Raw genomic sequence first — 288358 nt, 5'->3', positions numbered from 1 at the left:
CATTGTCATTCACAATACTAATAGAGTAAACTCTTGCAAATCCAAGACCTATTGCATTGCAATAAAGGGCCTTCTCAACTGCTTCTTAGGTTGTAAATATCGGAGGAATGGATCGGCCTGAGACGTCTTCAAAGTAATGATAAAGAGAGCAGTGAAGTAGATGTGTAAGTGTTGTAAATTACGCAGACACAAAGTGTGAGTGAGAGTTCCATATGATCCGCGCTATAAACACTAAAAAAGCGCTCCAACACCTTTCGCACTGTCACGGCTCAGGAGGAAGATTTGAGTGTGCAGTGTGGCATTGCGTAATGTCATTGCTATCTTTGGCCTAATCAAAAACACTCCAGCTGTATTAGGGCCATAGCTTCACCTCCTGGTACAGGGCGGGCTGTGCTTTATGGCAGGCATGGAGGGAGGGAGGAAGGGAGGGTCTCAGCTCGTGCTCCGGCCTCGTACAGTGCCCCTGCTATTACTAGTGAGCGAGAGGTGCTGAGGTGGTGGTATTCGTGGTCATGGTATTGGTAATGGTGGTATTGGTGATGGTAGTGGTGGTGGTGGTATTGGTGGTATTGGTGGTGGTGGTATTGCTGGTGGTGGTATTGCTGGTGGTGGTATTGCTGGTGGTGCTATTAGTGTTATTGTTGGTGCTGTTATTGGTGGTATTGGTAATGGTGGTATTGGTGGTGGTGGCATTGGTGATGGTGGCATTAGTGCTATTGGTGCTGGTGGTATTGGTGGTGGAGGTGGTGGCATTGGTGGTGGTATTGGTGGTGGTATTGGAGGTGGTGGTATTGGTATTGGTGGTGGTGGTATTGGTACTGGTGTTGGTGGTATTGGTGGTGGGATTTGTGGTGGTATTGGTGGTGGTGTATTGGTGGTGGTGGTATTGGTGGTGGTTCTGGTATTGGTAGTGGTGGTATTGGTGGTAGTGGTGGTTCTGATATTGGTGGTGATGGTATTGGTGGTGATGGTAGTGTGGTATTGGTGTATTGGTGATGATGGTATTGGTGGTGGTATTGGTGATGGTGGTGGTATTGGTGGTGGTGGTGATATTGGTGCTTGTGGTATTGGTGGTGATGGTATTGGCGGTGGTGGTAGCAGTGGAGGTGGTGGTATTGGTGGTATTGGTGGTGGTGATATTAGTGGTGGTGGTATTGGTGGTGATGGTAGTTGTGGTGGTGGTGATATTGGTTGTGATGGTATTGGTGGTGGTATTGTTGGTGGTGGTAATGGTATTGGTGGTGGTGTTATTGGTGGTGGTGGTGGTATGGGTATTAGTGGTATCGGCGGTGGTATTGGTATTGGTGGGATTGGAATGGTGGTGGTGGTATTGGTGGTGGTGGTATTGGTGATATTGGTGGTGGTATTGGTTGTGGTGGTGGTTTTGGTAGTGGTATTGGTGGTGATAGAGGTGGTGGCATTGGTGGTGGTAGTATGAGTATGTGTGGTATTGGCGGTTGTATGGTATTGGTGGCGGTGGGATTGGAATGGTGGTGGTGGTATTGGTGGTGGTGGTGGTAATATTGGTGATGGTGGTATTGGTGGTGGTGGTATTGGTGGTATTGCTTCTGGTGGTGGTGGTATTGGTGGTATTGCTGCTGATGGTCGTTTTGGTGGTGGTATTGGTGGTGATGGAGGTGGTGTATTGGTGGTGGTATTGGTGGTGTTGGTATTGGTGGTGGTATTGGTGGTGGTGGTATAGATGGTGATATTGGTGGTGGTATTGATGGTGGTGGTGGTATTGGTGGTGGTGGTATTGTTGGTGGTGGTATTGGTGGCGTTGGTGGTATTGATGGTGGTAGTGTTGTTGGTGGTATTTGTAGTACTGTTGGTGGTATTGGTGGTGGTGGTATTGATGGTGGTATTGGTGGTGAGTGTGTTGGTGGTACCGGTGGTGGTGATATTGGTGGTGATATTGGTGGTGGTGTTATTGGTGGTGGTGGTGGTATGGGTATTAGTGGCATCGGCGGTGGTATTGGTATTGGTGGGATTGGAATGGTGGTGGTGGTATTGGTTGTGGTGGTGGTTTTGGTAGTGGTATTGGTGGTGATAGAGGTGGTGGCATTGGTGGTGGTAGTATGAGTATTTGTGGTATTGGCGGTTGTATGGTATTGGTGGTGGTGGGATTGGAATGGTGGTATTGGTGGTGGTGGTGGTAATATTGGTGATGGTGGTATTGGTGGTGGTGGTATTGGTGGTATTGCTTCTGGTGGTGGTGGTATTGGTGGTATTGCTGCTGGTGGTCGTTTTGGTGGTGGTATTGGTGGTGATGGAGGTGGTGTATTGGTGGTGGTATTGGTGGTGTTGGTATTGGTGGTGGTATTGGTGGTGGTGGTATAGATGGTGATATTGGTGGTGGTATTGATGGTGGTGGTGGTATTGGTGGTGGTGGTATTGTTGGTGGTGGTATTGGTGGCGTTGGTGGTATTGATGGTGGTAGTGTTGTTGGTGGTATTTGTAGTACTGTTGGTGGTATTGGTGGTGGTGGTATTGATGGTGGTATTGGTGGTGAGTGTATTGGAGGTACCGGTGGTGGTGATATTGGTGGTGATATTGGTGGTGGTGTTGGTGGTTGTGGTGGTATTCAATCAATTAATCAATCAGAATATTTGTAATGCGCACTACTTACCCGTGAGGGTCTCAAAGCACTGGGGGGGATGCTGCTACTGCTCGAATAGCCAGGTCTTGAGGACTCTTCTGAAGGTCAGCAGGTCCTGGGTCTGCCGTAGGAGGATGGGAGGGTGTTCCAGGTCTTGGTGGCATGGTGGGAGAACGATCTACCACCTGAGGTCGCTCTTCGGATGCGGGGGACTGTGGCGAAGGGTGAGGTCGGCAGAATGGCGCTGGTGGTTGGGGGTGTAGAAGCTGAGTCGTCTGTTGAGGTATGCTGGTCCGGTGTTGTGGAGTGCCTTGTGTGCATGGGTGGAGAGCTTAAAGGTGATCCTCTTGTTGAAGGTGAGCCAGTGCAGGTCTCTTAGGAGGGGTGTGATGTGGCTGCGGCGAGGGATGTTGAGGATCAGGTGTGCAGAGTCATTCTGAATGCATTGAAGTCGTTTTAGGAGTTTGGCCAAGGCTCCTGCGTAGAGGGTGTTTCCATAGTCCACCCTGCTGCTGACGTGGGCCTGGGTGACCGTTCTTGTTTTGGTGGGGATCCACCTGTAGATCTTGCAGAGCATGCGGAGGGTGTTGAAGCAGGAGGATGAGATGGCGTTGACCTGCTTTGTCATGGAGAGGGTAGAGTCGAGGGTGAAACCTAGGTTGCGTGCGTGGTCGGTGGGTGTAGGAGCGGGTCCCAGTGCGGTTGGCCACCAGCAGGAGTCATCCCAGGCCGAGGGGGTGGATCCGAGAATGAAGACTTCCGTCTTGTCCGAGTTTAGCTTCAGTTGGCTGTTCTTCATCCACTAGGTGACGGCTTTCATTCCTTCGTGGAGGTTGGTTTTGGCGATGTGGGGGTCCTTGGTGAGGGAGAGGATCAGCTGGGTGTTGTCAGCATAGGAGATGATGTTGAGGTCATGCAGTCGGGCGACATGGGCGAGTGGTGCCATGTAGATGTTAAACAGTGTTGGGCTGAGGGATGAGCCCTAGGGTACACCGCAGATGATCTCGGTGGCTTGGGAGCGGAAAAGGGGAGGCGGACGCTCTGGGTTCTGCCAGAGAGGAAGGAGGTAGTCCAGTCCAGGCCCTTCTCTTTGATCCCAGCGTTGTGGAGGCGTGTGCGTAGGGTGCGGTGGAAGACCGTGCCGAAGGTGGCTAACAGGTCCAGGAAAGTTGAGGGCTGCGGCTTCTCCGTTGTCTACAGAGCACTGATGTCATCCATGGCGGCGATGAGGGCAGTTTCGGTACTGTGGTTGCTTCGGAACCCGGACTGGGACGGGTCCAGGATGCTGGTCTCCTCGAGGTAGCGGGTCAGTTGTCTAGTAACAGTCTTTTCGATTAACTTCGTTTGCGAACGGGAGCAAGGAGATGGGACGGACGTTCTTGAGGTCCTTGGGGTCAGCCTTGGGCTTCTTGAGTAAAGCGTGGATTTCGGCATGCTACCAGCTCTCAGGGAAGGTTGCTGTCCCAAAGGAGGTGTTGATGGCTTCCCGGAGATGGGTTTCGATGGTGGCACTGGCTTTGTTGAAGATGTGGTGTGGGCATGGGTCTGATGGAGATCCGGACTGGATGGTGTTCATGATTTTGATGGTCTCGTAGTCGTCTATGTCGGTCCAGGAGAGCAGGGTGGTCAGTGCGGATGGTGGCCGTGGGGGCAGGGGTCTCATTGGTTGTGAGGGTGGTTGTGGTATTGAAGCTGTCATGGATGTCTTCAATCTTGCGATGGAAGTAGGTGGCCAGGGCGTCGCACAGGTCTTGCGAAGGTGGGATGTTGTTGGTGTTGGAGCTGGGGTTGGACAGTTCCTTCACGATGTTGAAGGGCTCTTTGCTGTTGTGTGTATTGTTGTCTAGGCGGTCTTTGAAGAAGGCTTTTTTGGCAGATCTGATGAGGGGATGGTTTCTTCTGGTGGCGTTCTTGTGGGCTGCATAGCTGGCCGGTGTCTGTTCATCTCTAGTTCTTGGCAGGTTTGCTTGGAGGCCTGGAGGTCTTCAGTGAACCAGCTGGCTTTCTTGCTGGTGTGACTGTTGGAAGGTTTCTTGATCGGGGAGAGGGTGCTGGCGCAGTCGTTGATCCACTGTCTGAGGTTGCAGGCAGCGGTGTCCGGGTCGGTGGGGTAAGCGGGTGGGCTCCTGGCAAGGGTGATAGTTAGCTGGTCTTCGGTGACTTTGCTCCAGCAGCGACGGGGGATGGTGGGTTTCCGGAAGGTGAAGTGGATGCTGCAATGGTCGGTCCAGTGGAGTTCGGTGGTGTGGTTGAAGGAGACGTGGGACCTTGCGGAGAAGATGTGGTCAAGCGTGTGGCCGGTGGAGTGGGTGGGTGTAGTGACAAGTTGTCTGAGTTCGAGGTTGTTGAGATTGGCGTGGTTGTTGATCAGGGTGGTGGAGTTGATGTCGTTGTTGTTCTCGAGGTGGAAGTTCAGGTCCCTGAGGTAGGTGTAGTCTGTGAAGGCGAGGGCGTGTGTACTGACAAAGTCGGCGATGGAGTCGCTGACTTGTGGTCGGGATCCGGGGGGTCTGTAGATGAGGGTTCCTCTGAGGGTGGTGTTGGGATTGGTGTGGATCTGGAAGTGCAGGTGTTCGGCGGTGCTGAGGGTGTCGTCAGTGTTGGTCGAGACTCTGAGGGTGTTCCTGTGGACGATGGAGATTCCTCCTCCTGTTCCGTTGGTGCAGTCCCTGCGGGTGATCTTGTAGCCGTCAGTGATGGCTATGGCGATGTCAGGTGCCCAGGAGGGGTTCAGCCAGGTTTCTGCCAGGAAGGCGACGTTTGGGGAGGTTGAGTCGAGTAGGTCCCAGAGTTCAACGGAGTGTTTGCGTGCGGAGCGGGTGTTGAGAAGAATGCATCTGAGGTGGTTGGGTTCTTTCCCGGTGGCTAGGTTGGCAGGTCGGATGCTGGTGAAGCTGCAGTTCCGGCAAGAGAAGGGTCCTTGGGTGCGCTTCGGGGCGGCCAGGGAGCAGGTGTGTGATTGTCCGTTGTTGAGTATGTGGAGGGTGCTGGCATCGTAGCGGTGTCGGAATTACCAGAGCAGGGACACAAATGTGTGTTCCTATACCTTCCTACCACTTTCAGAAAGTGCTTTCGACCTACTCGATGACTTGTGAGCACCTGCATGTCTGTGCCACAAGTAGGTTTTGGACCCACTCGCTATAATTATGGGATAAAAGATGATCATTAAATGAATAATTGCATCATAACACATGGCTCAAGATCTTACAACTTCTACCCATTTCTTAATAGCAATATAATTCTCTAAAATGCTGAATAAATACACGTAATGAAAGTATCATTATAACTATTACTGCAGCTTATACATATAATGAAAACCTAACTTGTCTAACAAATGGCTAACAAGTGAGTTCGTCCTTCAATGTATTGGAATGGAAAATTATGCTGTATACTGTATGTTAAATCTAAATCAGAAAAAAGAACTAATCAATCACACTGAGATGTCATCAATCTGTACTCAAGCTAGTGTGACATGCTACTTGAACGTGGGTACAAAACATAAATTATCCAGTACTTGCATTACTTTCAATAACAGTACATAGAGTCCTAGTGGTGCTAAGGGCCAGAAGTACAACCCTTTTTTGTGGCCATTTTGCGACCGTAAAAAGGGTTATGGCATATACAAATGCTATTTTGGGAGTCAGTGACTCGCAAAATAGCATTTGCAACTCCCGCTATTATGAAGGGGCTTCCCTTCCTAATAACGAGTCGCCATGCACAATTGTTTTGCAACCGCATTTGCGGCTGCAAAACTATCGCAGTTTACCCCCTACTTCAAGTAGGGGGTAAACCACTCGCAAACGGGAGGGGTCGCTAGGGGACCACTTCCGCTTTGTGAGTATGTTAGAAAATATTTATAAGAGGGGGCAGTGATCCCAGGGACCAAATTGGTGGGTTGCACATCTGGCCCTTAATCCCTTAGTCCCACTATGCTCAAATAGGAGGAGCCGAAAGTAAACCGTTGTAAATCCCAAAGGTGCGTCTGTTTGGTACAGTCTTCTCACAACACGCAATGCATTTCGGTAGCCATGTATCTGTGCTAGTTTCCACCTAGCGCTGTACAAGATTTGTCACTTCAGGCTTTCATCAGTACAACTGGCTGGTAACAACAATTGAATTACAAAGTTTTTTTTTTTGCAGATGGTAACACATGATTTCTATAAAGAGAAGGTAGTTTTAATAACATCGTAAACTTCTACATGATCCTCACAAGCTGTCAATCATTGTAATTTGCTGAATGTAGCATTTTGGTAAGGAGAAGGTTAGAATTATAATCAGAAACAAGGACAGGAGTTAGAATAGGGCTAGGGGGGTGAGGTAACAGAAAGGAATGAGAAGGCAGGCTCACAATAGTTGTTGTGAACACTCTAGAATTACCCATACTCAAAGTGAAAGCAGCCAAAATAATTGCATATTGTCAAAACCTTGGGGAAATGTAAATGATTTGTCATGCAGTAGAGTGCAGCAAGTAGCGTAGCAAGCGGGAATGGATTTTGGGGGTGGCGATTTCACCCTCCCCTTACCTGCTGCTGTTGGAATCGCCAGCACCCTAACTTCTTAGAACGGCTGCCGCGGGCAGCAAATGCAGGGGCCACCACGAGCAGCATTAGGCCTAACTACACTACTGGCTGCACTGCGTGGAAGGGAAAGGGCATGAATGCGCCATAAGTAAAATAATACTGCACATTCCTGCCTTTTCTCCTGCGCTGTCGTTGTTTTGGTTGTGGTGCAGGGGTGCCTGTGTTGCGTGCAGCATTGTTTTTGTGCAGGAAGGGGCACCTTCCTACACAATAACAATCCTGAGATGCATATTCCTCTGTCTATGTGTGCGGCAGGATGCAGCACACATAGAAAGAGGAAATAAGGTGGAGAAATAAAGCTATTTCTCTTTGTTATACCTCTCCTGGGAAGTCATATCTTTTTGGCGCATTCCGTGGTTCACCAGTATTGGAATGCATTAAAAAATGGAAGTTATGGGGAACACCCATGCAATGCCCATGGAATGCCTCCCTAGTGCATTGCTTTATTTGAGATTTATGAAGCCTATTAGGGCCACACAGGGTGGCCTTGTGTGGCTTCCTAAATCATAAACCATGATGCATGGTGCAAGAGCAACACAAGAACAACACAACACGGCTCATAAATATGACCCTGAATGAAAAGCATGGAATGCAGATGTATAGCTGAATTGTGCACATAGAAAGCCAAAAGCTTTTCAATTCATATAAATGGAGAGGGTGTGTCGGACCTGAGGTACCTTGGTCAGGTAGTGGTACCCAGTACCTTTTTGCTTTTTCCACCTGGGTTTTGCTGATTTTCTTATGTGGCCTCCAGGCTTTGGGTTCTTTCCCACAGCAACTATGGTGCGATAGTGTGCACGCCCTTCCTATTTGTCCTGGGTAATGGCGCTGATCCCATATTCTGAAGCACAGGCCGATCTGTCATTGGAGACCAATGGGTGCACACTGGTATGTATCATGGATAAACTCATGAGCAGCTTGCTAGTGTAGGGCGCTGTGAGTGTGCACCCACACTTATTATGCCTGTGATTGCATGTGCCGCCTGCCAACGCAGATTAGTGCATGTGCACAGACACCCAAATTGGCTAAATCAGTATCCAATCTACAGTGCTGAGTAAGGTGTGGGTGCACTACCACCACTGGTATTGTGAACTATGTGTCCCTCCTGCCATTGCAGGCCAGGGTGAGCAATGGCGCACGTGCACCCAGGTAGTGAGGAATACCTTTATGTGTTTTCACAACCAATGCGGCCTGCTTTGCCCATAAGTTAATATAGGAAAGTTGTTGACAATACTTCGCAGTGCAATGGTGGACTGTAGTGGAATCGCCTCATGATGTTTCATATCTATGGACTCGCAATTTCAAAACCCTTTACGTTGGTAAAGGAGGTTTTGGCATAACTCGCTTAGAAATGCCAAAATTGACATTTTTATGCTCCAAGAGTCTAGGGCCGTAGTGTGTGGCTCCGGTGGACACCAGGGGTCAGGGGGAGCATATCTGTGCATTCCCCAATCAACAGTATATATATCACATGGGCATCTCACGGGAATGGCAAATCTCTGAGGGCCGAATGGGAAAGATTGAAGATAGAGGTTGTGACATTTAGCCTCTAGGGGCTGAATGATTCCCCTACTAAAGATTAAGATCAGCCTTCAAAGGCCCCTTGGCAGACAGGCCTACAATTTAGGGAGACATATGTGGTTAAATGGGGAACCCCCTACACTACCAAAGTGGTGCCATCCTCCGACAGAGGGGGAGATATGCTTGTGGGGACGTGTGACCAGAGAACCCGGACTGCATGGTGCACATTGTCAGAGTACTCTGTTGTGCACATGGAGGATAACTGTCCAAATAGAGACTGGCCTAGGTCCAGGACCTACTGAAGTGTGGCTCTCTGAAGTGCGCTCTCCAAGGGCCCGACGGTGGGCCTCCTGTTCTCCTGGAGATCTCAGGGACGTCAAAGATCTCCCCCGAGGGACCTAAATCATCTATCTGTGACATCTGGAGAGCGATGCCCTCTCAAGTGCCCTCCTCAGCTACTAAATCCAAACTGGTAGTGATGTGTGGGCGTGGACTTAAGACTTTTGTCTGGAGACCAGATTGCCCAGTGCGGAACCCCAGAAACATTGCCCACATCTGAGGCTTGTGGTTCCTGTACTGTGGAGACAGCGCCACTCATAAGTGTCTAATAGCGGTGAGCAGATTCACTGGTCACTGGTTCCCGTATGGTCGGGGGTTGGCGATCATGCCGCATTTCTCTCGTGCGAAACACCGATTGCCTGCTCATTCTGTATGGTGTCCGATTCACTGGGTGTGAGTACCCTGAGTAGTGCCTCATTCCACCTCATGTGATTCTGCTGAACTTGCGCTAGTTTATGTGCAACCGGATTGGTGTGTTGAAACCTGTACCATCATGCACCAGACATTGTGGTTCATTTCCATGGAGGTACAGAATTGCAACTATGCACTGTACGAGTGACTGGAATTGCCTGGTGCAACCCAACTCGACGTGCACCGGTCATTGTGTCTCCTTACCAGGGAGGTGTGGAATTTGCAACTCATTTTGTTTGAAATCTGAAGGGCCTGTTATGAATCATCCCTACGTGCACCAGTCGCTGTGCCTGGATCACATAGGCACGGCCTGGATCATTCTGTACCGATCGGGACGGCTACCCTGTGTTACTCCACAGTCATCAGTTATTCCCTTGTTGACCCCCATCACGGCTTACCAACTGTCCTCTCCACACCTAGCCCCACCCAAAAGATATCTTGGCACCAGGTCGTAGTGAGAGGGATTGACTGCTTTGAAGAAATATTTAGAGCCAGTTTGGAAGTGGGTCAAGAGACTGTGTGACTCCTTTGTGTTTTGAGGCCTGTGGGTAAACTTCCTGACTGACAGCTAACCTCTCCCTTGCTTACGTCTACCTCCTAATTAAAAGTGTTACATATTCCAGCCTGCTTCCTGTGGACCGAGACTAAGTGTGACTACCTCCGTGTGTGGCCCAGTGTACGGAAGACGAGGCTGGGTATCTTCAATCTGGAGGTATAGGACAATAGGGGTGAGCTTGAGGGTGAGGGGAGACTTGTGCCACGTAGTCTGCAGAAAGTGAATCATATACCTGCTGGGTACCAGTGGCACTGCATTAGGGTGCTGAGTGCGTATGTGTATGTAAGACCGGGCCATATGGACTGGCTGATACCTGTCGCACTGTGTAGTGTTAAGGAGTGATTGTGTGGGAGTGGAAGTGATCGTGTGCCTGTGATTTCCGACACTAACTAGTGTTTCCACGTTATACGTTGATTGGTGCCGAAAGCACAATACCTTTTGACATTGGGTTTATCCCACGTGGCTTCGCCACGCGGTGCTGCAAAAACAATTTCAATGTTTTGTGTATGTGCATAATCTTGATATCATGCACCGCATGAGGGTGTTCTCTCTCAGATGGGGAGCAGTTAGATTAGGAATTGACCATAGTGTGCAAACTAGTCAAATCATAACAAACGAGTGGGCCTAGTACTGCTAGTAATATTTCCGATTTTGTTTAATGCCAAAAGTATATGATGGTTATATTATAATGATTGACTATGTGTGTTGAATATAAACCTTTGTTTTGTCAAATTTCTCTTTATTGAATTTTGCATATCACCATCACCAGCAATACATAGAATTGAGCAGACATATTAGGCATTTCAATAGTTATTACTATACAGAGCCTCTGTCAGTAAATAGGGTGCCTCCTGAGGCTGAAGTCCAATTAAAGAATCACCCACATGACGGGACAAACCCTCCCCGAAGTTACCCTCGCAGAATACTACCCTCCTTATCCTGGTCCCTCCCTGTTCCTTGTTAATAAAAATTTAGTATAGGCACACGTAAGAAACAGTAACAAAACAAAAAGAATAGAAACACAAATTAGACACTTTAGGGGTCACTGTACATGTTATAAATAATCTTGCATGCATGTCTTTTCACAGTTCAAAACTGGAAGAGGTGTAGCGCTTACACCTGCGGCCCCCACACATATTAAAAGTTTTTTAAATCATCCCTAAAAATATTACTCACCCTTTCCATTATGAGTTCCTGCCATAGAGATGTGTGCCACTGTGAAAAAAGCTGGTGCCTTCCTTCTCCATGCTGCTGCTATTGCCATTTTTGCCGCTCCAGAACATGGAATTAAATGGACCCACGGGGCTCATGCCACAAACTGAGCAGCAGTTAATTAAGAGCTGCTCAGTGGGTTCTTGATGACAGTGAGAGTCATTGGGAGGATGGCAAATTGACAAGGGGGCAAAGCACCAGGGTGGTGACTTCCTGCTCCCAGTTGCCATACTACCAAATCAGCAATCAAAACAAATAAAACCCGGGTTGCGGCCGAGTCTCATGCACTCTTCACACCTCAGCACCCTCTGTTACTTAATTTTCTTATAATTCCCTAGTAAAATGCACTACCTTAGCCCAGGGCCAGTAAATTACTGTTACTAATGGGCCTGAGAACTGATTGTGCCACCCACTTTAGTAGCCCTGAAAATATGTCTCAGGCCTGCCTTTGCAGAGCCTGTGAGTGCAGTTTTAAACTGCCATTTCGATCTGGCAAGTTCCCCTACTTGCCAGGCCCAAACCTTCTTTTTTGTTAGATGTAACTCTCCCCAAGGTAGACCCGAGACAGCCCTGAGGGCAGGGTGCAGTGTACTTAAAAGTAGGCCATGTACTTTTTAATTTTTACATGTCCTGACAGTGAAATTAATTTCTCACTACTACAGGGCCTATCTCTCCCATAAGTTAACATTGGGACTGCCTTCTAACATTTCAAGTGTAGTTTTCTGCTAGGACAAGATGTGAAAATCAAATTTGGTGTCTCTGGACTCACAGCTTCAAAACAAAACTTATGGAGAAGTTGGTTTTTAAATTGCAGTTCTGCCACTTCTGAATATCACTTTTAGAAAGTTGACATTGCCTTACTTAAACCATTTGGTACCTTCTGCCTATCCATGAACACATGTCTGGGGATCGTGACAGCTGGCTTTCTGAATTCCCTCTGGACAGCCACACACAAAGTCAGAGTAGGGGTGACTGAGCAGTCATCGGCATGTTGATGGGTCATCCTCAGGCAGGATGAGAAGGAGGAGCTGACACTTGCACCTGAATAGGGTTGTGCCTGTCCCCGCACAAAGGGTTGCATACCTCCCCCCGTAGTGAGCCTTGGGCCAGTGCAAGAAAGGCAGGGCCTTGTGCTCTTTACAGCATCTGTTTGATGTTTACCTTCTTCAGAGGCCAATTTGGGTATAAGTACTGGAGCTCTGACACCAAGAATTTAGCACACTTCTGGATCTGAGGACATTCGACCAGGAAGAAGAGCTGCTCTGCTGTAGGAGGGACTGACACATTGCTACCAGCTTTGTTGTGTTGGCTTCTTGCCTGGTAGTGAGAAGGACTGGACCTGCATCTCTACATCCTTCAAGAATGTCAGTGACAAGGGCTTGCTAGCTTGCATCCTGCTTTGAAGTCTCAGGGCCATCAAAGACTACCTTCAACTCTACTTCAGCTGCTAGACTCTGCCAACTATGAGCCCTGCCCGGCCAAGAGGTGCCAACCCAGTCCTGAGTCTTGAAATTGGGTTCTACAACTGCTTTTATATAACAATCGACACAGTGATAACTTTTTGCCAATCAAAACCAATGTAGTGCCCTTCAACGCTGATGTTGTGCCGATTCAAGGACACACCTGCACAACTCCCGACAATGTGGGACCCATCTGCGAGGTTCTATGATGATGCAGTGCTTGCATCATAAGGGGTTCAATGATGAAAAGGGACCAGACTTCAAGGATGGATGACGACACATCCCCCAACTCTGAGGTCGGAACCCATGCATCGAGCCTTCGATGCCAACTCTTGCTCCATCCAAACTACTTTTTCAGTGCTCTCTGTGTGGGTCTTGTAGTTGGCATGCCCTCCATTGTGTTTGGCCTGAAATATGGATTTACTCTGGTTCAGCAGGACCTCAAGTAACCCCTAGGTGCTATTGGCTTTTAAGCACTAAATTGCAGTTTATTCTTTAATCATTGTTTTAGGCCCAGATGCATCAAGGTAAAATCCGCTCGCAAAGGGGCAGATTCTCAGAATCTGCCCCTTTGCGACCGGTATTTTTGCATTTGGGATGCATCATCCCAAATGCAAAAAAGGCAAATTAAGAATTCGCTAAATTGCGATTACTTGCATTTAAGGAATCTCAAATTGAGATTCCTTAAATGCAATGCATCAAAGTAAAAAAAATTGCGATTTTGCTAATAGGAGTAGCAAATTACCATGAAGGTCAACTTCATGGTAATTTGCAAAAACCTTGAAAAATGCACTTTTGTGCATTTTTCAAAGTTTCATGTTGCGCACACAACATATATGCACAGATCAATTTCAGGGATGCAACAGCGTGTCCTTTGGACACCCCTGCACCCTTGAAATTGCATTCTCAATTTGCGATTCGCTAATTGCGATTCGCAAATTGAGAATGTCTTCCCATTCATTCCTATGGGCCTCGACGCCCATAGGAATGAATGGGAAGGTATTCCTTAATTGTGACTCGCAATTTGCGAGTCGCAATTAAGGAATTTTAAGAAATCGATATTTTTTGAGCGAGTTCTTCTTGCATAGCATTTTGCGATTCCTTATTTTTCACTAATAAGGAATCGCAAAATGGATGCTTGATGCATCTGGGGGCAAGTCTTGTTTTACTCATACGCATATTCTTTGTGTGGTGTTTTCACTGTGTTACTGTAAATATAAGTTTGCACAAATGCTTTACACATTGCCTCTTAGGGTAAGCTTGACTGCTCTGGGCCAAGCTACCAGAGGATGAAAACAGGTTAAATTAGCGTGCATATCTGACTTATTCTGACTAGGGTTTTGGTCCCAACTTAGACAGGGTGCAAACCTCTGCTAACTAGAGACCCAATTTCTAACACTGGGATTAAGGAACAATCTTGTGGTGCTCCGAGAAGATCTGCAAGAAGATAGTCCGGAAGTTAAAAAAAAAACTGAACGAGTTAATTGAGTACTGGCAATTAAAGAATGCAGTAACATCAAAGAGGATGAACTGGAATTTTTCTTGTGTGAAGTATCAGACCTTCAGACCTCTAACCTAGGACATAAAAGAACAACATAAGAAAGAGAGGTGTGCCAGTCGAGCAGAATGGAAGCAGTTTGAGAGAGTCTTGTTCAAAGATAATCCAATCTTTTCCAGACTTAAGCAATTCAGAGCCTATACAATGGGATTTCATCCACACAACAGCTTCTCTATGACAGCAAAGCTGCAACATAATAAATAAGAGTGCATCACAGGGGTTTTACTTTTTGTACATCCCAGAATTTTCTTAGGGTGATGAGAACTGTCACTATCTAGTCCCGAGAGGTCCAAGGAAGATGTTATTTCAGTGTCTGGTATCATTTATGTATTCCGATCTAGCTTGTGGGTTAATTGGGAGGGCTGGGGCACCTTTCATTTTGTGCCGAAGTCACTAAGAGCAGCATTCATGAACCTCACTGGTTTTACCAAATCTCAGGGACTTCTCTAATTAGCATTTAAGATTCTCACCAATAAGATCTCTCACATAGGTAAGCACAAAACTATTGAATCATATGACATAAGAGGTGAAAACGCTCCTTCCCAGAGAATTAGGGTATTCAAGGCCTGAAAAGGTTGCAGGTAAAATTAATTTAATTCAGGGACCTCATCTCCTTGCTAAAGACACCTCACAGCTGAAGGCATGATATTTACCACAACAGTATTTTTCCCCCTCAAAAAATAAAACTACGGGTGTGGTCATTGTCATAACCTTTTAATAAGGCTTAAAGGATTGTACAATTATTCTGAGCTTCTCCCTTTACAGGTGGACCTACTTCCTGTAACACACTTGAAAAAGGTAGGGGGTGAGGGAATAGCGAGAGAGCGACACTTTTTTCCAGCAGGATGCTTGTAAAAAAACTGAACTGCAGTGTCTGCAGTGTCTGAAATATAGGATAGCACAGAATTGCAGATGCACAATATGACTCACTGTCAAGAGAAGAAACAGAAGGCTGCCAGCAGTGGCTGCTCCTCGAGGGAGTGCTGCGGGGTGGTGGGGCAGGGGAGGGGCAGGGTGGGGATAGTAAACTCCATACGGCTGAATGGAGTTAAGTAAATAAATAAATAAAGAAAACGAATTACATTGCGCACGCTGCATCGCCCACCCCACTGTCCGCAGCACTCCCTCGAGGCGCCGATACTTGGCTGCCAGTATCTGATAATGGGTTCTATCTGAACCCCTTTTTGTGGGCCACGGGGCAAGCAGGAACTACTTGGCAAAAACCATGGGAGTTGAGGCATTTTACTCTTGATGTCCCGTGGCATGACCTACTATGGGTCCTGAATAACTGGGACATGTACCCCTTCAGCACTTGACTCTCAGTGGTAGTGCACTGCAACCACCGCGCTTGTGCTACTTAACTCCTGGCAAAGGCAGTAGCCTTTCACCGCTATGAGGGTAGCGATTTGGGTGCCCCTTCCGGTTTAAGAAGGCCGCAGTCTATGAGCCACAACTATCTCCTGGCACACACTCATGATATGTGTTTGCCCAGGACAACAAAAATCAGCAGCAGGATCCTGACAACATTGCAGCTGGGGCATTCAGGGCAGGGGTACACGCCTGTCACCATGCAGGGTTATTTTCCATCTCAACAGGTTCTATAATAGGTAATGTGAGAAAGTGGATTATTGGTTGGGATGGATGGGCGTCCATCATAAGTAATAATGTCACTATTCTTGTTAGGTCCAGTAAAGGTTTCAAGAATTTAAACATGAACTCAACCCATGCTAGCTGTGGCGCATAGCACTCAAGCTTAACTTAAGAACATGCCTAAAGCATTTAGAAGTACCAGAACAGTTGAAAAACCAAAAACACAACATAATAAAACTCCTAATCCAATCGATAAAGACAAAGAAGACATTAATGAACAAAATGATACAAAAATCCTATGAGGGGAACCAGAGATATGAGTTTTTAAACATAGCACCAAATAGCATTAAATCAGCTGCTTGCACTTGACCAGGACCTAGGCACTATTTAAGGTCGACCATGATGGATTTAGAGGATTATTTACAAGTCCAGTGTGCCACTGGAACATCACATTTTATGACGTTTGGGTTGCACATCGGACTTACCCAAATCTTCAAGGCCATGTAAAGCCACCCTGCATCACTTTTCATGGTCTCATAGATGTGGCGTGAGGCAACGCAGTGCAAGTCTCTGCATTGCCTCACACAGCGATGCACTTTTCTTTTGATGTAGGGCAGTGCAGCAGGAAGGCTTGTGGTGCTGCCCTATGCCAAAATTTGTAAGTCAGCCCCCTGGTCTCTGAAATGGAAGTCAGAAACCCCCAGCAGGGTAAGGCTGCGGAATATGGCCAAGTAGGGCTCCATGAGGTATCGGATAGCTTTCGGACGAGCTAACGGTGAAGCTGTTGACTTTTGGCAGGAAAGGTCTGAGCAGGAGAAATTCAAAATTCACACCCAAGGATGGTACCTTGTCGGCGAGATACTGTTGCTGCCTTTCCCCGTCAAGATTTCTACATTATGACTTAGACATATTTTTGGAGTTCAGATTCCTACAGTGAGGCAAGACTGCAAGCTGCGGCCGAACAAGGCTTCACTGGTACAGACACTCTCTCCATGACATCCCACTGAAGTTTATTTGTTTCTGAAGGAAAGCTCTGAGTAGGAGAAACCTGAATCCTTACCCAGCTACTACGCACCTTCGTTGGATTGACTTGGCAGGCTTGTCCAGCTCCTCTGGAGGTCTTTGGAGACAAAACGTTTGTAAGTGTCAGCTTTTTTGGGATGATAAGAGGAGTACACTTTGACACAGCCAAGGATTCCAGGACCTCAGGAACACCACTAGGGGTCAAGACTCACTCCTGCAGCGGTCACCAGCAAGATTCAGGACAGATCCAGTTGGAGCTGGACTCTTTAGGAAAAGGGGATTCTTACCGCTTGTTATGTCCCTTTAGCTTAATGGAAGGTCAGCAAACTGACTCTTGGAGTCCACTTCTTTGACATGGGTACACATGGGGCAAGGTAGAGCCTTTCATGTCCTCCTGCTGGTCTCAACAGCAGGAGCAGTCCTTCTTACACTGGTCTAGTTGGGTTGTGAAAGGGGGTGTCGAGCTGTGCTACATTTATGTCTTGCAGTAGCTTATGGGTGGGGTGACTCAATCCTCTCTCTAACCAAGAGGGAAAAAGTTCCCAGCAGTGCCGGTTTCTCTTAAGGAGCGTAAGGGGCGGGGCACCTCACCCACTGTGAGCCGTCACACACTTCTGGTATTATATATGGTCCATGATGAAAAAGGCCAGGCTTAGGGCGTGTCTGCCCGGGCGTCGAGGCTAAGGGTGGAGAGGACAAGGGTAGTTGCCTGTTTGGGCCTGTTATGGGCGGAGAGGACAAGGGTAGTTGCCTGTTTGGGCCTGTTCGAGACTGATCGGGACTAGGGACAGAAATGCTGCTCTTTTTCTCATAAAAAAAAACCCTTCACTCTTTTATCCCTCCACTATCCTTTTTTTCTATAAAAATTAACAGACTAACATGTTCACTTCTCAAATTCCATGTTCCATATTCAACTATTCTAATATACTGCTCAAATAACTGAATAACATATCTACTACTCAAATTACTTCATATTTATACTATACTAATTTTCAACACTAATCCTTTATGGGTACCGGAGTGGCGTGCTACTCGCCAAAAAGCGCTTCAACACCCATCCGGGGTAACAAGTGCTATATGAATGCAAATCTTTCTTCTCCTTTTATCCATCCGCTATCCTTCTCACTCCAAGTAACAGACTAATATACACCACTGAAATTACCTCATATTTCATCTATCCTTCTGCTATAATTCCAAATCCAAATAACTGACTAACCTATCCACCACTTAAAATGTACTTGCATGTTTCACTATACTAATTCAACACTAATCCTCTGTGGGTCCCGGAGAAGCGTGCTACCCGCCGAAAAAGCGCTTCGACGCCTCGTCAGGGGTAGTAAGCGCTATATAAATGCAATTACAATACAATACAATACTAAATAGCCCATTTAGCTGACTGTAGTGAGGAACTGTGTGCGCAATATTGTAGGGCTAGGAGGTGTGGCCCTGTCACAGTGCACCATGTGACATAATTTATCTGGTTGGCTGCCTGGTGCTGTGAAGTGTACATGTCCGATGACCGCTAGCTGACATGTGTACATTTGACCTCTGAGAGAGTGTTGCTTTCAAGCTTTGAGTTGAAATACAGGCAATGAAAGCAGCACTGTGACTGGCTGTGTTTCTAGTAACTTCTCACAGCTCTTTCCCCGCCTCCACACAGGAGACACTAACTGCGCTACCCACATGGGCAGAGTGAGCAGAGAAAAGGGAGATTAACGTTTCGAAACTCCCTCTAGAATTTCAGTTGTCCGGCCAACTGAGGGAAAAGTAGGGTAATTTTGTGAACTTATTATTTAATCAATTTTCAGGCCTCACCACTTTTATATTTCATCAGCCGCTACTGGTTCGTATAGTCATCCTTCCCACTTTCGCAGCAGTTCCCATGTGCCCTCCTGCAAACAATTCCACAGTGCCCCTCTCTGCCCAAATCCAAGATGGTCAAACAATTCTTCCCTTGTGCAGACCCTGTGGGCCCACCCCACAGTCTTGGAGAAGCTTCTCTCCCACTGGGATTGATACCTGCCTGACTGGGGGGAAAAAGAAGGGCCCTGCCCAGGTGTCAGTTGACATTTGTCTGTGAGATAATATCTCTCTTTGAAGGTACTAAGGTTCCTGGTCACAGCCGAGATAGTCATTTTTCCCAAGGAACAGAAAACCTTCCCACACCCAAGACCTTTGCTCAGCTCTGGGAGCAGTTTTCTTGTCTCATCAAATGGGCTCTTGAGCTACCAGGTGACATTTAGAGCTCATGTGTCACTTCTGAAAACATTGGCATCTCACAGGCATGCCAGTCCTGATGCTTGCATCAGTTACTGAGATGCATCAACAGTTGAGTGTACCAGTTTAGCACCATACCATAGTCACTGATGGAAAGGCTAAGAGTGGCAAGGGTATTTTATGCCCTTGCCCACTTCCCTCATGTGGTAGGTGCCATTGACTGCACCAATATTATACTTAAGCCACCTAACCGGGCCGCACACCTTTTCTGCAACAGATACAGCTGGCACTCCATCAATGTACAAGCTGTCTGCAATGCGAGGCTCTGCTTCACAGATGAGTATGCTGCCTTTCCTGTTAGCACACACAACAGCTACACCTTCTGTCAGTCCCTCTTGCACATTGATTTGTTGCTGGGGATTTTGAAGAATGTGACTCATTAGTAACAATGCCTCACACTGGGACTACATGTCCATTTGTTGTAGTGTCTCATTTGTACTCATTAAACCCTACAATTCAAAACACACACATCAGCTTTACACCCACTGTATGTATGTTGGCATAATGTACTACATTGAAAAAAAGAGGCTCCTTTTAAAAATAATTCACACTCTTTGTTGCAGGTGATGCTCTCTCTCTTCCAGGCTCATAGCACCCTACAGATGATAAATCACACTATGTCAACAGTGCAATATTAGGGCAGACATATGTACACAAGCCATTTATGAAAGTACTTTTGGCATCCTTAAGCAATGATTCAGATGTCTTGACTGTACTAAAGGTGCGCAGTCTACTCCCGAGACATTTTGCGCACAATTATTGTGGCCTGTTGTGTGTTACACAACATTGCCTTGCAACAGGGCTTACATCAAATCTTGACCCTGGTCTATGCCCACATCCAGGTACCAATGGTGGGGTACAGAATAGAGGTCAAGCTAATCAGGTTCTGAATCGGCTACTCAGCTCATTAGTTTCTGCTCTTAGTTTGGATTCTTCATTTCTGTGTTTGGACAGTTTTTGATGACAAACAGTGAACTAGTATTACATACTTTGACTAGAGCATATTATATTTGTTGATGACATCATATTGATTATACAAAGTTGTCTCAGGATGGTGTATGGAAAATGTGGTAGTAGTGTAACAGTCATCATTGACAAGCGACTGTCCAAGCACATAAGTGGAGCAACCAAACTAGCATTTCAAGAAAAGAAGTTAACTAAATGATCCCGCACCTGAGCAACAAATTATGTATCCCATCTCGGGACTTCAATCAGGGTCAAAATCTGTATGAAAGCCCCATCGTGTGGTGATATTGTGCAACACACAATAGGTTGTAAAACAATATTGCATATATCACCTGTATGGCCAAGACATTTGAATTTGGGCTTAAGGATCCCAACAGTGAGTTCAATAATGGCTTGTGTGTGTATGTGTGCCCTTTTGTGTTTAGGTACTTTGGTTGGACAGGTGTACGGTCTGAAAATATGGGGAGTGCATAACTGGCATCAACTTCATCAAAATTTTTATTCTTTTTAATGGACCTATTTTCTAAATCCAGCACCTTATGCCTACATACATGCAGTGGAGGTGAGGATAATGTGGGTGTATATTGTGTTACAGGTACTAATGCCTTTGAGATATTGCCCCCAGATGGACATGTGGTCCATCTGGGGGCAAAATGTTGTTGGTCAATATGGTTGTTGGGCAATAGGTTTTGTTACTTACCAATCAGCCGCATGTTATTGCAATCCCTACAACCAAGCAAGTTGTAGGAGGTGACTGACAGAAAATGTAGCTGTTGTGTGTGCATCCAGGAAAGACAACATATAAATCTGGCAAGCAGCCCCTGGCTTCACAGACATATTGTATGTTGATGGAGTGCCCGAAGTATCTAATTAAGAAAAGGTGTGTTGTTTTGTGAGGTGGCAGAATGCATGTGGGTGTAGTCAATGGCACCTACCACGAGGGTAGTTGCCACCCTTTGCCTTTCCACCAGTTAGTGTGGCATGGGGATAAATAGGTGCACTCATCTGCTAATTCACTCAGTACCGGATGAAAGCATTGAGACTGGCTTGCCTGTGAGATGCCAACTTTGTCAGAGGTGACTATCTAGAAAGATCCAGTGTTCATTAAATGCAATGCACCCAGTTTTCTGGCATAGGCAGGGCTAGCCTGCAAACAGGCTGTTGGTGAATCTAATTCATACTCCCAGTCTAAAACCATGTCAAGTGTCATATCAGGTATGAAATGGTATCTGGTAATCACTCTCTCTTGCGCATACCAAAAATGTTGACCGTTAGCCTGTAAACAATCTCCTCCTCAAATAAGTAATGCTTGAAATGAGGGTCAAAACAACAATCATGTTCACCAATATAGTGAAGGCAGAAGAGTTGTTTGGTGTCTGAGTTCATTTTTTATGAGGTCAGCATGGCTGTGAATGGTTGGGGTTGAAATATTTTTCACCTATATTTGTATGGTGAAGCTCTGAACAATTACTCTCTTCATTACGAGACATGTCACTGATGTTGCAAGCCTTGACATAAAATGCCCCAGGATTTACTTTCAATGAAATAAAGTTATATCTTATGAAAAAAATAACCATGGTATGAAATGCGAAAGGTTTTAATTTTAAGACAAATTAGATCTTAACTAACCCCGGGCGTAGCAGGCAGAGTTGCTTTACGCAGCGCTCTACAGAGTTGGCAAATAACTCCGTGGAGCTCCGAGCCTGCCACACCCCGCAAAAAATATTTTTAAAATAAAATTTACAATTAAAGTAAAATAAAAGTGCACTTACCTTGCGCAGTCCTACCATGACGTACGTCTGACGTAGGGGATTATGGCGAGGAGGCGGAGGGCAGTCCGGGATGCCACGATTCATGCAACAACTCTCATCCAGTATCATAAAGTAAAGTGGATTCCCAGAGATTTGATGATCTATGTTTGACTTATGTTGTTTAAATTCAATAAACTATTCAAGACAAGATGGTATGCTATATTTAACAAGTGTTAGCTTGATCTCATATTGTTAATCATCGAGGAATTATCCAACATCCTCTAACAATTGGCCAGGAAATTCAAGATTTGAAAACAGAATTGGAAATAAGGATGAACGCAGACACTTGCGCAAAACCTCTTAATGAGATCAATGAGAAACTAGAATAGCATGCCAAGGAAATTCATGAACGTAAACTAAGAAAATTCAAGAGAGATACAATAGATGAGGTTTATACATGGGCAGATGCCTATGCCCAATGATGCACATTCAAAAAACCAGAGGCATCATCTTCAGAAGAAAGTATTGCAACGGATCAAGACACATTACCATCAGGTCCTCCATTATCAATAGCAAGCACATTGTCTAAGGATTCTTTTTTAGAGTCGGGTCAAACATCCAATCACTCTTTGGAAGAAAAAGGGTCTGGATAAACAAACGAACAAGGAGGGGACAAAAGAAAAAATGCAGAGTGCCCACGGAGGAATTCAAAGAGGACCTAGTCATGAACATTTGAAAAAAACATATTCACGCCATTGGAACTATCAATATTGAAAAAAGGAATGTCATTTGTTCCCACATATTCAACCAATTCCATGGAAACAGAGATATCTTTATTTAAGTTCATGCGTAAACTTCGATTCCGCTGTTTTTTTCACCATTTAATTCAATTTACAGATACAGCAGCGCACACAACAGAGAAAGTGTTGAAACCTAGAAGTACATTTATGCCACCTACATCTCATAAATCTTTAGATTTGTTCGAACTACTGGTGAAGAAGGATTTGGAAAAGCTACAGGTGTCTGCGTACACTCACAGAAACTTGATAAACAATAAATTTCGTACGTTTCGAAAACTAGCGGAAGATGAGAAGCTAACATTCCAGTCGGCGGATAAGGGAGGAGCCATAGTGGTCATGAATTCATCGTACTATGAGAAAAAGGTACAGGACCACATATTCAACTAAGACACTTATATTCACTTGAAATCGGATCCTACGGTTACTTTCCAGAATATTTGAACAACATTCTCGCAAATCAATCAATCAATCAAGAAATTTGTACAGCGTGCTACTCACCCGGAGGGTCTCACGGCGCTTGGGGGAGAGGGGTCCGTTACTGCTCGAACAGCCAGGTCTTGAGTTGCTTCCTGAAGGAGAGGTGGTCTTGGGTAAGACGGAGGTGGATGGGGAGGGAGTTCCAAGTCTTGGCTGCCAGGTAGGAGAAGGATCTTCCTCCCATGGTGGCTCTTCGAATGTGTGGAACGGCAGCGAGGGCGTGGCTGGTCGATCGTAGCTGGCGGGTGGGAGTGTAGAAGGTCAGGCGGTTGTTGAGGTACCTGGGGCCCAGGTCGTGGAGGGCCTTGTGTGCGTGGGTGAGGAGTCGGAACGTGATTCTCTTGCTGACGGGGAGCCAGTGCAGGTCTCTCAGGTGTCCGGAGATGTGGCTGTGTCGAGGGATATCCAGGATGAGTTGTGCGGAGGCGCTCTGGATGCGTTAGAGTCTTTTCTGCTGTTTGGCTGTGGTTCCGGTGTACAGGGTGTTTCAGTAGTCCAGTCAGCTGGTGACAAGTGCCTGGGTGACCATCTTCCTGGTTTCGGTGGGGATCCATCGGAAGATCTTTCAGAGCATGCGTAAGATGTTGAAACACGATGATGAGACGGCGTTGACTTGTCTGGTCATCGAGAGGGAGGAGTCCAGGATGAAGCCCAGGTTGCGCGCGTGGTCCGTTGGTTTGGGTGCGCTGCCCAGGGGGCCACCAGGAGTCGTCCCAGGCAGAGGGTGATGATCCAAGGATGAGGACTTCAGTCTTGTCTGAGTTCAGTTTCAGGCGGCTGTTCATCATCCACTCGGCTACGTCTTTCATCCCTTCGTGTAGGTTGGTTCTGGCGGTGGCTGGGTCGTTGGTGAGGAAGAGTATCAGCTGGGTGTCGTCGTCGTAGGAGATGATGTTGAGGTTGTGTTGGCGTGCGATGGCTGCGAGGGGGCTCATGTAGACGTTGAAGAGGGTGGGGCTGAGTGATGATCTTTGTGGTACGCCGCAGATGACTTTGGTGGCCTCAGATCTGAACGGGGGAGGCGGACTCTCTGGGTTCTTCCGGCGAGGAACGAGATGATCCACTCTAGTGCCTTCTCTTGGATTCCAATGTTGTTGAGGCGTTGTATTAGGGTGCGGTGGCAGACAGTATCGAACGCTGCGGAGAGGTCCAGGAGGATGAGGGCCGCTGTTTCCCCGTTGTCGAGCAGGGCTCGGTAGTCGTCAGTGGCTGCGATGAGGGCGGTCTCGGTGCTATGGTTGGCTCGGAAGCCCGACTACGAGTGGTTGAGGGATCCGTTAGTCTCGAGGAAGGTGGCAAGCTGTCTGTTGACAGTCTTCTCGATGACTTTTGCAGGAAACGGGAGGAGCGAGATGTGGCGGTAGTTCTTGAGGTCAGTGGGGTCTGCTGATGGTTTCTTCAGGAGGGCGCTGAGTTTGGCATGCTTCCAGCTCTCCGGGAAGGTGGCGGTGTTGAAGGAGAAGTTGATGATGTCCCGGAGTTGGGGTGCGATGACGGAGTCTGCCTTGTTGAAGACGTGGTGGGGGCATGGGTCGGTTGGCGATCCGGAGTGGATGGTGTTCATCGTGTGGATGGTGTCTTCGGTGCTGACTGGGGTCCAGGCGTGGAGGGTGGTGGTGGGGGGCGTTGGTTCTGTGGTTGGGTGCGTGGTCTGTGCGCCGAAGCTGTTGTGTATGTCTGCGATCTTGCTGTGGAAGAACGAGGAGAGTGAGTCGCAGAGGTCTTGTGAGGGAGTGATGTCGTTGTTTCCGGCACTGGGGTTGGAGAGCTCTTTGACGATGCTGAAGAGTTCCTTGCTGTTGTGTGCGTTGTTGTCTAGTCGATCCTTGAATGCCGTCTTCTTGGTGGTGTGGATCAGCTGGTGGTGTTTGCGGGTGGCGTGCTTGAGGGCGGTCATGTTGTCTGTAGTTGGGTTTTTTCGCCAGGCTTTCTCGAGGGTACGGCAGTTCTTCTTGGAGTTCTTGAGGTCGTCGTTGAACCAGGAGGTTTTCTTGCTGCCGGGGCTGCTGGGGTGGTTTTTCAGGGGTGCGAGGTCGTCAGCGCAGTTGGTGGTCCACTGTGTGAGGATGTTGACTGCTTAGTTGGGGTCCGTTGATCTGGCGGGAGGGTTCTGGTTCAGTGATGTGGTGAGCTGGTCGGTGGTGATCTTGTTCCAGCTCCTGCGGGGAACCTGTTGCGGGTGGTGGTGAGTTGTGGTCCTTCTGAAGCTGGAGTAGACGCAGCTGTGGTCTGTCCAGTGGAGTCCGGTGGAGTGGCTGAAGGAGATGTACTTGCTGGAGGAGAAGACTGGGTCAAGCTTGTGTCCGGCGTAGTGGGTGGGGGTGTTCACCAGTTGCTTGAGTCCGAGGTTGGCGAGGTTGTCTAGCAGGGTGGTGGTGTTGTTATCGTTGTTGTTCTCAAGATGGAAGTTGAGGTCCCCTAGGAGGATGTAGTCAGCGGAGGGGAGGGCATGTGGGCTGATGAAGTCTGTGATGTCTTCGTTGAATTGTGTGCGGGGTCCTGGGGGTCTGTAGATGAGGGTTCCTCTGAGTGTGGTCTTGGGGTCAGTGTGTATCTGGAAGTGAAGATGTTCGACGGCTGTGAGGGTGTCGTCGGAGTTGGTCGTGATGCGGATGGTGTTCTTGTGGACGATGGCGATGCCTCCTCCTGTCTGGTTGACGCGGTCCCTCCGGGTGATCTTGTATCCGTCCGGGATGGCGATGGCGATGTCGGGCGCTGAGGAGGCGTTCATCCAAGTTTCCGTGAGGAAGGCGACGTCTGGAGATGTGGTGTTGAGTATGTTCCATAGTTCCACAGCATGTCTGTGGACGGAGCGGGCGTTGAGCAGGATGCACTTCAGGTGGTTGCTGCTGGTGCTCGGCTTGGCGGGTGCCGTGCAGGTCCGGATGCAGGAGAACTTGCAGGATTGGCAGGTGAAGGGTCCGTGGGTGCATCCTGGGGTGGCTCGGTGGCAGCCGGGGATCAAGCCAGTGTTGAGTGCCTTGAGGGTGGCGGCGTTGTACGTCCGCAGGTAGGATGGCATCTGCGGGGGCCAGGGGGTCTGGCTCTGGGCGCGGTCCAGGCACGGACGGGTGCAGATGGGCTTGCCTTAGGCGCGCCTTCGGTACACAATCGGCGCACCCGCTGCGCGTACGCGCGGCCTCTGCCATAAATAGAGAGTGGGGGGGCGGAGCGAGGGAGGAGCAGCGGGGTGGCGAGTGGGGAGGGGAGCGGTGCGGTGATGCTGGAGGGAACGGGGGTGGGGCCGTGGGGGAGCAGCGGCAGGGAGCGAGGAGGAGCACCGGGAGAGAAACGGCGGTGGAGGCACACAAAAGCAAACAGGGGCACAACAGAGGACGAGAGAAATACAATTACTGGCACAATACAATTACTGGAAAAGTACAATTACTGGCACAATACATTTACTGGAAAAATACAATTACTGGCACAACGAGATCAGGGGCACAACAGTGAGGCAGATACGAACGGGTAGCGGCGGCAGCAAACGGAGACCGGGCACACTAAGGATGGGCCACGCGGCGGGTGGAGCGACCGGCTCTGACCAGGTCAGGTCAGGCAAAAGCCATGGAATTAGGTTGGACTGATGCAAAACACAAAATAATTCTTGATTTTAGACCATCCCCAACTCCCTCACATATACCTGCTACCAAAGATGCGTAAAAATCGGTACGACCAGCCTTTCAGACCGATTGTAGCAGGATGCAGATCTATATATGAGCCGGTAGCCAGGTATTTAGATCACTTTTTGCAACCATTAGTACATTCATGGGCATCAAACAATCAAAACACAACAGACTGTTTAAACAAATTAACTAACACACAAGAGGCAATAGATGAGAATACCTGGTTGTGCACGATTGATGTATTGGCACTTAATACATCACTTCTCCACCCAGAAGGATTGGAAGCAGTAGAGTGGATGCTACTTAAGAACAACTATGAGGATTCCCAGTACATCTTTATACTTGAGTTATTACATTTCAGTTTCTATCATAGTTATTTCTCGTGGAAAGATCATTTCTTTTTGCAATGCACAGGGACATCAATGGGTTTATCAGGGGCACCCACGTATGCAAATATTTTTATGGCACAAGTATGAAAGACTAATATTCTACAAGAGAAGGAGTGGCAAGGCAATTGATGACATCCTTCTCTTATGGAAAGGCCTGAGACAACAATTGGAAAAATGCATCGAGATCTTGAACAGACCCAACCCTCATATTAAATTCACACACCAGATGAGTCAGGAATTGATTAACTTCTTGGATATTCTAATTGAATTGAAACAAGGCAGTCTAAACACTAAAGTGTATAAAAACAAATGGATAGGAATAATGCTTTGCAGTTCCATTCCAGAGTTTCTATCCACCATCTTTGAAGAATCACCTACCACTAGCACAGTTCATCAGGATCAAGAGAATTACGTCCGATGCAAACATATGTGATCATACTATTGAAAAAGTATCACGATAATATCAACAGCGAGGCTACCCGCTTGAAGTTCTGGGAAGGGCAAAACAGAAGGTTCAACACATGCAGCATGAGGAGTTGTTAAAAAATGATTGAAGCATAATGACAAAATTTTCCACAGCAACTCCAGCAATTAAACAGAGTATATTACGAAGATGGGAGATAATTGAACAGGAATCAGACTTCAAGGAAGCGTTTATTTCAAAACCTATGTTCACACACTAGCGATCAAATAACCTTAAGGGACTTTTGAAAAAAAGACCATTAAGCGCAACTGTAACACAAGCTATGGGCATGTGTAAATGTTTTACCTGCAGTCACTGTGGCAATGTGATTACTGTTTACAGGCAAGAAATTCATACACCCAAATACTGGTAAAAAATCAAACTGAATGATACATCAGATTGTAATTCCGAAATGGTCACTTATGCTATTAAATGTCTGTGTGGATTAGTGAATGTTTGCAGAACATCCAGAAAAGTACAAATACAACTCACTGAACATAAAAGTATGATTAGAACAGTCAACACAAATTCATACATAGCTGCCCATTGGACCGTAAAAAAACATACAATACCCAAATTTATGTTCACCATTTTGGAAAAAATAAATATAGCACCACACAGGAGACAACAACCAACAGCTAGTGCAAAGGGAAACATAATTGATAAGACATTTAAACACTCTGACACTATTTGGTTTAAACATTGAAATGATTTGCTTTTTATAAATCTGAATATTGTATCTGTTATCCATGCTTGATGTGTTTGCACTAATTACTTCAAGATTAGACAAATGCATGTGTATAACTATATCTCATGTATAATATAATTACTGTATTAAGCAGGGAATCTATGACATAATATCGACAGACAGAATATCTACATACAAAAATATCGACACAAAAATATCGAAATCAAAAATATCGGAGTCATATCTTTCTTCATAAAGGTAAGTACAAAAATATCGAAAAATTAATATCGTAGTACAAAAATATCGAAATTAAAAATATATTTTTTTTAAATGTATTAATAATAATGTAAAAATAATTTTAAAATACATAAAATTTTACAAATATTAAATAAAACATTAAAACATAATTAAAAATGTTAAACTAATACATACACATTTAAAATAAATTAAAAACTCTACATATAAATTAACGCAAAAACTATTAAAACGCATGTATTTACAACGCATGTTTTTACAACGCAGGTACCTTTACAACGCATACCATTACAACGTAAGTATTGGAAAGTATATATTACTTTTTTTAATTTAAAAAAATTGAAAATAATATAATTTAATTTAATATAATTTAATGTAATTTAATTTTTTTTAATTTCATTTAATTCATTTAATTTAAATTTAATTTTATTTTATTTGTACCCTGTACCGCTGTACCCCAAAAACCCAAAACTGACCCTGAACCCTAAAAATTCCCCTGTACCCCAAAAACCCAAAACTGACCCTGAACCCTAAAAATACCCCTTTACCCAAAAACCCAAAACTGACCCCGAACCCTAAAAATACCCCTTTTCCCAAAAACTGAAAACTGACCCTGACCCCTAAAAATACCCCTTTACCCAAAAACTGAAAACTGACCCTGAACCCTAAAAATACCCCTTTACCCAAAAACTGAAAACTGACCCTGAACCCTAAAAACACCCCTTTACCCAAAAACTGAAAACTGACCCTGAACCCTAAAAATACCCCTTTACCCAAAAACTGAAAACTGACCCTGAACCCTAAAAATACCCCTTTTCCCAAAAACTGAAAACTGACCCTGAACCCTGAAAATACCAAAAACCCAAAACTGACCCTGAACCCTAAAAATACCCCTTTACCCAAAAACTGAAAACTGACCCTGACCCCTAAAAATACCCCTTTACCCAAAAACTGAAAACTGACCCTGAACCCTAAAAATACCCCTTTACCCAAAAACTGAAAACTGACCCTGAACCCTAAAAACACCCCTTTACCCAAAACCTGAAAACTGACCCTGAACCCTAAAAATACCCCTTTACCCAAAAACTGAAAACTGACCCTGAACCCTAAAAACACCCCTTTACCCAAAAACTGAAAACTGACCCTGAACCCTAAAAATACCCCTTTACCCAAAAACTGAAAACTGACCCTGAACCCTAAAAATACCCCTTTACCCAAAAACTGAAAACTGACCCTGAACCCTAAAAATACCCCTTTACCCAAAAACTGAAAACTGACCCTGAACCCTAAAAATACCCCTTTACCCAAAAACTGAAAACTGACCCTGAACCCTAAAAATACCCCTTTACCCAAAAACTGAAAACTGACCCTGAACCCTAAAAATACCCTTTTACCCAAAAACTGAAAACTGACCCTGAACCCTAAAAATACCCCTTTACCCAAAAACTGAAAACTGACCCTGAACACTAAAAATACCCTTTTACCCAAAAACTGAAAACTGACCCTGAACCCTAAAAATACCCCTTTAAAAAACTAAAACATATAACATTTAAAATATAAGTATATACTTACCTATACTTACGTTATAATGGTATGCGTTGTAAAGGTACCTGCGTTGTAAAAACATGCGTTGTAAACACATGCGTTGTAATGGTTTTTGCGTTGTAAAAATGTCGTTGTAATGGTAGTGCATTGTAAAAGTTGCATTGTAAAGGTTGTTTCCCCGTTGGATAGCGTTGGGGTAAAAATTACTATTCCCACTCCAGAGGGTGCAACAGTAGGGAAAGCGTTGGATAGCATGGGGGTAAAAATTAATTCCCACACTACTCCCCCTTTAACACACAACACACTACACATATAAAAAAGACAATTAATATAAATTTCAATTAATCAATTAATAACAATTAATATTACTAAATTGATGTAATTATAAATGAACTAAATAACACATATTAATTACTAATTAATTAACAATAAATACCAAAAAAATACAATCTCTTTAATTAATTACATTTAATTATATCACACCCTATCCCCCTATAAACACACAACCCACTACACATAAATAAATCATATCATTTAATCACTTAATAATTATTAATTACCAATTAATTATTATTTAACAATAACAAAAAATTAAATATATTAGCACATTAACTCTAAATAATTTAATTACATAATTAATATTATTTAATTACCAATTAATTATTAATTAACAATAACAACACATTAAATATATTAGCACATTAACTCTAAATAATTTAATTACATAATTAATATTATTTAATTGCCAATTAATTATTAATTAAAAATATGTACAAAAGTATATTAATTAATTAACTAATTAATATTAATTAATTACCAATTAATTATTAATTAAAAATATTTACAAACATATATTAATTAATTAATTATTATTAAATTACTTCCCACCCTATTCCCCTATAAACCCACAACCCGCTCTGATACTAAAACGCAAAATGTAAACAAATTTACAAATTTTCAAACATACATTACAAAACATGTTTAACAAACATATAAACAACATAATAAAATACATAACACTAAACAAAATTTCGATATTAGTAACATTCGATATTAGTAACATACATACCTTAAAAAAACGATATTCTGTCTGTCGATATTTTGGACATCGATATTCTATACTATCGAAATTAAAACATCGATATTATTGTATGTCGATATTTTAAGTTCGATATTTTGTCTCACTACCTTAAGCAGGTACCATTAAATGTTCTCACGCTGTTGCACACAAGACAAACTGCTTATTTGATGCTCGGTGCACCTGACATTTATTTATTTTTTGTTTATTTGTTTTTAAATATTTTTTAGAAAAACAAGGGAGGATAGCATCTTTTTGATTTACTATGTCTCGATTTTTGTTGAACAATCTGTGGTATGCGACATTTACATTATGGAGGGGCACGTGCAACTCTTATGCACTTTACACTAATTTTTTTCTGTGTAGAATCGATAGGTTGGAGACTTCATACGTGTAGTACAAGAGTTTAAGAGACAGAAATTGGACTTCCAAAGAATAGAAGGCAAACAGGTCCCAAAACTGTCTTACGCAGACGACACAGTTTTGATGACCTTAACAGCCAATAGCCTCCAAAAATGTCTGAATGCGTTTGCCAAATATATGCTGTCCCTGGACCTAAAGGTAAATTTTAGCAAATCATACATTATGGTATGTGGCTCCAACCAAACAAAAACAAGGACATTTATTGTAAAGGAAAAAGTCATTGTAAAAGTGTCAAATTTTACCTACTTGGGTAACAGTTTTAAAGATAAATTAAAATGGGAAAATCTAATTGTGGCTAGGATTCATCAAACCAGCAGAACAATAGAGGGGCTTTTTCGTTTTGCTTGTGTGCTGGTCATAAACCGGTAACTGAAATTATAACTTTCTACAAACTAAAATGCTTATCTGTAGCTACCTTTGGTGCAGGAGTATGGGGTTACCATAAAAGTTCCTAGATTCAAATTCTAGAAAATACATTTTTAAAGAGATTACTGATGATCCCCTGTAGCTCTCCTACACTTTTTTGTCACTCTGAGGTAGGTTTTAATTTCGTGAAAGATAGAATAAACATTGCCCCACTGATTTTATGGGGCAAAATCTGGACTTCGGAGGACCTATCAATTTCAAGGAGTATCCTTAGAGACTGCATGAGCCTTGATAATGGAATGTCACTCCCCTGGCTCATTTATGTCAAGGACACTTTCTATAAACTAGGCCTGGAAAAATATTATGATAACACCGATGGTATCCATTCAAACATGAAACATGTTATTAGAAACGCATTCCGAACTGAACTAGGTATTTCCAATCAAGACAATGGAATCTCAGCTGATGAGCCTCAGAGCCAACAGCAATTTTACTTGTCTTTTACCATGCATGTTCATTCGCTTTTCCTTATGACTAGATTTCGTCTTTGCACACTGCACTTTCTTGTGGCTTTTCCCAAACAGGCGTGTTGGTGTGAGATATAAGCAACAAATTTAATGGAGGGTCCGAGGATAATTGAGATTACCGACCCTCTAGTATCCTATCCTATGTTGGTGTGAGAGCCTAACCCTCGTCCTTGTAATAATCTAGCCCATCAGAGTACAATGAACTTTATGCTGTTTTGCACACTTTATAAAGACCCATGGGCACGTTTTATCAAACCCATGTCAAAGAAAATTCGTCGCTGCTCTCATCAGGAGGGCTTTAATTATCTGTGGTCGCTTTCTACTGTTGTTATATGTAGTGTTGTACTACACTTCCTTAGAATTGCTTTTTTAATCAGGAAACACTACGAGTCCTAAAATAAACTCAAATTTGTATAGATTTTAGGTTTTTTTTATATTTTGTATTTTGTATAAATGTGTTGCAGAATGGTATAAACCTCTTCCCCTTTGCACAAAATTGTCTCAAGTACTTTTTAACTTATTGTTTAATGAATGTATGTAAACTTTTATGATTCGACTGAATCGAATAAAGTTATTTGAACTGAACTGATACATCATATTGTAATTCCGAAATGTTTACTTACGCTATTAAATGTCCTTGTGGATTAGTGAATGTTGGCAGAACATCCAGAAAAGTACAAATAAGACTCACTGAACATAAAAGTAAGATTAGAACAGCCAACACAAATTCATGCTTAGCTGCACATTGGACAGGAAAAAAAATACCATACCCCAAATTAAGTTCACCATTAATATAGCACCACAAAGAGACACCAACCAACAGCTAGTGCAAAGGGAAACATACTAGATAAGGCATTTAAACACTCTGATACCAGTTGGTTTAAATGATAGCATTGAAATGGTTTGCTTTTTATAAATTTGTATATTGTATCTGTTATCCATGATCATTGTGTTTGCACTAATTACATCAGGATTAGACAAATGCATTTGTACAAATATATCTCATGTATAATATAATTACTGTATGAAGCTGGTACCATTAAATATTCTCACGCTGTTGCAAATAAGACAAACTGCTTGTTTGATCCTCGGTACACCTGACATGTATTTATTTTTTGTTTATTCGTTTTCACATATTTTTTAGAAAAACAATGGAGGATATCATCTTTTTGATCTACTATGTCTCGAATTTTGTTAAACAATTCGTGGTGTGAGGCATTTACATTATGGAGGGGCACGTGCCACTCCTATGTACTTCACAGTAATTTATTTCTGTGTAGAATCGATAGGGTGAGGACTTCTTACGCGTACTACAAGAGTTTATGGTGAGCGCATTCGCATCGTCTCACGGCACATCTCAATTTTTGTTAATGAATGTTTGCATGTTTCTTTTCAACACAATGCAAAGGTCACCATCCACCTCATTCAATGTCTATCATGCCGGGAAGTCTGTTTTCAGTGGTTGTGGCAGGACGTTCTGTGCGTGTAACAAGCATACAATAATTTATAAACTATGACTCGTCAGGTAGCGTGTTGAACGCTGGTGTAAGGGCGAGTCAGGATTCGTCAGCGGATGGAATTTAAAAGTAAGTGTGAGACAGGATACCAGGAAAAGTTTTGGACACATTAGGTTACGGGACCATTGGTGATAGGTTTCCCTTCACAGCTGCATCGTCCACGGCCCCTAGTTTTTCTCACTCAGACAGGGCTCTCATAGACTGAGAGATCACACAGATGTTAGCGAAACAAGACATCATTCCCTCTCTCCTGCACCCCCAGGGCTTTCTGATCAATCTTTTTCTGGAGGAGGTGCGATGGTCATCACCTGATTACTAACCTAAAAGAGTTCAATGGGTGGTTTATCACCATTTGAAAATGGAGGGGATTCACCTCCTGCGAAATCTACTACGCTCGGGAGACTGGATGGTGCGTCTTGATCTCAAAGATGCATACTTCTTCATTCCGATCTTTCCTCCTCATCGCAGATTCCTGCAGTTGCAAAGGAAAAGCCAGGTATTCGAGTTTACCTCTTTCTTATTCGGCTTGTCTTCCGCCCCTTGGTGGTTTACTAAGAACCTCAAACCTGTCATGGAACATCTGCGAGACTGCAAAGTCTGCCTGATTGTTAATTCAGATGCCATTCTGTTGATGGAGCAATGCGCTCAATGTCTTTGGGAGCACTTGCAAATGGCTGTGGATCTGCTCAAATCACTGGGCTTCATCATCAACCCAGAAAAATTCCATCTTCTCCTGACACAGTCTCTTAATTTCCTCTGCTTAATCATAGACTTGGTTGAGACTTCACTCAGCTTACCCTCCAGGAAGTTTATGAAGATCAGACGGGTACTCCACAAAACTCTGATAAAGAACAAAATGACATTGCAACAGGTGGCATGGAGAGTGGGCTTCCTCTCTTCATCAATACAGGCGATCTTCCCAGGGCCCCTGCACTATCTGGCTGTACAACATCTGAAGACCTTCCCTCTTCACAGTGGTTTGTCTTATGAGGAACTGGTACCCTAACTCCAGACATCAAGGAAGAGATGCATTGGTGGCTATCTCACATGGACTCATGGAATGCCAGGGCCATTTTTGGCTCAAGTCCAGACACTATCGTCGAATTGGATGCCAGGATGACAGGTTGGGGCTCCCCCAGTGGAGAATTATCCACAAGTGGAAGTTGGTCTTTTCAAGAAAAGTCCCTACTCATCATTTGACTGGAAGTACTGGCACATTCCTTTGCAGTCAGATTTTGGACCAAGGACACAATCCAATGTTGTTTCATTCTGAAGATGGACAATGTTTCCGCAGTACATTACATCAACCATCTGGGGCAAACAAGGTCCAAAGCCCTGTTAAATCTTGCCAGTGACTTTTGGGAATACTGCCACTCACACAAAGTCTCAGTGACAGCGAAACACCTTGCAGGCTCCTCCAACACAGTTGCGGATTGGAACTCCAAATCATTTCAGGATTCCAGCATGTGGAAACTCGAGCCAAAGATTTTCCTAGCCTTAACCAGCAAGTGGGGTCTGTTTTCGATGGATCAGTTTGCATCCTGTCTGAACTATCAGCTGGACTGATTCTTCAATTGGAGTCCAGAACCAATGGAGATAGCGACAGGCGCATTCCTGCGGTATTGGAGCTTGGAACAGAGGTATGCGTTTCCCCCGTTTTCAATGATTACTCAGCTGATGGCACACATCAGAAGACAGGCAGCGAAGTGTAGTATCCAGGTCTGATAGAATTTTTTGGGGATTTTCCAATCCTTCTAACCCTATAGCTGACCCTCTAGAAAGATTCTTCTGGCAATCTCCACAACATGGTGGTGGACCAATCTCTCTGCCTCATGGCATGGCGGATTACCGGAGATGATGGCAAGTCCCAGGCCTTTCTTAAGAAGGTCAAGACCTCCTTGCACGTGCATGGGCCTCTTTCACAGTACACAGATATAAATCTGTTTGGTACAGGTGGTCACGTTGGTGTGTGGAAGAGGAACTAGATCCTGTGGACACTGGAATTGCCCAGTGGTTTAATTTTTGGTAAAATTAGCAGTCAAAGGAATGGCTTAGAGGTCAGCAAATTATTTCTGCTCGGCAATCTGAGCTGGACATGACCCTATTGAGAGCCTCCCTGAGGGAGAGCATCCACTTGTGCAGAAGCTGTTACGGAACGTCTGACAGTCTGTTCCTCTGGAACCGAGATATTAATCGTTATGGGATGTTAACAGAGTGCTCAATCATTTCTTATCATGGCAGAGTAATAAGTATCTCTCACTAAAGGAACTTTCAGGAAAGTTGGCCATGCTCCTTTGCTTAGAGTCATGTCGTAGAGTTTTTGATGTCAGAGCTCTGGAGATTAGAGGTAGGATTTTTACCCAGAATGGGGTTACTTTTCATATCTCTAAGTGCGCTAAGACATGTATGAGAGTAATTTCTTACCCTGCTATTCCAGATACCCCCACAATTTGTGTGGTGAGATGCATTAAAGCCTATGAGGCAATGGTAGAGGAGATGAAACCTCAGAGTGAGCGTCATCTTCTGATTTCACTCCGTAAACCTTTTAAGGCAGTTTGTTCCCAGACCATAGCCCGTTGGGTCAGGTGAGTGATGCAAGAAGCAGGTATTGATACATGTCTGTTTGGAGCAAATTCGGCGAGAGGCACTATGGCGCCTAACTCATTTGGGTTGGGTGCCAGCTTGGAAGATATTATTTTCGTTTTTATTTTGATGGTGATTTGCAATTAGCAGTCATATACAATATAGCATTGCATTTCTCTGATTGAATATTTCCATATGTATTTTCCTTTATTTTTACTATCTTGAATCTGTTTTATTTATTTTTTGTTCTCTACGTATATAGGTGCCCATCAGGTCTTAGTTGCCCGACCTTTCCTCGTTACTATCCCCCACTTAGGGACAATTTTTTGGGATAAAGCTTTTTATTGAAAATAAAATAAACACAAATCAATATCAAACAAAACAGATGCAGTCACAAATCATGAATCTATCAATGAAAAATAAAAAATTACATTCAAAATAACGCATTACATTGGGTCAAAAACAGGGCAATTGTATCCTCTTCCCATGTGATAGAGAAAGCCCTAGAGTGTCTCGCTCTCCACTGTATCAGAAGGCGCTTCACTAAATGGAATACAAATAAAATCTCTACTCTCATTCCAGGGGCCCCATATTTTAGTCCATTTACCAGGACATCCCCTGCTTTCATACACCGCTCTCTCCGCTTGCATACACAAATCCATATTGGATTCCCAATCAGTGTGTCGCAAATCATGTAAGATATTATTAATGCTGCTGACTGCTTTTGTGATTCCACCTTTAAGACCTTCTATTTTAAGCCAGTAATTGATATGACTTGATTGTCGGTGAGTAAGCTTTAAATTAGCATAATCTTCACCTCTGGTCCTGACACAGAATATAATTTTTCTTAGCTATCTTAAAGGAAAGTTTCCAATTCTATTTAGGACACAGAGGTGAGGAATATTCCCACCCACTCGTCCGAGAGGGGTATTTCCATCACAATGCTTATTGTGTTTCAAATTAGATATTTGTTCAGAGTGAGGACTGATTTCTAACGATGTTGTACAAGTTATGGGATGTTAAAGTTATTGTTTTAGATGTCCTATTACTTATGATTCTATGACGCAGTTACTTGTATGTTTATACGAATCTGTTTATATTGGTGGTACTCCTATTTAAGCACTGTTCTTTTCGCAGATACAGATTCCTCTAGAGACTAGGATGACATTCTTATGGTCACGCAAATAAAGAGGGAGAATGAATAGGGACAGAGGACTTTATTATCGTGGACTGAGATGTTATTGGCTGTTACAACAATGTTTTTCATTTCTACCTTCCCAGGTCGTTTTTATGTTGTTATGTGAAGCTCCTTATGGCTGCTGTTAATAAACAAGCATTTGCTATGTAATCGGTCTCGCCTTTGGGACCTTATATGTAATTCGCTATGCAGCACATTAGCCTGGGTGCTGAAACATCTACTGTTCTTTAACATGGAGGGAAAGTATGCACCAAACTGCGTAACATGCCAGGTATGGGAACACATGGAGAAAAATATTGCCTTTCAGCGGGAACTAGTATAGTCCAAAGCTCTGTTTTTAATATAAAATCCGGGCCTTTGGTGGTCATATCTCTGAAAATACAAGATTTGAAAATATGTTATTGTCTATGGGTGCTCGTGGAAGACAATTTCTATGGACTGGAATCTAGAGAATGCTAAAGTGATTCTGGTATTTTACTGACCACTGCTGGTCGTTTTCTATCAAGAAAGTTAAATAGAGGAAGATGAACAGAAAATAAAGTCTCTAAGTGGAAGCAGCCAATTCCAAGGGCTGATCTCCAGATCCCACAAAGTACATGCAAATTTATGTATATACTAAAGTATATACAAGAGGTCTCGAATGCTGGACCTAAAAAGTGAAGAAGGAACAGCATAATCTTCGAGTCCATGTCCTTAATGGAATTTAAAACTTTCCTTTATGAAGCTAGGAAATGTTATATGGTTTGTCTGGAATTTGTATTTTCTGTTCCTAAAGGGTTAAAGAGAATCTCTGATACTCTTTTGTATCATATTGATATTTATTTGCTTTCTATGTGAAACATCACTGTCACCTAAGCAAGATGGCCCAAGGCAATGTTACCTCTTTCTCGTTGTGGCAGATTTCCCTCAATTATATTTCCCTCATCAAATCAATTGCTCTATTTAGATATGCAGTGAATCCTACAGTAATTGAAAGAGTTATACAAATATATAAATTGCCAGTTCGGCATCAAAAAATGAAACAGTAAGCACAAAGTACAAAATACACCATGGTAGGTATCTTTACAAAGTAAAATGTGTAACAAGAAGCACTGTTTGGAGAACTATCAACCTCAACCATCAATTTGCCTGAGTTTTTGAATGTGTGATGCCAAGGAGTGTACCATTCTCCACATTCTAAGATGTATGATATATAACCAAGTGATGAAGGCACATTGGAACGTCTTTGCCATTCATGAAAATGTCAATCATGAGAGGCTCAAATAAGCCCCTCCTATCCAAAACTGAATTTTTTACACCGACTTGAAGGATGATGAGCGCAGGTGGCCGTAGCTCCCTGCATGCAATCTTCTCTGCCAAATGTCGCTGACTGCTAAGGCAAAATCTGCCAACAATGGCCAAGTGCATATGTAGCCCTGCTTCAGTTGCTGGCCTTTGGTAATCCCCATGTTTATAATCACCTCAGCTCATGTCACAAAAGAATGACCAAGAACCCATATGCTGGCTATGACTATGTGCACCTAACACAAAGAACTGAGAAGGGAAAAGAACACGAGAACAACCTTCCTGTAATGCACTTGGTTAGATTATATTGAGGTGAACATAGCATTTGTAACAATTCAACTTCTACCTCACAATCTTTTTGACTGTGCCTGGGTCAAGGACCAGGCCTCTCGCAAATGATGCAGCTCCAATTTTGAAGGACTGGGAGGTGAAGTTGGAGCTCTCTATTTCTAATATATGCATCACCATGGACAACACGGTACTGAATTGTAACCTGATTAATGGGCCCCTATACTGTACACTAGCAATGCGGTAGCCTGGCAAACAAGCTGAAGGCTTGCTTATCCTTTTAGACCCCAAGACCCCCATACCGCAAGACAACCCTGTCACCCCTATGTTGTTGCCCTGTCTCAGAATAGGGGAGAGTGACCACCAAGTGTCCAACCAAACCAAGAAATGTTTCGGAGGAACATTCTTCCATGGATGTTCGTTTTGATTCTCCAGCCAGTTTAGGATTCTGAAGGCCTCATAGAATGAAGTGAAAAGATTTGCAAAATAACACTGCCTCATAGTGGGTTACGTACCGTGGACAGAGCCCCAATGTCTTTCCCTAACATATCCAGATCAACAGGACTCATTTATCAGATGTTGCCACTTCTAATCTTTTCCAAACTTTAAGGATCTTCTTAATGGTGAAAAACTGAGAATCTAGAGTTGATATGCTCCTCCTTGCCAAAGCTGCAAACCTACATTCCTGATGCAATTACTCAAGAAAACTTACCCAGCTCTTTAGCAAGAAATAGTTACTGTTAGAAATCGGGTCTCTAGTTGGCAGAGGTATTCACCCTGTTCAAGTAGGCACAACAATCCAAGTCAGAGTAAGCTAGATACACACTAAAATATTACCTGTGCTCACCCTCTGGTAGCTTGGCACGGAGAAGTCAGGCTTATCTAAAGAGGCAATGTATAAAGTATTTGTGCAAGGCACACACACACACAGTAAAACAATGAAAACACTACAAAAATACTCTGCACAGGTTTGGACAAATAGGTAATAATTTTATGATTAAATCAAGACCAGAACGACAAAGATCCAATCAGTAGAACTGGCTTTATGAATTTTTAAAGAATAAATCAAAACGTAGTACTTAGAATTCAATTGCTCATAGGGGTTACTTAAGGTCATGCTGACGCTAGGCAAATCCAAAGTTCCAGCCGAACGCGATGGAGGGCAGGCCGGCTACAGAACTCACGCAGTTCCTGCTGAAAAAGTACCTTAGATGGAACAAGACGCGATACGAGGAGTCACCACGTCGGCATCGATATCGAGGTTGGGGGCGAAGCTTCGGAGCTAATCGGTGCAGTCAACAAATGCTTTGTCAGCAAACCTCTTTACAATGCAGGCACTGCATCGTCATTGAGCCATGCTGTCTGTCGTCATCCAACTGCACAGTCTGTCAAGATGATGTTGTCAATTGGCTCCTGCTTCTACGTCGAAGAGCACTATGTCGGTTCTAATCAGTGCAAAGTCATCACTGCTTTGATTTTGATGGTTCTAGACAGCAGAAATCACCTTTCTAGGGCCCACAAATGGATTGGCACCGCTTGGCAGGGCAGGACTCTCAGATGGCAGAATCCAGGTGCTGTTGCAAGTTGTTAAGAAGTCTTTGATCGCCCTGAGACTTCAGAAAAGTGGGAAAGGCAGCAAGCCCTTGGAGTCACTCTGGGTTTAAGTGAGATGGGTCCAGTCCTTATCCTCAGCAGGGCAGGGATCAGCAGGCAGCAGGGCAGCAGGGCAACTCAGCAAGGCAGAAAGCAGTTCCTTCAGAACAGCAGTCAGGCGAAGGGGCATTCCTTGTAGCATAGCAGCCCTTACTCCTGGCAGAGTTCTGTTTTGGTAGGATCAGTTCTAATTCCCAAATGTACCTTTGAAGTGGAGATGACTTCAAAGTAGGCATTTGAAGTGCACAGGTCCCCTTTCATCCCAGCCCTGTCTGCCAACCTATCAGTGGAGAGGTAATCAACCTTCTGTGTGGGAAACAGAACACTGCTTATTCAGGTGTGTCAGCCCCCCTCTCTCTTCCTGCTCAGGAACAACCATCAAAATGCAGATAAATGCAAATTCGTTTTCTGCCAAACCCACTCTTCCTGTGTTTCTGGCTGTCTAGAGGAATGCACAAAGTGTAGCTCTCACCCACCCCATCTGTGTATTGGAGACAGGTTGCAGGCACACAGAGCTAAGTTAAGAACAGAGAAATGTCCACTTTATAAAGTGGCATTTCTAAAATAGTAATGTTAAATCCATCTTTTCCACTAAAGGGGATTTCCCCCTTACAATCCCAAAGATATGATACATGATGCAGCTACTACTTCTAATCAGGAATTACAGGTTAAAAGTGGTTTAAGGTATTCCTGATGAGAGGAGTATGCCTCACAGTAGTGAAAAACAAATGTAGATGTTTGTCACTACAAGGACATGTAAAACTTACTAGTACACGCCTTAAATTTTACTTACACAGCACCCTCCCCTTGGGGCTACCTAGGGCTAACCTTAGGGGTGACGTATGTGTAATAAAAGGGGAGTTTAGGGCTTTGCAAGTGGTTTTAAATGCCAAATTGAAGTGGTAGTAAACTGCACAAACACATGCCTTGCAATGGCAGGCTTGAGACAGGTTTGGAAGGCTACTTGTGTGGGTGGCACAACTAGTGCTGCTGGCCCTCGAGCAGCACTTATATCACAAGGCCTATGTATATGGTATAGAACTTTACAAGGAACTTATAAGTAAGCTAAATATGCCAAACATGTATACACCAATGCCACCATGTTTAGGGGAGAAGTACAGGCACTTTAGCGCTGGTCAGCAGTGATAAAGTTCTCAGAGTCCTAATTCCAACAAAAACATACAGCAAAAAGAGGAGGTAAGCAGGCAAAACGTTTTGGGGGAAGACCACTCTAAAGAAGGCAGGACTAACAGTTACCCTGTGTTCGACTCCCTGCAAATGACAAATAGAGCTGAAAGGCTCTTCCTAGGCCATCTGTGTTTTGAATGGGAGACAAGCTGAAACCAGGACAAGTAGGACTGAATAGCAAGACCCCAAAGTTGGCATGGAAAGGGGGTAAACCCTTCCAGCGAGTCCTTAAAATTTCTCAAAAGCTCACACAATTGTGTTCATGATTAATTACATTTCCAGACTCTACGTTGGCCATAGTCCAATTATGACGGACTGATACATTTGAAAACCCTTAATCCAATTATTAAAAGCCTCATCAACTTTTCACATCTTTTGCTTATAAATGCACTCTTTAGAACACCTGAATTTTCAATGATCTCTTCAAAAATATCCAAATAAATCCCCTTCTTAATTGTATCCCTTACTTCCCCAATCAAATGCAGAATCATGTGGTTTGTTAATTGCCAGCACGTACTCACCTGTACTTCCACTGACCCCTGTGATAGCTGATGGAACTGGGGGCATGATAGGGGCTAAGGTTGCCATACCAGAGGGGCAAATCTGAGATTGTGGGCCCACAGCTTGGGCATGTATTGGTTTTGCACCTGGCCAGTGGATCCTCTCTGGGTCTGCGTGTCGCCCTGACAACCAATAGGAACTGTATTCGTGTTGGAGATGATGGAGTAAATCACTGATTCACTCTGACGGACATCCCGTACCCCAAATATAGAGATGTCTGCCAGCCCCATGGCATCTCTTATCGATGCCAGGAACCTCTGCCCTGGCGATTCCTACTAAAGTTGTAAAAGTTGTAAAAATGGCTCTGTCAAATAGGACAACCCTCTGTCAAAAACAAACTTCCAAAATGGGAGATCATTTTTATAAAAAAGTAAACCAATGACTCATACACCATGGGAGCATTCGCCTACGGTGTGGGGATCATTTTTTAGGTCGAGCATCTGAGACCTCTTGTACATACTATAGTATATACTTTCCTTGGCTTAAAGCCATTCCCCCTGCTTTTCATAGTTTGTTACAGTGTCCTCTAAAAATCTGTACTTGCTAGTGGTCAGTCCTGCCTCTTTGTCCCTCCTTTTGTCGTTTCATTCCTCCCACAGAGCAGGCACTAATTACCAAATGTTTACGCTTTGGTTCTTTTTTAGTTCTTTGAGGGACTATTTTCTTCTTTCTTTCCTGCTTATGTTACACTGTGGGTGCTTATTCGGCTTCAGGCATGTAGCTGAATGAATTTTACTGCAGCATTCGTGCCTCCCACACCCTCCCATATCCCAGACATTCTTCAGCATTCATCTAGGTGTTGTTCTTCTCACATTGTGGCTCTTTGAACATCTGCTCCCCCATTAAACCCCAACAAAAGACAGCTCCCAGCCTCGGCTGGTTTTCTTTTGTTTCAGGCCAGACCAACTTCAGGCTGTTTTTGCAAGCAAGCGCTCTGTGTTTTCACTTTTGTGAAAACAGGGTTGTAGCTCACTGAAACTAGCAGAGGAGCCAGGCTGCCTCCTTCTGTTTCCAGCAAAGCATGCTTCCAAGAGGGCAGGAGAGCACCTTTCCTTGTCTCTTCCTTCCTTCTCTTTTGATGAAACTTGCAGTCACTCTGGTTTTTTTTTTACGAAATGCAAGAGTGCATGTTTTACAATTGTCTCCTTTGTATGCTTGATACTCCTGCTCTGTGTCGCTCTCAAGCACTGTGTGCTTCAGTGCACCCCACGCTCCATATTACTTTTTCTCTTTTGTGATGCTAGTCCCGCCCCAAGCCTGTACTTTGCATCCTGAATAATGTGGCAGACAAGGGAGGCCACCAAGGCACCTACAGCTCTAGGGCTGTCCCCTGACTTTGCCTTCACTTCCAGACACAGGCGGCAGTGTATCTTTACATCGTCTCCCCCCTTCTGTATGTCCTAACAGCACGCCAAGACCACCCCTCTTCCCTCGACTTCCCGCAGCCCCATGCCCAGAACAGGATGACTTTTATGCTGCCAGCATCTGTTTTTCTTAGGTATGTATAAATTATGATACTAGACAGTCATTTAGGACTAACCATTTCCTCTTCTCAAAAAATGCTCCTGTAATTGTGTGTTTGTTTTCATGTATTTGCTATGCAAATACTAAAGACGCGTTGTACTAGAAATGCGCTCAAACTTTGTTTAAGGACATGCAGTGGCTAGAAGGCAGTTTAATTTACAAACATCAGATAACAGTCCCCCAAGTGTCAGGGAAGGAGCAGCACGGTGTGATATTAAAAGAACACATATAATAACTCCTAACTCACGGAGAATACGGACATACAGGGATTAAAATGCTATTTTTCGAATCAGTTGGGTCTGCATTTACATCTTGCTATTGGCCCTCTACTCTACGGCACAAGCAGGCTAATATTTCTTAAAGAGCCTGAAAAGCCAAGAATTTCGAGTTTCTAGGCCCAGGTAGCCTGAGAACCTCGGAAGTGGGGGGGGGGGGGGGCGGGGGGGCAGGTTTCATGGCTAGATCCACATTTAGATGGTACATCCTTTTATTGGTCTCGCGCAGTCAGATCACTGGACTGAGCAGTTCAGGTATGAGAAACAAGGACAGTGCTGGTTTTCTGTGAAGAGTTTCTGCAAGTAAAATATTGCCAGGAAACAATGTTCAGTTTTTATTGATGGCCCATCAGGTTAAAACAGTTTAGCATTTTCTTTAATAGCCCAGCTTTACACAAGTTAATCCGGATCACTCCTCGACCCACTATTAAAAAGTATTGAAACGGGTAAATATTATTATTATTTCCAGCACTCCTCCTGCATACTTCAATATGCTATGATAGTTAGGTCTTAATAAAGGTAAAATAACATTCAACATTACACATCTGGCAGGAATTGGAAGCTGTACTATAAAAATATATTTTTTTTTACATCGCACTGTTTTACTTCACAGCTTTAAATGGGAGTGATTTTAACTATTTTTCGGTTTCGGCCTGCGAAAGACAGCGCACATGCGCAGTCTCGCTGGTGAGACTTAATGGGGTAGAGTGAACATCACTAGCAAGGTTAAGCCCTGCCCCTCTTCTCCATTGGCTGGCCTCCTAAACGGTGGCCAGCCATTGAAGAAGAGGTCCTAGTGATGTTCTTCTTTCAATCTAAGCCCCATCCTTTTCAGATTGGGGGGCGTTTTTTTTAACTTTCTTTCTAGGCTGTAAAAAACACGCCCCCCAGTCTGAAACGGACGGGGCTGAGGCTCTGGGTATAGCTCCTCCCGCACACAGCACACCACTAACTCCTCGTTTGTTCTCCTTCGCCTCCCAGGCCTCGCTTCCTCCTGGATCAGCGCGGAGGGTGAAGCCATGAGTTTTCAAGCCCTCCCCCACCACACGCCCTCCTCCCGCACACAGCACACCACTAACTCCTCGTCCCCCATCTTACCTCAGCCAGCGCCTGTCCAAGGGGTGCCCGCGGGATAGTAGGCTCGGAATTAGAGCCGAGGGGGAGCGGTGCCAGGCCCGAGAGTAGATCCCGGTGCTGCGGAGGGGGAGAAACCCCAGGGCCCGCGCGGAGGAAGGGGACCAAACGAGGCTCCTGGATTCACTCGGAAGCGTTTCAGCCCCTTTCAGCGTCGGACACCGGAGAAGCGAAGGAGAGTCTTTATTTGTGCCATACGGGGGGGAAGGGCGCCCCCCACTGCCTGGAAGCAGCAGGGCCGGCTGATGCACGGCTGAGCAGAGCTGGGGCTGCCTCCTCAGGGGCCACACCAGCGGCCTCCTCACCCTCCTCTGCTACGGGCATCTCTATCGGGCCACGGTCCTCTCTTTACTGGTAGAGTGAGTCAGTCGGGAGGGGCCCCTTCCCACACAGAAGGGACAGGGGCCGCACAGAGGTGCAGGCCCGGGCAGAGCTGGGACTGCCTCCTCAGGGGCCACACCAGCGGCCGCCTCACCCTCCTCTGCTATGGGCATCTCTGGCGGGCCACGGTCCTCCCTTTACTGGTAGAGTGAGTCAGTAGTCTTATGAGGATGTGGAACAGGAACTAAGGAATGCATTATTCGATGCAGCTTCAATCAGAGGTCTCACGTTTTCCAGTACAATGCTAAAATAGCTCAACTAGTCCGGATTTTTTTATTTTAGCATTCTGGGATTTGTAGTCCTGTTTCCCCTACAATTAAAATCAAGACTACTAGTCTCAGAATGCAACGCAAAATCCGGGATTCGCTCATCTAGTCATGCAAGATCTCAAGAGACTTGAGATCTCAATTTGTGTAAATGACCTTCAAAGAAGTTTATATAAGAACCGTTTTGGACAATTTTACTCCCTACGATTATTCTCTTTACAAAAACAGGAAGTCCATAGTTTGTCAGATATGCGAGGGGGGAGGCGGGGTGGGCGAGCAGGGGCTCAGATTCACAAGATGAAATAGAGCGCTGCACTGTACCTTTACTGGCACCTCCGCCGTCCGCGGGCGACCCTTGAATCCATCACGCGGTGCTGTTAAAAGGCGTTGCACACGAGTTTCTGCACGTTTTCTATGGTGCAGGGTCCGAAGAGGTTCCGCATGCAAGCACCAGCCACGTGACATTGGGTGGTATTGCTAGCCCTAGGTGTTGTATTCGAGGATGGTGTGTTGAGCGAGTGAGGTTTGCAGATTTGGTTAACTTAACAGGCTCTTTGCTGGATTGTTTAGTGCCCGATAACGGCATCTAAAATACTTGCGTATAGCATCTTGTGACCCCCCCTTCACCTGCATGTGCGTTGTTACTTCTCCCTACGCCAGTGTTTGTGACTCGACGCCGATTGAGTCAGCCTGAAAGTAGACGTGTGCTGCCCTCACTGTTCCGATCTCACCCATCCTCTGCTTTCCAGGGATTGGAGGGGCGGGTTAGATGCTCAGGCTGCACTTCTTTTCTGACTGCAGACCTCCTAAAGAATCTTGCAAAATACCGACTGCTGACAAAATGCAGTGGCAAGCCTTTTATTCAATGTGTTAAAAAAATGCACCCGCTAGTTATGTTTCAAGGATCACGGCTAGAGTCAGGGCACTTGCAGGTTATGTATTTTTATGCAAGCAAGAGCTCTGATTGTTCAATTTTCCCAATTTGTTTTGAAAAGCTGCTGTTATTTCCTGTTTCGCATAATACCTCTGCTGTCCTTGGGCATTTTGCTTTTCACCTGCATTGCTGTCGCACGCAAGCCACTTCTGGAGAATGGAATATAAACAAACCAACCAAATCATTAGTTTGTAGAAATGGATTTCTTTAAATGCAGTGTGTGTTTGTGTGTGTGTGTGTGTGTGCGCGCGAGCTCGCGTCATGCATGTGATCAGCATTTAACTCATCTTACGTAACGGAAAGGAAAAATGTGACTTTCTTATGCATAACATGCCTTATGAATCAGGAACTGCTTCACAATATTTGATTTATGAGATGCCTACAGTCCTAAGGAAGGCACTAGGCCCCCCTAGAAGAAACACGTGAGTGGCAAAATGTGCTGACAGAATAGAGAAGCAGGGCCGGATGCACACCCCTCCGATTTTTCATCTTGTGGTAAGAAGATAGCGGTCAAAACTGTTTTAGTTCACCCATTCACAAATTTATGGAGGTCTGACGGTTAAACAGAGGTAGAACAAGATCTCTGACCTCCTGGTCTGAGACCTGCTCTCTCCCCAGCAGCTCCTCTGACTTTGCCGCTGCTGCTGAGCCCGCCCACCTCCACCTGGTAGGTGTTCGAGGCCGCGGTTCTCCGTTTTGCATTGTGCCCATTTTTTCTGCTGTCTCGTCAATGCCCAGTATCTGATCAATGTGCCTTGTTCTGTATCTGTTTTCCCGCTCTGCTCTGGTTTTGTTTTAATCAATCAATCAGTCTACTTGTAGAGCGAGCTACTCACCCACGAGGGGGGGGGGAGGGTGCTGCTACTTTTTAAAGAGTCAGGTCTTGAGGAGTCTTCTGAAGGTGAGTAGGTCTTGGGTCTGCCGCAGGAGGATGGGCAGGGTGCTCCAGGTCTTGGGAGTGAGGAAAGAGAAGGATCTGCCGCCGGAGGTTGCTCGTTGGATGCGAGGAACAGCGGCGAGGGCGAGGCTGGCAGAGCGGAGTTGGCGGGCGGGGGTGTAGAAGCTGAGTCTGCTGTTAAAGTAGGCTGGTCTGGTGTTGTGTAGTGCTTTGTGTGCATGGATGAGGGGTCTGAAGGTGATCCTTTTGTTGACGGGGAGCCAGTGCAGGTCTCTCATGTGGGGGGTGATGTGGCTGCAGTGGGGATGTTGAGGATCAGACGGGTGGAGGCGTTTTGAATGCGTTGTAGTTGTCGTAGGAGTTTAGCTGAGATTCCTGCGTAGAGTGCATTGCCGTAGTCTAGTCTGCTACTGACTAGGGCCTGTGTCACTGCTCTTCTTGTTTCGGTGGGGATTTACTTGTAGATCCTGCAGAGCATGCGGAGGGTGTTGTAGCAGGAGGAGGAGACTGCGCTAACTTGCATCGAGGGAGGAGTCGAGGATGATTCCTAGGCTACGTGCGTGGTCAGTGGGTGTTGGTGCTGCTCCCAGCGTGGTTGACTACCAGGAGTCATCCCAGGCTGATGGGGCTGGTCCAAGGATGAGGATCTTAATCTTGTCTGAGTTCAGCTTCAGTCGGCTGCTCCTCATCCATTTGGCGATGGCCTTCATACGCTTGTGGAGGTTGGTTTTGGCGGTATGCAGGTCCTTGGTGAGGGAGAGGATGAGCTGGGTGTCGTCGGCGTAGGAGATGATGTTGAGGTCGTGCTGGCGGGCCACTTGTGCGAGGGGGACCATGTAGATGTTGAACAGTGTCGGGCTGAGGGAAGTGCCCTGGGGTACGCTGCAGATGATGTCGGTGGCTTCAGAACGGAAAGTTGGGAGGCGGATGCTCTGGGTTCTGCCGGTGAGAAAGGACATGGTCTAGTTGAGGGCCTTCTCTTGGATTCCGGCTTCTTGGAGGCGTGTCTTCAGTGTGTGGTGGCAAACCGTGTCGAAGGCGGCTGACAGGTCCAGGAGGATGAGGGCTGATGTTTTGCCGTTGTCTAGATGGTGCCTGATGTCGTCTGTGGCGGTGATGAGGGCTGTTTCGGTGCTGTGGTTTCTTCTGAATTCGAACTGGGACGGGTCAAGATGTTGTTGTCCTCGAGATGGCGGGTTAGTTGTATGTTGACGATTTTCTCGATGACCTTCGCCGGGAACGAGAGCAGGGAGATGGGCCGGAAGTTCTTGAGGTCCTTGGGGTCCGCCTTGGGCTTCTTGAGAAAGGCGTTGATCTCAGCGTGCTTCCAGCTTTCCGGGAATGTAGATGTCTTGAAGGAGATGTTGATGACATTCCGTAGTTGGGGTGCGATGGATGCATCTGCTTTGTTGAATACGTGGTGTGGGCAGGGGTCTGATGGTGATTCTGAGTGGATGGAGTTCATGGCCTCGCGTGTCTTGTCGTCGGTAACGTTGGTCCAGGAGGTCAGGTCGTTGATGCAGGTGGTGTTTGTCGGGTGGGTGCGGCCTGTCGTTATTGGGGCGGTCGGGGTGTTGAAGCTGTCGTGGATGTCCAAGATCTTGCGGTGGAAGAAGGTGGCCAGTGCGCCGCACAGTTCTTGTGAGGGCGGGATGTTGTTGGCGCTGGGGTTGGAGAGTTTCTTCACGATGCTGAAGAGCTCTTTGCTGGTGTGTGCGTTGTTGTCTAGGCGGGATTTGAAGGAGGATCTCGTGGCGAGTCTGTTGAGGTGGTGATGTCTGCGGGTGGCGTCCTTGTGGGCTGCGTGGCTGACTGGTGTTTGTTCATGGAGCCATTTCTTCTCCAGTTTTCAGAATGCTCGTTTGGAGGTCTGGAGCTCTTCGGTGAACCAGGTGGCTTTCTTGCTGGTGAGGCTGTTGGAGCGGGCGAGGGTGTTGGCGCAGTCGTTGATCCACTGTCTGAGATTGCGGGCGGCGACGTCTGGGTCGGTGTGATCGGTGGGTGGGTTCTGGGCAACGGTGTTGGTCAGCTGGTCCTCTGTGACTTTGCTCCAGCAGCGGCGGGGCAGCTGTTGGGTGCGGTGGTGCGTGGTGACCTTGTTGAAGGTGAAATGGATGCAGTGATGGTCGGTCCAGTGGAGTTCGGTGTTGTGGTCGAAGGAGACGTGGGTGTTGGTGGAGAAGATGGGATCAAGCGTGTGGCCGGCTGCGTGGATGGGAACTGTGACGAGTTGTCTGAGGCCGAGGTTGGCGAGGTTGGCGATCAGGGAGGTGGAGTTGGCGTCGTTGTTATTCTCGAGGTGGAAGTTCAGGTCCCCGAGGAGGATGTAGTCTGTGGAGGCGAGAGCGTGGGTGCTGGCGAGGTAGGCGATGCGAACAGGAAAAAAGCATCGCGAACAAACAATTCCACATGTATGCTGAGTTTCTGCATGTTCGCAGAGATTTTTTACCGTTTCGCGAAGATTTGCATAACGCGATTACGCAAATTCCGCCCACCTCTACTTCATACTCATTGGAGATTTCAACTTCCACCTCGACAACCTCAGCAACCCCAACTCCGCCACCCTCCTGGACAACTTTGCCAACCTCAGACTGAAACAACTCATCACCACCCCCACCCTCAAGGCAGGACACACCCTCGCCTTGACCCCATCTTTGCAGGAGATAACAACATCCAATTCAGCCACACGATGCAACCCCATGGACGGACCACCATTGCATACAATTCCATATTGACAAACCAACAGTGGCCAAACCTGCATCCCCCCCGCCACAAAGAAACTGGAGCAAGAGCACCAAGGAGCAGCTCAACTCCACTCTCACCCGGAATGCATCCGCCACATTGAACAACGCCAAGCCCATAGCCAAAGGGATCCGCAAATGGATCTTCAACCACGCAGACGAGCTTGTACTTCCTGCGTAAATCTGACAGACCTCCAAGAATCCAGATGCACCTGCAGACGTCTCAAGAAGAACTGGAGAAACAGCAAATCCCCAGAAGACAGCACCACCTACCATAATGGCATGCCAGAATACCACCAACGCATCGGATCTACCAAGAGGACCTTGTTCCAGAACAACATCCTCGCAAACTCCAGCAATTCCAAGGAGCTCTTCAGCATCATCTACGAATTCACCAAACCCCCCAGCTTAGCGAGGGACATCAGCCCCTCCCAGGTCCTCTGCAACAAGCTCGGATCCTACTTCCACCTGAAAATCAAGGGTCTCTGCGACAACTTCAGCGACCAGACACACAACACTGAAACCACCTCCTCCTCCAACAACGCTAACCAGCCCACCCTCACCACCTGGACCCCAGTAACCTCTGAAAACACAACATCGATCAAGAAAGCTCCCACAGGTCTCTGCCCACTGCATATTTTCCACAGAGCCCCCATCACCTCGGAACTACGGCGGACAATCAACACCACCCTTGAAACTGGCATCTTTCCCGATGACTGGAAACGTGCAGAAGTGAGACCCCTGCTCAAGAAGCCCTCAGCAGATTCCACCGACTTCAAGAACTACCGACCCATCTCTCTTCTCCCCTTCGGGGCAAAAGTCACAGAGAGGACCGTCAACATCCAACTGACAAAATTCATGGACGAAAACTCCATCCTCAACCCCTCCCAACCCAGATTCTGCAGCAACCACATCAGTGAGACTGCTCTACTCACCGCCACAGATGACATCTGCACCCTCCTCGACCAAGGACACACAGCAGCTCTGATCCTACTCGACCTCTCTGCAGCTTTTGACACCGTCTCCCACCACACACTCACCACCAGACTCCGCGAAGCCAGCATACAGGGAACCACCCTCGACTGGCTCTGCTCCTTCCTCAGTGGCAGAACCCAAAGAATCAGACTCCCACCATTCCCCTCCAAACCAACAGAATTCAACATTGGAGTACCCCAAGGATCGTCGCTCAGCCCCACACTCTTCAACATCTACATGGCCCCCCTCGGCGCCATCGTCAGACAACACAGACTCAGCATAATATCCTACGCTGATGACACCCAGCTCATCCATGGACCCAATCACCACCAGACTCAACTTCCACAAAGGTATGAAGGATATTGCATTCTATATGAGCAACAGCTGTCTGACCCTCAACTAGGAGAAGGCAGAAGTCCTCGGACAATCCCCCCCTCGGCCTGGAACAACACCTGGAGGCCCGCCGCCCTTGGCAGCCCCCCACCCTCACCACACCCAAAACCTCAGCATCGTACTCGACTCCTCCCACTCCTTGACCCGACAGGTCAACGCTGTTGCCTCCACCTGCTTCAAGACCCAACGCATCCTCCGAAAGACCTTCAAATGGATCCCACCCGAATCGAGGAAGACCGTCACCCACACACTCATAACCAGCAGACTACAGACCATACAGCAGCACACTTTCCCTGTTTGCGCTTGGAGCACCGATTTAAAGGTGCGCTGTGGCGCAAACAGGGAATGTGTGCCGTATATGTAATAGGGCCCCGATATGGACACAACAACTGAATAAACTTAAAACCAGCCAGGACTATTGTCAACTGTTGTTAGCTGTTTAATCGAAATAAGTCATACAAGAGGTGATGGGAGGAATGCTTGCAATTTGTCTAAACACTGGCAATCACTCGTGGTAGCATTCCAACCCATTGTTCTTTTGCTCACCATGCCACCTTAGATTGCACCCAGCCATATGCAAATCATTCTTGGCCCTGCTCCTCATGGGAAACGTCAAACCCAAACTGCCAAGTCAACTAGGGTGAAACTGGTCCTGGGTTGCTTGCATTCGGGTTCAAAGAGGACCTGGCTTGGCAGTTCGGACTGGACTGTTCCCATGAGGAGCAGGGTCAGTACTAATTTGCATATGGCTGGGTCCAACCTGTGGTGGCATAGTGAGTAAAGGAATGATGGGTTGGTATGCTACTGCAAGCAATTGCCAGTGGTTAGACAAATTGAAAGCATTATTCTCATCACCTTTTGTGTGTTTCATGTACCGCCCTAAGTGGCTTGGATATGCTCAGACATAGGCCCCATGCTCACTGTGTCACTAGAACCAGGCTGTACCTGACTGATGAGCCCATAACAAGAGCAAAACCGGTCCTGGGTTGCTTGTGCTTCAGTTCAGGGAGGACCTGGCTTGGCAGTTTGGGCAGGACTGTTCCCATGAGGAGCATGGTCAAGACTGATTTACATGTGGCTGGGTCTAAACTGTGGTGGCATGGTGAGCAAAAGGATGATGGGTTGTGGTGCTACTTAGATCGATTGCCAGTGGTTAGACAAATTGCCAGCATTCCTCTCATCACCTTTTGTGTGTTTAATGCAAATGAATAAAAACAATAACAATTTAGTAAATCATTTATATTGAAAATGTTTCAATTCTGAAATTGTGAGACTGTGAATTAAGCATTCTTGAGGCTTGTGGAAAGAGTAGTGGTACAGAGTGTCTCAATCACTCCTGTTATGTCAACTTAATTTTAGATATGTACACCCTTTTTCTCTCCTCATATTCTCCATCTACATATTTCAGACCTTATCTCTTTTCTGTTCACGGCGGTGGTTCTTCCTGTAGAATGGAGGGGCGTCACCCCACCTGCTGCAAGCGCAGCAGCTGCATGAAAACATTATTTTTTTTAAAAATCATTTTAGTGCATTTTGCTTATGAGGGCGAGACAGGCCATTTCAACATGCAGACAGATGCCTAAATAGCACATGTCAGATAAGCCGGCAGTCCTGCCATGGCCAACCTGACATGAGCACTTCAGACCGCAGCAATCTGTGAGCTGTATAACCTCCCGGAGGACTGCAGCCACAGGCTCCTAGCCTGAAAAGGAGCGCTGCCTTAGGCTGCTCCGACCAATCATGGTGCTACTCTCATGCTGAAAAATGCCTGAGCAGCTCCAGAATTGGTTAAGCTTGTTTGCTCTATCCATGGTGGTTTCAGGGAACAGTTCGGGCTGGCTGTTCCCATGAGGAGCAGGGTCAAGACTAATTTGCATATGGCTGGGTCCAACCTGTGGTGACATGGTGAGTAAAGGAACAATGGGTTGGTATGCTACTGCGAGCAATTGCCAGTGGTTAGACAAATTGAAAGCATTATTCTCATCACCTTTTGTGTGTTTCATGTACCGCCCTAAGTGGCTTGGGCATGCTCAGACATAGGTCCCATGCTCACTGTGTCACTGGAACCAGGCTGTACCTGACTGATGAGCCCATAACTAGAGCAAAACCAGTCCTGGGTTGCTTGTGCTTCAGTTCAGGGAGGACCTGGCTTGGCAGTTTGGGCAGGACTGTTCCCATGAGGAGCATGGTCAAGACTGATTTACATGTGGCTGGGTCTAAACTGAGGTGGCATTTTGAGCAAAAGGGTGATGGGGTGGGGTGCTACTAAGAGCGATTGGCAGTGGTTAGACAAATTGCCAGTTTTCCTCTCATCACCTTTTGTGTGTTTAATGCAAATAAATAAAAACAATAACAATTTAGTAAATAATTTATATTGAAAATGTTTCAATTCTGAAATTTTGAGACTGAATTAAGCATTATTGAGGCTTGTGGAAAGAGGAGTGGTCTTCAGAGTGTCTTAATCACTCCTGTTATGTTAACTTAATTTTAGATATGTACACCCTTTTTCTCTCCTCATGTTCTCCATCTACATATTTCAGACCTTATCTCTTTTCTGTTCACGTCGGTGGTTCTTCCTGTAGAATGGAGAGGCGTCACCCAACCTGCTGCAAATGCAGCCGCTGCATGAAAACATAATTTAAAAAAATCATTCTAGTGCACTTAGCGTATGAGGGCAAGACAGGCCATTCCAACATGCAGACAGATGCCTAAATAGCACATGTCAGATAAGCCGGTGGTCCTGCAATGGCCAGCCTGACATGAGCACTTCAGACCACAGCAATCTGTGAGCTGTATAACCTCCCAGCGGACTGCAGCCACAGGCTCCTAGCCTAAAAAGGAGCGCTGCCTTAGGAAGATCCTACCAATCATGGTGCTACTCTCATGCTGAAAAATGCCTGAGCAGCTCCAGGATTGGTTAAGTTTGTTTGCTCTATCCGTGGTGGTTTCTGGGAATAGTTCGGGCTGGACTGTTCCCATGAGGAGCACGGTCAAGACTAATTTGCATATGGCTGGGTCCAAGCTGTGGTGACATGGTGATAAAAGGAACGATGGGTTGGTATGCTACTGTAAGCAATTGCCAGTGGTTAGACAAATTGCAAGCATTACTCTCATCACCTTTTGTGTGTTTCATGTACCACCCTAAGTGGCTTGGATATGCTCAGACATAGGTCCCATGCTCACTGTGTCACTGGAACCAGGCTGTACCTGACTGATGAGCCCATAACTAGAGAAAAACCAGTCCTGGGTTGCTTGTGCTTCAGTTCAGGGAGGACCTGGCTTGACAGTTTGGGCAGGACTGTTCCCATGAGGAGCATGGTCAAGACTGATTTACATTTGGCTGGGTCTAAACTGAGGTGGCATTTTGAGCAAAGGGATGATGGGTTGGGGTGCTATCTAAGAGCGATTGGCAGTGGTTAGACAAATTGCCAGTTGTCCTCTCATCACCTTTTGTGTGTTTAATGCAAATGAATAAAAACAATAACAATTTAGTAAATAATTTATATTGAAAATGTTTCAATTCTGAAATTGTGAGACTGAATTAAGCATTATTTAGGCTTGTGGAAAGATGAGTGGTCTTCAGAGTGTCTCAATCACTCCTGTTATGTTAACTTAATTTTAGATATGTACACCCTTTTTCTCTCCTCATGTTCTCCATCTACATATTTCAGACCTTATCTCTTTTCTGTTCACGTCAGTGGTTCTTCCTGTAGAATGGAGGGGCGTCACCCAACCTGCTGCAAATGCAGCCGCTGCATGAAAACATAATTTTTAAAAATCATTCTAGTGCACTTCGCGTATGAGGGCAAGACAGGCCATTCCAACATGCAGACAGATGCCTAAAGTGCGCATGTCAGATAAGCCAGCGGTCCTGCCATGGCCAGCTCGACATGAGCACTGCAGACAGCAGCAATCTGTGAGCTGTATAACCTCCCAGCGGACTGCAGCCACAGGCTCCTAGCCTAAAAAGGAGCGCTGCCTTAGGAAGATCCTACCAATCATGGTGCTACTCTCATGCTGAAAAATGCCTGAGCAGCTCCAGGATTGGTTAAGTTTGTTTGCTCTATCCGTGGTGGTTTCTGGGAATAGTTCGGGCTGGACTGTTCCCATGAGGAGCACGGTCAAGACTAATTTGCATATGGCTGGGTCCAACCTGTGGTGACATGGTGATAAAAGGAACGATGGGTTGGTATGCTACTGTAAGCAATTGCCAGTGGTTAGACAAATTGCAAGCATTACTCTCATCACCTTTTGTGTGTTTCATGTACCACCCTAAGTGGCTTGGATATGCTCAGACATAGGTCCCATGCTCACTGTGTCACTGGAACCAGGCTGTACCTGACTGATGAGCCCATAACTAGAGAAAAACCAGTCCTGGGTTGCTTGTGCTTCAGTTCAGGGAGGACCTGGCTTGACAGTTTGGGCAGGACTGTTCCCATGAGGAGCATGGTCAAGACTGATTTACATTTGGCTGGGTCTAAACTGAGGTGGCATTTTGAGCAAAGGGATGATGGGTTGGGGTGCTACTAAGAGCGATTGGCAGTGGTTAGACAAATTGCCAGTTGTCCTCTCATCACCTTTTGTGTGTTTAATGCAAATGAATAAAAACAATAACAATTTAGTAAATAATTTATATTGAAAATGTTTCAATTCTGAAATTGTGAGACTGAATTAAGCATTATTTAGGCTTGTGGAAAGAGGAGTGGTCTTCAGAGTGTCTCAATCACTCCTGTTATGTTAACTTAATTTTAGATATGTACACCCTTTTTCTCTCCTCATGTTCTCCATCTACATATTTCAGACCTTATCTCTTTTCTGTTCACGTCAGTGGTTCTTCCTGTAGAATGGAGGGGCGTCACCCAACCTGCTGCAAATGCAGCCGCTGCATGAAAACATAATTTTTAAAAATCATTCTAGTGCACTTCGCGTATGAGGGCAAGACAGGCCATTCCAACATGCAGACAGATGCCTAAAGTGCGCATGTCAGATAAGCCAGCGGTCCTGCCATGGCCAGCTCGACATGAGCACTGCAGACAGCAGCAATCTGTGAGCTGTATAACCTCCCAGCGGACTGCAGCCACAGGCTCCTAGCCTGAAAAGGAGCACTGCCTTAGGCTGCTCCGACCAATCATGGTGCTACTCTCATGCTGAAAAATGCCAAAGCAGCTCCAGGATTGGTTAAGTTTATTTGCTCTATCCGTGGTGGCTTCTGGGAACCGTTGTGGGAGAAGTTCACCAGGACTGAGTGTACGGTTAGATTTCTTGCCACTTCCTGCCTCTCACTGTGGCTGCCCTCCTTTCACGAGCATTGCATGTTGTGTGTGCCTGAGAGGAGCAGAGAGCGTCCCCCTGACATTGGTAAGTACATTTGTTGTTCTCACGCCATATGGTTTGTAACTTGGTAAGTGCTCCGCAGCGCACCCTTGCATTCAGTGTTGTGTTCATATTCATAAGGCATCTAACCTGCATGGCTATTATCTGAAACTATGCTCTGAATTTGCAAAGTGTGGCGGGGGTATAAACAATCATTGGGAGACCTTAATGGCTCACTTGTTTTCAACCCCACTAACATGATTCACATGACTGACCTTGCTCCGGTCCTGCCAACTTTTAAGAGCCAATTAACAAATCAATTACTAATTAATTATTAGATGAAGGGTTAGCCACGTGACTGATATGTTGGTGTCTGTCAGATTTTGCCCCAGACATACCTTTCTTTCAGCATGGAAGCCTGACGTGACTGACCCTTCTCCAGCGTTACATCTTATTTTATCGACCTCCAAAGGATGAAGGCCTTCATAGGATTCAAACCCCTGGGCACACCATTTTTTTGGAAGAACTTGCATTAACCTGATGAGCTGCACCAACTTATCAGAACAGCAGGTGACAGCAGTACCCCTTGACTCCGGTTCTCGAAGCACTACCCGTAAAATACCATCCTTGTTTGCACTCCAAGCATGCCCTGATTAGCAGTGGTGGCTAGTGACATATGAAAGTGGTTGCCGTGAGACCTGAGTACTGCTGCTGCTTTGCCCCACCTCTTTCATAAGTCACTAGCCACCACTTCCTGTTCGGCACCCTCTTTTAACTCTCTGCTGATTGCACTTCCTTGCATCACCTTCATTTCATCCAGTGCTTTAAAGGGAAATATAGAAGTGCATGTACTCTTTATTTAGAGTACCTGTTCATTCCTGAGAAGGTATCATCCATTGTATGGATTCTCATCCATTGTAATGTATTACAGCACTGTTGAGAAGAGTAGGTGCTGTCCCCTTCAAATTAAAGAGGTGCAGGTACCTGCCCATTTAAAAAACTGATTATCATCACCCCCCCCTCAAACACACAATGCACCCACTTGTGTGTAAACACTGCATTTTGTTTAACCTTTGCCTTAGCAACTGCATACCTGTGTCACACACTTTTGCACAGAATAACGATTGCAACTGGAATATGGCACTATTTTTCTGTGCCCTCTGCAAAGAGGCCAAGGATTGGATGATCATTAATTCTGCCATACTTTTGGATGCACTGGCAGGCACAGTGAGAAACTCGCACTGTCCATTATAAATACCTGGAGGTGACTCACAGGAAATATGCACTATACGAGAGTGCTATGATGCTTGTAAAAGTCACTCCAAGGGAATCAATGTAAAGCAAAATATGTGAAATATAAACCAGAACAAAATCGCTGACATCAATGAATCAATCATGGATTTGTAGAGCATGGCAAACCACCTATGAGGGTCTCCAAGTGCTAGAGTTGCTTACTGCTTTGTGGTGATCCGCTCATTCGAACAGCCCGGTCAAAAGTCCATTACTAAATTGCTGGAGCGATGAGGTGGTCCTGAGTTGCAGGGGTAGGTTGTTCCAAGATTTGGCCGCTAGGTGTGAGAAAGAGGGTCCTTCTCTGTTCCCACGGATCTGGGGGGGGGGGGGGTCAGCAAGGAAGGGACATGGATTACCTTAACATTTATAACATTCAGTCTTTGGAAATAGACAAGCATGTTTGCCATTACAGTTAAGGACATGAATATACAATGTGATTGTTGCAAAGTCATCCTGTGTCCTGGGCACCCCCCAACTTTTTGCTGACTGGAACTGGTGGTAACTGACTCTGACTGACCCGGGGCTCTGTTTAACCAGGCCCAGGGCCAGTGTCAAGCTGTAAGGAACACATTAGAATACAGTTAAGACACCCAACATACACTAGGGTACACTGTGATATGGTGGGGTACCCCTGTATTGGAATAACCTACCCCATAATCCCCTAGTATATAATTAGGGCTCCCGGTTTTATGGTATTTATTTTTTTGCCATTTCCGTCTGTATTTATCCATATTTATTTTTTGGGCATTTTGTCTGTATTTATCCAAATTTATTTTTGCGACAAGCAGAAGGCAATGCTGCAGCTAATATTTTTCCATATTTATTTAAATTGACAATGCACACATGCATTCGGTTGTTATTGGTCAACACAATACATTCATCGGAAAACTTGGCCATTCGCAGAATGGCCCAAATACGCTTAAAAGTGCTATCACAAGCCATTTGTCTCAGAGCCCTGCAGTTTCTGTCATTGGCACAGAGTGCTACATCCTCTCTTCCACTGAACACCATCCTTCCCCACTGAGAGAAACTCACACTCCCTTCAGCTACAACCCAATTGTGCCCCGCTATAAACTCCTAGAAGCAACTCAATTCACACTATCCACTAGACAAGAGTAATTTGCTGCCTGAAAAAAGTAACAACATTCTGGCAAAATTAAACACTCATAGGGAATACAACTTGAAGCGTTTACACTCATTATTCAGAAAGCTAAGGACATGAAAAGAAAAATAGTGCTTGACTGGAAAACTCTGTAAGGTGGCGCTAATGTGTTTGGGTGTGAATAAAACCATTCATAACTGCCGCCGTCATGGAGGCGCTGATTCCCGTCATCAACAAACTGTAGGATGTCTTTAACACAGTGGGGGCTGATGTCATCCAGCTGCCACAGATCGTGGTGGTGGGGACCCAGGTAAGCGCACGCGGCCCCGTGGGCCGGGTGATGGTGGCCTAGTATGGACACACTGTTCAAAGAGACACAGGGGCATATTATCAAGAATGGGCGTTACATTATCGCCACTTTTATCGGCAGGAAACTGCAGATAAAGCGGCGATAATGGGCTTGATAATATGCTCTATGAATTCCAATTGAAGCCCATGTTAGATGTAAAGACATCTAACATAGGCTTCGATTGGAATTCATAGAGCATATTATCAAGCCCATTATCACTCTGACACTCTTGACCCAGAGTCAGGGCTAGGCTTAAGGAATGTATGTGCAGAAGGTAGGGGCCATACAAATAAGCCATCCCAGGGGGTGTGTTTAGCCAGCTCTTACCTCCTTGCTGGAGAATCAGCCATTATGGATTTGGAAGATGGGTGCACTCTGGGATAAAATAATGCCACACTCTACACAATGTGGTCATCTCTGTCGTCCTGGTGCTGCTAGATCTATCAGCAGCGTTCGATACTGTCTCTCATAAAATCTTGATCGAACGACTGACTGTGAATGGACTGGGTGGCAAGGCGCTGGACTGGATAAAGAGCTTTCTCTCCGACCGTTCCCAGAGCATCATCATGGGTGAATATCGGTCGGATGAGGTTAAGATCACCAAGGGGGTGCCACAGGGCTCTTGCTTGAGCCCTACTCTTTTTAACACCTATGTGGCCCCCTTGGCTGACATAACGACAGCTTTTGGTTTCTGTCCAGTGTCCTATGCTGATGATACTCAGCTGCTTTTTCCATTTAAATCTTTGACCCCGGAGGTTAAACAATCTTTCTCTGAGGGGATGAAAGCAGTATCCCAGTGGATGTCTTCCAACTTTCTTCAGTGTAATGTTGGGAAGACTGAGGTGATGCTTTTCGGTGAGGCCAAGATTTTATGGTCCCCTGACTGGTGGCCATTAGATCTGGGACCAGTGCCTGAACCAAAATTAGTTATCAAGAATCTTGGAGTTCGTCTGGAGCCGGAGTTGACAATGAAACTACATGGTAACAACACGGTGGGGTCCTGTTTTCATGTGATAGGACTCCTCCGTAAGATATTCCCGCTCCTTCCAAACTCCATTAGAAGAACTCTGGTCCAGGCTTTAGTGATCAGCCGGCTCGACTATTGTAATGGACTCCTGGGATCTGCCAACGAAGAAGTGTTGGACCGCTTGCAGGTGATTCAGAACACTGCAGCCAGGTTGGTCCTCAATGCCCCCCCCAGGTCTCCATCTAAACCTTCGCTTCAGGAACTCCACTGGCTATCAGTTCGCCAGAGGGTGAAATTTAAGACATGCTGCATAGTGCATAAGGCACTACATGACTTGGGGCCTCTTTATCTGGCAAATAAATGTGTTCCTTATCTCCCCATACGTACCCTCAGATCAAGCGATCAGTTGCTGTTGAGAGTACCTAAGATTAGAAGGTCCAGACTGGGTGGTAAGGCTTTGTCAGTGGTGGGTTCTATTTTGTGGAACAACCTTCCTTTTCAACTCAGACAATGTTCTAACCACTTTACCTTTAGAAAACAACTTAAGACTTTTTTGTTTCAGGGTTAATAAGTCAGGTTCTTAGCCAGTTAATAATCAATGGCAATAAGAGTATCGGTTGTGTATCTTTTTACTTTTTTTCTGGTTCTTGCTACTGCCGTCCACAGCGCGGAGATACTCCTCTGGGAGTTTATTCTAGCGCTTTACAAACCCATAAATAAATAAATAAAATAAATAACTATGAGGAGTTGCCCTGCTCTCATTGGTCAGAAGTGACCTGGTGCTTGAACCAGAGAATTTTGAATAAGTATCTGAGATGGCAGAGCCCTCCAGATCTGCTGCTTGAAACTGAATGAATCAAGAAGTGCCCTGCTAAAAAGATTTTGCCGTGCAACGAACTCTAAGGCCAGACCTATGAAGACGGCACCATCTGAAACTTCAGCTCTGTGCATTATCTTGTTGGAAAAGAACTAAAGAGTAGACTCCCTGAAAGCTACAGGTTAAAAGAAGCTCAACTGGAAAATCACCAACTAAATCTACACCTTGGAGACCCATCAGTGGATTTGTAAGGGTTGTGTTCAAAGGGATTGCGGAATTGAAGTTTCACACTTTCAAGGACCCTCTTGGATATTCCAGAACCTTGGATTGTGTGTTGGATACTTTAGGACCCTCAAGCAGAACTTCAGGAAGGAGTTCTAACTGGGCCCGCCTGCTGGAGAAGGCACAACACATTTGGTGAGATTCTCCAGAACCATGTTTAAAGGTGTCCCTGTCAGAGAAAACGAAATGACTAAAAGGGGCACTGTTGGTCTCTAAGAACTAGAAAGTGACTAATCTTTAAAAATTCATATCTCTGGTTCCCTACAGTGGATTCTTTTCGTTTTGGTGTCATTTAAAAGACAAAACTGAAATTGTGTTTTTAAATGCTTTACATACCTGTCTTTGAAGTTAAGCCTGTCTGCTCACAGCCACGTTACCAAGGGTTGAACATAGGAATAATTTTTTAAGACCTATGCTTGGTCCTACCATGTGTTAGTGGCCCTATTGCCAGGGTCAGACCTACATTTGCCCCTACCAATAACCCACTTTCCAACAGTGATGGAGACCCGTGTCAATGTCTGTTTTTAGGTCAAGGCTAAAGTCAGCTCGCAAGCGCTGTTCCGGTGAAGATCTTCTGTAGTTTAGTATGTGAGGGAATCCCCACTCACTCCCCCGCCCATATTTTTCATTGTGTCTATGTCCTTCATAAATTCTGCCTTTGGATTCATATGTAGGCTTGTTAGTCCCTTCTTATTACAGCCATGTCGGCATTTGTATCCTCCCATGGTTATTGGCCCTTTCACTTCGAGTGTTATACTGTACGTGTTATTTAGACTGTGAGCACTATTTTCTTTAATGAGGTTCTCTTACTGCCTTCTATACTCCCCCTCCCTCGCATTGTCCGTGCTGCCTCACCAACCCCCACCTGCACTCACGTTGTACGTGCCTTCTCGTCCCCTTCTCCCCCACCTGCACTCCCGTTGTACGTGACTTCTCGTCCCCTTCTCCCCCGCCTGCACTCCCGCTGTCCGTGTCTTCTCCCAACCCCTGTCTGTACTACCATTGTCCGTGCCTTCACCTCCCTCACTCTCGTTGTAGGTGACGTCCCCACCCGCCCTCCCTCCCATTGTCCGTGATGACTACTGTTTGCAAGGCAATAGGTCTTGTGTAGCCCTATTGCATTACAAATGATTGTTTAAGATCCCGGGATAAGGAGCAGAGACGGCGTTGGCTCCTTCAGCTCTCTTCACTCCCACATTGCTCGAAGAATCCCATCACAGCTGTTTACTTGTTTCTGATCTGTTGATTCTAATCTGTTTCCCATTTTTCCTGCGGCTCAAGCATTTCAGGAATTCGTTCAAGTTCCAAGAGGGCGGTCGTGGTACTGAGGAGGCTGTGCCCAATAGAAGCACGCCGCTGGACGTCATGTCGTGCTGCCGCGGGCTACAGTTAACCTTGTGGGAGACCAGCAAATCATGGCAGCGCTGGTGTGTCTCTGCACTAAATTGAAATCAATGACCCAGCGACCACGGGACCCAACACCATGGACCCCGGTGGCCACTGGATCCCACACTGTGCAGCTCCGCTGTTCCTGCTTCTGAGCCTGAGTGAGTGAGTATGATGACCGTATGATGCACGTTTGTATCTGTCAGTGAAACAGTACCAGACTCAGCGTTTAAATGTTAACCTAATTTGGATTGTAGTGCTTAATGCTCTATCACATGCCTGCTGGTTAATGTAGTTTTGACCTTGTCACTGATGCTAGTGTTGGCAAGTGGCTGTAGCTTTTAAGTGTGCACCTCAGCTGCCTGTCAGGCTGTCCTACCAAATTCAGTGATCATGGATGATAGGACTAGTTTGCACCGAGACCCACCAACCGACTCCACCGACACCGACACAGCTGCCCGCAACTTCAGGCAATGGATCCACGACTGCCCCAACACTCTCGCCCCGATCAGGAAACCCTCAAACAGATGCACCAACACGAGGGCCATCTTGCTCACCACTGACCTCCAGGCATCCAAGCAGACTTGCTGAAGACTCAAGAAGAAGTGGTGCCATGAACAGACTCCGGACAACCATGCAGTCCTCAAGAACGCCAGCCGCAAGCACCACCAACTCATTCAAACCGCCAAAAGGACCTTGTCAAACCCAGCTCCAGCTCCAACGACAGCCCGCCTTCGCAAGATCTCTGCGACTCAAACACCTCAGACTCACCGCCCCCCAACCACACCGGCCTCCTGCTCTCCTGGAACCACGTCATTGACGACGACACCATCAAAATCATGAACACCATCCACTCCAGCTCAACATCCGATCCCTGCCCTCACCACATCTTCAGCAAAGCGAGCTCCATCATCCCACCACAACTCCGGAAGATCATCAACAGTTCCTTTGAGACCGCCACTTTCCTGGAGAGCTGGAAACACGCCGAGATCAATGCCCTACTCAAGAAACCCAAGGCGGACCCAAAGGACCTCAAGAACTTCCGGCTCATCTCGTGCTCCTTTTCCCGGCAAAAGTCATCGAGAAGACTGTCAACAGGCAACTGACCCGCTTCCTCGAGGAGAACAACATCCTGGACTCATCCCAATCCAGATTCTACAGCAACCACAGCATGGAAACCGCCCTCATCGGTGCCACCGAGGACACCAGGGCCCTGCTGGACAACAGTGAAACCGCTGCCCTCATCCTCCTAGACCTCTCGCCGCCTTCGACACCGTCTGCCACCACACCCTACGCACAGGCCTCCACGACGCAGGGATCTGCGACAAAATCCCGGACTGGATCACCTCCTTCCTCACCGGCAAAACCCAGAGAGTCCGCCTCCCCGATCCGAAACCACCAAGATCACCTGCAGCGTATCCCAAGGATCATCCCTCAGCCCGACCATTTTCAACATGTACATGGCACTGTACTGTGGAGTAGGATCTGCTTACTATGGTTACCCCCACTTTTGGCTGGTGTTTCACTGTTTTTCGACTTTAGTCTGGCTGGGTCCCTGCTATTCAGGAACCCAGTCTAGCTGATTCCTCTCTAGATTGATTGCATGTACTTTAGGTACACTCCAGATTGGTTACTGGGTTACCCTTGTGAGTCCCTAGTATATGGTACCTTAGGTACTAAGGGCATATGTACCCCAGAGGCCTACCAGGGGCTGAAGCATGTATTATGCCACCCCTGGGAAGCCCTCCAAAATGGCACGACAGATCTGCTACTGCAGCCTGGGTAAGGTGGTGCATGCACCCCTTACTAAGATATAGCTTACCTATATCTACCTTTAATCAGTGACACATATAAACCTAGAAATCACTCCTATGGCAGGCCTTATCAATCCTGAAGGCAGAATGCGTGGTTTTATGTGAGAGGGTGCCCATGCATGAGCAGGACACCTGTGCAGCTTTCGGAAACTATTCTCTGAGGCTGTTCTGTGATGGAGCCAGACCATATACTCTTAAGTGCATTATAACCTCGCTGTAAATGCTAACTTTGGAATGGCTGCATGGAAACATGTCGTGTTTGGTGTCAAACACTTTGGAATCCTACCCCCCTCCCCGCCAGTCCTGGGTGCCGGGTAGAGTTCCACCGTTCTAGAGGGAGAGACATGTACACACTGGTCTAACCGGTAATATTTTAAAAGAGCCCTGGAATCACAAAATGGATGCCAAAACGACAGACACAAGTCTGACCTCCTGGTGCTGGATGAAATTCTGGCAAGGGAAGGGCTGGACAATAGGTTTCCTGTCATAGGGAGGTGTAACCACCGCCCAGACAGGCTTTAGTGTATTGGGGCTGAGTGGGTGCATTCCGAGAATGCTTTTCATCACTTGGTGTCCCTGTACATACCCCAGTTCAAACCGGTTACAGGGGCACTCAGCCCCTGCTCTGGCGTGAAACTGGACACGGGGAATGGGTGTAACCGCCCCTCTTCCCTGACCCTCCCATAGGTAGGTCCCCAGAGTATGTCCAAACCCCTTTCTTAGTATAAGTATGGGACCCCAGTCCTTAGGACTTCAGATTACACCTGGCCAAACCTCTGCAACATATATCCTGGAACTTCGACATTCTACACGACTAGAAGATGGAAGAATCTCCCTTGGGGTCAAGGAGTGACTCCCCTGTTCAAAGAGGCGCGAAAGAAGCATCTTGCCAGTCTGCATTGCCAAGGCTGCCGCCGGATCCCGATAGATTTGCGACTCAGGACATGGACTTCCAGACTTCTCAGAGGCCGACACGAGATCCCAGCAAAGCTGAGATCCGCAGCCCTCACGAGTGACGTGGAACCGGAACTCCTGGACACTGTGCACATTTGCAAGTGGAGCTTTCCCGAAGTTGTGCTTTGGGCTACTTGTAGTCCAAGCCCCAAGCACCATTTGCACTGAAGATTGTGGGCCTACACTCCACGAGTGTTCCATGAGCCCACTTCTAGCATTTCCGCTCGAGGCTCCTTCGCGATCCCTGGTCCGTTGACTGGTGGGTCCCTGTGAGGCAGCGACCCGGGCCCCCCTAACCCAAAAACGCCCCCTTCCACCTGTAGTACCTTCCGTTCCGCCAGGACTACATCCTCGCGAACGCTTCCCAATGACAGCAACAGGAGAAGGCGAAACTCCCGTGACCAACAGAATCCCGCCCTCCTCTCTCTTGCAGGAGCCAACCAGAGACCTGCGACCAGAGGAAGGACAACCCTTTGACACCGGAAATACCACCCCCGTGGCAGCGTCAGAACAGGGAAAAGCCGAGACCTGGAACCAGAACGTCGTTGGAGTATCGTGGCAGGACACTCGAACTGGAGGCATGGAAGGAGAAGACGAGACCGAAGAAGACGTGTGGACAGAGGACTGGTGGAGACCCAAGGAGGTGGCTGGAGAGCGGCCGTGACTCAGCGGAGAGTCACGGCGGACCATGTGAGTAACCGTAATCCCCCTCAGAGCTCGCTAGGTGCTCTTGATAGATCCCGTGTAAATATCTCCCTTCTAGGCACGTACATAGTCGTAGGAGCACTGTAAAGATTGTAAAGCACCCTCACTTTTATAAGTATCCTTCCCCCCCCTCACACCCTTACCTGACACGCTCTCACCTTGCCCTTCCCCATCCGATTCCTCCCCTCCTCACAGTCACTCCTTTCTCTCCCGCACGTCCCGGGTGGCGGTGGCAGGGTTCTCCTGAGAACCCCGGTGGGACTAACAGGTCTCTTGTTTCTCTCACTTACCTCCGAGGTTCCTCCCCGACGTCGGACCCGCCAGAAGACCCGGCAGCCAGGAACCGGAGACAAGTCCGACGCAGAACCCGGACCCTAGAACAAAGACTTTGTTCTCACGTTCCCGCTCATATTTCGTTGTCATAAACATTAATAAACACCGGCATAGCCCACTATATCCGGCCTCCTTGCCTGCTTTTCCGGCCTGCGGTCCGCTCACCCTCACAGTCCCCACAAAGGTAACTCTTCTGTTTCTTGGGCTTTCCTGGTTGCTCCAAATGTGCCCTGACTCTCCACCAAGTGGTGAGTCCCTCAGACCTTGTTGGTCTGCACCAAAGCCAATCTTTTCTTTCTGCGTGGGTTGCTGTTGCCAAGGCGTGTTGGGTCCAATCCGGATACCGACACCGTAGCACTCGACATCCTTTATGGGCCAGCTCGAATCCAGCTCCTGGTTGTCGTCGACGCTTCCTGGTCCTTGTGGCTGAAGAGTCAACCTTCACCTTCTTCACCTGAAATCACGTGACATCAGTGGGCATCCGCTCATCGCCTTCCTGTGTGCTAAATAGGTTTACTGATTGTACTTTTGCCTCTAGCCTCATAAAGAGGCTAGAGGGATGTGTTTAGAATAAATACATATATTTTATATATTTATACCTGGTGTGGTTCCCTTTCATTTGGTCATTCATGAGATTATAGACTTGTAAAACAAGCTGCTTTACATTCCTTCAAGACTTAGCCTGAAGGCTGCTCTCCACATCTACCACTAGGATAGCTTTCTATTTAGCTTGTCTTTAAACCTACCATCAATAAGGGTTGTTTGGACTGGTGCAAGGTGCTCACCAGAATAGTGGACCGCATATGCCAGGCCAACTTCTCACAAGCACCGCTCGCCAACATCGTCCGATTGCACGACCTCAACAGCATCTCATACGCCGACGATACCCAGCTGATCCTCTCTCTCACCAAGGACCCCGCCACCGCCAAAACCAACCTCCATGAAGGAATGAAGGCCGTCGCCGAATGGATGAAGAACAGTCGCCTGAAACTGAACTCAGACAAGATGGAGGTCATCATCCTCGACTCCACCCCATCCGCTGGAGACGACTCCTGGTGGCCGCCCGCGCTGGGAGCTGCACTAACTCCCACCGACCATGCACGCAACCTGGGGTTCATCCTGGGCTCATCACTCTCAATGACCCAGCAAGTCAACGCCGTCTCCTACTCCTGCTTCAATACCCTCCGCATGCTCGCAAGATCTACAGATAGATCCCCACCGGAATCAGAAGAACAGTCACCCAGGCCCTCGTCAGCAGCAGGCTTGACTCGGCAACGCCCTCTACACGGGAACCACGGCCAAACTCCAGAAAATACTTCAACGCATACAGAATGCCACCGCATGCCTTATCCACGACATCCCCCGCCACGGCTGTGAGAAGTTAGCCTGGCATTTGATGTCTACTAGTTCTAGTGGACACCTTGCACCAGTCTAATCAACCCTTATTGATGGTGGTTGTAAAGTCAACCTTACAGAAAGCTATCCTAGGGGTAGCAGTGATGAGCAGTCTTTGGGCTAAGACTTCAGAGAGCAAATTAAGTGAGTTGTTTTACCAATTATAATCCCTTGAGTACCAAATGAAAGCACACCACACAAGGTATATTTCAAATATATATGTATTTATTCTAAACACAACCCCTCTGCACTCTTTATGAGGTCAGAGGTAAAAGTACAATACAAGTCACTTAATTGACATACGATAAGTTGCAAAATAAGGGGCAGATTTATGAGTTCTGGCGCATCTCTGCAAATCAGCAGGGATGCGCCAGAACTGATGCGTCACGCAATTCCCTCCTTGCGGCACCACAGATGCGCCGCATTTACAATGCGGCGCACCATGGTGCAAGGAAGGGCAGATGCGTGATGCATCTTGTGGTGTACGGACGGCGCATTGCTGGAGTAGCGTCGCAAGTGCGCCGCAACTCCTGCAATGTACAGAGGCCACCCATACATAACGTGGTGCGTCACTCCTTACGCCTGCTTCAAGCAGGCGTAAGGATTTGACGAAGCAGCGTCGTAAGACTGACTCAGTGAAATCTTGTAGATTTCACTGCGTCAGTTTTACGAGGCTTTCCTACGAGGGAACGCCCACCCTGCGACAGAACGCCCACATGAAACCTGACGCAGGTTTCATGTGGCGCAGGGCTTTACAACGTGACGCATCTGCCTAGATGCGTCACGTTGTAAATAGGTCGCAGGGATGCGCCACGTTTCCGGGCTGTTGCGTCACGCAACGGCGGTGTAAACATGGCGCAAGTCCAATATAAATCTGCCCCTATACGTTTTGCCCTAGGGGCCTCACAAACCATATACTAAAATAGTGGTATAAGAACCACGTGAGAATTAGAAAGCAGGTCTGGGGTTTGTGGAATCGCTGGGGCTAATCTAAACAACCAAAGGTTAGGATGTAGAAGGCCCACGGGAGACACGTGCAGTGACTAAACACAGCCGCTGGGTTACCATTGACTTTATATGGAAAACTAACAAGTTACAAATTTACAATTTAAGGACACTTCTACATAAACTACGATGGAAGCCTTTTGGACTTAGACACTAGGAGGGCCAATACCCTCAAGACTACCAGAGTACGTGGATTTCAATGGAGATCTGCAAAGAAGTGCTGCAGGTGACCAGAGGAAAAGTGTCCGGGTGGATCCAAGGGTGGATCGAAGATCTGTAGAACCTGAAAGCAGAAGGGACAGAGTCTGGTTCACTTGCCAGTGACCAGGGCGGCGATCGGAAGATGCGACCAGATGTCGGGTGATTTCAGGTGAAAAGGGGAAGTTTGTCTCTTCAGCCACGCGGACCAGGAGGTGTCGACGACAACCAGGAGCTGGATTCGAGCTGTCCTACAGAGGATCTAGTTGACTGAAGTGTCGGTATCCAGATTGGACCCAACAAGCCTTGGTACACGCAACCCACGCAAGAAGTCAAGATGGGCTTCGGTGCAGACCAGAAAGGTCTGAGGAACTTTTCCTTTGCAGGGATGTTGGAGCAAGCCTGGAGCAACCAGGAAAACAAGTTAGATTCAAAGAAAAGTCTTCGGTGGGCTCACTAGCTGCAAAGATGTGTCAAGCTGAAATGCAAAAGCGGGGCCCACGGGGCACTCGTGGAGTGGGGGCCTCTGAGCTTCAGTACAAATGGTGCTTGGGGATGGAGCTTCAAGCACCCTAATTCACAACTTCGAGATACCTCGTGAAGTAGGTGCAGCTTGCAGAATGCAGGATGTCCAGGAGTTCCAGTCCCACGTCTCTCGTGTCCGCCATGGATCTCGTCTTTGTTGTGAGCGAAGGTTGGGGTCAAAGAAGTCTGGAAGTCTGTGTCCTGTGTTGCAGATTCTTCGGGATCAGGCGGGAGCCTCGAAAATGCAGACCGGCAAAGATGCTGTTGGTGCCTGTTTGAACAGGGTGGTCACTCCTTGACCACAAGGGAGATGTCTTCCATCTTCCAGTCAAAATGGAATGTCGAAGGTCCAGGATTTTTGTTTCAGAGGTTCGTCCAGGGTAATGTAAAGTCCTAGGGACTGGGTTCCTATACTTATACTAAGTTTAGGGGTTATACTACCTTTAAGGTCCCTCCTGTGGGTGGACCTGGGAAGGGGGTGGTTACACCCCTTTCCCTTTGTCCAGTTTTGCGCCAGAGCTGGGGTAGAGTGCCCCAGCAACCAGTTTGAAATGGGAAATGCATGGAGCACCTTGTGTGCCCCAGGCAGTGTCCAGAGAGCATTCACTGAATGCAACCCTCCCTGCCCCAACACACTAAAGCCTGTCGGGGGGGTGCCAACACCTCCTTGAACAGGAAACCTATTGTTCAGGCCTCCCCTGCCAGTGTTTCGTCCAGCAGAAGGAGGCAGACTCGTGTCTGTGGCAGCAGCATCCATTTTGTGATGCTGAGGCTCTGTTTAACTTTAACCGGGTAAACTAGTAACTACATGTCTTTTCCCTCAAGAAGGGTGGAATGCTACCCCTGCCACCAGGACTGGGGGGGGTAGTATTTCAAAGTGTTTGACACCTTACACAACATGTTTTGATAAAGCCAAACCAAAGTTAGCATTAACCGCAAGGATTATAATGCACTTAAGAGTATGTGGTATGGCTATATCATAGAACAGCTATAAGGAGATGTTTCCGAAAGCTGAAGAGGGGCTCAGCTCATGCTATGGCACCCTCTTACATAAAACTAAGCACTCTGCCTCCAGGATTGTTAAGTCCTGCTATAGGAGTGACTTATAGGTGTCTATATGTATATATAGATAGAGGTATACTATATCTAAGTAAGGGGTGATTACACCACCTTACCCAGGCTGTGTGTACAGACCTGTGGTATCAGTTTGGAAGGCAAACGAGGGGTGGCACAATACATGCTGCAGCCCCTGGTAGGCGGAGGGTGCACCTATGCCCTGGGTACCTAGGGTACACTATACAGGGGCTCTCAAGGGTGACCCAGTAACCAATGTGGTATGTACCTAAAGTACATGGTATCAATTTAGAGAGAGAACAGCTAGGCTGTGGGCCTGATTAGCAGGGCCACAGTCAGACTGAAGTCGACAAACCAGAGAATCACAGCAAAAGTGGGGGTAACCATAGGAAGAAGACCCTACTCTCCTACACAATACCCCCCCCCCCCCACCGCAGGGACATTAAACTAACCTTGACCAGTTGAGTCTTCATGTTTTAAGTGGAAATATCTGGAGAGTCCATCTGCATTGGCATGTTTACTCCCAGGTATATGTTCCACTGTAAAGTCCATCCCCTGTAGGGAAATGGACCACCTTAGAAGTTTGGGATTTTCACCCTTTATCTGTTTCAGCCACAAGAGGGGCTTATGGTGTGTCTGAACTTTGAAGTGAGTACTAAACAAGTATGGCCTCAGCTTCTTCAGGGCCCAAACCACAGCAAAGGCCTCCCTTTCAATAGCTGACCAACGTTTCTCTCTAGGGGTCAGCCTTCTGCTAATAAAAGCTACTGGCTGGTCGTGACCATCTTTATTCAAAATCAAATCAAATCAAATAAGACTTTATTTCGGTTAATATTTCAAACCATAAAAAGTACATACATTGATTACTTTATCAAATTGCACATCACTACATTATTAAAAAACATTATACACAAATATCATTAAAATCATCATGATTGTTTAGTTAGCAAAAAAATGGCCTGCTGGTCCTGACAATGTGCAATATCGCTTAAAAAAGATCATAGGTCTAAGCAAGTTCTTATTCTCAGTGCAAGTTTTAAAAACGACAAAATATGGAGTACACAGTCCTGGTGCAAAAGCTGCAAATAAATGAGGGCAGGTCTGATTTGTTTAAAATCCAATGATCTCAGCAAATCAACAAGAAAGTAACGTCTGGGATAATCATAAAATCTACATAAAAATATAAAATGTAGCAAATCCTGGGGAGACTTCCCGTCGCAGCCACAGGGAGCTACATGTTTACTAAAAATGTATGATTTGGGTCTTATTAAAAGCTGCTGAAAAGTGTTAAATCTGAACCTAGTCAGCAGGAACTTTTCATGTGAGCTGAAGGCACAAGCCAAATAGGGCTCCATTCCACCACACGACTTTAGCATGATAAACTTTCTAACACTTGGTTTCAGCACTTCCACACTTTCTCTGTCCGCCATTTTAAACTTGAGATAGGCTCTTTTTACTGCTATTATGTCCCCCTTCACAATGCCACTCGGATGGGAAAACAGTTTAGGGCACCCCAGCATTTCAAAGCAAGATTTCAAGTATTTGAGCCAGGGGATGCGCATACAGCTGTCCTGAGATGTTACATCCCGTACAATCTGGTGAGTGAGTGGTATCTCCTTGTTAAGCCACAGCGAGACCCAGCAGGTCAGTGGCTTCAGTGCTAGGTTATCGCATAAAAACGGTGTCCCCAACTCCTCGTGCACCACAAGGTTCGGGGTACTCGCAGGGACACATAATAACCGTTTAAAGAAGGTGTTTTCGATAACCTGTAATTGAGTATTAGACACATAGCCCCACAGTTCACTGCCGTACACCGCCGTGGCTACAGACTTAGCATTATATAACTTAATCATTGCTGATATTGGTTTCTTTCCTATCTTTTTCGCAAGATTAAGGATGGTTCCATTAACCCTCAACATATCATTCTTCTTCTTCACCAGATGAGGGGCCCAACTTAACTTCGAGTCAAATAGCACACCCAGATAGGAAAAAGTCTCTGTGACCGGAATGGGACTATCATCAAGCTTGAATACAAAGTTCTTTCTTGGGCGTTGGCCAACCTGCATTATATAGGACTTAGAATTATTGACCATTAGGTCCCTATCAGACATAAAAACATTAAAAGCAGTTAAAAGTGCCTGGAGCCCCTTCTCTGTGCGCGAAATTAAAACCGCGTCATCCGCGTATAACAGCACGGGGATGCCCCTTCTACCTACTCTGGGGCAATCCACCTGTATAGATTGTAGAGCTGCATCCAAATCGTTAATATAAAAATTAAAAAGAAAAGGGGCAAGAATACATCCCTGACGTACTCCTTTATTTATCATAAACTTATCAGTGGTGTCCCCATTAGATGAATATCTTACATTGGCACTAGTTTGATGGTGCATATCCACCAGGAAGTCGACAATCCCAGTGTCGACTCCCCTCGCCCTCATGTGCTGCCACAGCCTCCCCCTGTTGACACAGTCGAAGGCTGACGACAGGTCCATGAAGGCGAGGTGGATCGTACCCTTCTGGGCTACCGTGTATTTGCTGAGTATGAGGAACAAATTAAGACACTGAGTTATCGTGGATCTGCCCTCGCAAAATCCATATTGAGATATGGACATGACATTATTTGCGGTTGCCCAACTGGTTATTCTCCTCAACAGAACTCTCCCGATAACTTTAATCTTTGAATCTATTAAGGAGATTGGACGGTAGCACACTGGGCTACCCCTATCTCCCTTTTTGAAAACCGGGACAATGGTTGACACCCCCCAGGTCACTGGACATCCTACCACTGTGGCAGCGTTAAAAACCGCCTGCAAGATAGGAGCCCAGAAATGTGGTCTGGACTTAAATAGATCAGGGGGGATGCCATCTGGGCCGGGGGCTTTATTTGATGTTAAACCTTCTATGGCTTCAAGCACTTCGCCGCACTCAAACCTGAGTACTCCTTTAGATTCACTAGGATAGCACACACCATTTCCAAGATCGGCTGAAAAGTACAGTGATTCAAAGTGACGAAACCAATCCTCTTTCATTATACAGCACTCCAGCCCATCCCCCGGATATTCTGACAGGAATGGTTTTTTTACTAACTGCCAGAATTTCGTGCTACTATTTAGGGTCTCGGGGTCCAAAAGCTCATTCCAGGCCTCCACACGCAGAGTATCCTTATGTGTTTTAAGGGAAGACTTATATGCTTTGCGGCAGAGACGGATTTTCTCCTGATTCCGCGGTACATCTGCCAATGCCGCCTTCAGGTTACGGGCAGCTTTCGAGCACTCTTGGTTAAACCACCTTGGCCCGCATTTCTCTACATTTCCCTTTGAAGGTTTCGTAAGTAACCCTGACACTTTCCCCGCCAAAGCTTGAAAGGCATTAAGCACCCCCTCCGAATCTAACCCTGTACACTTAACAATTTCATCTGCACAGGAATCCTCTATATTTTTATACAGAAGGTCAGGGGTAATAGTTGACCACTTTAAACGCCGCCTCCCATCGGTCGTTGTCAGATTGCCATCAAGACGTGAGGGCATGACATCTGAGAGGCCAAAACCCCTGAGACAAACCACAAGGGGGTTGTGATCACTGAACTCACTTTTGTTAATATCAAAGGATTCTAGGAAAGGCAACAAAGCTTCAGAAAATAGCATGTGGTCAATAAAGGTGCCTCTGCCATGCCCTTTAAAAGTCGGAGTGTCAAAGCTCTTACAGGGATCTCTAATTTCCATGCCCATTGTTAAGACTAAATCATTCATCATGGAATTGCAAAATTCACCCTCTGCTGTATGTACAAAATGTAGCCCATCTGCTCTATCGCAGTTTAAATCCCGTATACACTTCCTAAGGGGATCGCCACAGAGGTGCACGTTGAAATCTCCCATGACCATTAAATTAAGGCTGTGTTTCCTCATGGAGACATTAATATATTCATCTAATACACTTAGATCATTAGATGCTAGGATGGTATTAGTAGCATTGTAAAAATTAACCAATCCAACCCTATTACTTTTGGCAGACATAACAATACCCTGGGCACATGAACGTTGTACATTAATGGTGAGGATGCTCGAGGTAATCAAAACAGAGACAAAGATCACCAAACCTCCCTTTGGTCTTCCTCTATTAGATGGAGTTGCTGGCAGAGAAAACGCTTTATAACCTTCTAAAAACATTTCACACTCCACATCCCAAGTCTCTTGGAGGCAAATAACCTTATATTGTTTAATAAAAGTAACCCATCTTTCATCTGTCATTTTGGTTGCTAGACCCGCAACATTCCAAGACACAATGTTTACACATTTATTGGGCTCCTGTGGGTTGGTAGAGTCAGTAATGCATGTTAGATCAGCTACAGTTAATCCATCCTTACCGACAGGTACTTTATGTCAGTCACACATGTCAAGACCGGACAAAAGTTCGTATCTGTTATGTGTGTTGACGTTATAGCCCGTCTGGCGTTGCCCACCAAGATCAAGTCTGTTCCCTGGGTTAGTTGAAAGGCCTTGCCCGCCAGAGTTAACTACATTGTATGTAAATTGCATCCCATTACTCCCAATGTTCGGGGTCAGAGTATCAAACCGAGGTGTTGGCCTACTCAGTTGTGGGGGCGCCGTGCAAAGGTGAGCATAAAAATAACCCAGAGGACGAACACAGATACTACCCTCGTTGTAGGCCAGAGATGCAGCTCTCAGGAGTACAGTTGCCACATGTTGGGGGTGTCTAAAATTAGCCACAATACAATCCCCATTACCCACTTTATTAGAGGGCCCCACCCAGTTTACCCTTCTAACTAGCGTTATCTGATCTGAGTACCCAACGGGGAAGCCGCAGTTCTTATTTAGCCATGAGACTGTCTTGTTTTTTAGCGAGTCATATGACTCGCCATATGGAGATGCCGGATGGGTGCCAACTGCAGGGACATTTGTTAAGACCACCACAAAAGGCGCACAATCCGGGGGAAGATTTAGATAACGATTTCTTCTGTCAGGTCTAGGGTCTATTTTATTACCTGTAGTTGGGAGTGAGCCAACACGTGGCTGCAGATATCCTGCTTCAGATTGGGGGGAACTGACAGGTGGTGGCCGCTGGGGTCTATTCCCTAAAGCACTCTGTGCTCCTGCCGAGTTAACTGCTACTGGCACTTTTTTCCCCTGTTCAGCTTGGGTGGACCTTATTTCTTTTAGTATAGTACTAGTATCTCCAGCAGCCTTTTGCTGCGCGGAGACAAGCCCCCCAAGCCTGTCTACTTCTTTTACAAGGGAATCAATTTTATCCACAAGTGGTTTGAGAGCTTCCTCTATCTTCGTTCCCAGGCTAGTCTCCATAATAGAGATTAAGGCAGTGAACTGCTCAATAGTAATATTGTTACTTGCATTCTGCTTAGGGGGGCCTGAATCAGCTCCCGTAAACACAAAGGGATTGTTAGCTGCAGCCCAGATGTTATCGGTAGTGTGGCTAGGATTTAATACCGCTGAGTTGCTAGTTGGTTGTCCCCCTTGACGTAATGCCGTCTTTCTACACTGCCTTACTGGCCTCTTCTTGGTGGGTACCCCCTCACTCACTTCATTATTTATATCGGGTTGCTCCCTCTCTCCTGTGTGTACCATTGCCTCAACATTTACAGAGAGTGGTGTTAGTGTCAGCATACATGTCGAAGGGCTGGCTGATAGCGGGTCGGGAGACCTCAGAGAGGACATTTCCGAATTGGACAAACTAGCCCTATTAGTATCCTCTGTATCTTGCTCAACAACCAGAGGATCATCCTGTGAACATACTGTGGTATCTCCTTTCCCTAGTGAGGCACGTCGATCGCAGTTTATTTGGGCGACCTTTTTTACCATGTAGTTCTCGATGGCAATCTGCCCCAGAGGCATATTGCCTACTTTAGCCTTTGACATTGAGCTTAGAACGGATAAAACGGATAAAACACACTATAGAAAGAGAGCAGAAACAGAACTATACCAAATACAGGCACAATATTTAAAATGTCTCAGTTGCTACTAAGAATCGACATACAAAAAGGGCCTACCCAGTCCGAGCAGCGGTTCTGGCCCAGACCAGACTCCTCAGGCCTCTGAGGGCCACAGAGGGCCCGCCCTTGTCCCGGGCTTAGCCCGGCGCGGCTCCGCGCGCGCTCCCGCGACGCGGGAGGGGCAGCTGTTACTTATGCGCCTCCTGGCGCGGAAAGCCGGACAAGCAGGAAGTCGGCGTCCCAGGGGATCCTGGGAAGTGTAGTTTCCCTCCCGGCGGCCGCGTTGCCCTGCGGCGTCGGGGATCGGGGATCTGCACACTGTGGTCCGGTGCTCTGCTCCACTCCCCAGCTCCACTTAAGCCCCGCTCTGCCGGAGGGGCAGCTGTTACTTATGCGCCTCCTGGCGCGGAAAGCCGGACAAGCAGGAAGTCGGCGTCCCAGGGGATCCTGGGAAGTGTAGTTTCCCTCCCGGCGGCCGCGTTGCCCTGCGGCGTCGGGGATCGGGGATCTGCACACTGTGGTCCGGTGCTCTGCTCCACTCCCCAGCTCCACTTAAGCCCCGCTCTGCCGGAGGGGCAGCTGTTACTTATGCGCCTCCTGGCGCGGAAAGCCGGACAAGCAGGAAGTCGGCGTCCCAGGGGATCCTGGGAAGTGTAGTTTCCCTCCCGGCGGCCGCGTTGCCCTGCGGCGTCGGGGATCGGGGATCTGCACACTGTGGTCCGGTGCTCTGCTCCACTCCCCAGCTCCACTTAAGACCATCTTTATTCAATTGTGATAGCACAGCCCCTACCCACAACTCAGAAGCATCTGTTTGAACAATGAATTCTTTGGAGTAGTCTGGACTTTGCAGAATTGGTACAGTGCACATGGCCTGCTTCAGGTCATCAAATGCCTTTTGACAGCTGACTGTCCACTGAACATTCTTAGGCATTTTCTTGGAAGTTAAGTCATTAAGGGGTGTCACAATAGAACCAAACCCCTTGACAAATTTCCTGTAGTACCCAGTCAGGCCCAAGAAAGCTCTGACCTGAGTCTGGGAGGTTGGAGCAGTCCAGTCCATTATGGTCTAGATGTTGCTCTGCAATGGCTGAACCTGGCCTCCACCTACATGGTGGCCCAGGTATACAACCTGACTCTACCCTATCTGGCACTTGGTAGCCTTGACAGTTAGGCCTGCCTTTTGCAGGGCCTCCAAAACATTTTTCAGGTAGATCAGGTGATCTTCCCAGGTGGAGCTAAAGACAGCAAGATCATCTAGATAAGCTGCACAGTAGTCATCCAGGCCTGAGGACTTGGTTCACCAACCTTTGAAATGTGGCAGGTACATTTTTCAGACCATAGGGCATCACCACAAATTGATAATGTCCACCAGGGGTTGAAAATGCTGTCTTTGGCTTTGATCATCAGCTAGTCTGATCTGACAGTAGCCAGCTGTCAGGTCAAATGTGTTCAGAAATTTGGCAGATGCCAACCTATCTATGAGCTCATCCGCCCTGGGTATTGGATGGGCATCTGTCCTAGTGAAAGCATTGAGACCTCTGTAGTCCACACAAAACCTTATCTCACTCTTACCACCCTGGGTGTGAGGTTTAGGCTCAAGGACTACTGGACTGGCCCGAGGACTCTCTGTAAATCTTACTTTTAACAGGAAGACTGTCCCCAGTGTCCACTTCATGAGTGCACCAAGTAGTCTGACTTGGAGTCAGTGAGAAACATATATCTGTCGACCTGCAGAACTTGTCTGCAGTCATTCTGCTGTTGGCCAGTGAGGCTGCCTGCCAAGGATACACCATCAACTGAACAGTCACAGGATTATGGAATAATGGACCAGTTACCTACCAGGAAAAGGAGCTTGTCCCTCACTTTCACTGGACCCACATGTCAGAAGACACCAAGGAGTTTTGTCTCACATATTCTCTCACCCTCACACCCCCTCACCCTCACGCCCTCACCCTCACACACCCTCTCACCCTCACACTCCCTCATCCTCACACCCCCTCACCCTCTCACCCTCACACTGTCACACACCCTCACCCTCACACACACGTCTTTCCTGGACCGGAATCAAGCATCCTAGGACCGGTTTCTGGCTATCAGCCATCATCAGCCATGATAGCTTGATTTCAGTGGGATGGAGAGCACGGGACTTACGTCTGAGCATACCCGTCCCACTCCGGATGACAAATGCAAAAACAACAATTGATGGACGGAATGTTGAACAATGGCAAAACATTCGCCCCAGTCACAGATCTGGGTTTAATTCATCGTTATTTTGCTCACCACACCACGCTGTTTCAGACATGGCCATATGCAAATCAGTCTTGACCCTATGCCTCATGGGAACAGTCCAGCCCGAACTGCCAAGCCATGTCTTTCCTGGACTGGAATCAAGCATCATAGGACCGGTTTCTGGCTATCAGCCGTCATCAGCCAGGATAGCTTGATTCCAGTGGCATTGAGAGCACAGTACTCACATCTGAGCATACCCGTCCCACTAGGGGTGACAAATGCAAAAACAACAATTGATGGACGGAATGTTGCACAATGGCAAAACATTTGCTCCAGTCACAGATCTGGTTTTAATCCATCAGTGTTTTGCTCACCACACCACCCCAGTTCAGAAATGGCCATATGCACATCAGTCTTGACCCTGTGCCTCATGGGAGCAGTCCAGCCCAAACTGCCAAGCCATGTCTTTCCTGGACCGGAATCAAGCATCCTAGAACCGGTGTCTGACTATGAGCCGTCATCAGCCAGGATAGCTTGATTCCAGTGGCATGGAGAGCACGTGACTCACGTTTGAGCATACCCGTCCCACTCGGGGTGACAAATGCAAAAACAACAATTAATGGACGGAATGTTAAACAATGGCAAATCATTCGCCCCCAGTCACAGATCTGGGTTTAATTCATCGTTATTTTGCTCACCACACCACGCTGTTTCAGACATGGCCATATGCAAATCAGTCTTGACCCTATGCCTCATGGGAACAGTCCAGCCCGAACTGCCAAGCTATGTCTTTCCTGGACCGGAATCAAGCATCCTAGAACCGGTGTCTGACTATGAGCCGTCATCAGCCAGGATAGCTTGATTCCAGTGGCATGGAGAGCACGTGACTCACGTTTGAGCATACCCGTCCCACTCGGGGTGACAAATGCAAAAACAACAATTAATGGACGGAATGTTAAACAATGGCAAATCATTCGCCCCCAGTCACAGATCTGGGTTTAATCCATCATTATTTTGCTCACCACACCACCCCAGTTCAGAAATGGCCATATGCACATCAGTCTTGACCCTGTGCCTCATGGGAGCAGTCCAGCCCAAACTGCCAAGCCATGTCTTTCCTGGACTGGAATCAATCATCCTAGGACGGCTTGCCAGTTCGGGCTGGACTGTTCCCATGAGGCACAGGGTCAAGGCTGATTTGCATATGGCCATGTCTGAACTGGGGTGGTGTGGAGTGCAAAAAAATGATGGTTTTAGGCCCAGATCTCTGTACTGGGGTGAATGTATGACATTTTTCTGCATTCTGTCCATCAACTGTTGTTTTTGCATTTGTCACCCCGAGTGGGACGGGTATGCTCAGACGTGAGTCCTGTGCTCTCCCCACCACTGGAGTCAAGCTATCCTGGCTGATGATGGCTGATAGCCAGTAACCGGTCCTGGCATGCTTGATTCCAATCCAGGGAAGACATGGCTTGGCAGTTCGGGCTGGACTGTTCCCATGAGGCACAGGGTCAAGGCTGATTTGCATATGGCACTGTCTGAACTGTGGTGATGTGAAGTGCAAGAAAACGATGGATTTAGGCCCAGATCTCTGTACTGGGGTGAATGTATGACATTGTTCTGCATTCTGTCCATCAACTGTTGTTTTTGCATTCCTTTTTGGTGCAATCACTGGTCCTGTGAGTATTACTTTTACAAACTTTGCACCATGGTTTCTTTTAGCCTTCTTTCTTTTTAGATTGCTGGGACCCCTCCCCCCTCCCCCCACCCCCATTAGAAGCTCTTTGGGGACCTTGAGAAGACTTCTGGTCTTTAGATTTCTCCCCACCCTTTTGGTCATGCTTCTTCTGGTCACCACCTTGGTTCTGTACCTTCTGCTTCACCCTGGTTCTGACCCATTTGTCTGCCTTCTTACCCAATTTGTGTGGAGAGGTCAAATCAGAGTCAACCAGGTGTTGATGCAACAACTGGTTCTGACAATTATTAAGAATCTGTTCTCTCATTATAAGAGTATACAATGCTGTATAGTCACTTACTTTACTGCCCAGTAACCAGCCTTCCAGAGCCTTAGTAGCATAATCTAGAAAGTCTGTCCAGTCCTGAGTCTGGGTCTTCTGGGTGTGTCTGAACAGCAACCTGTACTGCTCAGTGGTTAGGCCAACCCCATCTATCAGAGCACTCCTCAGGACAGTGTAGTTGTCAGCATCCTCTTCTCTAACAGTGAGGAGTGTGTCTCTTCCTTTGGCTGCAAAGGAGAGCCACAAGATTGCTGCCCACTGACTCTGGGAAACCTGTTGTACTTTGCAGGCCCTTTCCAAAGCAGTTATCCACTTGTGGATGTCATCCCCAATCTGATAGAGAGGGACAATCTTGTTCAGGTTTCTATGGTCATGAGACCTTTCCCTACCACTAGGGTTGTTGCTGCCTCCAGTGGGCTCTAGCCCACACAATTTTCTCGCTCTTTCAAGAGCCAGGGTCTCTTTGGCAAGGGCAATTTCTTGCCTCCTGATCTCAAGCTTGACTTCTTTCATTCTAGCTTTGTGCTCTCTTCTTGGGGGTAAGTCATTCTCCTTTGAGCTTAGGCAGAGGACCCTAATGATCAGTCATAATTTCCAGATTCATCTGAAAGAGATCTGTTTCTTCTGGGCATATCATTAGGCCTACGTGGAGGGATAGAGGTAGGCCTTCCTAGGCCCTCGCCCCCCTCTGGTAGTCCTGTTTTTCCCAGGTCAGGTTTATTAACCTCATCATGGTCTTCATCCTTATCAGCATCATTTTCCTGGTGGGGAACCCCACTAGTATCCTCTTCTGATGGAGGATGGCCCCCCTCTCTACTACCCTGATTACCTGGATCTGATGTTTTTGCTACATCATCTATCACTAAGATATCTACCAGGTGTTGAAAGGTTGGACTATGTCCTTGCGTTAACTTTCTTATGACACACAAGCTTCTCAGTTCTTGAAAAGTGAAGGAGTCATATTTAGAAGGCAACCTTGGGTTGGAATTGAGTTTGAATATACATTTAGTATTGTACAAGTTTATGTCTTACTGTTTTCTGTCTCTATGTATCAATCTTGCTGGTCAATATTGAATGTCAGGTATTTTTTATTGTCATTTCCTTTTAAACCTGTGTCAAGTGGTTTTTGAATTGTCCACTTTTTTAACTATTGTGTAATCAATAAATTGTTTTTTATATATACATATTTTGTAACCGTTTTCGTCCCTACATTTATTGTGTTTTATAAATTTTATCCGGTTCAAGGGAACCTCTTCTTTTCTCAACGATCTGATGTTTTTGCTACATCATCTATCACTAAGATATCTACCAGGTGTTGAAAGGTTGGACTATGTCCTTGCGTTAACTTTCTTATGACACACAAGCTTCTCAGTTCTTGAAAAGTGAAGGAGTCATATTTAGAAGGCAACCTTGGGTTGTCTCCTTGCAGAGGCACACTAGGCCCTGCATTTAAAGCCATGACTAGTGAGTTGTGGTGTGTGCACCTACCTACACTAATTGTTACCTACTAGAACCTCTCTAGAAGTTGTAGTCAGGGTATGCTAAGCCCTTACCACCTACAACTGCTAAGTTCAGTAGAACGTATGTATTATAAGACTTGATTTATATGTACCTACAGGTACTTTGAAGAGATTTTTCAAATGATATTCTCAAGATTATTAGGTAAAACAATTCAAGCTCTTATCCCATCCACTGCACACCAATGTGAGAAGTTAGCCTGGCATATGATGTCCACTAGTTCTAGTGGACACTTTGCACCAGTCTAATCAACCCTTATTGATGGTGGTTGTAAAGTCAACCTTATAGAAAGCTATCTTAGGGGTAGCATTGACGAGCAGTCTTCAGGCTAAGACTTCAGAGAGCGAATTAAGCGAGTTGCTTTACCAATTATAATCCCTTGAGTACCAAATGAAAGCACACCACACAAGGTATATATCAAATATATATGTATTTATTCTAAACACAACCCCTCTGCACTCTTTATGAGGTCAGAGGTAAAAGTACAATGCAAGTCACTTAATTGACATACGATAAGTTGCACAGTATACGTTTTGCCCTAAGGGCCTCACAAACCAACAACTTAAGGACACTTCTAAATAAACTACGATGGAACCCTTTCGGTCTTAGACACTAGGAGGGCCAATACCCTTGAGACTACCAGAGTACTCATGTTACCTCACCCACCACCCACGGAAGCCGGGTGCATAGGTCTCTTTTGGTGTCAGGTTTTGTCATCGATTTCAATGGAGATCTGCAAAGAAGTGCTGCAGGCGACCAGAGGAAAAGTGTCCGGGTGGATCCGAGGGTAGATCGAAGATCTGTGGAACATGAAAGCAGAAGGGACAGAGTCTTGGTCACTTGCCAGTGACCAGGGCGGCGATAGGAAGATGCCATCAGATGTTGGGTGATTTCAGGTGAAAAGGTGAAGCTTGTCTCTTCAAGCACGAGGACCAGGAGGTGTCGACAACAACCAGGAGCTGGATTCGAGCTGTCCTACAAAGGATCTAGTTGACTGTCATGTCGGTATCAAGATTGGACCCAACATTCCTTGGCAAATGCAACCCACGCAGGAAGTCAAGAGGGGCTCTGGTGCAGACCAGCAAGGCTTGAGGAACTTTTCCTTTGCAGGGAAGTTGGAGCAAGCCTGGATCAACCAGCAAAGCAAGTTAGATTCAAAGAAAAGTCTTCAGGGGGATCACTAGCCAACAGGCAAGGAACTGCAAAGATGCGTCAAGCTGAAATGCAAAAGCGGGGCCCACGGGACACTCGTGGAGTGGGGGCCTCTGAGCTTCAGCGCAAATGGTGCTCGGGGCTGGAGCTTCAAGCACCCCTATGCGCAACTTCGAGATACCTCGTGAAGTAGGTGCAGCTTGCCAAATGCAGGATGTCCAGGATTTCTGGTCCAACGTCTATCGTGTCCACCTCGGGTCTCAGCTTTGCTGTGAGCAAAGGTCGAGGTCAGAGATGTCTGGAAGTCCATGTCCTGTGTTGCAGATTCTTCAGGATCCGGCGGGAGCCTCAAAAATGCAGACCAGCAAAGTTGCTGTTGGTGCCTGTTTGAACAGGGCGGTCACTCCTTGACCACAAGGGAGATGTCTTTCGTCTTCCAGTCGAAATGGAATGTCGAAGGTCCAGGATTTATGTTTCAGAGTTTCGTCCAGGGAAATATAAAGTCCTAGGGACTGGGTTCCATTAATTATACTAAGTTTAGGGGCTGGACTACCTTTAAGGGGATGTATGACGTTTCAACGCACACTTTTACAACGCATACCGTTACAACGCATTTTTTACAACGCAACATCCATTACAACGCATTCCATTACAATGCATGCCATTACAACGAAATTTTAAAAACTACTTTTACAACGCATTCCATCACAACGCATACTACCTTTACAACGCATACCATTACAACGCATTACATTACATTGCATGTTTGGTAAGTATTGGATAGTGTAGGGGTAAAATTTACTATTCCAACTCCAGGGGGTGCAACAGTAGGGTAAGTGTTGGATAGTGTAGGGGTAAAAATTACTATTCTAACTCCAGGGGGTGCAACAGTAGGGTAAGTGTTGGATAGTGTATGGGTAAAAATTACTATTCTAACTCCAGGGGGTGCAACAGTAGGGTAAGTGTTGGATGCTAATGTTATGCGTTGTAATGGTATGCGTTGTAATAACTGAGTTGTAATGACATGCGTTGTAGTGGTGTGCGCTGTAGTGTCATGCGTTGTAATTGTTGCGTAGTAAATGCATGCGTTGTAATGGATGTTGCGTTGTAAAAGTTTCGTTGTAATGGTAGTGCGTTGTAAAAGTTGCATTGTAAAGGTTGTTTCCCCCTTTAAGGTCCCTCCTATGGGTGGAACTGGGAAGGGGTGGTTACACCCCTTTCCCTTTGTCCAGAATCGCGCCAGAGCTGGGGCAGAGTGCCCTAGCAACCGGTTTGAACTGGGAAATGCACGGAGCACCTTGTGTGCCCCAGGCAGTGCCTGGAAAGCATTCACTGAATGCAGCCCTCCCTGCCCCAATACACTAAAGCCTGTCTGGGGAGGTGCCAGCACCTCCCTGGACAGGAAACCTATTGTCCAGGCCTCCCCTGTCATAGTTTCGTCCAGCAACAGGAGGACAGACTCGTGTCTGTGGCAGCAGCATCCATTTTGTGATGCTGAGGCTCTGTTTAACTTTAATCGGGTAAACTAGTAACTACATGTCTTCTCTCTCTAGAAGGGTGGAATTCTACCCTCGCTGCCAGGACTGGCGGGGGGAGGGGGGGTAGTTTTCCAAAGTGATTGACACCTTACACGACATGTTTTGATAAAGCTAAACCAAAGTTAGCATTAACCGCGAGGACTATAATTAGGGCTCACGTTTTTATGGTATTTATGTTTTTTAACATTTCCGTCTGTATTTATCCGTATTTATTTTTTTGTCATTTTATCTGTATATATCCGCATTTATTTTTGGTGCAAACAAGATAAGACTCTGGAGCTAGTATTTTTCCACGTTTATTTAAATAGACATTGCACACGGTTGTTATAGGTTTAGCTATATTTATATATACACCAAATTAAGTAAATACAATACATTTGTGAGCTGCTGCTGTGTTACAATATTGAAAACACTATGTCACTAGCCATGATTATTAGATGTAAACACATTTAGAATTTAGAAGAGTGCATCTGTGCACTGTCAGTGACATGGCCAATTAGGGCATGAAAGAGCTGACAGCATTCATGATAATTTAAATATTTTGGGTGCCTCCTTGCTGTTATTGCCAGTTCCATGCTCCTTTCTGCAGCATGCTCTGTGGTGCAAGTTGCTATCCACAGCTGAGCGAGCAAACAACTTTCTTTAAGGCAGCGGGCTCTTATTTCTGAGCACCAAGGATCTTTAAAGTGTCATGCCAACACCTTTGTCTCATCTCCGCCTTTCGCCACAATCGCCCATGTGGACAGGTCAGTCTTGAGAATAAACCATCTGACTGAGCAGAAGCTGAAAGGAGAACGGTGGTGCTTGCATATCTAGCACAGTACGTCATAGCGATCGACTGGATGTGGCCAGTGTTAAAAGTCTTATGCTTTTTCAGTTTCTTTTTAGCGCCCGTTGCAGCCACAGAGTCCTTTAAGTGCGAGGAGCTCAGGCTTGGACAATATATTTGCAAAGATCCAGAAATAAGTTACACAACACAAGAACCAGTTAAATGCACAAATTATACAGTATATGCTCCATGTTATCCAGCTCCTAATATTACCTGTAAGGATCCAAATGGCAATGAGACACTTTTTAGGGGGGAAGAAATTAGATTTTACGGGCTCATACCGTGCCGTAAATGGTTACTGTTAGACCTGACATCATTGGCGTGAGTCTCCCTTCCATTTTTGTCGGATTGCCTCCTCTGTTTCGACATATTTTTGCTGGTTGTATGTTTTGGGCCCTGTGCCACTGCTAATCAGTGCCACAGTGCAAGTGCTCCCTATGTTAAATTGATAATAATAATCCACATTTGTAAAGCGCACAATCACCCGTAAGGGTCTCTAGGCGCTGGGGGACGTCGGGAAGATTAAGCAAGCTATTGCCCAGAGTCACATGGTGCTGGGCTAATCTGCCGCCGGTGCCGGGGATCGAACCGTGATCCCCAGATTCCGGAGTCAGTCGCCCTGGCCGCGGCGCCACACCTCTTGGTATACTGATTGGATTCCATGATTGCCTTATTTGATCTACTGTCAGCCCCTAGTACAGTGCACCGTGTGTGCCCAGGGCTTGTAGAGCACATGCTGCTGGTGGGCTTGCAGCACTGGTTGTGCCATCCACAGAAGCAGCTTGTAAAGTGTGTCTCAGGCCTGCCATTGCAAGGCCTGTGTGTAGTCTGTGACTACCATGTCGACTTGGCCAAGTGCACCCACTTGCCAGTCCCTAAACCTTTCCTTTGCTTCATATTAGACACCCCTATGGTAGGCCCGAGGGCAGGGTGCATTGTAAGTATAAGGTAGGACATGCTCTGGTGTGTGTAGCATGTTCTAGTAGTGAATGACAGCCATTTTTGTTTTTCACTATTAAAGGCTACCTGTTCTCATAGATTAGAATGGCAGTGAAGATTGTTACATACCTACAATCCTAACTGACTCAGGGAACATGGTAGAAATTCGAGTTTAGTATGCCTGAACTCAGAATAATAAAACACATCTTTTAGTTAAGTTTATTTTAATATTCTGTGTTTGCAAATACCACTTTTAGAAAGTAGGTATTTGCTTGCCTAACCATTTGAGCCCGCCTCTGCTGACTTGTGTATTCCTTGTCTGGGTTTGTGTGTGGCAGGGCTGGGGAAATTCCAGGAGACAGTCTGGGACAGCCCAGTGGTGATTAGGGAGATTTACCTCCAGATGGGAGGGGGACAGTGCACCTGGGACCTGAATAGGGCTGGGCCTTCCCTCCACAATGCTGGCTCCACCCCCTGTGGCTTGTCTGATGTCTCTGCCCTGCACAGTAAAAGGAGAAGGGGAATCTTGTCAACAGAGTACTCCAGAGCTGTATCTTCCCTCCCCTGTGCTGGCTCCACCTCCTGAGGAGTGTCTGATGTTTCTACCCTGCACAGTGAAAGGAAGAGAAGAGTCATGTAAACACAGTGCTCAGGAACTGGTTTAAACTAGGCAGAGGCCTCTCTGCCTTCAGAGAACAAAGGATTTTTTGGTATAAATATTGGGACCCAGTCCCACAGACTTTAGATCACTTCTGGAACAAGAAACCTTTCTGCCAAGAAGAAGAACCAAGGAAGCTGCAGGAGTTTGGACTGCCCCTCTGCCAGTGTGCTGTTTGCTGGATTGGCCTGCAGTGGTTGCTTCATTGCCAAGGGAAAGGAGAAGGAACTTTGTAAGGACTTTCATCTACACAATATTCTCCAAGGGCTTGAACTGTGCTTGCCTCTGTAGTGTAGTTCCTATTATCCCAATAGGCTCTGCGCATTGGAATAATATCTTCAATAGTATAGACGTAGGACTGTGGTTAACTAGGTCTTCTACTGACGATATTAGACTTAAAGTTATGTGTGCCAGCTAGCTCAGAGTTCACTAGAAACTTTCTCGAATAGGCAAGGAGGAGTTTAACCTCCCTGGATAGACAAGTAGGGATTTAGTTTCTGACAACCATAGAACATGACAACTTTGCTCTCCCCTAATCAAGAGTATATCTCTAGAGTCGTGTGAAAACAAAAGACAACTATTTTACTCAGTCAGTACGTGCATTCTTAGTTTCACCAGTTTGTAGAGAAATAAGAGATGGGCGTGCTTCAATAAAAAGATGTTATTTATTGATCAGTCTCTTTTCTCATACAAGAGAAATGAATCGCTATTATTGCAATACTTATAGTTAAGTAAAGTGCATACAGTAAAAACAGGATTATAAAATAATACTGTAAAAGCATTTATATGGTTTCTTAGCCATATGATACTTAAAATGGATAAAAGATATACATACATATATACATTGACTAATCGTTCTCAACTGGTGCCTCTAATTACGCCTACCCCGGTGTACCTGACCTAAGCCTAATACTTGGGAGGGAGTAAGTAAGTAGCAGTTTAAGTTAAGTTTGTTTTGCCAAGAATCTGACTCAAGAATTCTCTGTAAGGGGTTAGTCAGTTCAGTACCTGGGATTTAGAAGGCTGGAGGGTTGGTATCTCTGTCTCAGGACTCGATATCCCAGTTACCCGCGAGGGCGGCTGGAAACGCCGGAGGCTGGATTTTTTGGCAGGAGAAAAGGCAGCGTCTCTCTCAGCGCATCAAAAGGGAGGGGCAGCGTCCGTGGGCTTTTCTGCCTCAGCTGGGCTCTCCGGCAAGTAGCGCTGCTCCAAGCTCGTAACCACCGTGTCTTAGCTTAGGGCAGCGTCGGTATATTTATACCTGAAAGGTGCCGTGGTTGACGTAAGGATGGACATAAGACGTCAGCAAGAATGTCATAAGGACTGGTCGTTCTTACATTCTTTGCAGGAGTTCTCGAGCGAAATCAAAACAATAGCTGCGGGGGATTTCCCAGGTCTGTTGGAGGTTTGATTTGTTTTGAGAACTCGGTGTGCTTTCTAGGGGGCTGAAGGGATAGTGCTTGCTTAATGTGACAGCATGCGCTATGACCTAATCTGAAAACGGGTTTCTGTGCCGGTGTATGGACATTAGTGAATTAATAACCGGACAAGGGTCAGAAATAGGAGTATCAATATAGGTACCTAGATAAACACACTACACCCACTCCACGATTTTATGTACATATTTACTAACCTAAGCAATAGTAAACATAACTAACAGTGCATGTGTATACCGAACCACCCCAAAAACATTTTTTTTTGTATTTGAAAAATGGTGTATGCGAAATGCACGAAATGAGTATAGGTACTGTATGCATTCAAGCAGTATAATCATTCAATAAGGAGATGCATATTTTATATCAGCATGAATGATTTGCGAAATTACACATGAAATGGCTCTTGATACAGAAAAAAATTGCGAGACCATCTCATCACATATAAACACAATTAATTGCATATAAACTAGAGGTTAAGGTAATGTAATGTCTTTAGTATTCCTAAGAATAGAAGTTCTGTTCTCTAAGAATAGTTTTACTTTAAGCAGAAGATAAGTGCCAAAAAGGTAAATATTTTGAAATTGGAAAAAAGTTTTCGCTATTCAGGGGAGAAGAGAAAAAATAGTTCACAGTCACTTTGTTTTCAAAAGACTGAAGGCCAAATTCAGAGTTCAGGGAACGCCGTGTGCAAGTTTGTTTAAAATCATTCTCTCTGTTCCGGTGAAAACATCATTTCAGACAGACTCTCGAAAAAACAGTCTACAGCTTCTGGTGAAAGTTCGACTAGGTTCGAAAATGTCGCTACCATGCAGTCATGCGCATGATTGCTTTCAATGATGGTTTGATCAGAACTGCTTACAGAAGGTCGTACCTGGTTGATGCTGCTTTCATCTTGTACTTCACTACCCTTCAATCGTAGTGGTGAAGTCTCCACGAATGCCGTCATCAGTATAGGTAGCCGCTGGGGACAGCACAATGCATGAGCCTTTACTGGACCCAACAAAGTATCTGCATCCAATGGTACGTCTGATTGTAGTGTAAGACAGGTGTCCAACACGCATTCTTCGCCGCATAGCATGCACCTTAATACAGGCATAACACAATTCTGCCAGATGGGTCTGAATGAAAGAAACCAGGTCATATTTAGATCTCGTAGCCGGGCTAAGCCAAGGACTTTAGTTATGCGGTCCCGGTAGCGGATAGCTAGGATCGTTTCTTCCATTGTTGCTGGAGTCTTGTCTGTGACATGGCTTGCCATAACGAAGCAAGAGTAGCAAGAAAAAAATGCCTGCTACGAGTCCCAACAGGAGTGGAAGTCCGCCAAAGATGGAATGGACGAAATTTGGAAAAATACCCAGGATCGCTTTGAATGGGGTTAAAGCGCCTGAAAAAACTGTCTTAAATACACTTGCGATACCACTTGTATCAGAAATATTTAAGATTTCGTTCAGTATTTCTGCGAAGTGTAGGGGGCAATTTGTTGATAACATTGAATGAATCTCTGCCGTTGTCCTTGCAACTTGGAGATCATACGTTTCTTTTGATGACGTCAACTGGGTTGGCGTCTGTAGGAGCACAGTCTTCATTCTGCTTAAAGTATCAATTCGAATAGAAGAGATTTTTAAACTGGGCCATAACCTTCCCTCCCTGTCTGGAGCATCATTCGGGAACAATACTCTTTCACAGCACATGACCCTGGAAGTCACGCTTACAAGATAAGGTTTTCCTGGCAGCAAGCCACAACATCTGTGATCTACAATTAGAATGTAACTCCCGTTCGAAATACCCTGACACAGAAGTATGCCACTTAGTGATTTTTCACAATTATTACCACGAAGAAATACACTCTGTCCGTTATTACTGACACATGTGTGTGTATAGGGCAAGTTCCATGTGGACTTAATGTATCTTTTACCCAACCTTTCATACTGGCCTGCCTGTATATATTTTTGGCAGTATTGAAACTGGAAAGTTGTTATCGGTATATTTATTATCCCATGTATTATCCATTCAATGACAGGTCGTTCTGACATTGTCAATGGTAATCTCTCAAGTTTTTCAATGCTCAGAATTGTATAGTCAGCACCCTTTTGTGCCAAACTGATTTGTTTATCAGTAAGGTTAAAGATATTAAATAGTGACGTTGTGTTGATTAAACGCCAAGGCACATAGCCTGAACGTAGATTTTGTAACGTCCAGCCAAGCTGTACAATAGAACGTAATTGAGACTGACCGTGTTGCAACATCAGTAAGTCTTGTTCTATTATACCGATTGCAGAAGATACAATACTGTCCAGTGAATATATTCTGGAAGACAGAGTCATTAACCCATTGTCCACAACAGAAAGTGATTTTTCCAAATTAACACGGTCAATTTCCCGTATTTTTTCTGCTGTCTCAATTTGAGTTACTTTCCAAGCTTCGTTGTAAGCTGCATATATAGAGGCCGCTATGAAACGTTTTAGACGCTGTTTGCGTGGTCCCATGATGAAATCACGCAAGTCAGCACCTTCTTTAAGTAAAGTTAAGTGTTGCTTAATTTCTGACAGTGTGGATGTATGTAGCCATTGAAGGCAGAGTTTCCCCACACTATAAGTAGTTACAATCCCTGGATGTTGTCTCTGGGAGTATCTTGGGTCTGGCCGGGTCAATGTGAATTCCTGTATTTTGTTCAGGAATCTGTCTTGACAGTTATTTGTGTCTGTGGGCCAGATCAACCATTGTTTCCAATCAGCATGTGTTCTGTTTTGGTTTAAAATATGGGATACGTCTATCTCAACCTCCGTAGTGCTATTACTGTTAGGTGTTGGTTTTGGAATAGACGGTTTATTTAAGTCTTTAATTTTGGCTGGGCCAAGACAGGATGTCTGTTGAATTGTATCATTCAAAAATATAATTTGTTCTGGGATCATGCAGGCTCTAAATAATGATTCTATACCTTGCCAATCTTTTGTGCCCCAGATCGTTTTCGTTTCAATGTTATTGTTCCAGAAATCAAAACCGAATGTATTCATTTTTTCAAAAAATGAGTCTGAATATATCAATTTTGTGTTTGTAAGCATGGTTTTCACTCCTGTCTTATTTAACAATTTGAAATAAAATGATTCTGCATTACTTGTGCTGAACCCTGAAAAGTATGAATATTTATCAAAAAATTTCTTTGAACTGCCTTTTGGTGGAGTCGCACAATGTTCCCATTGGTTAAATTTTAAAACATTTCTAGGTTGAGTAGATTTATGCAGATAATGGTTACCATAATGGTTGTAACAAAACATTTGATCGTAATTAGATGAACCTTGCAAATAATCATGTTCTGTAAATTTAGCTGACATTACTAGATCAGACATCATATCATTAATACTTTCAAAGTCCCAATCATCAGCAAACGTGCTTGGTTTTACAAAGTCACTTAATGAAATCTTGAATTGATGAGGATACTTCAGGAGCTCAACCGGACCATAGATTTCGTAATCAGTTTTGTCCCATGCTACCCCGCCGGGTATAGGATTGGCTGTGAAGTTTACTGAAGAAAGTTCTCTTTTCTCGATGTGTGAAGACTTGTGTGGTTTCAGGACCAAGTTGATGTTCTGCCTTGCTGTGTCCATTGTAGCATATTTTCCCTCAATGAAATGTCCCAAGCATAGTACCATGATGAGCCAAAGTATGAGGATGAATACTCCTAGTGCCACCCAAAGTTCAATCCATGGAGAAATCAGATATGTTTCTTTTAGTTGATGAAAGAGTTCCTTTGCTTTGTCTTTAAAAGTTTTTGTTGTCGGCTGTTCCTCAGGTACACTCAGATCTTCAGAAAAATCATCGAAGTTGATGAAGTAGCCTGATGCTGTTCTGCAATTGTTTCAATTGCTTCTGGATTCCTTTTCGTTTTTGGAATTTGCTTTGTTTCATTAGCATAGTCTGTGGTTACATCATTGTAGACTGATGTTTCTTGATTTAAGATTTTAATTTGGGTTTCAAGAGGTTTAAGTTCCATGGCTTTGTTGCATAGTCCTTGTTGTTTTACTGTAGGTTTTTCAATTGTGATTAGTCTTTCAGTTTGAACCTCTGTGTTTGTAGCAAACTTTGGTGTTCTGCTACTTCTTGGGAGTCCACTTGGCCTACTACTTGTTATCGGCCACATGATTGTGGTTTAACCAGGTCGATGGATACAACTCGGTTCTCCTTTTTACCGGCAAGGGACGGTAGTACTACTGATCTTGTCCCTTTGACAGACAAGACAGGAACTGCTTTTCTGTAAGAAGGCCCAAATTCCTTCTTCACCGCAATCTTCTCTCTGACCAGATCCCCGATTTTTGGAATTCAGACAGGCCTTGCTGGGACAGGTGGTTTCTCTTCAGTGGTTATTGGCTGCTGTTTCAATTTTATGTTGCTCAGGTCTTTTCTTGTTTCGTTTAAGTCCTGTAAAATAGCCAAACGATCTTTGATATCAAAGCATTTTTCTTTAACCACTGAAGTTTGACTATCAAGGTCCTGGATTAACATTCTAGTCCCAAACAATAGTTCGTACGGACTGAGACCTCTCAGAGAATTTCTTGGCAGATTATTAAGACTACGTTGGACACTTATTAAATGTTTGACCCACCCAGCTCCCGAACCTAATACCTTTGCTGTTATAGATTGCTCTATGCCCTGGTTTTTTCTTTACACCATCCCGTTTCCCTCAGGAAGGAGGTGACAAGAGTACTGCAATGCTATGCCCATGCCGGCCATGTCCGCCTTATAAGCTCGAGAGCTAAAAGCAGGACCCTGGTCAGAATGTAGCATGCCAATTGCGTATATGCCATTATAGACTCGCAAATCTTTTTATAACAGTTCAGACGTCAGCCGAGAGCTGGGGGTCTACATTATAAGTGAAAATAGTCTCTATATGTTAATATGACGCATTATTCATACTGGGTATTTTATGTCGATAGCCTAATCTTTTATTTAGCGAAAAGCCATGGGAATACACCATCTCGGTCACCACTGCGGTCTCTGTTGCAGTCTGGACAGTTTTTTGCAAATATGTGATGTTGCAGGCTCATTCCTGGCCACCAGTATGTTGATTGTGATTCTTCTAGAGAATCCTTAAGTGTAAGGTGTCTAAGACCCTCACCCATATGTGCGTCTGCTATTAACAAGCCTCTCCTATCCATGTTTGGAATCACTCTATCCCCCACTCCAGGGATTCGAGCAAAAGGAACGGAGTTTGCATCGATTATGTATGTATAATTGAGTGGATACATGAGGGGTAGCGCTGAGCAGTCGCCTTTTGATGACGTTTTTACCGCCAGCATTGTTTCCCCGTCAATGTATTTTACTGAACGCTTTTTTGTAGCTACGGAAGCCGATTTAGTTGTTTCCGCTGTGGCTGTCTCAGCCAATGAATTCCCTGCAATGTGAACGCCATCACGCTGATGACTCAGTGTATGTATCACGTGAGTCTTTGGTAGTTCTTTCTTTAAAAGAACTATTTGTTCCCAAAGCGATTTTTGCTTTATTGTTGCAGCTGTGTCATCTTTGTAACCGTTTTGAATCCATTTCTTTAAATCGTTATTGTATGATTTGACGCAGTAATACGAATCGCACACTATTAGTGTCGGGAATTCGCGATCGGCATTATCTAGCGCCATTTTTAATGCTATTATTTCAGTTTGTTGTTCTGAATTATTTTCCACTGAGTGTGTTTTTGAAAACAGAGGTTTTAATTTACCCCCGCGCCACACGTCTTTTGTAATCTCGCATGTGGCGTTATAAGCTTGTTCTCCCCAAACTGAGGGCTGAACATGTCTGTCTGTATGTATCACACAGGCGTACTGTCGTATGGGCAGAATGTCGATTGGCAGAGGATATTCTCTTTCATATTCTAGATTTTTTAATTTTGTCATTTCTGGATCAAAATAGTATTTCACTCTGTCTGTAGCAAGAGAATCTTCCCATTGTTCCATTTTGGATTTAGTGCCATTGTAGGTAAATTACATGGGCTTGTTAATGCCTCAAAGGCCGATTCTGCTGTTCTGACTGTAATCTGTCTGCCGTCAGCATGGTATCTTTCTCTTGCTACAGCTGTTTGAACCGCGTGAACAATGTTTTCCTTACTGCTGAATGTTTTTTCAGCTTCTGTGTACAAATGTGATTTGTATGCTATTGGTACCTTTTCTCCCTCATTTGAGGTTAGGTATGTGAATCCGCATCTTCCTGGGATGACTCGAATCACAAGGTTGTGTGTGTTATCGCGTGTTTGCAGTTTTGTTTTAACTAACATGTCTGTTTGTAAAGATCTCAAAATTTCTGTGTGTTTTTGAGTCCAATTGATTCTTTAAAAATCTGGTTTTATTAGATCACAGAGAGGTTTAACCCTCTCTGCATAATTTATAATGTAAGTTCTTCCGAAATTCAGGAAACCTAGAATTGATTGCAAGTTTTTCAGTGTCCTAGGTGCTTGGATTACAGCACATTTCTCTAGGAAATCGTCAGCCAGGCTTTTGCCTTCACTTGATAATTCATATCCTAAAAATAGTCAGATGGGCAATTCTTGACTTCTTGAAGTTGAATTTGTAACCCTCTGCTGCGAACCCAAGTATTATGGTGTTCACTCTTTTCAAGTGAGTATCCAAGTCATCGTCTGTTAGATAGATGTCATCGACATAAGATAATGCCTCATCATCATATATTTGTAGTAACTCTGTTACTCTCGCTGAGAAAAATCCTGGGCTGTTCTTGAACCCTTGGGGCAAACGACAGAAATTTTTCTGCGAGCCATTTATTGAGAAAGCGGTCAAATATCTGCTTTCAGGTGCTATATTTTGACCAAAGAATCCATTAGAGATGTCTAATGTTGTTTTGTATTTTTTGCGCACTATGCTATTCATTAGTGCCGCACTGTGTGAGTTTTGTACTGCAAACGTTTTGCAGCATGAGTTAAGGTGTCTGTAGTCCAAAACTAGATGATATGAATCATCTGGTTTGGAGACAGGAAACAAAGGATTGTTCATTTGTAAGGTGTATGTTTCAATCGCCCCCTGGTATTCAAGTTGATCTAAGATCTCCCTGACCTGTTTTTTAGCTTCTTGCTTAATTGGGTACTGCCTCTGTGCAGTCGGTTGAGATTTTAACTGGATCTTGTGTGGAGGAGAGTCCTCATCCCATCCCACATGATTTTTATATAGTGCAGGAGCCTGGGCTACTGCCCACTTTCTTGCAAGTGTATATTTTTTATGAATTGGAATATGATTTGAGAAGGCAGGCATAATCATTTCTTCGCCATGAGGGCACTCCCTGACAAACTCTGGTGGCCAGTCTTTTGCAGCTAGAAGGATTTCATAGCCCTTGGAGAGATTATCCCAAAATAGACCCCTTATTTTCCTAGTCTTATCTCCCTCTATACGTAAGGTTATTTCATATATTTTATGAGGTTTGCTAACTCTGGCATCTGCAGTTTCCACCTGAATGTACTCATTCGTGTCCACTGTCTCCAGATGATTCATCAGGATCTTGCGAGCTATGCTCACTTCTGCTGCGCTGTCTAGCATTGTCTGAGCCCACTCTCCGTTTTTCAGCTGAGTCCTCAGGATCCTCGGCATGTTTGATGATTTTAATGCTGGCTACCTTCTTCTTTGGAAATTTTAACTTTTTACTTTGATGAGCAGGTTCTTTGTCTTTGGACTTGACGTGCTCTTCCCTGTGTTCTGACCGTCCTCTTCTTTCCGAATTCTGCGAGGAAGTCTGAAAAGATCGAGAGGGACGTGTATCAATATCTTGATATCTATCAGGTTTCTTCAAATTATCCCTATTTCTAAGGTTGTATTTTTTCTCAGAGGGCTCCCTCTGGGGAGACTTGTGTATTTGGTCCGGAGATCTTTCTCTCTGCCGAGGAGACCTTCCTCTGGACTGGAATCTTTTTTCTTTGGGAGTGGATTGTTTATTCCCATCCCAGTTCTTTTTTTAAGTGTTTGGATTATTTTTAATAAATACCTTTTCAGGATTTTCTATTAGTTGGGGTTTCACTGGTTTCCCACCCAAACTATCTCTTCCTAGTTCTTCATAGGATTTTTCTATGATTCTGGCAAGTTCAGATGGTTGGTCTGCTATATCTGTTTCCTTCAATCTTTGGCGGATCGCCACATTTGCTGCTTCCCCTTTTATGTTTGCTAGTAATATTGCCGAGACCTGCTTGAAGTCTTTCAGTAATTTCATACCCAGAGTTAAAGCAGGTTCTGGACCGTATTCATTTTGAATCTGTTTTAGCACCTCTGGTATTACCGCCATGGATGGAACACCATGTGTTTTTGTGTAAATGGAAGCAAAGACTGTACCCCAAGTGTCACAGTCCTCCACATGTGGTGCGATCCCCATTGGGAGACAGATAGTCAGAATTCTGTGTTTCTCCACAGGGGTGGTATCTGGAAATACCACCTCTGTTTGACTGATTTTCTGTGCTAACCAGAATGGAATTTGTTCCCTTTTAATGGGTACTTTACCTAGACAGGACTGTATGTTCTGTGGTGTGATTTTATTTGTGTTCCCCTGATGAGGGGTCAGCTGTGGAATTTTAATAGCTGGGTGGACTGTTGAAGTCCGCATTACATATTGGACTAGTTGTCTGTGTATTTTAATCAGTTGTTTTAACTGTGTTAAAAGTTCTGGTATTGACATTTTTTCAATGTCTGGATGTGGTGTGTAGCTGGCTGGAACCGGCCACGTTGCTCCTGGTCTACCTAGTGGACCGAGCCTGGTGATGTGATCATTATGTTTTAGGGCGCCTTTAAACCAGAGCAGGTGCTCTTGGTATTTGAGTGGTATTTCCACCTCCTCGAAAGGGGTGTACTCATCCGTAGGTTCCTCTATCTTGTAATAATGGAACTCCTTTGTTACAGCGTTTGCTGCTGGAAAATTTATCCATGAATAGAATACCTCTGTCTGCCGATATTCGTGTGCCTCAATTACGAATATGACTGTACCACCTCTTGGTGTCAGTCCATTTTCTATAAGTTTTAAGGTTATAGTTTTTCTTATGCTGACCGGGATGAGTATTGCATCCGGGTCTTGCTGTACGAGACTTGTGTCTTCCGCTAGGAGTTGAGCTGCTACTCTAGCTGTCTCCCTTTCTTCTTCAGTTTCTGACATTTTACTGTCAAGAAGGGTTTTTGTTGCAGATCTGGTTTCCACGGAAACAAAGATTAGATGCACAATATTTTGGAACACTGTATCCTTCAACGTTGAATAAACCAAAACCATACATAGGAGTTTCCTCCTACTAAGTTTGGCGGATTTTAAACTTTCACCCACTCCAGACGTCTTTGGAGTTTTATGGGAAAAAGGGTCTGTGTGAAAAAGCACGACTGAGTTACTCTAATGTCTTGCGTTAGATTTATCGCCTATCCAAACCGTTGGGCGCCATGTAGTGTAGTTCCTATTATCCCAATAGGCTCTGCGCATTGGAATAATATCTTCAATAGTATAGACGTAGGACTGTGGTTAACTAGGTCTTCTACTGACGATATTAGACTTAAAGTTATGTGTGCCAGCTAGCTCAGAGTTCACTAGAAACTTTCTCGAATAGGCAAGGAGGAGTTTAACCTCCCTGGATAGACAAGAAGGGATTTAGTTTCTGACAACCATAGAACATGACAACTTTGCTCTCCTCTAATCAAGAGTATATCTCTAGAGTCGTGTGAAAACAAAAGACAACTATTTTACTCAGTCAGTACGTGCATTCTTAGTTTCACCAGTTTGTAGAGAAATAAGAGATGGGCGTGCTTCAATAAAAAGATGTTATTTATTGATCAGTCTCTTTTCTCATACAAGAGAAATGAATCGCTATTATTGCAATACTTATAGTTAAGTAAAGTGCATACAGTAAAAACAGGATTATAAAATAATGCTGTAAAAGCATTTATATGGTTTCTTAGCCATATGATACTTAAAATGGATAAAAGATATACATACATATATACATTGACTAATCGTTCTCAACTGGTGCTTCTAATTACGCCTACCCCGGTGTACCTGACCTAAGCCTAATACTTGGGAGGGAGTAAGTAAGTAGCAGTTTAAGTTAAGTTTGTTTTGCCAAGAATCTGACTCAAGAATTCTCTGTAAGGGGTTAGTCAGTTCAGTACCTGGGATTTAGAAGGCTGGAGGGTTGGTATCTCTGTCTCAGGACTCGATATCCCAGTTACCCGCGAGGGCGGCTGGAAAAGCCGGAGGCTGGATTTCTCGGCAGGAGAAAAGGCAGCGTCTCTCTCAGCGCGTCAAAAGGGAGGGGCAGCGTCCGTGGGTTTTTCTGCATCAGCTGGGCTCTCCGGCAAGTAGCGCTGCTCCAAGCTTGTCACCACCGTGTCTTAGCTTAGGGCAGCGTCGGTATATTTATACCTGAAAGGTGCCGTGTTTGACGTAAGGATGGACATAAGACGTCAGCAAGAATGTCATAAGGACTGGTCGTTCTTACATTCTTTGCAGGAGTTCTCGAGCGAAATCAAAACAATAGCTGCGGGGGATTTCCCAGGTCTGTTGGAGGTTTGATTTGTTTTGAGAACTCGGTGTGCTTTCTAGGGGGCTGAAGGGATAGTGCTTGCTTAATGTGACAGCATGCGCTGTGACCTAATCTGAAAACGGGTTTCTGTGCCGGTGTATGGACATTAGTGAATTAATAACCGGACAAGGGTCAGAAATAGGAGTATCAATATAGGTACCTAGATAAACACACTACACCTCCTGCTGAAGTCTCAGGGCCAAAAGACTTCACCTCCAGCTCCCTCCTGAATTTCCTTGCTGGGAATTCTGACTCCAGTCACTTTTGTGCCACTGGGAGCTGGAAGCGCGACGCATCAAGAAGAAGGGTGTCGCCGCCGCAGCTGAAATCATCGCAACGCCGGAGAAGCGAGAGTTCGTCGCATCTCCCTGAAAGCGTGTGTTCATCGAAGCTGTCTGCTGTCGCATCGACGGAGAAGCGCGACGCATCGAGAGAGCTGTCATCGCATCGCCGGAGAAGCGCATCGCAGAGCCTGTCGCGGCTCCAAAGTACAGAACCGTTGCAAGGCTGCCAGGGCGTCATCGCATCGTCATCGCATTGCCGCATCAAGGGTGCCATCTTCTCGCATCGCAACTGGATCATCGCATCAGCATCGCCTCGCATGAAGGCGCCATCTTGCGCACCGCAACAGGTCGAGAATCTACGCATCACCTCCGCACCGGTAAGGCTTACGACGAGTCCCCTACTCTGCCCAAGCATTGAGGAAGGACGCAACCGTTCCCCCGGGTCACGGAACCGACACATCTCCCCTTTTGCGAGCCTTTTGTTCACTTTGCGTGCCGCATCCAAGAACTTTGTTGAGAACTTTGTCGCATTTACCATCAACTTGAATTTAGAGACTTTTATCATCTTTTAAGTAACCTTTAGTATAGTATTGTGGATTTTTGTCTTTTGTGGTCTTGTGTTTAAGTCTATATAAAGAATACTTATTTTTATAAAACCTGTGTTGGGTCCATCTGTAGTGTTATCACTGTATTACTGTGTATATTCACAAATGCTTAACACACTGCCTCTGAGATAAGCCTGTCTGCTCGTGCCAAGCTACCAAGGGGGTGAGCAACGGTTATTAAAGTGAGTAATCCCCTGATCCTGACTTAGAAGTAAGGGTCCCTATTTGGACAAAGGTGATAACCATTGCCAACTAGAGACCCCCAGATCTAACATTGTTGGTCAGCGGTGAGGATTTGGACTTTGCATTTGTGTTTCATGTACAGTAATTGGTGTACACTACTAGTGAGTGCAGACCAAACGCGACCACATACTTTTTTTTTTTATAGAATCCTTCCTTTCCTTGGAACTGTTATTTTTTCTAAAGACTCCCAATTCTTACTACCATGAGTAAACCAGCATCTGTTGCATCTATGGATCTTGATTTTAAGGAAGAGAGGTTGGAAACCTACACTGTGAAACAGCTCAAGTATCTCTGCAGGAAATTGAAAGTTGCTACACCAGGCATTTCTAAAAAGGAAGCCTACCAAAAGGCGCTGAGGGCCTGGGTAGAAGCCAGAAATGTCCATGATCTTGTTGTGGAGCCTGTTGGGGATGCAGATGGGCAAATTGATGGGCTAGAATTACCAGCCAGGGGAGGGGTGCCTTCCCCACCTGGCAGCAGCATCTCTTCCAAAGACCTGTCCCCCAGACAACTGGAAGACAGGGAGAGAAATAGAGCACTGAAGCTGGAGTTGGCTAAGCTTAAGATGGAGGGTCAGAGAGAAGCAGAGAATAACAGGTTGTCTTTGGAATGAGAGAGAATGAGAATGGAGCATGAGAGAATGTTGAGAGAGTTAGAGATCAAGGCCAAGGGCTTAGAGATCAATTCCTCTGGTGGCAGCACACCATCTGTGCCTTCAGAAGGCAGGGTACATATTCCCAAGGATGTCATCAAAGATTTTCACAAAGGTGAAGATATTGGTCAGTGGTTTGCAGCCTATGAGATAGCAATGTTGGCCCACCGGGGCCCTGAGAAGGATTGTGGAGCGGGGTTGTGGGGCCGCTTTGTCACTGAAGGTAGGGATACTTTGTTAGACCTGCCCAAAGAGCATAGGATGTCTTATAACCACATGAAGGAAGCACTGATGACAAGGTATGGGTTAACTCCAGAGCTCTATAGACAGAGGTTTAGGAATTGTAAGAAACTGGAGGGAACCACTTGGGTAAAATATGTGTCTTTCTTTTGCAGAGCCATGGATGGTTGGGTGAGGGGTAGCAATGTTGATAATTTTTCAGCTCTCTATGATTTGATTGTGAGGGAGCACTTATCTGCTAATTGTTTTCCAGAGCTACGCCAGCACCTTGTTGACAGCAAGTTGACTAGTCCTAGAAAGCTTGCTGAGGAGGAGGACCGCTGGGTCAGTACCAGGGTCCACAAGGGTCTTGTGGGAGACTCCGCCAAAGGTGGGCAGGGTCCCCAGCAGAAGAGTGGGGGGGGGACAAGGGTAAACAGAGGGAGTTCAAAAAAGGTCCCCAAAGTAATTCCCAAGGGAACCAGAGTAAGGGTTCCCAGACTCCCACTGAAAGGAAGTCAGGACCCCCAACAGGTAAACCTGTTCATAGGGGACCTGTTACCTGCTTTCAGTGTAAGCAGGTGAGCCACCGTTGGTATGATCCCCAGTGTCCTCAGAAAGGACAGTATTCTGCCACCCCGTGCACCATCCCATCAGGTGGCCAGGGTAGCCCTGGGTGGGGAGAAGATGGGTGCCCAAGGTGGGTGGGCTCCCGCAGAAATGTCCCTTGTCTCATTAGGAGATTTTGAGATGGTCCCTAAAACTCAGCTGCCTGATAACATTAAAAAATACAGGCAGTGGGTGACCATCAATGGCCATAGAGTGGAGGCTCTCAGAGACACATGAGCAAGTGTGACAGCTGTCAAGTGTCACTTGGTCTCTGAGGAGCAGGTAGTCCCTCATGCATTCTTCCCAGTTGTTGCCGCTGACAACAAAGAGAGCGATTGCAAGATGGCTCAAGTTCCCTTTGTGTGGGGGGGGGTCTCTGGTACTCTTCAAGTAGCTGTGAGGCCATCCATGCCTGTTGATTGTCTGTTAGGCAATGATTTAGAAAGCTCCCCTTGGGCTAAGGTGGAGAGGAAGGCGAATTTGGAGATGTTGGGTCTGTCTGAGTGGGCATGTGTGACCACTCGGTCTATGGCAGCTGAGGGTGTTCAAGAGACACTGGAGCCTGAAAGTATGGCCCAGGGATCTGCCTTAAAGAGAAGAGATCAGGGGCATGGGAAACCAGCCCCTATTGTTCCCATGGTCCAGGAGGAGGTAGACCCTGAGGGGGATGCCCTGGAACCCACTGGCGAGCAAGTTTCTGAACTGGAGAACCTACCTGAGCTGACCCATTGGCAGCAAGAAGGGGGTCCCTCCAGGGAAGAATTTTGTGAAGAGCAAAAGAAGTGCCCTTCTCTTGTAGGTTTGAGGCAACAGGCCACAAACCAGGCAGCAGGTGATCAGTATGGATCACATTAGATCAACTGGGAGAATGGTCTCCTGTATAGCGAGCCTAAGGTTGCCGAGCCTGGGTCAGCCCGTGTGCTGGTGGTACCCCAGCGCTTCAGAGCCTTCCTACTGGGTTTGGCTCATGATGTTCCATTAGATGGTCATCTGGGGCAGAACAAGACCTTTGAAAGGCTTGTCTCCCAAATTTATTGGCCCCAGATGAGAAAGAGTTCATATACTCATTGTAGGACTTGTCAAACTTGCCAGGCAAGTGGGAAAAGTGGAAGGAGGCACAAGGCCCCTCTCCAACCTTTTCCCGTAGTCAGTAACCCCTTTGAACGGGTGGGCATTGACATTGTGGGGCCACTGGATCCCAAGACAGCCATGGGCAACAGGTTTATCCTAGTCTTGGTGGACCATGCTACCCGTTACCTGGAAGCCATTCCACTCAGGACAGTGACGGCCCCCGTGGTGGGACGTGCACTGATGGGGATTTTCTCCCGTGTGGGGTTCCCCAGAGAGGTTGTATCTGACCGAGGTACAAACTTCATTTCCAATTATATGAAGTCTCTGTGGAAGGAGTGTGGTGTTACCTACAAGTTCACCACTCCTTACCACCCACAAGATAATGGGCTGGTTGAAAGATTTAACAGGACCCTTAAGGGCATGATCAAGGGTCTTGAAGAACCAAGGAGGCGTAAGTGGGACGTCCTCTTGCCATGTCTTCTGTTTGCCTACCGGGAGGTGCCGCAGAAGTCTCCAGGGTTCAGCCCCTTTGAGCTTTTGTATGATCACCCGGTAAGAGGACCTTTGACCTAGCTCTAGGACACCCCCGCGCCGCACGGCCACCAGCTGCTGCGTGTGCCTCCCCTCCTTGTGCCTCGCTGCCCCGGCTCCGCCGCGTGACCACGCCCCTTGCCACCGAGCGGCGTGGTCTGTGCTAGCTTCCTGGCCTGTGTACCTGTCTCTGTTGTTGCCATTCGATTTGTATTGATTTGTATTGACTTGTAAACTGTTCTGTTGATTTGTTTTATTCCCCCATTTGTGCCTGTTTCGCCTTCGTTCTTTGCCGTCCCCGTCTCATCCCTCCCCGCTGCCAGCTTCCCGCCATCACCGCTAGCCCCGCCCCTTTCTTTGTGTACCCTCCCCGCTCCCGCCTCCCAGCTGCTCCGCCCCCCCGCGCACTTCGCCATATATGGCGACCGTGCGAACGCGCAGCGGTCACGCGCAGCGGGTGCGCCAAAGGTAAGCCCATCTACGCCCGTCCGCGCCTGGACCGCGCCCAGTGCCAGGACCCCTGGCCCTCGACGACCCCTGCCCACCCGCCTGACGTACACCGCCGCCACCCTCAACGCACTCAACACCGGCCGATTCCCAGGATGCTACCAAGCCACCCCTCGACGCACCCACGGACCCTTCAGCTGCCACGCCTGCAAGTTCTCCTGCATCCGGACCTGCCTCGCACCAGCACCCGCCAAGTCGAACACCAGCAGCAACCACCTCAAGTGCATCCTGCTCAACACCCGCTCCGTCCACAGACACGCCATCGAACTCTGGAACCTCCTCGACACCACAGCCCCAGACGTTGCCTTCCTCACGGAGACCTGGATGAACGCCTCTTCAGCTCCCGACATCGCCATCGCCATCCCAGAGGGCTACAAGATCACCCGGAGGGACCGCACCGCCAACCAGTTGGGAGGAGGCATCGCCATCATCCACATGGACACCATCCGCATCACGACCAGCACCGACGACACCCTTACCACCGCCGAACACCTGCACTTCCAGATCCACACCGACCCCAAGACCACCCTCAGAGGCACCCTGATCTACCGACCCCCGGGACCACGCACACAATTCAGCGAGGACATCGCCGACTTCGTCAGCCCGCATGCCCTCCCCTCCGCTGACTACATCCTCCTGGGGGACCTCAACTTCCACCTGGAGAACAACAACGACCGCAACACCACCACCCTGCTCGACAACCTCGCCAACCTGGGACTCAAGCAACTGGTGAGCACCCCCACCCACCTCGCCGGACACACACTCGACGCCGTCTTCTCATCCAGCAAAGACATCGCCTTCAGCCACGCCACAGAACTCCACTGGACGGACCACAGCTGCGTCCACTTCACCTTCGACAGAACGACGATCCACCACCACCAGCAACAGGTTGCTCGAAGGAACTGGAACAAGATCACGGCCGACCAGCTCGCCGCCTCCCTGAGCCAGCACCCTCCTGCCAGCTCAGCGAACCCCAGCCAGGCCGCCGACAACCTCGCGAAGTGGATCAGCAACTGCGCGGACGAACTCGCCCCTCTGAGGACCCCGCCCAGCAGACCCGGCAGCAAGAAAGCCCCATGGTTCACCGACGAACTCAAGAGCTCCAAGAAGAACTGCCGAGCCCTCGAGAAAGCCTGGAGAAAAGAACCTACACCGGACAACATGACCACCCTCAAGCTCGCCACCCGGAAGCACCACCAACTGATCCGCACCGCCAAGAAAACTGCATTCAAGGACCGGCTGGACAACAACGCACACAACTGCAAGGAACTCTTCAACATCGTGAAGGAGCTCTCCAACCCCAACGCAGGAAGCAACGACATCACCCCTTTGCAAGACCTCTGCAACTCCCTCGCCTCCTACTTCCACAACAAGATCGCGGACATACACAACAGCTTCAACATTCAACCGACGCACGCCACGACCACAGCAACGCCGCCCACCACCACCCTCCGCGCCTGGACTCCGGTCAACACCGAAGACACCGTCCGCATGATGAACTCCGTCCACTCCGGATCTCCGACCGACCCCTGCCCTCACCACGTCTTCAACAAGGCCGACGCTGTCATCGCACCCCACCTACGGGACATTATCAACACCTCCTTCGACACCGCCACCTTCCCCGAGAGCTGGAAGCACGCCGAACTCAGCGCTCTACTCAAGAAACCCACAGCGGACCCCACCGAACTCAAGAATTACCGCCCCATCTCGCTCCTCCCGTTTCCTGCCAAAGTCATCGAGAAGACCGTCAACAAACAGCTGGCCGCCTTCCTCGAGACGAATGGATCCCTCGACCCCTCACAGTCTGGTTTCCGAGCCAACCACAGCACCGAGACCGCCCTCATCGCCGCCACCGACGACATCCGAGCCCTGATGGACAACGGAGATACAGCGGCCCTCATCCTCCTAGACCTCTCCGCGGCATTCGACACTGTCTGCCACCGCACCCTAGTGCAGCGCCTCAGCAACATCGGAATCCAGGAGAAGGCACTGGAATGGATCATCTCCTTCCTCGACGGAAGAACACAGAGAGTCCGCCTACCACCGTTCAAGTCAGAGGCCACCGAAGTCATCTGCGGCGTCCCTCAAGGATCCTCGCTGAGCCCCACCCTCTTCAACGTCTACATGAGCCCCCTCGCGGCCATCGCACGCCAACACAACCTCAACATAATCTCCTACGCCGACGACACCGAGCTGATCCTCTCCCTGACCAACGACCCCGCCGCCGCCAGAGCTAATCTGCACGAAGGGATGAAGGATGTAGCCGAGTGGATGACAACCAGCCGCCTGAAACTGAACTCAGACAAGACGGAGGTCCTCATCCTGGGCTCCTCGCCCTCCGCCTGGGACGACTCCTGGTGGCCCCCCGCCCTGGGCACCGCACCCAAACCAACGGACCACGCACGGAACCTGGGTTTCATCCTGGACTCCTCCCTCTCCATGACCAGGCAAGTCAACGCTGTCTCCTCGTCATGCTTCAACATCCTTCGCATGCTACGGAAGATCTTCTGGTGGATCCCCACCGAAACCAGGAAGACCGTCACCCAGGCCCTCGTCACCAGCCGACTGGACTACGGCAACGCTCTCTACGCCGGCACCACCGCCAAGCTCCAGAAGAGACTCCAGCGGATCCAGAACGCCTCAGCCAGACTCATCCTCGACATCCCACGAACCAGCCACATCTCCGGACATCTGAGAGACCTGCACTGGCTCCCCGTCAACAAAAGAATCACCTTCCGTCTCCTCACCCACGCACACAAAGCCCTACACGATCAAGGCCCGAGCTACCTCAACAACCGAATCAACTTCTACGCTCCCAAACGCCACCTCCGATCAGCCAACCACGCCCTCGCCGCCGTCCCCCGCATCCGAAGAGCGACAACAGGAGGAAGGTCCTTCTCCTACCTGGCCGCCAAGACCTGGAACTCCCTCCCGACTGACCTGCGCCTGACCCAAGACCACCTCTCCTTCAGGAAGAAGCTCAAGACCTGGCTGTTCGAGCAGTAACGGCACCCCCCCCCCAAGCGCCTTGAGACCCTACGGGTAAGTAGTGCGCTCTATAAATGTCTTTGATTGATTGATTGATTGATTGATTGAGTTTGGTAAAGGAAGGCTGCGAGCATTCTCCCAGGAAACCTCCCCAGGATGTATATTGCTACATGCTAGCCATCAGAAACCAAACCAGGCGTTTCAGGGATCTCGCTCAGGCGAATCTGGAAGCCAGCGACGAAGAGATGAAGCGGTGGTACGATCAGAATGCCACTCTGATTGAACTTCAGCCTGGACAGAAAGTTTGGGTCATGGCCCCTGTGGAGCCTTGTGCGCTCCAAGACAGGTGGACTGGTCCTTATGAGGTCGTGGAGCGCAAGAGTGATGTCACCTATCAGGTGAACTTTCGGTCTCCAAGGAACCCTTTGAGGGTCCTTCATGTTAGCCGCCTGAAGCCCCACTTAGAAAGGTCTGAAGTGGGCATGCTCCTAGCGACAGATGATGGAATGGAGGAGGAGACTGAGCCTCTTCCTGACCTCCTGTCTGACACAGAGCAAGATGGGTCAGTGGATGGTGTCAGCCTCTCTGCGCCACACTGCCCCTGATCAGCAGCGAGATTGTCGCCAACATGTTGGGGCAATTCTCTGATCTATTTTCCTTGGTTCCTGGTGTCACAGATTGGTGCGTGCATGATGTGGACACCGGTGACAGTCCTCCTGTGAAGCACAAGGCTTACAGAGTGACTGGCAAGGTTAGGGCTTACATTAAGGAGGAAATCTCCAAGATGTTTGCTTTATTTATTTTATTTTATCTTAGGAAATTTGTTAAGCGCACAAATACCCGAGGGTGTCTCGGCGCTGAGTGTCCATTATACTTGTCCATGAGTGATTATTGTTTGAACAGCCAAGTCTTTATATATTTGCGGAAAGAAAGAAGGGAAGTACAGGCCTTGATATGGCTTGGAAGACTGTTCCAAAGTTTGGTGGTGGTCACTATAAAGGACCTGTCGCCCCAGGAGACCTTCTTAGTCCTTGGGACCTGCATAAGACCGGCAGTAGAAGATCAAAGAGATCTGACAGGATTGTAGGCACAGAGTGCATCCTTTAAGAAGGCAGGACCTTGAGAGTGAATTGCCTTATATGCAATGCATAGTGCTTTAAACTTAGTTCTTTTCTTAACTGGTAACCAATGAAGCTGTTCAATGGTGCCAGAAATGGAGGTGTACTTGGGGGTGGTCGTGATCAATCTGGCCGCCGCATTCTGCACCAGCTGTAGCTTTTTTAAAACTCCTTCATGAGCGTTGACTAGGAGCGCATTACAATAGTCTATTCGAGATATGACTAATGCACTGACCAAAGTTCTGGCCATGCTCATGGGGAGGTATGGTAGGAGTTTTTTAATCATTCTCAAGGTGTAAAATGAGGATGATACTACCGTCTTTACATGGTGCATAAAAGTGAGTTTAGTGTCCAGTAATACTCCCAGATTTCTTGCCTTGGTCACTGGGAGAGGGGGTGGGCCCAGGGCGGCAGGCCACCAGGTGGGTGACCAAGCTGGGGAAAGATTGCCAAACACCATCACCTCCGTTTTGTCGGAGTTAAGCTTCAAGCAATTTGTGGACATCCAGTCGCTTATGGCTAGCATTCCCTGATTAAAATTGGAAGCCACTTCATCTCAATTTTTGTTAATGGCTAAGACAATCTGAGTGTCATCAGCGTAGGATGTCAACGCCAGGTGATGGGATTTTATGACCCTCGCCAAGTCCGACACATAGATGTTAAATAGTGTCGGACTTAGCGAGGATCCCTGGGGGAAACCTAGGTGTCATTGAGTCTTCCAACAGTCCTTGGGCCAGCCCAGTGGTCTTGGTCCCAAAGGCTGCCTCGCCGGGTGCCACACCTGAACTCCGGTTCTGTGTGGACTACAGAGGGCTCAATTCAGTCACCAGGACTGACGCACACCCCATCCCCAGAGCTGATGAGGTGATTGATCAGCTAGGAGCTGCACGGTAACTCAGCACGTTTGATTTGACGTCTGGGTACTGGCAGATCACCTTGACCGATGGGGTGAAGGAGAGGTCAGCATTCTCCACACCAGGTGGTCACTACCAATTTCGAGTTATGCCCTTTGGGATGAAGAATGCCTCTGCCACCTTTCAGAGGTTGGTCAACCAGGTGTTGTCTGGACTGGAGGATTTCAGTGCCACCTATTTGGATGACATTGCAGTGTTCAGCGCCAGTTGGGAGGAACACTTGCAGCACCTCTGGGAAGTGTTGATGGCACTGCGCAAGGCAGGCCTCACGATCAAGGCAAGTAAGTGTCAGATCGGGCAGGGCTCCGTTGTATACTTGGGTCACCAGGTAGGAAGCGGCCAGGTGGTGCCCCTACAACCCAAGATTGATACCATCCTAGCATGGGAACCCCCAAAGACTCAGACATAGGTGAGAGCCTTTTTAGGACTCACTGGGTACTACAAGAGTTTTGTCAAAGGGTATGGCAATATTGTTGCACCTTTGACTGAGCTGGCTTCCAGGAAGCAGCCCAAGAAAGTGAACTGGACCGACACCTGTCAGAAAGCTTTTGATGCCCTGAAAACTGCCATGTGCACAGCCCCCGTGCTTCAGGCACCCAACTTCTCAAAATAATTCATTGTACAGACAGACGCTTCAGAGCATGGTGTGGGGGCTGTTCTATCACAGATAACTGAAGAGGGATTTGACCAACCTGTAGCCTTCATCAGAAGGAGGTTACTTCCACGGGAACAGAGGTGGAGTGCAATTGAGCGTGAGGCATTTGCTGTGGTTTGGGCGCTGAAGAATGAACATTAGATCCTGAGCTAGAGAGAAATAGTTCAAGTCAAGATATCAAGTCCCAATTTTTGTAAGTTTTTTCGTTTTATTCTTCTTTGGTCTTTTAGTAGAGTTAATCCAATCTTCACACGTACAAAAACAACCGCTGCCAACACGTGTCTCGTCAAGGTCATCAAAACCAAACGACTTCGTCAGGGCCTGGAGATTTCATGAAACTGTTATGTAGAAGTCCGGAGATAGTAACTCCAAGTTCACAATCTGCAACAAAATTAGGCATGCACCATATGACGTATTAGTCAGTTCCAAGGGTGTCCTGTCCTTCCAAGCAAAGAAAAGCAGTTCATGTCCCAAATATCCAGGGACTAAGTCGCTAATATTTCCACGATAGGGTAATTACCTCCGTGTGCAGAGACCAAACAGGAGCAAGTTCCCCAATGTAAACCGGCGTGCTTCCCCATCCTTCAAAGAGGACGCCGCACCGCGGTCCGCGCTACCGCTCCCGAACCAGGACCTCTCTTTGAATCTGCCCGCATCCCCTGCCGGAACAGAACCGATTGCCCTGAGAGTCCAATTGCCCCACTATTTTGAGGGTCCTCCCCTCTGTCCTTCTCTGACGGGGAACCGACTCGACCTACAGAGCATGCGAAGACCTAATTTGAACCCCTGAGACCTCTGATCTGGACCTTAAACCCCTGGGGCGGCCTTCAGAACTAGAATGACCCACAGAAGTTAACAAAGAGCATCTACTCAGAACGGAACCTTTGTACAATAAAGGATTTTTCTCTGCCCGTGGAACACCTGGCTCCTATACCTTCTCAGCCTAGGACCACCAATCTCACGGGCCCCCTGGAAATTGGAAGCGCCTCCCTGAAAAAAACCAACCGGAGGATGCACCACAAATCTGCATAGTTATTTCCTTGAAGCAGTTACTCCACGAATCCTGACCCTTCAATGTAACCTTCCCACATAGTGTGAAAAATTATGCACCTGTCCCTGACCCCCCTGGCCCTCCTCGCCCTGATGAAGGTGAAGCCTAATTAGGCTCAGCATCGACATGCGCGTTGGCGTGACTCACATGGATGGCATCTATGTAGCTCATGTTTTACCATCTTATTTACCTTGTATTGCCTCCATGTTACAACTTCAGCTCTAGCGGCTATTGGAAAATCTTTCCTGCAGGCTGCCATGTATTTCTATAATTGTCTATGTATGAATGTTTAAATACTGTATTGATTGAGGTTGTGAGTGAGAGTATCTGCAGTGGATGACTGTGGGAGTGTGTGGGACTTGAATAAATGTATGTTATTTTAAATGTTTTATGGCATACTGTATATTAGATCCAAAATCAATTGGCGTTTTACATGTTTTTCTAAGCACCTATGTGGAATTTTCTATATCAAGTCTAGCCTAATCAATGATAAATAAAATATATATTTTTCCATAAAAAAGGTGTATGGTGTATGAATCTATGTGATTCTGTGTCAGCTCTGATATGTAACCTCTTGTCACCTATTGTTTAAGTGTAAGGATCCCCCAGTGGGACCTTGAAATCGACCCTGGCAGGGTTTCTTTCTTTTCTTTTCAGCAGCCCTCAGATGGCTGATGCAGATGAGGGGTGAGAACCCAAAGTTGTTGAGGTGGTCCATCTCCCTACAGGGTATGGACTTTATGGTGGAACACCGCCCTGGAACAGAACACGCCAACGCTGATGGTCTGTCCAGATTTTTCCACCTTAGTGAAAAGAACTCCCAAGGGGAAGGGTAGTTCTCCCCACATTTCAGCTGGAGGGGACATGTGTTAGACCTGCCATCATTGGCGTGAGTCTCCCTTCCATTTTTGACGGATTGCCTCCTCTGTTTTGACATATTTTTGCTGGTTGTATGTTTTGGGCCCTGTGCCACTGCTAATCAGTGCCACAGTGCAAGTGCTCCCTATGTTAAATTGATATACTGATTGGATTCCATGATTGGCTTATTTGATCTACTGTCAGCCCCTAGTACAGTGCACCATGTGTGCCCAGGGCTTGTAGAGCAAATGCCGATGGTGGGCTTGCAGCACTGGTTGTGCCACCCACAGAAGCAGCTTGTAAAGGGTGTCTCAGGCCTGCCATTGCAAGGCCTGTGTGTAGTCTGTGACTACCATGTCGACTTGGCCAAGTGCACCCACTTGCCAGTCTCTAAACCTTCCCTTTGCTTCATATTAGACACCCCTAAGGTAGACCCAAGGGCAGGGTGCATTGTAAGTATAAGGTAGGACATGCTCTGGTGTGTGTAGCATGTTCTAGTAGTTAATGACAGCCATTTTCGTTTTTCTCTATTGAAGGCTACCTGTTCTCATAGATTAGAATGGCAGTGAAGATTGTTACATCCCTACAATCCTAACTGACTCAGGGAACATGGTAGAAATTCGAGTTTAGTATGCCTGAACTCAGAATAATAAAATACATCTTTTAGTTAAGTTTATTTTAATATTCTGTGTTTGCAAATACCACTTTTAGAAAGTAGGTATTTGCTTGCCTAACCATTTGAGCCCGCCTCTGCTGACTTGTGTATTCCTTGTCTGGGTTTGTGTGTGGCAGAGCTGGGGAAATTCCAGGAGACAGTCTGGGACAGCCCAGTGGTGATTAGGGAGATTTACCTCCAGATGGGAGGGGGAGAGTGCACCTGGGACCTGAATAGGGCTGGGCCTCCCCTCCACAATGCTGGCTCCACCCCCTGTGGGTTGTCTGATGTCTCTGCCCTGCACAGTAAAAGGAGAAGGGGAATCTTGTCAACAGAGTACTCCAGAGCTGTATCTTTCCTCCCCTGTGCTGGCTCCACCTCCTGTGGGGTGTCTGATGTTTCTGCCCTGCACAGTGAAAGGAAGAGAAGAGTCATGTAAACACAGTGCTCAGGAACTGGTTTAAACTAGGCAGAGGCCTCTCTCCCTTCAGAGAACAAATGATTTTTTGGTATAAATATTGGCACCCAGTCCCAAAGACTTTAGATCACTTCTGGAACAAGAAACCTTTCTGCCAAGGAGAAGAACCAAGGAAGCTGCAGGAGTTTGGACTGCCCCTCTGCCAGTGTGCTGTTTGCTGGGTTGGCCTGCAGTGGTTGCTTCATTGCCAAGGGAAAGGAGAAGGAACTTTGTAAGGACTTTCATCTACACAATATTCTCCAAGGGCTTGAACTGTGCTTGCCTCCTGCTGAAGTCTCAGGGCCAAAAGACTTCACCTCCAGCTCCCTCCTGAATTTCCTTGCTGGGAATTCTGACTCCAGTCACTTGCGTGCCGCTGGGAGCTGGAAGCGCGACGCATCGAGAAGAAGCGTTTCGCCGCCGCAGCTGAAATCATCGCAACGCCGGAGAAGCGAGAGTTCGTCGCATCTCCCTGAAAGCATGCGTTCTTCGAAGCTGTCTGCTGTCGCATCACCGGAGAAGTGCCACGCATCGAGAGAGCTGTCATCGCATCGCCGGAGAAGCGAATCGCAGGGCCTGTCGCGGCTCCAAAGTACAGAACCGTCGCAACGCTGCCAGGGCGTCATCGCATCGTCATCGCATCGCCGCATCAAGGGCGTCATCTTCTCGCATCGCAACTGGATCATCGCATCGGCATCGCATCGCATCAAGGCGCCATCTTGTGCACCGCAACAGGTCGAGAATCTACGCATCACCTCCGCACCGGTAAGGCTCACGATGAGTCCCGTACTCTGCACAAGCATTGAGGAAGGACGCAATCGTTCCCCCGGGTCACGGAACCGACGCATCTCCCCTTTTGCGAGCCTTTTGTTCACTTTGCGTGCCGCATCCAAGAACTTTGTTGAGAACTTTGTCGCATTTACCATCAACTTGAATTAAGAGACTTTTATCATCTTTTAAGTAACCTTTAGTATAGTATTGCGGATTTTTGTCGTTTGTGGTCTTGTGTTTAAGTCTATATAAAGAATACTTATTTTTATAAAACCTGTGTTGTGTCCATCTGTAGTGTTATCACTGTATTACTGTGTATATTCACAAATGCTTAACACACTGCCTCTGAGATAAGCTTGTCTGCTCGTGCCAAGCTACCAAGAGGGTCAGCAGGGGTTATTAAAGAGAGTAATCCCCTTATCCTGACTTAGAAGTGAGGGTCCCTATTTGGACAAAGGTGATAACCATTGCCAACTAGAGACCCCCAGATCTAACAGTTACTACTGAGCAAGACTTAATCAACTGACTCTTACCAACGAAACATTTAGAAAAACACAGATGTATCAGTGAAAATCCAAACATGTCTAAGGATAAAAGGGTCACAAAACCACACGAGCGTCTCGACAGGAAAATGGAAGTTATTATGGTTGTTACTTTGGCAGAAGCACTCGGTGTGCAGAAATTATTTGTTGTCCTTTTAAGGAGGAGCCATTGAAAAAACTTTACTGAGGGCTATTGGTAGAATATGAAATTCATTTTCAAAATGACGGTTTCAGAATCTTTAAGAACTAATGCCATGCCAAATAATTGTATGTTTTGTTTGCAGGCTTCCACTCTGTCAACTTGAACAAATCCTTACATATCAGTTACTTCATTGTATGAGCTCAAGCATAAACATTGTTTATTTTAGGGTGTGGGAAGCTACGACCTTACTGAACAATGCTATGAATATGAACATAATTTAATGTACGATCTTTTTGTGTAAATATTGTTTATAGGTGTTAACTTCTATATTGTATATTGCTTTTAATAAATAAGATTTCGAGACTCAGTGACCATTTGGTTAATTACTTATAGTTGCCATACTTCCAATAAGCAGTTTAAAAAAAAAGAAAATAACTGAAGCCACAGATAGGAGAAATGATTAAAAGAGTTTTTGAATGCTTTCTCGCCCTGCCGATCCTCACAATCTCTCCTGCTATCAACTCATTTCTACTGGTCTTGCGTTAGCTACTTAGCGCATCGGCAGCCTACATAAAGATCAAACAGTGAAACAAAAGGGCTATGGAGAGCAGGCCAGAGGTCAATACAAGACCCTCATAGGAACGAATTTCCAGCGCGTAACCAAAGATTAATGGCCCAGCAGGTGTTAATGTGGGCAGGCAGACACTAAATCAGGAAGAGCGGCTCGGCGAGGCAACCACTTGGCTGGAGCACGGATGGCCAAACAATTCTCTGATTCCGGTTTGGTCGTATTTTTCCATTTTTATTTATAAACACAGACGGACGAAAAATATTTTTCCGTCTGTATTTATGTGTAAAAATCAGTTTAAACGGAAAACCAGGAGCCTTAATTATAATGCACTTAAGAGTATATGGTATGGCTATATCATAAGAACAGCTATAAGGAGATTGTCCCGAAAGCTGCAGAGGGGCTCAGCTCATACTAGGGCACCCTCTCACATAAAACCAAGCACTCTGCCTCCAGGATTGTTAAGGCCTGTCATTGGAGTGACTTATAGGTGCATATGTGTCTATATATATATATATATATATATTCACTGAAAAAACCATAGGTTATAGACCATATATAGTTAGGAATTAGCATTTACAAAACCTTGAAAATTCACTGAAAAAACCATAGGTTATAGACCATATATAGTTAGGAATTAGCATTTAAAAAACCTTATTTTACTCACACAAAACCATTGAAATTCCATATATAGTTAGTTGTACTAACTATATATCGCGCACCCGCAATCCACTGCTGATCATGTCACATATTACATCATTCATGACATGGTCAGTGACATCACTGATGACATCACTGATGACATCTCAAATGACATCACTGATGACATCACTGATGACATCTCAAATGACATCACTGATGACATCACTGATGACATCTCAAATGACATCACTGATGACATCACTGATGACATCTCATTTGACATTACTGATCACATCACTGATGACATCATTCATGTGATAATACGATGAACCTCTTCAGACTCTAATATAACCTTAGATACACTCAGTTTAAACACAGACTCACAGATTGTCATTCATCCATGAAGTTACACACACACCTAGTCAGTCATGCAAACAATCAATCACACCTCCATTTTCCCAACTATACAGTTATACACACCTTACTTATTCAAACATATACTAAAACATATTTACTCTCTTATACAATCCTGGATACAAGTTCACAATGATGCATACAGCCACTCACACATTCACTGGCTCTTATGCACAGTTATTTATATATGTCAAGTCTCACATGTACTGTGTTTTACATATGTACTTACTTTGACATGTAGCACTGAGATATCCATTCACTCACCAATACACTGATGCACACAGTCAACCGCCCATACAGCTGTTTCCACATGCACTTTTGAACCCATACATCTAGTGAATCAACTGCTCACACATCTATGCACAGTCATACACCTGCCAGCCACCCACACACACACTCAGTCTCCCATACAAATACTTGGGCAACCAATCAATAACCCATATAGTTACTCATATAGCTACTGAACAACACATGCAGCAGTTTTCAGAACAACAGACATAATGATGCACAAATTAAGACAGTTTAGTCACTAACCCATGCACTCAGTGAGACACATTTAATCACTCACTCATACAGTCAGTCATGCACCTACTAAATCCTTCATCCAGACACTTATACATCCACTCAAGACATATTTTAACTTTACAGAAAAATACAGTCACTGGATGTTGTCATCAGTGATGTCATTGAGATGTCATCAGTGATGTCATCAGTGATGTCACTGACCATGTCATGAATGATGTAATATGTGACATGATCAGCAGTGGATTGCGGGTGCGCGATATATAGTTAGTACAACTAACTATATATGGAATTTCAATGGTTTTGTGTGAGTAAAATAAGGTTTTTTAAATGCTAATTCCTAACTATATATGGTCTATAACCTATGGTTTTTTCAGTGAATTTTCAAGGTTTTGTAAATGCTAATTCCTAACTATATATGGTCTATAACCTATGGTTTTTTCAGTGAATTTCAATGGTTTTTTAATAGCAAATATCATAAGCTGTCGAATGTCAAGTACGTGGTAAGTAAAAACATTTTCGTGTTTATGCACACTGATCTGCTTTGAATGCTGCCCCCCCCCTCATTTTTATTAGGAGTACTCTCTCTTTGCAGATAGTGAAGGGTAGTTAATGCAGGCCTTTGCCCCCGTTGTAATCCGGCGTGCCTGCTTCTCTCTCCATTTCATTGATTGTTCTCTTTGGTTCATTCTCTATTTACAAACAAGCACAGAGTCGCAATACTCTGTTTAGTCTTTGCAGATAGCGAAAAATCGTCTAAAAAAACAAAAGGAATCGAGCAAAATCAAAAGGCCACTAATGGGATCTCTTTTTGACCTGGCTAAAATAGAAACATTAGGAACAACCTGTTGAAAATAGCAATGTGTATGTACATAAGCGGCGTTCATTTGTGTTCACAGTACCCCTTGTTGATTGTTTGAATCGAGCATTGAATTGTTCGAAGTTGGTTCTCTTAAGGATCTTCTCTGCCTGCAAACGAGGAAGAATAGGAATATTCTCTCTCCCTTTGCAGATAGTGAAAGGTAGGTAACGCAAACCTTTAACACGTCGTGCCTATTTCGTTCCTCATTGATTGATTGTTTGCCCGAACATTGACTGTTTGGGAATTGGTTCTTTTTGGAGGTATTCCCTGTTTGCAAATAAACGTAGGAAAATCTTTGCAAGTAGTGAAAGGGTAGGTAATGCGGACCTTTGTCCCCCGTTGTAATCTGTCATGCCTATCTACTCCCCACTGATTGATGCACCTGTTTCACCCGGACCATTTACTAGAGATAGGTCATCTGGCCCGACCAGAGAGCACCCCTAGTGAAAAGGACATATGCAATAATAACGAAGTGATCACTGTATCCTGTTAACAGAAACTTTAGCATGAAACAACCTGGAAAGAAAGGAATAGGAAAACGAAAATCAGTAGGCCACTGATGAACTTTTTATTAAATAACAAACAAACAAACGATAACAATACGTAATGATAAAACCTATTATTGTCCTAGAAACAAGAAACGTTAGAAGTAAGCCCGTAATAAGAAACCTGAAAACAGTAAGAGAAACCAAGTGTGACATTGCAACGGCCACAAGGCAACGAGGCTTCATCGCCCCTCACTGCCCCAAAACGTGTCTGTCCCACCGCCTGCCACGCCCAAATAACGGCAAACTGGGAAAGATACAAGTCAGCAGACATCCGCCCCATTCTTTATCGGGATTGTACTTGATTGAGTGTGATGTCACAAACATTTGTGCGGATCTAGATTGTGTTAAGGAATACAATAGGTTAAGAAGAGAGTATGCGCCACATTTGCCTTAACAGCCTTTGTTTGAGAAACAGGTTTCCGGCTACGCCCAGCCGGAAGCAACACATATAAGGCGGGTCCTGCTGCCAACCGTCGGCCAGGAGATCATCACGTAGGGTGTAGCCGGAGGAGAGGCCGAGGCCAGCGGGACCCGGCCAGGGGGATTGCTACGACCACCCTGGAGAGTTGCAGGGGGGGGAATGTCCGTGTCCTCGACCCTCCCCTCTCTCTCCCAGTCCGGCCACCATCAACCAGAGGCCGAGGCCGACGGGATCCGGCCGCGGTGGCGGTAACCCTGGAGAATTGCAGGTTAGACCCTCTCTCTCCCAGTCTGGGCCAGCATCCATGGAGGGCCTGAGAGTGGAGAGGCCACTGCACGAAAGGCCCAGGAGAGGCACCACACGCCAAGGCCTGCCCCACCGGATGAGCCAAGGAACCCGTTCATGGGGCCAGAGCAAAGGGCGTCCGGCCGCCATCCACCGGAGGTCCGGCCCAAAGACGGACGGGACATTTCTTCTTTCTTTTATAATGGCTGCGACAACACTGGGGGGGGATGTCTTGCACATGCCTCCGACCCCCCCCCCCCTCGTCCTCATCGCCTGGTCCGGCCATAACAAATGTCAAGCGAGACGCCGTGGGGTGCACTGGGTGGGAGAGACGGTGCGAACAGGCCTCTCCCGCCTCCCCAGGTGGAGGCTTCCCAGCTGCACCCTCAGCGCTCCAGGCGCCCGGAAAAGGGTTCTTCCACTGTGGCGATGCTGCAACGTCTCGCCCGGCAGGGTGGAGCCCGTCCGCTCATTTGACCCCGCGATCGCCAGTAGCTACCGAACTCTCAAAATGGCGGTCGACCTGGCAAGAGCGGGCCCAGCATGAAGAAATGGCCCGGTCACTGGTTGACTCCACCACCGTAGTCCTCCACGACCTTGAAGATTCTAGAGGAGCCGCGGGAGTCCCCGACCCCCGCAGACACCCCCGATGGGGAATGACTGCCATGATCGCCCGTGGAGTGACAAAACTGTAGCCGCGGGACGTCGGCGCTCCCATGCTGGCGCCAGCCTCAGTTTGAATGACTAGAAACCTGCAGACCTCAGTTCCGGTGAAAGCACAGTGTGACCCGGTAGGAAAAATTGTTGCACCCCCTCTCCTTTTTGACTGATGGTTCAAACCACCGATCCTTTCCTTTGCCCTTTTAACGGAACTTTGGACTGCCCCCCCCCCCCCGGCGCCCCACGCTGTTATTTGCTGGGCGGCAACTTACTAGACATCACCTTCGTGCCATCCAGATTTCAGCGCGTTCTGCTGCCTTGGAACTATTCGCACAACAGACCGCTACTGACAACCCACCCCCCGGGACGCCCCACGCCGGATACCCAAATCAGTGCGGCACCCAGGCAACATCTTCTGAATTTTCATAATTTGAAAGAACTAGTAACATGTCCTCATCAGGAATTTCCTCTTCAATCATCTCATCAGGAATCTCCTCATGAAAAGTCTGCAATGATGATTCTTGTAACTCTATGGTCTCCAAACATTCGATAAATTCGCCATCTAGAGATTGATCAAAAAAATCATTCAAGTCATCTCCTCCTTGTGAGAATATTTCATTATTGGTGCTGTCAATTTCATTAAATGTAGTGGATAATTCAAAAGAAATTGCCACGGTCTCTTCATTGTTTAAATGTTTTTACTGTTTTTGTTTTGTTGTATATATTTATAAGTTATTAAAGTTTTATATTCCTACTACTTTGTTGGAGTGCTATATATTTTTAATGTGACACACAATTGTAAAAACTTTGATGTACAAAGAGTCATCCCTGGAATCTTCCGCTTCAGGCTCGGTCCCCTCCCCAATCACAATACAGGATGGTTTTCAGATAGTAGGAACGCGTGTGGTTTGACGGATCTCATCGGGTGTGGGCCTTGATCTACTATAACTCCTTTGAAGAGGGGTGATTCTTTACAGCTGGGGCCATAAACTACATCTGCAGGGCTAGCTGATAGCCTGGACAATCGGACACAGAGGAAGAGGAGTGTCAGAGGGTGCGGTAGTGAATAGGGCGAAAGGGAGGTGTCGGGCGGGCACAGAGTGTGATTCTCAGGGAAGAGCAGCGCAGATGGGGGGAGGTTTATTGCCGATGCATAAGACAGAGAGCGGGGGTGACCAGTGCCTGGGGAAGATGCTTGCGAGGGTGGGGAGCCATGCTACGGATCAACAGCGTGCAGAGAGTGGGTCTGGTCAAGGCATCTAAAATGGCTGCCGTGCACGACAAAAGTGTGGCATTTCAAAAAAGGCAAGATGGCGCAGACAATGTTTTTCAACACTTCCTCATTTCCTTCGAATCGAACGTTAACAGACGTTGGTGCATATTACCAAAGTTAAGCGATATTTATCGCTAACGATGCTTAGCAACGAATTTTTTACCGCTAAGCATCGTCAGAAATTATCGCAGATAAACCTTGCTATTATCAAGGTTTATCGCAAATGCGATAAAAAACGGCCGCAATGCATGAATATCGCTAAAAAGTCAGCGATATTCATGCATTACCGAGCTAATGCTCTTAGCCATGTTATCCACCTCCCATTGGATAACATGGCTAAGAACTGCTCAGGGCAGGTGTTAGTTTTTGGAGATATTCGCGCTTAGCGCGAATATCTCCAAAAGTTGGTAATAGGAGATAGATATCTTGCATGTTGTAATGCAAGTTATTGTGGTATATGGAACTCATACCATAATCTCTCAGGAAAACAGAAACTGATCCTTTTGGGACCGCCTGAGAAGGCCTAGGGGGTGAGGGGTACTCTACTTTGCCCCCTTTTCACGTTCCGAACTATTTTATTTTACTCTCTTCTGTAATTACACAAAATGGCAGCGATAAGATGCATCAGACACAGACAGTGAGAGAAAGGAGGCCGGAGATGAAGAAGAGATGTCAAATACACATTGGAGATAATATAGTGGGAGAAGGAAAGTAAATATGAGTAAACTTACCATGTAACATAAAAATGTTGCACTCTATACTATAAGTCTCATTTTATACTACAATCACTTCGCTACAACCTCATAAATTAAAAATAAAAATGAATAATGTCTCAAACAATTTTTGATTTCTAAATATAAATTTATTCTTCTGAATTTTCAAAATTTGAAAGAACTAGTAACATGTCCTCATCAGGAATTTCCTCTTCAATCATCTCATCAGGAATCTCCTCATGAAAAGTCTGCAATGATGATTCTTGTAACTCTATGGTCTCCAAACATTCGATAAATTCGCCATCAAGAGATCGATCAAAAAAATCAATCAAGTCATCTCCTCCTTGTGAGAATATTTCATTATTGGTGCTGTCAATTTCAATAAATGGAGTGGATAATTCAAAAGAAATTGCCATGGTCTCTTCGTTGTGAGCCATTTTATTTTGAAATTGCTTGCTGTAAGTTGCAGGAAAAAATAATCACTTTCATTTATCGTTTTTAGTAATACATAATATAAAACTAACTTTATCAAGTATTTAGTATAACAGAAGGACTGTAAATAAATAACAGAAAACATTTTTCAAATTATCTTAAAGTGTACAACATAGTTCCCCTTACAAATTAACAACTCACCTTTTTAAAAGTAGGAGAAGTGTTAGTACTGTGTAAATCAAACACCAGAAATTGAGCACCAAAAATTCCTCACAAATATACCTCAGACAGTAGTATCACAAAATGGCTGTGGTTTCCTCTCATTTTAGATATATACATAACCAATTAACTTTCATCACACACAAATACAAAACCAAAGTAACATTTTAATTGGTTCTAAATTTCAACACTTTCAAATGTGTTTTCCCCATGCAATTTTCCATAGGACATTTAGATACGTCTACAGCCTGAATGGCTGAACGGAATTACACCAAACTTGGCAAAATGGTACATCAAACCTAAGAGGTCAGGGAGGATCTACTATGCCCCCTTATGGTCATTTGCCCCTTCGCTTTGGCCTCCTCTTGTCTCTCGATCCTACCGAGAGACAAGATGGCGGCCGCTACGGACTGTTTGGAATGTTTACAGACGCCGGAGAACCAATCAGCTTCGCAAAGCTCCGTAACGCGAAAAGTACGCGAAGCGGAGCGCTGTTACAGATATATATCTTTTTTTGAACGTTAATTTCTCAAAATCCACTGGAGCACATATATTGAGACCTAGCAAAGGCACATCGGGCTACCAGTCCCTAATATTTTGCCAAGTTTCGTGCAAATCCATTCAGCCGTTCGATTATTATTATTATTATTTTTTTTTGCCCCGCGGGGCCCTTTTAAAACCTCCACATCAAACCTAGGGGGTCAGGGAGGATCGACTATGCCCCCTTATGGTCATTTGCCCCTTCGCTTTGGCCTCCTCTTGTCTCTCGATCCTACCGAGAGACAAGATGGCGGCCGCTACGGACTGTTTGGAATGTTTACAGACGCCGGAGAACCAATCAGCTTCGCTTCACAAAGCTCCGTAACGCGAAAAGTACGCGAACTGGAGCGCTGCCCGGTCCGCTGTTACAGATATATATCTTTTTTTGAACGTTAATTTCTCAAAATCCACTGCAGCACATATATTGAGACCTAGCAAAGGCACATCGGGCTACCAGTCCCTACAATTTTGCCAAGTTTCGTGCAAATCCATTCAGCCGTTCGGGCTAAAAGTGAGGCCAACCGCCCTATGGAAAACTCAATGTTAAAAACACGTTTTGGGACCCCCCTTTTTTCTCAGCCCCCCCTTGACAAACCCCCCCCAAATTTTCAGTGGCTGCTCAGAAACAAAATGTTCCATTTTCCTGAAAATTTCAGCCAATTCCGTCCACAAACGCCAAAGTTATTAGACATAGAATTTTCAAAAATCCCATAGAGAAAAAATCCTAACTATATATACCTACTGGCGACCGCCAGTAGGTAATATATATATATATATATATATATATATATATATATATATATATATATATATATATATATATATATATAGATAGATAGATAGATAGATAGATAGATAGACAGATAGATAGATAGATATAGGTATACTATATCTAAGTAAGGGGTGATTACACCACCTTACCCAGGCTGTGTGTACAGACCTGTGGTGTCAGTTTGGAAGGCAAACCAGGGGTGGCACAATACTTGTTGCAGCCCCTGGTAAGCCTAGGGTGCACCTATGCCCTGGGTACCTAGGGTACACTAGACAGGGGCTCAGAAGGGTGACCCAGTAACCAATCTGGTATGTACCTAAAGTACATGGTATCAATTTAGATAGAGAACAGCTCGGCTGTGGGCCTGATTAGCAGGGCCACAGCCAGACTAAAGTCGAAAAACAAGAGAATCACAGCAAAAAGTGGGTGTAACCATAGGAAGCAGACCCTACTCTCCAACAACGGCCACATCACTGCCCACCTGAGAGACCTGCACTGGCTCCCCACTAACAACAGGATCACCTTCAAACTGCTCACCCACGCTCACAAAGCACTCCACAACGCTGGACCAGTATACCTCAACAATACCTCAACAAACGACTCACCTTTTACGCCCCGAACCGCCAGCTTCGCCCGCTGACCTCGCCCTCGCCACTGTTCCACGCATCCACCGAACGACCACCGATGGCAGATCATTCTCCCACCTCGCCACCAAGACATGGAACACCCTTCCCATCCACCTGCGACAGACCCAGGACCTGCTGACCTTCAGGAAACTTCTCAAGACCTGGCTGTTCGAGCAGTAGCAGCACCCCCCTCCCCCCACCCCCCCTTAGCGCCTTGAGACACTCACGGGTGAGTAGTGTGCTCTACAAATACATTGATTGATTGATTGATTTATTGAGCATGTCCCTTTCACCTCAGCAATTACTGCACTGCAGGAGAACGATACAGGGTGTTGTTTAACGATGCCAGAGAGAGCCCTATTATTACTTTGCTGTGTCTCTCCCAGCTGGCCCACCGAAACTGATTTTCGCCAGTCTGTAAACTCATTTTCTGTAGTAATTAGTTTCAGTTAGGGGGTGGGTGCTCTGGTTGGCATGGGGGTAGCCAGGCAAAGAGCACTCAATAATAAGAGTGCCACTGCTACAGGCCAGTCAACGTGAAAAAAAGCAAAACCAGTTGCTGTTTGGGAGTCTCCGATGTTTGCTCAGGTACAACCTTTAACAGGGGCCTGATATTGCAGCCCGTGCCCCCTCAGCCCCCCGTGCCAACCAACCATAGACATTCAACCCCAAGACGCACCTCAAGAGAATCCAAGCGGTAAAGCGCCCAGCCTGGTAGAATACACTCCCCTAGCACTGTAGTGGCAGCAGTCAGGCGAGTCATTCACGCATTCTCAGTCTACAGGCTCTATGTAGCATTTGCTTAACAATACTAGGACGCAATGCCAGTTAGTTTACATCTGCTTAGGAATGTTTCTTTAAATTATAGTTCAGACTGAGCCAGGGAGTTTACTTGGTTAACGCAAAGGATGAATTATATTAATGTTGTGAGTGTGATGAATGATGTCGGGCAATGTCAACATATAAGGCAGCGGGAAACCAAAGGATAGTTAGAATTGAAGCCACATAGTTCTCAATGTTAACTTTGAACCCTTTTGTGTTGTTACGCATCACAAACTGAGCAGGGGTGGGAAGCACAAACTAATAATAATTTCAAGGTATTAAAAAAAAGTGTGGATACAAACCATCGAACAAATTCAGAGGGAAGTATAGTAAAAAGATTGACTATGAATTGAAGTCGTTAATTTCAACATAAAATTTAAAATGTTGTACTTGTTAAGAGTAGCAACATCGAGAAAATGATTGCCTCTCCTGCAATTGGATAGGAAAAAGCACACGTCATGAACTAATTTCGCGAAAAAAACAATCCCAACATTTTAACAAATACCTGACATGATTTTAACATGCTTCTGGCCTCTTTAGACATGACACTCTCATGGTAGATCTGGTAATCATGGGTAGATATTGTTCACGTGAGGAAATAAATGCAAGAAGTACTGATTGAGATGAAAAACAGTTCCAGGACTCCTTGACCGCATAGCTTTTACAAAACAGCTAACGAGCAAAACTGAAGATTATACAGGGATTCTTTGTAGGCACTAGGTAGAGTTGGGCGAGCCAACAAATTAATAAAGAAACACATTAACATGGCATTACCGTTACAAATGACAATGTCTTTTATATAGGTGTTGCTTCGAAAAGCATGTAAATAAAAGGCATTATCATTCACCATGCCAATAGCTTAAAATCTCGCTGTTGCGAGACCTATTGTATTGCAAATGCTTGTTTAGTTAGTAACGGGTCTATGGGGGGCCCCAGCCCACATAAAAGTCCTGGGCAGAGTTTGCACAAGAGTTCTTGTCACACATTACACTTCCAGAATCCTGTTTCCACAGTAAGGTAAGGTGGTAAAAGGAACTCTGAGCAAGCACCATTTTAATATTTTAATACAGCCAGTTTGACAACTAAAAGAGTTTTGATATTCGGCCAAGGAAGTCTACTCTCTTAGATAGTTCTTCGGAAATCCAAGTAATATGTCAAAGCTGTCTGTGATAGGCAGGCTCCCACGAGGGAGGCACGCAGAGCGTGACAGGGCGTGGATGATGTTTTCTGAGTCCCTAAAGGTCGTTTGTTTATCCGAGGAAGAGAGGGACGATGCTTTGGCAGCCGGCCGGGAGCGGAGCACCAACCTTGAATTATTAATGAAAAGGTCCAGGGGGGAGGGAGGGGTTTGCCGCGCTGCTATAAAAGCTGGGGGAGGCGCCTGTTTGCGCAGTTCTCTCCGGAGTCTCCGTGACTCAGACAGGAAGCCGAGTCACTGCAACCTTCACTGTCCGACCTGCCTGCCCAGACAGACACACACCGCTACCATGCGCCTCCCGGGGTCACCGCTGCCGGCCCTGCTGCTGCTGCTCTGCACAGCCGCCCCCCGCTGCCTGGGCGCCACAACCGACGAAGCAGGTATATCTATACACGAACGATGCCGCCTTTTCTCTTGCCGGGGGTGAGGGCAGGGGGTACCGTACCGCCGCGCCCCCTTCTCCACGTAACCCTCATCGCCTGGTATAATGGGGGAGGGAACCAAGGGACCCCGCTGCGCTTCCTGTGTCACTCTACATGCGAGCAAGGTGTGCGAGCTGACCGCACCACCGGGGTAGCCGCTTCCTGGCATTTGACAGGGAGAGCGATGAAATAATCATGCCACCTCACATCCGACCTGTACCACTTCACATCCGACCCGTACCACTTCACATCGAAGCGGGCACGAGGAACTGTGGAACTTCACAGGACGACAGACAGCAATATAACCACCACGCCGTGCCGCATATAAAAGAGGCATACCTGGCAGATGACAAGGAGGAGAGAAGAAACAGCCAAAAGAAGGCACTTGTCAGAGAGAGGGTATAGGTCATCTGAGGTCAAAGGGCGAGAGGTAACAGCCGAAACATGGCCCTTCATAGAGAGAAGTATCTGTGAAACTATCTCAGGTCGAGAGGTTACAAACAAAGCTAGGCTCTGTACAGAGAAACCAGGGATGGATGCAATTCTGTCGGGGCGCTGGGAGACACTCTAAAACCAAGATAAGGCACTTCACAGAGTGAAGAAAGTATCTCTACAAGTCTGGTAGGCCACAGAGGGAGAGCTAACAGCATAACCCTCGCACTAGGCACACTCCTACCTGTACATGCATATCACATATCATTACTCGCATACATTTTTTAAAAGTTTGCCAGACAGATGTCTTGTTTCTCGAGGTAAATGTTGGTCGCAGTTAATTCTTTTAACATGTATGAAATACTTGCATCCTTTTATATGCATCACAGTATCCCGTCATAAATCAACCTGACGGGCCATCAATCAACGGCATGGCGTTATAAATTACTTTTGACGAGGGCATAAATCATAAGCTTGACAGGTCATAAATCAATCGGCTGACAGGTCATAAATCATTTGCTAGACTCATAAATCGTGTGTGGCCACTCATAAATCACCCATGGATGACAATCCTAAATCTTCTCTGACAGATCACAATCACTTTTTGTTATCTGTTTGTCATATTTGTGACACCTTTTTGATTGTGTATGCCATCATACATGCCATTTTATGGGGTCATAAAATTCCTTGTTAGATTTCTTCCGATTGCGTGGGGGGGATGGCCTCTTACTGAAGTTAGGCCCCAAAGTGCTACCTTGTCTGTCCATTTCGTGCCCTGCCTTCCGGCGGTGTAGGCTGTGAGTGCTGCGCTCCACTTACTTCTCCCTTTTGGCCTACTCACTCTGCCGGAAGACATCCCCAGGTAAGTGGCCTTCCTCCTGCACACACCCCTGCCAGTGTGCCTCTTTATCCAAAAAAAGTACCCCTTTGAATCCGCTTACCCTGCTGTCCAGCACTGCAACAATGCTGATTCTGCTCAGTATAGGTGGGTGGGCCTCGAATTGTAGATCTGTGCAATGTCTCTGCTATTGAAAATAGGCTGTGCAGTGGAGCGTGGTGTTTATAGCCAAAATAGCCTGTGCAGGGGAGCGTGGTGTTTATAGTCCTGCACTGTCCCCTTCCAACATGTGGCAGCGCCCCCCATTGAGGGGTTCAAAACATCACCTGGCCAGCTACTGACCGGGTATTTTTGCGCCAACTTTGGCGTAAAGCCCTGACCTGGGGAAGGAGTGGTGGTGGCCGAAAGAAGCCTGTGCAGGGGCAGCACAGTGTTTATAGCTCCCCATTGTCCCTTTCCAGCATGTTGCGGCGTTCACCCATTGGGGGGGTTAAAAATATCACCGGGCCTGGTATTTTTTTGCCAACTTTGGCACGCAGCATTGACCTGGGTAGGGCGTTGGGGCTGCTCCCCCCCCCCTTGTTGTTAGACACACGACAGTGACCCATACCAGTATTTGTGGGTCCACTGCGGTCGTTATGGCGCCAGTCTCCTTCAGGGGCAGCCTCTACTAAAAACATGGCTCTTCACCAACAAGGGTGGCCTATATACAACTGTACTAGGTGATAGGCAGTGCTTTAAATGGCCTGGTACTGAGTACCTACACTTGTTCATTTTGAGAAGGCTAGTCCCTGCACTACTTTTAATTTGAGTACCTGCACTTCTCAGAAACAAGCAGGTACTCTGATACAGAGTACCTGCAATTCTGTTTTTCCATTTCAGGCACTGATCCTATGCATAGAGGTAGCTGTTAAAAATGGCACTTCAGGTAGGTGGGCACACAGATGCCAATATTAGTGAATAGAAAAGAGGGAGATTTTGAAGAATCAAGGAAATGTAATTTACCTGTGACAATTGAATTGAACCATAGCGAGTTTAAATCGAATGGAAGTTAAAATTAAGTCATTTTGTCTTGCAAATTCGAAGACTATTATTGCATTCGTCGGGGTTATGGCAGGTATGTTGTTGGCATCAATGAATCTAGAGAAGTGGCAAGAATGTAACTATGTCACGGGCAGCCGGGGAACGTGTTTACAATGATACCCCTATCTGGTGTTGCAGGGCTGGTGCTACCCACGGGCAGCTCACCAACAAGGGTCCCGGCGCCAGGCCACAGCGGCACACCTGATACACGTTCTGCAGGTTCAAGCCCTGCTTCTCGTTGGGAGGCAACAAGGCGGCCATTTCCCAGTCTAGCGCTCGCAGTTTTAAGCCATTCAGATGATAAGTAACTCTCTCACCTCCACCCGTTGTGAGATGTAAAAGTGTGGTGCTGGTAGTTGGTTTGAGAGGAAGGGACTTCAGCCCAGAAGGGGTGTTGGGGGAGTGGGGGGGGGGGTGCACAAAGGAGCTTCAGGCGCAGCGTGATCCATTTAGATGCAAAAGGCACTGAATGTGTTACTTTATATGCAGATTGCTTGAGGGCCCCCCAAAATCCTAGAACTCGCACTGTTGTGTGTGGGGGGGGGGGGCTTCAGTGAAATAGGGGGCAACAACGAAACGCTGTCATCTCAGAAGTAAATGGGGCATAAACAGTGCTTGAAATGGACAAGTAATAGAAGTGCAGATATTCAATGTCATAGTACCTACTTGTGTGTGAGAAGTGCCGGTACTCTCCAATGAAAAGTATTACTTTTTTCTTCAGAAGTGTAGGTACTCTCCCTCTCCAAAATGTGCCGGTACTCAGTACCGGCGTATTTAAAGCACTGGACATAAATGAACTAAACTATATTGCATTGGCACTGGGGAAAGAAAGGTAAAAAGAGCAACACATAAAGGATGGTACCCCGGGGGGACACGGAAAGCTCACGTCGCTGCTATACCAGGCATCTACAGAAAACTTATGAACGAAGGCACCTTTGCAGCATACAGTCCATGCAGGAAGGGGCAAGCCATGCAACGGGAAGTTTTTCAGGTGTTTTGGGGTGAACCAACACTGAAGACTCGTTGAAGGGTAAAGAGGGCACCCATAGGGCCAGCGCACGTCAGAGAGAGAGAGAAATAACCCGTGCCACTTGGCAGCGCCAGAGCCTGGTCTCACGAGGGTAACTCTCGGAAAGCTCTCGGGATCACAGCGCGCGCCGCTGCTCTCTTCTCAGCTGATGCCGGCTGCCGCGGCCGCCCTCTGCAGAGTGTGAGGACAGACCGAGCACCCCGCCGACTGCAAACAACTCCAATCCATTATCCTTTCCGGGATCTACTTTCCGTCCTGTGGCTGCTTGTGTTTCCGAGGACCGGGCCATTTTGTCCTTGGAATGCGCTGCGACCTTGCAGCATGGCGGCATTGTGCTGTGGTTTCCGAGAATTAATCGAGATGCCCCCCCCCCCTTTAGTCACACTGTGGCTCACATAAAACATGTATGACGTTCATTCCACCTCGTGTTCTGATGGTGTTGAAGGTCACCTCTGAGGATTAAGTGTATCGGGCCCACCCAGGTGTCAGCCCCGGATAAATTAAAAACTGACTTTAAATCCGGCACTTATCGTATTTTATATTGATATACAGGGAACATATTGATCAGTTCATCAACTACGACACCTTAACAATGATTGTTAAGGCGATTAATCATGTAATCCATGCCAGTGAGGTAGCTCCCGTTTACATTTCGTACTTAATTTGCCACTCTCAGAATGTTAGCTTTTCCCAACATGCTGTCAATCCGTTGTTTTTTTCATGTAATATATTAATCTTGTGTTGTGCATACTGTGAACAGCTTTGTATGTGTGAGTTCAGATTCTGGGTGTTTATTGTAGGCCATGATTGGTGGCTCCGGGGTTGAGGCTGAAGGCAGCGTGAGCATCTCCTAGTTCCTGTCCATCAGCAGTAAAGGTTCAAAATACGTGCCCATCCAATCCTTGGCATCTGAACAGAGTAATGGGGACATTTACCAATTTAAAGTATACATGCCATTGTGTGAAGGGGCCTCAAAGCTGTTGAAATATTGACTATGAAAGTAAAAGAAAATTAAGTACTTTCAGGTGAATATGTGGAGGATGCCGAAGTGAAGAAAATTCTAGGAAATAGGTGCAGAAGGAGAAAGTGAAAATACGGTCTGGGTGAGGAAAGAAATGAAGGGTTAAATATGCAGATGGAGGAGTTCAGAAAGATTTGCTTTGAAAAAGGCGGTAAGTGTCTTACAGAGAGGCTAAGGAGGAAGGTGGTGTGAAAGGCAGCACAGGAGTGATTGGGACACTCGAAGACCAATAGCAGCAGGCTCGCCAAGAGACACTCAAATACTATTCAGGGTGTACACTGTATGAAGTAGAGGATTTTAGTTTGCATGCTTTAAGCCATGCACTTAATTACATAGAAAACCTCTCTTGGAAAGAATTCCCTCGCTCTTCCTTGACCACCCTCCACCTTTAGACCCCCCTGAACTTTCCCATTCCCCTTAAAGCCCAGGGTCACCCAGCCCCTCTCTGTTTCCATCTCATTCCTTGCACTTTGTCCTTCTCACACACATGCACGCCATCGAGGCCCGTCTCTCGTTTCCTTATCTCTCTGCTAGTCTGTTTGGCTTTCTTTTCCATCTTTCACAATTTTGCGGTTTTGCCCACTTGTTTTGACTGTTGCCGAGAGTCCTTAGATTTCATGACATTCGGTTTTTTTCTGTGTGTTTCTAATCACCAAAGGCCTTGGGCCTCGAGTTCGAGTCCGTCTGTAAACGATCCCTAGGTAACCATTTTGAGGCTTAAATATAGATTTTCTTTTTTTGGTCGGGGGCAAAGGAACCAGATCACCTACAGATGGGAGTTTTCGAGGACAGTGGTCTAAGTATATCATATTCTCTTTTCCTCAAAGCAGTTAGAGCCAAATGTTTTTAGGAAAGATATAACGCATGCCAATTTTTCCTTTGTATATTCTTTGTAATGTATGCATTAAAGCATAAAAGTACATGTGACCAGTTGGCGATAGTCTGCTTGGCACCTGTGCTGGATCACTTTGCCTTTGAGCATATCGAGTTTCCCCGATTTAAAATGACGCAAAATATTTTCCATTGATTGTTGCTTATGTACTAACTGGGGCCAGACATTTCTAATTGTAGAGCTGTTAGAGAAGGCTTAAGCATTGTCACGGATCTAATGAAACCCAACAGAGCAGCACAGTGTCTTACCCTCTCTCCCTCTGGCTGGTGTAAGCTTGGCCAGTCCATCATCAACAGCCGCCGGTTGACTGTGACAGTCATTCAGATTCTCACTGTTGCACAAGTATGTGATGATTGCACCAGTGCAGAATCAGATGTGTCCATGTGGAGAGGTTCTGTGGCTACACAGACTCTACATCCCTGCAGCCGTGCAGTGGATAACCCTGTGCATTGTCTGTTTGTTGGGAGCACTGGATCGCGCTCCGCCTCGGTGTCTTCCTATGGACAGATGGGGTGGAATGCAGGCTGTTCATGTATGGTGCAGGTTTAGCCGCGTAATCAAAGTGCAGGGTGGGGAATGAAGTTGAGTAACAGTGGTGGGGTGGGTAGTGGTCTTTGTTGCATCTCAATCAAGAGTCCTCCCACATGCAAAACATCAGCAAATTCTCACATTTTAAAATACTGAATCTAAAACCTGCAGTAATTTAATGGTGTGCTCAGAGTGGTAACTCTTAAGACATCTTTGGGTGTTAAGTGGCCCCCATATTGGAATAGTGCATTCAGTTTAAAGAGATAGAGTGGGTTGATATTGTCCTTTGCTATTCTGAATGATCGAATGAGGGGTTTGAATAGCGCAGGACTCACCCCTTCAGGGGTATCTCCGCGCTAGCAGGGAAACATAAAAACAAGGAGGTAGAAAGCTAGTCTGGCTAAAAAAAGTTTGGTTTTCAGTAGTTTTCTGAATTTAGGCAAGTCAGGACACACACATAACACAAAGGGGAGTTTGTTCCAAAGGCGCGGGCCATATAGGCAGAGGCTATGCCACCCGCACGGAGCTTATTAATCCAGGGTACCACAAGCAGAGCCTTTCCACAAGAACGTAACTGCCTGTTGGAATGATAGGGGACAAGACTATCGGTCATGTACCTGGGTCCACTGTCATTAAAAGTTTTGTGAATCAAACAACAAATTTTAAACTTGATTCGACTCTGACTAGGAAGCCAGTGTAGGCTTTTTAGTAATGGCCGGGAAGGAGTTCTGGGTGGTTCATTTAAAGCCAGTGAACCTGCCGTGTTCTGCACTACCTGGAGCCTCTTTAGTGTCCCCTCTTTTGCAGCACCCAAAGGTGCATTAAAATAGTCCAGTCTGCTAACTACCTAGGCTTGGAGCAGATTCTTGCGTGCTGAAAGGGGGAGAAGATTAAACACTCTCCGTAGGAGTTTTAGTAAGCCCCGAACCGCCAGCTCCGCTCTTCCGACTTCGCCCTCGCCACCGTCCCCCGCATCTGAAGAGCAACCAACAGCGGCAGATTGTTCTCCCACCTCGCCGCTAAGACCTGGTCCACACTACCCATCTTCCTACGGCAGACCCAGGACCTACTAACCTTCAGGAGGCTACTCAAGACCTGGCTATTCGAGCAGTAGCAGCACCCCGCACCCCTCCCCCCCTCCCAGCACCATGAGACCCTCATGGGTGAGTAGTGCACTTTACAAATGTATTGATTGACTGAGTAAACCAAAATGGACACGGCTGCCACCTGCTCCTTCATAGCTAGAGAAGGGTCCAAATACGCTTCTACCTTTTTAGCCTTGTTGATAGGCACAGGAGCGGGGCCTAATTCTGCCTGCCACTACTCTGGGGACCAGAGAAGTTGAGCTTTGCCAAAGAGGAGGACTTCGGTTTTGTTAGCATTCAATTGGAGAAAGTTCTTTTACATCCAGTTGGAGATGATTGCACACATGTCCTCCGCAAAATTCTGCTTTGTAACATCCGAGTTCTTTTCAAATGAAAACAGGAGGTGCGTGTCATCTGCATATGAAACGGGGACAAAGCTGTGATCTCTGATGATCTTTGCCTGGCGAGCCACGTATATATTAAATAATGTGGGACTAAGGCACAAACACTGTGGCACCCCTTTATTCAGAGATTTAGCTCAGGAGTGAAAATTCCTCAGGTTCACAGTTTGGGTGCGTTGTTCCAGGAAGCTGGAAAACCACTGAAAGGCAGACCCCCCCCCCCCCCCACGCCGATTTCCGTTCATGTTTCTAGCAGTCTATGATGTGCCACAGTGTCAAAAGCTGCGGATAAATCCAGCAGCACTAGGGCTATAGCTTAGTCCTTATCTAGAGCCAGCTTAATAATGTTTGACATCAAGCAGGGCCGTTTCGGGCGAAAGCCGAATTGTGAGGGATCCAAGCATGGCTGAGCTTCCATGAATTTCATGAGCTGCGCATTGATATGTCCCTCCACAAGTTTGCTCATAGGAGGAAGGAGAGGGGTTGGGCAATAGTTGGACAGTTCTGAAGGCGCTAAGTTGCTTTTTTAAATAATTGGTAACATGTGTGCAGCTTTCCACGCCCGGGGTACTGTGGACTCACTCAGTGAATAATTAATAAGTGAGCCAATGGGAGAAGCAAGAGGCCATACCGATAAGGCAAACCATTTTGCTGACATACCACTGGGAGAACCTGATTTTGCTTCTTTCAGCAATTCTTCTACTTTGGAGTCCTGTAGGGGAGAAAAATAGGCCAGCACGTTTCCTACTCTGGACTCTATATGGGGTACAGTGAGAATGTCACTGACGCCTAGCCTACTACGAAAAGTATCATAGATTTTTATAACCTAATAATTTAGAAATATTGCTGCATAATGTCTGGGAGGCAGAGATACGATTATTGCAAGCCTCAGGAGAAGTAAAAGATTTGATAATAGTGTGCAGCTGTGTCCTTGAGTTCCCAGCTTCAGTTAATTGCGCCAGGGTGTATCTTTTTTTTTGGATACATATTGGATGCTGCCTTGAAAATTTGTTGAAATTAAAAAAAAATATTTCTTTCTCTGACTGGAGATCAGACTTACGCCAGGTTCTTTTAATTTTTTACAGAGCAATTTTTCTCTACATAATTCATGGGAGAACCACAATGCCTGTTTCCTTTCCGATTTCTGAAAGTACCAATTGTATTCTTGCACGACCATCATCCAGTGGTGCTGTTACCATCTTGGAATGGTAAAATACCCAATAAGGTGTTCAGGTGTCCTTGTGTTGGAAAATACTTTGCAAACTTCGGAAATAAGGTGTTTGATGCCATGCTTGGAATAGAAGTAGTGCTGTGTAAAAGTTCAGACAATTTTTTTTGTTGCTATTTCTCAGCGAGCTCTAAGAAGAGGTCTGAAGGATATCAAGCATAGTCGATCAAACTGGGCAGAATAATGATTTATGATGCAATTTTTAAAAGTGTATCAGGGTTCACCCTTGTTCCCTGCATAGTTTGACGCTAATAAATGAATTAAACCATTGTCTCCAGTTCTCCAAAGCCTCCTGCTTTTAATAAAGTGAACTAACCCACCATTCCCTCTACCCAGTTTCTGCTAATCAGTCCACTTAACCAGCATGTCCCAATATGTGTTGTGTCATGCAATGTGTTACCTTTGGGTTCCTTGCTTGTCATCAATCCGTGGTGTTTGTGTCCACATATATATTACTATTAATTGTCTCATCTGGTAGGGCTACTTTGTTTAATTTTACGTTTTAGTAGCTATCACAGCTCTGTCAGTTTCATTGGGGTGTACCAAGAGATTTAGATGTTTGTAATTGCGTATTTCAGTTTGTGAAATTTGCTCACTGTTTTTATCCGATCTGCTACTTTTTTTGCTTTTTTTAGATTTGAAAAGTTGTGTTTCAAGCTTTCAATCTGCGGTGCCTCCTTTTCCTTTTTCCTCTCTTGTCTTTGTTGGTTCGACTTTTTTGCCTTTACCTCTCTCTTCCCTTTACTCGCTTCTTTCTTTATGCGTTTTTCTAACCCACACCCTCACATCCACACTCTCCCTTCCCTCCCTTTGCTTTGTTTTACACAATTAAAGGATAATCTGTGACCTACAGGCAGTATCAGAATTATGTTCAGATGGTGTGATTTGTGACTCAGCAGAAATTTCGCGACTTAATACGTTTTAGCACTGGCAGTACGTCTAGTCCTATCGGATTCAGCAGTATTACTGCTTGCTTTCCCAAAGAGAACATTCCATTGTGGAAACCGGTTTGTACAGCATTTTTCTTTCAAGCTCTTTTTCAAAAGATGATGCAACAACAAAGCATGAAGCAGAAGCTGATCACACAAAGTTTGGTCCTTTTCAGATTAAATACTTAAATATGTGTAAGTAGTTGTTACACATGTTTTTAATTTAATAGAGCACATGGTAACTGAAGATGGAATCTTCATTTTAGCTGATAGCAAATCTCTCCCACAAGCCATCAACACCTTCCTCCATGTTTTCATTGGCCCTCACCTTGCTTATGTGGGTTCATGCTCTGCACCACTTAGTGCCTATTTGTATGCAATTTAAAACTTTAAAGCAACATATTTTTATCTCAGAATTGGCAGAGAGCACAGCCTGGAAACTGAGCAATGACTGCCTGCAGCTCATGCATCCACATGGAGAAATGTTGAGTTAAAAGGAAGTGCTCTTGATGTGGAATCCCATAAAAACAGGTGCACAGCTGTGCCCTTTGTGAGGGCACACATTCATGATATTCCGTATATCGGATCACAGTTCTATGATCAGACACAGCTGTGCCGTGCATGAGGGCGCAAATACATGATACGCCCTGTGTCCGATCATAGTTTACGATCAGACACAGCTGTGCCCTGCGGGAGGGCACTCATTTGTGATACGCCCCATGTCTGATCACAGTTGTCTACGATAACACACAGCTGTGACCTGAGGGAGGGCACACATTTATGATACCCTTCAAATCTGATCATAGACTACGATCGGACACAGCTGTGCCCTGAGCAAATGCACATATGCATAATATCCTTCTTATCTGATCATAGTCTACGATCACACAGCTGTGCCCTTAGTGAAGGCATACCTTCATGATACGCCCAATATCTGATCATAGTCTCCTTCGATTAGACACAGCTGTGCCCTTCATGAGGGCAATCATTCATGATATGCCACATGTCTGATCACAATTGTCTACAATAAGACACAGCTGGGCCCTGCACGAGAGCACCCATTCATGATACCCCTCATATCCGATCATAGTCTACGGTCAGACACAGCTGTGCCCTGCACGAGGGCACTCATTCATGATACCCCCTGTCTGATCATAGTTGTCAACGATAAGACACAGCTGTGCCCTGTGCGAGGGCGCACATTCATGATACCCTTCATATCTGATCATAGTCTATGATCAGAAACAGCTGTGGCCTGCAGGAGGGCACTCATTCATGATACGTCCTATGTCTGATCATAGTTGTCTACCATCAGACACAGCTGCACCCTTCCCGAAAGCAGACATTCATGATACGCCCCATGTCTGATCATAGTCTTCTTTGATTAGACACAGGTGTGCCGTGCTTGAGGGCACACATTCATGATACGTCCCATATCTGATCTTATTCTTCTTTCATTAGACACAGCCGTGCCATGCGTGAGGGCAGACGTGTATGATACGCCTCATATCTGATCATAGTCTACGATCAGACACAGCTGTGCCCTGCGTAAGGGCACACCTATATGATACGCCCCATATCTGATCATTATCTACGATCAGACACAGCCGTGTCCTGCGCGAGGGCATGCATTTATGATACACCCCGCATCTGATCATAGTCTACGCATAGTCAGACACAGCAGTGCCCTGCATCAGAGCACACATTCACGATACTCTCCATATCTGATCATAGAAAATCCTTTGTACGGGCAATGGTAGCACCCAGTTTGAAGTAGGGTAATACCAAGAGATGAAGAAGCAGGATTTATTCACAGGGCTGGCCTGAACTCAAGCTTGTTCTACTTGGCTTTGGTAGGGCAAACGTACCACCACCCATCCAGTCACTTGCGTCCTTAATATCCCAGTGCGCCCCCACACCCAAGTACAACAAGACATTTCTGTATTTCTGCATTTCTGTATTTTTTCATCCGTTTCTTTAAATGTGGACCAGGGCACAGCTTAATAGCACTTCACAACGATTGTGCTTTTCAACACTGGAAGTTGCATGGCAGTAACACCAAGAAAAATAAATATAAAGAGTAAATAACCAATATTTATATCGCGTAAGTACGTAGCTCTCAGTGGTGCTCTGCTGATACAGTTCTTCTGCTGATGAGGACGCATATTGGAGTTTTTGGAATTGGTGGGCAGGGTGAGAGCTATTGGGGTAACTATTCTGGTATTACTGAGAGATTTAGCAAATCATTTTAAGGGTGCTGCTAAAATGTTCAACACAAATAGGGACAAGAGTGAAAAACTAGAATTGAACATTTACTGCCATTGCGGAGAGTCACCGACATTAATTTACTGGGATGCAGTGGTAAACATGATGATTTGCTCTCGAATGACACCGATGCACACAAAGGTCTTGCATGCGTGCAGTGTTTCAGTTATATAGCATTACATTCCTGCCTTTATTTTCCAAGAGCCCAACCCAACATCTCGGCTCCGCAAATGTGTGGCAAAATGTAGTAAGGTTATTTAACTCGTTCCGCTAACTTCCAAGTGGACCCTATTTTGAGTTTATTCATCACCTCGCTGCCCGTTGTGAGGTGCATCTCACGCCAAGATTTATGCTCACTCTTTCTTACTAACCCCCAGATTCATCATTGTCCCGTTTTGCGAGTCCTTAATAGCGATTATTAAGGAATCGCTATTAAGGACTCGCAAAATGGGATTCATGTAGAAATCGCAATTTTATCTGCGATTTCTACAGCTTCCTTATTTGCGATTAGCAAATTGCTAACAGCAAATAAGGAATGACTTCCCATGCATTCCAATGGGCCTAAAGGCCCATTGGAATGAATGGGGAGTCATTCCTTATTTGCGATTAGCAATTTGCTAATCGCAAATAAGGATGCGATTTCAAGGGTGCCAGGGGTGTCCAAAGGACACCCTGTAGCACCCCTGAAATGTAGACTGATGTTGCGCACACACATGTCCAAAGGACATGTGTGTGTAACATACAACTTAGAAAAATGCACTAAAGTGCATTTTTCTAAGTGTTCGCTATTTACCACGAAGTCAGACTTCGCGGTAAATAGCGGCCAAAAATAGCGATTTCGCAATTTTTAAAAGGTTCATGAATAGCATTTAAGGAATCTCAAATTGAGATTCCTTAAATGCGATCGCAATTTGAAAAATCGCAATTATTTGCGATTTTTCAAATTGCGAGTTCATGAACCATTGAATCTCAATTGCCATTTTTGCGGGCGCAAACAGCCGAATTTTGCGATTCGCACCGTTTGCGCTCGCAAAAATGCTTGATGAATCTACCTGTAAGTGTTATTGCGAGTATAGAATCGCAATAAAACACACTCAGACACAGTCACCGCTGTGACCCCCATGCTCACAAACAGTATCGCAATTGTAATGTTTATATGCACACGTGCGATATCACTACTTTTTGTACACGCACACACGTACATACACACGCACAATAACACCAGCCACTGTGATCAGTAATTGCCCCAAAACACTCATTATCACAATTGTATGATGTAAATAGGAAAATAGTAATAATGGAATTATCTCACGCCCTCTTATGAGCATGTATCTAAGGCAGAGGAAACGTGTTCTGCTACGTGCAGGATGTGGTATTATTGAAGGATGTGGTCGCAAGGGGGGATTCACGATATGTATTTTGGCAAAGCCATCAAGTCATTGTAAGTTAACAATCCTGGGCTCCCGTAGCGCACCTTGGCTCCTTTTTGAAGTCTCCGGGAAAGCATTGAGAAAACACTCTTCATCTTCATTATTTACAGTTAACAGCGGTGTTATTACAGAGGCGCGCACGTTATATAATGACAGCACGGCGCTCCGGCGTCGGTGGTCATTGGCTGACTAGAAAGGGCTATTGTTTAGGGCCGCTCGTTGAACTGGGGTGTCTTTGAGTCTGTCTTCTCGGCTGATCTTATCATCTTACACCAAACAAAGGCTTGTTTTTGAAATATTATACCTCCCGTTGTGTGCATTGTTGTAGCACACAAGAGCATGGTTTTGCTCTCTGCTTGACACTCGCCTCTCCGCACTTCGAAAGAATAGCGTGACCTGGGCAAGTTAAGAACACAACCTTTACTGAACTGAAATGTCACTATTTAAGCTTAACATTATTTTCATAGGCAGGTAAGACAAGTGGACTTTGATTTTCTAAATCTATCCAAGGTAAAAAGTGAGTGACAATAGCTGCCAAGGTTTCAGATTGCTATGTGTGACATTTTCATAATTTCAGTGTAATTATGAGTGACATTTCAACAACTGAGTGACAGTGTCTACCGACCAAAATCAAGCAATTTAGACGATTTCGATTTACCACCCTTTAACAGTGACCCACAAGTCTCCATACCCACTCTCTCTCACATGCTTTTGTTTTGTTTTTTAGAGCTACTCATACCAGTGAAGGGTGTCAGAGCACGTTTCATCACACAGAGACAATGAGTCATATGTGTGTGAGGCCGTGTATAGGAAATGTTACATAAGAGGTGGAGGAAAGGAGTCATAGGTCATTTATACTGGGTATAGTATAAGAGTGCTTGATCGGGAGACGCAGAATCTAAGAATTTAAAATGTGCCACCATGGTTGGGGGTTCTCTTTACTAATAAGTGATTTCTACCCATATGAACCCTTTTTGCAATATTGGGGAGAAATCAACTCTTAAACCTATACCTTGCTGTTTGCATGTAGCTGTTTGATAACAGTTTATAGCTCACTGTGCTACATTAGGATTTTAATTTATACATTTCAACTATTAAAAATCTCCAACAAAAGGAGTAAGGCACTGAATTATTTAAATTATATGCATTTCTGTGAGCTGCAGGGTGCTCAAGCTTTGCAGCAATGCCAGAAACCAGTCCTTGGAAGCTTGTTTCCGGTCCAGGGAAGGCATGGATTGGCAGTTCGGGCTGGACTGTACCCATGAGGCACAGGGTCAGACTGATTTGCATATGGCCTTGTCTGAACTGGGGTGGCAGAGTGGGCTAAAGAACGGTGATGGATTAAACCCAGATCTGTTGACTGGGTGTGAGTGTTTGATTGGTTCAGATGCTCCGTCCATCACCACCTCCTTTTGTACCGCTTTGTTCACCATAAATTGGCAGGGTATACTCAGACGTGAGTCCCTTGCTCACTTTGCCACTGGATTCAAGCAAGCCTGGCTGAAGACGACTGAAATGCCAGAAACCGGTCCTAGGAAGCTTGTTTCCGGTTCAGGGAAGGCATGGCTTGGCAGTTCGGGCTGGACTGTTCCAATTAGGCACATGGTCAGACTGATTTGCATATGGCCATGTCTGAACTGGGGTCGCAGAGTGGGCTAAAGAATGGTGATGGATTAAACCCAGATCTGTTGACTGGGTGTGAGTGTTTGATTGGTTCAGATGCTCCGTCCATCACCACCCCCTTTTGTACCGCAAGCTTTGCAGCAGGCATATTAACCCACTTTGTAAAATTTCCACTAGACAAGACTCTATCGATCCCCAGACGGCCCATTAATCACCAGAGTTATTGTTTACTTGAGATTTTTATTGTTGCTTGAAACTTGCTTGGGGCAAGGAACATGTCAGGTGTCATTGGAATGTGGCAGATATATCGGTGAGCGTGGGATATTGGCTGACATGAGGTCAGTGGCCCTCACCAAGGCCAGCAAATGTGCAAAAGGAGGTGGGTACATTACCACCAATCACCAAGAAGACCCGGGTGGCCTGCAGGGATGAGTCTGCAAGACGTCGGTTAAAACTCTGGTCAAATCAAATGGAGCAATCAGGTGAGCACAGAACAGCTGTGCACACTGGTCATGTGTGACAACGTCTGTGTTCAAACCTGCTGCCATCTTTACCAAATGTTGCTCCATTTGTGTAATTTGGAAAGGGGACTATGTAAGAAAGTGGCTCTGTATATACTGCACCAAAGTAAGGTTCAGTGTGCACAGAGTCCACAGTCCCATGAGGTATCGCAGAGGCTAAAGTTAGATATAACCTTACACTCAAAAGTGGTCGCTTGGTCGAGCAGTAAGGCAGTATCAGAGGACAGTGTAAAGCATTTGTTGTACACACTCAGTAAGCAAATGGTCTCACACACTCAAGAACTGAACTCTAAGCCGATTGTTTTGTATATAAAATATATAGTTGTTTATTTTAGAACCACAAGTAGGTACCATAAATACTCTCTCTCAGAGTGAGATGTTGCAATTGAATACTTTCAAATAGCAGTTGACTTTTAAATGCAATAGTTAGTTATTGCGATATGCAACACAATTCAAACACAAAATAACATTGAGCTCAATAGGAAGTAAATGCAATAAAATCACTTTACAAATGTTGTTCTTACTCGGGGCTGGATCCTGGATTCAGCCCTGGTGCATTTCCTGTAAACAGTTCAAAGAAATCATTTTTGTTTCACAGGCGATTTTTAAGGAATATTTGTATGTTTTGAAAATCAACACTTAAAAGATATTTTGGTGAAAACCAAGCAATGCAGTCCTCTGAAGCAAAATCAAGTTAACAGTAAGTTACAGTAGTAATTACTTTTCAGGTTCAGTGCTGGACTCAAAGGTACAGCACTGGGATCTCTCCTGGTAACAGGTGGGTAATTTCGTTTTTGTTGATCGGCTGATTTTTAGTGAATATTTAAAAGTTGCAAAACTCTACACTTAGAAGAAATTCTGATTGAAACCCAGGCAATGTTACCCTTTGGACAAAAGTTATCAGTCTTTGGGTAAGTACTCAGCTGGCAGAGTTAAGGTTCTGGGGGTAGATTCAGGGGTCCCTCAGGGTCAGGTAAGTACAGTTGTTACACCCTCAGCGGCACCGGGGCAGCCGGCTGCAGAGTGAGTAAGCCCAATGTTATCCTATGGAGGATAGGGGGCCTTCGGTTGGTGGCTGCTAGTAGGCAGCCCCACACAGCTGTGGGAGTTGAGCTCCTGGTCACTTACACAGGGCAAGTGGGGAAGTAGGGTAGGACAGATGCTGCAGTTCCAGCGGTACCTCTGCGGCTGGGTGCAGTGTGCTTTTGGGCCGACGGGCGCCCAATGTATTTCAATGGGAAAGCTGGATGTTGAACAAAGGCTGCAGACTCGGGTACAGAGATTCTTCAGGTGCGACCACCACTTCGAGAGGTAAGTTGGAAAGCCATAGGTTTGGTAGCCACCCAGGAGTTGGGCACAGGGGGCCATGGGGGTGCCGGGTGCAGGGGTGTCTGGAAATCCTACCCTCAGCTGGTCGCGGTTGGAGGGATCCCTGGTTGTGAGGCTGCAGGCGTAGTCAGGAGCATCAAAGAGGGTCCTTGGGCAATGGATTCCAGGTCACAATCGCCGGGGGGGACGTCCTCGTGGTCTTTGTTCACTCAGGAACAGGCCAGGCTCGGCGGGTGCAGAGTGTGCTGGATTTGCGGTTCCTGGCTGGCACCAGGGGTTGTTGCTGTTTGAGCAGAACCACTACTCGTGGGAGTCCCAGTCTTTAGATGAGCAAGGCAGTCTGGTCCTCCAGGGTTTTCAAGGTTGCTGACCACTGGAGACACCGGGGTTTAGCAGGAGCAGGTTCAAGGATCAACAGTCCAGTAGGGCTGGGGCCAAGTCAGCTGGTGTCATCCTCTTGTTAGCAGCTGCATGGCAGGTCTTCTTTCTTTTTTTGTTCTTCTTCTTGTTTCGAAATCGGGATCTGAGGAAGGAATGTACAGGGTGCCCCTAAATACAAAATTTAAGGGCGTTACAGGTAGGGCAAGGGCAGGGACCAATGGGTCCCTGTCCTGGGGGAGTACACCCCCTATCCTGCCACTCTCCAGTGGGAGGGGGGCAGGAGCCTAGCTCTGATTGGGGTAGGGCTCCCCATTCTCAAAATGTCGAGAGCCCGGAGCTGTGCTTTACCTCACCCCCCCACCTGAGGGGTGGGGTTGGCAGAGGCTGGCACACCCCCTTTCCCTTTGTTTTTCCCGCCTGTCTTCCTGCCAGAGTGGGGGTCAGAACTGGTGGGGTCCAGTTGTTGAGTACAGCAAGTGGCCTGTAGAAGCTCAAAAAAGGCGCCATGCATTTGAAGTTCCCCCTGCCCATCCTGGGGGAGGAGACCTAGCACCTCGTCCCAGGATGTGCATTGTTGCAGGCCCAGGAGAGCGGATGGCTCTCTACTCAGGGGTCCAGCAACATGTCTGCTGTGTGGCAGCCTAGGCAGCCACTCAGTCAGGACGCTAGTTGTGGGTTAGTTTCAGGGGGCTACTCTAAGTTGCCCTCTGTAGTGGATTGTACATTAAATCCCACACTGGGTTCAGTGTGGGTTTAATGTGCTGAAAAGTTTGATACCAAATTTCTCAGTCTTCAGTGTAGCCATCATGATGCTGAGGAGCTTGTGATGATGACCTTCCAGCACCATTTTCTCTTAAGTGGCAGCATTGCACTTACAGTGCTCATGAATGGACCTGGGTGCGGTAGGGGTACAGGGCTCATGCACCTGTACCCTCACCACTGGCATAGGGCACCGAGCTAGAGGGGTGACTAAGGTATGGCAGGGCAGTGTTTTGAGGGCATGGCACACAGGTGTGCCATGTCGACTCTTTGTTTTGTTCTGCCCCCAGACTGCAAAGGCAGTGTGTGTGTGTCAGGACACAGGGCCTCTAAGGGTGGCATAATAAGTGCTGCAACCCTTACGGCCTTCTCAGGTCACAGTGCCCTGGGTACCTAAGGTACCATTTACCAGGGGGTGACGTGGCCAGAGATGCCAATTGGGTTTAGGCTTTAGTACAGTTTTTAGAGAAGGAATACAGGCCCTGTGTACCTGACTGGGAGGGACCCAGGGCACACTGAGGAAAAGTGCATCAGTCGTCAGGCAAAAAGTGGGGGCTTACTGCAACAGAAACCCACTCTCCTACCCACTAGAGTTGTTTAAATGACATGACCCTGTGCCCTGCAGTGCGTTTGTTGCTGTGGTTAACCCCTTTGGGTCTGTACCCATGGAGGCAGACTCTAACTGCATCTTCAGTTTTCAGCTCAATGCTGTTTCCTCTGCCACCGACCATGCCCAGTTCCCTCCCATCTTCTCAAAGAATGCCCTACTGGCCAATGCTCCATCCATCTACCAAATGCAGCGCCTCCGATCAGCCTATACTTACAGCGGATCGAGCCCCTGCACCCTTTGTGTCCATCTGGACGTGGAGAGGCTAAGTAAGTAAGGGTGACTTTACTGTTGGGCCTCACAGCTCGGACCTCCTCCTTCTTTCTCCCTTTCACTGAACTGCTGCTCTACAAACACACACTAATCTCAATGGCTCCCCTACTGCTGATCGATGCACCATCTGTCTGCCAGCGCCCCTCCCCCCCGTGACGGGCCCTATGAGCCTATATGAATACAGCGTTGGGTCAAAAGTGCCCCTCTCTGCCATCCCTGCTGCTTGGTGTGCTTCCCTATTGCATCGAATTACACTGTGATCACTTGAAAAGCAGTTACTTACTCACTTTCCGAGGTGAGAGTAGCGCAGCAATTAGGTAGGGCCCGCCTCCTGGCCACAACGACTCCCGTGGCAAACTTCATCCGTTCGGGCATGATTCAAAGTGACTCTCAGCAACAAGAGAGTTCCATCGGCTGCCGCTGTAATGTAATGTATTGTAATGTAATTTTATTTTTGTAAAGCGCAACTTACACTCCACGGACCATCTTGGCGCTGACCGTTTGTGCCTAGGAGGTGTATGGCCAGGGAACTAGTCGTATGCCAGTGTGACAGAATGGCGTTTCTAGGGAATTGGTTTAGATCAGGGACAAACATGCTGAGTCAGTAAGTTTAAAAATCCATGTTTTTAGGGCCTTTCTAAAAAGGTTCTCTATCGGAATCTGGCGTAGTTGAAGTGGTAGTTTATTCCAGGCCCTAGCGCCCAGTACTCCAAGGGTTTTTCCTCCTTTCGTAGCTAGTCTAAATTTGGGAATGATCAGCAAGTTAAGGTTGGAGGATCTGAGTGAGCGGGAGGGCACATATCTTCCAAACCTTTTTGACAGGTAGGTGGGGCCCAGCTCGTAGTAGGCTCTAAAGGTGGTTACCAAGATTTTGAATAGTATCCTTTTGTGAATGGGCAGCCAGTGTAAGGTCTTGAGAGCTGCTGATGCAGACGACTTCCTCGGCCATCTGAGCACAAGGCGGGCGGTGGCATTCTGGACCATCTTAAGTCTATGCAGTACTGCTTTGCTGGAGCCTGCATAAAGACTATTACAGTAGTCCAGGCGAGATGTAATTAGAGCCACCGCCACTGTCTATCTCGCTGTCAGCGGGAGAAGGTCGAAGAATCTTCTGAGGCCTTTGATTATGTTAAAGCAGGACCCTGCCACAGCACCCGCTTGTTGCCTAAATGACAAGGCCTCGTCGAACCTAATCCCGAGATTGCGGGCCGTAGTGATGGTGTTGGGGGGACTTCTGCATCTTGTGGCCACCATGATTTGGGGAAAAAAAGGTTTTGTTGACCGAATGGTAGGATTTCGGTCTTGCCCGAATTACATTTAAGGTGGTGTTTCCTCATCCAGTCGAATGTTGCAGCCAGACAATCTCTCAGATTTTCCTCTGCCTTGGTTGTGTTGCTATCTAACACAAGGATGAGCTGAGTATCATCAGCGTAAGATATAGTGCTGATGTGGAACGAGGTGATGAGTTCTATCAGGGGGGTCATACAGGTTAAATAGTACTGGGCTTAAGCTAGAGCCCTGAGGTACTCCTGTTTTTAGTGCTTTCTCCTCTGAGTGGTATTTCCCTAGTACCGTAACTTGTTTCCTGTGGCTAAGAAAGTTTTTTAGCCATTCAAGAACAACTCCTGATATTCCTGATTCTGCTAGGCGGCCATTAATACGGAGTGTGAGACCGTATTAAAGGCCGCCGATAGATCAAGCAGTACCAGGACAGCCTTTTTTCCTTGGTCCATAGCTGTCTTCAGGGTTTCTACCGTATGTAGTAATGCTGACTCCGTGGAGTGTTTAGCCCTGAAACCCGCCTGGTTAGGATGCAGGATATCATTTTCCTCCAAATATCTGGTTAGCTGCTTGTTCACTGCTGCTTCCGTGAGTTTAAAGAGAATTGGGAGCAGTGAAATAGGACGGAGGTTTGAAAGTGTGGTGGGGTCTGCTAGGGGTTTCTTCTGCAGAGGTTTAACAGCGACCAATTTCCATTCCGATGGAATGGCAGCGGTAGCCAGGGAAGAATTTATGATAGCATTTATGCTCGGATTTACTGTGTCCACCAGAGCATGTAACAGTAAAGGGGGGCAGGGATCAAATGGGGAACCGGATTTGCTGGATAGAATAGCCTGACGGGTTTCTTCCAGACCAACATGGGTGAATATGTTAAACTGGGTCTTACCATTGAGAGGTGTTAAGGTTTCTGCGAGGGGGGGGTGAAGGTGGGTCTGGGAAATCCTTGGTGAGGTCAGATATTTTCTGTTCGAAGTAGTTGGCGATTGAATTACATAGTGGAAGCGAAGGAGGGATCTCCTGTCTAAGAATCCTAGGATTCATGAAGTCATCGACTATTTTGAAGATTTCTTTTTGTTTCTTTCTGTCCGCGGTCAGCTCTGGGCGGTCGCGGGTATCTGCATTTTCATTTATTTCAAAATTTACCACGGAGTTGAGTTCTGCCTGCCATTGCTAATGCAGCCTCCCTCCCACAACCACCCGCTCGCAACAGCGCCCTCACTGATGTCAACTATCAGGAATGTCGCGCGGGTAATGTTACATTTTTGCTCTGCAGCTAGCCAGTCCCCAAGCCTGCCAGAAGCAGCGTTGTGCATGGCGCACTGCTGCTAAATTCAACGCTACTTTCAGCCCGCATAGATTATTGGTTCTTGACAACTGAGGCGGCACTATTCATTTGTGCGTGACTTTCCATCTCAGTGCGGTGATGCGGATCACCACACTGAAATGCGTTAGTCTGACGCCTGTTGCGTGATACTTGGCAGGGCTGAGTGACCCGTAATTCAGACAACACAACAGTAGCGCATTTTAATTTTAGTTTTCCAGAGCATGGAAAAATTCGAAGGGAAATTATTATCTCTCCTACTGAAAAACAAACAAATGACCCCCCTTTTGGAGGAGAAATGTGTATCTTGATAGAGGGTTCGGGTCACAAAGTAAAGAAAATGAGTGAACATAAACCGACAGGTTTATAAACTCTCACCTCAGAAGTTCACAAATTTCAGGTTTCAAATCTGTAACCCTGCCCCAGTTGCTGCTTTCCACACAGAACTCTGGAAATGTGAATTCCCTTTTCACTTGCAAGCATATAGCCACAAATAAGCTTACTAACATTCTTACCCTTTCTATCTGTATGGTGACAATATTTTCCTGTGGAGAAATCCTTTCCTATACATGTAAGTCTATTTTTCAGGGTATTCCTCAACCCCCCCCCCTTTTCCCAGAAAAATGTTTCACCCCTATCTTTACCAGGATCAAATCTCTGACTGTTTATAGGGTAGTAAAAGGCCAACAGCGCTTTGTGAAAACTCAATTACCACTTACTTTCCACAGGAGTAGGTTTTCTATACAGAAACCTATTGTGTGAGTAATTCAATTTATGAACGTACAACCAACATTTCTGAATTTGAAAAGTAGGGTTTTTACTTTTGTAAATAAATACATTTGTGCATGCAAGGTAGATTTAGTACAATAGCTTCAAGAATGAGTACTCACAGATTTTCTCCTAACATTTCTTTCTTTTTGGGGATTTACGAAAACCCATAGAACTGTGCACAGAAATCCGTACAAGTAGGAGATTCACATGTATATTTCTCCAGTAAAAGTAGGAGATTCACATGTATATTTCTCCTGTCCTGCATTCCTCCTGCGCCTTACCATTTGATTTTCTGCAAATAGGTGCTAATGAGTGAGCTGTGTTATTTGTTAATTTTTCTATTAATTTCTGCACTTCTTTACTGGACCATAATGATTGGTGATGACCTGATTATGTCATTTTGGTTTATCCCGTTTTTCTAGTTTATCAAGGCATCCTTTGTCTGTTGCGATTCTGTCTTTTTTTGATTTTTAGTCTGGTCCACGTATTTCTGTTTCTTTCAAAACTCTGAAACCAATTCCATTCAGTAGAAATAACTATCTAGTCCAGTACTTGTATAATGAGCACACAGAGGACTGAGCCTACTTGTGTGAATGAATGGAGGACCTTTGCTGGAGGATTTAGTTACAGGCCCAATAGTACGAAGTCACAATAGTTCATGCTTGACACTTCACTAAACAGGGTGGACCAGGCTGCCTTGTTTCATGTGAGTGAGCTAATTTTTTTTCCTTTCATTAGTAAAGCTCCTTATTTGCATTCTTTGTTCAGCTTGCAGTTTCTTTTGACTGCCTGCACTCAGGCGTAGATTTCTAGCATTTTGTAAAGTAATATACCCTACATAGTGAGAATACATATTCCAGATTAAAATAAGTATTTTTCTCTGTGTGTTCTATGCACAATGGGCCCATTCACTAACCCATTTAGGAGTATTTAGGGCAGCACTTAAGGAGTAATGCTTCAGATACTTATAAATGGCTTTCTGAATTGTCCCCAAAATGTCGAATTCCCAATTAGTAAAAGCTAGCAGAGGGCAAAGTTCTTTCTATTTGTACTAATTGCATATTGTTAGAAATTGGGTTCCTGGTTGACTGGGGTGGATTAATTTTCTCGGACCTATTCTGAGCCCAATTTTGTGTTAGTTGCATTATTGCCAGTGGTAGATGCATATTTACCTCTACTGATAATCAACTTTCCAACAGTTTGACTGTCTAGAGGGAAAAAAGCCCAGTTGTCACCCTCCCAGATGTGTATTGTAGACAGGCTGCAGGTACACAGCGTTAAGAGCAGGAAAATGCCAACTTTCTAAAAGTGGCAATTTAAAAATTGTAAAGATAAATCCGACTTTACCTTTTAAAGAGGATTTAACATAACAATTCCAAAGTTATAATAAACATGATAGACCTACTTCTTCTCAATTAGGAATTACAGTTTATTAAAAATAATAAGCAATCCCCAATTTTAGCCTATGAGAGTGGTAGGCCTCACAGTAGTTACAATCAAATTAGAGAGTGTTTCACTACCTAGACATGCAAAACTTAAAAGTACATGCCTTTTACTTACACAGCACCCTGCCCTATGGGTTACAAAGGGTCTACCTTAGGGGAGACTTATATGTAGTAAAATGGGAGTTTAAGACTTCACAAGAGGTTTTGAATACCACGTCGACATGGCAGTGTTAACTGTACACACAGGCTTTGCAATGGCAGGCCTGAGACATGTTTAAAGGATTATTTAAGTGTGTGGCACAATCAGTGCTACAGGCCCACTGGTAGCATTTAATTTACAACAACTCGTAAGTCACTCGACAAGGGACTTACAAGTTGTTGTAAAGTCCCCTGCCTTTTTGCTGCTAGATGTTGTGGTAATTGATCTGCAAGTGTGCAGGGTCCTGCTAACAAGGCCCAGCACCAGTGCTCTTTCCCTTAAGCTGTAAATGTGAATTGGGACACCCAATTGAGAAGTACCTTTACACCCATGTAAGGCCCTAGTATATGCTATCGGTGGTACCCAGATCTTTTGACTGAGGGAGAATGTTTGCATTGTCAGCCATCCATCATTTGTTTGCTGTAACACTTTTTGCCCTAAGTGGGATGGGTATGCCCTGGCTTGGGTCCCTTGCTCACTATGCCACTTTATTGAAGCTAGCCTGGCTGAAGAAGGGTGACATACCCTGAAACCTGTCCCAGGATGCTTGTTTCCGGTCCAGGGAGGACCTGGCTTTGCAGTTCGGTCTGGACTGTTCCCATGAGGCACAGGGTCAAGATTGATTGGCATGTGGCTGGGTCTAACCTGGGGTGGCATGGTGAGCAAAAGTACAATGGATGTAACCCAGATCTTTTGACTCGCTGAGAATGTTTGCATTGTCAGCATTCTGTCCATTTGTTTGCTGTAACACTTCATCTTAAGTGGGATGGGTATGCCCAAAAGTGGGTCCCTTGCTCACTGTGCCACTGGATTCAAGCTAGCCTGGCTGAAGAAGGGTGACATACCCTAAAACCGGTCCCAGGATGTTTGTTTTCAGTCCAGGGAGGACCTGGCTTGGCAGTTCGGTCTGGACTGTTCCCATGAGGCACAGGGTCAAGACTGATTTGCATATGGCTGGGTCTAAACTAGGGTGGCATGGTGAGCAAAAGAACAATGGATTTAACCCCGATCTTTTGACTGGGGGAGAATATTTGCATTGTCAGCATTCTGTCCATCATTTGTTTGCTGTAAAATTAGTGGTACCCATAGCAGTGGTACCTACAGCAGGACTGTAAAAGGGTGACCTGAGTAAAACCGAAGTCTTTAGGTCTGCCATGTCAGCCATGCACAACGCGCTTGCTGCTCAAGTTCGACCCTGCACACCATGTGTGACAATCACTTCACTGCATGTAGGCAGTCCTCTTATAGCCCAGGAGGCAGGGTGTATTGTATTATATGTGTGGGAATTTATATGTCAAAATGTATTGCCCTGTGGTAGCATTCTAAATGCAATTCTACTGCAAGTGAACCGTGATCCATCGGATAATATGGGCTAGCATATGGGCAATACCAATATGACCAGCTCCCTGATGGCCTGGCTGATTTCTTTCATGTCTGGTGTTAAACACAATGCTTTTTAACCCCCCACACGATGGTGGTGTCGAGGTTTAACAAGCATGTATGTAGGCGGCACTTTAGACAGTGTCTGCCAAATTAACCCAGTGTTCTCAATCCTCGGCAGGTTTTTTCTAAGGTTTGCCGCCAAGATAGAAGTCTGACCTTATGCTGGTGGGTGTGTCCCACTCCCAGAGGCCACAGGCAAATACCTTGTGAGCAGGAGTTGACACCTTTGTTCACAGAGGATGTCTAGTGATCAGACCGGTGCCGCTGTGAGCTTCAATGGCTTCACTGGTGCCACTGGACAAAGGATCTAGTCCCCCCCCGCTCAAGGACTCAGCCGCCCCCTGCCCAAGGCACTGTTTTTTGCAGGCAGATGGGAAATTAGCTATGGAGAAGGCGTCCACATTCACTAGGCTAACCAATCAATCAAAGACATTTATAGAGCGCACTACTTACCCGTAGGGTCTCAAGGCGCTGGGGGGGGGGGGGGTGCCGCTACTGCTCTAACAGCCAGGTCTTGAGCTTCTTCCTGAAGGAGAGGTGGTCTTGGGTCAGGCGTAGGTCGGCCGGGAGGGAGTTCCATGTCTTGGCGGCCAGGTAGGAGAAGGACCTTCCTCCTGTAGTGGCTCTACGGATGCGTGGGACGGCGGCGAGGGCGTGGCTGGCAGATCGGAGGTGGCGTTTGGGAGCGTAGAAGTTGATGCGGTTGTTGAGGTAGCTCGGGCCTTGATCGTGGAGAGCTTTGTGAGCGTGGGTAAGGAGGCGGAAGGTGATTCTCTTGTTGACCGGGAGCCAGTGCAGGTCTCCTAGGTGTCCGGAGATGTGGCTGTGTCGTGGGACGTCGAGGATGAGTCTGGCTAAGGCGTTCTGGATGCGCTGGAGTCTCTTCTGGGTCTTGGCGGTGGTTCCGGCGTAGAGTGCGTTGCCGTAGTCCTGTCGGCTGGTGACGAGGGCCTGGGTGACGGTCTTCCTGGTCTCCGTGGGGATCCACCAGAAGATCTTCCGAAGCATGCGCAAGATGTTGAAGCACGACGAGGAGACGGTGTTGACTTGCCTGGTCATGGAGAGGGAGGAGTCCAGGATGAAGCCCAGGTTGCGTGCGTGGTTCGTCGGTTTGGGTGCGGTGCCCAGGGCGGGGGGCCACCAGGAGTCGTCCCAGGCGGAGGGCGAGGAGCCCAGGATGAGGACCTCCGTCTTATGAGTTCAGCTTCAGGCGGCTCGTCGTCATCCACTCGGCTACCTCTTTCATCCCTTCGTGCAGGTTGGCTCTGGCGGTGGCAGGGTCGTTGGTCAGGGAGAGGATCAGCTGGGTGTCGTCGGCGTAGGAGATTATGTTGAGGTTGTGTTGGCGTGCGATGGCCGCGAGGGGGCTCATGTAGACGTTGAAGAGAGTAGGGCTCAGCGAGGATCCTTGAGGGACGCCGCAGATGACTTCGGTGGCCTCAGACTTGTACGGTGGTAGGCGGACTCTCTGTGTTCTTCCGTCGAGGAAGGAGACGATCCATTCCAGTGCCTTCTCCTGGATTCCGACGTTGCTGAGGCGTTGCACAAGGGTGCGGTGGCAGACCGTGTCGAAAGCCGCGGAGAGGTCTAGGAGGATGAGGGCCGCTGTTTCTCCGTTGTCCATCAGAGCTCGGATGTCGTCGGTGGCGGCGATGAGGGCGGTCTCGGTGCTGTGGTTGGCACGGAATCCGGACTGCGATGGGTCGAGGGATCCATTCGTCTCGAGGAAGGCGGCCAGCTGTTTGTTGACGGTCTTCTCGATGACTTTGGCTGGGAACGGGAGTAGAGAGATGGGGCGGTAATTCTTGAGTTCGGTGGGGTCTGCTGTAGGTTTCTTGAGTAGAGCGCTGAGTTCGGCGTGCTTCCAGCTCTCGGGGAAGGTGGCGGTGTTGAATGAGGAGTTGATGATGTCCCGCAGGTGGGGTGCGATGACAGCGTCGGCTTTGTTGAAGACGTGGTGAGGGCAGGGGTCGGTCGGAGATCCGGAGTGGACGGAGTTCATCATGTGGACGGTGTCTTCGGTGTTGACCGGGGTCCAGGCGCGGAGGGTGGAGGTGGGTGGCGTTGCTGTGGTCGTGGCGTGCGTCGGTTGAGTGCTGAAGCTGTTGTGTATGTCCGCGATCTTGTTGTGGAAGTAGGAGGCGAGGGAGTTGCAGAGGTCTTGTGATGGGGTGATGTCGTTGTTTCCGGCGTTGGGTTTGGAGAGCTCTTTCACGATGTTGAGGAGTTCCTTGCAGTTGTGTGCGTTGTTGTCCAGTCGGTTCTTGAAAGCCGTTTTCTTGGCTGTGCGGATCAGTTGGTGGTGTTTCCGGGTGGCGAGCTTGAGGGTGGTCCTGTTCGGCGTGGGTTCCTTTCTCCAGGCTTTCTCGAGGGCTCGGCAGTTCTTCTTGGAGCTCTTGAGATCGTCGGTGAACCATGGGGCCTTCTTGCTGCCGGGTCTGCTGGGCGGGATCCTCAGAGGGGCGAGTTCGTCCGCGCAGTTGCTGATCCACTTCGTGAGGTTGTCGGTGGCCTGGCTGGGGTCCGCTGATCTGGCCGGAGGGTGCTGGCTCAGGGAAGCGGCGAGCTGGTCGGCTGTGATCTTGTTCCAGCTTCTCCGGGCAATCTCTACGGTGTAGCAGCTGAGGCGTACAGTCGAGGATGGTAACGTCCATCTTAAATTTAGGTTAGAGCTCAGGTTTTGAATAGTTTTAGTGACATATACCCATAGGATGTCGTCGCTACTGGGGTGGATTAGCCGCAGGACTAGATGCCTATTTGCTACTAGTCCTCACACCCACTGAAACCCCCTAGATGCAGGATTTAAGGGGCACCCCACAGCCACGGCCGGCAGTAGGTGTAACTGCAGGGCGGTGACGTGGGGAGGGGCGGAGCAGGGTGGGGGGCTTTAACAGGTAAGTAAACATATAAATAAATACAACTAATTTCGTTGCGCGCACTGCATCGCATTTAGTGATGCAGTGCACACAACAACATTTGTTTTATTTATATGTTTACTTACCTGTTAAAGTCCGTAATCCATACATTACTACCCCCCACCCTGCCCCGCCCCCTCCCCACATCACCGCCCTGCAGTTACACCTACTACCGGCCGTGGCTGGCACCCCAGGCACCAGAACCTTAGATTTGACATGATAACAAGAAAAGACCCATTTCCACAAAAAGGCAGGACTCGATGGAGAGGCGCTAAGCTCTGCACCTGTGGCAGCCAGCCTGTACCCACCGGATTTTGACTCGACCAAGGCAACAGGCCAGTTCCAAAAGGAAGGTGAACCCCTCTGCAAACTCCAGACTACAAAAGATCTCCATTGGGCTAGAGGAACTAGTCCCTTGCAGTTGGCAGGCACAAGCCGCTAAGTCCACAAACTTTAAGTCCTCTTCCCTAAGCCATCCGGCATGGTGGTTCAAAGTCCTTGGACAGGTGGCTTCTGGAACTGTAGTTCAGACTCTCCTCAAGGCTCCACATTCTAAAACATTACTTTGTCCTCTGGAGGAAGATTTCCTCAACCAGCAGTGCTTAAAGGTCCCAAAATGTTTGTGGTCAGTCTCACTACAACTTGCTTAAATCAACGCCTTTAGAGAAGTGATTCACCTGCACAAATGATTAACCACCCCCGTGGCTCCATTGTAAAGATCTTGCATTTGTTTTTACCCTCTCTTGGCACGCTTGCCAGATTCTCTGGCTATGGATCCTGTTCAACTCCATGGATGACCAAGAGCACCTCTGTACCCGAGTCCCCCGAGCCAGGTAGATCGGATCTGCCTGGAGACTCATGGTCCAGGGAAAGCTCCTTGCTTAAGTTTCAAAGGGTTTTACTCATTTCTCCCAGGAAGTACTTTTTTGTTTATGTAACCATTTCCAACACCGTAAGCCTAATTGACAGCTCATTTTGACAGCAAAGTGCACCTCTGCATCCTGCTCCCCTGAGCCATGTACAATTGTGCTAGCTGTTGCAAATTGGTCTAGGGACTCACAAGACCTTAACTCCAAGTGGGTTCTGTTGAACTCACTCTCTAAGTAACCGATTGCATATATGTGTTTTTCCCATTGAACGCAAAGTGAATTGCACAGTACTTTCTGTGGTGTGCCACTTACTGCCGGCAGTTGCCACATTTTGTCCTATTTCTGCAATGTGTACTCACCTCATTGATTCCGGGCTGAAGAGTCTTTTTCTGTCCAAGCACAGCCAGTGCCACCTGGAGGCAGTCGAGGAAAACCACACTGATGTCAGTAATAAAAAGAGAACAGAAACTCAGTTTGTGAATACATTTTGCTTTGCCATTTACTGCAAAACCTAAGCCCCAATTTAGCTGTGGGAGTAGAGGGGTTGGAGAAAGTGGGGGTGGAGAATATTTTATGCAACATCAGAAAGAAGAAATGAGTATGCAGAGTGTTACTCCTCTCTCAATCTTTTTAACACCCCCTTGGGAACCAACATTAAAGTGGAACAAATGGAAAAAATCTTTCACAATTTTTCCATAGCTTGTGGGCTCAACTGGGGTATAGAGAGGAAGATAGCACTGCTACAACATTGTTTAGGAGCAGACGGGCTAGACATACTAGACCATCTACTGAATCTGAGTGCTGATGAATCCAGGGGGTTAATTGAAAGTGAAATAAGAATAAATAATTTAGATAATCATTTCCTTCCTAGGATCAGTACAATCATGGAGCGTTACCATTTTGGGAAGCGCTCGCGAAAGGATGTAGAAACAGTAGAGGAATTTGTGTCTGAGTTGCATAAATTGGCAGCCTCATGTAAGTTTGAAGCAACAAATGACGAACGCATCAGGGACCAATTTTTGCTTAATTGAAAAATTGAAAGGATACAGTCGGAACTTTGGCTAAAATATCATCCTCCCTTGGGCGATATGTTGATTGTGGTAAAACAAGTAGAGTACATGATGAGACGTGTGAAAAAAATTAGGCATGACACCGATGGTAAGGAACATGTACTTTTAGTTGGGGTGAAAAAAATGAGGTACAAATTATTAATGGTGCTCCTATAACACGGGACAGGAAGAGTGTTGGCGCTGTCAAGGGGCAATACTACATACGTGAGAGGGTTGGCCACATGGCAAGCAGAAAGGAATGCCCAGTGATGAAAGCTGTATGTAATAAGTATGGGAGGAAAGGACATTGTATGGCATGCTGCAGAAGTAGCTGTGGTAACAAGAAACCTGAGAAATAAGGTGTGTCTGAGGTGTGCAAAGAAATTGAACTGCTGATGACTGATGGAGGGTCTAGTAACCCCCAAAGATTTGGTAAGGGTAGAAGACCTCTAGTTTGATTCATGCTTTAGACTAATAATAATTTCGGAGTAGGTATTTAATAAATTGTTCAAGAAACAATGAGGCTACACAAAATGGATATGCATCCAGAAGGATATATACCAGGCCAGCTTCTCACACCATGCGTCCTGAAAAGGAGGTTGATTTTATTAGAAACTGTTACTGCAGTCCTTGAACTGTTTTGGCTGAGACACTGGTTCTCACTAGATTTTACTGCTAGCAATTACACTGTGTCTTCATCGTTTGAAGAAGTCAAACAAGAATTACTACTTTTCCACTTGGCATCTTGCTTTACTGCTGAGCCTGTGGCTGTGCAGGTATATTTTACTTGTTTGCATCACCTTAATTGCACATCATGGCTCTGGTGACCTGAACACTGTTTCACCTTGAGACACCTTTACATTAGGTACAATATGCACAATTGCCATGCACGGTCAAGGACAGTACTAGTTAACAAGACCACTAACTGCTTGGTGATATTGTTGCACATCATCTGTTCAGTTCCACAAGTTTTTCTAGTGAAATTCCTGTATCTGCGCCACTATCAACTCCAGGATCCCATGTACTGTTTTTGCTTAAGGAACATTATCTCAACAATTAAGAAATTCCTCTGACTCCTTATCCACAGTAATTTAATTTGATTACTTCTCTGCTCCTCCTTGTAATAGAGAACTATCTATTTATGCCTTAATGAGGTCTTCCAGGAATTTTGTCAACAATATGTAGGTGTGAACCCTGGACCTAATTTAGAAGACCGGTTATGGCTGCAGTTACACCATATTTATATTGTCGAAACATAAGGCTGTTTGCTTTGTGGGAACTCCTTCATCGCTGCTGCTAACCCGCCAATGTGCAGAGGTTACTCCAACAACAAGCACTGGCAATTCCAGTAGGTGTGGCTTATAATTAAAGTGCCTCTTCTGTCACTGATGGTTTGGGCACTCAGAATGTCATTATGCATGTACTCTGTCACTGACCTTTGCACTCATGCATCCACTCATCCATCTACTGACTCTTTCTTGCATTCTCCCACTAACACAGCCACAATAAAGCACACAGAGATGAACAACTTAAGCAAGATATATTAAAAGAACAAAAGTTGAATAAAGAAAACATGCTGTCTCTGACACATGGCAGGCTAGCGATAGCAAATACAATTCAACATAGAAATGGGTGGCCGTCTTATAGTGGTATAGTGCATACTATATCATTATTAAACACTTTTAGTATTGCTGCCACATTTAGAACCAACTTGCTGACCATTTTGGTATGATACTCTATGGACAATACCATTCCATGATGTATGCTCTAAAAAGTGAAAATAAAAAGAGGAGGAAAGAAATGAAACGTGATGTATAAACGGAGATCATGGGCAACTGAATGAATTGCCACATTCCAGGCTCTAAAACATACTCCTTTTCATGCAGATATGCACAGGTGTTCGGGCAAATGTGGTCACAGGGCAAGAGAATGTCTAAAGTGGGATGACACAGTGCCCCATGTTGTGTGCTAAGATGGATAGAAGCAGAGTGTAAAGGACATTCATACAGTGGCAGAAGAGACCTGAACCAAAGACCCTGTATATAAGTATATGTATACACGCGCGCACACACATACAGGTATGAATTTGTGTATATTTTTCATGATATTTTATTATAAATTACGAGATCCTGGCAGACAGCTAAGCCTATAAGGCCTTCCAAAGAAATTCTAGTGAGAATTATTGCAGTGTAAATCTTCTACCCCTAGGGTGTGTAAAGGAGGTAATCAACACCATAACCCTTGCCTGTAAAAAATAAGTTGTGGGATTTAATTTAATAAAATACCTGTGTGTAGGCTTTAAAGCAATGCAAAAACAATCACCCTTATAGGCATACTGTCTTTAGCACGTGCTTCATAAAAATAAATCAGATCTACTGCCTTTGTTGTAACTTTTACAATAAACAGAGTAGATCTATGTTCTCTGCAATAACTTCTCCCAAATGGATCAATCAGGTTTATAGCCTTTATCATTGATTTGTTACCATAGCCACCTCATGCCTACAGTATTGAGTATAAGCTTTCCCACAAGGCAACTGTTTGGTCTACTGTAATAAAATGACAAATATGTACGCAATTACATTTTTCAAAACAGTATAGAGGGCCCAGTAAGGATTATCTTTGTTACGAAGATCTGAACAAATGCCTAGACCCAGCCTACTGCAGTAATCTTTAAGATTCCGTGCAGCAAAATACTTGCTTACAGGCTTTGCGTGGTGTAATAACAATTCACCTACTGCCAGTGTTTCTTACAATCAGTAATTCAGGTCTAATGGCTATATCATAATTTTTTTATTAATACATCTTTCTATCAGCCTTATTTGAGCTGTCTGTTTCCTCAGCATTCCGCCCGGCTCCCCCATAACTTATGGAACTTTCTCACCCATCTGTGGGCTTTGTACACAGTTTCTTCTGTGTTGGAACATGCATGCATTCCCCTGTGCCCATCACATCTCCTGCATCCTCATGCTATGTGTCTCTTGCCACCAGTAGTCCGACTCTTAAGAAGATCTGTGAGCTCCCTGGCCCCTCCCAACTACCCATTATTCCGAATAGAGACATTTTAGGGCCAGCTATCACTGGTTGTCACAGTAACTGCCCTTATACATGATGGATCTTTAGCCAATAGTATGCAATCCTGGTGCATTCCCTAACTATGTGAAACAAAGAGTCATATGTGTGTTGGCACTTTGTACAACTGGGGTTGGGATCTTTGACCATCTGCCACAAACTTTGTCATATTTCTCATAACAAATCAAACATATAGATTATGACATATGTTTTCCCAATGAGCTGATAAGGCATATAGCGTTTGCCATTGGCTTGATATCATAACCAGCACAGGCCTACTGAAATGTGCATAAGCCGGCTACCATCGTGCATACAATTACAAAGATGTACACAATAACTGTTGGCAAAACAACTAAAACGCTCTTAAAAAGGCATCATCCCAGTGAAAATCGTTTGCCCGCAGGGTTTGTCTGAGTGGGTGACCAACACCAAAACCCTTGCATACTGCAGTAATCTGTGATTCCATTTGACAAAATACCTGTCTACAGCCTCTAACACAGTGTGGCAAAAATCCACTGTTGGGAACCTACTGGTTTAATCAATTCTTTTCACAATAAATAAGTCAGGCCTTCTGCCTTTGCCATTACACTTCATAATAGACAGATCAAACCTTTGGCATTGACCATAAGTTTTCCCTGTGAACCACGAAAGCTGTTAGCCTTCATCATTGTTATCTTACAATATCCAACTCAGGCCAACTGTTTTGAATGTAAGCTTTCCCACAACGTGAGCATCAGCTACACAGTCTTATAATTACAAATGTATAGAAAGTTACAGTTGGCAAAGCAAAATGCAATTTCTCCAGTGAAGACCTTATAAGAATAATAAAAATAAAAATATTCTATCCCGATGGTTTGTCAGCTAGGATAACCATTACCAAAACCCTTTCCTATTACGGGATTCTGTGAGATTCCATGTAGTAAAATACCGCTCAACAGGTGTTAATACAGAGCAATGACAATCCACTCTTAAATGCCCAATGATGTAAACATATACTTTCCACAACAAATTTATTAGGCCTGCTGCTGTTTTTATTGTACCTTTCATATAAAAGTATCTAGACCTGCATCTTGATCATTGGCTTGCCACCATAACCAGCTCGTTCCTGCTGTATTGAACATAAGCTTTACCACGAGTCAAAAAGTTCAAAGCAAATGCTCTTTTTTTTCATTGGAAGCACACAATTTATGCCCAATCAAATTATGTACTCAATGGGACCAACATGTGGCAAAACATTAGTCCCTTTCTCAGTAGTACTTCTGAAAGATCATTTTCATCTGATCCCATAAGGTTCAACATACAGATTTGCGGTCATGCCAGACGTAAAATAGAGGTTCAGCCTCTTATCCTAAAGTGATTGATCTGCCACCGTTTTTGATGGAGGTTATTCAGTAAAAATCTGCCATTCAGCTGGTGGCAGACATTAAGTTAATGATAAATACTCTTGTTATGCTTGAACACACCCATAATGTTAGGGAGACTAGAAATTGGGTATGGATACTGTTATTCAACCTTTTGGGACACATTGTCATTGCCTTTTGTTGCTGACGTATGTTGAGAGAAGTAGTGGACTTTGCTCATCATGTGGAGCATTTCTTTCCCTATCTGCCTTCTCCTTGGGCAGATTCAGCCAACTTGCTGAAATACCCTCAACTGACTTGAATCTGGTAGACTTTCTTCCACTGCTTTGGTGGCTTATTGAAATCCTACAAATTCGCAGGTGAGATCTACCACCCAAACTCTTTCTTTATGAGCTTATCTAATTTCAAACAGAGTGCATTGCAAATCAAATTTGTGTAGAGTAAGAATATTACAGAGGCATATTCCTAGAATATACTTGGAAACACATATGCATTCCAACAATAAACAGGTCTGACCTTTGGCATCTGGAATAACTTTTTCCAAATAAACCAATCAGGTTTATAGCCTTTATCATTTGTTTGTCACCGTAACCACCTCAGATCTACTGTATTGAGTATACACCTTCCATCAAGGCAATCATTCGGTCTACTGGTATAAAATGACAAATATGTACACAATTGCAGTTTGGAAAACAATACAGAATCCCTCCTTAGAGGGCAAAAAAGGATTATCCTAGTTCAGAGCTGCTATCTTTTAAAATAAAAATAAATAATATATCTTTATTTTCTGAACAAATTAGGAAATATAAACAGGCAAAATAGTGCCACATGCGTGTGGCAAAGATTTAACACTTTATGAAAAATTCCTACTAACCAATATAATAACATAATGCGTACACAGCAGCGCAGCCGTTAGCAACTCAACCCCAACTCCAGCTCCTTTTTAGGGCGAGGACCTAAAGGCTGGGCTTGCGCAGTCTCCGGTCGGAGATTTAATGTCTTTGAGTACGGGGCTTGAACCCGCCTCTCTCCTCCATTGGCTGGCTTCCTAAACGGAGGCCAGCCATTGGAGGAGAAGGGAGTCACTCCAATAAAGCCCTGTCTCTTTCAGATTCGGGGGCGTGTTTTTGGCGTTCTTTCGCCGTGTGACTTCACCCGTCACTCAGAACGCCAAAATACGCCCCCAAAAAAATCAGAGCTCTGCGGCCGCCATTTTCCTGTTCCTTAAGATGAGGTAGGCCGCTGCTGTCCTCATTCCCCTCCGTGTCTGTTTTGTGCTGTTCGCCTCGCTGCTGCTCCTAACGCGCTGTTTCTAGCTGCGGAGACGCTGACTTGCTGGCGTTCCCTGCCTCTGCGGGTCCTGCGCGCTGTGCACGCAGTTTGACAGGTAGGCTGCCTTTGCCCCGTGCTCCATTTCGAGCAGCTGCTGTAGTAATGTCTCCACACGCGCTGCATTGGGTGTTGTTTTTTTTTAGCCCGCAGGTGGATTGGCTGTAGCTGTGGCCGCTAGCATACCTCTGGCCTGATGCCACTACACCTGCTGCACTGTAGGTGGCTACGCCCCTACTCTGAAACTATCCTTGCTCACAAACACCCGCCGTGCCATCCCTGGAGCTTGGCTCCTCCATCCGTTCCGCACGATGGTCTCTTCCCAGCTCTCCTCCCGGTCTCTCCTTCTGCTCCCGTCTGTCACCTCTCTCCCTCTCCCTCTCAGGGCTGCCCTGTCCCTCGTGCAGCCTGCACCCACCCGTCCCCCTTTTGGTCGCCTCTTCCGTCCAGCTTGCAGTTTCCCTCTCTCTGCAGACTCCCACCTCCCTACTCCCTTTCGCTCTCACTCGTCCATAGCTCCCTGCTCCGGCAAGCTCCCTCTCGGCGCTTCTCGTCCTGTGCGCCCCTCTGCCCTGTAACCTCCCACCTCCCTACACTCTCACTCCTAGCTCCCTCCAACCAGTGTCCTCCTCCCTCAGCTCTCCTGTCCCCAGCAGTCTCTCTCAGATCTACCACTCCTCTCCAACCTGCAGCTTACCACTCGCTCCCAGATCTCCGCCCTCTCTCTCTCTCTCTCTCTCTCTCTCTCTCTCTCTCTCTCTCTCTCTCTGCCTTCCGTCTCCCCTCCCGTCCCCTGCAGTCTCCGTCGCCGGCTTCCAGTCCCCTCTTCCCCGCAGCGCCCCCCCGCGCTCCCTGCCAGCCGGATGGTTTTCTCCGGGGCCGGAGGAGGCTGGCCCGGCATGCTCCAGGGATGATGCTGGGCTCCGGGCAGGCTCCGGACAGCAGCAGGTTCCCGCTGCATCACCTGGTCTGGAGGAACCGACCCCTGGAGCTGGAGAAGGAGCTCAGCGCGCGGCAGGTGGGTGAGCGTGGGGGGAGGGCGGGGCACGGCCACAAGGCATGGGGGTGGTGGTGGGTGGGGGTGGAATACTTGGGAGGGTGAGTGAAAGCAAATCTGGAGAGGGTGAGGGTGTGGGGGTAAAGGGATCAGAGGGTATAAGGAAAACTAGGGTGAGGCGTGGTGTGGCGAGTACAGGTGTAAACGGCATAGAATGTGAAGGCATGGGCAGGAGGGGGGGGCAGAGCCTGGAGAATAAAGTCAAGGGGTGAATACGATGACTGTGCTTCCGTGCCCATGGGTGGCGGTGAGGACATGGGCATCAAAGGCACGAACTGGGTGAGGCAGAGGCTGCAGCGGTTCCAAAGACATGTCTTGGTGCACATCTGGGCTGGGAACACACCTCCCTACACTCTCACTCCTAGCTCCCTCCAACCAGTGTCCTCCTCCCTCAGCTCTCCTGTCCCCAGCAGTCTCTCTCAGATCTACCACTCCTCTCCAACCTGCAGCTTACCACTCGCTCCCAGATCTCCGCCCTCTCTCTCTCTCTCTCTCTCTCTCTCTCTCTCTCTCTCTCTCTCTGCCTTCCGTCTCCCCTCCCGTCCCCTGCAGTCTCCGTCGCCGGCTTCCAGTCCCCTCTTCCCCGCAGCGCCCCCCCGCGCTCCCTGCCAGCCGGATGGTTTTCTCCGGGGCCGGAGGAGGCTGGCCCGGCATGCTCCAGGGATGATGCTGGGCTCCGGGCAGGCTCCGGACAGCAGCAGGTTCCCGCTGCATCACCTGGTCTGGAGGAACCGACCCCTGGAGCTGGAGAAGGAGCTCAGCGCGCGGCAGGTGGGTGAGCGTGGGGGGAGGGCGGGGCACGGCCACAAGGCATGGGGGTGGTGGTGGGTGGGGGTGGAATACTTGGGAGGGTGAGTGAAAGCAAATCTGGAGAGGGTGAGGGTGTGGGGGTAAAGGGATCAGAGGGTATAAGGAAAACTAGGGTGAGGCGTGGTGTGGCGAGTACAGGTGTAAACGGCATAGAATGTGAAGGCATGGGCAGGAGGGGGGGGCAGAGCCTGGAGAATAAAGTCAAGGGGTGAATACGATGACTGTGCTTCCGTGCCCATGGGTGGCGGTGAGGACATGGGCATCAAAGGCACGAACTGGGTGAGGCAGAGGCTGCAGCGGTTCCAAAGACATGTCTTGGTGCACATCTGGGCTGGGAACACAGGGAGCTGGATAGTCACACAGAGCAGAGTGACTGGTGTTAGAGCTATTCAGGACTAGGTTTCCTGGGGCTGAATGTCTGCTGTGGACTGGGCTAGATGAGAGACTGGCTTCCCCGGGTGGGTGTGTCCGGCTAGATGAGAGACTGGGTTCCCTGATGGGCGGGTGTCTGCTGAAGATCTGGCCAGATGAGAGAATATTCCCTGGTAGCTGTGTGTCTGCTGTAGGTGTGCCAAGATGAAAGACTAGGTTCAGAGGCTGTTTTCTGTAGGTCTGCCTAGAAGAGAGGTTAGATTCACTGTGTTTGCTGTAGATTTGGCTAGAGAGACTAGATTCACGGGTGGGTGTGTTTGCTGTAGATGTGCCTAGATGAAAGACTAGGTTCAGGGGATGTCTTCTGTAGGTCTGGCTAGATGAAAGACTAGGTTCACGGTTGGGTGTCTGCTGTAGCTCTGGCTAGATGAGAGAGTGGGTTCACGGATGGGTGGGGGTCTGCTGTAGAAATAGTCCATATGAGAAGCGGGGCACAAAGTGAGAAGCGTGGAAGGGATTTGCTGGTGTGCACAATGATCTGCGTGCTGCTGCCTGGCAGGGTGTCGGCCTAGAGCTGGGGTGTCTGAGACACTGTGCACAGCGGGCTGGGGGTGCGGTGCCTGCCGTGGAGCTGGCCTGTCTGAGCGGCTGAGACCAGTCCCAGTTGCGGTGCTGGAGGTCCGGTTCCGTCTGGCATGGGCACGGATGCATGGGCGTAGAGAGAGCCCTTCGGAGCGCACGTGCGCAGGGGGCGTAGATCCGCACGGTACTAAGGACCGGCCACGCATCTAAGTTTATTTACTTATTTATGCATTTTATATAGCGATAACTTTACCCAAAGGCGTCAGAGCGCTTCACAATAGAACCAAGTACTTTACATGAGCAGAATGTTACAAATGTACATATTAAAGAAGCAAACAAGATACAAGAGGTATAATATAGCAATAGATGGCACTCACTCAGAATCACAAAAAACACACTAGGATGACACTTGTAATTTGGGATGGGATTTGGTGTATAAAGCTCTCTGAGGGCCTGGCTGCTGAGCTGTGGTGTGTGGATGTAGACCGTGGAGCGGCTCATACGTGTGCGGCTCGGTGCCTCTGGTGGGTTTGTGCTGGTGTGACACTGGCGGGAATGATGGCTCGGTGCAAAGCAGGGGTGCGCGGGTGTCGGGTGATGCCTGCTTTGTGTCCGAGGCTGTGTGCATCTTGAGGGGGTACTTGCCTGGTACAGAGTTGGTCAGAGGGCCTGGGTGTGCAGCAGCAGTCTGTGGAGTGACTCACAGAGACGGGCAGTGTGTGGTGCTGTGTGCAGACGTGTGTGTCCATGTGCAGCTGGCCTCTGTGAGGCCCTCCGCAAACAGCCAGAGTGATCGACCAGCGCAGCCCTCCTCCGTGCGGCAGGGTGTGTGCACCGCTGGTGTGTGTGGGAGGGGTGAGGTTTAGAGGTGCTCTGCATAGCTCAGGGAGTGGGTGTCAGATTCAGGCTTCTTTGTTTGGACTCTTATATCCCACTTAGATCCGGCGTGTGGCTGAGGCAGAGCGTGCAGTGTTGGGACCCGGTGCACACCTGCTGCAGGTGGGCAACAGGCTGCCTGGCACGCTGGTGCACAGCTGGGATGGATGGAAGGGTGGGGGTCTGACATAGAACAGTCTGACACGCTGGATGAACTGCTGGAGTGAGTGGGTGTCTCGTGTACAGCAGGCTGTATGACTCACAGCTGATCCTGGTGTGTGTGTCCCCCCCGTGTAGAGCCAGCGAGAAGCTGGGTCCACAGCTGGGGTCGTGTGTCTAGCATAGAGCAGTTTGAAACAGAAGCCGGATGAACAGCTGGGATGGGTGGGTCTCTAGTGTAGAACAGTTCGAAGAAGAGGTTGGGTGCACACCTTGGGTGGGTGGGTGACACACAGGCTGCAGAGCTGACCTGGGGTGGGTGTGTGTCTGGTGTACAGCAGGCTGTATGACACACAGTGTGAGTCTGGTGTAGAGCCAGTGACATGCCGGGTCCACAGCTGGGGTCGTGTGGAGGGTGTGTCTAGCCTAGAACAGTTTGACAGAGAGGTTGGGTGCACACCTAGGGTGGGTGGGTGTCTGGCGTAGAGCGGGTTGTAAGAAAGGTTGGGTGCACAGTTAGGGTGGATGTCTAGTGTGGAACAGTTTGAAGGAGAGGTTGGGTGCAAACTAACGGTGGTTGGGTGTCTGGTGTAGAGCAGTCTTGTTTGACAGGTGTCTGGTGTAGAGCAAGATGGGTGCACAGCTGGCGTGGGTGTCTGGTGTAGTGCTGCCTGTATGAGAGGCTGGGTGCACAGCTGGCGTGTATGTGGGTGTCTGGTGTAGTGCTGCCTGCGGCGAGGGGGCTGCTCCCTCGTTGGCATGTGGGGACAGCCGGGTGCTGGTTGGTTGCAGGGCGGGTCTCTTGTGAGTACCTCAGCGCTACATAGCGGGACCCCAACGCCAGAGGGTGCAAGACTGTACCTGCCTCACATACGTCTGTAAAACAGTGTCTTTTGTCACAATAAACTGACTAAAATGTGTTTTGAAAACGAAAAGTTGTTAATTGCAATCAGTGATGTAACACTAAACGATGGGACCCCTGCAGAATGTGATGAGGGGCCCCTGAGTCTCATTTGTCTCAAAACTATTAATTGACTTTGGGCTAAAAGGGGCACACTTGAAGTGTTTTGGGGTGGGGGCAGGGGTGGAAGGATGGGGCCTCCTTACACCACAGGAGCCAGCGAACTATGAAATTGCGAGAAAAGTTCAAACAGTAACAACAAACATATGCTTTTTAGGTCGAGGACCGAAGGCTGCGCTTGCGCAGTCTCCGGGAGGAGATTTATTGGCAGTGTAAATGACAATGCCATTTATTTATGATTTACAAAAAAAAAATGAGCTATGCCAATAGCTCTACCTTTAATAATGCTGAGACCATTGCATTGTAAATGCTTGTTTAAGCTATCTGTTTCCTCAGCATTTCGCCAGGCCCCTCATACATTATGAAACTTTCTCAGCCATCTTTGGGCTTTGGATACAGTTTCTTCTGCTCATCTGATAAATCAAAAATCAATCGAGAAGAGACACCGTTGAGACAAATCCCTGGGATTTAAAGGCCTTAGAATGTGTAATACTATGAACCAAAAGCAGAGATGCCCAGCCTCAGGAACTGAAGCTGATGAACTCTGGACCTTTTTATTAACCATACAATCAGACTCAGAGCCTGCTCTCTTTCTGTGCTTTACTCATATCTTTTGTAACTACATCCAGTGTTCTCAAGTAGCCAAATGACTATCTGTAGTGCTTTACAATCCTCTTCTTAAATAAGCACTTTTGTAACTCAGAATACGAAACCTAAAGTGGCGGATCGTATGACTTTCCATGGTCTGCAACTATAAAGTGTCTTTTTGAATTTCAAGTAAAGAATGCCAGTCACCTGAATACAGGTCTCCTAGAACTATGTACCCTCTAAAGGCTGTCATCAATACTACTGTTCTCAGATACTTTGTTGTGGGCAAAAACTCTGCTTCATGAGACACTGTTGAAGATATTTATCTGATCTTAAAGTTTCTATTTCACTATTGGGTATGCTGCTAGGACTAATCTTGGTTTCCAAAATCAACTGAGAAAATGAAGTTTACAAGCAATATAAATTATATAGAGGCAACATCTACAGCCATAATATGTACATTCTTGTGGCCATAAGAGCCCACAGATGTTCTGGTTGCAGCAGCCTCCCAACGCTTTTATGGAGCAGCCAACGTCGGAGTCAAGGGAGTGTCAACAAGTTGCTTACATTTTTACGGTCATGTACTTCCAGTGGTCTTTCAGTTAAATGCACTTCACACATTTTCAGCACCCTGCTTCTGTGAAAATATTCTTTGTAGATACCTGCAGGCGATCACATGGGCCTGCATTTTACTCAGCTCTCCGTGTCATTTCTCCTTTCTCTCTACTGGAACAGAGTCCATTTCTGGTATGTGTGAAGGACAGTAATGACTGTGTGAAGAAGGGCATGTTGAAGATGCCACCTTAGACAATTTGCCAATTTTAACAAAGAGCAGAAAAAAAATACCATGTTATCTCGTGTCTAATCCTTAACTGGAGTGTAACGAATACTCCAATATGACAGTCTAGACAACTCCAGAGGCCATCTTAGTGCAGGGGACATCTTGTTTGGGTTTTTGATGAGTGTAAATAGCATGGCCATTTTGCTGTAGTGATTTTAGTTTGTGGTCATATCGCTAGGAAGTGCTCGTACCATGTAGTTTTCTATGTTGTAACGGTTTCATTTCATCTGCAAGTAAATGAGGCACATGGGCCCAATTCACCCTTTTACGTGGCAGATATTAAATTTGCCAGTGTGACAGAGGCATCGCCTTTAATACCTTTAGAATTTGGAGTTTCCCTTCTCCTGTAGGGATTTCCATTACGTCCCCACAATCACTAATCAAAGACACACACTGAAACCATGCCCACCACTCTTCTAAGCACAGGAGCTTAGTATAGCTTTATAGCTGGCTGCCGAGGGGTTTACTGGTTGTTAATGCCCTGAACCCAAGTTATAGGCCCTCACCACAGGCGTATGATGAGGGCCTTTAACAACTGGTAAAGGGCTATAAGGATATTAGAAAATTCCCCCCCTTGAGGGTAGAATGTCCTACATTAAAAAGGGAGAAACCTGAAGACAATCAATGGAATGTTGGAGCTCTGAGCTTATACCAGCCATTATAATCCTGGAGCTACTCCATTATATTCAATGGAGCGCTCAACATTCCTATGATCTAATATAGCCCACCGTAGCGGACTATACTGGCCATTAAAGGCCCGCTCCAACGTGAAAAGCACAAGCTGAAGGCGAGGGCCTTTAACAAGGGAGCAGGCATTTAATGGCCGGTATAGCCCAGCTACAGCATACTATAATGCTATTAGAACATTCTGCCACTAGAATGCTCCAACAAAATAAAACAAAGACCGCAGTGAGCCCCAGGGGGTTTAAATCCCCTGCAGTTAGACTAGTTCAGTACTTTACATAAATGTTGAACTGCCTCAAATGGCATCACATTTTAATATTTCAGGTGTGTGTGAGGCAAAAACTTTACACAACACCTTTAAACCAGCAATATTCAAACTACAAAACAAGGCTGGAAATGGGGCAGATTGTATCTTGGTGCCTTACACAATTAGTGTTTTAGTAATTTCTGCCAAGGGCTTTCTGTAAACTCAACTTAATATATGGTTTTCCAACAATAAACTAGTCTACAGATAATTACACGTACATGTCAGCAGTTTGCTTAATTCGAGGTTGCGCTCCTAAGATTCACTTATTATTACAGTTCTTCAGTTGCTCACAGAGATGATCTTTGTATAATATCTACTTGAGAGCTCTTTTCCTAAACTGGGTAAAGTTCATTACTGAGCAGGAAACCTTTTATGAGTGTCATAACCGTCCATTTTAAAATTGCACATGAACTGGAAAGCTGCTCTAGGCGACATGACAAAATCACATCAGAGCATGAGGTGATCACATGATATATCCAGTTACGTTCCACCAATGAGCATGAGTCCTAAATCTGTTCAAATTTGCTAAGGTGAATTTGCAAAGGCTGTGAGGAGAAAAATTCTGCACCCTCAGCAGTGATGTACTTAACGTTAAACCATTTCCAGTTACTTCATCCCCATCATTATGTAAATCACATGAGTGCATATAGGCTGGCCATGGTCTACTTGACCCTTGCAAAACAGTTCCATTCCTTGGGTGTCATGCAAGGGGAGTCAGGAGTCCTTGAGTGAGTCCTCTTCTTCCAGACGAAGATAGAAGTGTTCTTTCAGCAGGACCTTTGTCTTCAGGTGAAGTCTTCCAGGTCCAGGAATTTTCTGAGGGGGTAGTGGTTGAGGTACCATTTCTATCCTATGCACTAACCACTGAATGGAGAATTTTTACCACCCAATCCTATTTCCTCACAATCCTCCAGTCCCACTTCTGCAGCACATTCTTTTACTCTTAGTATAAATGGTCAATGAAGCCGCTTTTTCAAGAAGGCAGAACCCAGTTGCCACCAGGCACATCTGTCTTTAGCTCCTTCGACACAGCATAATTTCGAGATTTCTTCCTGACAAAGGTAAGACTGTTTTTTCTCCCCTACTGTGATTGGAAATTGGTTGTCTCGGAGGATCCTGAGACAAAATAGGAGAATCCCTTCTTGACATCTCCAATCAATAGAGGTAGTGCTAATGCTTCCCTTTGTTTTTCAAACTGTTCTATATACTAGCAGATATCTAATCCCTGCTAATTGGTCATCAATAATACCCATTTGATCTTCCTGGCTTCACATACCCTGCAGCCTAACTCCCTGGCCCGATTTCGGCCCCAGGGAACCTATCTCCTGGACCAGGCCATAATGTTGAGGGGCATGCAGTCCCCCCTCCCTGGGCCAATTTAGCCATGGGGACACCATCCCCCAGGGCCCTCCACCTTTTAAAGGGAGAGAGGGCACACAGTCCCCCCCTCCTCAAGCCAATTTGGCTCAGGGGTACCCCATCCCCAGGGCCTGACCAATTACTAGAGGGGATGAGGGACAATTCAGCCCCCTTCCCTGGGCCACTTTCGGCCCCGGGGGCCCAATTTTACAGACCCGGCCAAGAAATGGAGGGTGCCCTGGAGCCCAGCAGGGGCACCCACTGCATTTTCAAAGGAGTCCCGGAGCATCCAGTGGAAGCCGGCAATGCTTCTGCCCGCAGGGAGCACTATTCAGATATGTTTCCCTGCCCGCATCAAAAATATGTAATTTCTCCTACTTAGGTTTTTAAAAAAAAGTTTTTTTCTTGGGACTGGAGTGAGTCCGAGTGGAAAGTATCAGGACACTATTACATTAGTGTATACGAAAGGTATATACATAAAGTGTATCCATCATCTCTCCTCATGATGCCATGGACTTCGTTGAGACTCTAAGCAGAAACATGTTGCTGTCATTGTGGAGTTGGGGGTACTTATTCTCTGTTAGGCAACACCTAATTTTTAATCAAAAGTGATACTCTACACAGTAAAAACCTTACTAGGATATCAATTGTTTTTAATCTATTTTCACAGATCCTAGGCTAGAATCAAGTGCCTCCTTGATCCCACGGTGTAGACCCACTCTCCATCAAACTAAAGTTTTTGGAGAGTGTGGGGATTTCCTATGATGAAGCATGACGCCTGGTAGGTGTGTGAGAACATGCCGTCAAACCTTTTGTGTGTTTAAGAATTGGCTGGTAACCATGCAATTACAAAATGTTGTAAAATTGTAAACCAATAAAATCTTTCTTGGGTGGCTTTGTGCGTGAAATAGGGTTCGACTGGAGGCCAGCTCACCCTTGAGGCCATATGTTTTATGTTCCCCACCATGGAGATTGCCCATGGCTCTTGTAGTTTGAGGTCATGCAGTCTAAGCACCATTTTCAATGGACTTAATGGAAGTTTAATAGGCCAAACGGGGTGAAACCAATTTAACTACTACCATTTAGGGCCAGAGGTGGCAGGGTCAAAAAGGCAGTATCCTAATACTAGAACAAACAGGGTCCAGAAAGTGGCAAAACATCTGGGGTGACAATGCAGACAAGGCACATTTGCTACCCAAACTTTCTTAATACCTTGCCAAGTACACGCATTTACATAACTGTAAAGGCAACTTTTCACTTCTACTGTGCTCCTTCTTTTATTGCTTTTCAGTTCTTCAACTTGAATTTATGGAGTGGCACTTTCTCTTGGTGACGAATATTTCTTGCACAAACCACCCCCGCAGTGCTTATTTGTGTCAGTTTCAGGTGAATGGCAATGGCACTCATTTTTTAAGATCGGGACTTAAACTTTCATCACAAGGCTTTGACACAGAGCAAGAGAAAAGGAGAAAAAAGAGAAAGAAAGAAGAGAAGCTAAGAAGTCAGTTGTAGGAATGGAAAAGGGACAGAAATGAACCTTAAAGAGTTAAATAGAAATACTTCATGTAGTGTGATGATAGACATAGTTATGGATTGGAATCAAAATGAGGCAACCTATGTATTCAACGTGCATAGCATTTTGGGGATGTGCTTTTCAGACAAACCTTCGGCCTCTGTACCAGTTTTTTTTTTCTTTAAAAAAAAAACAAATTGAGCATTCTCGATTGTGATATTGGTATGTGGTGGGCGGGGTGAGGGTCAGAACTATCACATCCATAGTTCTGTATGTAAACACAGCTGTCATTCTGCTCTAGTGTACATCATTTGTCATCTACAGTGACTGGAGTCTAAGGGGTGGACTTACAGTTTAATGGATGCTGTCATCTGCCAAAAGGAGGCAGAATTCTCATATGCCCTATATATTGTTCATAGATATCTATGCATTCTAAATAAGGCAGACGAGGCATCTGCTGTGTTTTGACTCATGCTCACATCTGCCAAACTCTAAATCAGGTCCTAAATGTTATTGTCTTATAATCGATTGATTTTATTGTGGAACAAAATGTAATAAACGTGGAATAATTTCTAGCATATACAACAGTTTTAATTAACTGTGCCCGTGTTCATTTTAGAAAAATGTAATCAACCATTGACAGTTTTTTTTTCTTAACAGATCCAAATGTTTTGAGACCCGGTGACCATCAGAAAACTTCTGAGTTGACTACAAAACATAGTGTAACAGGTAAATCGATCAAGAGATTTTTTTTTTAAACAAAATGATTACTGTTTAACTTAGTTCATATTGTTTCTTGCTGCTGGATGTTTTACCAATGTATTGATGCAGGAGGGTGTTTTAAAGCCCATATTTTCTGTGCTTTGTTTGTTTGTTCTTATTGTTGTTTTTTCTTTGTAGATAGGTCTCATAGAGTGGTCATTTTTTGATTGCAGGGCTCTAAGTAGAGCTTCATTCTGCTACAGTGAATGCCACAAACGATGACTCCACTAATAAGCGTACTCTACGTATAAGAGCATCATTTGTAAGTCATCACATATTTTGACTTATGGCATTGAGTCGTGATTATAGAAAGATACAGCGGAAGAAGAAAATATATTCTGAGTGTGATTGGAATATTGTTAGAATAGTTTGTTAAAAATACAACATTTGTGAACATTGTAAAGCTATAATTTGTTGTATAGCCGTTTAAATACTTGTTGATGATTACAAGATAATGTAGGACAGGGATCTCCCAACATTTCTGTAGTGAGACCTACTTCTGATCAGTAAAAATCATTGTGAGCTATTGAAGGCCAAGTTACTCCTGCATTGTTACCAGATACCCCCTTGCCCAGCTTCATTGACTTTAAACCTAATGTCCCTGGAGCCCGATACTATGGTTTGAACATACTACTGTGACTAGGGTACTATGGCAGGGCTACCATGTGCGTCAGTGAGTGCATGGTCTGTGGGGATGTATGAACATGTGTGTGAATGAATAGGATATATGTATATGGGTGACTGAGAGCCTGTGTTATGTGTACTTGTGGCACAGGCCATATGTGGCATCGTTACATGGACAACACAAACATACAACCATTTATTTTCTAAATGAGAGCAACTTCAGGTGCAGAACATTTTTACCTTTTTGTGCACCTGATGGAACTTTTTTTGTGCACTTTCTCCCATTTAAAAAACAAATTGCTGTATTTTTCAGTTCTAAATATGGCAGAGTGTCTACCAGCCACTGGGAACAAGATGCCTGCTTTGTATAAATGTAACACTTTGAAATGGAAGAAAATTCATCTGAAGAGTTAACTTTGTTTATACTTAGTACATACAACTCATCTCTTGAATTTTCTCCCATGTCAAAGTGTCTTTACAAACAGCTGGCATATTGCTCCCAGTGACCTGTAGATAGGGTGCCATATTTATAACAGGAAAATACAATCATTTGTTAAAATGTGAGTAATTTAAACTGAAGAAACATGCATCATAAAACATTAGGACTTTATTGGATTAATTTAAAGTAGAGAAAAAAAAACATTAAGGCAATGTTTCATAGAAAAACATTTCTTCACTTTGAAGTTCTCCCATTTAATAGAAAATGCCTGTAGTTTTCAGTTTCTAAATATGGCACTGTGTCTACCACCCACTGGGTGCAAGATGCCTGATGTTTGCAAATGTGACACTTTGAAAAGGGAGAAAATTAAGTTAACTCTTCATTTTAATTTTGTCTCATTTAAAGGCATTCACAAATATAATTTTGTTCTCATGCTCCAATATTGAGTTGAGAAACTTTTATTTTAGAGTTAACTACTTCAGTGCTTCAGTTGTCACCTCTGTGATCCACATGGGTTATAAATCTTGAGTGGAGCACTGCTCGCTATCAGGCTCTGCTGTCTGCAGCCTAAAAATAATGTAAAATAAACATAGCCTACACTTATTTATTGCAGTTATTAATTAAAAATGAACTCAAAACTGGAAGCTACCCTGAAGGTTTATGTGAGCTACTGGTAGCTTGCGATCAACTGGTTGGAGACACCTGACCTAGGAGTAAATGACATCTGTTGTTTCTTTGCATTTAGGACTAGTTTTAACAAGATTAGCATTAGGCAATGAAAAACGATTGCCACCTTGCAATGTTACATGAGATCTCTTTGACCTTATTCTTTCTGACCTGCATGAAGTGAATCTGGTGCTGCCTTAAGTATTAGTTTGTGAGTGGACCAGCGCCTCATCAAAAGATAATTGAGAAGGTCATTGTAATCCTCCTTACATGCAAGCATTTCTAAATGCTCAAGTCATTTATTCAATTGTTATAGTGCAAGTCCTAGTAGGTGAAGGCAAACAGGCATGGTCTACTTCTGAGCCAGACTAGGAATCTCATCAAATAAATTGGAGTAAACTCTCTTTCTTGTTTTTTCCTTTTGTCTCTCTGTGTCTTTTTCCCCTCATGTTTTTGCACTTTTCTGCCCTACTTTTTGTCATCTCTTGCTTTTGGTCTTTCCTTTTGCACTATTACCTCTACCCCCTCACTCCTTTTGAGCATCCCTCACCATGCTCACTGCTCTCTGGATCTCCTCCCCTATTTCCGAGGCCTTAAAATGGCAGCCTCAGCGTGGACAAGCATTTGCAGAAGGTTTTCTGACCCTTGCCTGACCCTTCTGTCTAGTGGTGCTTTTGCCCCACCCCATTTTTCTGACCAAGACTTTCTGGCCCTTCCTCTCGGGACCCGCTCACCCCACCCACCAACCTCTACATCTCCTGCCCCCTCCTGAGGCCTTCAAAATGGTGGTCGCCTTGTGGACATGTGTAGCAGGCTCCCCGCTGGTGCACCAAATGCTTACCAAGGCTAGCATGTCGGCGTCCGTCTGCACCACTACTGAGTGTAACCCCAAGACTTCTGGCTTTCCATCCAACCACCACAACCAAAGATGCAATGAATCGTCCGACAGTCCTAGATACTCACAAGCCCAGGTGCTCATTCCTGCACTGCACCCAGACCTCCCCCACCATGGCGAAGGCACATTCTCATGCCCTGCATGCCGCTTCACATGTCATACCCCCAACGTCAACATCAACAACACTTACCTCGCCTGCAACAAACCCTATGCCCAGCGACACCTCAAACAAAACATACTCCACCCTCAGGTACCTGCTTCTCAATACAAACACACCATTGATGTCTGGGACCTCATGCACAACCTCTCTCCAGATCTCCTATTCTTCATAGAAGCCTATCTTAACTCTGCATCGACCTAGACATAGCAGTGATCACCCTACCCAGGTACAAATTCCCTGGACAAGACTGGAATAGCCATTTTTTTTTTTTATAGAGTTTTAGATGGCGTGAACTTGACCCAAATCGGGTATTAGAGTGCTTTACATAGCAGCAGTTGCGTTACGTGAGGACTCATTCATTTTTGTTAGGCACGGGGAGATTAAGTGATTTGCCCAGAATCACAGGATGTTCAGTGTCCTAGCCGAGGCTCAAACCCCGTTCCCCAGATTCGAGGTCGACCGCCCTAGCCGGTAGGCCAACTCCTCTCCCCATCATGTACCACAAAGAAATCAACTACACTGTCAGCGATGTCGACACCGGCAGTTGGCTGGGACACCTAGCATTCAAAATCATTACTCTGCTCACCACAACCCCAAGGGGAGCCCAACTATACCGCCCCTTCTCCATCCCTAGACCCAGATTTAACTTTAGCTTCTCCCTCACATGCCTCATTGCTGCTCTGAACTGTAGCGTCCTTCTAATTTGTCCTGCTTAGCAACCCAACTTTCACTTGAAAGACCAGCCTCTTGAAATGACCTCAGCATCCTATGACTCACCCAGTGGGAAAACGATCACACTTACGTGGCTCGACACAACCTCAACCCTATCTTCGCCAGCTTCTCCAATATCACAATAGACCAACCTACCATACTCACCTGGACTGACTACTCCCTCATCTTTTCAACATCCACCTGCCCAATCAACCCAGAACCACCAAAACCTAGACTTCCTGATGCTAATGTAACTAATTCCCAAAGGATAAATCGATCTCTGAGCTCTGTCACTATGCATCTCATCTACCAACCTATTATGTGTTATCTTTAATATTAACAACAGGGAGACCTACTTGGTCCGCAGGTCTACGGGTTGCACAGCCGTGTGCACATATTGTATCCAAACAGTGATGCAATTTAATCCAAACTGTTCCATTTTTAATCCATGTTTATTCAAGTTTTTTTTACTTTTCTCATCGGTAATCCATCCTTTGTAATCTCGTCAAAAGCAGAACTATTATCACAGTTGTTTGGTTGTTAGTAATTCAATGTATTGCCCATCCAGGCCTATACTTGAACATTATGCTGAATTCGTTTCCACTTTAAAACATGCTCTTCAAACTCAATGCATTTCGGTTTTAACAACCTTCTTCAGGAGTATCTGTAAATGTTTATAAAAATATACACATTACATTTCATTTGCATCCCTGATCAAGTGTCACATAATCACCCCACTTCGTTGTGCCCATTTTGTTCAACATTCTATATCGCTCATGTGTACGTTAGAACCCTGTCTCCACCCACGCCGTGAATCTCTTCCCTAATCTGAACCAAATCATAAAACCCCAAACATTCTCGTGCTCAAACTTATCCAGTAATTGGAACAAACCATGTCCCCTCTCCAATCTATCGTCAGTTCACCACCTAGTCCAACCCCTTGCATACCTGATTTTAGCATCGCAGCATTTAACCTCCTTGACATCCTCCTAATCGCTACTGATGTGTATGCAGCTCGTCCCAGTTTCAAATAGTTGTAATACGCCCCACCTCTACTGTCATAGGTTCAAAACTGCCCACGTGTCCTCTCACCACCTCCCGTTCTCACTCTGTAGTTCATTTGCTACCGCCGAACTCATCATTTCAACATCCACCTGCCCAATCAACCCAGAACCACCAAAACCTAGACTTCCTGATGCTAATGTAACTAATTCCCAAAGGATAAATCGATCTCTGAGCTCTGTCACTATGCATCTCATCTACCAACCTATTATGTGTTATCTTTAATATTAACATATGGGCAACATCCAGTGCGGAATCTCTGGCCCCTCTGAAAACCACCCAGAAACCTCACTGTTAGCCTCAAGCCACTTAGTACACCAAGGACTTCCGACTCACAAAGCGTTGCTGCAAACAACTGGAGTGACGTGTGTGCCACTCCCAAGACAACACTGAAAAAACGTACTACAAATCCACCTTTCAGATCTACCACCAGTGCCTCCAAACCATCAATAATCTGGTTCTCTCTGACTGGATTTGTGACAACTCCAACACCGCCAAAGAAATTTTTGACATTGTCAAAGCTAGCCTCTGTTGGGAACTACACTCAACTATCCAACTACGTCTCAAAGAAAATCAAAACCATCCACAATAATTTTGTGCCTCAACTGGACCTTTTTTCCCCTCGACTTCCTCCACATTAAGTTCAGCACCACCTTAGAAACCACCTTGACCTTGTGGCTTTTGACCTCCAACACATATACCACCATCGCCATGCACCCCATCCTCTTGGGAGTCCTCTTGGACCCATGCCCCCACTACGTCTTTGCCAAAGGTCCCAACCCCATCTGCACAGCCCTCATCCCCATATGTAACTTGCCACTCACCACAGTCACCTACCTGGGTTCCTGAAAACACACCATCACCCTATGCTGCTGTAGACACTAGTGGCAGATCCCCAGATGATAAGCAACTACAGAACCATCTCCCTTCTTCTTTAACTGTCCATAGTACTGTAGAAGCTCATCAGCTCTTGCCTGGCCATCTCAGAATACTCTTCCACCACCCAAGCCAACTTTATTAGGTGCATGTCTTCAGTAATAGATCGGAGGAACAGGAACAACCTCAAATGTAGCTGCTACAAAACCAAAGTAGTTTTTTGGGCAAAGACACATTATGCTGGCTCCTGACATGGCACCCTACTGAGCCAGGACTGGTCACCCTCCCCTCCCTTTCCACCAGGAACTTTGGAATCTTAATCGATCACCAAATCTGAATGGCCAAGTGGTCAATGCAGTTGCATGGACCTGCTTCTACACCCTCAAACTGCTCCGGAAAATCTTTAAGTGGTACCCATTGGGACACTCACAGGACACCCGTCCGTGATGCAAGCCCTCATCACCAGCCAGCTTGACTTTGGCAGTGCCCTCTACATACGTATCACAGCCCAGCTCACCAAAAGGCTCCAATTGGTTCAGAATGTCACCGCCAGATTCACACTACCTCACTAAAGTCACATAAACGTGATTCTCAAAGACCTCCATTTGGTCCTGTTCCAGAAACGCTCCCTCTTCAAGCTCATCACACACACCTTTACAATGTTGTACACAACTTAAGCTCCACCAGCCACTTCCGCTCAGCCAGCTTCTCTTAGGGTTTATAGGACAATAGCCCAGTTAAATACTATCTCCATCTACCTATGGATTTTTCAAATAATTTTTACTCACTTAAATAAAGGACATCTTCTTGTTTCAAAGTAGGAGACTCATATTTTTTTTAGGAAAAAAAGCTACTGGAGCATGGCCCGTGCCCTGCATAACGGTGCACTGACGAGTGGACAAGGGTTCTCTCCCCCCTAAGTGATAGTTACAGATACGCCCAGGGACTATGTCTGGGATGATAACATTAACGATCGATTTGATATGTTACCACTGTCCAATGTATAGCCACTAGCCATGAATTACTGTATTTTTCTCTTGTCTTTATCATATCTTGAACTGTATACACTTGCCAGAATAATGGTTGTAATGCAATATGAACCTTCGATAAAAACATTTAAACAAACAAAAAAAAGCCACTGGAGCATCGAGCTTTAGACAAATGTCCCAGTCTCTCTGAATTATGGTGTGAGAAGATGGGACTACATACACTCTTAAAATTGCACGGTCCTTTTTGTATTAAAATCTGCATGAGAGGGTAATCTGCTGGCTGTTTGTGTCATTAAGATGGTTTTCGTGCCTTAACATTCATTGTGAATATTTGTCTTCTTTGCCTAGAACAAGTTAGTGCCAAGGTGAATGAACTAGCTTTTAATTTAGATTTAAGAATGTTCTGCTCCCAATGAAACCCTTTAATCGGCTTTATGTCAAGATCTGAATGAAATAATGTAAGCATATTGTATTTAAAAAAGTTAAAACGAAAAAGATCCACCTTTTATGTGTAGGAAATATGAACATCTTTCCCATTTTTCTTGAAAAACTATATTGACATGCTGTAGTTCTGAGAAACTCTTATAAGTGTTATTATTTCCAATAGAATTCTCGTCTTCAGTGAACTCAAATGTAGTTGTTGAAAAGCCAACTACAATTGAACTTTCTTGTGAGCTCTCCGGTTCAGAAGCCAAAATCAAGCCCCCAATTGAAGTGATTTGGATGCATGGTGAGGAGAACATTAATAGCACCGAGTTTGCCATTAACAACACAGAATCAAAATGGCACACTTGGTATAAGTGAGTATTTTACTACTATGTCTGGTAGGATTATATGAATTATTGTAATTAACTGTTAGATAATTACTTTGTATCTTACTAATTCAAGGCACTTTACAAATATAAGTAAAACTGTATTTATAAGTGTAACGATGGACACAGGAGATATCCATGGATGGATAAGAATTGTTTGAATAAAACCAAGAAGAAAGGGAGGAAAACAATTGTAATTTCTACAGTCTAATTTAAGGAATTAGGAATGGTGGAAATTAACGTTCCTATGGTGTGTGTATTTATAAATGATGAAATTCCATTGGTATGGTAGAATTGACCCATGGCACCTCTGTGTAAGACACACACTGCAGCAAATGGTGAACAACCACTAACTGGTAGGCATGTGAGTAAATGTTTCTCTCTACGGAAAAGCATGCATATATATATACTCCTGTTAATGACAGATGTAAGTGCCTTTCTGGGATGGTACGGTGTGGCACCGTTCACCCCTCCATATTTACTGTCGGTGTTGGGGAAGGGTTCTTGTTAGATGTGAGACCTTTGGGTGGTAATACAGCCAAACGTTTTGCCTTTACCCCTCCTCTTTTGCTGAATTAACTTTTGTTGGCTTTAAGACTGTGTGAACTATACCACTGCTAACCAGTGCTTAACAGCTTGTGCTCTCTCCCTAAAACCTGATCAAATTGGCCTACACCTAATTGGGACATTTAATTTACTTGTAAGTCCTTAGTAAATGGCGCTACCTGTTCCCAGGGCCTGTAAATAACTGACTAAGGGGCTTTCAGCACTCATTGTGCCACACACTACAGTGGTACCATAAAACATGTCTCCGGTCAGGCAACGCACCCTGTATTACAGTTCAAATACTACTTACACCTACAAAATAAACCTTGTTGGGTAGGGTCAAGACTGATTTACATATTGTTGGGTCCAAACTGAGGTAGCGTGGTGTGCAAAATAACAATGGACTGGTATGTGGCCCAAGTATTTACCAGTTGTTGAGATTAATTCCAGCATTCCATCTGTCACTTTTATGTATACTTTAATGTGTCATCCTAAGTATGACCGGTATGCTCAGATGTGGGTCCCGTGCACACGGTCACTGGAACCAAGCTTTACCTGGCTGAGCCCCAACCAGGGCGAAACCATCTCTGGGTGATTGTGTTCCAGTTCAGGGAGGATCTGGCTTGACTATTTGGGCTGCATTGTTCCCATTGAAGCAGAGTCAAGACTGATTTGCATATGGCTGGTCCAAACTGAGGTGGCATGGTGGGCAAAATAATGATGGACTGCGGCCCTAATAAGTACCAGTGGCTGAGATTAATTCAAGCATTCCATCGGTCATTTATTTTTTTGCATAAAATAACCATTTTGCCAGGCATTGCATTGACCTGTGACGGATGTTTTAAAAATGTAACATGACAGGTTACATGTGCAAGCATCGTATAGCAATATCTGAACAAGATGAAAAAAAACAATGTTCACAGTCCCCAAGCCCCCTAACACTCCACCTCTGCCCCCTCCCTCAGATCTCCATCTGCACTCACCCCCAAACGAAGTCTAAAAACAATCAGTAACCTTCTTTTTAAATAAATATAAATTACCCCTAAGGTAGGCTCCAAAGGCTCCTAAAGCAGGGTTTCTGCTATTTAGAAAGTAGGACATGTGGGTTTAAGTTTTACATGTCCTGGCAGTGGAAAACTCATTTATCCATTTCACACTGGTGTACAGCCTATCTGTCCCTTAAGTGTTAACTTTAGATTTTGAGCAAATAGAGAAATACTTCTTGAACTCTTCTGAATTGTAATTTAAAAACCTCTTCAATGGTAAAGTCAGATTTAAAGGTACAATTCTAATAATGGCACTTTTTTTTTTTTTTTTTGTCTAGCCTACTGGGCCTTTCTTCTATTAGCCACGGTCACATGACTGTGCCTGTCTCTCCTGTGATGGGTTGTTGATTCCTTCCAGAAATGGGGGAAAAAAGGGGGATTGGTATGGACAGGTTGGGCCATCCTGCCAGGATTACTAGGGAATGGTTGTACCTAGCCCCACTATCTGGATCTGCATGATCCTTGCTGCTGTCCTTTGCTGAAGTTAGTCCTGATTGCCAAGAGAAGTCCCCCAGGTGATGGATCCTTCGCTGGAGTCAAAGTGTACTCCTTCCAGCACAGCTGAAGGTTTTTTCGGAACTGACACAGTGCGATGCAACCTGACCTCACTGTACAGCATCTCACAGCTTCTGATCGGCGACTTCATCGGAACCAACGAGTGAAAGTGCAACCTCACTCGAAGGACACAAAGGTTCATCTCCCAGCGGGCCAAACTCGGTCCTTGTCCCATCGTGGGAGGTCTGAACTTGTGACTTTGTCCCGGTACAGCGCAACCAGATAACCACCTTGCTTTTTGGCACTATTCTCTACAAACTACAAACAATCATAACTTTGTTTCTACTGATTGGAATTAATTTGTTTTTTGGTGATTTTTATCTATTAAAATACACCTAAACTGCTTTAGAATTTTCTTGTGTTGTGTTTTCACCTGTTTTCGGTTTATGTGTTGTATAAATACTTTACACATTGCCTCTTAGTTAAACTTTACTGCTTTTGTGCTAAACTACCACAGGGTTGACCACAGGTTAATTTAGTGGCTGTTTGTGGTTGATCCTGACAATGATTATTGCTATTGCTTGAGAAGGACTTCCAACCCCTCAACTAACAATACAATTTCTTAGTTATCTGTATAGGAAAATGTATTCAATGTGGAGAAATAAGTAGTGTTTGTGAGAAAGCAGATTATTAGTTGGGATGATTGTGAGACCTCATCAAGTAATAATGTCACAATTGTTTATCAAGGCCACTTAGGTTACTTTAATTTAAGCCTTAACTCTGTCTTGGGTAGCAGTGGCAGTCTGGCATAACTCGACGGAAACAAGTGCAAAGCATTTATCAGTGCCAAAGTTAATATGTTGAACACAACACAGTAAAAATCCCACTCCAATTTAGAAAGTAATATCAATTTTAATAAACAAATGGACACCAAAACAACACAAATCTGATCAAGGGCACCCAAGATCCGATTTTAGACTTTATAAATCTTTCTGGTGCAGTATCTGGTCGTGATAGACCAGGGCCAAAACCAAAAGTTATGGGAGACCGTGACAGACTGCGGGTCAAATATGGCGATCAAGTTTGTCCCAGTGAAAAGTTTACCTTCTGACTTACTCATTTCTCTTGAGGTGTTTTCTAGTCAGCAGTGCAGGGTGCTGGCTTGAGGGGACTGAGGGCTAGACATTGGCAGGGATCCGCTTGGCGTTGGTCCTGGTAAAATCCTCCACTTCGACACATTTCTGGAATTAGAGCTGCTTTCAGCAGGGCAAACCAGCAAGTTGAATTCGATTGGCAATGCGACGACATTGGCTATGGTCTGGCGGGCAGTGGTCCCATGGTAGCCTCTTTTATAATAAAGTTCAGAAAAAGTTTCTAACTGCCTACTTTTGCAATCTTGAAGGGGAGAGAGTACACTCTAACACCAGCCAAGGGTCCAGGACCTTGTGTGCACAACTTGGTAAGTTAGGACTCAATCGCCCAGAAGCTAGCATCCGGGCCAACAACAAATTCCGTTGTAACTGGTCAGCTGGGCTATTCTATGTTTCAGGCTTCTTGGAGATTTTGTGTTCCTAGAGCTAACAGGGGTCTAGCCAACTACCCCTTTGAGCCCAATGTTCTGTCCTGGGTTCAGTTAAGATTATGTCCTGCCCTTGGGATTTCACTCCACAGGTAAAGCAGTAGGCTCAGTCCTTCTTCTGAGTTCCAGTCCTGTGACAGAGGCTGCCCTTTTGAAGCTTACACAGTTGGTGACCATATGCCCAAGGCCATCCTGAGAGGAGTAGGGCACACCTCCATCTAGCCAAGGCCCTTTGTTTCCTTCACTAAGAGCAATTCCCACCTCCCAGCAGGCTGCCAGGGGATAGTTGGGATTATCTCTGAAAGGGGTACTAGAGGCTTTAGGCATGAACATGCCAACTTTCTAAAAGTGGCATTTTAAAAGCAGTCATTTAAAATCGGACTTTTTTTATCAGATGGGATTTTAAATTTCCATTAATTTGAGTCCTTGAACCATGAGTCTTGCTATTCCCAAACTGCAGTTGTATATAAGGTGTTGCTTTTCTTGGTAGAGCCAGCCTTACTAAAGTTTAGATAGTTTTTGAAAAGTAGTTGTAGCAGTAAACAATGTGCTGTGCCCTATTGGTATTTAGGCCCCTATTTTGGGGGTGACTTTTAAGCATTAAAAACAAAGGTTGGGGCTCGGCAAATGTTTTATTTTGGCAAGTCGAATTTGCAGTTTTAAAACAGCAGACTCTGGCTGCAGGAGCAAGCCCTAAGATATGCCTAACGCTGTCAGTTTAGTGATGGTACAATAGGTGCTGCAGTCCACTATTGACATTTAACTTACAGGCCCCGGTGCCCAAGGTGCCACATACTAGGGACTTACAGATACGTTAAATGTACCAATCAGCAATTGGAGGCTGACATCAGTACCCCACTGTTCAGTCAGTAAACCACACTAAATCTAGCAAAATGAAGAGGGACAAACTATCAGGGTAATCCTACAAAAAGGGCATTTCCTCCGAGTGTTCTTATACAGTAACACAAGCAGAATTTCTCATACAGTAAAAATGTTGCTCATGGATGGGTTGCATACTGGAAGTAGTTCAGGAAAAGTACACATGGTGTAGACAAACTATTGTACTCTTTAAATTGTTTGGATTTACAGATTTTAAAACATTTCTTTCTTTTTCTAACACCTTTTATTATTTTGTATGTTACCAAAGAAAAGGAGTCATACATCATATGTAAACAACATGCCCCAACCATCCATAGCAATTAACAACCCCACTTCTATGATCATCAAATCTCTCCTCCCTCAATGAGAAGATTCACTTTGTGTTACTGATCTGCATTAAAGGTAAACATTTCTGTGAGCAGGGCTTCTAACCACAGAGCTCAAATAAATGTTCCCTTATAATAACACTAGTCTTTCCAAATCTTTGGGTGTTTCTTCCTGCATTCTCTTGCCAAGGAAACAGTCCTTTTAAGAGCTCTTTTCCCATTCTACAATGAAGGAGTCCTTCCAACATTTAGAAGTCTGTCTTAGTTACCAGGAGACCAATCCATAATAATGCCATTTTATATCTATTGTCATCTAAATCCACCACTATGTAAAAATAAATCATTTTTGGGGTCTGAGGGAAGTCACCATCCCACCACCCGGCCCAACAAGGAGAGCACACCCCTCCCAAAAAGGAAGCAGTCACCTCACAACTTCAAACCATGTGAACAAGATCCCTGTTTTACTTCAGATATCTCAGACAGAGCAGTAAGTCTACCAACCCCATTCTAAACAGTTTATCTGGTGTAAAATAGGCGCAATGTAAGTATTTTAGTTTTATGTGTCTAAATTGTGACACTATAAGTAATTCCTGCAGGGAAGCCTGTGCCACCATCCAGTCCTCAGTAAGAGGACCTAAATCCCGTTCCTAAACCTCTTCTAAGAGAGCAGCAGAGTCGGGGATATTTACCACCAACCATCAACAGACTAGTAAGAATAAGTGGTTTTGTAGTTCTTCCAACAACTTGGTCTTCTTGTACCCCATAGCATAATGGAAAACTTGGATAAAAATTCCCCTCGGTAGAGGGGTTGGGGGGGAGTCTGCTCTCTGGGAAGAACAAATCACATGCATACCAAGTCCCTCTCCATCCATCCCTTCACTTCCTTTGTCTGCAGTCGGAATATCACATCATCATCTTTTAGGTACTTCTGCAAAGATCTATAGAATAACGTCCATAGTGTTGGCTATAAGTATCATGATGATAGGTGTGAAGGGTCATTGGGGACTGGGGTCACACCCTCCATGGCAGAACAGGGTGATCTTCCCTCAATCCCATCCCATCCTAAATTGTGCTGGAACCAAGTGACGCTCAGTCAGGCGGGGATTACAGATGGAGTGGTTGCATCTGGGTCCTGTGATACTCATTCCCCAAAGATGGGTGGGGAGGTGCTAGTGCCATCGCTTAAAGTGTTGCTCCTCTATCGAAAAAGAAAGTATGGAACTGGAAAATTACTTTTAGTTTCACTTCGGTTCATGATTCCCAGGTTTGTCTTGGCCTCTTCAAAAGATTTGCATTGCCGTTGCACAAGTCGTACATGGTCCAGGAAGATCATGGCTGTCTTGAGTCATAAAAAAGTTACTGTCCCTTGTAAAACTGAGGATTTCATCCATATCTTTATTGTTCAGGAATCGGGCAGGCACAGGGCTGATTAGAACCCCATGGCGAAACTCTTTGCTTGATGGGTGCTTTCAATCACGAAGAATGTAGAAGCTTTCCTAGGGAAGGAGTATTGATTGCAGCCTTCTTTCTATTAATTGTGCCGAGGATGCCCTTTCACAGTTTTCTAGAAACATGACTAATCACATTTTATTTCATCAGGTGCACCCCTATATGTCTTTTGCTCTAGCTCCGAGATTCCTGGTGGCGTCTGAGAACCTGGACATCTATTGGTGCAAAGTTGTAGCAATCTCCTCTGTCTCTGATATCCGTTCTCCAACTCTGTGGTCCTGTCAATTGCCGGGAAAAACTCTTGTCTCTTTAGGGTTGCATCTGAACCCATTGCTCCCATTTTTGCCTCCAGCGCTTCCCTAGATGCATTGATGACCTGCAAGATGGTGGCTTCACTAAAGTAAAAGACACTGCTGGTCCACGCTATGTTGAAGACCCCTCAGGTGCCATCACCGACTGTGCTCGTCCAGTTGAACCGGATGGTGGGTGTTTATCCATGGCCATAAAAAGTGTTCGGCCAGCCACTTTCCCAACAAAATCTCAGGAGGTCCGGGGCTCCTCAGCAGCCCTCTCCTAATGTTGATCCTAGACTTGACTAGTTTTGAACCTATGAGGTGGCAGTGGAAGTGGAAAACCTCCTGTTATGCCCTGGAGTTATTAAGATCTCAAAAGTGGTCGTAGGGAGAGGGGAGGACTAGCCTGCAAACAATATGTAGGTCTACTTTGGCCTCACAATATGCAGCTTCATAATAGAGGCCAGTGTTCGGTCCTCTAATTCATAAAGGGCGCAGTCTCTGGTGCAAGTGTCTCCAATTCCCTTTTTATGTATCAACCACGGACATCACTGCACTCAAATCATTTCATGAAGGTGCGGAGAGATGTAGGTCTTCGTCAGCGCCAGTCTGCTGTCATGCTCACAACTTCAAATAGTGGTTCCATCGTCACCTATAGTATTCCAGGCAGGGGTCAAGCAGTCTCCTGGGGCAGTGGAGAAAAAGGGGGCGGACCAGAGAGTGCTCCCCTAGGTGATCCAACAATCCTGTGCCCCCCGAGCAGCAGCACTCACCCATGGCTCCCCCTGCCCGGGCCAGTTATTCCCTCCAATCCTGGCCCACCGAGTCCAGCCAGTCATTCCTCAATCCGGGCAATGATATCACTCTGGACCACTAGGGACAGAGGCCTTTTTTCACATTCCACTGGAGTGTCTGCACTCAGTGATGCATTCCAAGGCATCCCTGTCCTGGCTGATCTCTCCTGCAGGCCATTGCTTCTCTGCTAGGCCCAGAAGCGGCCTCACCCACCAAGGCCCAGCATACTCAACCGGTACAGGTCAGCCACTTCTCCAGGGGTCAAGATCTGAGCTACAAACCTTTCCCACAAGAACCACTCGGCTCATCTCAGGGCCTGGGACTATGCACTGCTCAATGCTCTTCCCTTGCAGCAAGACCCAACTTAAGACTCCTCCTCACCGTCTAGGCTGCTTTCTCTATAGCTCCAAAGTCCGACCCGGGGAGGTCCTGCTGCACCCCAGTCACTCAAAGTGCCTCCCACAAAAGCATCACTCCACAGGACAGCTTTTCGGGATCATGCAGGATTCGGTTTGGCCGAGCTGCTTTCGACATCTTTTGGATGCGTGCCACTGTCAACCTTCCCTGACCCCAAACTTTTCAATTGACATTTTGTGAATTCACAATGTGTATTATTTAGGAATTAATAATTTTTCATATACTTTGAAAGACTGTAGAGCACCTAATATCCAGATTCATTAGCTCTGTGTATGGCTCACATACAGACTCCACAGATGCATACATGTGTACCTTTTAATCAAAGTACAAATTCATAAATTTCAAAGATAGCAAATTTGTTTCTTGGTACGACAGAGCTATGGACTTACAACATTAACAGTTAACACTGAAAGCTCATGTCCTTAGAAGACAGGTTCTGTGTCTGCAGGACTCAAAACAAACCCCAGGCCCTTTTGGACGAGTATTCCAAGGTAAGACAAGGGCTCTGAAAGATGGACAACCTTACTGTTAAATACCACCTACAGCAGGGGTACTCATAGTACGGCCCGCAAGCCTTTCCTGGCGGCCCGGCAAGCCTTTCCTGGCGGCCCGGCAAGCCTTTCCTGGCGGCCCGGCAAGCCTTTCCTGGCGGCCCGGCAAGCCTTCCCTGGCGGCCCGGCAAGCCTTCCCTGGCCCGCGGACCTTGTACACATCATACGAGTGATTTACTTTTTTTTTTTTTAAAAAGAGTGTCTGCAAACTAAGTTACAGCAGCACTACTCCGAGGCTCTGCTGCTCTGTGGGGGCCGGCCGGGCGATTCCTGCCATAGTTAAAGTGGAGCTGCAGGGGCACTAAGAGGTGAACAACACAGCCTCATTAACATTCTAATGGTCTTTTAAAGACCTGTTAATGCGCTCGGTGCAGCTATGTGTGTGTGTGTGTGTGTGTGTGTGTGTGTGTGTGTGTGTGTGTGTGTGTGTCAGCCCGGGCTGACACAGAGGCAGGGTGAGATGACAGACGGAGAGGGAAAGAAAGGGAGACAAAGTGACGAAGGGAAAGGGAGACCGGGTGAGGGAGGAAGAGAGGGAAGGAGGGGGAGGGAGGAAGGGAATGGGAGGGTGAGGGAGGGAAAGGGAGTGACAGTGAGGGAGGGAGGGAAAGGGAGATCGGGTGAGGGAGTAGGAGAGGGAGGAAGGGAAAGGGAGGGGCAGGGAGGGAAAGGGAGTGACAGTGAGGGAGTGAGGGAGGGAAAGGGAGACCGGTTGAGGGAGTGAGGGAGGGAAAGGGAGACAGAGTGAGGGCGGGAAAGGGAGACAGAGTGAGGGAGGGAAAGCGAGTGATAGTGAGGGAGTGAGGGAGGGAAAGGGAGACCGTGTGAGGGAATGAGAGAGGGAAAGGGAGACGGAGGGAGGGAAAGGGAGACAGAGTGAGGGAGGGAAAGGGAGTGACATAGTGAGGGAGTAAGGTAGGGAAAGGGAGACAGAGCGAGAGAGGGAAAGGGAGACCGAGTGAGGGAGTGAGAGGGAAATGGATGCAGGGAGAGGGAGGGTGAGGGAGGGTAAGGCATGGAGGGTAAGGCATGGAGGGTAAGGCATGGAGGGTAAGGCATGGAGGGTAAGGCATGGAGGGTAAGGCATGGAGGGTAAGGGATGGAGGGAAAGGGATGGAGGGAAAGGGAGGGAGAGAAAGGGAGTGAGGTAGGGAAAGAGAGACAGAGTGAGGGAGTAAGGGAGGGAAAGGGAGACAGAGCGAGGGAGGGAAAGGGAAATGGATGCAGGGGAGGGAGGGGGAGGGATGGAGGGTGAGGGAGAGAAAGGGAGTGACAGAGTGAGGGAGTGAGAGAGGGAAATGGAGACAGAGTGAGGGAGTGAAAGAGGGGGAGGGAGGGAAAGGAAGGGAGTGACAGAGTGAGGGAGTGAGAGAGAGAAAGGGAGAGTGAGTGAGGGAGTGAGAGAGGGAAAGGGAGACAGAGTGAGGGAGTGAGAGGGAAATGGATGCAGGGGGAGGGAGGGTAAGGGAGTGACAGAGGGAGGGAGGGAAAGGGAGACAGAGGGAGGGAGACAGAGGGAGGGGGCAGAGTAAGGGAGAGTGAGAGAGGGAGGGAGACAGAGAGAAAGAGAGAGAAAGAGAGCGAGAGAGAGAGATGTGTGTATGCCGGGTCTGGTGGCTCAGTGGACGAAAGTGTCCGCTGCAGGGACCAGTGATCAACCTCATGGTCAGTTTTTTTGTTGCTCTAACCCGGCCCCCCGCCCACTGACCCCGCCCCCACCGGTGCGGCCCTCGGACACAAACCACAGTGTAAATTTGGCCCCCCAAGAGAAAGTTTGAGTACCCATGACCTACAGCGACAGAGGAACCTGGAGGCAAACATCGGTAAACCTACAATTTCAAGTGATAAATGACTATATTGCGAAAGGACAATAATTAACTTCAATGTTACTCCCCAGTGAATATAATATGAATGTTCCCAAAGCCGTCCACACGCAGCAAAAAGGAGAATGCGCTCACTCCAGGTGTCTTTTCTCAGTTTGTGTTTATTTCCTCAAGAAAAAAAAATGTTCGCAGATGCTTTTCGGCCGAGCACAGCCATGTTCACGACATTAACTCGTTGCCCTTTCACAAAACAGTTCATGAGACATTCGGAGAGAGCACATTCTACAGCTTTGAGCAGCTGAAACCTCCGGGTTTCCACATTCGACACTGCGCTCATTTAAACAGCCTGCATATAATTTATCCATGTTTTGGCCACCGCAGCAAGAACATATTGTCTTTATTCTATATTTAGTTTAAAGACCAGTGTCACGTTGTGTGAGTATTACTCCCAATTAAGACAATCCTTATTTTGATGCAGATGCACGTCCAAGACTCCTTTCCAGTGGCGTAACGAAACTTGAAGGGGCCCCCCTGCTAAGTACATGCTAACGCGGGATTACTGGTTACTAATTATCTTACCAAATCCCATTTCCTGTCGACTGAATCGTTGGTACCTGTCTTGAGTAAAAGGTAATCTCGCAGTAAACAATCAATTTAAGAACTTACACCACTCTAAATGACCACTGACCAAAATTAAGTTTTAAAGATTTAATATAAAGTCAAAGATAACTGAAGATACAAACTTCTCAAAATGAGATTAAGAAGATAAATCGGTATCACTATGAACATGAACTTTTTGAATAATCTGAGTCTGAAAAACAGAATAATAAGTACAAGCTCGAAAACCATCAGGGTTGCTAAAATGGATACAAGTTGCAACCTCAAAGTCATTACAGAAAAGAAAAATTAAGGTTAGTCTGTCCCTACACTACACTAAATGACATCCCTACTTAACAAGATCTTTACCCTCTAGGTGTCAGCCGTGGTGATTTCCGAAGATCACGCACTTCTCTTTGTCTCTTCTCTGATAATGGGTCTCTCCTGATCAGCCTATCTGCCTACCCATCCGCTTCCTTAGGCTCCCAAAATCATCTGCTCTGCCCTCCTCCCGGGTCACTTTCCCTAATACCAAATCACATTTCCAATAGAAACGCCCCTTGGGACGCCCCTCACGTGGTACATCTTTGCGCGGTAAAACTCCATGATGGTACTCTTGAAGACCCTCGTTATAGTTGACCTTGGTTCCCAGGCTCCTTCTTCCGTGCGCTGATACCCCCTGAAATTCCTGGAAACTCCTACAGGCCTGCGCAAGGCGCCACTGAACAAAGTCCCTTTCATTCGAGCTGATTAGGACCCTCGCACCTGCATACAGCTCGTCCTGCAGTGGGCCTCAAATTCCAGACTTCACCATATCTTAGGCCATAAAACACTCTCAGAGCTCCATACTGGACACCTCACGACCTCTCCTCTAACGAGCACATGACGATTTAAACTACATGACATTACCTGTTCTGGCCTACTTGATTTACATGCAGCAGGTTCCTGCACTCTTAAAACGTTAACTTGATTTAAACAGCAAACATTCTTAACTAGCATACGTTTCTAAAATAACACATCTATAAAGCATATACTTTTAACCCTAAGTTCAATAGTACATTCTGAAAGAACCATGTCAACTTTATCTCACATTATTTTAGCAGCACGTTCAGGTTTGCTGTGAATTGCCCTAAGGCCTACACAAAATACTGGAATCCAAAATTACATTTAATTCGGACATGACTCTTTTAACATGAGAGAACCATGAGGTTTTCACATATACTCCAACATTTCTACATTTAATCTCACACCGTTATAATTATGGTTACTCTACTTAACATTCTATACATTTCGCTATTGAATATAAAACACTCGTGTGCAAAACATGTTTAAACTAACTACGTGCTTGTAAATATGGCGTACTTATACATTTTTTCAAACTTGTGCTCTCTCATACATACAGGGGGCCCCACACTCCTGATAAAGTCGGAAGCTCTCAGGCCACGGGTCTGCCAGTGCTGGAGGGCCCCCCCCCCCGCGGAGCTCGGGGTCCTCCCACACCACGGGGGCTGCAGGGGCCTTTGTTATGCCACTGCTTTTCACCATTGTCATATTATGCCAGGAACTCCTCAGGCATTTTAATAGAGATAAGTTGAATCGCACGCTCTCAGAGTCGGAGATGGAGTCAGGCGGTCTGTTCTGCAAGAAAAGAGTTTGTACCTGCACTGAGAGAACTATTTTTAGGCTTTACCTAGAAAGGACATGCACGGTCTCTGCGCGACATATTGTTTCACACAGTAGGCTTACAATGCCCCCCCCACCAATAGCTTACCATTTGTTAGCCTGAGCGTCGTTCTCATTTCCTTTGTACATATGTGTCACATCATGCAGGCATTGTGTCTTCTTCTTGAGTTTGGCCCTCCCCTTGAGCACAGTCCAAGTATTTGTGTACATCCACTGATTACGTTTATAGGGCTACTTTTTTATTTGTGCTCAGGCACTCCGTATGAGTGTTTGTATTTTCAGTCCGTCTCCAATATCACCATCCATGTAGCTTTTATTCCCGCCATCAGTTCCCCTTCCCGCAATGCCCACCTGTAGCTACTTAAACCAGAAAAGACATCACATGGCCCGGGTCATAGACATCCTCACAGGGAGTGGGAGGAGAGGGGTGTGGAGACCTTGAGACTATTCAGAAGGGGCACCCGTGCCATTTTTTCAATGCAGAGAGGGCACTGTGTCTTGTGATTAGGTGTCACCTGTGGAACCAGCGCACCGAAGTTCTCATCTTAGCTATCAAGCCATGAAAGCGTGTGACAGGGCAGCCCCCAAGAGAGTAAAACATTTGCAGCCCCTACTCCTCTGCGCAGGGCTACTACGGCAACTACGTGACCTACAGTGCCGAGGCGCCTGCCTTCTACTCTCTGGAAAGTGTGAGGGGTGTGTGCCCAGCTCCGGGCAAGGCCACGGGGTGTGAGGATGCCGGGCACGCTCGAGAGAGAGCCACAGTGCCCCAAATCGGAGCATAGCTGCCAAGGTTTCAGATTGCCATGTGTGACATTTGAACACCAGCCTCGTGGTCCATGCTGATAGAACCCCTGTTATTGCGTTTTTTCAACTTTTCTCAGATATCTACGCCCCTGGTAATCGACGTACTTATTCAGCCCATCTCGAGGCGAACATCGACAGAACTATCCGCAGTGTGCGATTTAATCTCTACTCAGGCTCCCAACGTGGTGCATGCTGGTTTTATACAGTCCTTTTTGAAGCGGATGTTGACAGATTTTCTTGTATAGCGCTTTTTCACTGGCATTCAGGTACCACCTTTCGTGGTGTACAAAGCTATTATCCAGCCCATTTTCAGGGGTCTTGGCGGCCAACTGAGAACTTTTTTGCCTCCACGGTGCTTTCATAACGATTTTGAGGGCCTCCTATTTCACTGGCATTTCCATCTTTCTACCCCCGGAATCCACCTTTATCACGTGGACATATTTATGTTTCCAACCAGCTACCTATCTAGGTGGTACATTTTCATTGTTCGGTCTGGCTGGTCTTTCCTCCTCATCTTAATCACATTGAATACTATTAAGAGTACACTACCTGACTTTAACATATCTCCTTTCAGTTTCAGTGCAATAGATGGTAACCTGATGACGGCCCACATGCTGAAACGCGCATAGTTCCTATCTACCGCATTGCCTCCATCCAAATGCGTCTATGGTTAATTTGGTTGTTTTTAATATGTTCGAGATCTATATATGAATGTCTACAACAAATATCAATTTTTGAGATCAAATTTGTATATTCATGTACAGTATGAGGTCAATACTGACATCTATGACCCATAATAATTATAAAAAATTACTAATAAATAAAATGAATATATTTTCTATCACGTATGTGTGACAAGTCTGATCTATGTGGGATACTAATTATCTACATTTCTATTTTTAGTACTTAGTATGTTCCGCTGTTAAATATCTGACTGGCTTAGCTAAAGACCTTTATCTAAACTTGACATTTTTATAATTTCAGTGTAATTATGAGTGACATTTCAACAACTATGAGTGACACTTTCTTGCGAGCGCAAGAAAATCTAAGAAGATCTTAACACACCAGAAATGGCACAAAGCTGCAAAGTACCAGAAAAGAAAGGGCACTCAGTCATGGCACGATATAGCCTCTCATTGTATAGTAGATGGTTATGTGCTGTGTGTATCCCTCCCTTCCGCAGAGGAGAACGGGCCATTTCTAAGCCCCACCATCCTTTGAAGATTCACACCTGCAGGGCATAGAAACTGCACCACAATAAACATGGCGCAGCATACAAAATCCCTGATGAGGTATCAAAGTGCTTTTCGAGGAGTAGCAAGTTACTCCAGACCCAAACAGGATTAGTAGGGAATTAGTATAGGGAGATATGAAATTAATTTGAGCGGTGGAGATGTGAATTTTTTAGTTGCATTGAAAAGGTTAGTGGCGGGAACGGCCTAGAAAGTATTTGGAGATTACAGCAGCAGGTTTGGGATGAGTAGAGGGGGTGAGAAGAGTCAGGGGCAATGTGACAGTGGATGTACAAGGCACCTTTTGTGAGAAACCTTCACATAACCAAATGGTGTTCATAGGGTTTATGCTGCACTTGAAGTAATGAGGAGCCAATTATTGGTGATGGACCTTTAATTGGATGTTCAGCACTGTGTGCATCTGCTTTCTTCTTCTATATCTCATATGCTAAACAAGACGGTAAAATGTCACTTGCGTTATACAGCTAGAATGAACACCTCCCATATTGTTGTAACTCATGCTTCACTATACCCCCCATTAGCCTGCATCACTCACCTGCAGCATCCTAAAGTAACTCCTGACATTAGTAGAGCTTCTCCTAGCACTGGAAGGACAGCTTATCACTTTGGAAGAAGACTGGGACAAAGGCAAGGAATGAGGAAGAGCAGGGCAAGGAGAAAGCACCAGGAGAGGGAAGGCGAAAAATCATAACAAAATACAGGCAGATGGGTGGAGAGAGAGGTCGTGGGAGATGGTAGCACCATGGAAGGTAAGAAGTATAGAATGGGAAACCGGCAAGTGAGCAGGGGCACCAGATAGAACGGTACAAGCTCCATCTATACCTGCAATGTGCAGGTGCATGTGTGTGGCACCATCACTGCATACACCAACAATTTTGGCCACAACAACCTGTGCTTTCTCTGAGGCAATGGTCTACTGCTGCAAGAGAGTGAAGCAGCTATTTGCATAAAGAAGTCCAATGTGACTTGACTAGATGTGGCGGCACGTGAGCTGTGGCACCCTTAATTATTAAATCACATAATTGAATTATAACAGCCTAATGTCGGAAAGGAAAAACGGAAGGGAAAACAGTGACAAAATGCCAACCCACACATTTAATTACAGAGAAAAGATAATTGTATTACTGGTTGTCAGTAACCTTTCTTAGTAGTGCAACAGAGATCAACTAACCTACAAAAACGAGCAATATGATTAGAATATTAAAAAGACATAAAGGTTTTATCATCTTATGCGTAGTAACAGCGCAGAACATTTCAGTGACTGTTTAGGTGTCTTCATTTACTGACCCTTGTTTTCCTGTCACTCTGGACTTAAGTGAACTCTGTGCAAGGGAAAGTTTACCTCCTGGATGTATTCTTGCATCCTAGGCTATGAGTAAAGGAAGTTAGACAATTTCCAAGGCAGGAACTTGCTTCCACAACGGAGAACACCCAGACCAACCTGCGGAAGAGGCGATACTAATCTGCATTAAAGCCATATTAATGACCTGGTGAGAAACAAGAGCGGGCCTCAGGGTTTTCAGGCCTACATAATGCAAAATAGCTTTTTAGCGGCAGAGTGATCAGCTAGTTGTTGCAGGGTCGGTGTCTGGACTGGAGTCTCATTTTCCGTTTTACATGAACCATGTAAATAAAAAGAAATGAGACTTCATTCCAGACACCGAGGAACTGCAGGCAGCTGATTGCGCTAAAAAGTTAATATGTGGATTGGATTAACACTCCGCTCGCTGCACTGTCTCACAGTGACCGTCATTGTTACTTACTTGTGAGGTTTACAGGACATGAGCTGCCGTCCGCAGATTCTTCTGGTCGCGCTACAACAGTCACTTCTCCTCAGGCTACTCTCCTCCAATACTGACCTGCGGGGCTGGAGAGGCCATGCACATCGCTGCCTGCAGGCAGGGGGCATCAAATTCCAAACTTTCTTTCACAGGCCTGCGGCGGCAGAGACAAACTGCGCACTATCTACTTCTGAAAAGCCTCAGTGCGCATGCGCACCAACTATTTAATAAATGAAGAGGCCGTGGCCTGCGCACACCACTTAATTCATGAGTGAGGGGGCCACTAGAGCGTGGCCCCCCTGCACAGAGGGGGCTGCGAGGCCCCCCCTCACTGCGGGGGCTGCGGGGGCCTGTGTTACGCCAGTGCTCCTTTCTTTACCTTAAAACACTGATTTCGCAATACAATGACACTTGAAGAAACAACACTACAGTTTAGGAGTCGACAATATCTTCCCTGCATGCTAGAAAAAAAGCTATGGAGGTCTAGTCAAAATATTCAATGCATTTTGTTAAGGAGCATTAGAGCGAGTGTTGCACTAGTTAGGTTTCACAAATAATGACAGCTAGCTCCGTCATAATAATGGAGTAGCATAGAAACAATAAGGAGCAGCTGCTAGGGAAATGTAGTGGTGAGGCTGGGGGGTGGGGGGTTATTACAAACAACTAAAACATAAAGAAAGTAGTCTCCAGGAAGCAGGCTTCACAACACTGCTGTCACCAGCATGACAGCAGCGTTGGGATTGGTCTGAGCACCCAGGTTCGGCACTCAGACAGAGACTGGTACCTCGCAATACAGCCGGGTGGAAAACATGCGAAGTGCACATGACTGTTGTGTCAACAAATTTAAAGGGACAAAGATTTTTGTCACAATTGTTAAACAATCACAACCATACAGTGCTATTAACAATTTGCTCATTTTTGTAAAATAAATAATTCCAGTATAGTTTGCAAAGCCAATCGATCTGCTTTCACATCATTGAAGCATGCAAATTTGCCAGCATTAGCACACTAAATCTAGAGCTATTGGCTTTGCTTGTGCTTTTTTATTATATTGGGTAGCTGACAACATATGTGTTTGATTATTACTCTGGTAAAATTTCAGTGGGTCAGTGAATAGATCATTTTCAGTTTCTTCAAACACTTTATCATGAAGGTATTTTCTCCTATTGCTTGGAGTACGCATTTTTTACATTACTTAGCTATTTAGAACATATCTCAGTTTGTCTCTCAGATAAACAACAAAGTTAGCGAACAGAGGCTCTGATTCTGAAGCTTTATTTTCTTTTAATATTGTTGTGATGAGTTTCTTGGAATATGCCAGCATCAACTATAGATGTTTATAATAGCCCTAATCCTTAACAATAAAACTGCAAATAGCTATTTATTTTACCGTCGTGATTTTCTGGGAGTATAATATAAAATGTTTATAGCTGTGCCATTTACATCTAAGTGCATTTCTTCAAATACCACATAGTAGAACATTGGCTATGCTAGCATATGACATCTTCCATTTGCATGGTCAGTTGAAACATTCTTTTTTGAAGTCCAGAGTTTAAATACAGTACATTGTTCTCCGTGAACACTTACAGTGGTTTGAAATGCAACATCAAACTAATGGGAAGTTATCTAGGGCCAAAATTACAAACTGCATTTTGTAGTGTGTAAGAAGTAATGCAGTAGTACTACTCATGTACTATAACATGCACTTCACACATTTTTGGCCGTAGACCTCTGCATCACCTACCTTTTCTGTGCGGAGATCACCACCACAAGGGTGGAGATCGCTGCACACAGAAGTATACTACTTTGTAGTAATGTGGGAGAGACCACAGGGAGTGGTGGGAAAATAGGGAATAAATACTCACAATGAGTTGGGTTACGGGACGTTTTAGAAGGCATTTGGGAGGGATTTACTCATGTGTGGGTGTCTGTTTTGTATAAGCAAGCCAATTGAGCTTCACAAAATCTACTTCTACAGTTACCACACACCTAAAAGTGTCAGAAAAAGTATAAATGTGCTCCAGTCTAGCCTTGGTGTAAATCAAGCACCACAAATTGTCAACCACCGGTACTGCAAAACACTTCCATAGAAAATATTTGAGGCAGGGATTTAAAATAGCCCCCTATAAAAACAGCTGTTAAATTATTTGAAAAAGTTAGACATTTAAATTATGCATATTATCTAAAATATGGATTATTGTTTTTGTAATGAATTAAATTGTGTTAAATTTAATTTAAATATATAATTACACGAATGAATGAAGGAGGATTTTTAAAGCGCGAACTAAGCCCAAGGGCATCAAGGCGCTAAAAATATTGAATTGAAATAATTTTTTTAGTACGGTTGGGTAATTATCTAAAATAATGTTTCAAAATATGTATACATTATTTATAAATAACATTAATATAATTAAATTATTTTATTATTGAATACACAATTTGGTTTAAAATGTGTTTTTAATGCTTTATGTTATTATTTTTATGTTAATTTTTCATATTTTAAGTTCCTGTAAAATTATATTGAACAATACATTATTTTTCAATATAAAAAAAAATAGAATTCACTAGTAACAATTTTACTCTTAAAAATTGTGTTGTAGAAGGATCCGCCTACTAATTTCAGGGAATGAAGACTTGTAAGGTTACACCTAGATATACATCTCAGCTCCTAAATGGTTACGCCTAGGTGTAGGAGTAGATCTACACCTGAATCTATATACACATGTATATTTATCTTTGTCAATCAGGACCTTTGTCTGATATGCCTTGTCTCTTCTTATTTTAATGTGCTACAAAGCAACTTATTAATAGACGTGTGATTCCTGTTTTCATAGGTTTGATGTTAGCGATAGCAGCAAGCTTGGTAATTACACCTGCATATTTAAATCTACATTGGAGGCCAAGGCAATATTTAATTTGAAAGGTAAGCACCACTGACAGTGTTTCTTTTTCAATACGTTGTTCTATAATTGTGAGTCCTCTCCATATATGCATCTAAGAGCAGTAGACCAAACTCTCCTGTAATAAAGTGGGTTATTGGAAAGGATGTGAGTCCTTCACAAGTAATAAGTCTGCACCCTTCCATCTACTGGGAACCACGTACCCTGATGTAGCACTTGACTCTCTAAGTAGGAAGGCAGACCAGTCTAAGGCCTACTCAGGAGAGGTGGCATGGACTAGTAGTGCAGGCCCACAACAAACACCCAATAATTAATTAATTAGTTGTTCAGTGCCTTTACTTCGGAAAATGAAAATGACTTCATTACGAACAAACTACTCAGTAAGACATATTAATTCACAAATATATATGTGAAGGCTGTTTGAAATACCTATGTTGACATAGTCTTAAAAGTTTGCTCCATTTGCAAGCCCTGAAACCTATAACCACAAAACATTTCCACATCTACTAGACACAATATATTGAGGTGCTGTAGGATTTCAAATCATTAATCAAAGCAGACATATGTCACACTAAACTAATGCACCATCATTAAATCACTGAAGATGATACCATCTTACAAGGACATTCATTAATGCCTGTGATGTTTATATGCATAGTAAAGCTTCGTTTTTCACCAGGAGTAATTTCTTCAGGGTTCCTGGCCTCTAATTTGTGCACGTCTTGGAGAGCCTACTTTTCACTGCACTCCCTGTTTGCACATGACCTGTTGCCTGTCTGGATGCCTGGCACTTCGCCTAGGCATGGAGTCTTCCTCAGCAGCTCCCCCGAGCCCCCAAGGCTGTGTGCCCTCCATGTCTTTCCTCAAGGCAGTGTGCCCTCCATGTCTGCACGCTCATTTTCCTAAACCCTCCTTTGGAAACTTGCAGAGCACCTGCAAGATAGCGGAAGTTAGGAGCACCCTCCTTTAGATGTCACGCTCATGCTGACCCAGTCCACAGAAGATCCAGATGCATCTCTTTGCAGTACCTAGTTCTAGTGAAATCAAAAGTCCTTAAGTTTATCTTTGCTGTGGGGTCGGGTGTTACCCCATCTCCCACTAGGCAGTCATCTGGTGCTGCTTACCCTGGGCCACACAGTTCTCCAAAGTCTTTTTTTGTGCTGGAGTTTTCAAGAACGCGTGTACATTTTCAGAAACTAGGCCCCTTTGCCCAATCCTAAGGGGACACCACCACTCCACCCATGCCTCAACTTTCCTGCCTAGCATTGAGAGAGTTTCTCAGATTGTACTGTCAACTGGTCTGTTGAAACAGCTTCTATGCCCCCAATTGCCACAGATGCCTGGTACCTTACCTTCCAAATTTCAAAGGGCTGCCCTTCCTGTGGCTGGCTCCGGATATTTGGCTACCTGCCTTTGTTTCTGTGAGGTTTAGCCTTTCCAGGCCACATGCAGTGTTAAAAGTAATTAGAAGATGCAGATTCCTTTCACCCTTTCTTCTGTCAGGAGCAGACTGCTAATGGCTTTTGATCCTCCATCTGGCCAGCAGAGTAATTGAAGTGGCCCATCAGGGTGATTCAAAGTCTCAAATCTAATTAGGATCTGAGTCAGAGAAAAGGGATACATCTTGAAGGGTCACATGTAGTGAAGATATGTGAAAATGAATGCCAGATCTGCATTCGATTTTCCTGATTTAGAATTGGATTGGGGTGTCACTCTTGTCCATAGGCCTAACTATGGCAAAACTGCACTTTGATGCAGCTTTTGCCTGTAGTGTATAATAAAGTAAAGCACTTGCCGTAATTCTCTAAGCACTGCAGATGTGCATACTCACACTATTTATGCCTATTCATATTATAAGGTCTGCACAGGTCAGAACCAATCCATGAAATGTTCCTTTTACGTCAGGCCACCTGTGCGCAAATGCCAAGTTGAGTTAGATTGTAGTCTCATACACTCAGCCCACACTCGCATGCGCACATGTTTCCAAGCAGCCAGCCCAGTTCCTCTTACCCTGGTTGTTCAGCAGCGGACCTTATCTGAAAAGGCGTACATTGGGGATTAGCACTTTCAATCCATTTCAACAAGGCTTACAGTCAGTGAGACTCAGGTAGAGAAACCTACTCACAGTAGTCATTCATAATTCAGGTGGTCCAAAAAGCAAAAGATCCAGGGGGATTAAATGGCTAAGAACCTATTTTGCACATCTCCTTATGTAACTTTTGTGTTTGGTCAACGTAGGATCATACCATGAATATACGTTCAACTGTGAGAAACTCTATTATTTCAAATATTTTTTTAAGCTTTAAAATGCGAAGTCCTACACTTCTGATATAACCACTAATCTATTCAATTGGCCTGCTGTGCATGTATATGATCTTTGCCTTCAGTTATATACATTTAACAGATATTGTAGGTCTTAGTCAATCCAGGTTTCAAATCCAATTTTGAGCTAAATGTTTTTCTTTCACAACTAACAATCCTATATCATTTCCTTCTTAGTCATTGTGCCTATTTTATATGTATTAACGTATGCACAATATCATATTGTTACATAACTGCTCACTGTTTAATATGTTCCATTATTGCCACTGAGGGGTATGGCAACATCATGAAACCTAAGACTAAAGCCTTGTGATGTGTAAATGTAACCACAACCCCAACATGGCAATATATAACCATATACATCGTTACTCTTTATGTATTTGTATATTACAGGTATGTTTTAGGTAGGTGTGCTGAAAGGTGTTAATTAAAACAGTTAAAGTTTATTATTTAAATAGTAATTAACATTCTAGATTGTACTGTCTGGGTATCTGAAGTAAAAAGAAGAGAACAATACTTAATTCTGCAAAATTTATCATTTGAGAAAAACACACCATTTGTTAAAAAGCAATGTATAATTTGTTTTCTTCATAACTGATTTAGTATAGTGCAATCTTTTTACCATTTCTTATAAAAGTAAACCGTGTTGTCAGAATTGGATTGCATGTGTAGCTCTGCCATTTCCAAAAAGTATAGTAAGAGCAATTAAATATTTTCTATATTTAATCTCAGCCATTTAGACATGTACCTAGAAATTACTCATTTTGTAATACACAAAATCAAGCAAAAATATTACTTTATTTACAAACATATGTTACTGACTTTGGGGCCGTATTTGAGCTCACCTATTAATTACCATTCACAGAAGGAGAATACCTGTTTTTAAGGGGTCAAAGAAATTGGATCACTGTATTCACAATATACTGTTAATTCTAAATGGTGCAATAATTTCAATGTATGGTATTGCAAGGGTGTTGTCTTTGTTTGGATTCTATGTGTAGTAGCCATGCCAGGATCACTTAGGTGAAGTTATCGTGATATTGGGCACGGTGCCTAGCAGTGTGATGGATGAATAAGTGTCAAAGATAGGTGTGCAATTTATGATTTTCAATAAGCTGAAAGGGTTGAACAGCTCTGCAGGTAACTGTATGGTATTATTTATGATCATAGTCCATTTAGCTGGATACTAAACTGGGTTGTCCATTCTAAGGTATTTTGTTTAAAGTGTATGGTCTTTAGAAGCTATACGTTGGAGGGAGGAATGGTAGAGATCTGCTGGGATGGACTTTTTAAAATTTCATTAAATATCTGAATGCCATTGTGAGATGTCACGAAGCGGACATAATATGCATGCGTGCACTGGTATCAAGCAATATAAGGGAATTATTATGTAGGCTGCATGAACTACAATTGACTGCCTGACTGCTGAATGCTATGGTTTTAGTACCAGTGTGGCCAGGGGATTATATAATTGTATTGTAATCGTATGTATATGGCACATACATCTGCTTGGGTATTGAAGGGCTTTATGCCTGGCAGCATGCCTACAGTGGTTACGCTGATTATTGGGATTAGTCTTGTGTTTTTAAGGAACCCATTGCATGCAGTTACTCCAGTTTCGATGTACTAGTCTGATTTTCTTTAGTGGGGGAATAGGTAAATAGATGAGCTACAGAAGATATGGTACTATTATGTTGGAGGGGTATGACATGTAAAGGAGTGGTTGTGATCTTTGAAATGAGACATGGGCAATGTTCAGAAATACAGTAATAAGGATTAAAGAAAACATGCCAGTGACTTAGAGTAGGTTCTGCTCAGAGAGATGAGGCATGGAGAGGATAGAAATATGGAGATTTTCATTTGAAAGAAGAGAATCCATAATTGAAAGTCCAAATCAGTTTTTCTGGACATACAGAGACTTTTTTGAGATTGTATGCAATCTGAGGATGCAAAACTGTAGAAAGAAACACCATTATTTGTATGAGGGATAGTGCTTTATCAGGCAAATAATTTATCCCTGTTGGACCACAGATTTAGCAAGAAGGGCTGACCAGATCAAGGGCTGGAATCTTAAAGTTATAGCTGAAAGTATATATATTGAAACATTGAGAGGTTTAGGCTATGCGCAGTAACCTCATTCTCATAGCAGTGTGGTAGTGTACATGGGGTGAAAAATGCAGACATTGAAAATTAGATTCCACAAATGCTTGAGTGAATGTCTTCTGATGTTCACCCTTAAAATGTGGCCCACTGCAGTAATTACAACATTTAAGTGGGATTCATGTTGGATGCCCCTTGTGGTGGCATGGCACAGATAGTGGAAGTGTATTGCATGCAGTCCTGTGGCTGGAAGGTGGAAACAGTCAGTGAATGAGGAGGACGTAGTCATGGGTACTTTTAGAAATTTTGCAAACTGTTATCAATGGCTTCTACAAAGTTTTTCGCAAGCACTGCCAAGCTGACTGTACGTACATGCCACTCGCCATTTGGTAGGTAGGATGGGTAAAGGGTAAGACTGTAGTTCCTGTTGTTCAACATGAGGAAGTTTCTACGGCAGATCTGCACTTTGTCTATCCCTGTCCCCAATTGCTGCTTCATAATGTCAGACAATTAAGGATTGGCCCCGATAGACAATAACTTCTCTCCAATTCCAAGCCAGGGAGTTTCTTTATTCAGGATTTGTTTTATTCTGTATTCAGCAACACTTGAGAAGTCCAATGGTGCAGGGGGTGTTGTGCTTGGAATAGAGAGTATGTTATATACCCATCAGCTTGCATTGGACTAAAAGATACATTATAGCGAGACAAAGGAAAAATATGAGTTTTCTGTACTAAAGGTATTGAAATGGTGGGAGGTGGGTCAATGGCATGTATATTTCTTACAAAAGGAATTAATACTAACCTATTAGTGCCTGATGCAACTCTGTTTTTTATACTCCTGTTGAACCCCCTCTGCTTGAGCCCCATCCTTACCTACCTCAGCACCAGGCCTCCTGTCCCCTAGGGCAGCACCATGCAATGCACACATCTATGGATAAGGTTAGTTGTCATATTGTGTTGTGCATGGATCTGGGTGCTAAGTACTACCATTAGAAGAGTCATTATGATTGTTTCTTTCCAAGCCCTTTCACCCCAAACCCCTTTTTGTTTTCTTACCGAATATGATATGACCTGGCTTTGTCCATTTCCAGTCCATAGACTTATCCATCGCTTATTCTTATGTTGCCTCCACTAGCCAGACGTTATGTCCCAACAACAGTTCGTGGATTTCATTGCCATTTGCACATCTTCCCAGTTGTATGCCTTCTGGCAGAAGAGGAGCTAGAACTCCTTTCGCCTGACTTGTAAGCATGCAAACTGTCCCCACCTGCATTTGAAAATCACATTAGACCTACAAGAGGCAACCTTCCATTAAAATACACACTTGTCTTTCCTTCATGGCAGAGAGTGAGCTAACACAATTCTAGTTTGACAGTGTTCTTAAACATGGGAGCGCAATATAGTTATTATAATAATGGACAGTGCCCTCTCAAATTGTTCAATATTTAATTAAAGATCTGGTTTCCATGTTTAAAGATTCATGCAGACAGAAAATCATAGATATCAATTTTTTGATTTATTTTATAAAATGGAAAAAAATGGAAACTAGGTGAACAAACTTCCTTGAAAATGCTAATGAAAGTATTTGCAAGTTATTGTGTCCCTGTTATAGCTGCTTAACAGGTCTATGCACTGCAGTTATGAGAACCTATCTTCTTTCTCAAAGTAGTACCAAATGTCTTGGGGACTACTTTCAAAGGTTTCCTTCCCCTGTTTTGTGTATGTATCTTGGTCTTCTTTTATGTGGTTAAACCTTGTTTACTTATAGATTTAACCCTACAATGTGTTTTTGGTATTGAGGGATATGCTGTGCATTGTATTGCTGTGTCACTGCTGGCTTTTGAATTGAGTAGTTTAGAAAGGAAGAAAATACTGTGGCTGTCACCAATAAGCATGTATGTAATGATACTTTCTTACGACGTCCGTTAGAAACCCATACTACTCCCACTCCTCTCCATTTCATCTCTATTTTATGTTTTCCATTTAGAGTTTGATCTATTGCAGTTTCACTGAAAACAATTATTGCAGTGAAGATGGATAGTCAAGTTGAAAGTTTGATGAGAACTGAATTATTTTCAATGGCTTTGCCATTTGGTATTGTATTGTAATTGCATTTATATATCGCTTATTACCCCTGACGAGGCGTCAAAGCGCTTTTTCAGCGGGTAGCATGCTACTCCGGCACCCATAGAGGATTAGTGTTGAATTAGTATAGTGAAACAGACAAGATGATGGACGGAATGCCGCACAACGGCGAAACACCCACCCCCAGCCACAGATCCGGCTCCAATCCATTGCCACCCTGCCCACCAAGCCACCCCAGCCCAGACACAGCCACACGCAAATCAGTCTTGACCCTGTGCCCCACGGGAACAGTCCAGACCGAACCGCCAAGCCACGTCTTCCCTGGACCGGAACCAAGCCTCCCAGTACCGGCCCCTGACCACCAGCCGCCCCCGGCCAGGACAGCCCGACTCCAATGGCGCAGCGAGCACGGGAACCACGCCTGGGCACACCCCCACACAGGGCAAACAGCAAAACACACAAGACGATGGACAGAATGCCGCACAATGGCGAAACACCCAGCCACAAATCCGGGTCCAATCCATCGCCATTCTGGCCACCAAGCCACTCCAGCCCAGACACGGCCACACGCAAACCAGTCCCGACCCTGCGCCCCAAGGGAACAGTCCAGACTGAACCGCCAAGCCACATCCTCCCTGGACCGGAACCAAGCACCCCAGGCCTCAAGATGTTTCTCACAAAATACTATAAACATCTGAAAGCAGAATCTCTTTGAGCAAGCATTTGGCCAAGAATGAAGAGAACTTTCTAGTCTGCAGTGCTCCCCCCGCCTTACTCAAGCAGTACATTAAAGCATACACTGGTTGTACAAGAACTTTAATAAAATAAATAGAATACACAAAGAATACATAACCTCCATTTCATGTTTTGAAAAGAGTCACTATTGGAACTGATTTCACAAACTAAGCTGAGAAATAAATTGCTTTATGGCATAAAAATGTGCAGTATACAGAAAATAGGCCACTGAACAAAGTTCAGTGCCTTCAGACAAATGTAAGTGAGATTTAGAAAAATAGTTTTATTTGTGGATTTTTAAAGTTTCCTTTATTTCCTCTTAGTGCCCAAGGTAAAGGGAGGAGATAAGCCAATGGTTAGTTATGAAAGAGATACTGTTGTAATGAAATGTGATGCTGCAAAACACAAACCTGTGGAATGGATCTGGTATCGGAATGAAGAAAACAACAAGGTAAAATATTATTAACTATGAATTAATAATGAATGTTTGTGTATATACACTAATATTTCCTCAGAACAGCATATGATTTAACTTACAATTTCAGAAATGAAGTGGCTAACCCTCATTTGATTGTGTGCTTATCAATAATTTCACAGATTTCATACTATCCTTTCTCCAGAAGATCAAAAGGTAATATGTGAATCTACCTAAAACTTCTGACTCAGCAGTGCAAACTCCCTCTGCCTTCTGAAATAATCAACATACCTTATCCGAGTCCTAACTAATGTTAGATCAAGCCAGTTAATGGAAAAACATCCAGACCCAATTATATGTATTGCTAGATTCCCCCTGTAGAAAAAGCAAACACCACTCCCATAGGTGATTCTTCTACCCATTCAATTTGAATCTACTCTCCACTGCCAAAATATACACCATGGGTGAGCTCACTGCATTGATTCAGGGAACCTTATTGTTATTTTATAACCAAATATTTTAGTGAGTTTTATTACAATAAAAAAACTTCTGTTTTGATACATAGGGGAACAAATAGGGTACCGCCCAGGGCAGACCCGTAAAGTGCTGTAAGGCGAATACCTGGATAGGAGATTATGTCACAGAATACAATAAGACAGGAGACAGTATTCCTGCTGACCTAACCATTTCCCCCACATTCAATCATGCTTTGATGGACACCCTCTGGCTTCAAACATATGTCTCTCTTGCTGTGCATGTCAGTCCACCCCATGTCACCACTGTGACATTGTAGGGGGAGAGGAGCAGTGATTTTCCATCGGGCTGCTATATCACGCTTAGCCACCATAGTTTCCAAGAATGCCCAGTCTGCCCTCGAAAACCCCTGAGCTCTCCAGGACCCTTAGCAACCTCAAAGGCAAGATTTGCACCTGCTAGCTCAGCACTTCCGTCAGTTCTTTCACTGTGGCAGTCCAGTATCCCTAAATCACAGGGCACAGCAATACCACACGATAGAAGTCGACGGGGTGTGGTAACAGCTAGGAGAAGTAGGGTCAGGAAGAAGGCCTGCCCGTAGTAGCTTGGCCGTAGTAAGGTAGACACAGTAAAGATAGGTCTGGACCAGGTGCAATCTGGAGGAAATATTTATGACTCGAGGTGCCATCTGAACGTTGCATCAGTCATCATCGTTAAGGGGGCCCAACCATCCCTCCCAGCATGTTCTGAGATGGTCTAGTGTGCCAGGGGCATTGATGTCTAGGGTACGATAATCTGAGAAATGCCTCCCCTGCCCAACATGCCCTTGAGGAGTTTCGCCTCCATAGGGTTAAATTCAGGTAGATGGTTGACATGTGGTATATGGGTGTGTTGTGCATGTCGTAGTCGCAGATATTTGAAAGATTGTGAGGCCGTGAGTGCCAAGCGTGACCAGGGGTTGTGCCAAAGGAATGATATTGCCGGCTTATCCAGTTCCTGGAACCATCATTGAGGCATGAATATCAGATGATTCTGGAAAACATAGAGGAACAATCAAGTTATGCAATATCTGTTATGGTCTGCGGGTAGACAGACAGCACAGGCCCTTGAACCGGCATTAACAACCAGGGTGTTCAGTGTCTTACAGTGTTAATAGGGAAACAGACTGGCCACATGTGGACCCAAGTTTGAGAAGACAAGGCGCTTTAGGGTGTCCCCACCACATGTGCAGAGCCAGCCCCATGGAGGCCCATGCACAGCCTCAGGGCCTTGGGGCCTCAGGGCATCCAGATCTTGCTGTTGTAGTTCCAAAGGATAGGATTAGGGGCCACTAGGAGTCTCAAGGTCAGCAACCTCCATGAGCTCGGTTTCTATATTGCCTGTTGAGGGGCACCGCAGGTGCCAATTTAACTGCACCTTGGGGGCCGTCCATCACCAGTGGAGCAGAATCTTATGCTTGGATTGCCCACTTGTTGTCTCCATCGGCAGTCCTAGGTGAACAAGGCCGAATGCCACTGCACAGCCTACTAGACAGAGCCCTAGATGAGGCCGGCAAGAAGGCTGCAAAGGCCCCAGGACCTGACCAGCCCACCACACTAGGATGCCTGTCGGTACCCAGCACTCTTTGGCTCAGGGATCCCCTCTCAGTCTCCGAGGCACTCAGGTGTCCAGCTCCTGATTACGGGCGAGGCCATAAGGGAGGTCGGTCTCCACAGTAGGCCCAGCAGCCCCTCTCCAAAGGATTGGGCCAACCGCAGAGACATCCAACGCAGAACACACTGGCCCCCTGACAGGTATGCGCGAGGTCCCATGGAGGCAGGGAGCAATACTTTAGGTAGACGGTGGCAGGGACACCCAGGTGGCAGCCCCAGTTTATGCATTGTGACAAGCCCTCAGACTGCGGCGTTCATTATGGCTCTAGTGATGCAGCAGCGCATATCCCACATGGGCTTCCATCTTAGGCACTCTTAGAGTGTAACCGCCATCTTGACACCTCATGCCCACTAACGGAACTTTATTATTGAACACACTACCCTGTGGCATCAGCACATTGATAGTCACCTGAAAGATAAGCTGTTCATGCTGCTATAGAATTACAATTCCATTTAGCCATTCAATAATTCTTTCAGACAGTGTCCCCAATCATGGATGACCCATCACAATTAAAATACTTCTGTAGAATTGTATATCTTTTCTCTAAGATTTGAACTAACTGAAGAGTCTCCATGGTATTGGCTAAAGAAAGAGGTTTGAAATGTGTCAGATTGACAAAAGTTAAAATACAAAAGAGTGCATCATGGAATAACTACATCCCATACATTCCTTTAAAAATTACGTTGCGTGTATTATCTGTGATCTTAAGCAATCCATCAATTCCTGGGAAATTTATAAAGTTGTAGACTCATGTATTGTGGTGTTATGTAGAAAATAACTGTCAAGGGGATACACACAAACAACTCCCTCACTATCCCAAGGGTCATAACCTAACTATTTTGAGATTGTTACTAAAAATGCATACATAGGTTTGTTGCACACCAAAAACAACTCCATTACGGAGTACGGACCACAATACAGAACAAAAATTCTCAAGATGCATCAGTACTCTTAGTTGGCTGATGACCTAATGTTCTTATTGTATAACTTGTCAGTTTTTAGGTCTGCTGGAGGATGTTAATGCTAATAAAATTTATAAAAGCGCACGAATACCCTGAGGCGTAACAATTATGCTTCCTTTTTCTTTATAGCAGCCACATTAATTGAAATGGTTACATCTTATTTGATGTTATATAGAAAAATAGCCAAGTTGTGTTTCAAGGACTTTTACATGGCAAAAAATTGATTTGCAACAATCCTGTAAGATTATCTTGTAGGTACAATTTGACTTGTGGGCTGTCAGTATCCTGCATATCATATTACCTTGAAGGTAAGTTGAGGTAGCAAAAAGAGAGGATTTAAAGAGTCTTGTGGAGTGGGTGAGGGTGATTAAGGATTCTTGCTATAAGCCATCGCCACACAAACGTGTTATATGATAAAAGGTTCTTGCCATGGATCCTTAATCATCTTTATCTTATCATGATTGCATGAAAAGTGAAAGCAATCCTTCATTTTATTTTTTCACTCCATTAGGTCTTATTTTTCTTTTCTGATCAGGACTCGCATGTGAACATGGCTTTCAAATGGCCACCCTCCTGGGCTGTAGCAGTCACAGGCAACCTGGTCCCAAGATGGCTGATCCTAAGTCGCCTAATGGTTTCACAATGGGACTTCACAAAGTCTAGCTGTAATCCGACCTTAGGGTTATCCCTATTTAGCCATTAAATCAATTTTTGTTTGCCACACACATCCTGCCCCATAAGGGCAAGTTTCAGCACCACTATTGTGCTCATTGAGCCATCCTGCTGCATATGTAAGACATAATCCTCTGCAGCAATTGTGTATACTACAGGCTGTGCACCAGGGAAATTAAATTTTATGAGATAACTGCAAATACGACTTGTTTTTCACTTTTATTTGGCTTTGTAAAATGTACTTGTTTATTACCTTTCCCTACTCTGTGAAAGTTGGAGACTATACATTACCATGCCACAATTGTAGAATATGTATATATGTTCTATAATAATACCTCGCAACCAGATCTCCGGCACTCTGAATTGGTGGGTACTATGCTCACTTGTGCAGACTTCAGTTTAATAAAAATCTATTTTGTCACACAAACCAACGAAAGTGAATGGAGCATGCTCTCCTTTGATGCAGTGATTTATTACCAAGATGCATTTTGGCTCGATCCACGCCTTGATCACTTACAAAGATACAAATACATCAGCAATTTCAGTGATGTCCTGGTGAACAAAAGTGAAAGGAAACTCTAGAGCTGCAATGTATTTAGACATAAAAAACATGTTTTTGTGCTAAAGGATAAGCGACTATACAGAGTAACCGTGTCCTGAAATGGCGGCCACAATATTTCTCTTTATGTTGAGGCTGGCCAATCAGAATGCGGCTCAGTTTTTCTAAAAAAACTACTGAACGGATTTACATCAGATTACAAAAAGCACACTTTATGGACTGAGATCTAACTTCCTGCACAATTTAGTGTAATTGTGTTTGCTGAATCACGCTGCAAAAACAGTCTATGAAAAATGCATGGGTAAAATATGGCACCCTTCCCCCCCCTCCCCGCACCCCCCTCCCCTCCCTGCACCCCCCTCCCTTTTTCCTCAGACTCTGCTTCACGGATCACCCCAAAACTTTCCAAGACGGAGCTGAGACGGATGAACTTTTCTTTTGGAATTTTCTGTGAAGATTTTGTCACCAGAGTTATTAGCGAACCACAAAATTCTCTCCCAATGGAAATGCAAACCCAACCATAACTACCCGCTGATGGCCACCAGTAAGGTGAATAGTTAGACCTGACATTTTTGGTGTGATATTCCCCCAAACCTTTGCCCTTTACCCCTCCTATTTGCTAAATTCCTTTTTGTTGCCTTAAGCAGTCTGTGCACTTTTAGGTCTTTAGCTGTATGGCCAGAACATTGTGTTTTTTACATTTGTATGTGTATGTGTATATATATATATATATATATATATATATATATATATATATATATATATATATATATATATATAGTATTCATAGATCGAGGTTCTTTTAGCCAGCGCCCATCATCCATTGATTTCTTTAAGTGTCGGCCATATTTTGGTTATGACCACCAGAGCCTAAAGCATGGGCCCATGGTTTTCAGCCCACTTCATCCATTGGCTGCCACTGGATTGAGTGACTGCATTTTGCCCTTGCATAATGTGCTTATTCAGTATTAATGTAGTCCTATTCAGGGCCATTCAAATTTCCTTTAGTTGAGGCTTCATCTGCCCTGTAGTGCAACTGGCTTTGAGGTTTCAACTCAGCATCACAGCCTTTGCACACAGTCTAACGCTACAACGGTGCACATAGGAGTTGGCAAGATCAGCCCTCTATTTCTGTGTGCCAGTCGGCCATAGTGATGTCATTCTCCTCCAGCAGCTTTGCCAGATTGGGCTATTCCCCGAGCAAATGGGTGGCATTTTCCCCATTTGTGCAGGAAATAACTATCCTGGTGGGTTGCACAAATTTGGGCTTTATTTGCCAATTTGTGCTCAACATTTGGGGATGAGGTGGTGCCTCTGGGGAAAATGTTCCTCAGGCAACTGTACCCAGATTGGAAGTGGCGTCAATCATTGACAGCATAAAATCGCTACCTGTGACGACCATGCTACTGGCCTGTCCCTAGAGTGTGTGGACCAATGTGTTCATGAGGGCTAGGACTATTATTCAATTTTTTGTTATGATTGGCCCAGCCATGGTCTAGGCAGGGCCACCCACGATGCACGCTAACTTAGCTTGTGCAGGTCCCTTTCGATCCCAAGCAGACTGCTGCTGCTTGGAGAAAGCCAGGTGAGCGATGCCGTAGGCGTTGGATTCATGGCAGACATAGCTGCCAAGTTTTCAATTTGCTCATGTGTGACATTTACATGTTTTAGTAGGTGTATGTGTGCCATTTCAGTTACTATTGTGTGACACTTTTTCGAGGGTAAAACAAAGCTGTAATTTGTATATTTCCTTCTTAAATGCAAGATTGTAGACCAGAGTGCCTTAAAACAGCACCAAGAATCCGTTTCCATGTTGGTTATATAGTTTTTCCACCTTTAATTTGAGTCAGTGTTAATATTTGGAAGATGAAATAGAACAGTCGTTCTGTTTGTTAGCTGCACAGTGTATGTGCCATCTCCAAATTTGGTGGTTCACAATCCCATAATGTTACTTGTGGGAGGTGCGACTGCTGAAAAAGACTTTAGACTCCAGAATCGTCTCAACTTTGACCGTTACTGTTGCTAAAGTACGAGCTTGTAGCTTCTCGAGGCGTTTGAGCATACTGTGTGCACATTATGAAGCGCATGCCATAAGCCATAAGGGAGTTTGACCACATCAATGTATGTAGCAATATGTATTAAAAAGACATAAATACAGGACTCGCTTTGAACAAAACCTGTAACCCCACCAACCCATCCCCCTAGCCCACGGGGGTGTTCTCTAATGCACTATAATGGTATCTTAATGCAGAATAATCCACACCACGATGTAAGCAGTAGCCTGCCTGTAAGATGAACGAGAATGTGGGAGGGAGTTCATGTGGAGGAGAAAGGAAGTTCCCCCAAAGTTTGGGAAACGTCCATAAAAGCTGGAGCATTGGTTGAGTGGGACATAGCGTCCTGAAGAACACAGATATACAACAGTGCACTGGGCTTTCGCTAACTTGCTGGCACCTGCGCCACATAATGAGCTCCGAGAGTCCTGCTCTCACTTCTGCAGAAAAACCATGGACCCTTCTGGGCAGGTTTCAGTGGGACGGGATCAGGTGAGCCTGAAATCTGAGGTGACTGGGCCTATTGTACTACGCAAACCAAAATTGTACCTGCTGGTAAAAACAAATGATGTGTTTTTTTTATTTTATTTTACTTAATGTATGAAGAGCCAGTTTAGAGGACACGAGATGTAGGATTTGCCACTTTTCCCATGGAAACATTTTCACTTTTTTAGATTCTTCAGAGGCAGAGGTGTGACAGTTACATAGAACTTTACATAAAATCCCCTGTCCTTTTCAACATGGCTTTTCTGTCCTTTTATATTCTAATTATCAGTTAAGGATCGTTAAAGCAGCTCTTCAACAAATATTAAAGTGTTTCCTGGTAATGTTTGCTTTTTAAAGTATGTACGGATGAGGGGAACATTTTCTGGCACTTGATGATTGTATACAGGCTGCAACCTTAAAATACTGCCCATGTCAGTAACAATCAGGCCAGGCGGCAAGCCTGCTTGTTACATGCAGATTTGTATTTTATGTAGATTGCTTAGGTCGGTTTCTGATTTTGTCTAAGAGATCCTGACGTTACTTAAAGTTAATAAGTTACATTCTTCCAATATAGCTCATTTAGTTATGGACCGGCATCACGGAGCTTCATGAAAGCGGCAAGGCAAAGTATTAGAACCTTAGTTTTTTCTAGATTTCGTTATTCCCAGGTTGCTAAAAAACAGGTTATTTTGGTAGAAAAACGTGTTATTAGCACAGGCAACTATTGGTTTATGCTTTTGATCCCGACTTTGTTCTCCAGACCAGGTGCTCGTCACATATAATGTCTAACAGTTATGGATGCTATGTGGCTCCTATACCTCCTACCCCTCATTGTCTTATGTAAAAATCCCATATACATTGTTTACACACTTGTACGATTCAGTGTCTCTGTAGAATGTTTGTGTAATATAAAGCTCTCTGAAACACTTAATAGACGAAATAGCGCTATAGGAGCAATGTATGTAAAAAAGTAAATTAGTAAGTGGTATTCACATCATTAGTGTTATGTCTTTGGGACATACAACCATCCTTACTCTCTGCTGATTGCTGCTATCAAAGTAAAGCGAACAAATTACCCAGAGACAAATTCAGCATATTGCACTGATACAGGCCCCGATCCTGCTCAATAATAGCTCTTATTCTCTCATGTCCTGCACTGATTAAAGAAAATATGTACAGAAGTAGAGAATGGAAACTGGTGCTGAAGAGGAAAGAGGTGACATGAGGTATGCAAATGGGAGATTTCAAAAAGATGTAGGGATGAGAGTGGCCTTAAGTTGCCCAGATGGGTATGCAGAACTGGCCATGATCGAGCTTCCTGATGCACACATGCAGTACTAATTTCATTTGCAATTGGCATATATGTGACCATCGCTCTGTGCACAACACACAGAGGCCCACGAATTGCGTGTGCATTTAGCCCGAACACCTTAAAGACCCACTGGCAGGCACAGTGAGAAACTGGTACTTCTTTCTGCCTTAGGACTCTCAATGATGCCCATCATAAATGCCCCCCCCCCCCCATCATTTGAACACACCCAGACACCAAGAGGCGACTCAGGTTATAATATGTAACCTGCTAGTCACATTTTGCATTAAAATAAAAATACAATAACACAACATCTGGAAAAACAAATATTCATACATATAACAAGCTATAACTTTATTGCCAATTTATGTTATCATGTTGAAGGACTTTAAAGTGGAAGAAAGGGAAGGAGATTGATCAGAAGAAGTGACTTCCTTTTTGACATCTTCATTCTGTGTACTTTGCAATGCAAGCAAGTATTGGATGTAGTCGAAATCCCTTAATGACATACTGATAGGCACTGTGAGAAACTTCGCACTGCTTTCAGCTGTAGGACCCAGTCGTGCTCCGTAATATATACCGACTGTTAGATCTGGGGGTCTCTAGTTGGCAAAGGTAGGTACCACTGTCCAAATAGGGACCCTTGCTTCTAGTCAGGGCAAGGAGATAACCCTCTGAGAACCCCTGCTCACCCTCTAGGTAGCTTGGCACGAGCAGTCTAGGCTAACCAGAGGCAATGCGTAAAGTATTTGTACCAACACTCACAGTAACAGAGTGAAAACACCACAAACTGACTCCACAACAGTTTAGAAAAATAAAGGTATTTAATCCCAACTACACAAGACCAAAACGACAAAAATCCAACATACACAGTTCAAGAATATGGTTTGAAAAGAGTTCTTAAGGTTGCGGTAAAATTATTTAGGTTGCGATAGAATTCTCTACGTTGCGATAGAATTCTCTACAGATGCGTGAAAAGTTCACAGTTGCGTCACGTTTACTCACAGTACCTTTTTGTTGCAACAAAATTCCAAAAGCAGAAGCTGGTGCGATAGAAAACAGGCGACGCGTTGCTCCTGAGACCCTGGGGAGGCGATGCGACAGCCCCGCTGCAGCAGCGGGCGTGTTGCGATGAATCCGGTCTGTATGGGGAGGAAGGCCACTTGTATGGATTCCGGTGCGTAGGTTCCGTAGGAAGTCTGTTCTCCCAAAGGCACGATGCGACGATCTCGTAGGGGCTGCGACGATCTCCGGGGCGACGATGCGCGGTCCAGCAGTGATTCTCTCTCTCTCTCAGCTCCTCGATGCGATGGTTCTGCGACTATTCTCGCAGCGACGTGATGCGGTCCGCAAGCAAGCGGTGCGGCGATCTCACCCAGCGACGACAGGCTCTGCGACGACACTCGCAGCGATGTTCGATTCTCCCGCACCGGTCTGGTGCGTCCCGCAAACGAAGGATGCGACGTCTCTGGCAGCGGCGTCAGGCGCTGCGATGATCTCTACCTCCGTAGCGGCGGGAAACTTCTCGCACTGTCGGGGATGCGCTCCGCAAGCGAGCGATGTGACACTTTTCAGTTTCAAAAGTCTCTCAAGCTTAGTTTCAAGCTTCCCAGCACAGGTACAACTTCCAGAGGCCCCACAACTGGATCAAGCAATCTAGGAAGGACAGAACTCTCTCAGCAGAGTTCAGGGAAGCTGGGGGTGAAGTCCTTTTGTTCCTGGGACTTCAAAACAGGGAGCCAGCTCTACTCAGGCCCTTGGAGATTCCTTCAAGACAGGGGCCACAGCTCAGCAGCAAAGTCCTTCCCCTCACCTTGGCAGCAAAGCAACAGGTCAGTCCAGCAGAGCAACAGCAGGACAGTCTTCCTTCTTCAGTTTCAGCTTTCTCCTTGGCAGAGGTTCCTTCTTGATTCCAGGATGATCTAATTTTCTGTTGTCAGGGGTCCTGTACTTATACTCCTAAAGTCTTTGTTCTCTCTGCATGTGGGCCCTGAGCCCGGTCTGAACCAGTTCTGGGTGTTTCCTGAGTACTTTGTTTTGCTGTCTTCTTCCTTCCTTTCAGAGTGAGGGGCAGGGTCGTCAGCCGCCCAGCAGGAGGTGGAGCCAGCATTGTGGAAGGCAGGCACAGCCCTATTCAGGCCCAGGTGCTAACTCTTCCCACCACTCCAGTTGCAAATGCAGTCATTCAGCCTTGTGCTGACTCATCCAGCCTCCTGGGGAATCCCCCAGCCCTTGTCACTCTCAAACCAGACAGTCAATACACAAATCGACCCAGGCACACAGAAGGGTCAGACAAGAGAACAGAAAAATTCTAAAAGTGCTGTTCTCAAACACAGGATTTAAAAACAACCTTTCCGAAAAGATGTGGTATTAAATTCTGAGTTCAGGGATACTAGATACTTTTGTCCTATCTTGTTCCTTTGGGAAGAAATGCTGATAACCACTGTAGCCAGCATCCCCCATGTTAACCTATGGAGCAAGATAGCCTTACAGTAGTGAAAAACGGAAATGGCTGCCATTCACTACCAGAGCATGTCACCTGCACTAGTACATGCTCTACCTTTTACATACACTGCACCCTGCCCAGGGGGGTACCTTGGGCCTTCCATAGGGGTGACTGATGTGCACAAAAAGAGAAGGGTTAGGCCTGGTCAGTGGGGACACTGACCAGGAGGACACGGCAGTTCTAAACTGCACACAGGCACTGCAGTGTCAGGCCTGAGACATCATTTTAGGGCTACTCCTGTGGGTGGCACAATCAGTGCTGCAGGCCCACTAGTAGCATTTGTCATCACCAGCCCTGGCACACCCAGTGCACTTTACTAGGGACTTCATGGTGATACAAATATGCCAAACATGTATATCCAATCAGAATAACAATTTACACAGGGAGCACTTACACTCTGGCACTGATCAGCAGTGGAAGAGTGTCCAAAGCATTTAAACCAGCAAAAACGAAATCCAGCACAGCATCAAAAATACAGGAGGTAGAGGCAAAAAGATAAGGGAAACCACGCCAAAGATGCCAGGTCTAACACCGACCATATTCTGAACTTATCTAGACACCTGGAGGTGACATAATTCACAATGTGCACCATACAAGAGGCAGCAGCATATGAATCTAAAAAAAGCAAATACTCTTAGGAAATGAAGAATGACATGAAAATGAAGGGACTTGTTTGCTGACATGGATTACCTTATGTTTTTTTACATGCACCACAGAGAAATACATCCATGCTTTTGCCTTAAAACGTAAGGTTGTGAACATAGGCCCCCTTAGGTACCTATTTAAAAGTTAGTTTTAGGCCCTACCTACCCACTTAAAGCCAAGGTGGGTGATAGGTGTAAATGAATTGTTTAGCCTAATTTTACTGCACATGTCAGTGGTAAAAGTGAGTGGGACAGTGCTAACGAGGAACGGGAATGAAATGGGATGGGGTAAGTGGAGAGTTGACGGTGTCTGCAGAATTGAGGGAACATTAGGGTTGAGATCTTGGGGAGGGCTTCACTAAAGGTGCTGGGAAAGGGGTCTTCATGAGTAATTCATTGTGAGAACACATTGCCAATGCACCCACACACTACCATTATTCTAACACAATGACTTTGGTCTCTCACATTGATACTTAGACTTCACTGCACTTAACCTACTTACTCCCTTTCCTGTCAACACATGTCCTTCACCGCTTTATCTATCTAATGTCTCACCCATTTATCCATCCATTCAGCCAATGACTCAGTCTTAGATTTACTTGCATCCACACCCACACAATCTTGCATACAAACAAATCATTAAGCAAGCATTTTCACTTATGAAAAAGCCAAACAAATTGACATTGCCAATGCTTTTGGTAAAAGACACCTTCCATCTTGGAGCGGTTTATAATAATAAAGTATTGTAAATCTACTCAATGTTCGCCCCTCATACAGGTAGACCTCGCTGAATGTTTTCTGCAATATTTTAGAATGTGAAACCCCATTTTAAGATGGCCACGTACATCGCATTGGCACAGCTAATACCTCCGTGGGCGATAATAAAGGGCAAACGTCTACTGGCTTTGCTAATGCTTGTTTACCATTGTAACCAAGTGCTTGTGCTCTCTACCTAAAACATGGTGATTGGCATATTTAATTTGCTTGTTCACCCCTGGTGTGTGGTACTTCATGTACCCAGGGCCTGTAAATTTAAGTGGGCCTGCAGCACTCATTGTGCCGCTCATTAGACTTGCACTTTAAAATATGTCTCATGCCTGCAACTACAACCTGTAATGCAATTTTAAAACTGCCATTTCGACCTTGCAAAATATGCCTTTTACCTGGTCTATACCTTCCATCTTAATACTTTTAATTCACCCCTCCGGTAGCCCTAAGAGCTTTTAAGGGCAGGGTGCATGGTATTTAAAAAGTAGAACCTGTGGACTTGAGTTTTACTTGTCCTGCCAGTGAGACACTCCTGAAGTCGTTTCTCCATTCTGTAAAGCCTATCATTCCCATTGGCTAACACTGGGTTAACTTATCCATTTAATAAGTGCTAACTTTGGATTAGTAGCAGATAGATATGTCATGTTTACATTCAATTGAATTGTAATTTAAAAAGTGATGTAATGACTGGGATTTTAAGTTGCAGTTCTGCCAAAAGACCTGGGTTACATGACTGTGAATGGCTGATGGAGTTTGTGTATTCCTACTAGACAGTGACACAATGGGAACTAGCTATGGGTAGGAAGGGCCATCCTACCAGGAGGGCTGGAAGCTGGGCTGTGCCCTGTCCCAATTACACTTCCAAGGACCTGTCTGTAGCACACACAAAGGAACCAGACACCAGACTTTTGTCACCTCAGAAATGTTGGAGTCTTGATAGGGGTAGGGTAGAACTTTCAGGAATAACATGTTGGGGGTTGAGCAGGGTGTACCCCATACACAGAGGTTGCAGTCAATGGTGCAAAATATGGCCATTTACAGGGCGGCTTGTCAGCCTATTTGTCCATAACCTGCACACCCTTACCACGTTTTCTGCATTCTGCCACACCAGCTATGAATGTAGTCAGTTATCACTTCTTCCCAAAACAGAACAACTGAGATAACAATCATCAATGTTTATATCCATCCGAAACGCAAAGCTTATGCCACACACCAGCTGGTAGATCAGCTTACGAAATTCATAAGCGACAGAGAAACACCGAATAATGCCCTCACATGGGACCTGAATCTTCACCTGCTGGACTCCTCAATGGTTGACGCTGGAATAGTCTGAACCTCAATCTGGGTCAGGCGCAAGGACAAAGCATACAGAGCCGCCTGACCAAAACTGGGACAGGCCATTAGGACGATCTAGACCACCTCAATTTAGAGCACTTAATAGCAGTTTCAGAGAAGATAACCCACCATGGCATCTTACTAGTCCTCACCACCTTGCTCAACAATAGACTAAACCTTTGTTTCCCTTCCACTGTTTCATTGTGCGGTCTCATTTCAACTGGGAGACAAAGGTGACTGTGACCACACGCCTCAAGAGGCAACTTTAACAACTGTGCCCACATTCCACTGGACGTTGAGGGCTCCGTACACATCCTTCATGGTCAACTATAAAAGGATAAAGTATGCTCAGGAAGCAATAGAACATTTGTCCCAGTCTGCTATGGCACATACTGCAGCAAAGAGACTGAATAGTCTGGCGGATACCTCTGCTGCAACTTTTAACCGAAAGCCATGCCAATTAGCCAAGGAAGTGGGGTGCATCCCAAAGGCCCACCTAAGCCTAAATGATACCCTAAGGTCTCCAACAAAATCTAGAGGATATCTCTTTGCAAACATCACTACGGCAGCATAAAACCACTCTAAAGAAGCTCAAGCGGACCGCAAATAGAGCACAAGAGTATAAAGTTTGGGTAAAGCTTTTTGCTAACATCAAACATAATGACAATGCACGATTCTGGAGGATGATTAACAAGTTAAAATACCCATCACATGGGGGCATCTCCTGCCACATATCAGAAGAGTACTAGGCAACATAACTGGGGGACCTCTTCAACCAACACAGTATCGCACTCTCTACAGCCCTGAAAGCAAGTATGATACCAACAAACTGCCTACTCAACACCTCTCTAGAGAAAGGGAACTATCCAACATCTTCCTCTCTGCTAATAAATGGACCTGGGAACTCCCCTAGGTCACAACATGCAAACGTATAAGACAGCAAATTGGCAAAGGCAGGAGAGAAGGGCATCCGCCCCTGGCGATCTTCAAACGCGTTTTTCTGGGCAGACGCATTAGTACCACTCTTCTGCGAAATCAGGCTGAGTGTCACAATCCCAGATTCCTGGAGAGGATCATTAATATCCCAATATACAAAGGCAGGGACAAATCCTCTTAGTTGCCCTTATTGTCAATGAGGCAAAATATTTTTCGGAGACACTACTGGAGGAGCTGTTGATGTTGGCAGCTGACAAGTAAATAATACCACTCAACCAAACTGGGTTTTCAAAAACCTCTGGCACGACTACTAACATCAAGGCCATTGCACGTCTAATAGACAAAGCGAAAGCCTTGAAACAGCCACCCCACCTATGCTTTAATGATTTAAGGCAGTATTCGATCATGTGAAGCGGGCCAGGGTGTGGACAAACTGGCTCACTGCCAGATCCTCTGACTCTGCTGGACATTCTAATGACTATTCACTCAGATACATGGATACATCTGGGCAAAGGGACGCACCTATTCAGGTGAATAGCAACAAGCAAAGGGTTAAAGCAGGGGCGTGCCCTGGCCCCCACCCTATTTAATCGATTCCTGGCTGACCTTGCACATGCACTTGATGGTTGCAACTCCCATGCCCCAAGGCTGGGGTGCCTGGTGCTGGTGGTCTTCTTATACGCCAACGATGTAGTTTTAGTCAGCCACATTCTGGTTGGCTTAAAGCATTTCCTTAATACAGCGCAGAAATATTCTAATGAAAATTAACTGAACGTCAAGTTTGACAATACATACACTACGTCCATAAACAATAACCGGAAAAAAGTCATGGTCTTGTTCTGGGGGAAGATCTGAATCCTGCAGGTAACAGAATACAAATATCTAGGCTTGGTTGTCGATAAAGAAGGTAACTACGCACGCCAGAGAGAAACAATAAAATCGAAAGAGCTGGCACTGGCAGTTTCGCTAAAGAACATAAAATCAAAGCTGTAGGGGCCAATTCTTACCCCCCACTTCTGGGTAGTGCAAGACAAACTCTTACCTACCATAACATACGGCAGTGAACTCCCAAGGGACAGGGACGTACAAATCTTGTACAGCATCCTATTAAAACTTTCAGAATTACCTTCAGCCTGCCAAAGTATATTTCACTGGCACAGATCAGACTGGAATTCAGTCTGCAGAAACCATCTCTGGCACAGCAAGATGCCTTCTCCATTTTCTTGGGCAAAATCAGGAAGGCTGAGCCTGGCACTCTTACTTGCCACTTACGGTGGGAGCTGCAACACAGAGTAACAGCCCCTGCTAGATCTTGTCTTAAGGATTCCCTATTATCAGAATGGGTTTGCCCAGTTGTGGAAAAGCCCGACCACCCACTCCGTGTTTAAAAAACCAGTATGGAAATCAATAAAGCTTCAATCGCTGGTGGAAGTCAAAGCAACTTTCTTTGTAAGAGCTCATGCCTGGATGGTATTAAACACCTATACCACACCTGCACCCCAGAAATACCTCCGTCTTAGCTTTTCCAGAACCTCTAAAGAGAGATTTGTCAAACATCGTCAGGGTATGCTACCTTGTACATTGCATCTTCCTCATTGGCAGAGAGTTTCTACAATGAATGCCTCCCGGTTAAGCAGGGCAGGCACTGCTGTGCATCTGGAAAGAGCTGCTAAAGGAGAGGAAAGATGGCAGCTCCTTAGAGCTCCCTTAATCAAAGAGGGATCTGCTCCCGGAGACAGGCATTATTGCTGCACTTCACCCCTGACCATCCACAGCTGAATTGTCGTCTTGTAAAATTTCTTGCACTTGTGCTTAAGGTAATGCCAAAAGGATATACTGAGCCACCTTGACCATGACTTTCCTGGAATCCTGCTATAGCGGCATTTGTTCCTTACCGTCAAAACAGAAGCAATGGCTATGTGTTTGGTATCCCTTTACGGACTTGCACTCTGCACTTTCTGTGCTCTGAGGGGGTGGGGTGGCTTCTGGTTTTCAGAAAACCGATTGGTTCCAAGTATTGCTTAAAAGGTTTTTATAGATCTCTGCACTTGGCACCTTTTGCACTTGTAGCAATTTTGTTTGGAGCCTAAACTTTGATGTTAAGAGATTTAGCCCACAGGATATATCTTTTATTCTTCTTTATATTTTTTAGGTGTGCATTATATGTATTTATTATATTTATGGTTTATTGATTTTTATTATTGCAAATATTTTAAGTAACTATGCAAATAAATTTAAACTTGAACAACACTGCGTAAAAGCATGGTACGGTGATAGTGTTTCAGAGAATGTGCACATGAGTAGGGGTACACACCAGTAATAGTGCAGGAGCATGCAGGGTTCAGTGTCAACCACAGTATTTTCAGGATCTAGCTAGCTAGTAAACTAGGTGCTTAATAAATCAATCAATCAGAGGTTTGTAAAGCATGGATACTCAGCCTTGAGGGTATCAAGGCACTGAGGGTGCTGGAGTGCAATCGACGGGTGCATTAAGTGAGAAAACAGAAATGGATAGAAATAATAATGGTTGTTTCTAAAAAGGATGAGCATACCAGGATTTGTTACTACCATCTCAACTACACATGCAGGATTTGTCTCTCAGTAGATGATCATTGTGAGAAGCTGGCTTAGTATATGGTGCACACTTATGTAAGTGGGCATCCTGCACTAATTCATACAACCCTTGAGGTGATTTTAGTCATCTTAGACAACCTTAGAAAGATCTCTAACACGTACGTAGCTGTGGAGAGCAGCCTTCAGGCTCAATCCAGAAGGAGCGTAAAGCAGCTTTTTTTTTTTTTTACCAGAACATAATCTTATTCGTAAAGATTAAGTGAAAAAAACCCACACAGTGTATTTATAAAAATAGGTATTTATTATAAGACACTCACTAACACATACAGATATTTCCTAGCCAGAAATATACACAATGCACACAATGCTTTTCAGGATAGTAGCATCAATGCAAAGTGATAACCAGAGGGAGACCAATCCATATACTACAATAGTGGTATGCAAACCACAACTCGAGTCAAGACTATACCCAGAAGACATAGAAGTGCCGGGTACCCAATGAACCACCCGAAGTAAGTAAACAGGAACCCCACGGAGGCTGTGTGCAGAACAATACAAGTCAATGGGTAAGTCACTGTTACAATTTTAAAGAAGGACCTGTCCCAGTGGACCCTGAAGAAACCCGGTGGAGGACATAAGGTTGGAGAGCCATCCCACCTGTGGATACCCGACGAACCAGGATACCTACACCAGGGAAGCCGGGTGCATAGGTGTGAAGCGGCTTCGGAAACTGCCATCATACTCAATGGAGGGCTTCAGGAAGATGCCGCTGCTACTGAAGGTGAAAGTGTCCAGCAAAACCCAAAGGTGGATTCAGGATGAGAAGTACCTGCAAGTAGAGTGGACAGAGTCTATGCCACTCAGGAGTAACCAGGAGGCACTGAAGATGAATTCCCACCAATGTCGAGTGTTGCAGGAGAGCTGACTTTGACCTTTGAACTGCAGCTGTGAAGACCAGGCGATGCTGTGGAAGACCAGGAGCCGGGCACGAGATGTTCCACATTGGATGTCGAGAGTTGAGGGGTCGGTGTCTGTCAGGAGTATCAATAAGCCTTTGCAACTGCAACCTTTGTAGAAGTGAAGTGGGTGCAGTGTCGGGACCAGCAACGTGAAGTTGATTCACCACAAGCAGGGGCGTCAGAGCAGGCCCAGAGCAATCAGGTAGCCTGCTGAATTCAAAGATGACCCACAGATCGGAGGCACTGGAGTCACAAGAGGACCTCTAGCAGCTCACCAAAGCTGCAAGCCCAAGATGGGAGTCATTTGGTGAAGATGAAGATCTTGGTCAATGGAGATGCTGGAGGTTAGGGCTACTTGGAGCCCGAAGATCTTGGAGGAAGGAAGCCAACAAGCCTTTGCAACGGCAAGTCAACGCGGTGCACAGGAGTTCGGTTCCTGTGGCTCCGATGAAGGATACTGGCCTCAAATTTGGTGAGAGGACTGGGCATGCCTCGAGGGATGTGAAGAACCACCACCTGAGTTGCTGAGCCTTTCAGAGTCCGTGAGAGCTTGAGATCAGCAGACCAGTCTGCTTCTTTGCGGTACCTGCAGATGCAGGGAAGTGACTCATTCATTTCAAGGGAAATTCCTTCAGGTGTTTTGGATGTCCACAGGCTTTGGAAGGTTACTGTATGGAGCACAGGCACAGACGTTGCAGCAGTCATGCAGGGCAACGAGACAAGGAGCAGCAGGAGTCTTCCAAGTTGCTTTCTTGATGCCCAGAGCGAAGTCAAGAGTGCCCGGACGTGAGATGAAGAAGTGGGGTCTTGAAATTAATCTTGTCCCATGAAGAGTCTAGGGACCCACCTACAGGTAAGCCCTTAAGTACCTTAAGGAGAGGGTTGGGACGATTCAGGGTTCCCACCTAGGGGAGGGGTTTGACAGTGGGGAGGATACTCCCATGTCCTTTGTCCAGTTTTACGCCAGAGCAGGAGCCAATGGCTCCCTGAGCTGGTTTGAAATCGACTATACAAGGAGGGCACCAAATGTGCCCTTTATGCAGAGTGAATGGCACTGGCAAGCGCTCTCACCCTGACCCAATACAAACCTGTCTGGGAGGTGGGACTGATAAGGGTACATCCGTGTCCAATCTGGGATAAACCTAAGTACTTACTATACTGATTAGCAGGATTCCAGTCAGACTAGTCCGAAACAGTATAGCACCAGACAAAAAGTGGGGGTAACCATAAAAGCAGATCCTACTTTCCTACAATCCTTAACATCAGTGTGCAGCACTTTGGCTCCATACAAAGGATTGCAAAGTATTTCACACAGCTCGAAGCCAAGGAAAAATTCACCGCAGGATATCGCCGCTCATATTCATAAATATGGGCTTGAAGCCACTGCCCAATCACTGTCTAATGCTTTCCACACATTCTAGAAATGCAGACTCGTTCTTCATCTGGAGGAGCTTGGGATACCAGGAGCCACTACGTATGTGCTGAGGATCCATTTCACCCCTCCAAGGGCACATGAGGTTATAAGCTTTTTGATTTCCTTCAGACTACTTGAAACTAACGGAGAGAAGATGATGTGGGGGATTGAGTTGCCCCCTGTGAGCAGCATTCATCCCCCAATTTCCAATTACCATTCATACTATATGATAATTGTTTTCCTCACTTTTAGGTAGGTCTAAAAGCAGGTGCTTTCATTATCTTATTTTGTGAACCGTAATATTCCAGTGATGGCTATACATAATGTTTGCATCTGGACTTGATCTAACATGGGGAGGCCACTTGATGTAATCTGAGATTTCTCAGGCAATCACCAGATTAGCTTTTGTGAGGGGTCCCAAGAGATTAGGGACCCACCAACCTTTCCAAAAACACATAAAATCCTATCCTGGAAAAGCACTAGAACTAAATAGAAAATAGAATGGCACAAATGCAGTCCTGGTGCTGGACTTTCTTCCATAATGCCACAATAATAATAACTGTTATAAACCTCCATTGCGTAGAAAGATCTTTATAACAAATCAGGTTAAATTTGAAATGATAAAAGTGGTCCAGTAGATGAGTAATCATGTATAAATTTTATGCTAAAGGTTTACTGTGAAAAGTATTTTGTTAAAGCGAGCTAAGCTGTGGAGGTTTTTGTGCCATAATTTGTCAAAGGATGTTCTAACTACAGAGAAGTTAATAAATAGGATTCTTGTGGTGACTAATTGCCATACGCAATTTTATTTGATATTCTGAATTGGGTTTAACTGTTTACGTGGCCATTGAACAACTGTCCAGCCTGTATAGATTCTCCACCAGTCCCTAAATAGGTGATAAAAAATCTAGGCATCAGGTTAGATAACTCCCTTTCTATGAACCAACAGGCAAACAAATTAACTGGTATCTGTTTCAGACTATTGAGAATGCTCAGGAAGATTCTAAATCTTATTCCTGAGCAGCTCAGGAAATCTGTAATTCAGACTCCGATAGTTGCCCGTTTGGACTACGGGAACTCTCTCTACTTGGGCTCGCCCAAGTATGTGATTAAGCGGCTTTAAACGGTACAGAATGCGGCAGCCCGGCTCCTACTTAAACTCCAAAAACATACATCAGTGAAAGAACCCCTGAAACAACTGCATTGGCTCCCAGTCACCGCAAAAGTAACATTCAAAGCCCTTTGCATTGCTCAGAGGGCAGTTAACAATAAATGTTCAGAAAAACGTAGACTCATGATCTTTGCTCACACCCCGACTAGGCTACTGAGATCCTCCCACACACCACCAGAATAAAAAGATCTAGATGGGGAGGGAGATCCTTCTCACATCTGGTTCCCAAGTTGAGGAATGAGCTGCCTCTGGAATTAAGAAGTCAACAAAATGAGCTGGGTTTTAAAAAGGGACTAAAGACCTGGCTGTTTTCTGGAAACTGCTAGATGGCTCCCCTCTTGATCACGGCTCCTGTCGGCAACGCGGGTAAGCCTCCGGACAGCCATGCGCTTTAGAAATCCACAAATCAAATCAAACGTGAGTTACACTAGCTAAAGTCTGTGCTACACTGGGTATAATGTGGCTTAAACCGAAATAAAACCACATTTTCAGTTTAATTAATTTTATTTGCAGTTTATTAGAGGGTGAATCCACCTTGAATCAGTCTCATCAAGTACTCCCTTACAATCTGAAACATTGACAATTTGGTATAGTGACCATAGGCAGACCCTAGTGGGAGCAAGTGAGATGTTAAAAGAAGCATAGGCTAGCCATACCCTTCAGAGACGTGTAGCAGAGTCTTGGAGTATCTGCACTATGCATGGATGTATTCCTCTATCTAAAACCAATGAGAGGGAACAATATTTAGGAATAGTCTGTAATGTCAAAGGATTTTTTTTAATTACACGTCTAGCCATTACCACTTTTTATGTAGCAAGGTTGTATTGCAAATAGTACATGGAAATATATTATCAGTATCTGCCCTTGATTTCATGTTAAAAAAGAGGATATGGTACATGTTTTGCTTTTTTGCCTTTATTATAGGTTATAGGTAACATACATCCCAAAAAATTAAATTAAAAATTATATTCTAGTTTTTTAACTGCTTTTCAGTCACATGGCTATGCAACATGACAAATTTCCTACAGCACATGTTAACCCTAACAGAGGTTATTTTAAAAACTGACAGAGGATGCATTCAATTATAATATCCTAATAAGAACGGAGCTATTTTTGTGTCTTTTTATTAGTCCATTGTTAACTTGTGGTGATCCGGTGATGAATTTGCAGTATTTACACTAATAGAAAAGATTTTGAGGCTTTGAGGATTGTGAGAACTTGGGTAATTCTAGAATGCGTTTGCACACATTATGGCATTTGATTCATGGCTTTAACCAAAATTAACATATTTCCAATTGAAATTGCAATTGCCAAATGCAATTTTTCTAAATAGGTAGGTAACTATCAAATCTATCTTCATCACAAAGAGGCATTGCTCCTATGTGTTCCATCCTAATAATATGCAGGCACAGTGAAATCAGCACAAATATCACTCCTATACCACTGTGAGTAATGAGAGCTCACATTCTCGGTCTAACTTATCATGTCGAAGATGGGATACTAATAGATTAGGTGGATGGAAGAGAGGAGAAGGGATTACTGTCTGGTGTTGTGTGAATTATTGCTCTGTGTACGCACATGAATGTTGATGAATATTAAAAGATTGCAGGATGTGAAGTGACTGCAAGTGGGCATGTAAAGCGTCGTTGTAAGGAACTATGAGCGACTTCTATAGTATTTGTTTTAAAAGAGCCTCTGTTAGAGAAAGATAGCACAGGTGTGTTTTGTAGTGATAATATGTGTTGCACTTATTCTCTTCTACGATATATCTTGAAAGCACATGGCCTGATTTTCAATCGTCTTTACAAGTGGGTAAATAACCAGCATTCTGATCTATGTTCCATGTAAATCAGATGATTAATTTGTTTAAGTTACTAGTTGTAAAGTATATGCATTGATAAGAATGTTCAGTGGTCTTATTGCACAACCAGAAACTTGAATGTGAGGCAGGCAAAGACTAAATACTTTTTGTAGCTCAATAAAATAACCATTAATGAGTTGGTTAACGTTAATTAATGCCTGTTTTCCAGTGCCTAGTGGGAATAGAGTTTGTTGTGTGGACAATATAAGCGTAGGTATTATTTATAATGATAATTTAGTATATCTGTTGGTCATATAAGAAGTTCTAACTTAGCTTATATAAATTGACTTATGCTTTTGTCAGGAAAACTGAAATTAATAGGTAAACAATAGGGATCTATAGGACAGTCTTATAGGACTATTTAATTAAATCCTCTATAATTGTACTAAATGTATTGGGACAGTTGTGTGTAATGTCAGCCACTAGAAAATCCTGTGTCCCATAATTTGTTAGTGGCCTATAGGAAATGACCTTAATTAATTTTCTAAGGATTTCTTGCAAGTCTTTTACTTTGTAATAGGAAACTCAGTACAATTGTGTATGGGACAGTAAATAGTGGAAAACTTCTTTAGGACCAGATAGTAATTAAAATATGCTTGTAACTGGATTGTCACTGCAGTAGGTTTAGAGCCACCTCTGTTTTAAGATCACTATTAATCATTCAGTACTTGTATAGCATGGCTTATCTTCCATGAGGGTATCCAGACGCTGGGCTGCCAGTCTCAGTCGAAGAGGCAGGTCTTGATTCCCTTCATGAAATCTGTCAGTGATGGTGATGTTCGAAAATGGAGAAGAAGGGCATTCCAGGATTTGGCGGCAAGGTGGGAGAGGGATCGTCCTCCACTGTGGCAACCTTGGATGCGTGGTGTCTGTGCGACAATGAGTTGAGCGGAGCAGAGGTTTCTGGCTGGTTAGTGGACCTTTAGGTAGTGGTTCTTGTATGCCGCTCCATGATCGTGGAGGAGTTTGTAGGCATAAGAAAGAAGCTCAAATTGGCATCTTTTCTGGATAGGAAGCCAGTGGAGGTCTCTCAGGTGCTGGGTGATATGGTTCCCTTTGGGCAGGTAGAGGATCAGTCTGGCTCCTGCATTCTGGATCGTCTGGAGTCTTCTCATGAGTTCGCTGGAGGTTCGTTGACTGCCATTTCATGGTGAGTTTGCTGTCCAGCATGAAGACGAGGCTACGGGCGTGGTCTTTCGATGTGGGCTTAGGTCTGAGTTCCAGTGGCCACCAGGAGTCATTCCAGAGGGAGGTTTGGCTGCCACAAATCAGCACTTAGGTTTTGTCTGTGTTGAGATTCAGGCAGTTGTCTTTCATCTAGGCTGCGACGTTCTTGTAGCTGTGGAAGTTGGTTTTCATCATCGTTGGGTCCGCTGAGAGGATGAGCTGTGTGTCCGCGTAGGAAATTATGTTGGTGTCATGGGTTCTGGTGATGTCTGCTTCTGGCTTAATGTAGATGTTGAAGAGGGTGGGGCTGGTGGAGGAACCTTGCAGGATGCTGCAGATGATGCACTTGGGCTGTGTGGTGAAGGGAGGGATGCAGATGCTCTGTGTGCCTCCCATGAGGAAAGATGCCATTCATCTAAGGGCGTCGTTTTTTCATTCCAATCTGGTGTAGTTGGTTGAAGCAATTGTGGTGGGAGATGGTGTGGAAGGCTTCAGAGATGTCGAGAAGGATCAAGGAGGCTGATTCTCCTCTTTCGAGTAGGGTGCGTGTGTCATCTGTTGCAGCAAACCGGGTTGCCTCAGTGCTATGATTGGCTCTGAATCATGATTGGGAGGGGTCTAGAAGGTTGCTTGTCTCCAGGTGTTTGGTGAGTTGGTGGTTGATGGTTTTCTCCAAGACTTTGGTGGGAAACTGGAGCAGTGAGATCAGATGGCAGTTCTGGAGGTAGCTGACATCTGCGGTGGGTTTCTTGAGGAGTGGTGTCACCTCTGCGTGTTTCCAGGCATTGGGGAAAGTGGCTGTGATGATCAATACATTGATGATGGTGGTGAGCTGGTGGCTCATTGCGTCGCTTCCAAGGTTGAAGAGTCAATGGGGAATGGGCCGGTGGACTCTCCCATGAGGCTGGAGTTCATTAAGGCTGTGGTGTTAGATTCATGCTAAACACAGATGTTTGTTCTATATTCTTACTAGAGAAAAGATACACAAATCAAAGGCTACGTTGTCTAAGGTAGCCATGAAATTATGAGTGCAATTTCAAGGTGGGATATTAACCTGGTGACATATTTCCTACTGCTTAATGCTTCCCAAGACTGCATGTGAAATATGTTGAAGGTGATGACCATAAAGAAAATGAGGATTGTCCAATTTATTTGGTGGGTGTTGGTCTGTTGAATAGGGTAGAGGAGATGCTAGTGAGTGCTGCACAAGAGTGACAATTGATTAAGAATTTTCTAAGGTGTTGGATTTAGTGGTGTATTGGGATTGCAGAACTATTGGCAGGTGACTGGCAAGTTATCAATTGACAGCACTGTTTAACTGAAAGAGGATATATTCATGTCACCTGTTAGTGTCAGGAAGAAAATTATAATCTGCAAAAGACCATCTTGTCATGATAGTGACAAAGAAGAGATTTAAGTGCTGATATTTGGTAGCCTACCATAGATGGAGATGTGAAACATTTGTTTCTGGACCGTTGTCTTTGGAGGATGAGTGACTGGAATATGGTTACTAGATTAACCCAAGTTTGAACTTTGAAAAAGTTGCCATACATTTATTGGAGCTATTTTAGGTTGTGTTAAGATACTTAATCTTTTCCTGTCCAAGAGATGTTTTTTAACTAAGTGTGTTTCATACATCGGTATTTAAGGCAAAGTGGAATCCGGACACATAGTTGCATTGAATCACGGGCAGGTGAACACTCCGGCCAAAAATATTAGTAGTGGTGGGAATACTTTTTAAAGATTGAGAGGCGTAATATAAAAAAAGCTAATCATGAGAATGGACATTTGTTTCATGAGCTTCTACAGAGTAGCTTCTTTTCTCATTTTTGTAGTATGCTGGCTTGATGTACAAGTGGAAAGAAGGAAATGGGGAGGTAATGGAAGTAGGCAGGATGGTGAGAGAATTCTGCCTAGTCCAGACATTTGATCTTTCAAGTACTTATGATAAAATCAAATAAAGCCCAAGAGCTTCGTAGTGTGGCACTGGCTGTATGTTATGGATCCTAATTTAGTGAATAAAATCAACCTAAAACTATTACTTAGGCATGTTTAATGCATGTACCAAACAGAAATTAAATTACAGATAACTGAAAGCCGGGTCAAAATAAACTGGATGAACCACATATTCTCACAAATAATCTGTTTACTCAACAGCTTTGCAGGAAACATTCCTAACAAAATGTTCACCCACAATGACCAACTCCCTTCCAGTCTTCTCAACTGATCTTACTATCCCTTCATTTCTTCCAGTTGTCTGATACAGTTATCCGGCAAATCTCTCATCACAGCTCTTTCAAGCTTCATTTACATGCGGAAAAGTCAATTGTTTAATTCAAAACCATCTCTTTTCCTTGGCGCACCCAAAATTCTACTAGAGGTCCACAACTATAGCTTGTTCTTTATCACAAACTACCTATTACTATGGAAGCAAATTGAAACCCAGAAAGTTGTAACTATACACCATCTGACCTCAACTTTTTCAAACAAACCATTGTCTAAGCAGTCCTATTTTTGGGATTGGTGTGGTTATGAGTTCAATATAGAGATGACTATACAGCAAACACCACCACAAATTCTTATGATACATAAGTATACTCTTATGGTTTACAGTATACTAAAACTTAAATTCTTATAGGTTCTTAAACTAACAAGGCAAAAGTCATCAGATGTAGTATTTAAATCAATCCATAACCAAACCTGATTTGAGTATCGGCCAATTCCAAATTCTCATCTTTTTTTTTGGGCGGAAAGATTTGTATTGCCATTTTCAAAATCACTGTTGCATTAGTTACCTTAGACATAAAAGTCCCCAAACTACAAGGAGAAACATCTCATAAGTACCTTTCCTCTGGCTATAACATCTGTGTGACAAATTCTCATTTTTAGCATAGATCTGATTCAGCAATCATGAATAGGTTAAACACAAACAGGGGTTGCGACAGAAGAATATTTAACAGAGTTAATAACCTGCCCATCAGGATGTAACTGCCTGATATAATGTTGCATAATACTTCACATCCCTGTCAATTGATCTGAAGTAATAAAAGGGGACACATAGCACTTTATGAAAGTTTTTATTAAAAAGTAAAAATAGATTAATATTAAAAGTTAACATTAAATGAAGGTTTTGGTCTCAGATTGCTAACTACTGGACCAAAATGTATTAAATGATTTTCGGCTTTTTTCAGGATTCCAGTTAAGCACATATCTTGTTGGATATTTTGTCATAAAAAAATGTTCTGCTTTCTGTGTGACTGCCATTGGATTTCAGGGGTGATATGTAATCTAGACACCCTGGTCATCATTATGAGTGATCAAGTCCATTTTCGATTAAAATGGCCAAAATGGGATTACATGTGGTGTGGCATTACCATACCTTGTATTCCTGGGTGCAGTAATGCCACATATTGTACTGGGGAGAAATCCTCCAGGTCATACTTAGATGCCTGAAATTATGAGTTCACAATCATGTGTTAATACCTATTGTATAAGGGACTGCAGGGGTTTCATTTGTGACCCCCCCCCCTCCAAAGTAATACTGGATCCTGGTATTACAGCAATCTCTGGTATCCATAACATTACTGGGTGTGGTATAACATCGGGCTAGTCATAATGATAGCATATGGGGAGAAAGAAGGCACACTATACCATTCTTGAGATTAGCCACCAGTCATACAAAGCACAACCACAGCAGTGTAGATGCTGGGAGTGAGCTAGAGAAACACATTTCGAAGATATGTGCATGGCAATATGTGTGCTGAGTAAGTGATTTGCTTGATAATTGTCTGAGAGCTGAGAACACTGCCCTCGGAATTATTATTTTACATTCATAATGACCTCTTGTTCTACTTTCAGGTTGCTCTTAATGACTCTCTGATGTCTTCCAAGTATGAAATCACCAGAAAACATGCCAATGAAAGCAAACTCCATATCAAGGAACTTTCTGGAAATGACAGTGGACTCTACTCGTGTGAAGCAGTTTTCCTAGTTGGAAAAAGCCAAGGAAATATCAATCTAAGTGTTCTCAGTTACATGGTGCCTCTCAAACCCTTTCTTGTGATTGTCGCTGAAGTCATAGTATTAGTATCAATCATCTTAGTTTATGAGATGCACAATAAAAAAAAGAAAGCACGCGCAGGTAAGAATTTTCACATTTTAAAGGTTAGTCCTTTTTTTGTTATTCTATTATACTGATACAGAATATCTTACAATCACGTCCAGCCTAGCACTGTTTGCCTGAATGACCTCAATATCACTAGACAGTATCCACTATGCATCCAACCACAAATACTTTGGCTGGCCACTAAACATTCTGCCACTGATCACCCACCATTTGATTAGAATTTCCTGTTACAATTGCCACACAGATTACTTTCACTAAACTAGGATCCATAATACACAGCCATTCTCATACTCTGAAGCTCTTGGGCTTTACTTCATTTTATCATAACTACTTTAAAGATTAAAGAGGTCATTTCGATGGTGGAGCTACCGCCACCAACAGGTTATGGGTGGTGGTCTACCCGCCATTGGAAGGCCATTCCCCACCTGCCACAATAGAATGGCAGGCGGTTCCATGGCAGTCAAACTCTGACTGCCTTGCAACCTACAGGCTCCTTGAGCCTGACGGTGCGGCGGAGGGCCTCCCGATCCATTGGTGGCGGTGCCTACCAGGCACTGCCACAGGGATTATGATGTCCCTTTCCGCCTGCCTGTTCATGGCGGTTAACCTGCAACAGGCAGCCGTAAAGGGACTTTGGGGACTCGTAGTGGGGCCCACTTACCCCCTGGCCCCCAAACACTGGACCTGGGTAGGTGTCCCCTTACATATATCTGCACCATGTGGCAAGTTCCGCACGGTGCCGGCCACATAGTGCAGGAAAATGTAAATTGGCCCTTTTTTGCATTGTGGCGGGTGCTGCTGTCAGCAGCACCCAACACAATGCAAAACATAGGCAATGCAACCACCTTGGTGGCAGTTGCATTGTTATTTGTACGGTGGGAATGCTGCCTTGTAAGCGAGCGGTCCAAAATACGATACGATGGCGGGCGGACTGAAGTCCGTCTGTCATCATAGTGACCCCCTAAGTGTCTGGACTTGATTTTTTCATTCACCGCCCTGCCTACTTTCATTACCTATCTATTTCCTTCATTCTACTTGTACATCTAGCCAGCATACACTAATAATGACAAGCATCTGCAATGCACTAGGTCTCGCATTTACGCGAGTTTGAGCTATTTCCATTGTAAATGACAAAGCCTTTTATTTCTGTTTTGGTTTTTAAAACATAAATGAAAAGACATTGTCATTTACAATGCCAATAGCTTAAACTCTCACGAATGCGAGACCTATTGCATTCCAAATGCTTGAAGACATAGCTGAGTTGCCCCCTTCTGTCTCCCATGGCCCCTGAAGTGCTCCCCATTTGCTACAAGTTCAATAAACAAGCCGGTGGACACAATTGCAGACGAGAGACCATCCTGCAGTAAGAAAAGCTCATTAAAGAGAATAGGGTTTACAGACCGAAGAAGGCGTACCGTGTAACAATGGAAGTAAAAGGGCCATTCCTCATGGGAGGTTACAAATGAAAACAAGGCGGTACTAAGGCGGGACAAAAAGCCTAATTACAAATCGGAAGCCAGCATTTAAGAAGGACAATGACAAATATTGGTGGGAAGTGGGTGGGGCTTCAAGTACATACTCCAATACAGCATGCCTCGCAGAGCGGCGCATGCGCTCCCCAGGCTTGACCTAAAAACCCGAAGTAGGCACTCAGAAAGAATCAATTATTTAGCACTAACCGTAAATACCACACTACTGTTTTAAACATGGTCTCTAACTGCAGTATTTATTTGCAAGTATCTTTGATGCTATTGGCAAAGAGTAATAGGTAAATAATTTTCCTTTGAGTAACTGCAGCTGTAACTACTACTTGCAGATTGCTGTACCCTTATAAAGTGTCAAATGTATAGAGTGATCCCCATTCTGCACATGCAAACCTGCAAGTAGTGAGTGCACAGAGTGAGCAAAGGGGGACATTAGAGGCACTTTTCGATGCTTGACCTACTTTGTTCCCGTTTTAGTTTTGGGGCAATTTAAGTACCTTTTCACTTCCAGTGCATGGCTTTAGTTATCTTTGTTGAAGATAATATGGACTGATCTTATTATATGCCCAAAAAGCATCCCATAACGCCTCACACAGATGTTCATATTATACCAGGGGTGTTATATATGATGTAGCTGAAAGCTATTAGTAAGTGGGCGATAGGTATGGCACTTGAGGAATACCTAGGATTAAGAAAGGAGTTTTCTAAAGTTGAATGGATACCCATGCTTTTGTGTGCGAAAAGAAATCCATTTTCCCCAACACTGATTTTATGCAGTGTTTTCTCTTAATGTCCAGGTGGGGACTCAGAATTAACAATAAGCACCTCACATGTCAGAATTTCAGATGTGTAAGTTAGACTGTACCACTGAATGCACACTGCCTTTCACTCTAGGCCAATGACCTGCTTTGAACCCATGATGGAGTGCAGAGGACATTTTAAGGACAATTCCTTTCTGAGTAGCTCACATAGATGTGGCTACGTCTTACAGGAACTAATGGACGATGGTATGAAAATGTTATTGAAGGTTAAGATATTTATACAGAGACAGCTTTGAACCAGACATAATCTCCCACCTTTAGTAAAACATAATCGCCCACCTTTACTAAGTGGATATGTGTGTATGTTAAAGTATGACTCTCTGGTTATGTGATCCAATTCCAAAGAAACAAGGGTTACCCCTACAGCACCCAGGTCTCTGTCCACACATGGGTTGGTCCGTATGATTTTGGGTTCTAGTCGCACAAGGGTTGGTCCCACCTTTATGGCCACACAAGGATCAGGGTTCTGTACTACAGCTTCAAATTGCCGGTCACACAAGGAAAGGGCTTGCCCTATAGCACCCAAATATCAAGCCACAGAAGACGGGGATTGGCACTCCAGCATATGGTTCCAGGTTGAGCAAGGATAAAGTATGCCTAATAGCACCCAGGTTTCAAGTGACCGAAAAGCAATGGAAGGCCCTATAACACTTATGTTCCAGGCCACAAAAGGGCTAAGGTAGGCTCTCCGTTATCTGGCTTCTAGGAAAAACAAAGCTAATGCAGGTCTTAAATCACCCAGGTTCCAACCCATATAAGGCACAGAAGGGCAAGGTTGGCCAGCACCCAAGGCCACCTTTGGATTGTAGGAGGCGAGCAAGCAGTCCATCTGTGCACCTTCATCACCAAAGCGCGATGTTAACCAACATTAATGAGGCACCTCCATCACTACATGCCACCTGCAATCTAGCCAGAGCATCTCCTATGACGTACTGGTCTGAATCCATAATCCAAGAAGGAGACTGGAAGGACCACTATGAAAAGAGTTGGAGTAAGGCCCTAACACATGCGTACTGATCGAACCTAAGTTGAATAACAATGGCACACGGACTGGAGAGTTAGAAATACACAAAAACAGAACTAGACTGGTACCCGCATTGTCAGATGAGCAGACCGAGCTGCAAGTGAGACATGTAGGAAGGCATCGGTGGATGGAAATATGCAATAGTTAAAAAATAAATGTACACAGTATAGAGCAACATATGTTTGTCAAATACGAATGCATATAGCTTCCTTCTATGACGTGCTATTCCCAGCATGCCTGCAAACCCGAGCTGCATCCAGCAAACAAGAAAGTGAGCTTCTTTCTCCTTGTCTAGCAATGCCCCTGCCAGCCCTCGCGTGAATACGCTGGATAGATTATGAATGGGAGCGGACAACAAGACTCATTTCAAGCACACCGCTGTACGTGATGCAATCCTAATCCTGTATCTAACAGCAGCAGCATACTCCATCAGAATCAAACTTAGTCCTACTCTTAGGTCTACACCAGACAAGGGGATCGATTCAGGAGCATGCCAGCACCTCCTTGCATACTGCGAGGCAGGAGCTGCACACACCAGCTCTCAGTGGGACTTCATGCACGAGCACCTGCAGGATTTTCTAGGACAGCTGGTGAACTCCGAGTCCCTTCGGAGATGCGCTCTTCCAATAACACATCTCCAAGGCAGCTGGTGAAGAGGCGTGTGGCCTTCAGCAGCTGCTTTCCATTCGGGCACTGACTCTGCAGCACTCCAGGATGCCTACTCTGTGATCCAACTCCATCCCTCGAAGAGGCCAATTGCTCCTGGCTCTACTCACCCCAACACCCCTGACAATCTCTGTCCGAGCACAGGCCAATCACCAGCATGGAAAACACAAAAATACAAGCATTTACAATGCAATAGGTCAAATACCTATTGTGTTGCAGAGCGCGGTGTCCGTGAAGTGGGTGCCACGCACAATAGTAAAGTAAAAAAAAAAAGAATCAGTGCGCGGTGTCCCTGAGGCGGGCACTGCACTCATTAAAAAAGTTTTTAAATGCTGCAGTTCTGGCGGTAAGACGACTTGGATTTGGTGCCAGTCTGCAGGCTACACTAACAAAGCCGACATTCACCCACCTTCCAAGCATGATATACATTTAAAAAACACACAAAGGGGGCCACTTTTTAAGTGTGCGAGGGCTAGGCGATCAAATCTTGAAAACGCGCATGGCACGCTCAAGGTAAGCTAAGCACAACGTGCTTAAAGTAGGAGAAACTTCAATAAAAAAAAAATAGTACAGGTACCGTGTAACAACTAAGCAGAGGGGCCAGTAGCCATGGGAGGATAGAAATGGCGACATGGCCGTACTAAGGAGGGACTAAAAAGCCTATTTAATCAGAAACCAGCATTTACGAAGGACAAAGACACAAGCCAATGAAAAATATGGGCGGGGCTTCTTTCCCGTACTGTACTACAACAGATCATCGCCAGAGCAGGGTTTGCGTGCTGACTCTAGGCTCGACCTAAAAAAGTAGCTAATCTGTAGAAGCTCATAAAACAAATTTCCATTCTCAAGATTAGCTATTTTAGATTACGCCTGTAACATCTTGAGGCAACCTGTTCTGGGCTAACTACGGGGAGAGGCAGGGGGAACCTGTCAGGCTCTGGTTCTTCCGCAGGCTGCATCCGGGACCCTCCCACAGACAGGACCAGGCAGCACACGGTGCTTTCACTGGCAACATGGAAGCCCCGCCCCACACTCAGGCACATGCTTGCCTGACTTCCTTCTCCGGTTCTGCTTCCTCTGGCCGGCCCCAGCCAAGGTCAGGCTTTCCTCGCCCCGGTTTGTGGGGAATTACGGAGCGAGGTCTCCGTCAACTTTTAGAAAACAGCACAACTTCTTGTGCTGAGCATGTCGGGCAATCATGCCCCACAAGCCCCCTTCTCAAGCCCAAGCCATTAGCTTCAAAAGTACCCAACACGTGCTTCTGGTGCATGGGCACAGAGCTGAGGGGCACAGTAAGGGCAAGTGCTCCTCGCGCTCCAGAGTGATGCACCAAGCACAGCGCTCACCACACGCTGCTGCGGGTCAAGCCCACGCCAGGGCCTCAAAACCTAGGACTCCTGCGGCGCCCCAGGTCCCAAAATCCTGAGAGGCAGAGCTGGGCTCAGGCAGGACAGCACATAGGAACCACCAGTAGACAGCAACTGGGTCACCCGGTGGTTCCTCCTCACGCCCAGCAGTATTTCAGGTCCAATCAGGTAACCAACCAACATGGGGTCACCCCTATATTTATACTACCAATGTCTTTGTTCTCACTATGGCCAGGGCTCTGTGCCCGGTCTAAACCCGTTCTGGGGGGCACTTGAAAACATATTTACAGTGCACAACAACCTCCTTTGTGAGTGTAGGTTCTGGCCCCAGACACACCACAGGGGCGGAGCCAGCATTGTGTAATGCAGGCACAAGTCCTATTCAGGCCCAGGTGCTACTCCTCCCACTACTCCAAATGCAGATCAGCCTATTCAGTCTAGTGCTGACTCACCCAGCCCCTCTGGAGCCACTGCACCCCCCAGCCCCTGTCATCCAGAGCCAGACATGCAATACATAACAGGCAGGCACAAAGACACACAGCACACAGAAATGCCCACTTCTAAAAGTGGCATTCCTAAAATAGTGATAATAAATCTGCGAACAACATTACGCATCGTTTGTTACCATTAGTCCAAACACACCACACTTGATTACGCCACTCCTCATGTCAAAAATTACCACTGAAACACATATCAGGGAATCCCCAATGCATTTCTATGAGAGGACAGTCCCACAGTAGTGAGAAACCAAAATTGATGTTTGTCAGTACCAGGATATGCCACACAGTTAAGGCACATGCCCTACCTTTTACCTACAGCACACCCTGCCCATATGGCTAGCTAGGGTCTACCTTAGGGGTGACTGATAACTGATATGTAGTAAAAGGGGAGTCACAGACGTGGCACCCACTTTACTTGCCATGTCACAGTGGCAGTAAACTGCACACGCAGGCCCTGCAATGGCAGAGGCCTGAGACAGGATTGAAAGGCTACTTTGTTGAGTGGCGCAAGCAGCGCTGCAAGCCCACCAGTAGCATTTAATTTACTGTCCCCGGGTATATGAGATACCACTTTACAAGGGACTGATAGGTAAATTAAATACGCCATACAGGTGTAGACCAATCTTAAAAAGTTTACCATAGAGAGCACATGCACTTCAACACTGGACAGCAGTGATAATGTGCGCAGTGATAATGTGCTCAGAGTCCTAAAATCACCAACACCAGGTCAGAGAAAATACCAGGAAGAAGGCAAAAAGTTCAGGGATGACCTGCAAAAATGGCCAAGTCCAATAGTTACGTACTGCTTTAAGGTATCCTTTTAACATAAAGTACCTTACATTGACATGTGCTTGTATTAACGTGTAATTGCACTGGAATATAATTTACTTGCTGGGTATGTATAAAGTGAACCCAAGTATTAGATTGCATACATAATTAGACTAATTTTATACCTGTTTGACAGGTCCAGTAGTACCTAGGGAAGCCAAAAATTACCAGTCATCTTCGTTTTTAATGTTAATTTGGGATATTGTATTTAGTGTAGGAATTTGCTTTTTCATTTATGGTTACCCCAGATTATATGATTTTTTTCTGGATACTATTTTTGCAGACATTAGTGATCTGTGCCCTGTGACACTGCTAATCAGTGCTGTAGTGCGTGTGCCCTGGCCCAAAAATGGTAGAAGTAATTTTGGATTCATCCACTCGGTCTATATAACTGTTCTGTGAAACCATGCAGATTGTGTTTTGAGAACACTGGAGCGGTGCACTCCCAAGTGAGTATAATATCAATAAAGAAGCTTGATCAGTTTCTTCGTTGCAAAAATATAAGTCTTTATTTCAAACACTCCATGCAAAGTATCGGCCAATGCGTTTCGTTCAATTGTTGAACTTCGTCAGGGCTTAAAAGAGTATGACATAAAAAACATAAATGCAGTAATTATGTGAATAGTGACAGACACAACGTACACTACTAAGCAACATCCTATACGTTTACATGACACTGGAAAGAACTGTGGGTGCATAGTAAATACACATACAATGCATTTTGTGAGTCGTGACAGATAAAATATGCAATACTAAACATATTCCTTTATGATCATTCTACATGACATTGGACATGACCGTGGGTGCATAAAAAAGACATATATGACACATAACAATTGATAAAATCTGTATTTCCACACACGATAGCAACATTGTAACTTATATACACACTTTCTATATCCCTCATTGTGTAGGTGTACATATACTCAACAAGGGATACAGACCAAGCCTCCAGCATATCGTCCTTTTTTATCTATATAACGAAGTTCAGCAATTGAACGAAACGCGTTGGCTGATACTTTGCATGGACTGTTTGAAATAAAGACTTATATTTTTGCAATGAAGAAACTGATCAAGCTTCTTTATTGACATTATACTCACTTGGGAGTGCACCGCGCCAGTGTTCTCAAAGTACTGTGTATCTGCTTGGCAGTTGGCATCCCACAACTGTGGGTGCCGGAGCTGATTGTGCACACCGATTCTTACTATATTACTAAGCTATCACTTGGGGAACCACACCGAGGAGGTGCGGCCATTGGAGTCCGCCGTTGGTTCTCTTTTCTCATCCATGCATATTGTGTATTAATGTACTTATGGCATAGAAGCTAAATGCCATCTGTGGCCATAATGTTTATTTACACCACCCACATATGACAAAAAGGTTATAGTGCCATGTATCACTGCAGTGCATTTAAACACCAGCCTGGCGTTCCAGCTGAGCTGCAGTTTAAGTGCAGTGATAACTAGTGGGTAAATAGCCTTTTCCATGTAGGAAAGCCTACTATAAATCACTCCTAAAGTGTGCGTTGTAAGGTCTCAGGGCTAGATGCCAATACATAATAATAGCACGGATTACATAGTGTGCTCTCACAGTGAAGTAAAACTCAAAAGCTGTGTCGCGGTGTAGGGGTTGCTAGACTTTTCTTCGCCTAGATGATTTTAAAATAATTATTTCTTTTATCTGCTGGGATGAATGCTAGAAAAATGCGTCTAATTTATTACTTACTTAATTTGAATAACCTGATTTAATATTGAAATCTGATTTATGCCAGCTTTGTATAATTGTGCTTATGCTGCCCAATCCAGAATTGGTCAAAACCAGTTCTGTCACTCATCACACCTACAGACTTAACATATACATCTTTAGCTGGGAAATGAACAAGTCTGGCTTGGATTACAATTGCCTACTTCTGAACCTAGGAAGTACAAACTGCTGACCACTTAGCAGGGATTAGCTATCTCGGAGTGGTCAGGAATGGTTGCCGTAACAAAAGGCAACTTTAGCACTATTAGCTTTGACTTGAAAATGACAGGGAAGGTTTTTCTTATTCATAACCCTTGACCATCATTGATAGCCGGAGTCCAGTCACAGCACTAGAAAGAACCAGAGCAGAGGTCATTTAAATACGCAAGTGGATAAGGAGCTGAAGACGTTCCTGTCTAGTAGCAACTGGTTTCAGCCATCTTGAGAGAGGCGCTGCTGGCTAATTTTATAATACGGCAAAGAGGAAGTGCTTCAAAAGGAGATGGGAGCAGCTAAAAAATAGGAAGGTCTGGGTGGAACAAAAAAAATAGGTCAATCTCAAAATATTTCTGGACCAGGGAGGACTCATCTACAGATTTTAAACTTAAACCTGCACTTTACCGAATGCACAAATAGGTTTTGGCTTCATATTGGCCCATACCCCAAGGTTAATTTTCACCAGTCTGTCAGTAAAATTATAATCATTTAGACAAAGTGTTGTTTTAACAAGATATGTAAATTCTGAGCAGCAGGTTGGTTCTTTAGTTTTATTTGTATCCAATAGTTGTTGGCATGAAGCCAGAAGGGCGCATTGCCTTATTTTCCAATATTTAAATTTACCCTAAGAAGTTAACTAGTAGACACATATTAGGTATCTATACCTACGCATGTGATTGTTAGTTGGTATAGCTTGTAAGATCCAAAGACCGCTCTAACCCAGTGGAAATTGTTCTTGGTAGTACATTGTAGAACATTGGTTTCACTTTTCCACTTAATTGCTAAATAGCCCATTGACTAGATTAAATTCCATCAGATGGTTGATGCACAGAGAGTAGCATTTTAAGAACAATTTCTAGGATGTTTTAAGTTAATATGAATTGCAATTGCTTTTTATATTATGTATTGTAAACATCAATGTTTTAATTATTGTTCAGCAATATCTGCTGTAACAAATTCTTTGAGTTGCTATTGTTTTATATTCTTATTTTCAAAACTGTTAGTAATGCCTGAACTTAACATCTGACTCTATGCATTACCCCCTGCTTGTGTCATAGCCACCAGGGGTTGAACAGAGATTCTCTCACACTTTTTTGACCCAACCGGAGGGTGTTTATTGGGTTGGTATAGGTGCCTCCCCCAAAATTAATAACCCCTTTCCTGACATTTGGCATTTAAATCTGGCAATGTATCTTTGTTACATAGATTATAAATGAGTGTGATATGTTTACATATTTACCATAGTCATGTTATCCTGTATTGTTTTATCACAGGAGAGGACGAAAAAGAAGCCGAACAAAGTGTGCATCTGTATGTATCCATTTTTCTTTAATATTTGTTTCTCGTAATTTGTCAAAGCAAACTTATTTAAATTCAGTTTTTAATATATTTTCGTTTGACTTACAGAAAACCTGAAGATACAAATGGTGTAGAAAGTGATACCACCAGGCAGAGGAAGGTTTAAATGTGGAAGAGACTACCAATTGGTAAGATACGTGAAACATTACTTCTTGTTTATCCTTGTTTGTTAACTTATTCCATTTACTTTTCTCTTGGACCACAGAATGTTTTATTCCACATCCAAGAGAAGAATAGGCCAAATAGAACATAGCAATATGTATTTGTAGACATCAATGACATATTTATTTCCAACTTTTAAAAGAGCACATTTCAGTTATTTCTGTTCAAAGTATAAATGTGTGAGCTCTATTTTAGAAACCCTTTCCATTGGTAAAGTCACATGATTGGCTTTCTTGATTAGAAAATAATTTGTAAATGCCCGCATTGTGGCCTCTTCTACATTGGTTGTTAGACCAGTCAGCCTTAGGGTGGCCTTACCCCAAATATTTTGCCTTCACCCCCCTATTTTTCTGAATTTGCTTTTGCTGGCTTTAGGACTCTGTGCACTTTACCAAACCTAACCAGTGCTAAAGTGCTTGTGCTCACTTCCTAAAACATGGTAAAATAGGCTCACACATCATTGGCATATTTACAATAGTTATAGGTCACTAGTAAAGTAGTATGCCATATCCTTAGGACCTGTAAATTAAATGCTACTAATGTGCCTGCAGCACATATTGTGCCACCCACTTATGCAGCTCCTTAAAACATGTCCCATGTCTGCTATTGCAGCCTGAATGCAGTTTTAAACTCGACTTGACGAAATGACCCCCTTGCCAAGCTTTAGAATCCCCTTTTATTATGTATGTCACCCTTAAGTAGGCCCTAGCCAACCCATAGGGCAATGTGCATTAGGTTGGACATGCACTTTTAATTTTTCATGTCCTAGTTGTGAGAAACTGTTACATTTGTTTTTTACTACTGTGAGGTCTATGTCTATGAAAGGATAACCTTGGGTTGCCTTATTACATTTAATAAGTGCTAACTTGTGATTAGGCACGGGTAGGAAGTTCATGTTTGGTGCCTAAGAAATTGCAATTCATGCTTTAATGGTACAGTCAGATTTCAAGTCACAATTTTGAAAATGCCACTTCTAGAAAGTTGGTATATTCCTGCCCTTACCATTTTGTGCCTGCAGCATGTTTCTGGGTTACATGACTGGGTGTAGTTGGCTGGAGCACTTTGTTTATTTCTCACGCATAGCCACATAATAGCCATTCTATTGTGTTAATCCCTCTATCACTGGCACGATGACGCTGCAGAGCTGGGCAAAGCCTCTCTTACAAATCAATAGGCTGTGTCCTGCATTGGGCCTGTAGTCAGCTTGGAGCCAGGCAAGGGAGGCAGGAAATTACAAGCACTTCAAAAGAAATTCTATAGAAACTTCTCCTATTTCAAAAAAGGCACTAGATATAAAGATAGAACTCTCAGAGCCACTCTTCAGCTCACTTTCTCGACCTGAACAAGGGCTCTCAGTGGACTTACTGCTGCTGTGGCCCCAGCTCTATACTTCAAAATACTGCTTTGGTGTCCTTGGAAGGACTGCTGTGCAGCTTGAAGCCTGCATTGAACTCTCAGAATCCTTTCCTGCTGAGCCCTGTTCACTTTTTAAACCCAGGATACCAGAGGGACTCCAAGGATTAGTTGACTGGCATACTGATCAGAGCCTCAGGGATTGAAAAGGCTCCAACCATCTTTAACCTGCACCTGTACCCAGCCTCAATGAGTCCTGGGTGTCCAAGTGGTGCCTCTACGGCCCTGGACCCTTGGTAGTGGTGCTAAAGGAGCCCAGATAGTCAAAAGCCAAACTAATTGGCTAAAAAGTGTTCTGATAACTGAGCGGACACAGCAACCTACCTCCTTGTCGATCCATAAAGGTGCATTGCTGATTGGTCTGACTTTGCAGCACCTCCCACTACCTTCTTCTCTGTAGCAGCAAATCCTATTCAGCTATCCTTCGCAGTTGGGATATCTGGTTTTATGTTAGCTCATCGGCTCCAGCCTCCAGCTTTATCCTGCTGGAGATTTTCAACTTCCCAAACAAACTAAGTTCAAATGTGGAAATCTTTAACAGCACTTCTTCCAGCGGCTCCCCCAAAGACGACGCTTCCTCCCTGGACACCGCTTGCAACCTTGCCCCACTGAACTTTACCATCTCAGACATTTATCCCCCAATTATTTTTAAGTCTGAAGGCAACACCAGCCGGGCCTGATCCACTTCTTCTATTTGACCCATGCACCATTGCGGTCATCTTTATTTTTCCACTTTCATCCAAGCTTGTGTGACTAGATGGCCGCGGTTGGAGCTTTGATTTACGTTGGCACTGGTTGGGGTGCACTTGAGGCGTTAAGGTTTAATTACGTTCCTTGGGTAGGTCTTTCATTGGTCTCCTAGTTTTGACCTATATAGCGAATCGCTCTGCACATTAGGTGGTGTCACTGAATCAAATAATGTTGCCAATATACCTCTAGGTATCTGTCATCTCTATAGTTCTATGGGCACTCATCCTTGGGTGTTGGTAATCGTGACCTGACAAGTTGTATGTATATATGTAAATAATATTATTTATTTTGTAGGTAGATGTGTAATTGTTGCCCAAAGTCCTGAAGAGGCCTGAATTGGTGATAGGCTGAAATGCGTCGACTGTCATTACAATCTGACACCCTATAACGTGGAACCAGTCTTTGAAATATTTGATGAGAGCCTTGAAAAAAAGATGCATAAGTCATTTCAGCTTCCGAGGCTCTACTATTATATGGGGTGATTGAGATGAAGGAATTAAGGTCTTATAATACAATACCATGTGTTGGACCCGGGCCTTTATGGCTGGTTCACCCCTGAACTTTTTGCTTTTGATGGCGTTCATGATTTCTGGCTTGGCGCACTTTTTCCCTGGGTCCCAGAGTGAAAGTGCGTGCGTGGAGTATGGCTGGCCTGCCCTCCCATAGGAATGCATGGGGAATGTGTGTGTCCCTGGTAGTTCCTGATGCGTGGGGAGTGCAGGCTCGAGTTTAGTATGTGTGAACTCGTGAGAGTGAATGCTGCAAGATGGTGTCTGCGGCATGTGTGTGTCTAGTTGGGAAGTGCTACTTCTGGACATTGAGATATGTGTGCAGTGAGGGTGCTGGCGTGTGATTGGCTGGAGCTGGCTGGCATGCCAGGCTCCAGGAAGTCTGGATGAGTCTGCCCGGTGGTGAGTGGGAGATTAGCATGAGTGATGTGTGGGAGGAGTGTACCTGTGTCCTGGATGGGCTGGGTTTTCCCCACACAATGCTGGCTCCGCCCCCCTGTGGTGCGTCTAATGACCCAAGCCCTGCCAGTGAATAGAGAGGGTGGTTGAGGTAAACAGAGTACTCAAGAACCAGCTGCGACTGGTTCCGCCCCCACCCTGCACCTTCAGACAAAGGGAAATGGTGTATAAAAATGGGGCTGTGTCCCCACAGATGTTCTCTTCCAGGATCCAGAGGGGACTGTTGCTGCTGCTGCTGGGCCAGAGGACCGCCACTTGGGGTGTCTCCCTGCCTGGAGACCCAGTGTGCTGGCTCTGGGCCCAGCCTTGCCCCCCCCCTGCCTGCCTCCAGCCCCTGCTGGAGCTTGTGCAGTGCCTACAGCACTGAGAGCGCTGCTCTCTGCCTTTCAGCGCTGGGGAGCGCTGGAATCCCTTGCCTAGTGCTTGAGAGCGCTTTATTTGGCCCGGTGGCGCCTGGGAGCGCCTTTTCTTAGAGGCTAGCGCTGCTAGCGCTTTGAGAGCCAGCCGGTGCCCACCCGGCATCAGCCTGAAATTGCGGTGCCTAGCGAGTGCCTACCTCGCTTTATATTTGCTTTGGCGGCGCGGGTGCCACCCCGCTCATGGCCGCTTTGTTTTGCCCGTGATTTATTGGATTCACGAGGGAGCCCACTCCTCGGATCCTGGGAGCCCGCCTAAGAAGCGAGCTGCCGTGCTGCCCGCGGCGACCCGGAAGTGGTGAGGCGGCCAGCCAATCCTAGCGCGGCCCAGGAAAGGCCGACCGGAAGTCCCGCCTCCGTAGCCGAGCCGGGAAGGGAGAAGCTGCCGGCCGGGTCCCCGAGTGGAGAGGAGAGCCCCGGGACGAGAGGAAAGGAGCCCCGCCGCCCAGGAAGAGTCCTGGACCTTCGAGGCCCCGGAGAGGAAGAGGAGGCCGCCCGCGGCACCAGAGCCTCCGCCCAACAGCCGGTGAGTGAAAGCCGGCTAGGGAGAGAGGCGCGAGGTCGCGCACCCTCTCCCCCCCCCTGCCTCTACTCGAGCGGCCCCACGTGACCGCTCCACCAGGGCGCACAGTTGTTTCCCGAGTCCCCCAGAGGTGGGGACTCCCACAGAAGCGCCCCCACGTGTTTGAGGGGCCCCGACGCCCACATCCTTGTTGAGGAGCCCGGAGAGCCTCCTGGGGGCCATTTGTTCTTTGAGCCCAGAGAGGCTCTGAGGGTGCCATTCCCTCGTGGTGGAGCCCAGAGAGGCCCCAGCCCTTTTGCGTTGCAAGCCCCAGAGAGGCTCGAGTGCCCATTCTGGAAGGAAGAGCCTGAGAGAGGCTCAGGGCCCCATTTCTTGTCCAGGAGCCCAGAGAGGCCCCACAGTGCCACAGTGGTGGTTCTTGAGCCCAGAGAGGCTCCAACATTGCCCTAACTTTCCCTGTACCAGTTGCCCAGCACTTTGTGGGCAACTGCTACGTTTAGGCCCTGACATTGGGACACAGGGACAGTCACAGGTGGTGACTTATGAGTTTGGCGCAATTGTTATTGATTTTACACCTCTGAATGTTGATACATCATGTGTTTTATTTCCCTACACCGCTGAATGTTAATGCATCATGTGTTTTGTTCTTACACCCCTACTGGTATTATGATATGTAGGTGGTTGTTTTCTCCCTAGTACAGGTGGTGCTAGTGAGGTCCTGTTACCAGTGATTACTGGTTGTGTGCTCTATTTTTATATTGTGTGCTACACTGATTTTACTTTCTACAAGTTCTAAAAGTGCTGATACCCCTGACAGTGGTCCAAGTGGCCCTGTCCTGTACAATATCCCTTGTAAATTCTGCCCGTGCCTGTTGGCACAGTGTAACAAGATGTGTGTTTTATCTGATGTATATTTATTATAATACAAAGGCTATTTTTATATAACCTTGTGTGGAGTTTCCTTTGTGGTGGGCCTTTGCGTGTTGTTGCTGGGGTGCGTGCGCAAATACTTAACTTACATCGCCTCCAAGTTTAGCCTTGCTGCTCGCGCCACGTTACCTAGAGGGTGAGTAGGGGTTATCTTGGCGTGTAACTCCCTTGCCCTGACTTGGGTGTGGTGGTCTCTGACTGACTTTGGCGAAAGCCCTGGCCAGCCAGGGATCCCATTTCCAACACCATGAATTTCCTTGTTTAAAGTATTGGGCATTATTTGAACCATTGGAAAGGGTACTGGACAAAGTTTTGTTGTTTTGGTTATGTTTATGTTTGTCTGCACATTGTAAATATTGTGTTAGGGTATATGTATATAAATGTGTATAAAAAGAAAAAAGTTGAATAATTGAAACATTTTCTGTGAAAAGAATTGGTTTACTAAAATAAGTTATGTAAACCAACTTTCCTTGTTCGTGTTAATTTGTAATTTTTTTTAGATAGCTACGAGATGAATAAAAATGAAGTGAAAATGGAGATTTATTCCACAAGTAATTAAAAAACAGAGGATAGATAATTTTCAGTATCGGTCTTCAAATAGGCAGTTTCTAATAATACCATAGGCATCATTGTATTTAGTTTGTTTCAATTTCCCAGATGCCGTCATGGTTTAATGGGTTTCCCCAGTGATATGTGGAGCTTTGATTTAGGCACTAGATTCTACCTTAAACTTTAAAAATTCATAACTATGGGTTCGAGGCATATGAGCTGCATATCATATGCTGTGTATAGATCGCCATCTAGTGTTGGGTCCGGATGTTTGCACTTTTCTTGTCTTCAAAGAAGTCTTTCCAGTCACGAGATAGGTGACTCCTCCTTTCAGTGATAGTGCACATGGGCATCGACTTCATTGTTAGATTGTTTTTCCGCAGAGGGTGATAATGGAGTTAGTAAGAGTAGTAAAAGGAGATGTCCATGAATGTATGTATCTACGTAAGATGTTACTGCAACAGATATGCGCCCACGCACCTCCACGGGTACCTATCACTCTACAGCTCTTTATGCCAAGAACTGATGCATACTGGATAAATAGCATTTTCCGTTCAAAGCAAATGAGCTGTAGATCATATGCTGTGCATAGACTACATAGCCGTTATCTCCCAAGGCGGTGATTAACCTGTATCTGTTGCAGTGGTTTGAAATAGTGTACGTAAAAATGCCTGGCCCACTCTAGCTTGTTGTCTTGCTAACACATCTACACAATAGTGTTTTGTGAATGTTTGAGGTGTAGACCATGTTGCTGCTTTGCATATGTCATACATGGGTATATTTCCTAAGCATACCATAGAAGCCTCCAGTTTGCATGTAGAGTGTGCTCTAGGTGTAACTGTTAATGTTTGCTTTGCTTTTGCATACCATATTTGAATGCACTTGACTATCCACCTTGCAATACCTGATTTTGATGTGGGATTGCCTTTGTGTGGTCTAGCAATAGCAACAAAAAGTTGATTTGTGTTATGGAAAGGTTTTGTCCTTTCTATGTCATAAAAACAATGCTCTCTTCACATCTAATGTGTGTTGGGCACGGTATGCCACTGAATCTGGTTAAGGGGAGCACACGGGTAACTCAAAAGATTGGTTGATATGAAAAGCAGAAATGACTTTTGGAAGGAATTTAGGATTAGTCCAGAGAACCACTTTATTTTGGTGCATTTGTAAAAAGGGTTCTATAGTTAACGCCTGAAGTTCACCCACTCTTCTGAGTGATGTGATAGCCATGAGGAAAGCAGTTTTCCGTGTTACTCTACAGCTCTATATACCAAGAACTGCTGCATACTGGGTAAGTAGCATTTTCCTTCTACTGATTGGATTTGTGTTGTTTTGGTGTCAAATACATTATTACAATTTACTCTAACTTTCTAAGTTGGTGGAAGATTTGTATTGTGTTGTGTTTTCACGTTATTACTGTTTGTGTACTGCATACATATTTTGCAATTTACCTTTAAGTTAAGCCTGAGTGCGTTTGTGCCAAGCTACCAGAGGGTTTAGCACAAGTTAATTTAGTGACTTTTGTGGTTCTCCTTGACAGAGATTGTGAATGATGCTTGAGCAGGGTTAGCACCCCACTCAACCAACATCCTAATTTCTCACATTGGTGAAGTTCCCATACAAAATGTAGACAGAATTTGAAACCACGCATATTTTGGTTTGGAATATGTGAGGAGGAGACAAATAAAATTAGAAAGTAAGTTGCAAAAAATACCTTACCCTTAGGTAGGCATAGCTACACTAACCGTGCCCTAATCTAATGGAGCAACTGGTACTAACAGCCAGGCTGTGGTTGCACCACTACAAATTCTAATAGCGACATCCAATCAGATGTCTTGTGGCTTAGAAATTAGATTGTTAACAATGCACTCTGAGAAACAACTAATTTATTAGTAGGTATGTGCACATGCACATCACCAAATGCCTATCATAAGGTTTCTAGGCCCTCATTACGTGTTGTAGTATCCCACCAGGAATTTTAACTTCAGATTTGATACTGTTACCTGCCTTTGGATGCAGATCAATGTCTCCAGACCCTACAATTCCGGATACTGAGACAATTGGTCCAGTTTCACTAGGCTTCAGTAGGTGCCAATCTGCCGAATAAGTTGAGGGCATCTGGCAGTGCTGCTGACAATACCTTCCTAGCCTGCCTTTCTAGCCTCACCTAACCCACAAACTACCCAGCACAAGTTCCCACCAGCCATCTGGTTGACACCTTCTGCTTTCTCTGAGCAGGTGGAAAATGTCAGATTATTTGTGCCTGAATTTCGAGAAAAAGCCACAGAAAAGAACCTGAAATTCATGTAGTTACCCCATATTTCTGGGACAAATTATGTAATTTCTGGACTTTGGCACCGGGATACTGTCCAGAGTCTACATTCTGGTCCCCAGTATGCCTGCACCAAAATCTAGCAAAAACTAAATGGGGGATTTAGAGGGCAATTTAGTCTGAGAGACTTGAAGAAAAGGTTAAGGACATCAACCACCTGTTGCTGTGCTACAAACTGCTGAAGTCTAGTGAAGGATACGGAGAACAAGCAACATGGTCATCAGGCACAGCCTAGGGAGTTGACACATGAACCGAATGATGGCATGGTGTTGGCCAGGATTAGGAGAGCAAGAAAGATATTACAGCTAGTGTGTAAAGTGGAGTGCTGCATGACAATTGAGAAAAAAGTACAGCGGTTGGGACAAATAAAGCACCGATTATTCTGAAGGTGCCAAAAGGGAGTTGTAATCACTCGTAGCACACCATATACGCTGGAAGTAACAACACTGAACTGAAAAAGGGAAGCTGATTAGATAAGAGTTAGAACTATGCCTCCAAGAGGCATTTTCTATTGTCTAGCATTTTTAATACTGCTAGAAAGGATATGGTACTAATATGTATCACCATCAATTGACTTCAAACAAGATGTGGGCAATACCTGGCATATTTGGATATGGGAGTATGTGTAGCTTATATCTATAAATGAACAGCCTGTTTCAGTTGTCTAAGTGACATGCAAGGCAATCTTGTGGATAGGAAAGCGTGGCAGCATTATTTAATCACAAGTAATTACAGTTTTTCAAGCTCATTATTTTAATCGGTATGATTTATTACAGAGAGATAATATAAATCTTGGCTCCATATGTATATCCCGTTTCAGCAGTAATAGCTTTCCAGAAGTAATGATAGATTTTCCAATAAAGATTATGAATAACCTGTGGTAGCTTAGTTACCTTTGGAAAATTGTACATCCTTAGTCATCTCTTTTTGGGCAACTTCTGTGAGTATAGGATGACAGGTTAAAGGTGTTTTCTTTGGTCATGCTCTTCACACTGTGCCTACACCATACAACTAATGGCTTTGGAAGTAAGAGATTTGGAAATAGGTTGTGTGTTTCGACTATGCTCCACAATAAAAGCCTGCTGGCAGAGCCAAACGTCTTACACAGTGGGTTTTTAGTAATAGGGCCTATCCTGTATAACAGGATGTCCTGTTCACTGACATACGGGGGCTAGGAGTAGGTTACTTCTGATGGCCACACCCTCGGCCCAGTGTCTGCCCCATATTCTAAAGACTGAGCAAAGCTGATTCAAGGGGCATGAGGATTGGGAGAAGGGTGTGGATGAAGGCCACATGTATTCAGGGTCTTGCAGGTCCAAACAAGTCTGCGTGTCAGGGAAATTGGGAGCATGGAGTTATGTAAAGCAATATTTCGCAAACACAACAAGCCTCTGGGCATATGTTATGGGTCCAGCAAAGAGGGCACATCCATTGCTCTCTGCATTGGCAGAAACTACAGCAAGGTGCTATTGAAATCATGCATTGATAAAATGCAGCTGTGTAACAACAGTATCCTGTAAACTGATTACCAAACATTTGAGCTCTGATGCATTAAAACTGGGACATAAATGAGTTGGTAAGGTTCTGCACTTCACCATAGGTTTTTCACAGCTCCTGATGATAGTTTGTAATTATCTTGCGCAAGAATTCCTAGGATTGTGTTCCTCTGTTGCCTTTTATCGTGATTGTTTTGATCATGTAATTCCATTCATGACATCATGACTGAAAACCTCTTCAGCTAATACTCTCAATGTACTGTCTTCTGGTCTAAGTGTCTGTGTCTGAATAAAGACCTAACCACATATTAAAGCTATTACCTTGCAGCACATAGTTCACATATTTCATCCTCATTTTCCAATGTCTTCTTCTGGAAATCACATTCTGTGGTCCATTCGCTAAGGCAGTCCTGATTTATTCCACTTTGGATCATCCAGTTTGGCTGTAAGAACCTGCCTATAAGGAGCCTTAGATCTATTTCCCATTCAACTGGAACCATGGCCTTGTAGCTTTAGGGAGAAGTTGTGAGTCCTCCTGGTGAAGTAGGTCTAGTATCTTACCTAGTTCCGCCGCTGGTCCTGACATATGTGTGCAGTGAGGAGCTCCACCTGTTTAGTGGAGTCAGGATAAGAGAATGCAGGCGACACATGGGCACCCAGTAAAGAGACTGTTTTGTTTGTTTACCTTTGTCCTAGCTGAAGTGGAGGAATCTTGAACTGCCTTGTATTAGGAACTATAACAGCTAAATGAAGCCTTATATATAAAGAAAAAAACATTGTACTGGCAAATTCAGATTTGCAGTTGCATTTGTACTTCTTCCAGTAAGTTCCCAGGTTTTACCTGAGCAGTCAGCACTAATGTACTAAGGCATGAGTTTATCTCTGCACTGAGTAACTGAGTGCATAACAGGGACCTCTTCCTACCAAACTATTGCCTAAAATACCATACCATACCATTCCCTTCCCCTTTATATGGAGGCTACTCCGCAAAATTCTGACAAAAAAGCAGATTCAGATTTGGTATCACGATCACCTGCTCAGTCATCAAGGGAATGCATAAACTTAAATGAATTAACTATCTCTCACAATTTCACTATCACGGTTAACTGGGGCTTGTTTTTAGATAGAGTGTAACAAACTTATCTCGGACTATATCGTTATTTTTTTAGACTAATTTTTCACTTGAACCCCAGACTACACTTATACCAGGTTAAGCAAGCCCAGCTTTTATTTTCTCTCATGGATGCTTATAAATAGCCTAACTCACAATTTGGCCACATATGTATCCATGCTTGCTTGCTGTCAGAGCCCCAACAAGAAACCCCTATCTTGAACAGACAACTCTTTGAAGAGATTCATATTCCATTACATCATTCCACCAATTAGACATAGACACATATCTAAACTTGCTAACCAAATATTCTTTGACACACAGCACTTAAGAAATAACCTATTTCTACATGCCTCAGATTATAGATAGACAAAGATAGTGTCTGTGCTATCTCGTGTCCAAGTATTTCTAAGAATTAACTAATGGCCATGCCTTCACTGGCAATTACCATTTTACATCTATTGCCACTAAAGGTGAAGCCTGCAGCCTTGCAAACACATCAATACAGTGATAAAAATATGTAGAAAACATGGCCCTGCGTTTTCCCATTTAGATTCCAACTTTTCATGTTAAGCCTCATTTTATCTTCTTCAAGACTGAGCATGAAAGCTGCTCTTCATGCAGCTTTCCCTTATATGATGCCCTTAATTCTACACTTTAAAATTAAAGGATATACTTCTCAAATTAGTACAGAATGGAATGTCAAAACTAGCATATATATTAGAACATTGGATCATGTTAAACTAGCCATGCATCCTCTTGCAGTAAAAGAAATAATACAAGATATCCTCTTTTACTTTGCTTGCAGATGTTACTGGCGAGCATGCTATGGTTACCTTTGAAAAAAGGTACCTTACTAAATCTTATATTGTGATTGTTTTTCACAGATAAGGATTTGAATATAGTTTAGACTTTTGTCTTCTTGTATCTGGTAGCTATGGAGCAGTCAACACTTTTTCACAACGTGTTCTTGTTTAGCTTTCAGAATACACTAGGGCAAGATATGTGTCTTTAGCCAGACAATATTCATAACTCTGGGGTTCAAAATCTGTTCTTAGCCAACTCAGAGCCTCATTTTGAACCTATCCTTGCCTTAACAGCAATTGTTGTAAGGGGTCCATATCATGGGCATCTTGATGAATGCTTGAAACTACTTACAATTGAGTTTAGAAGAGTTTACATAAAAGCCTTGTTACACATCCTTTGAGCTCATGGGTCCCAGGGACACCAAAACAAAATCCTAAATTGGATTTCAGTAGCTACCTTTTACCCAGGATGCTTCAGAATGTGTAAACCAACCAGCTCTGAAGACAAACACTTCCTGTTCATGAACTCTTCTTTAACCCGCTCATGGAGTGTACAATGCAACAGACTAAAAAAGCTTAAGAGAATTCACTTTGTTTCAGGAGTATTTGAGGTTCTGCATTGCTTGAAATGATGTTACCAACATGGGATCTCTTTAGAATGAGCACTGTTAATTGGACACATTCCGACCTAAAACAATTGATTCTAAAAAGTGCCTCCCAATAACCTCTTGGGTTCACCTGGCATTCCCCTGGGTGGGAGTGTTTGAAGCCTAGCCACTCCTTTGGGAAATATGGCATTGGTGCCCTTCTACTCTTTTCCCTCACAAGAAAAACATTTTTTTTTAAATGATTTACTCTGTTCACTTCAGAGACCTTCAGAGACATTGGCCCCATCAGTCTCAAAAGATGGTTGTAAACTCAATACTGATGAATTAATTCCTTCTAAGGGCATTTACTGATCCTCTCTTTGGCTAAATATTGTATTTTATCTCCCAGACAATTTTGTCTGGAGGTTACAGTTCATTACTGGCATGTGGCATATGCAAGGAACATTAAAAAAGCTACTAGCTCAATATGTCCACATAGTGACACAGCCAGCCATTTTAATATATATCAGAGAATGGTATGCCTGTATTTCAGTCACTGTATATATTCTGTCTTAAAAGTACACATTATTAAGGTTGAAAATGCATGGCACTTGATAACTTTGAGGAAGATTATGAACACTATGTTATATAGGTATCTCTTTTTGCCACCGAGTTCATGTTATGATATATGGAAATTAAATTAGCATACACCTTTTTGCTTACACGTGAATGAGTAAGCAATCAAATTGTAGCAGACTCCCTCTGCCAAAGGTTGTGCTTTTAACTGACTGTACTCCAGGTACAAAGCAGGGCTGGAGCCATGAATTCTGAATATGGGATTATGGTATTCTCTCTCTGCCACTGGTGGCTCACCAAATCCCCTCCGTATTCGAATAGGGTGGTTGGACTGCCTGATTAAATATTTTGCTTGAGACAGTGAGGATGGTAGTGAGCTGGTTTCATCCTGCCAGGGCCTCAGGTTGTCCCATGATCTAGAGACTGTCGTGGACAGCTATGTCGAGCAGACTATCATCTCTATAAAAGGCTGTAAACAAGCATCACACAATTTAACACAGGCCCCTATCCACAATAGTAAGGAATGTCCGTGGTATCAGTCAGTACTAATGAGCTTATCTGGGAGGCAACCAATGCCAACAAGGATGCCTCATCCTCACATACAGTCCAGATGTGGTCAGTGTGTATGTTGATTTTGTGTGTATGTTGATTTTTGATCTATTGCATTAAGCAACAATGTGTTTGTGTCTCAAAAAAAGTTACTTTTATTTTCACATCATTTATGAAGTATTTTTTTCTCCTCAGTATCTTTATGAACAAACAGCAAATGCGAAGTTGGAAGCACTGGAGTGAATATATACTTCTCAGTTACACCTGAAGCAATAGAAGTACATGTAGCTGCTACAGAACCTGCTTTCTGCTTTTGAAGCCATTGACGTTTGGTTAGAGAATATATCTCTTTTATAACTCTGGATATTTCTACTGTGATAGAGAATTTATTTCTGAAAATGTACTCCCTGTCTGTCCTCACTGGACATTCTTAACATGTTCGTAAAAATTTGCAGTTTATTACATCAGTTATATAGAAGACCATGAAGTCGTGTGTAGATAATATTTTCATCTGTATGCAAGAGACACCCAGTACTATCTACATGACTGACTCCTAACACATACATTGGAATGCACATGTTGTCATGAGCTCAAATCATCAATGAAGCAATTGGAACAACTTACATAGACAAATTGCTCTGTTCTCCATGTGTAATGGACTCCCATTTTATCATGTACACATTTTTCCTGGGATTAATGTGCAATGTAAGAGCGGTATTAGCTTATCAAACAAATGCAAGTGATTCACAAAAGGAAAGAGTATATTTAAACTGGAACGGTCTTCTCACTCTTGCACATATTAAGGGCATTATTACAGTTTGGGTGAGGGACACCCCTTTAATAAAAAATCATATCAATAGTCAACAGTTGATTCCTTAAATTGACCAGTGTAAAATTCCTTACTTGAACAAGACGGAATATAAAGAATTTACAACCAAAAAGAAGCAGGAAAAACCTTCTTCTTATGTTGTGAACCACCATGCAGGCTGAGGAATGTGTTTTATTTGTAGGTTTGCCCAATATCCCGATATGTTATACTCCTTGGACACTCACATCCTTCAGCCAGCATTGTTTTGTGTATGTTACAAAAGTGCAGCTAACCATGCAAATTGTACTGCTTTTTTATGAGTAGAGTGTATTTTACCTTTCCTTAAACGATGCATCCAAAGTGAGAGTTAATCTTACTGGCAGCATGTTCTCATTTTGTTAACTTAACACCCATAGTGCAGCTATTCCAATCAACCTTTAGCATGCAGGGGAACAATTTACAAAGTAAAATCATGTATAAGTACAGGAAGTAGAACTCTTTTACATACATCTATATGCCTTTGTTTTTCCCATTTTAAATATTTAGGTTCTATTTCTTAAAGGCATGTAGGAGTGCATAAGAGTATTTTAGGCGTACTTAGAAATACCTTAGTGAATAGACTACTTTATTTAGAAAAATGTGGTCTTACTCTAGAATTAGACCTCTGGTTCACAGAATATGGTGAATTTCTCCTAAAAGTGAAAGGTATGAAATTATGTTTAAACTGAGGCGAAAATGGAACAAGTTAGCACTTCACCATGCTTACAGCCTTTCTTAGCTTTTCAGAAAGTTGTAACATAAAACCGATGTAACTTATTAACATTCTCAATTGTGCTCTTGGATGTACACAGTGACAAAATACCGTAATCTGCCTTCTCATTCCCTATTTTTTTTTTTTAAACAATAAAGACATTTCAAGGAATAATAAGATATGACAATCATGACGTATGTTTTAGCAGCAATTCAGTGTTTTACTTTCTCCAGGTAATGGGACATGTCACAAACACAAATAAAGTAAACCATATTGAACGCTAGACCAAAAACATACATACTTGAAGTGGTAATTCATTCTCTATGTATATAATATAAAAACATGTTAACACTCTTAGACCCCCCCCAAATCATTCTGCACAACTGAAGAAGCAACTAGCCCTTTTAAATCTGAGGTCGCTTTTTATGTCTGCAGGTCCGGATCGCAACTGGTGCCTGAGGACAAGGCCAGAGACTATCTCAAGTATTGATTTTGTAGGCTTGTTGTCATTCATGTTAGACAGTGAGTGTGACCCCACTGCTTTAATAATACATTTGCTCTCATAAGCAACCTGGCTAAAGGGATGAGTATCTACTGAATTTAGCAAGCCTTCCTCATCAAACAATATTTGGGACAAAAGGAGCATTTTATGTGCGGCCCTTCAAGTCCCCGTTCTGTCTGTAATTGAGAAATCAACAACTTGTGTGTTATATAAGCAATTTAGGACAAGAAGCTGCAATGCTGGCAGCAGAAACCTCTGTATCTTGCAAACATTGCAGATTCCCCTGCATCAGTCCTGTCCCAACTCAGGATGTGTGTCAGGCTCAGAAATTCATCTGTAACCAGGGATACAGCTTAATCTGTTCCTGAGGCACTTCAAGTCAATCATCTTAACGTTTTTGCACATTTTGCACGAGCACTGATGTGGAAAACATATTTGTGAATCTTCTTGTGAGAGAAAACTGTTTACTGTTTTACTGTTTTTTTTATATTCATAAAGTATGGTATTGTATTAATATAATTTTAGGACTACTGAGACTCTGCGATCGGGACAGAGAGCAGAGTTACCATTAGTAAAATAAACATGTAGTTTGTGAATGACAAAAAATAGTGTTGCACTTTGATTTTGCTCCCATACTGTTAGTATCCAAAGTGGTCATTCACAATATATATGTCAAATGGGTGGAGTGTACTGCACTATGTATATCTTTTAGGCATGTTGGAGATCTTGGATTTTAGTTTAAAAATATGTACTGTAGTTCCATTCCTGATGAATTTCCTTAAATTGTTGAACATTTGTTTTGGTTTTGGACCTAGTTCAGATCTCTAAAATGCTCTTCTGCCCTTATATTTAAACATGTTGTACTAATATATTTGGTTTCCCTGACCCTGGACTCCACCCTATAGGTATTTTTGCACCTGGATATATGAATACTGTGGGTATTGGTGTATTTGCGTCGTTCCAAAACATGGCAGTTCTAATATGTCCCATAACAAAATGCCCAATAATGTGGAAGTCAGTCTTTCTGCTGTTTTTTGTAACGATTATTTAGCATTTATGAATTAAATATGATTTGTGGAGCCTCCCGTGATTTTAAATGCACATAGATACTTGAAAAATCCCAATGCTGCCAATCTTGTTCACAACATCAGAGGGCACCTTCACTCAGCTACTGATGATGAATCAACATTCCCCTTACTCTTTTCATATGTTTGTCTCTGTGTCTGGCTTAATGTCTGCTACAAATTTGGAAGCAAATAAAAGGAAACGAGAAGCCTGGTCTTTCGTACCGTAGTTGTATATGGCTGTCCAGAAATATTTTATTGTAAATCTTGTTTTCCTGTTACATGAGAGGAATAAGGGTAAAATGTTTTAAATGGCCAACTCTAGAGAAACTTTGATGTCTTCTAACTGGCCAACATGCCTCCTGCTGACACCATTCAAAGACAAAAGTCTTTATGTAACCCTCTGTTCTGAATATTCTTTGTGCGGGTCTATATTTCTACTTAATAATATAAACTGATAGGTACCTGAATAAATTGCAAAAAAATGGATGGAAAGATGTGTAAATGTCTATTTCTGTAGCATGGTCAAGTTTTTTAGAAAACTTGCACCATCACTTACCTTACGGCAATCATCTTTAAACAAGTGCAGAGAATACAGATATAAATCAGAAAAAGTGAATGCATTCATCCTCTTAGTGCAGAAGAGACAACCTGTGGTTGTGTATAAAATAAGCAATGCCAATTTTAACAACGACATGCAGACTTTTAGAAATCTTGATTGATAACTAGGGGAGTGCCAGGCTTCAGACCTGAAATAAATTATTTTCCAAACCGCCCTATGTACTAATACGTTGGTTCATGCAATATTGATGCGGAGTGTGGGGGGGAGCTAATTAATATTTTTTAGGCACCTCCGATTGGCTGAAAATACATTTATAGTAACCTGCAAGGGACAGCAGACCACAATCCTTATCTTTGCATTTCAAAAATGAAAACCATTTTTTTGTTTTTTAAGGCAGCCCGGTTTCCTTAAAGAAAAAGGGTTAGACTTTTATTTAGTTGTTTTTAAAAAGTGTCTCTGAGAGTGGGCTACTGTCTGTTTCCCCTGAAACTTTTCCAACAATTCACAAAAGGGAGGGGCTCCAAAGGGGAGCCCTTTCATTTTGTAAATCAGCTATTACCCCAATCTGGTAATCTGTAACATTGTTTGCGTTCAGAATTATGGCTGAAAACTGCTTTCTTGATCACAAAATGTGTTGAGTACATTTAAAAAAGCTTTTTTTTACCAGTCAATTCAGTATTTCTCAGAGATCTTTCTGATTGTGTTGGTTTTCTCTAGGTTAGTGCTGCAAACTGTGCTCTTGGTATCTTCTACACATCACTACCTATGGGGAAGTTGTTCCATAGTAGTATCAGTTTTTAGAGCCTCTTGTCTTTGTGGGCTGCAAGGAACTAGCTCCTTAGGTGCAAAAAAAGATCCTAGAAGTAGAGATCCAAATGGGAGCTGAAGTCTGTCACTGCACAGGCATCTTTTAGTGGGGCCACAAATTCTTCCACACAAACGACTACTGGCCTCTGCGCAGGTAGCATTCTACTTATGTAAAAAAACAATCTAAAGCTGGCAGTTGCATGGGATATTAAAGCCTTCAGATTGGATTTACAAATGATGGGAATCTGCTTGCCTAGCATATCGTGTCCAATCTTCTTGTAGCTATAAGAGCAGAGTAGTTGGTATTCCTATGAATGGTCATGAAAAATGTGGTTAACACACCTAAATGTTCACTTTTGGGTATTTTCAAACAGCTTGTAAGTTGGTCTCCACACTGGAAACCTGTGCCGCTCCACCTTTGGGACAGGAGAATACCTATCTTTCTTGGAGGTGTAGGTCAATTGATTTCCCCAGTAAAGGAAATATTATCCAAAATAGGTATCTCAGTCATATTTATAGCAACGGACAGTGCATTGAAGCATGAACTGTAAATGCGGAGCATGGGTGGAAATCTGTGATTTACTTATCTTGCTATGTTCACTCTGATGTATTTTTGTGATCTATAAAATGCATTAAATCTAAACAAATCGAAGAAAATGAACAAAGCATTGATTTACAAATTCATAAAAGCTAAAATCTTATTCCACCAAAACATTTCATCATACAAGAAAACAATGTATAATCTATTATTGATTAAAAACCATGAATATGTTAGAGTACCAGTTGTTATAAAATGTTTTCATACAAGCACTATCACATATGAGGACAGACAGATATTGTTGCATTTCCATGTGCGCTTGGGGAAAATTATTCATTATGTAGAAAAATCACACATTACTTGGAGAAAATGTGATTTCAGATTTCTTGAGTACAGTCAGCAATGAAGACCATCATTAAAAATGGTGATGTGCATACATGATCCAGCTCTGTTTGACATCATTACCTGGTAAGTGTTTTGGAGAACACAGAACCCCATCATCTTATTTCATGAGGATGCTTGCAAAGCTTATGTTAGCCATAACACATTTTGTCTCTAAATAAACTCCTCAAATATTTAGATTCAAGATAAGCTGTAGGATTTGTCCAAAGTCAAACTAAAAGTCTAACTATCAATGAAATCACTCCTCATCAATAAAGAACAAAATAATTTATCTAATGCTGGACCACTTGGTATAAGCTGTGGTTGAGCCCTGCCTCTGTCATCTATTTCTTACCTTAACTCATGTTCCATGTGTTTGTTTTAACAGGCAGACGTATATTTTGTCCATTATCAGTCCAGATAGAATCTAGCAACAAAATGCTTGATCTAGATTTGTTTCTATCAAAGTTGGCATTTGTTGTTAGCATTTCTTCATTGTTAGCTGGTTTTATCATACTATATTTCCAATCTTGAATGTTTATGGAGTATTTTTTCTTATTATTGGTAGTTCTTTAAATTAAGCAATCGGCAATAACAGAATAATAATGCTAAGGGAATAGACTGATTTAACACCGTTTGAAAAAACATAATCATTTGCAGGTATTTTACTACAACTTTAAAATGTATTGACAGTTTAAAATAATTATTCTCACATTACACTTTCACTTAAAATATTACGATATGTGAGTATAATTTTAACATGGGCCCATAAGGCTGATACCTACCATACTTTCAAGACATCCACACATGATACAATACATACAGTTTATCTAAATGCAAATTATGTAGTGAGTCAATGCCGTTTCTTAGAATCTGGCCTGCACCCATCATTCGTTGAGCTTTGTTTGTCACAATTTTGGTAAATAAATACAAGTAAACATGGTAGACAATAGAATTAAGCTAAAACGCATATAATCATTCAGGCAAGCAGCATTTAACACGACATATGCATGATCAAACAAACAGCGATCCAAACCAACAAATGAACAAAATTTGCTTGACCTGGTATATTTTATAGACTCATATAAATAATATATACACATGTTGTCGCCTCTGGCATCAACTTAGCTATTTAAGAAAGTTATCACAAACCTATACCTGATTGATGTATTTCTGACACTGCTAGCTTTGTAGTTAAGTGCCTTTTTTTACATAATAATTTTGGACTCTAGTGTTATGCACTCTGGGCATTGTGCCTTTTTACAGCATCGTGATTCTCCTGTTAAACACCAATTGAAGTATATTTGAACAACAGGGTATTTTGCTTTGCACAAACTGTGCACATGGACACAATACCTTAAAATAAACAATTTATTTTTGTGCATAGAAGATTTAAATCCTCGTTCTCGTTACTGGAAGATTTATTTATTTGCAGTTAAGTTTTTCAGAAAAATTATTTTTATGAGCAGTGTTCATATCTTCATCGTGCCTTTCACAATCAAGGTGAATGTTTTCTTTCTTGACTAGCAGCTTCTTTGTCTAAGATAAATCTTGAGAGGTCTGTCACTTGCAGGTAACACTTTATTCATATTTGGTATTCACTGCTGACCTTTAAAGATCAACTGCTGCATGTTGTAATGTTAATACAAGAAATGTACTGTAATAATCTATTTGTTATATAGTGTTCCTTCCTTTTTGGTTTCAAGTGTCATAGGTTGCATTTCCAGTCTCAATAAATTCTGCTACTTAAGAAGCTTGACTTGCATTATTTCTTGAGTGAATTCAAATCAAATATGCGTCATAGGAAAGACACAATCAAGACGTTTTGATGGATGTATGAGTAAGGCAATAGCTAATTTAATTGCAGCAGAAGATCATATAAACACATACTGTACTTATATGATGAAATGATGTCCACATAGAATAAATATCATAATGTCAGCAGGGCATTCTGTGCCTAGATCTTGCTCTCAATGCAGACTTTCAATAAAAAGATGGTATGTTTATGTTAGAGAGAGTTTAAACTAATTTATACATTCATTTCTGGATTTCTGAATGATCTGGGTAATCATTAGGCTGCCCATAGATCAGCAATTTGTACCAAATAATGTGTTTTTCGAAAGGCTTGTCAACTTTAAATTCATGTTAAGTCCTATATCCACTCATTATTGTTGCTGTGAAGACCTCGCTGGGAGAGGGGAGGGATAGTGGTATAGCAGGTGTTATACTATTATGGTTTGTAGTTTAAATTAACATGGGCGATATTTAAAGTATATAATACTATAGAGCTTATTTTAACAGACCAACCTACAATTTTACTTATATTATCATAAATGCTCAATGAAATTTGTTTTAAAAAAAAAACCTTTAAATTCCTGTGTCATACAGCAACAGTAATAACAGGCAACATTAGCACAGTGAAAAATTGGAAAGCTTTGTGTACACGCTTAGATGTATATTTATAGAGTTGTCACAATAGAGAGGAACCCATTCACAACAGATACAACCCTCAAAGTGTAACACACAAAAGGTGATGGGAGGATGCTTGCAATACGTTTAACCACTGGTAATTGCTTGGGATAGCATTCCAACCCATTATTCTTTTGTCCACCATGCCACCTCATATTAGAAACAGCTATATGCAAATCCATCTTGACCTTGCTCCAATAGGAATATTCCAGCCCGAACTGCTAAGCTAGGTTCTTTCTGAACCGGAACACAAGCCACCCAAGACCGATTTCGCCCTGATTGGGGCTCTTCAGTTGGGTGTAGCTTGGTTCAAGTGGCACAGTGAGCAAAAGACACATGTCTGAGCCTACCCATGGCCACTTAGGACATTACATCCCTCAAAAGGTGATGGGTGGATGCTTGTTCTATCTAAGTCTAACTGGCAATTAATTTTGGTAGCATTCAAACCCATCCTTCTTTTTCCCACCATGCCACCTTAGATTAGACCCAGCTATATGCAAATCACTCTCAACTCAACTCCAATAGGAACAGTCCAGCCCGAACTGCCAAGCGAGTTCCTCTTTGAACCGGAAAACAAGTAACCCAAGACTTGTTTCATCATAAATACCATCTGGGGAAACCACCATTGAATATAAAACATACTGGCTTTACTTACAATGCTTTTTCAGTTGTAAATTGATAGGGTAGATATTGCTGAAATTTGGATATATTGAATATACATTTTTCAAAAAAGGCTGAAATTAGAGATATCTGACCATCCATAATTTGCTAGAAAAAGATTAAAAAAAAATACAGATGAACAAGGATATTGTTTTGATGAGCACTGAATTTTGTTGTGAGTGATGTAAATTAGCATAAATGAAGGAGTACCACTGGCAAAGAAGATAGTAATTTGGATTACATTCCAGACTCCATGTCAGAGCGAACATTCTTCCTCTGGATCTGAACATGAAGATAAATGGACCCACCTCTCGATACCACCAACTCTGATTCAGAGTAACAGAATATTGGAGTGATCAAGCTGGGGGAAGGGAAATTAGGACAGGAACAGCTGGGAAGGAGACCTGTAAAGGAATAGGTTAAAATAAAAGACAATATATACAAACATATACTGGTAAAGAGCCTTCTAATGTTCTACAATGCAACAATAGGTTTTTGCGTAGAGGCTTATACTTAAGCTTCAAGTGCTTTCCTTAATCAGCAACAGACAATGGCAAGACATGCGAGTTGATTTCACTCACTATGTACTGTACAATAGGTGGACTGTATAGGGATCGTTTTAAATCCAGTAATTGTCTTTCCACAAGATATGTGAGAGTTACCTTCACTCTCTATGTACTCAAGGGCTTGGTGTCGACTAATTGTATAATGCTCAATGCGTAATGCTCAAGATAACCCCCCAAATACTATGTTATGCCAAGTGCAAATAAACAGCGCTTTTAAAAGCACGTTGTTCCGATTACCATACATTTTCCTAAGTATCAGGCTTAATGTTCCACAATACAATCTTACCCCCTCAGAGTACGACCTACTCTGATCAAGTGTTCGAAGTTTTGTGTCGGGGAAACTCTGCGGGAGCCGGCACCGAAAGAAGAATTCCTGTGGGAGGGGCCAGTCGCGCCAAGCAGGAATGAAGAGCGGCAGCCAGAAACTAAGAACTGATGATAGTCCGATCATCAGACTACAGACACGCCACTAAAGGCTAAGAGGGCACTCTCCAATATCTCCGTCAAAGATTTCCCAGAAAAGCGGAACTGGAGCTGAAAGGTCCTTCCGTGCAAGCAGCCAAAGAATAGTGAGCATGGGGGGAAGGGTGTGGCAGCTGATGAGGACGTTGGCACGCACACCACGCCTTCCTCCAATGCTCAGGGGACATGTAGTCCTACAAAGATAAACAAACACCCTGCAAGTACTGTGAGGCAACATAAGAGCTAAGATAGCTCAATCATGCAAAATACAAAGCAAATGTTTAAAGCTTAATCACAAAGCAAATGTTTAAATACCATGAAAGCACCAGGCCCACCACTGCGCCTGGCCCCAGCGTGGTTTAGCACAAGACGGCATAGGCATACGTCGCTGGTGCATCATAGAGACACAAGAATGGAGTGGGGCGGGCCCTAGGCGCGTAACACCCTTGATCTGACAGGACAACCCCCTTCCAAGCGTGGTCTAGGGCCCAGCTTCTGAGGATAGTGGAGGTGAAAGCGCCTCACCAATCGGGGAGCAAGCACATTTCCCGCAGGCTCCCTTGAGTTACTCCCAGGTCCATAGCCCTTCCAAGATATCAAATACCACAACTCAGAGCCCCTGAATTTGGAATCCAAAAGGTCCGTACCTCATATTCCCAATGACCGTGAATCAACAAAGGCGCTGGTCGCTCCGGACACGAGTCACTGGCAGCCTTCAAAAGGTGTGAAAAACTGGATGAATAAGTAACAAACTAGGTAGTCTCAGTTTATAAGTGACAGGATTCACTTGCCGTATCACTTCATACGGACCAATAAACTTTGGATGAAACATGTTCCTTACTGCAAAAGTAAAATTCTTGGTTGACTACCACACCTTGTCACCCGGCTGGTAGACCAGACTGGGTCTATGACGTTTATCGTATTGTTGTTTATAGTCCTGCTTGGCTTTAAGGAGGTTCTTCTGAATTTGTTGATGTATTTGTTGCATATGAAGAATAGAATTTTGTACAGCTGGTGTATCTGTGCTTGTCTTAGGTAGAGTGACTGGTATAGTGTTAGGAACGTAACCATATAATCCAACAAAAGGTGAAATGCCAGTGGAGGAATGTTGCGAGGTGTTATAAGCGAGTTCCGCCATCCATAGGAAATCCAACCAAGAGTGCTTTGCCTCTGAAGCATAACAGTGCAGCTATTGCTTTAATGTTTGGTTGAGTCTCTCAGTCTGACCGTCGGTCTGAGGATGATAACTTGTTGACATATTAGACGTGATCTGCAACGAGCGACACCATTGCTGCCAAAATTTGGATGAGAATTGAGAATCACGATCGGACAAAATTACTGCAGGCAATCCATGAAATCGCACTATTTGTTGTAAAAATAAGTGTGCCAACTAACTGGAGGTCGGTAACTGTTTTACAGGCAATAAAATGGGCATATTTTGTCAAACTGTCAATAACCACTAAAATGACTGAATGGTGTTGTACTGGAGGTACGCCCATTATAAAATCCATCAATACATGTTCCCATGGAGCGGAAGGAGTAGGGAGAACTTGTAACAACCCCTTTGGTTTGCTATGATCAGATTTGTTTCTTGCACATATTTCAGTCTTGTACCATTCTTGAAATCATTTATCATTGATCATTGTTGACCACCAAAAGTTTGTTTGTATTTTCTCAATAGTTTTCTTGGCTCCAGGATGACCTGCCACAGGAAGAGAGTGTAACCAAGAAAAAACAGTTTCTTGAAGTTCTTTGGTGTGTAGAAATACCTTTTTTATCATAAAGGGTATTTCTTGTTTTACTGTTTGGTTTTTATTGTTGTTTATCTAATTTGACCAAGAAGAAGGGGGAAAATGTTCATGGATGCTATCTAAAAATTGTTCTGCAGATAATACCCAGATCACCTTCGTGGGGCTGATGATGGATTGTGGTATTCCTTCAAGTCTGTGTAAGGAAGAATCTTTTCTGGAAAGTGCATCAGCTTTTTTGTTGTCAAGTCCAGGCTGATATGTTACAATGAAATCGTACTCTGCTAAGAACATCATCCAACGCAGCTGGTGTGGTGTCAAAACCCTAGCTGAATTCATAAATTGGAGATTTCTATGATCGGTATATACAGTAACCGTAAAACTTGCTCCCAAAAGATAGTGTCACCATTCTTTAAAGGCATCGTGGATAGCAAGTAATTCCTTCTCCGCTATTGTATCATTTTGCTCTGCAGGGTTTGATATTCTGGACATATATGCCACTGGGTGTAATTGTCCCATATTGGTATGTCTTTGTGACAAAATGGCGCCAAGTGCAACATCAGAAGCATCTGCTTCTATATTAAACGGTATATTTACATTTGGATGCATCAAAATGAGGGCAGCTGTGAACGCCTTTTTCAAAGATTGAAAAGCTGAATTGGTTTCAGATGACGATTCAAACTTCACTTTTTTACGTAGCAATCTTGTGATAGGGGACACTAAGGATGAAAAATGATCACTGAACCGTCGATAAAAATTTGCAAAGCCTAAGAAACATTGCACATCTCTGATAGATTTAGGTATTGGCCAATCTGCAACGGCTTGTATTTTTCTGTCGGTCATTTGCATTTCAGATGATGTCAAAATAAACCCCAAAAATTCCATGTGTGTAAGATGAAAGTAACATTTGGATAATTTACAGTATAAATGGTGTTCTCGTAAGGTGGTCAAAACTTTAGTTACATGATCTTCAGGAATCTCCTCAGTTTCTGAATAGATTAGAATGTCATCGATGTATACAATGACAAATAAATCAAAAAATTCACGTAAAACGTAATTTAAAAAAAAAATGGAACACAGCAGGTGCGTTGCACAATTCGAAAGGCATGACTAAATATTCAAAGAGACCATATCGGGTTTTAAAAGTGGTCTTCCACTTGTCTCCCTCTCTAATGCGAACTAAGTGGTATGCTCCTCTAAGATCGAGTTTAGAATAAATTACAGGTGTTTTCACTTGATCCAAGAGAACAGAGATAAGTGGGAGAGGATTTTTGTTTTTGATAGTGATCTTATTCAAATCCCTGCAGTCAATGCACATTCTTAATTTGCCGTTTGCTTTTGGAATAGAAAAAAAGGAGACGTGGCTTGAGATCGAGATGGGCGTATGAAGCCGTTCTCTAAGTATTGATCAAGATACCGCCGCAAGTGCCGATTTTCTGTTTCTGATAAGGCGTAAATTCGACAATTTGGTACAGTGGAACCAGGTGTCAAATCTATTTGACAGTCATATGACCGATGCAGTGGAAGAACGTCCGCCTTGGTTTCACTGAACACATGCTGAAATCGTGAATACTGAACAAGCAGTGTAGTTTCTTTTTCCTCTGCTGTGGTGATATGCCCAGTTATATTTTCATTTATGTTGGTTGTTCTTGTTGAAAGACAATGAGTGAGAAAGTGCATGGATGAAAACGATTTTCTCTTTGTTGCCAATCAATCACTGGATTATGCAAACAAAGCCAAGCCATCCCTAAAATGAAACCATATTGTGGGGCTTGAATGACATCAAACTGTAAAAATTCTGAATGGTTCTGTCCCCTAGCATCTGTACAAAGCATGTGAATTTTGGAAGCTTGCATAGTTACCGGACCCCCAGAAAGCATCTTTCCATCTACTGCTTGTACAATTTCTGGTGTTTCTTTCTTTACACAAGGTATGTGTAACCTCTGAGCAGTTTCTAAATTGACAAAGTTACCATTTGCCCCTGAATCTACTAGCAACTGTAACTGGTAAACTGTGGAATTAATCACAGTTTGAACAGCTAAACGAAAACTAGCTTTGTAATTTGTGACACAAGAATTGATTGAAGGGAAGGAAAGAATATCCAGGAGATCCCCTTCCAAACATCTTGAGCAGCTTAGTTTTCCGTCGAATTATTTACAGAGGCAACTATAGTTTTTGCATTTGAGTTTCGTCCTTTAGGTTTTATTGGGCATTATTTAACAAAATGTCCCTTGCGACTGCAATACAAACATTGTCCAGTTTTGCAACGGGTGTCCTCTTCTTCTGTAGATAATCGTTGTCGAATGGTTCCAATTTCCATAGGCTCTACTGTATATTCAGAGGCAGATGATTGTGCTCTAGGCCTTTCTGGACGCCATCCCGATTTGTCTGGTCTTTTCTTTTCGCTCCTCCTTTTGGACAATCGGTGATCCAAACGTAAGGTCAGATTTATTAATTCAGGACACGATGTTGGTTGAGGATCGATTTGAGCAAGGACGTCCTTAAGCTCATCTTTTATTCCTTGGTAAACAGAGCTGACCTTTTTCCTCTGGCCAGGAGGTCTCTGCTATTAACTGGTTGAAATGTGACAAATACTTAATCAAATCGCTATTCTCCTGTTTTAATTCAAATTAATCGGCTGACAGACTAACTGCTCATCTATTGAACACTTTTTCAAACTCTTCCACAAACTTACACCAATTATACAGTAGAGGTCTGTCTTGTCTCACTAAACGAAGAGCCCAAGTGGCTACGTCTCCTGACAGATAGGATATTAAGAACGTGATCCTAGATTGCAGATCTGGAAATGTAGTAGGTCTGCATGTGAAATGTAATTCCACCAGCATCAGAAATATTTGCATCTTGGAAGGGTTCCCAGAAAAACGCTCAGGAGGAGCCAAAGGGATATTTGTAGAAATGGTCACAGCAATGTTAGTGGAGGGTTGCAACTCTGAAATAGGTGTAGTAGTCTGAGGGAAAGGACTGCCAGCACCCTGTTGCTGCATTTGGTCGACTTTATCGGAAAGCGCCGCAGTAGCATGTTTAGCTTCCGCTAAAATCCTCTGCATATAAGTAATAACCTTTGTACGATCATCTAAGGTGGCCATTGTAACCACGCGTACAGACCGGGAGGAATAAAAACCGTGGGCTCACTATTCTGTCAGATCGAACGTTCTGCCTCCGGATCTGAATGTGAAGATAAATGGACCCACCTCTCTAACACCAACTCTGAATCACAGTATCAGAGTATTGGAGTTATCAGTTGGGGGGAAGGGAAATTAGGATGGGAACAGCTGGGAAGGAGACCTGTAAAGGAATAGGTTAAAACAAAAGAAAATATATACAAACATACTCATAAAGAGCCTTCTAATGTTCTAGAATGCAACAATAGGTTTTTGTGTAGAGTCTGATACTTAGGCTTCAAGTGCTTTCCTTTATTAGCAACAGACAATGGCAAGACATGCGAGTTGATTTCACTCACTATGTACTGTACAATACGTGGACTGTATATGGAACATTTTAAATCCAGTAATTGTCTTTCCACAAGATATGTGAGTTATCTTCACTCACTACGTACTCAAGGGCTTAGTGTCAACTAATTGCATAATGCTCAATGCGTAATGCTCAAAGTGTAATGCTCAAAGATAAGCCCCCCAAAAAACTATGTTATGCCAAGTGCAAATAAACATCGCTTTTATAAGCGCGATGTTCCGATTACCATAAATTGTCCTAAATATTAGTCTTAATGTACAACGATACAATCTTACCCCCTCAGAGTACGGCCTACTCTGATCATATGTTCGAAGTCTTGTTTCAGGGAAACTCTGCGGGAGCCAGCACAGAACAAAGAATTCCTGCGGGAGGGGCCTGTCGCGCTGAGCAGAAATGTAAAGCGGCAGCTGGAAACTCTAAGAACTGATGATATTCCGATCATCATACCACAGTCATGCCACTAAAGGCTAAGAGGGCACTCACTAATATCTCCGTCAAAGCTTTCCCAGAAAAGCGGAACCGGAGCTGAAAGGTCCTTCCGTGCGAGCAGCCAAAGAATAGTGAGCATGGAGGGAAGGGTGTGACAGATGATGAGGACGTTGCCACACACATCACACATTCCTGCAAGGCAATGCAAGTACTATGAGGCAACATAAGAGCTAAGATAGCTCAATAATGCAAAACACAAAGCAATTGTTTAAAGCTTAATCACAAAGCAAATGTTTAAATACCATGAAAGCACCAGGCCCACCACTGCGCCACTGAGGCAGATTTGTGCGCCTTGCCACAGCGTGGTGTAGCACAAGACGGCATAGGAATATGTTGCTGGGGCATCATAGAGACAAAGTAATGGAGTGGGGCGTCCCCTAGACCGCGTACTGCCCTAGATCTGACACTCAATTGAACAGGGAGTTAAATCTGATGAAACCAGATAATATTTACTTAAACCAGGTGTCTCCAATCAGTCGATCTCGAGCTGCCAGTAACTTGCAGATGCCTTCAGAGTAGCTCATAACCTTGAGTTCATTTTTAGGTTTTGTCTACCCAGCGCTTGCTTGAGAAATCTATTGTTTTTAATATGAACTTAGTAGGATCTTACCTCCCGCCTCCTCTCTTTCCTGGCTTCTCATTGGTTCCTGTGCGTGCCACTTACCTTTCATCCATTTCAAGTGGCTGTAGTATATTTTCCTATATTTACCAATGCTTGTTCCTCGTCTGCTTCTCTGATCAGTTTCCTGCTGCTGAAATACTGTTAACATCCAGTTTGGTGTAACTATAGTTTCATAAAGTTTTGCCTTTTACTCTTGCAGCATATTTATAAAACAATGTATCACCAGGAGAGAATAAGTGATTTGCATAAAATCACAGGATGGTGTGCGGTACTGCTGAAACTCAAACCGGGATCCCCAGCTCTTGAGTCAGCAGCTCTGGCCACTGCGCCGCATCCTCTCCACTCCTGTGTTATCTGTCAGGGAGCTCTTTCCTTTTCACGGGCGATAATTGAATAAAATAGCTCTTTATTCATTACGTAGGCAAAACTGACACATTACCAATGCTTGTTAAATAAGCAGAGGGTCACATTTTCCATTTAAAGCTAAAGAGAGGCAGTGTTTGTTTTACATTATTGTCATCAGGCTGCCAATAGGAGGGCCTAAAAATGAGCAGAGCTCAGTCCGATATATGACCCAGGCTGGTGCACAGAGATCATGAACTGAAGGACTGAGGTATTCAACTTTTAAATAAGTCCTTCTCAACTTAATATTGGAGGATGAGAACAAAATTGTGTTTCTGAATGCTTTTAAATGGGAGAAAATGAAAAAGAAAGGTTAACTTAATCATTTAAGTAACTCTTCTTTTTCATTTTCTCCCGTTTCAGTGTCGCACTTGCAAACATAAACCTTCTTGTTCCCAGTGGCCAGTAGACACGGTGCCATATTTATAACTCAAAAATACAATAATTTTTCTTAAAACGGGATACATTTAAAGTGAAGAAAATTAATTCCATGAAACATTAAGTCTTAATGTTTATCTCCTCTTTCAAAATAGTGAGAAGATGTAGCCTTATGGCTAGAGGGGGTTTGAGTCTTTGCATCAACGCTCGACATCCTGTGATTCTGGGCAAATCACTTAATCTCCTCGTGCCTAACAAAAAAAAAAAAAGAATGTCCATCTGTAACAAAACTGGTGCTCATCTAAAACGCTCTGATACCCAATATCTTCTGGTCTAGTTTGTGTTATATAAAACTCTATTTAAAAAAAAGTAAATTGTGTCATAATGTTTTATGAAGCATGTTTCTTCACTTTAAATTCCTGCCATTTAAACAAATGGCTATATGATGCTGTTATAAATATGGCACTGTGTCTACAAGCCCCTGGGAACAAGATGCCTGGTGTTTGTGAATGTTACCCGAAAATAGGAGAACATTGAAATGCTGAGTTTTATGGATTCCATATAAACAAAGTTAATTATTCTGTTAACTTTCTCTCATTTTAAAGTGGCACCTTTACACACATCAGGCATTTTGCTCCCAGTGGCTGGTAGACATGATGTCATATTTATAAATGAAAAATACAGTCATTATTTTAAGCGGGAGAAATTTATAGTGCAGAAAACCGTTCCATATTATAAACATATTTGCTGAACTTTTTTCTGCACTTCAAATTTAACACATTTAAAAAAATGGTTGTATGTTTGTGTAATACATTTAACAGTGCCACATATGGTGAAAGGTATGTCTTGGGCCACAAGTACATATGACACAGACTCTCAGTCACCCATACACATATATCCCATTAATACACACACATGTTCATACATTCCCAAAGACCAAGCTCTCACTGATACACATGGTAGCCCTGATATAGTGGCCCTAGTCAAAGTATTGTGTTCAAACAATAGTATCTGGTGCAATGTACATAAGGCTTAAAGTCCATGAAGTTTGGCATGGGGGATCTGATAATAATGCAGGAGTTGCTTAACATTCAGTATTTCACAGTGATTTTCACTGATCAGAAGTAGCTCTCACGACATAAAAGGTTAGAGACCCCTGGCTTCGACCATAATGTAAGATGAGGTGCATTGAGCTTAGGAAATTATTATGATCTTTTAGGTTCTTCCATTCCTCCCACTCAGTACTGGTGAAGACTTAATTACTCATGAGAAAAAGCATTAGTACTGCAACATTCTGTAGGTTAGCCTACCTCAGCATATACAATTGGCTGGATGCAAATATTGTCCACGTATGCTCCATATAATAAGATAGCAATTTCTAGGATATTAGTCTTATTTCCTTCTTCTTTATGTTGGTCTAAATAACACAAAGTCTTCATGGTGGTAGGATGCCCTCGTTAAGGTGTATATGTATTTATTTAAAATAATTATTTGGCAGGAACCCAGCGATAGGGGAAGCAGGGAAACAGAAACAGATAATATAACTCATAAAAAATTGAACAAGTGTACAGAGTAGAGAAAAAGGAGACATTAATAGAGACAGTTAACAAAGTAGTTGCAGTCTGAAGAGGGGTCTGAAAATATATGTTTGTAATGTAAGGAGATATAGATTCAGTGTAATCTCATCAGGAATAAGATGTTCTATCTTGAAGTTTGCCTGGAGAAGGTTTATTTTGATATCTTATGAATTGCCAGAATTCAACATCTTATTTTTTCTTTGACTACCTCTGATTTAGCATTTATCATTCAGTTAGGCTGGTTGGTTAGTGGGAGTCCCTTTATATGTTTTACATGCAATCTTTAATTCATTTCTAGCTTCTATTCTAGAAGAGCTGGTTTTGCTGTCTAAGGATGGGGGTGATGGGGGTGATGTGGTCTCGTTTCTTGCCTTATATCACCGGTTTGACAGCAGCACGGAGGATGGCTTTTCAAGGCATACCTCTGGTTCTGTGGAGTCCTGCCAGGAATGCATCACCTCTGTCAAAATGGGTGAGCACAAACACCTGGATTCCTGAGGTCCTTTTGAGGGATTGAAGCTTTAAGGTTTGTGAGCAAATGGAGTTGGTAGAAGGCAGATTATGCTAGTCTGGCAATATAAATTGAGGTTTTAGTTGATGATAACATTTGGTTTGTTTGGTTTAATTTGCTGAAGTTGGTTTAGTGGGTCGTGAATACTGATAGACTCATCTTCTCTTGTGGCTAAATATTTCTGTTATGTCTTTCTTCACCATATTTTACTTCATGTTGTGGATGTGGGAAGCTAAATTGTTAAACTACGAGGGAAAGTAGGCTCAGTCTTGATGTGAGCTGGGGCTGAGCTCCCACAAAGTAAAAGCAGTCCATGTCTTTACCTCTCCCCCTTGGCTCAAGCAACGAAAATGTTACACCTCCAGTAGAGAGGTGTAAAATTCAGACACATTACTAGCGTTACGATTTCTCGTAAATCTGCAAAGGTGTCAGGTTCCAAGGGTGTTGCGAGGAAACACCCATGCAAGCCCCTTTTACGCAAAGCGCTGCACGTAAAGGTGCCGAATTTACAAGTATTATAAACAGCAATTAGCCTAGCCCTGTACTGGAAATGCAACACTTAAAGGGTTTCCAATACTTTTCAATTCCCTAGAGTGTGTTCCCTGTGAGAATATGGGAGTGTAATTCTCACTGTTAAAAAACGGTGAAGCCGACACATGCCGGTGGGACATGGCAGAGGGGGCTAGACATTGGGCAGTCACCCCAGGGGCACGTGATCAGAGGACTCATGTACCAGTGTGAAGACGGTTGCAGGTACGAGGAGACTTCGCAACCGCATGGTTTTAGGTGAATCTCAAGTGAAGTTGATAATTGGAATCCCTAACAGCCCTAAAGAAGTTGCGTGCTGATTCAGCAACAAAACATGTTGGCAGTATAGAGTTGATTAAAACCATTTTTAATTGGGGAAGCTTACAGCATTCAATAAAGTTATGTCAAGCTAGTAAGCTTCACCGTTTTTTTTTTCTCAAAGTATTTTATTAAGAATTTTACACATACATTTAAACATCGCTATCATTTCACGGGGTGAAACCCCCACCTGGTCGTACCTGCTTGAGGTACTCAATATGGTTTACATGGTTGGATGTCCCCCTTAGTACTGTCTTACTATAGGGGTGAAGGTGAGTGAAAAGATGGAAAAGAAAAAGTGAGTAAAGGAAAGGAAAAGAAGGTTGCGCGCAAGGGTAAATTGCTCGCCCTAATGTCTTCCTGTGTGGAGAAGGCCTTTTTCGTAGGTCTCTCTGTAGTCCTGTTGATCACGGGGGTTCATAGTGGCCCAGGAAGTCATCCAGTGTGGTCCGCATACCCCTAGTCGCTTAACGGTGAGAATTACATTTCCATATTCTCACAGGGGTCCAATGGGCACTTATAAAAGCGCTAGGCACTCATAGTTCCCTTATAGTTGATGACTCTGTCTATCAGGGACCCTCTGTGAATGATGCGATTATTACTTTGAACAACACCTTGATATGCGGGCTGATTAATAGTCGGTCGCAAGTCAAGCATTATGTGGAAATCTCAACGCTGATTGAAGATACGAATCTTGATGTACTGTTTTTAACAGAAACTTGGATCAGAGCCGAGTCCGCAGTAGAAATAGGATTTGCCTGTCCCGCTGGGTTTAAAATCTTGCATAACCCAAGAATAGAGGGCAGAGGAGGAGGGGTTGGAGTGATATTCAGGGAGGAGCTGAATTTTGCTCCCCTGAAGGTTGATGAGGTAGATGGGATTGAATTCATGGGGTTTTCGCTGCAGGAACCTAAAGGCAGCCTGTTTAGGGGAATGGTCTGTTATAGACCCCCAGGGAGTGCCATCCAGTATCAATCATTTTTAGATACCATTACTAATCTACCCCTAGCTCACTTCAGAATGATTATCTTGGGAGACCTCAATCTGTGGGAGAATGCTAACCTGGGAAATTATCTGAGAGATTTGAATTATACCTGTGCTAATTTTAGCCTTCAACAACTGGTTAAATCTCCGACCCATCAGGGAGGACACATTCTTGACCTGCTGTTTACCATCGTTCTGGAAACCGAGGTATTGAACATTATACCTCAAAATTGGACAGACCACTATTTAATTCATTTTAAAATTTCCCTACCTGGTCTGAGGGACCATTCCAAAACTCCAGCGCCCTACCCAAAAGGCAGGGAATGGGCGAAATTAGGTAGGACGGGTGCCCTTCTAACACCACCAATTGCTAATCTCTTCTGTCCCACTGCTACAGTAGAGGAGAATTATAACATCTACCAGAAATACATCACGGATGCTTTGGATCAACTAATCCCAATTAAAAAAATAAGAACTAGAAACCAAATCTCAGCACCATGGTATAACGACGAACTGAAACAGTTATGTTTACTAAGTAAAAAGGCTGAGAGAAAATGGAGGAAGAGGTACCTAGAGGTGGACAAGCTAGAGTTGAGGGCGGCACAGACTAAGTACAAGATGCTTATCCTAGAGTCTAAAGCAAATTTGTATGCCAACTCCAGCTTACAAGCCTCTAATGGGGCTAAAGAACTTTTTAAGATAGTCAGGGACATCTCCGCCCCAACTTGCCTGGGTAACAAAGTGGTGGCCTCACAGAAACTGTGTGATGAGATTGCTTCCCATTTTCTGGATAAAGTGGCGAAGATTGTTGGCTCCTTTGTGGATAACGACACTGTCGTCCAGGTCTCTGATCTACAGGTGACGGAAGGGGATCTGGGTCAGTTGTGTACCCTGCATAGCTTTCAGATCTTTACCGATCTTACTTTTAACATCTTGGCACAAAGCATATCCTCAGGATCTCCATTTGACCCTCTGCCTCAGAAAGTGTGGAAGACCTATGGCCAAACGACCTTTCCCTGGTTACGACAGATATGCAATCAGTCCCTGGAAGAAAGCACCGTCCCGGAGGGATGGAAGCAGGCGGTGGTGACGCCCCTGATTAAGAAGCCCTCTTTGGATCCGACAAATCCGGTAAATTTCCGACCAATTTCCCTCCTTCCCTTTCCAATCAAAATCTTGGAAAAGGCCGTAAGAAGGTCTTGGAGGAAAATCATCTGTTGGACAAGGACCAGTTCGGAGTCAGGCCCGGGCATGGGACGGAGTCAGCTCTGTCCACTAACATCATTATATGGAAACCGGCCACCACTGGATCCTGCCCTTGTTTGTGTTAGAGTGTCATCAACTTTTCGTCTATTCTTAAATAATACGGGCGCATTTTTTCAAAGAAAAGTTTGTGTTACTCAGTTAATTTCGTTCTGCCTTTAACCCAAGCGCCCACTGCGTGGCTTAAATGTACATATTCAAAGATATTTTAGATTTCTTTCCCGCAAATAACTTTCCTGCAAGGTTTGAAATTTAAGAACCAAGGAAACAAATGTCATTCACTCTGCCTGATCTCATAAACACTTGTGATCTGAATGTAACCCTCAACTTACAACAAAAGTGTAATTTTGGCGCAACCTCCTCGTAATTAATTGTTTCCAGGCTGCCTGTAAGTTTCTCAAATATTCCAGGTATTAAGGGTCGTTTACACTCGTACTTTTTCTAGTCATTTATTTCCAATCAGGCATTATTTTGCCTTACTCCTTAACACCGTCAGGTTCATGAGCCACTTAGCTGTCCGGGTTAGAGGGCGTCCGAGTTTCAGCTCACCCCCGTGTCCCAGCAAACCCTCACCTCTCTCCACACAGCAATAAAAGTTCACGTTTGTCACCTCATGCAGCTGCAGCACAGTCATGGTTAATGTTTAGCCGCAGTGCAAACGCGCCACAGAACAACTAGAAAAACAAGCATTTGCAATGCAATAGGTCGCGCATTTATGAGCATTGAAGCTATTGGCGTTGTAGATGTTTTTAACGTTTGTGTTTAGGAGTGGAGTGTATGCATGTGGTTTGGAAAAGAATCGTGTGGTCGGTTGTGCAGTGGAAATATTTGAATAAAAATGATGGGGTTTTCAGTGTATAGGAATTATTTGGAGCAATTATGCGGTATGGTATTTTGTGCGGTGGAGTGTTACGTAGTGGAGTTTAAATCTGTAGTGTGCTGCGTAATTTTGTGGTGTGGGTTGTATGTATGTGTTGTGTTATGTAATTGTGCTGTAAATTTGCATTATGTTGTTTATTGTTGAATGATGTGGAGTGTAATGGAAATAGGTCAGGTTGATTGGTGTGGAATGGAACTGCGTAGCATTGAGTTCAATTATGCTGATTGTAGTTATGTGGTATGCTGAGGAGTGTATTTTTGTGGATTGTTATGTGGTTTAGAATGGTTTTATGTGTATGTATATTAATGAGGTAGTGCAAATTTTGCAATGCTTGCTGATACACTTGCTTCTGATGCTGTATTTTAACTGCCATGTTTTACAGAACAAACACTATAGTAGGATCTGCACAAAGCGTCTGTTATTCTCATAGTATTCCAAATAAAGAAGCCTTATCCTAAACCCCAGCAATATTTACAGTGATATGTGTTTTATACTAACGCTCCGAGTAAATGGGCTATTATTGTGCGAGTATGTAGGCTATTGTTGTGCGTGTGTACCAGCAATATCTACAATGACAGGCATGATTCAGAAGTTCTAGGCACTGGTAAATACGAATGGAACCTGCACCATACCACAAACAGCCCGTTTTCGGACCACTGGCAGGCAGCACATTAATTAGAAATAATGGGGCATATTCTCAAGCCCCCATCGCCACCCCAACGTCACTTTCAGTGACGTTGTGGTGGCGATAGGGGCTTAGCCCTATTCACTAGGAAGGGTTAAGCCACATTAGGTGGCTTAACTCGGCTTAACGCTACCTTGTGAATAGGGCTCCCTTCACGCTGTTTTTAGCGTGAAAGGGGCGTGCAGTGGGTGTTGCATTGAGAGTTCCACCGCAACACCCATTGAGTTTGAGGCTACCTCCTATTCACAAGGGCAGCGTAAATGGGAGGTAGCACCTAACTGATGACCTGAAAAATCTGGTCTTAAGGTGGCGAAACAAGGAGAAATGCTTAATTTCTCCTAGTTTTTGTTTTTTCCACGTCAGCACAGATGGAAAAAGCTAAATCCCATGGTTTGTTCATGTACAGGAAGGTGTCCCTTCTTGTACATAAACAAACCTTTTTTTTAAATGCCGTTTTGTAACTTACATGTGAGCTGCCTGAAGTAGCACACATGTAAGTTACAAACTCGCATTTAAGGTTTGTGTATGTGCAGGAAGGGACACCTTCCTGTACATAAACAAACCTCCCTGCTTGCAGAAACCCTTGCACTCTGGTGCAAGGGTGCCTGCGTTGGCGCTAAGTTGTGAAACTTTTGCGCCATCGCTGGGGGAAACGCGAGGCTGCACCATATCCTTGAGAATAGGGGGCGTTTCCGAAGAGAGGCGTTAAGCCAAGAAGGCTAACGTCTCTCTCTGCCACTTCCTTGAAAATATGGCCCAATGTTTTAAAATATTTAAAAGAGTTTCTTTTAGGGGGTTCAGGAGATGGGTTGTGAAAAAATCCCGTGCATCATTCAACAAAGGGAGGAGAAGGGGTTTGGGGGTGATGAGAAATAGATGTGGGAGGAGGGGTGAATGGAGCTCACTACTGCAGCAAAAGCAGTCTGTTGAAACAATAGAAACTGATGCCTTCTTTCTGCTTTTGCTTGGTTTTCTTATGAATTAGTTCCTAGCTCACCTTATCTTTTGCCAAGAGCTGCCAAGATTTCATGGCACACCGGCTCCCAGACTCCTGCTTCACCCATTGTGCCTTAAAAAGATGGAGAAAGGTCACAGGTGCAGCACAGCACTGTTTAAGAAATGGTTGCGTGCACCACTGCCCTAAAACAGTACTTATTCATTGGCCCAGGGATTGAATTGGTACTTTGGGGACTTTGAGGGTGTTGCACTAACAGTTACTAAACAATAGTTTTGCCAATTTGCGCCCTATAGTCTTTTATAAATAAACTGATTCTTACATTTATGGAACTGTCCATGTCCTTTTGGACTGTTAGGCATTTTTTCGAAGAAGCAGAAGGATAGATGGATTTCAAATCATCATTTTTCCAGCCTGTTGGTCTGTGCACCCGAGACATTTTAGTGTGCGGCATTAGAGAGGAGTGTGCGCCCTAGAGTGAACTTAGCTACACAACTATGTTGCTGTCATTGGGCAACTGATAAACTGCCAATTTCGCAACAACTTTGTGGAACCTTTATGCGTGTTAATTTGGTGCTATTCAAGGCTATGTACAAGAGAATGCAGAAGACTTTACAGATTCTCAACAGGGCCCCACTTCTCATCCACCCAGTATTCCAGCCAGCCCGATCTCCCCGAAACCAGCTGCAGATTTTCACAAAATCATATGTTTTCAAATGTCTAATCTGTACCTGCATAAACAAAATAATTATTGACCACCAAAGCTCGCAATCACAGCAACCAGTTTGCTAGAGCGGAGCATGCTGGCAGATGAGAGGTGACAGCTTCTACCATGTACAGAGTCGAAGGACTAAAACAAGGCTATTTCGCATGGCTGCCATCTTGTTCAATGAGCTTCCTGAAGAGAATTTGTTTATTTGTTAACGAAAAAAGTAAAATAAACAAGGCGACAAGTATTTATATTTAAAAAAGCAGCTACGCTGAAATAGAATACGTTTAGGAAATGCTTGTATACTTGAGCGAAAATTAGGTGGGTGTCTTTTGCTGTCTCCTATGCAGGACATTGATGCCCTCAATTTCTGTGACTGAAAAAGTGAAACAAGGAGCGACGGGATGTGGAGGAAAAGTGAAAAAAGGAGCAACAGGATGTGGAGGTGGGGATGGCACCGCATGGGGAAATTAGGCACAGACCAGCAGGAAACTTAAAAAAAAATGGCGGTTGCTAAACTCGAATGGTCACGAAGATGCTAACACACGATCATGGCTTGTAGTGTATGGTCGAAGAGAAAAAGATGGTGACAAACGGGCAGCTGCTGGACAAACTAGCGACAACACAAGCAATGTTCAAGGTAGAAAGCATTCATTAAAATAAAACATAGAGTTCTCCCACACAATGTATGAAGAGGAAGATTGTTAGGAAACTGTAATTGGCCGGTGCGTCTAAGTTTCGCAGGGAAGTGATGTTACGGCAATTGAAATGAGTTAGGAGGCAGCAAGGAAAAGTGAGCCAATGGTAAGTAGGAGGCGGGAAAAAAGCTGGAGTATTGATTACAGCAGGTCTTGCAGACAGTACATGTGCGCTGATGCTTGACCTAAAAACAATAAAGAAACAAGCTTCTCACCTTGAGTCACCTCTTTGTCTCAGTGAAAGCTGTTTTGCAGTTTTTCATGGGTCTGTCTCTCCACTCCATGGCTGGCGGGGATGGTGGTGGCGAGGACATGGCTAGTCAGCGGACACACCTAGACTTTATGCTAAGGCGCAGCTGAGATTGAGTTGTCTCTGTCTAATCAGTCAGTCCTGCAGCAGAAAGCGATGGGTCAGACGCCCCTTCTCTGCTTCTACCACTGTCTGGGACACCAATGTAATACAAGCCTTTGCAATGCAATAGGTCTCGCCTTTGGGACCTTAAAAGTATTTATATATGCAGCATATTACTGTGGGTTCAGAATTAACACAGTTTTCTAGGAGAACTCCTGTCAATCTGTGACAGATTGAGCAAATATATAAGTCGAAATGTAATCATGAAAACATTTCAGATACATGTGCCATCTATTTTTACATAGCAGTGGGGTCGCAGCATGCACACCGGTTTATCGGTCTCTTCTCTGTTCATTCATTTGAATTGTGTTAGCGTGCAGATTGAGTCTATGCCTTGCCTCAAAGCACATGACGTGTACATTGAAAAACAATAGCAGCAACACTGTGATGCTTCACCAATCGCACAGCTTCAATGAGGAACTCTTTAAAAAATTTTGTTCCAAAGTTCATATTTATTCTGTATTTTTCAAAGTTGATCATGCTTTTATGTCTACTTTTCACAAACAGGCATGTTATTTTTCCCAATTTTTTCAAATAAGACGGTTATGCCCATCCAGGCCTTTTACACGTCACATGGGTTATGTCAATTCATGCTGTAACAGCTTAAGATCTTAGTAAATCCCAATGCATTTCGGGCTCTTATATGGCCCTTAGTCAGGGGTAGCTGCATAGATTAAAGAAAGTCTCATAATGGTTTCCAACATTTAAAACAATGCATCTATTTTTCCAATGCGTCCAGTTATAGAATCAAAATACAACCTATGTCCATAACTAACCTTTACTCTTTCACCGCACTAAGCCTAAACAAAACAAAATAACCTTTCAAAGTAACAAAAAATGAAGCTTTTCGATTCTACATGACACGGGGTGACCTCCCCCACATCCATCCTCGGTCTTAAAACCTGCCATTTTTGCTGCGTTGCTCTGTTAAACACTCGAACAGCCAGCTTACCCTCCCGCACCTCAGTACCTTCATCCCTGTGACTTAACAAAACTCAAAAGCCCAATATGCTTATCTTGTCTCTCAAACAATATCCACGTACTTAGGACCGCTATTAACTTCTGCAGTCTTGTTCACAATTCCGTACCTGTTTTTGCTCAATGCTAGTTAGTGGAATACTGGTGCCTCCTTACTCTATAGCCAAGATGTCGAACTGCTGCTTAGCCAGCTCCCATCTCTCTGCTTCCCGTATTTAAACATTTCCCAAATTGGCGATTCTACCAGTGAACAGGACCCGATTCCCATCAGCTGAGTCTCATTTACACCCAGCCTCTAGCTTGTCCTTGCTCTAGCAACCGGACTCCTCCCTTGCACTCACGCAGTGAAACTTTCCTTTGCTGAAACCCACCAATAGTATATACTATTTTTACCCCATGGAGGAGCCTCTTCTCCCATGCCATTAGCTATTTTGAGTTTGCTCCTTCCCAATTCGCACCATGGATAGAGATGTACTCCTGCCCTTGACAGGAATAAATCTCCAATATTATCCAGGATGGAAATGGTTTGTGTTGGACTTGGCCCTTTTTGGCTAAAGTTCCCTAAACTTTTTGCTTTCCCCCCCTAGAACTTTTTTCCAACATGTTGTTGCCAACTTAGATGCTTTGGGCACTTTGCCACTGCTGATCAGTGTCAAAGTGCAAGTGCTCCCTGTGTAAAATGTAATGGTAATTGGTTGTCCATGATTGGTATGTTTGCCTTACTAGTAAAGTCCCTTGTAAAGTGCACTATGTGTGCCAGGGCTGGTAATGCAAATGCTACTAGTGGGCCTGCAGCCCTTATTGTGCCACCCACACAAGTAACCTTAAAGAGAGAACTCAAGCCTACCACTGCAGTGCCTGCGCGCAGTTTGTTAAACTGCTATGTTGTCCTGACAAGTGCACCCACTTGCCAGGCCTTACCCTTCCCTTTCTATGCACATGAGACACCCCTATGGTAGGTCCAAGGTACCCCCTGGGCAGGGTACAGTGCATGTGAAAGGTAAGACATGTACTAAGGTGTGTACCATGTCCTGACAGTGAAATGATCGCCATTTTGTTTTTCACTGTTGAAAGGCCATCTTGCCCATAGGATAGAATAGGGAGGCTGTGTAATATGTTTTCCAGCCTATCTTCCCAAAGGCTTAAGATGGAGAGGTGAAGTTTAGTGTACCTGCACTCACAATGTAATAACACATCTTTTTATGAAGGTGGTTTTTGCACTGTGTGTTTCGAAACCACTCTTTTAGAAGTGGCTGAGTTTTTGTGTGTCTCTGCCTGGTTGTAAATTGACTGTCTGGATTTAAAACTGATAGGATCTGGGGACCTAGGGGAGGAGGTGGGACAGCAACAGGCTGACCAGCATTTGGAGTGTACGGGGGAGGAGTAGCCCTTAGAGGTGAAGAGGCCTGGGTTGCTGCCATAAAACAATGGTCCCATTTCCTGCTGAGTGATTGAGAATCCAGACCCCACTAATCAAAGGAGGAAGGTGTCACTGGCAGGGAGGCACCCAGAACTGGTTTGAGCCGGGGTCAGTGCCCCTGAACACGAAGACTTCAAGGGCATTTAGGAGTATAACTAGGAGAGCTGAAGCCTTTGAACTTTGGGGAAATGAATTGATCAAGACTGAAAAGGATTGAAGCTACTTCATGGTCAAGAGGAACCTCGCCAAGAAAGAAACAGCTGAAGAGACTGAAGAAAATTAATGACCCTTGCTGTTTGTTCTGGGGCTGGCTTCCAGTTTGCTGCCTTAACCAGGGAGAGACTAAAGGGACTTTGCTGTCTGCTGTGTCCCCCTGCTTGGAAGGACTTTGCTGTGTGCTGTGTCCAGAAGTAACTCATCCCCAAGGGCCCAAGGTGAGCTGGCACTCTGTTGCGGAAACTCAGGAACAAAAAGGTTTCCAGGAGAGTCTCAGCGATGCAGCATGAGACCCTCGAAAGAATTGCCCTGTGATCGTGGACACCTGGAGTCCAAGCGAGTCTCAGTGACGCTGTGTTTGTTTGCTTTGTGCAGCCTGAGACCTTCGTGAGGATTGTCCTGTTATGGTACACCCGGAGTCCAAGTGACTCTCAGCAGCACTGTGTGTGTGTGTTTTTGCAGCCTGAGACCTTCGTGAGGATTGCCCTGTTATTGTGCACCCGAAGTTCAAGTGAGTCTCAGCGATGCTGCGTGTGTGTGCTTCGTGCAGTCGGAGACCTTC

General features: G+C 44.8%; 1 protein-coding gene across 2 annotated transcripts; it reads left to right on the top strand.

The window, feature by feature from the left end:
• Window positions 1–127174: 127174 nt before the first annotated feature.
• Window positions 127175–260697, top strand: EMB (embigin). 2 transcript variants are annotated; one of them, XM_078675050.1, is made up of 9 exons: window positions 127175–127364; window positions 173943–174011; window positions 181074–181266; window positions 200433–200521; window positions 208063–208190; window positions 235517–235799; window positions 245709–245745; window positions 245842–245921; window positions 259157–260697. In XM_078675050.1, exons 1-8 carry the CDS (start codon window positions 127274–127276, stop codon window positions 245897–245899), a joined length of 948 nt encoding a protein of 315 aa, XP_078531176.1. In that variant the 5' UTR covers window positions 127175–127273; the 3' UTR covers window positions 245900–245921; window positions 259157–260697. The 2 variants fall into 2 exon arrangements, with proteins under 2 accessions (XP_078531176.1, XP_078531177.1); XM_078675051.1 differs by lacking the exon at window positions 127175–127364 and adding an exon at window positions 159241–159432.
• The last annotated feature ends 27661 nt before the right edge of the window (window positions 260698–288358 follow it).

Source organism: Lissotriton helveticus, chromosome 2_1 (genome assembly GCF_964261635.1).
Source record: "Lissotriton helveticus chromosome 2_1, aLisHel1.1, whole genome shotgun sequence".
Taxonomy (NCBI): Eukaryota; Metazoa; Chordata; class Amphibia; order Caudata; family Salamandridae; genus Lissotriton; species Lissotriton helveticus.
Note: the sequence above shows the minus strand (reverse complement) of the source record. Positions and strands in the feature narration are given on the sequence as shown.

Excerpts from the sequence above, each read along its gene's own strand:
- EMB (XM_078675050.1), top strand. The coding sequence starts at position 127,274 with ATGCGCCTCCCGGGGTCACCGCTGCCGGCCCTGCTGCTGCTGCTCTGC. Across the intron at positions 181,267-200,432 it reads AAATGGCACACTTGGTATAA|GTTTGATGTTAGCGATAGCA; the intron begins GTGAGTATTTTA and ends CTGTTTTCATAG. Across the intron at positions 235,800-245,708 it reads AAAAAAGAAAGCACGCGCAG|GAGAGGACGAAAAAGAAGCC; the intron begins GTAAGAATTTTC and ends GTTTTATCACAG.